General features: G+C 44.8%; 3 protein-coding genes and 1 long non-coding RNA gene across 10 annotated transcripts in view; all 4 read right to left on the bottom strand.

The window, feature by feature from the left end:
* HEG1 (heart development protein with EGF like domains 1) overlaps positions 1–52653 on the bottom strand; it is an 84570-nt gene extending 31917 nt beyond the window's left edge. The window contains exons 1-12 of the mRNA XM_040265549.1: positions 52383–52653; positions 30737–31024; positions 28738–29031; positions 22435–22788; positions 21157–21504; positions 16974–17276; positions 14745–16106; positions 12678–12797; positions 11932–12051; positions 6664–6767; positions 3706–3764; positions 3224–3384 (exon numbers count right to left, since the gene is read on the bottom strand). Coding sequence (XP_040121483.1) covers positions 3224–3384; positions 3706–3764; positions 6664–6767; positions 11932–12051; positions 12678–12797; positions 14745–16106; positions 16974–17276; positions 21157–21504; positions 22435–22788; positions 28738–29031; positions 30737–31024; positions 52383–52653 — 3784 coding nt within the window. The remainder of the gene's footprint in view (positions 1–3223; positions 3385–3705; positions 3765–6663; positions 6768–11931; positions 12052–12677; positions 12798–14744; positions 16107–16973; positions 17277–21156; positions 21505–22434; positions 22789–28737; positions 29032–30736; positions 31025–52382) is intronic.
* A 21084-nt stretch (positions 52654–73737) lies between these two features.
* Positions 73738–200701, bottom strand: SLC12A8 (solute carrier family 12 member 8). The gene is made up of 14 exons (XM_040265537.1): positions 200692–200701; positions 199493–199518; positions 195653–195799; positions 190456–190647; positions 181929–182160; positions 134053–134166; positions 117036–117123; positions 115395–115482; positions 106734–106880; positions 101191–101836; positions 87405–87502; positions 86588–86705; positions 77734–77794; positions 73738–74228 (listed from the first exon to the last, which is right to left on the bottom strand). The coding sequence occupies exons 1-14, from the start codon at positions 200699–200701 to the stop codon at positions 74066–74068; spliced, it is 2130 nt and encodes a 709-aa protein (XP_040121471.1). The 3' UTR covers positions 73738–74065.
* Positions 200702–210516: 9815 nt separating this feature from the next.
* On the bottom strand, positions 210517–216009 carry LOC120870544. The gene is made up of 2 exons (XR_005722800.1): positions 215638–216009; positions 210517–211004 (listed from the first exon to the last, which is right to left on the bottom strand). It is a non-coding gene; the product is annotated as an uncharacterized LOC120870544 (long non-coding RNA).
* Positions 216010–227085: 11076 nt separating this feature from the next.
* Positions 227086–245211, bottom strand: part of ZNF148 (zinc finger protein 148) — a 148297-nt gene continuing 130171 nt past the window's right edge. For 3 of the 7 annotated variants that reach the window (XM_040250227.1, XM_040250233.1, XM_040250217.1), the window contains exons 8-9: positions 233894–234012; positions 231365–233565 (exon numbers count right to left, since the gene is read on the bottom strand). In XM_040250227.1, the coding sequence (XP_040106161.1) occupies positions 231967–233565; positions 233894–234012 (1718 nt within the window). In that variant the 3' untranslated portion in view covers positions 231365–231966. Of the gene's footprint in view, positions 233566–233893; positions 234013–245211 lie in introns of all 7 variants that reach the window. The other 4 variants (XM_040250249.1, XM_040250241.1, XM_040250256.1 and 1 more) reach the window with 2 other exon arrangements.

Raw genomic sequence — 245211 nt, 5'->3', positions numbered from 1 at the left:
GGCTGTAGATAGCAGGCCCTCTGTGAGGTTGCACACAGTGAATCCTCACTTGGGCTGTATATAGCAGGCCCTCTCAGAGGTTGTATACAGCAGGCCCTCTCTGAGGCTGTAAACAGTGAACCCTCTTTTGGGTTGAATGGGTTGTATATAGCAGGCCCTCACGAGGCATGAAACAGCAGGCCCTTTCTGAGGTTGTACACAGCGCACACAACGAGGGTGCTTTTACCATCTAAGATAGGTCTGAACAAAAAAACACACATAATTGGGATTTACAGATACCAGAACAGAAACATAAACGGAGGGATAGTGGAGAGTATCCTTTTTACACCATTTACAGACTGAGGTACATCATTGTTTTTGGTGGGTGTGAATGGGGACAGAGCTGAGGAAGGGCCACAGGTGCACACCGGGCAGTGAGGTTCGGGCTCCCTTCTCCCACCTTAAGGACACCACCACCTGATGCAAAACCCAAACCAGGTGCCTGCTCTTCACGCGGCAAAACTGCGCCCCCCTCCCAACCTCAGGTAGGCTCGTGTGACCGGAGCGGACACCCCCCAGGGGCCCCGGCATCCGTCCCCTTGCCTGAGTCCTGAGAGCTGGGGGCCTATGGGTGGCTTGCTCACAGGGAGGTTAGTTTAGGACACAAGCTTCAGCTCTCAGTGCTGAATTTCCTGTCTTTATCAGTGGAAGCTGGCGTGCTAAATCAGAACCCTATTTGTGTGTGTGATAGAATTTCCTTTGTTTATTGTGAAAGGTTTGTATTTAAGGGAGAAAAATGAAAAATGGAAAATCTCACCAAGCAAACTGTGAAGCTGGCACAGAGGGCGTACTAAAAGGCCACAATCTCTCATCTAAACTTTTTGAAGTCTTCATATAAAGAAATACCTCCAGCACAAAAGGCCGTCCAGGCCAGTACTAGTTTGCGCAGCAGCCAGTCTGAGCTGCCTGGCCTGATTAGATATTTTCTGGAAGGCAATGTCATGTTTTTCCTCTGCCCTGCCCACAAAGCCCGCCTGCGGGCAAATACCACTCGCCTTGCTGAAGCAACTCTGCCATGGATCGAAGCAGATTCCCTCGAAGACAGGGGAAGCTGGCCTTGCCTTTGTGACGGAGGGGTTGCTGTCCTCCAGATTCTTAATATTTTGTCATCAGTCCATCAGATGGAACCACATATAATGCAGTTTTCATTTTAAGCCTGGCGATGTGATTGTTCTGCATCCACAATCCCCATGGTCCTTCCTGGGCATAACATCCGCAGACAGACAATGAGAACTGATGTAAACCTATGGCTGGGGCACTCCCCTGGGGGATTTCCAAGGACTCGAAACCTCTGGAGAGGTGAGAGCTACAGTTCTTTGAAAGGCGAGGAAGTAGATGTTTTGTGAATTGAAAGGGAAAATCCCGCCCGTCCAATGGCAGCATCCAGAGTAGCCCACGGCCTCTCATATGCTGGGAACAACCAGATATCAAAACCTGACCACTTCTGCTCATCCAGCCCAACTCTCTAGCACTCAGAGAGGTGAGTGAGACACCAAACACACGCTGGCAAAACCTGGAGAAGCCTGGAGGGAAAACAGAGAAGGGAGGCCGGGTTCAGCCAGGAGACACGGCTGTCTTTGATCTCAGGGGCTCGCAAAGCAGAGGCAAAGAATGGGCACCAGCCCCCTGTGTGGGCAGGAATATATGGGAAATCTCTATATCTTCCTCTCAATTTCTCTATGAAACTAACACTGCTCTAAGATTTTTTTAAGTCTTTAAAACATAAAAAGCATGGGACTTTGGCAAGGAAGCAAGGGAAGACAGGAGCTTTCCCATAAGGAGGGCCACAGCATGAGCAGGGCAGCCATCGGCAGGGCCTTACAAACCCAAATACATGGCCACTTGATTGGCAAGACATGAAACGTGTTTACTAAGGACAAAGTAGTAACCCGATATAATGTTGACCATGCAGGACACACAGCATACGTGTTTTATGAACTGAAAGGTGCCCTTTCCCCTTTCTGGGAAGGAAAAAGCGGGACCTCTGCATCACTGGCAAGAAAAAGAAAGCCAAATCAAAGAGTTCCTGCCTCAAAAGGCAGAATACAGTATGAAGCGGCAGGGACTTTTTAGCTAATTCCCCAATGAAGCTGAATGATAGCAACTTCAACTCCAGAATGTTGGGCTCTTTTCTTTTTCCTTCAAGTGAATAAGTAGCCCTGAAATGGGCCAAAGCTCTAGCATTTATCCCAGAACAAAAGGTGAGCTCCCGGCTCTACAGAGCACAGTCCAGAAGGAGGGCTTTCAGGACCAGCTCTTACAGAGCTCTGGCCCACCAGGAAGGTCCAGGATCTGCTCGCAGACAGAGGCCAAACCTGCTACCTAGAGTTGAGCATCTGGGCACCAGATGGGGAGGCTGACTCTGACTCTGCATCCCTCACCAGTCCTGTGCGTAGTAAAATGAGCCAACCAGAGCCAGCTCAGACCACTTATGAGACACAGCGGGGGCAGGCCCCCCTGCATGAGGAAGCACTTTTGATTCCAGCAGAATTTTCCCATCCCAGAGGCGAAACCTCCCTTCCAAGACCCAAATATGCCTTCCAAACTTGTTTCTAATCCCTTTATTCATCTGTTTCACACCAGATGCTCTGTAGAAGCTTTTGACAAAAACAGATAAAGAACAAGAAAAGAGAAATCACAGACGGCACCATGAGCTATCTGGCCTCTAATCTTCATCTTGTTTCTGTGCATTTAGAATCTGCAAACAAACACACAGGAGGATGGGAGACACTGCACGTGCTTTATTTACCTAATGGCATGTCATGATGAAGGTTTCGGGCCATTGACAAGTGTTGTACATTCTGTGTGTGAACTCTACCTCCCCAGAGGGAGGGAGCCTTTCAAGGGAAAGAAGAGTGATTTCTGCTTCATTACATCTGCTCCTATATCCCTTCCAATACCAACGCTGTAGAGGAGAAACAGAAAGAGCATGCCAAGGACTGGGAGACTTCAAGGCTGTGTGTACAGGATCGTGTGTGTGTGTGTGTGTGTGTGTGTGCATGTGTGGGTCGGTGCACATACACACAAAGATATACACACACAAACCCCTTGTGGTTAATGCCCATTTCAAAGACAGGCCAGCTCTATGACCAGTTTCTTGGACCTGCGCCAGAAGGCTTTACACTTCTACCCTAGGTCTGTGCGTAACTGGATGGGGGGTCCTCCCAGAGGGGCCCTCTCTTACCTCTAAAGATCCGCCTCTGAGACCCCAAAAGCTGGCAGACCTCAGCAGAGGCCCAGCAGGAGTTGACGCATTTCTGCATCCTGTCGGCCAGGTCGAACAGCGTCACGTTGGAGGCCAGGGAAAAGGTGGCTTGCAGTGACATCACCACAACACTGGACTCCCTACAGGCAAAGTATACATATTTTAATCGTCCTAAATTGATATGTGGGTCCCAGGATTTTTGGAAAATGAGTGTCCTCCCCATTCTCCAGTGAGGTCCTGGGAGAGCATGAAGGTTCTGCGACCTTGGCCTGGGATCACCCCTCGTAGCCTACAATGAACTGACCTAACTCAAAGATAGGTCCTCTTCCAAAAGGTTCTCCATGAGAAATTACATTACAGTCAAAACAGGGGCCAGTGTTGTTGCCATCACACTTGTTAGAATACCCTCCCCTTTCTATAGGACTGGTCCACAAACAAGTACATATAATCCTGCTACTTACCTAGAAACATGAGCTGTGGATCGGGTATAACCAGGTAATGTTGAGAAACACACATTTAACTGAAAGAAAGAAGTTTGTCATTAACTGTGAGTCAGACAAAAAAGCCTTGAACCTAGAACCAATTTCCTATTTTCAAGATCAAACAGGCATTTTCCAGTCATGGAGTTATCAGCAGGCAGCCTCACACAGAGTGGTGTCCTTTTTTTTTGTTCCTTTCTTAAATGCCTTTCTGCTCTTATTCTGTTGTTCCATGAGCACAAAGGGAGAGAGGCAGATAGTAAATCAGTGGGGGAAAATCTTGGCAGGAAATGATGTTCAGAATAGCACCCCTGGATGCAAAATATCTTCAAAGGAACAGATCTCGTCTAAGATCTGCTCCAGGGTTTCAAAAAACCTCAGAGGCAACTGTTTATTTGGACTTTGCACAGTGAACAAGACTTCCTGAAAAGGCTGGGTTCCTTTCAGCTCCCTCAGGTCTGGCAGGCCTTACACAGACCCTTCATAATCTACAATGAGTTGACCTAACTCACAGATAGATTCTCTTCAAAAAGGCTCTCCATGGGAAATTACATTACATGGGTCAAGAGCCCTTTTGCTGAGAGCAAATTAAGAGTGACTCCCTGTGTTTGCCTTGTGCCCTTGGAAAGAGCAGAAAAACCCGTGTGGGGCATGATGTACCATGCCTGCTTACCCACTCCGCCCATAGCATGAACTGGGGCTTGGGGCTTCCTTTCATGCCGCTGAGGGTCTCAATACCTTGACCAATGCAATCTACCTGTCTTCAAAGCCTGTGTGTCAGACATATCTCATCCTTCACAAGGTGGATTCCGACACAGGATGCTATCAAACCCTTTTTGTCTTTGTATTAACATTGCTTTATATTCATAAGGCAATGATTTATTATTATTAAACTTTCTTTTTCCCCAGGAAAAAACAGAAATAGCACATTTCAGAACAGAACAGCATCTCGGGAAAGGCCATTTGAGTCACAGCCTAAATCCTCTCTAGTCATAGCCTACATCTTCGCTATTTCTTGGGGGTGGGGATGTCACATCACTAATAAATTATATGTTGATACTGGGTGTGTGTGCACGTGTGTGCTGCTGCTTCAGTCCTGTCCCACTCTTTGCGACCCTATGGACTGCAGCCCACCAGGTTCCTCTGTCCGTGGGATTTTCCAGGCAAAAATACTGGAGTGGGCTTGCCTGGGTTGCGCAACAATCAAATCTGTGTCTCCTGCATTGACAGGCGGATTCTTCACCTCTGAGCCACCAGGGAAGCCGGTTGATATTGGGTAAAATTGAGCAAAGCAGATGGGTCATTGAGGACCGTGTAATGGAAAGAACTATATCTCTGCAGGAGGTTCTCAGCCCTTGTACTATCTTAGAAGGAAATACTGACCAACAGCCCAGCAAAGAGGCAGCTGCAGTGGGTGCCAAGAACACTCACTATAGGGTTAGTAGACATAAAACCCTGCCATTTAGCAAAGAATTTGACCTTAACCAAAGAGAGGTCCAGCCCTTGACTCCTGGAAGGTAATCTCTAATCCTTTGGAATGCCCTGCCTTTGTAGATCTCGAAGCCATGGTCACTCCAGATAGTCTAACAGTATGATTTATGCTGGGGGTTTTGAGTTACAAGGTACCAGCTGGACCTCCAGAGGGGCTAGAGACTCAGGTCAGGACTACAGGCAACTATCTGTGTTTTGGCTCCAGACACCAAGGCTCGGTGAGTCTGCCTGGCCGGCGATGCTCCATGAATACTGTATACATCGTTGCTGAGAGGAGTTAACCCCGTCTATGACCTCACAGAGAGAGGATGGCTGGAATGAATTTGAAACCCTTCTGGACTCTGCCCCATGCATCTCTTCCCTTGGCTGTTACCTGGCTCTTTCCACTGTAATAAACCCTAATCTTGAATTTAAGAGCTTTCAGTGAGATTTCTGAGTACGTCTAGTGCATTATCAAAACTGCCTCTTGGAGATTCCTGAACTCACAATTGGTATCAGAAGTGACAGTGGTCTAGTGGATTGTTTCCTAACTTTGCACCTGCTCTGTGTAATCTCAGGCAATGTCATTAACTTCCAGAGCCCTCCAGGCTTTCATCTGTAAAGGTGTTGGCAATACCTCTTACAGGAGGTAAAGTGCCTATTACAGAGTAGATGCTCATACAGAAAGGGAAATGGAATCTAATTTTTACACAAATCAAACCCATGGTCTTATAAAATCTTATAGGTTTTGGCTAACATACTCTTACCCATAAAGAACAAGTAAAATTAAAATCAGAAATCAATCTCTAAAACTTATTTTAATGGCAAATTTCAAGTTTCTGAGCATTAACTCTTAGACTCTGGTAGCAGCTAAGAAGCAAAATACTGTCTGAGCTTCATTTCTGACTCTTCTCCCTTCCTCTCCATTTTTACTTTTTTCCTGACAAAAGGGAGGCAAGGAGGGAAAGAAGAAGAATCAAAGGCCCCCAGATAATCCATTCAGTGAATTCTCAACCCTGGATAATGGGATTAACTTCCACCTTTGTCACTCATTCCCTTGAGAAATAAGCATCATTCTCCCCAAGTTCTGAGACACACACAAAAAAGTCACATAGCAGGTCAACAGCAGATGGGACGGCAGGGCTCTCTGGGTCTTTCCTCTTTACCAACAGCTCTTCCTGGTGCATGTCACCTAAGTGTGTGACATGGAAAAGAAAAAACTGCCAAGGCATTGATAAAAGCAGTTCAGGAAGACACATTACAAGAAATGCTCCTACCAGCATCACTAGTTCTCAACACCTCCCTACTATTTCTGAGAGGCCTTTAATTCTACCCTGACATTCGCCTTCCAAGTATGATAGAAATGAACAGTCTGGGAGATACAGGTGATCCTCAGGAGGTTCCCACTCTGAAGAAAATCTGTTCTAGAAAACAAAGGACTAGCAGGGAGATGCCTCTTGGGAAACTTACCATTTTGGTGATCTCATTTTCAACTTCACGGAGGTCGGAACGTTTTTCCACGGTGGTATTAAAAAATGTTTTCTTTAGTTTAAACTCTGTCACGAAGGTTCTAACTGAAAATGAAAACATAACCTGTTAGACCTCAGAAGGTCAACCTGCACAAGTGTGAGCATCTATAAATCTCAGGGCACCCAGCTTTCCTCCACCTTCCAGGATGCTCTCCAAACATTTCTTTATCCTGGAGGGCAGAGACCACCTCTCTCTCCTCAAGGTTCGTCTAGCAACGTGAGCACCTACTCAGTTGAGCTGAAGGCTCAGACTGAGCAGACATTTGGGTGAGAGACTCCAAGGAGCCTTTAGCCTACGTGAGCATGAGCCCTTCCTCACCTCTCCAATGGGCTTTCATATCTTGGATGCTCAGTGAAGCTGTGACATAGAAGAGAGGTGAGCTAAGGACACAGTTCAAGGAGGAGGAGAGGGAGACCTGGGGCTGGAAAGACTTGTCAACCCCTATAAAGCTTTGGATGAAGCAAAGTTCTTGCTTTCTAGGTCTTTTATGAAGTTAGTTAGCAAGCCCTAACTTCAAGGGTGCGCTCTGATTTCCTCTTCTCATTAGTCACCTCTATCCAATCCCTATTCCTCTTGCTCAGAGGAAATGTCTGTTCTATCATTGATAAAAGAGGCTTCCAGAAGCTGGGTTACTTCCCAGGATCACCCAGCTCCCAAGGGCCAAAATTAACATTTAACATCACGTGAGTCCATCTTCCAAGGTCTTCTACCCCCTAAACCCGCAGACCCCTGAGGAATCTGACAGTCTAAGGGCAACTAAGTGGCTGCAGAGAAAGGTGTCAAACATCTGCAGCAGGACCCCACTCCAGGGAGCTGTCAGACTCCATGATGATAAGCTGTATATGAAAACAACCCATATTCAAGATACCGTTGGGTTCAGACACAAAAGGATGTAGCCCCATTTTCCAAGGTCCATTTCACTCCTAAAATAAATTTCTAGGTGACATCAATTTGTGCTGATTGGGCCTGAGGGGAATGGAACTTACAATCCATTGGGTAGGCAATCAAAAATTAGGGTAGCCTGCCTTATATCTGGCTCTTATCTTCCTTTAGATTAAATTCTTATCTCTCCCTCTGGACAATAAAAAAAAAATCTCAACACAGAAACCCATGAAGCTGCTCTTTCACAGAAAGCTTGCCTGCTGAATTAAGAAAAAGGCCCACAAATGAGCCAGGGAAAACATTTAACATCTTATACTTACTGTCTAAAGCCCTTAATCCTTATTTAACATCTTTTTGCTTGTTCTACAGTTCAGTGAAGCCAGCTGCTTAGGACTCTTTCTGAGCAGCAGGGAGCTCTTTGAAAACATTCTTGGCCAAATGAAAGCGTTTCAGCACACTCTAATTTGCATGTTCCTCTGATGTTGATGAACAATGAAGCTAAATGACTTGAAAAGGGAAAGATGATTGTTAACACAGTACGCGGCTCTCCTCCTGATCCATGGTGCCTGTGGGACACTCCACACACAGGCTTCCAGAACAGTCCCCCAACTCTTTCATCCTCAGGTCTAGGTCTGCACCCAGACTCTCTGTGCAGAAACACACATATGGTAACCGGCAAGTACAGATCTCTCCTGAATCCGCGCCGTAAACATGGGCTCTGCATCCGTGTGAATATGAATAAGGCTCCACAGTGTCCCCCAGGCACAGTCACATCTTCACACTGCAGTTACATCATCTGGCTTTAGGGCAATTTTTTCGCTGGTGATTTACATATTATCTAAATGATTCTTAAAAGATCCATAATTATTGCTCTGTATTCAGAGGAGTTTATCATTTTCATTGCTTTCAGTTCTGGTCCAAGAGATTAGAAACCTAATGTCAAAGGATACCTCCCATCTGAAGAATCCTACCACTTTCCCAGCTTGCTCAAATACATTATTTTATTTGATCTTCATAATATCCTACAGTAGGAAGCAGAGCAGGAGGTAATCTGATTTTACAGATGAGGAAGTTGAGGCTCAGGGAGTCAGTGTGCTGTACATGCTGACCCTGGAACTGGAAACCTGGCATTTGAGTCTCTGGGCAAGTATACTTTTCCATACTGTTTCAAAATCATTTCCATCTCCATTCTTAAACAGAAAACTCCTCGCTTATTTTTTACAGGGTGCAGCGAAATGGAATAGGTTACGAGGATATCTTAACTTTGACTGATGTTTATATTCTCAGATTTTTTTCCTTAAAAAATAACACTTTGACTTGATCCCTGTATTTTAAACAATTTTCAAATTCGACCCTTATTTTAGTAGGGTACAAGTTGTTGAAATACATTTCTAGCCCCAAGATGGAGCTATACCTGCCTGGGGTACCACATCAGCAAGTTCAACTTTCAAGTTCCTAAAAATGCTCCCCTTGATTAGTAGCTCAGTGCATCCGTCAGCCCATCCTCAACAGTGAAGCCAACTCTGGGCTCTATACTTCTTTCTACATAAGGTCAGATAATTGGAGAAGGAAATGGCAATCCACTCCAGTACTATTGCCTGGAAAATCCCATGGACAGAGGAGCCTGGTAGGCTACAGCCCATGGGGTCGCAAAGAGTCAGACACGACTGAGCGACTTCACATGCAACCCCAGACAATCATGCCCTGTTTCCCCATTGCTGCTTCTATGTTCTATAAAACTCAGTTCAGTTCAGTTGCTCAGTCATGTCCGACTCTTTGCAACCCCGTGGACTGCAGCATGCCAGGCTTTCCTGTCCATCACCAACTCCCAGAGCTTGCTCAAACTCATGTCTGTTGAGTAGGTAATGCTATCCAGCCATCTCATCCTTTGTCATCTTCTTCTCCTGCCTTCAATCTTTCTCAGCATCAGGGTCTTTTCAAATGAGTCAGCTCTTCCCATCAGGTGGCCAAAGTACTGAAGCTTCAGCTTCAGCATCAGTCCTTCCAATGAATATCCATGACTGATTTCTTTAGGATTGACTGGTTGGATCTCCTTGCAGTCCAAGGGACTCTCAAGAGTCTTCTCCAGCAGCACAGTTCAAAAACATCAATTCTTTGGCACTCAGCTTTCTTTTGGTCCAGCTCTCACATCCATACACGACTACTGGAAAAACCATAGCCTTCACTAGATGGACCTTGGTCAGCAAAGTAATGTCTCTGCTTTTTAATATGCTGTCTAGGTTGGTCATAGTTTTTTTTCCAAGGAGCAAGCCATCTTTTAATTTCATGGCTGCAATCACCATCTGCAGTGATTTTAGAGCCCAGGAAAATAAAGTCTGTCACTGTTTCCATTTTTTTCCCCATCTATGTCCCATGAAGTGATGGGACCAGATGCCATGATCTTCGTTTTCTGAATGTTGAGTTTTAAGCCAACTTTTTCACTCTCCTCTTTCACCTTCATCAAGAGGCTCTTTAGTTCTTCACTTTCTGCCATAAGGGTGGTACCATCAGCATATCTGAAGTTATTGATATTTCTCCCGGCAATCTTGATTCCAGCTTGTGCTTAATCCAGCCCAGCATTTCCCATGATGTACTCTGCATATAAGTTAAATAATCAGAGTGACAATATACAGCCTTGACATACTCCTTTCTCGATTTGAAACTGTTCCATGTCCAGTTCTAACTGTTACTTCTTGACCTGCATACAGATTTCTCAGGAGGCAGGTAAGGTGGTCTGGTATTCCTATCTCTTTCAGAATTTTCCACAGTTTGTTGTGATCCAGACAGTCAAAGGCTTTGGCGCAGTCAATAAAGCAGAAGATGCTTTTCTGGAACTCTCTTGCTTTTTCAATGATCCAGATGTTGGCAATTTGATCTCTGGTTCCTCTGCCTTTTCTAAATCCAGCTTGAACATCTGGAAGTTCACGGTTCATGTCCTGTTGAAGCCTGGCTTGGAGAATTTTGAGCATTACTTTGCTAGCATGTGAGATGAGTACAGTTGTGCAGTAGTTTGAACATTCTTTGGCACTACCTTTCTTTGGGATTAGAATGACAACTGACCTTTTCCAGTTCTGTGGCCACTGCTGAGTTTTCCAAATTTGCTGGCATATTGAGTGCAGCACTTTAACACTCAGTAAAACTCACTCTTGCCGAAAATGGCTCCGAAAGTGTTCCTCCCATGGTTTGCAAGGCCCTGTACTTCCCCAGTCCATGAATTACTCTCCCTTTAATAAAGGACACCAAACTCAAATTGTCTTAGTTTTGTCATTTGACACCACCTTCTTAAAAAGTCTTGATGATCCTCCTCAGCTCATGGGCAGTAGAAATCACGCAAATAACAATTTCAAAGGATACAGACATTTGTTCTCTCAAAAAAACATTTACTAAGAACTTTTTCTGTGTTAAATACCACAGTAAGAGATTTAAGATGATTCCAAGTTGTGTCACTGTACCTGACAGTTCCCTTATCCATCTTAGATAACCCCATTCCTCACTTCTAATTTCTTCTTCACTGAACTTGGCATTCTAACACAGGTTACACACCCTGGGTGCAAGAAAGTTCTTAGGACAAACACAGCCTTGTGTGATGGAAGAACTGTGGGCTGCAAACCTGGCCTCTCATGAAGCAGTTACAGAAGCTGCACCACTAGTTACTTTGTCAGGGCCTTACTTTTCATTTGGGTTGTTTGCTTTTTAACTTGTAAAATGGAGATTATATCTAAAACCAACCAGCTTCATGGACTCTATTAAATTCAAGGTCAAAATGTAACAAACTGTATGATACAATTTTGGCAGTAGCTTTGTAAAAATGTATCTACCTATGGACAAGAACATGAAGATAGTTTTTAAAAATGAAAAGTATGTGCGAACATGGTAGGACATCAGGGTTTTATTCTCTTTTTTCTCTCCCTAATTTTTTTTTTTTTTACTCTTTGGTTGAACTATCCTTTTGATCTTTTTTTTCCCCCTAACTGTAGGGTAGAACGTTAAACAAATAGTGTTTGCATAAATGATGACATATTTATGCAGTCACTACAAAGTTTGTATAATATTTTTAATAACATGAAAAATGTTTAAGATATAAAGTTTGTACAAATACCATATGACTTCCAACTGTATAAAAATATAATGTACACTAAAAAAAGACTGCAAATAGAGTGCTATGTCTCCAAGTGGTGGAATAATAGTATCATCTACTCCTTCTATATTCCTTCAATGTATACCTTGGGCAAATATTGATTTTGATTAGGGAGAAAAACAATAAATGTTATTCTGCAAAATACATTGTAGTGCAGAGAAAATTCCAAGACAGACGAACTCTCTTACCCAAATTGCATATCCCTTTTTCCAGCTGGTACCCCACTGGGCATCTGCAGGTGAAGGATCCCTGAGTATTGTTGCATGTGGCTAGGGGTGGGCAGGGGTTCGAGAGGCATTCGTTCACATCTGTGGAAGAGGGAACACAGGACCACAGTGAATCTGCAGCAGGCAGCACACTCATAATCTGGTATAAGGAGCACTTCTAAGAGCCAAACGGCACCAGGTGTGGAGAAGACCAGGAACGAGTGGACATCGCACTTGTTCTCAAGGGGCTACCAGTCTACTGAGGGTGGGGACAGCCAGGGGTACAAATAAATATAAATGTAAGGCAGGATTTGAAAGTACAGAGGAAGTAAAGAAGGTGATTATTCTGATGGGAGAGAGAATTAAGGACTGTTTCAAATAACATCTGGACAAAGACTGGAAGGACTTGAATAAGCAGATGTGGGTAGGGGGATTCTAGGCTGAAGCACCAGCACAGCGAAGGTCGGAGCAGTAAATTGCGGGAGTTTTCAGGGAGCCGTGGGTGGTCCAGGTATGCAGAGTCCACAGAAGGCAGCCGGCTCATGGGGGCCTGTCAATGGCACTGTCTGACGTTACTCTGCAGACAACGCATAAGCATGTTAACCCTCAAGTAAGCAGGGCATGAATTTAAAAATCTTACTGCCCTATGTTTTGGAGGAAAAGGAGTCTATTGCCTGCCTCAGTGTGGCACTACATTATGGACCGTCGCAGATGACTTTTCTTCTTACCCACACTGCAGTTGTCCCCTTGCCAGGAAGGTGAGCACACACATCGGTACCCAGGATGTGTGGTGGGATCCACAATGCACTTCCCATCGTGAAGACAAGGGTGAGTGGTGCAGCTGTTAACTGAAAACACATTTCCAGAATAGAGCAGTCAATCACACAGCAAAGGTAAAAAGTCAGCTCTAGGTAAATATTTAATTCTCCCAGCTAATATTTGATTCTTGCTTATTTCTGTGTACTTGCCCTGAAAAGGCCATACTACGAAATAGAACGGGTTCCCAGAGGTGCAGAAGAGAAGCATAGGGACTGGATGTCGGCACTGGCTGTGTACACACAGGCGTATTAAACAGCTGGATCCCTGAATACAGGCGCTGGTTCAAATCCAAATGCTGCTTACAGATTCCTGAGCCTGGAAATGATGACACTGCCTTGGGATACTTAACAAATTCTACTTGAAGCAATGCCTATTTAAAACACACGTTAAGGGGGAAATGACACCTGATCAATTACCCTCCCTGCTCCTAGTTTTCTCTTTTCCAAAGATCTCACACTGTAAATGGGTCTCCAAATAACCATGCAGTCGTTCAGATAAAAGCCCGCAAGTGAGCACTCTTCACACGGTGTGACCATGAGCCCATCTGACTCCACCAGGCCCTGGCGAGGCCCAGGCCCCACTGTCCTCTTGGACTGCTGGCTCCCGGGGCAGTGACCACACTCTCTGTTTTGGTCTCTATAACTGGCCTGGTCACACTCCAGTTATACCATAACTGCCCAATAAAGGTTTCTGAGACACATTGAGAAAAATCCAAACTCATAACAGAAGGAGAAAAGTCATTTCCAAGGAGAAAAGTCAGTGGTAGAACGAGAAAAAGAATACAAAAATAGAGAGTTCTAGCTCCAGAATTACCCTGAAGACAAATAGGCTAAACCTGAAGATGGTGTCCTTGCTCCTCATGGCTACTTGGGATATACCTAAACGTGTGCACAGCACCTATATATCCAAACACTGCACCCACGGGCTCTGTCACAAGACATAGCAACAGCCAATATCAATCCTCCTCCTACTGGTCTACAGTTATCACTGCAGGGGCTGTAATCGGCTTTAAGGAACACTTGTGAATTATGTTCTATCTAACATTGGAATATACTTGGCATCTGGAAATGAAGCCTGTGAGTCCTGAAGCAGGACCGCAAACTTGCCAGCTTCTGTCTCCTAGCGGCACGCAGACCACTGGCACGAAGCGGGCACTGATGCATCAGGGCTCTCAGGGCTGCATGGGCTCTATGGCTGGACTACAAGGTGGATGATGGCTGCCTAGTTAGACCTGCCTCCAATGCCCTCCCCTTCTTCCCTCTTTCCTTCAGTCTCCATTTCACTTTTTTATCAATAGAGTTTTCCTTGCCTGAGTCTAGACAAACTAAACATCCAGCAAATTTTGGCCCTGATATCAAAGGAGGTAGCATCCTACTCCCTACTACCTGTCCTTAAGTGACAGAGAATCACGTGGATGGTTTTATTTCTCTTGTCCCAGCAACTTTCACATGGATAGAGAGATACGTAACCTCAACTGCAATGTCACACAGTCACTATGGGAAAGGTCGTTGAACATGTCCCTTCACCCGCATTTATCAGCCAGTGCCATAGTCTTAGGGAAATCTCAGGGAATCAAGAGATGCTTCCCTGGTGACTGGGGCACCAGCTGACTAACCCAGAAGCTTGGGATTCTGATCTGGAAGCAGGCACTTGCTCACTCTGTGTCTCAGACGGGTCACATAAAGCTTCTTGACTCGTTTCCCACCCTTCAATCTCACTTCACTACCCCACTCGGGCCTTGTTAAAGGCATGCTTGAAAAGGTCATGAAATTACAGTGCATCACAAGCTACTCACTACTAGTGTCAACACGGCCAAGGGCATCTTCTCCCGTCTGCCCTCTGTGACTCAGGGGTGAGAAAAGGATGAGAAAATGGCCACTGGCGCATTCTCTCCTGCTTTAAGCGCTTCCAGAGAAAGCACTGAGATCACACCAGAGCCCCACGCAGTCCTTGACGCGTCCACAGCCGCGTCCTACCTGCAGCGGGAGACGACGGTGCTGTGGGTGACCGGGTGCTGCTCTGCGCAGGGGAGGTGGTCGACGGAGGAGTTAACACCTTAGCTGTAGAGACAGGCGTGGTTCCGGGGAACGGAGATGTTTTGAGGAAAGATGAAGCCAGGCTGCCGTCTTCTGTAGGGCCAGGCCCCGTTGTCGATTCTTCGGTCAGGGGGAACAAGCTGGTGGCAGCATCTCTATCCGCAGGGCTCTCTTCTGTGGTGACAGCACCTGCTGTCGTGACTTGGACCACGAGAATTTCAGGACTGGTTGGCGAGAGCTGAGCCACTGTCTGTCCTGTTTCTCCGGCCACCGTCTGTCCTGTTGTGGGGCCACCCGTCAGAGCTGCCGTGCTTGACGGGAGGCCAGGGCTGGCCACAGGAGAATGAGAGGTCTCGAGGGTGGTGGCTGCCGAAGCTGGAGACGTGTGGGCTAAGTCGGTGCTCGTGGCTGGAAGGGCTTGCTCAGTGAATGTAGAAGTGGAGTAGTCGGTGAAGGCCAGGGGTGAAGGGATCCCCAGAGTAGACATCACCGTTACAGCTTCCGTGGCCTCCGTGGGCAGAGTCTGCAGGCGTGGTGGCTTCGATTCTGTAACGATGTTCTCGAGGTATGGGCTACTCTGGTTCTTAGGGTCTGCTGTCTGACTGCTAGGAACAGACGACGCGACTGCTGACGTCCGAACCGAAGTCACGGGAGCATCCCTTGCCCTGGGCAGGACTGGGGTAAAAGGTGCAGGTGGGAGGGCTGTCTGTGAGTCAGACAGCAAGGCGGGGGCAGACGCCGTCGGGGACAGTGACGAGGGTGGAGGCGAGGAGGAGAAAGGAGTGGGTGCGTCTGGGCTGGACTGCAGGGGATGAATGGAGGCCCCAGCAGATGGCAAGGCTGACGAGAACGACTGGTAGGACTGCGACACTGAGGGCAGGGGCAAGGGCGGCTCCGATGAAGATGATAATGCTTCACCAACAGATCTGGCATCGGCGTCCGGAGGAGCCAGAGTGGTTGGCGTATTAAGGGTGGGTGCGTGAGACGGAGAGTTGGCCGTGGGCAGAACCAGCGCCTCAGGGGAAGGCTGAGCATGTTCTCCTTGGTGGGATGAGACGTTACTCCTCTCAGTCTGAGCCTGAGAAGAGGGAGAAGAGTCTGAACTCAAAGAGCTTGAGATCTTAACGGAAGAGGTCGAAGTCTCCCTTCCATCCAGGGATGAACTGTTGTCTGTAATGGACAGTAGTGCCCGTTCCCCTTTGGTGAAAGGAGATGAAGCACAGGTGTAGTTGGTGTGTTCACTGGAGGTCCCGCAATCAGGATCTGTGCTGCTCGCTCCATCGTAGCTAATCCCAGTGACTGCTGAGGGAAAACCACAGTTAGGCCAATCAGACAGGCATCTGTGAACCTGCACTCTGAGACAGACTTTCAGTGTCCGGCCCGTGAACTGCCCCCCGGGGGAGAGACACTTTCTCTGGAGAGACTGTGCAGGGAGGCAGGCAGGGTTTGAATGATCTGCCCTCCTGTGAAGAGCACAGCAGCACCACTGAAAACGGTAATAAAAGAGAAGTGGGGCCCCAAATAATAGGGAACAGGTCCAAATTCCTTCCACAGACCTTTTTTTTTGATAAAAGCAAATTAGTATCTGAAAAGCTCTTAAGACCCCAAATAGAACAATTGTTGTGCCTAAATGGAAAAAGGAAAACCCTCCCAACTTTCCATTCTGTATAATGAGATATTTCTTTCCCAGGAGATCGGCCTCAGCCACAACCCGGCTGGGCTCCTTGATTGCAAGCATCCTGGCTCACAACAGTGCCAATGTCTCGGGTAAGCGTGGGGGAGGATGGGGGGGAAGGTGGGAGAACCCAGACAGTGCTCTCCACAGGGAGCTGGTAAGACACTTGGGTTGACAGCAAACTCATTCTATAAAGTGAAAGTGAAAAATGTCATGTCAGACATGTCACTCAGTCATATCTGACACTTTATGACCCCGTGGACTATAGCCCACTGGTCTCCTCTGTCCATGGAGTTCCCCAGGCAAGAATACTGGAGTGGGCTGCCATTTCCCTCTCCCAGGGATCTTCCCAACCCAGGGATGGAACCCAGGTCTCCTGCATTGCAGGCAGATTCTTTACCATCTGAGCCACCAGGGAAGACAAAACCAGCCTAGCACCACAAGCACATTGACAGATATGCTGAGGAAACATGCAGAGAGACCCTGCCCATCACCTCCACGCCCTCCGAAGGTCCTTGTGGCCGCCAGTGAACCCGAGACCGAGACCGGGCGGGCGTCCCCAGTCACTGTCGTGTTTCCCTGCTGCGTGGCACTCTCTGTTTCTCCAGCTGTCGCCGCCGATCGCCCCGCATCCCCGGGAGTCGTGCTACCGTTGGTGAGAGATCGCAGTGTGCGCTCCCCAACTCCAGCGAACGTAGCCAAAGTGTGCGGGCTGTGAGTGCGGACCCCTGGTGCTCCCCAGGAAGCCCCCTCCTCGGCTCTGGTACCAACACCCAGCTCAGGACTGTCTTCGGTGGCTACAAGAGGACGGGAAAGGGGAGGGCTGGTCAGTGCGGTGTACAGAGGGGCTGCGTGGGCCACAACGCTGTCCTCCGCCTTCTCAGGGTCTTTGTCTGAAACTGACGAGGTGAAAACCCAACATGTGCGTCTTTCCTGCTAACAGAGCAGTGACTGAATCCTCCGGAGGCAGTGAGAGATCAGCGCTGCTGTTCAGGTGACTTGGATTTACGCTGTTTCATTACTCCAGTGAACAGGATCAATATAATATTTCTTCTTGGTGATACATAATAAATAGTGTTTATGTCAGGAAAATTGGTGGTGGGGGGGGAGTGAAAGTGAAAATCGCTCAGCCATGTCTGACCCTTTGTGACCCCACAGACAATACAGTCCGTGGATTTCTCCAGGCCAAAATACTGGAGTGGGTCGCCTTTCCCTTCTCCAGGGGATCTTCCCAACTGAGGGATAGAACCCAAGTCTCCCATATTGCAGGCAGATTCTTTACCAGCCGTGTCACCAGTGAAGACCTAAGTGGGCAAAAAGCTAACAACCCTGCTGGAGCTTTCCACCTGACAAGACCGGGGAGGGAGGCTGGTATTACCCTAAAGGCTTTTACCTCCAGGTGGGACCAGCGATAGCTGATGGACACAGGGCCCGCCATTCTATAGTGTCTGCTAGTCTACAGTGTAGCTCTCCACCCTAGCCCCTTAGTGAGAAATGGCATCATGGTTAGAGGTTACAGGTGAGCTTGTTGGTTTTTTTTTTCTTGGTGGGACTGAATAGGAGTAGGTGACACATGAATAAATATCCTTTTCCTTTTTTCTTGGATATATATTTTATGCTATAAACTTAAAGAATCTTAGATTATTATCAAATAAATCCTTCTTTTCAGAAATGAGGGAAATGAGGACCAATTCTTTTTGGCCTAACTGCTTCATAATCTGGATCTAATGAGAAAAACAGGCTCTTTTTCGATTCTTATTCCAATTCCTAAGTCAGTTTAGTCCTTGAGAGACCTACCTTGGTGGAAAATGGATGTAAAGCTGAGTATGAGGTCAGTTCACTTCATGATGCTAGTGCTAAGTGGCTTCAGTCATAACCAACCCTTTGCAACCCCATGGACTGTGGCCCCCCAGGCTCCTCTGTCCATGGGATTCTCTAGGCGAGAATACTGGCGTGGGCTGCAGTGCCCTCCTCCAGGGGCTCTTTCCAACCCAGGGACTGAATCCACATCTCTTACACCTCCTGCAAAGGTAGGTGGGTTCTTTACCACTAGTGTCACCTGGGAAGCCCTCGCTCCATGACAGGTGTGTGTTAACTGATCAGCAGGGATAAACACGGGCACAGGCACACACAGGGAGCTGGGGCAGCACCAGGAGAGCCAGGACCTGGTCGCAGATGTGATCTGACCCTCGCGGGGGGACTTAAAAGAGACCCACGCAAAGTCCACCAGGAGAAGCTGGAGAGCTGAGCGTACCTGACCACAGTTTCCCTGACAAAGAGGACAGGCCTGTGATGATGTTACACAAACTGTAGGCCAGCCACCCCTCTCAGGCTGGAAGACAACACAGGGGGCAGTCATCCCCTGAAACAGAGGGGCTGCATCTGAACCGAGAGGGAGGGATGAACCAAGAAATCTGAAAGCTGTACGGCAGAAGCTGTGAGCTGTGGGTGATTCCAGGGACAAGAGAGAGAGAGTTATGTAATCCCAGAGCAGGTGGTTTCAGGAACATGGCTCTTCCTTATCTGGTACCTCAGAACTCCACGTGCCACTCACACTGAAGTCACATTGTCCACACACACCAATTGCACCCTGACTGCAGAGTATAGGGTACTGAAGAGATGGAAGAGGGAAATTCTATGGGATGTAAACTCCAGGCCTGCAAAAGCGAAACTTCTGAGACAACAGGGGCAGGGCAGAAAAAGATACCTTGTGTTTAAGTTACAGAAAGAGTGTGTTTTCCATGTCTGGACATAAAACAACACAAATAGTCTCCACCCACAGATGTGGTATTCTTTACAACAAAGCATATGCTTTTCCATATCACATCAGTAGTAAATAATAAATGTTAATTTTACTCATTAATTAGAGAACTCATAGCAGGGAAAAGAGCTTCCACTGTTAGTGGTAGAAAGGTAAGAACTCAAACCTATTATAAGCTTAAATGATAAGTTACTGCATTTTTGGTTTATCAACATACAATTTATTTTGATAAGGCTGATGAGAATTGTTCTCAAAATATTTTCCAAAAACATTCTTAAAAAGGAACATCAAAGGAAAAGTTTTCTTAAAGCAACAGACTAGAATTCATCAAAATTAAAAGATTCGTGCTGTTCATGGGATAACAGCAAGAAGGTTAAAAGACAACCCACAGAATAAGAGAAAATGACTGCCATCTTTCTGATGAAGGACAAGTATCCAGAATATATAAAGAACTCTCACAACTCAATTAAAGAAAGATAAACCACCCAATTTTAAAAGGGTCAAAAGATCTAAACAGACGTTTCCGAAGAATATATACAAATGGTCAATGAACACATGAAAAGATGTTCACCATCATTAGTCAGCTGGGAAAACTGCAATCCAATACCACTTAAGACGCCACTTAACTTCTAGTACAATTGCTGTTATTGTTACTCAACTGCTAAGTCATGTTCCACTCTTTGCAACCCCATGAACTGCAGCATACCAGGCGCCCTCGTGCTTCACTATCTCCTGGAGTTTCCTCAAATTCACATCCATCAAGTCGGTGACGTTATCTAACCACCTCATCGTCTGCTGCCCCCTTCTTCTTCTGCCCTCAATCTTTCCCAGTATCAGGGTCTTTTCCAATGAGTCAGCTCACTAGAATTAAAAGAGCTTGACAACAACAAATGGTGTTCAAGGTGCTAAGAAACTAAAACCTTTCTACTTTGCTGGTGGGAATACAAAATGGTGCAGCCCCTCTGGCAAACAGTTTGGTAGTTCCTCAAAGGTCAGAAACAGAGCTGCCATCTAACCTGGCAATTCCAAGGCAATTCCAAGAAAACACATGTGCACACAAAAACATGTACTTGAATGTTCGCAAAAGTACTAGTCTTAATAACCAAGAGGTGGGAACAACCCACATATCCAGTAACTGATAAAAGTACAAATTAAAACGTGGCACATCCATACAACAGAACAGCATTTGGCAACACTAAGGGATGAAGCCCGGACACACGCCACAGCATGGATGAACCTTGAAAACCCGATGCTAAGAGAAAAACACAAAAGGCCACACATACTATGGTTCCATTTATAAGCAACATCTCCAGTAGGCAAGTCTATAGAGGCAGAAAGTAAACTTATGGCTGCTGTCAGAGGCCCGGAAGAGCAGAGAATGGGGAGAGACCACAGTGAGCACAGTTCCTTTTGGGATGATGAAAGTGTTCTGGAATCAGACAGTAGTGATGATGGCTCAACTCTGTGACTATACCAAAACCACCACTGAATTGTACATTTTAAATGGGTGAACTGTACAGAATGTGAAATATAGTACAATAAGGCTGTTTACAAGAGGGAAAGGAGAATGTCTCTTGATGAAAGCCCAGACCTGGCGTGAAGAACCACTTAAGAGGAGGTGATACTCTCACCTTCCAGAAGCTGTGTGACGGCGGCAGTGTGGGGGTTTGGGGTGAGCTCTAAGGGTTGGAAGGACGCTGCAGAAGTCCCCAAGCTGTGTGCGGCAAGTGATAACAGCAGCATCTTGGAGACATTACAGAAAAATTGGGGGATATACAGGTATATGGGTATCAACCAGCTAGAAGGATGGCCTGGAGATACTGAGAGGCCTGCAGAACTATTTCATTATCGCTGAAGATCAAGCTCAGGCAGCCCCCCACCCTCCTCGGGGTGCGGTTCCGTGGATGGAGACTCACTTGAGCGCTCCCCGCGAGGAGCCGAGGAGCCCAGACTTTCTGAGGAGGATGAAGACAAGGACTCGGTGGCCAGCTCAGAGTAGCTCATTTCATACAGTGCTGAGTGGCTTCCTCGAGACTGTGGGGCGGAGGCTGAGAAGCGGGTCAGAACTGAAGCATTCACAACCTCAGGATGGGAAGCAGAGCTTCCTGCTGCACCTGCAAAGGGCTCGCGGCCGGTGGAAAACCAGACAGCGGTGCTCTCTTCACCTCTGACTGGTGGGAGAGAGCGAGAGGAGGCTTCTGTCTGAGACACAGGGCTGCCGTTCCCTGCACCAGAGCCACTGGCCAGCTGGGGTCCTCCGGAGGCTGAAAGGTATCAGACACAAAAGGCCATTACGTGGATGTAAGATAGATCCCTCCACAACTAAGACATGAGTCCTCCCTAAGAGAAGGTGCCCTTTGCAAGGACCTTGTACAGGGTTTACTATACGCGTGACCTGACGTACGCTTTCATGTTCTAAACAATTATTTCAAAACTTTTCAGTGTCAATAAGAGAGCAATACCAAAAACTGGTGAAGAGCAGAGCTTTTAAACAGTATGTGCAAAGTCTCAGAGTAACTTACAGGCCTGAGTGTTTTATTATTTCCCCTAAAACATGGGGTAGTGTGAGCCAGTGGGTATGCTGCTACATCCATCAAATACAATGTGCCCAAATATTATGCTTAGTCAGTCCTTTCCTAAGGCAGTTCTATTATTAATAAAGATTATTCTAATTCTGAAATACAGCAAAAAAAAAAAAAAATTAACTATGGGGCTCACTAAAACCATGAACTTGAGGAGTATATTTATATACTCTGCACATTTTATTTGTCAAGATGATCTGTACATAAGATAACTGAAGCTGGCTTTAAAGAGCGGCTAGCTCTGAGTCTGAAGTTAAAGCTGCAGAGCCACAAGATGCATCAGCACCGGGAGCTCGGAGGTGGGAGTCTCAACTCTGTGGTGAGTGAGATAAAGATCACGCACTCACTACTTAAACCAGCTGAGCCTCAGTTTCCTCATCTACAAGAAAGCAGGAGGAATGATGCCTGTTTGACTAATTCCACAACACTGTCATGCTGAAAATCAAAATGTGATAATGTGGTCTATCAGATAAAAGAGAGAGTGTTATCCAAGAACACAGTTGTCTTTTTTTTTTTTTTTTAAAGATTACAAACGGTCTTGAAGTGACCCCTTGAGAAAATTCAACAATTTTTAAATGTCCATAATAAATCAAATAGAGATTGAAGACTTACTTGGAGAATCATTTTGCCAAAATTCCCTTGAGACGTTGGAAGATGTAGGACCAAATGCACTTTCTGTGGACAGCTCTGTGAATGCCCCATCCCCTGGGCTCCCAAATACTCCACTGCTTCTTCTCAAGTCTGCCTCCGAGGGGGAAGAACGGACTGATGATGAAGTTATGGCAATATCAGAGTCCTCGGAGAAATGTTCTGTCTCATTCAGAGGTCGCAGACTGATGGCTGAAGACTGGGGCGTCCTTCGGACACTGTTGGAGAACATGGTGGCAACATGGACACTCTTTGTCCCGCTCACCGAGGAGCTGTGAACAGCAGTAGAGCTGTTTAAATCCTCTGTGCTTCCAGAAGCTAGAACGGAAGAAAATATGCTTTAAGACTAGCCAGGGTGTATCTGGATACAAATGATGTTAATTACATCGTGGTAGATGAATATATGTAATGTGGATCTAAAAGATAAACACAGCTAACACACTCATTCTCCCTCTTTTCACAGCGCTAAGTGGAGAAGCATGAGGTCCTTCGCTGAGCACAATGAAAGCTTCAGATCAAGCCAAGAGGAAGACAGCAGAAAGCCTCTAGACCCAACTTGCGTCAGTCTATACAGAAGAAGCTAAAAACTTCTGTTCTTGAGTTCCACCTTATAACTTATATAGGACAGACCACTGTGACACAGTCTGTTTTGTTTTCTTTTAGCCACGTAAGCCTTTTGTTCAAATGCTATTATAGATTAAAGCCTATACCTAAAAATGCATAAAAGTGGGTGCATTACAGGGGACCCAGTCACCAGCGAGGAGGCCTTGGGCTTTGCATCCACAGTCGGAACAATGGTGGCCTAGAACAGTCATTCCCAGCCTTGCCACCATCGACAGTTCTTTATTACTTGCCACCTCAGGGCCATCGTAAAACTGACATTTCGAAAGACCATTAACCAAGCTGCATTTATTAAGTAGCAGAGCTTCTAATCAGCAGGAGACACTCATCATTACCCCACTGATTTAATTCCACCCAAAAGCAACAGGCTCCATCCCTGGAGTTAACCTCATGCAGCTTTGGAGACTGGCTCACACAGTACTCCAGTGGGTCCCAAGGACTCCAGGTTGGGAACAATGTTTCTGATGAAATGGGAGGCAGACACTGGATCAGTTGTCAAGAGCCTCAAGAACTGAATGACACACCATTGGTCACAGTGGACAGTCCGCTCTACAGAAGTACAGTGGCTTGCTGGTGCTTCCCTTCCACAAAGAACTTTCCAAAGGACACCCTGAGAAATGACCTCCAGAAGGGTACACTGAAAGCCTCACGCCAAACAGGAATAAACTGCAGGGAAGCTTGGTGAGTGGGCAAGAAGACCCAGAAGCAAGAAGGAAGAGTGCTTTTTTTCTCTTTTTAAGCCAAATTTTTTAAAAAGTACTCTGTATACCTATAAAATGAAAGGCTTCAAATTGTTAATTATGACCCAGGAAAGGAAAAAATAAAGTCTTCATTATAAACGTTTCTTTGAAGACCAGTCCAATACACAGTCATAACAAAAGCAGAAATAAAAGTTAAATACATACATAGAGAGTGAGCACAGGAAACAAAAAGGCTCCTTTTACTTTTGAACAAAACCACAGAACCAGGTATACCTAGAAAACAGGCTGTGGCTCTGGTTGCTGGGCCTTCAGGGAGACAAGGAAGATGCAGGCAATCCATGAAGCTAGTAATTAAAATCAAAGGAATAGAGAGACCCAGAAACAAAAATAGTTGCAGTCTATAGCCATCCCTTCAGTTCAGTTCAGTCGCTCAGTCGTGTCCGACTCTTTGCGACCCCATGAATCCCAGCACGCCAGGCCTCCCTGTCCATCACCAACTCCCGGAGTTCACTCAGACTCACGAACATCGAGTCAGTGATGCCATCCAGCCATCTCATCCTCGGTCGTCCCCTTCTCCTCCTGCCCCCAATCCCTCCCAGCATCAGAGTCTTTTCCAGTGAGTCAACTCTTCGCATGAGGTGGCCAAAGTACTGGAGTTACTTAAGAACAAAAACAAATGGACCTGGGGTTTTTGAGCACAAGCATCCATTCTCCTTGCTTAACCCTGAAATAAACCTTTCTCTGCTACAAACTAACAAAAAAGGTTCAGTATTTAAAAAAAAAAAAAAAGAAAAGCACAACACAGACATGTCCCAAATCCTCACTCACCTACTTAGCTTCTTGGGCCTAACTTCATTAGAGTCACCATCTATATCCACCAATTACAGCCCCATCGGATTGCTAAGTGCTCTTTCAAAACACTTTTCTTCCCAGTAAATTACATTATTTCATTGACTCAGTGCACAGTGACGGTTTTATTGGACTCAGCCTGAATACCTGTCCAGCAAAGCAAATGGCCTCAGAAATACACCCGTAAACATCACAACAGCTGAAAGTCACAAAAGGAAAATGGCTAGGTTTTCCCTGACCCTGAGGCTCCATGGAACACTGTTTCACCATTTCATTATCATCATTATTACAAGCTGCCTTTTCAACCAATAACAATATGCCACTACTTTACGTACACCTCCACAGATTGTGCTACCTAAGACTTTATTTGTGTAATCTCATTCAATCCTCACAGTAAAGCTACTAAGCAGTATGGATACTTCTGTAGAGTTGGTGCTTCTTAATAAAAGGAGAAAAGCTTGGTCAAACTAACCTACAATCACCACTTATGTTACCAAATGAGCACCTGCTGAATACATCTGGGGGAAATGTACCGTGTTTCTAATCAGCAGACCAGCACTACTGATTATTTAATAATTGCCCTTCCTTGCTCATTTTCTATTCTTGAAGCAGCCATTCAAAAATGAGAAGACCATCCATTTGGGAGCAGAAACAAGCTAAATTCCCTAATATTTGTAATAAGAGGTGAAAAGAACGCCTGCTCTTCTGGGGAAAGAATATGGGTCCCTCTCCCATTACAACACAACGTACTGGAGCCTCAGGCACATATTACGATGCTTGCCCTCAACTTGGCTGTGATCCAGAACTTGCCAAAAATCTTGCTGAAGCAGCTGATATTTGGGAACGGTATTGCTAAATCTACAACCTTCTGAGTTATTTATATTCTCTTCCTCTACAAAGTGAAATCACCACAAAGCAATTTACCTGGACCATATCAGCTCAGCTGCCCACAGAAACACTTTCATGAATTGCGATCCATTACTACACCCTCCGTTCCTATTGAGTATATATAGAAAACATTACCTTTTAAAGAACATTAGCACAATTTCCACAAAACAGCAATTGAAGGCATTTTCTAGTATGATCCTCAATATTCGTTATATAAAATTCCTCTTAGAAGGTACTGCCCCCAAAACACTGAAGCCTATGGATGAAATTATATTACTCACTTTATCTCACAATATATCACACCCCACCCAGTTTCGCTTTGTGCCCTGGTTTCCAGGAAGCTCAGTACTAAATTTAGTGCTCAACTGTAGCCACTCTCACATAATTCAACATACACAATCTCTTTTCACCTTTAAAAGAGAACTTTTTTCCCTATTAGTTGCTTTGCTTACTTTCCCCCCTAATTATCAAATAGTACCTGGTCATTCAAGAAAATATAAAAAGTAGAGAAGGAAAAAAAAAGCAGGAAGCAAAATAATTTCAAATGGCTTCCGATCTCTTTTTTTGAAATCTGAATTAGCTGTCTAGGCCTATACTTGATTTAATGCAATTTATTAGCGTGTAATTTATTTTTGGAAGCAGGCAACTCCTGGCTCCCCAAGCCTCAGAAAGGCTATGTTGTGTGTACATCTGTGTGCAGCAGAATGAAAAGTGAAGAGTCACAGAATACAAAGGCTGATGTGTCTGGAATAACAGACATTGAAACTAGAAGGATCTTCAGGATCAGCTGCTCTAATCCCTTCATGTTTCAAATAAGGACCCCCATCCTCCCCAAGCCATGTTACTGGCTGGCCATCCTAGCACTCAGCTAGTGAGCAGCATCAGTCCTTTGACTGATCCAAATGCCAGGACTTTCACAGGGTCACATTCACTAGTGACAAAGCAGCCAAGTGTCACAAAGTACACACCCCCGCCACACTCCCTCTTGGCTTCGATTCCCCACGGAGAGGCCGGCTGGGTTGGGTGACTCCCAGTTTGGGTCTGCCGAGTCCTGCTGGCTTTCTCAGTACTCTTGTCTGCATGCCTTGAACTCCTAGATCCCACAGTCAGGAAATCTACATCTCAAAATTCAGGTTTCAGGGGAGGTAGAAGATACACTAGGGCTCTGGTGAGCAGGCTAGCAGGGACCAGCCCAGCACTCAAAATAAAGCAGAGCTTTGGGACTTCCCTGGTAGCCCAGTGGTTAGGAGTCTGCCTTGCAACACGGGGGATGCATGTTCAGTCCCTGGTCAGGGTACAGAGATCCCACACACCGAGGGGCAACTAAGCCCATGGGCCACAACTAAAGAAGCTCACACGCTACAACGAGGACCCAGCACAAAAGACAAACAGAATAATAAAGCAGAGCTGCGTCTCCACACGGCCTCAGGCCCTTGTTCACGTCCCCTGTACATCCCTGCAGCAGGATGGGGCTAGCCAGCGAGATCCAGATGGCGGGCAGTCACATCCTGAATGCCTGGGTCTCCCTGCATTGAATAGCACCCAAAGTCCCCTCCAGTATCTAAGAGGGAGGTGGGATTCTACCTGGCACAGAACAACTGGTTCACTAAGAAGGAAGAGCAATGCTCAGCGAAGCATTTAAGGAAGAGGAACGATATGGTAGACCACTTCAAAAATTAAAAGTATGAGGTTCTAAAAGGATGAAGGAATTGGAGGGCTAAACACTTTTCTGAAAGTACAGATGACTACAGTCAAGGCCAGTAGTTGGAAACACAGACTGATTTTCAAATATACCACAATAAATATACCACAGCAGTGGGTTGAATTTAAAGTATAAATATTAAATGACCCTGACCAGAGTCAAGTTTAGCTTCCTAGAAAATGCTTCCTTGCCACCATTTCGTAAAGTGGTTCTTAAACCACCGAACCACAGGACTTTGAAGCCGGAAAGGATCACAGCTTTTATCCAATCTAACCAACGTTTAAGAATAATTTTAAAAGCAATCCCCTAAAAATATGAATCATAAATTATATACATACCCAGTTGGCAGGAAACTATATAGAGTATATGAAAGTGGAATGGGCTGCTTTCAATAGGTATTCCAGAGAGGATCTCCGTTTTCACTTTGATGACATAAACCCGAACCCCTAGTCCTGTAAAGTATTTCTAATATCCTCTGAAATGGCAACGTCTGAAGCCATCTAAGCTCCATTTCCCAAGGATTCTTCCAACCCTCTGGGCCCTGCTCCCTACGGCATGCAGATGAAAACACAAGAAGCACGCACAGGCTCAGAATGAAACCTCGTAGAAGAGAAATGGTGGGCGAAGTTTCCAGCACTGGCCTGTGGCTGGATGAACCCTGTAATATCTGGCACATGCTCATCCCCTTCCTCATCAACTGTGCCTGGGGCAGGGGAACCCAAGAGAAGTCACAGACACAGTCTGTGTCCTCAGAGGATTACAGTGCAGCTGGGTAGAAGGCTAAGATGGATAAGGATAAGCTAGTGTGACCTGGTACATGGCTCAGAGGGTTGAGGAAAGGCTCAGTGGAGGTGGGACACCTACATGGAGACTTAACTGATGGCCAGGGGTTGGAACACAAAGGGCCCAGTGGTCCACTGCTACAACCTTGCAAACACCTGCCTGTATGGGTTTTCTTGAAATGATGCCCAGAGAAAACTGTCTGTTATCTTTGCCATTGAAAGAAACATTTCTGCAATAATGAGGAAATACAAATATAACTCTCTATCGAATGGCACAATGTTCACTGTTTTATTCACCCTAGAACTGGTCTCTAATGCAAGAACACACACCACCATGCTCAGCCGTGTGTGTGTGTGTGTGTCTGTGTGTGTGTGTGTCTGTGTGTGTGTGTGTGTCTCTGTGTGTGTGTGTGTGTGTGTGTGTGTGTGTGTGTATAGAGGAAAGGGGAAAAAGCAGGGCCTGGTGGAGAGAAAGGTCTAGAGCAGCTACCAGACCAATTATTATTTTCTTCCTTATACAAGTAAAGAAAACACATTTTAAACATGAACTTCAGCACTGAGATAAATTGTGCAGGTTGTATTTTTAACCCCCAATACGTTGCACTGGTGCTTAAAGTCTTTCCCCTTAGTCTCTGTGATGAGTATGTAACTGGCTGGACATTCACGGCTATTTATTTCTATTCTGCATGACTTCAGAGGGTGAAGCTGGGACAGAAGCACTCACGTGAGGGATGGTCAGAGGGAGAGGAGTAAGCCAATGTCCTGGAAAGAGGCGGCCAGGAGGGCTCTGGTCCTGAGGAATTTCTCTGCCTGGGGAGTACGGTCTCTTCTCCCCCCTCCACAGCAGGGAGAGAAGACTGGCTCAAAACTGAAGTGGCAGCCATCTGGGTGTGCACAGTCACTTCTTCGGGGAGCCCCTGTCCCCCTGCAGGGGAACCCCAGGATGTTCCACTCTCCATGTAAAGAGGGGCAGTTCTTGCTTCTGAACTGCTGGATGGCGGGTGACGCTTTCCCCAGGCTGAAAGTAGACAGACACAATTAAAATTCCACCAGCAGACTTCCAAACGTCTGAACCATCTTTGAGTGAGCTCACCTCTGACCTCTATAAAACAGACATGAGAAGAAATTAGGAACAACTGTTCATTCTTTGAAAAATTTCCTCCTGAAGCAGAGACCACAGACCCACACAAAGGCTGTTTTCAGATCTCGCAAACAAAGGCTCTGCATTTTATGGTAAAATTATCAACAAAGGAGCCCAAAGAAGCTAAATATCAGACGACATGGAACCAGAGGTCGGTTTTGGATCATGACACATCACTCACATTCCACAAAGCTGGTCCCAGAATTTACTTAAATTTAACATAGAATTTCCACGATCTGAATGACCAACAAACCCAGGCAGCATCACATACAGTTTCTAAGCTCTATATCCATCATTCACAAATGGAATGTAAAACACTGCCCAATGAGTCCCCCAACCAGACCTCCCATCACTGGGGTGGGATGGAGTCATCTTTGATGGTTTCAGCCTCTTCCTTTAGGTCATCACCAAAGTGTATCAGTTTTCCTTTGTGAAGAGTCTTTACTGATTCCTTCCACTCCATCCCCAAAGCCACCAGACCATTCGTTAACACCAGGCCATACATTAGCACCTGGTATCTGGCTTTCTGTGTCTGCTTGGGTGCTCCCTGGGACTCTAGGTTACTTCTGCTCCATCTCCCACCCCAGACATCGTCTACCCATCTGCCAGATGCACCTGCCCAAATTCACTTTAATCATGTGACTGCCTTGTTCAAAAATTTTCAGTGCATTCCCCATCCCACCAAATCAAAACCGCTTGGTTTCCAAAGTGTTGGATAATTGTGCCTAACCCCACCCACATGACTGTTCTATCCACTGCTCCTCTCCTCTGTGTGTGACTTACGTCCTCCCCAAGGGAGGCTGCTGGCCTCACCACCCACAAAGAGGCCACATTCTCTTCCTTCCTCTGTATCTTCCTTCGCTCACATGATCCGGGCATTGCACTCCTCAGCCACTCCTCCCACCTTGCTCAGATACACAGGCTTAGGCTGAAATCTCAGCTCTGAAACCTGTTAACTGTCTGACCTGCACACGTTGGACTGATGGATTTCTCTAGCTTCAGTTTCCAAATTCCTAAAATGAGAGTAATGTGACCTCATCACTTGCTGTGAGAACAGAGAGCCGAAATATGTTAGTACTGAGTGGGTATCTAGTCAGTGCTAGCCTTCTTTGTCTTCGTTTCTTCAATCAAATCTTGCTCATCCAGCCTGAGCCCCTTATTGAAATCCTTTGCTAAAAATGGCAAAACTTTTTGTGCTGTGCCGACTGGCACGAGAACAACCATCTGAGCTACATCAACACAAACAACACAGCCCAGCAGTCTACCAGACCTGGTACCTAGGAGACGGCTGAGTGTGGCAGGACCGCCAATATGGTGTGGATTTGGTATGGCCATGGAATGTAGATTCCACAGGACTGGTCAGGCCACTCAGCAAATCTGCACCCTCCCCTGGTCTACACTTAGAACTCAACTAACCACAATGAGCCACAGGTGGAGCCTAAGCAACAGTGTGGTCCTCTCTGTCCCAGGACCCTTGGCTGAGCATCGTGACTCAGGATGCGGGAAGGCAGAGACCATCAGATATTTGGTTTCCCAGGCCTGGATATTCATGCACGAAATAGTGTCGTTAGCATAAACTCACCTAAGGTGCTGCTCTGAGAAGTCAGAGTCGTTGTTCTTCCAGGCCCATAGCGGGGAACGGTGAAATCTGTTCTCCTTGGAGAGTCATTTATTCCTCTAGCAGCTGCTGTTTCAGTTTGTAAGGTGATGTTTTCTGGAGCATCCAAAGAAGGATCACTCTTCCTGGGGGTCTGCACCATGACGCTCTCTTTGGAGACCACTGTTGAAAAGTCCACTTGATTCTGATCAAAGGTAACATTTTCTATTTGGGGTTCAGTGTTGCTTTTTAGCCAGTGGTTTTTTACAACAGCTGAAACAAGAGGAAAACGAATCAGTGAGAACTTATTGCTTTCTGAAAAGAGCATAAACCTTCGGAAAATGTACATAACCATGTACATAATGGAGAAGTGGGTTCAAGGAGAATAATTTCACCTTTCTTTTTCTCCAACAGTAATTATTCTTGCAATCCAGGGGAAGAAATTAGAAAGCAACAATATTATATAGGATTAAATTTTATAATAAACAGAATGAGTGATGAAAATTGATAGAAAGAGACCAATTTGAAGTTATTGCTGACCACATGGCTCCTTGAAAAAACCATTTTTATGTTCCCATTTAGGAATGATATTTTTCTTTCTGCTTAGGATTGAGGGTGGTGTTGAGAAAGCTTTGCAGGGATGAATGAGGTCACTTCTACCTATATGAGTCAGACAAAAATGGCCAACCATTGGATCAGCAAATGTTGCAGGCAGAACCTACAGTTCAACTCAAAATATCACACACACACACCAAAGGAGCAAGTTATCTTCTAGATCAGCCCTGTCCCCTGTCCAAGAGGTATATAAAGTAAGCCACAAATGCAAGCCACAGAAGTAACTTTAAAATTTATAGTAGCCACATTTTTAAAAGAAATGGGTGAAAATAATTTTAACAAATATTTTATTTACTCCAACATATTCAAAATAATACTTCAATATGTAATTGATATAAAACTATTGAGATATTTTGCATTCTTTTTTTGGAATTAAACCTTTAAAGTCCAGAGAGTAATTTGCCAGCCACACTTCAAGGACACAATAGCCACATGAGGCCATACAGACAGTGCAATTCTAGAGCAGAGGTTTTCGATATTGCCCCGCTCTGATCCACTCCTACCTGAAGCAATGACGCACAGACTGGAGTTGGAGGGGTGCTGATTATAAATTCTTCCATAAAGAGATTCTGATGACCTATCCTAAGGGAATCATTTCCTCCCCAACCCCCTTGAGAATTGCTTTTTCCATGCTTCCTATTCTGTTTCCTGTAACTGATAATTAACAGAAGCTTCCTAAGGAGGAGGGCGTTTCCTAGGCATCTGAGCTCCCCTGGGGCCTAGCCCCAGACAGGCAAGGTCCACACTCAGCTAGAAATGGGATGTGGAGTGGTGTTTCCAGGGCAGCCGCCAAGTACATAAGTTCAACGTGGGACTCTAGGGTTATGGACAGCAGTGAGCGACCCACACAGCATGTAACCTTTGTTCTTCCTCTCTGAGCTGCAAAGGCCAGTTGACCTCCCAAGAGGACGGAAAGGATCTGAAAAATGCCTTCCCTACCCTCTTGGTCAACTTGGCACAATGAGATAAGTTATTCTCAAAAGAAGCCAGAAAAAAAGTGATTGTCAGGAGGCAGAAGGGACTTAAAAACCCCTGCTCCAAAACTGGTAAGCCATGAGCAAAGAGAAGGAAATGAAGTTAGCTCTATTTACAGCCCGCAGATGAGTATGAGGCTTGACCAATGGTCGGCATGGCTGAGCTTCTAGAAGCAGCAACGTCTTCTTCAGGGAGCAAGAGATGGGCGCCCCAAGATCCAATCAGCTCAAGGAATTCCAGTCTTCAAATGGAAAAGAATGGCCACGTGAAGACAGGACATGGCTATCACTGAACCATGCTGTCTCCCTGGAGGGCTGACGAAAAACAGAAGGCAGGAAAAATGCACACTATGAACCAAACTAAAAGGTAGACTATTGTCCTGCAGTATCCTGAATAACCCTGCCACTAACAACTAAAAATGCTGAATAAAATGCTTTTTTAAAAATACTTCTAAACGCATTGCTGAGTTAGCAAGCAAATCTGGTGAGGTAAAAAATGAACTGAGAGCTGGAATTCAGAGAGGTGAGCTAACTCCAAAGCTGGCAGCTGCTCATCATTTGTGACCTTCAACTTCTGTCCTGATGGCCACAGGGATGCAGGAGATAGAAGGGAGCCTCAGAGGAAACTCCTATATGAAGTCGGGACCAGGGCTATACCTTGGATGCAGGGCAAGTAGAAACAAACCTGCCCTGCCGAAGAGGACAGCAAGAAATCTGGCCCCTCAATCTTGGTTTCAGGTGAAAGAAAAATAATAACTCACCCAAGAATTGATAACCATAAAGCTAGCCCTTATGTGGGTGTGCAGCACATACAACACCTGTGTGGTCTAAACCTCAAGCCAAGGGTGTATTTAAAAGTGATCCTACAGAGATTATGATGCCAAGTGAAGTAAGGCAGTCAGAGAAAGACAAATATCATATGTTATCACTCATAGCTAGAATCTAATTTTTAAAAATGATACAAATGAACTTATTCACAAAACAGTCTTACAGATATCAGAAGCAAACTTACAGTTACCAAAGGGGAAACATAGTGGGAAGGGGTAAATCCCTAGTACAAATAAGATAGGCAACCAACAAGAACATATTGCATAGCACAAGGGACTCTACCCAATATTCTGTGATAACCTATAGAAGAAAATAATCCAATAAAGAATGAATATTTGTTAACTGAATCACTTTGCTCTACACCTGAAACTAACATTGTAAATCAACTATACACCAAGAAAATTATTACAGATATGTTTTAAAAAGTGGTCCTGAACCTTGTGGATATACTAGAAACCACTGAATTATATATAGGTATACCTCATTTTATCGTAACTCACAGATACTGCATTTTTTTTACAAATTCAAAGTCTGTGGTAATCCTGTGTCAATCAAGTCTATTGGTATCAAAAGCATGACTTTTAACTAAAATATGTACATTGTGCTTTTTAGACATAATGCTATTGTACACTTAACAGACTACAGTCTATTTTAAATGTAACTTTTAAATGCACTGCAAAACCAAAAATTTCATGCAACTTGCTTTATTGTGATAGCCACTTTATTGCAGTGGTCTGGAATTAAACCCACAATATCTCGGAGGTATGCCTGTACTTTAAAATGCTGAATTTTATGGTATGTAAATTATATCACAAACCACACACACACACACACACTGTTAATGGGGAGGAAAAACTGGTACTGATATACAGTGTCTCTGAGCACTTGGGAGGAACAAATGCGAACAATCTTTAGGTGAACATACCTTCACCTTATTTTTATTTTATTATTTAAAATTGGATAAAATCCTATTTTATAAAATTGGATAAAATCCTAAGGAATAAGAAATCACAGTAAAAAAAAAAAATCACAGAATAAACAAGAAAAAGGCATTTGTGGGCAAAAGTCAGCAAACTAGACAAGCAAAGACTTCAACTACTGGAATTATCAGACAAAGAATGTAAGTATATAAAACTCCATGAAGATAAATAACAAAAAATTGAAAATGAGAGAAAAAGACTATAAATAATGGCTAAAAGTTGAAAGACATCTGCATGGAAACTCTAGAATGAAAAAATAATAATTAAAATTAGGAAACTCAACAGCAGATTAGATACAGCTGAAAAGAGAATTAAGAATTACAAGATAGATGTCAAGAGAATGCTGAGATATGAAGAGACAGAAAATATGAAAAAGAGATGAAGAGACAAGAAGATACAGTGAGAAAGTACAACATATATCTGACTGGAGTTCTAGGAGGGGAAATGGGAGAAGGCAATGGCACCCCACTCCAGTACTCTTGCCTGGCAAACCCCATGGATGGAGGAGCCTGGTAGGCTGCAGTCCATGGGGTCGCTAGGAGTCGGACACGACTGAGCGACTTCACTTTCACTTTTCCCTTTCATGCATTGGAGAAGGAAATGGCAACCCACTCTAGTGTTCTTGCCTGGATAATCCCAGGGACGGGGGAGCCTGGTGGGCTGCCGTCTCTGGGGTCTCACAGAGTTGGACACGATTGAAGCGACTTAGCAGCAGCAGGAGGGGAAATGAGAAAAAAGAAAAATCGTAATATTCAAAAAGGTAATGGCTAAGAATTTTCCAGAACTGATAGAAAGTATATGTCTTCAGACTAAGGAAGTCCAACAAATCCTTAGGAAGCTAAATAAAAAGAAATATAAGCCCATATCACAGAGAAAGGGCAGAAAAATCACAAACACTAGGTCTTAAAAACAACCAGGAGGAAAAAATGACAAAGCAGCTACAGAAGATGATAATTCAAATAATAGTTGACTTCTCAATAGCAACGATGGAAGCCATTGTGGATAGATATTTTTAATGTGCTGAGAGAGAAAAAACTGGAATTGTATACTCAACAGAATTATATTTGAAAACTGTCTTGAAACTATCTTTCAAAACAAAAACATTTTCAGTCAGATTTGGGTTAATCAACTACGTCCACTAAAGGAAATGATGGAGAATTTATTTCAAGTAGCAAAAAAAGCAATTTTAGGTGAAAGCTATAAGGTGCAAGAAAAAATAGTGAGCAAAGCAAATGGTAAATATGTGCGTAAAACCAAAGAAGCACTGAATTTATAAAACAGCAATTTCTCATTTGTTGGATTAAGAAGACAAGACAGAGTAAACATAACACATAAGTCAGGTGGGACGATCAGAATCACGTTGTGTAGGAGAAAGGTAACTTTAAGCTGTGTCAAAATGCATTTTAAAGCTGACCCTAAAGAGTAAAACTAGTAGAGCTCGGAATGATATAAAATTTCCACCAAGAGAAATCAATGATTATAGCCTAAAACCAAAAAAAAAAAAAAATCAATAAACAGGGACATAAGCATGCTACTTAGAGATATGGACATAATTCCTAAAAAAATCAGTTAAAAGGGCTGAAAGTGGGAAGCAGAAAATAATAATGGTAGGAGTGGTCAGTGTTTTTTATAATAGCCGTACTCAATCTTTAAACCATGCAGAAGTTTGGTAAAAATAAAAATAAAATTTTATAAAACAAGCCTTTGATGTCCCTGGCCTGGGATTCCCAAAGAACAGTATCCCACTGCACCCCCACCTCATCCCCCACCCCTGCTTAACTCTGGAGGTATCTCTACTCCTTTTATTGGAGATGAACTATTTCTCAGACAAGGGCCTCACTAACCATGTGGTTGGGGCAGGCAGAGCCCAACCCACTCTCTCTGCTATTCAAGGTCTTGATTGCGATTGTTAAGTGCTTTGCACCATTCCAGGCTCTATCTCAGGAAAAGTAATCAGCCAAGTGCTGAAATATTTACTGACGTCCAAGGACGACTCCTTACAGAAGCCCTGGGTTGTTTAGGGTTCCTGTGGCTAAATTTTGCCTGAGGTGTGCTCCTTTTTTAGCGCAGGTGTAAAAACCTCAGTGGGAGAACGATTCAGAGTACTCTACAGGAAACCACCATATGCAGGGGCAGGTATCCGGAAAGCTGCCCTTCTTGATGGAGAAGAGGAATCAGCTCTCGAGAAACAGAGGAGAAGGTATGCCTCAGGCCGCGGAGCCTGGGCCAGCCAGCCAGTGAGCAGAAGCGGCTTGCCCCACCAGATGCACGGGCGCAGCCTCTGGGTGGAACGGGGCGGCCCGAGGCGCAGGGGGGCTGGCACTCCTCACCTCACCCATCCCTCTCCCTGGGGGGGTCAGAGGCGATTACTCAAACCCCACTCACATCCTGTGGCAACTGAGCCCCACGACCAGCCTCACAGTAGAGTTTAGATGGCCATTTCCCAGGTGTCTGGAACTGGAAATTACCATCCTTCCCTCTGTGCTCAGCTCCTGGTATTGGGCCATCACTTTCCCTTGTACCATGAATGGAGATTACATTAACAAGAGAGCTTTACTGCTTTGCCTGTTTTATTTTTTTCCAAGTTGACAACTTCCACTTCTGTAATGTCTTAATGTTCCAAAACATCTGTTTGTGAACCAGCATCATCAGGGGTGCTAGCACTGCCTGGGAGTAGCATTTCCTAATTAGCAGCTGCTACAGAGTCAACTCCTCGCCCCCCAACCCCCTGATCTGAGGGGTTTTGGCTCGCACTGCTCCTGAGCAGCAGAGTGGGGGTGTGTGGAGAGCCTGCAGTGTCGTCCACAGAGGCAATTTCCTCCAGGCAGCCCGGCCACCCCCGCCCCCGAGGCACTACCTGCCGCTGCCGCCGCTCCAAGTCAAGTGTTGCCAGCTACACCCTCTGCTTCTTGGGCACAGAGCTGAAGCACAAGTGCTTTATGTTCATTTCCCTCCATTTAGATTCAGATCGCACGCCACAGTGCTAAGTGTTTTCACCCGTGTTAGCTCACTCAACACATGTGACAGCTGGTCAAGCGGGTGTCATGGCACATGAGGGAGACTAAGGGGTAGAGATTGATTGTTTAAGGTCACAGCTCAACAGCAGAGAGAAAACAATCAACGCAGGTCTCCTTCCATCACACCTCAGCCTATTCAGTGACACTGGGCCTTCGAGGCACTAACCAACGAGCAGGGCCAGAGGAAGTCTCGCCAGCCTCCAAACTGTAGCCTTAAGCCCAGCTGCACTCCCTGCTTCTAAGAGCAGTGAGACGGTGCCTATCACATGGGCTCTGGAATCGGACAGACTTGGCCTGGCAGCAGCTGCGTGTTATTAGCTGGAAGACTGAACAAGAGGACATCGAAATTAGCTTCTAACTCAGAGATGAATTTCATGAGTAATGAAAAGGATGATAACAAAGAAGGAGTAGTGGTGAGATGGAGGATGAATTTATGGGAGAAGAAAAGCCCTTTTACAAAATATGAAGTCTGGGATGATATTATGACTTCCAGGTGTAAATGTCTGACGGGCAGTTAAGATGTGGGACGGGCGATCAGGAGGAAGGGCAAAGGGGCAGCAGGTGAAGGGGAAAGCAGGGCAAGGACTGAATGGAGCAGAGAACCAGAATTGGGTGGGAGAAGAGCCAGTGAAAGAGACACAGATGACAAGGGAAGGACAGGACGACACTGAAAGCAAGAGTCAGGAAGGCAGTGTGTGCAGAGATACAGCAGAGAGAGGCCACAGACACCAGGGCTGCAAAAAGGCCAGAGTCAACCGAAGTTCCCAGGACTTTGCTGAGTGTTGCTTGGAAGATGGAAGGTGAAGGTCAGAGGGCTAGGGGTTAAAGCTCCCCAGGGAGAGGCTCTGGGAGGTCAATAAGACACTGAGCCCTGACCGCAGTCAGCTGTGGGATTCCCCATTCCTGCCACCTTTTCTGGGATCCTCAACCTGGGGAACGCTCTTCAGAGCACTGCAGAGCTGGGTGCCTGTATCTGCACGGTTGTATGTGCCAACATGGCTTCTTAAAACTATGACAGCAGTTTCTTTGTAATTTTCAAAGACTTTCCTAAAATTCAATTGCTCACACAGGGAGGGAAGAAATGAGACTTTAAAAGAGAGAGACTGTGAGCCCTTTCTCTTTTTAATTCCTTTGGCTGGAAACCACAAGAGGAGGAGGATATTGTTCACAAGAACTTTAAGGGAGAAGGAAACTAGGCTCCTATTTTCAGAGATGTTATCAAGAAATCTCATACATTCACAATCTGAAAAGTACTTTTTATGGGATAACTTTGGGGAAGGGGGCTAAATTATCCTATTAGATCCTGACACTGAGTGCAGTAGGATAGGAATTCTTACCCCATTTTACAGAAGAAAAGGCTGAGGCTCAGTATCAGGGTCACTTGCCCAGAATAACCCAGACAATAAGTGTCAGAGACTAGAGGCCAGCTCTTTCATTCCAGTGTCTTTCCTAATTAACGCACCTACGTGAACACGAGTCAGGACAGAGAGCAGCTCAGCCAGCTCTTCCCAAACTATATAATGTATGGTGTGTGACCTGTTTCACTAGCTAGCACCCAAGGGCTTTTATTTGTTCTGGGCAGTTGGGAATTCGGCTGTGTGGTCTTTGGTGCCCTCATCCCTTTTCAGAGGTGATCTCTGTCCTCAAGGACCCCAGCAACCAACTACTCTGGCCCTCACATGACAGGACTGAGGCCCAAGAGGGGCAGTAACAGTTCTAAGTCCACAATTCAGTCAGTGCCATTTATGAGTTTTTAAAAATATGTTGACTTTCACACTCAATAGGATAGAGATTATCCAAACAAAATGAAAAACAAGAAGTGTTAGCAAGGATACGGAGATATTGGGATCCTTGGTGCTTTGCTGGAGGGAATATAAAAGGGTGTAGCTACTGTGGAAAATGGTTTGGTGATTCCTCAAAAACGGAGACATATAATTATCATACAATCCGGCAATTCCACTGCTAGGCATCTATACAAAAGAACTGAAAGCAGGGAATCAAGATGCCAGATAAGTGTACACCCATGTTCCCAGCAGCGTTATTCACAGTAGCCAGAATGCGGAAGCAGACCAAGGGCCCGTCATCAGGTAGACGGATAAACGAACGTGGTGCATGCATGCGACGGTACATTACTCAGCCTTACAAGGGATGGAAACTCTGACACACGTCACACCATGGTGAAACCTGAAAACATTCTGGTAAGTGAAATGAGCCAAACTCAAAACGACAAATACTACATAATTCTGCTTCTTTGTGGTACCTAGAATAGATGAAGTCATACAGAGAGAAAGTAGAATAGAGGTTAGAAGGGGCTGGAGGGAGGGAGGAATAGGAAGTTAATACTTGATGAGTTTCTGTTTAGAAAATGAAAAAGTTCTGGGAATGAGTGGTGGTGATGGTTGTCCACCACGTGACGAACGCCAACGAATGGCACACTTAAAACGGTAAATTTTATACTACAAATGGTGTGCGTGCCCAGTCACTCAGTCGTGTCCAACTCTGCAACCCCAGGGACTGCAGCCCCCCAGGCTCCTCTGTCCATGGGACTCTCCAGGCAAGAACGCTGGAGTGAGGAGCCATGTCTTCTTCCAGGGGATCTTCCCGGCCTGGGGATTGAACCCACGCCTCCTGCGTCTCCTGAACTGGCAGGTGAATTCTTTACCACTGAGCCACTGGGAAGTCACATGACATATTTTTTCACAATTAAAAAATACATATGTTTACTGAGCATCAACCACACACAAGACACTGGAATCTTGCGTCAAGGAGCTTCAAGAAGGCTGAACTATGGAAATAAATCCCTCTGGTATTGCTGAGATGATGGCCCAGTGAGGCAGAGCGGGTGCTGGGGGAGTTTGGAAGGTGCGGAGCTAAGACCAGAACCCCACCCTCCCTCCCCGGCTGCTGCCCCCTCCTCCAATCCCAGGCCTTCCACAGCAGGGCCCTGGCAGCCTCAGGGCCTGCACCCCAGGAATCCTCCAGATGAGGGGGATTTCAGGCCGGATGGCCAGTGGCGGGATGCTCTGGGACCGGCAGGAACCTTGGGGGCGTGGGGGCGGGGGTAGCTGCAATCTCCCCAGCAAGGCAGCCGCCTGCTCAGCTGGGCCACTCTGGGCAGTGTTTTGAAATGCTGCTGCGGATGTAATGATTCTGGGTGGAGGACGTTTAGGAGCCAAATGAGTTTGTGTGAACAAAAGACTCAGCTCTCAATCTGGACTGTCCAGGGCTCTCGGGGAGTTTTGTTTCCTTCCTTGTTCTTACCCTGAAAGGAGCAGCCCCAAGAAAAACCATACACACTGAGAAGTGTTTGGACTCAAGATCCGATGATGTGATTTTTTTTAAAAAGATTCCCCTGGAAAGGCCTCCTGTCATGAGAAGCATGAACTTTACAAGGCACATTATCCTCCCCTCCCAGTGAAAGAGTCGGCTTTTGTCCAGCTGACCATCCTCCAGGGACAAAGGCAGGCCTGCGGGACTGACTGGGAGTCTGCCTGACCTGGAGCCCACCCGGGACTGGGATCAGCTTCCAGAGAGGGAATCGCCCCTGAGGTGGCCTCGGGGGTGCTAAGGAAAGAGGTTGCCTATCTATGCAGGAATGAAAGATGAAGGACCTTGGTGTGACCTCATGCTTCTTGCTTTAAAAATAATGCTGTAGGTTTAAGGGGGAAACAAGACCTTTAGAAGGACAAAGGTCAGAAGATTGCCATTGATTATATAAGTAAACAAAAGGCTTTCTGCAGGGAGCCTGTATACCTTGTGCCTTGGTGTTCTCTGTCCCGCTTTACCCTCTGAAAAATAAACATGCACAGAGGAGCTGAAATGGAGGCTCCTTTGCAAAGATGCCGTTTTGAGAAAGAGGCAGAAGCAAGCGGCGCCTGGAGGAGAAGGTTCGGGGTGGGAAGCCGGCCTCCTTGCCTCCTGCGTGGTCACTCTGCCATTCGCTCACACCCAGAGAGGAAGCCTGGTGGCAGGGCTCCACCAAAGGAGGCCTGCCAGGTTAGCGAAACAATAAAGAGGCAAGGAAAACATCCTGGTTCCGAGGAGGAAGGGGGAGAGGCATGGGGAGGGGGCAGGAAGCCTGGGCGCTACCGGGGCGGCGGGCGGACTGAACTAGACGCCGGTGCCTTTACACAGCCTGCAGTCCCGTTATTCCACCGGCCTACGAGAGGTGGTCAGGCCTCCGAGGAAACCAGAGAAGCGTCATTTGTCCGGAAAGTTTACAGGGTTAGAAAATGTACACATCAGACCCACGTTGGGGCCTGGACTGCAGAAGAGAAAAGGTGGTCGCTGTGGTCACTGCCTCTCATAGGACCAGGGTGGGGGGCTCGGCATGGGCCCACTGGGAGCCGGCAGGGGCAAAGGAAAACCTATTTGGGGAGATAAATTAAAAGTTTACTAACAGCCTTTTAAAATTAAGATTGAGGAACCTGACACTCGATTCAAATAAAACCAATACTTGAAAAATCACCTGCCATAGCCAGTGAAGAACAAAGTAAAATGGAGAAGAAAGGAATGGGGCTGAAAAGAGAAATAAGACAAAGGGGAGAAACTTACAGAGGGAGGGAGAGGTAAACCCAGGGAGAATTTTTTTAAAAGACGCCCACCGGAGTAGGGTAATTATTGGTTATTATTACGGCAGCCCAGATGAGGGGAGCACTGGCTTCCAGCAGGCGCGTGCCAGCACTTCACAGGGACCATCCAGCTAATCCTCTTGGCAGCCCTGGGAGGTAGGCACCGTTAATATCCCTGTTTTCTGATAAAGACACTGAGGCGCAGTGAGGTAAGTAAACTGGCCAAGGTTACATGGCAAACAGAAGCCCTGGACATCAACCCAGGTCTGTCCAACTCCAAAGAAAGACTGATTAAAACGATGGAAATAAAGAATGAAGGTTAGAAAAGGAAGAAGCGAAACAAAGACACCTGTGAACGGGAAAGCGGGAAAGGGCTGAGGCAGACCTCCTGCTTCCAGGACGTCCTCCAAGGGACCCGGGCTCCACACTGCAGCTTCACTACCCAAATGGGATGACACACCACGACAGCTTGGGTCGCCCACCATCAGAATGGAGTTATGTGAACTTAATTCCATCTGATTAACAAGTGATGGGATTCAGGAGGAGGAAGGAAGAAAGGAAGAAAGGGAGGATGGGAGGAAAGAAGGGAGGGAAGAGTCCACAATGATTACCCATGAGTGAGGAAAGGCAGCAAAACAAAGATGACGGGGGTTTTCAACGTGCATTGAAGAGATTAACAGGACCATTAACAGGCAAAGGGAGGCCAGGTCTAGGGGAGCAAAAGGGCGACATGTCTGCGTTTATGACTGTTATCTAAGGTGTTGGAAGTGAAGCAGGATAAATGTGTATGAATGTGTGAATGTCTGACTGCTGGCTGAAGGCATGGAACTGGGTTTCTGCAGAGAAGACGGGTTGTATGGGAACCACCCCCTCAGTGAAAACAGGTGAAGCCCTGCTGTCTCCTCTCCAAGCCTTCCTTCCTGCCATCCTCCTCCATAGAATACCCCGCTCTCTTGCCCTTGGCTTTCTGGCAAAATCTGACTCATTTCTCATGCCCAGCCCAGAGACTGCCACCTCCAGGAAGCCTTCCCAAAGACAACTCTCTCCCTCAACACTACTGTTTTACTTTTTTATACAATTAGTAACTTACATGATCCCATTTCTGTGTTCCCTGTGAGAGACTGTGGCTAACAAGAGATGCTTGATAAATGTTTACTGCACTGAGTTGGAGGGAAAAGCTCAAGGGCGGGGCTGTGAGGGATACCCCATTTGGTGGGAGAGGCAAAGATGAGGAGAAGCTATTCAGCCAGTTCTATCTTAGAGGATAGACAGAGGCTTGAAAAAGGCCACCGAGATTTTCTAGAATGTTCTTCCTCCCTCTACCTCCTCTCCACCTTTCCCTTATCCTCTCACATCTACCTTCTCCATGGAGCCCCACCTCACTTAAGAGTAGTAACAATGTCCGATGTGTTCCCCTGAAGCATCAATGACTGACTCAAATGCAGCACACACATTTACAAAGCTCATCCATGAGGATGGCTCCACTTCACCCCCTACAACCACACTGTGCGGCAGACACAACTGGTGTTATCACCTCCGTTTTACAGATACAGACACTGGCTCAGAGACGAAAAGTCCTGCCCAAGGTCCCCATCAGTTCATTATATTATGACTCATTACTTGATATGTCTACATTTAAATATGCTTTCACAGTCATAATTACATTTGCTTCTCCTCAAAAGCCTTGTTAGGGAAGCATTAATAGACATTATTATCTTCATTTTTAATCTAAGGACAGTAACACCCAGAGACATTAGGTGTCTGCCAGTGCCCCATACCTAGAAAGACCTAGAAAGTGAAGGGGTTAAGAGCAGAAGTTCTCTGACCCTGTCAGAGCACTTGAGCGACCACTGGTATCTGTCTTTCCAGCCCTCCCAGCAGCTAGAGACAGCGGCACTCTATCACCGCATGGCGTGACGATACTATAAATAATTTCTAGCAAACCACAAGAATTCACCTCCCCTGAGGCAGATCCCCTTCAAGGAGGTCCCATCGAGACCACACTTATTCCAACAGTGCTGCCACTGCTCGCGCTCTTTTCTAAAATTCCCTAATTTTCAACAGAGCCTACAGAATATTCTCTGGAGTTTCCTAGATAACGGCAATTTTCCTCCCTCGATAAAGGGGTTAGATTATTTTGGAAACAGACACAAATTCAAGGCCCATTCTAATATAAGAGATGGAGATAAGTTGAACCCATTTTGGATCTGGGAGAAGGTATAACTGCAAAAATAAAACAAACCAGCAGCCAGTTGCTTGTGCCCCACAAACCAGCTCTGAAGTGGCTCCCAACTCCTTCAAACACTTTGGAGGTGTGTGTCAGTAACGTCCAAAGGTTCTGACCTGAAGAAGAACACTCACTGGCCACAGAGGCCCAACTATGACTGACTTTCAAAGGCTTAATGTTTTGGAGTCATGTACACCTTACACACTGTTTTTGTTGAATCCTAATTGCTTCATGTGTGTTAACCAGGTCTCCTCAGATGACTATAAGCAAGGACTGTCACACTGAGTTTTTCCAACTTCAAATCTTGCTCTTTCCTCTCTGCATCTGAAGCTAAGGATGGAGAGAGAGTTCTAGAAGACCACAGGTGAGAGTGGCAGGGGTCCGGGGTGAGAGAGAATCAGGTAACAGAGGTCCTTGGAAGGTGCCTTGAATCTGGAGGTGAAGGTGGCCTTGCCCCCAGTACAACGGTCAGTGTGAACAGGCCTGGGTTTAGGGAGTGTCATCATGGCCAATACTTATAGAGCTCTCCTGCCCAGGCACCCGCAACTGCTCTCTAGGGTATTATGACACTCTGTTCCCCGATCAGGGGCCTATTAATAGCCCATTTGACAAATGAGAAACTGAAGGCACACAGAGGCTGAGTAACACAGCAAGGCCCCACAGCTGGCCAGTGGCACTGTTAGGGTTTGGACTGAGTCTGTCTGACCTTCAAGCCAGGACCTGCCCAGGTCCATGACTGCAAAGCCAGCAAGGCTCTCATCCACACCCTGGCAAAAGATGATCCCAGAAAAAGTCTCACCCGGAGGGAGTGGTGGCCCCAGAGAACAGAAGTAAAACTCATTCCCACATTGAAGCTGGGGACAGGAAACAGTGGTTGTCAATACTGGCCTGACACTCGGTAATCACCAGTCAGGACCTCACCCAAAGAACAACATCCCACCAGATTACAACCGGGTGTCTCTCCTCCAGATTCTTGCTGCTCCTTCCTCCTGTGTGAGCCTCTGTTCAGACGCCCAGGATGGCGCAGGGCCAGCTGGAGAGCTTGACCTCGGCCTCTGCCCTCCTCTCGTCACCCGTCTTCCTCCCTGGTCTTCATCTCCCAACTTATCAAAGACATTAAGCAGAAAATTGTCAAACTTAACAAATCCACCTCCTTGCCTCCAGCAGCCCAGCTCCTTCCCTGCCCAGAGATTGGGGGTGGCTCTTATTCAGAGTCTCCAGTGAACTCAGAGCCCCCTCTCCAGCCCCCCGCAACAACCCCAGGAGCTGAGAACACAGAGCGTTACCTGCTGCTACACCATCTGACCTTAAGCCTTCCTCAGACAGAATGACAACATGACGCTCAAGTGCCCCAAACCGAAATCCAGCTCAAAGGCGTGTGTCCCTCTTGAGCAGCCTCTGGGGACCTGCCGACTCCTTAAGAGATCTTACAAGAGGAGCCCTAGAGTGTGCGGCAGTGCAGGTGCTGCCACCGTAGCACTGGACCAGAGGGTGGCCTAAGGCCAGGCAGACGCTCCCTATGCCAGGGCCCACGCTGGGCACTAGGGAACAAACGTGAGTAAAATCCACACTTCCTCCCACGGAGCAGCAGCTCACATGGGCTCAGAAGTGCACATTCAGAGCCACTGGCTCCCCACAGTCTATTCTCCACATCATTCCTCTGCTTAACACCCCTCCTGGCACCCAGAAGAGAGTCTGCCCTCCTCACCGCCCTCCCGTGGCCCCACGTGACCTGGGCCACTGTGGCCTCCCATCTCTCCATCCTGAAACAGGAAGCAAGCTCCTTCTGGCCTTGGGGCCTTTGCACAGGCTGCTCCCTCTGCCTGCAAGGCAGGCACCATTATAGCTGGAGACACCTGTGCCTCCTCTCCAGGACAGGAAGGGGCTGGGTGTGTACAGTGATCTGAGGGTTAGGACAGGAGTGGTGTGAGAAGAAGCCAGAGAGCCAGTGGGGTCAGACCTGCGGATCTTGGGTTCTACCAGGAGGTGTAGATTTATTCTCAGCACAACAGAAAGCCCATGGAGGGTTGAGAGTAAGGGGTTCAGCCCAAGAGTGAGGTTACCAGAAGTACATTTTAAGAAAATCACTGGCTCCTGGGAGCGCAGAGTAGAGGGAGAGCCTGAGTAGACACAGGAAGGATAAAAGAACAGCAGAGATGAAGAAGGCGGATTTGGGATATAGTTCTGAAATAAAAGCAACTGGAGTTGCCCCCCATCACTGCACACACACACCAAAATGTAGAGGGTCAGGACAAAGAGGATGGAGGGTGGCTTCTCAGCTTCTCCTTTATGTAACTAGGTGCATGGTATCACCAACTCCTGCCTTGGGAGGATGGGGCAGTCAACGATGATTTGGGGCGGGAATCAAGGGCCCCAGGTCTCTGACCTTCCTCTTTGCCCAGGGAGACCAACATATGCCTTCTTCCCTCAGGCCTCATTCTCCCCATCACCCTTTTCCTTCCAACTGAAACAGTGTACCGACGAGACAAGACAGCAACTAAAGTCAGCTTACGTGTTCCCTCACAGCTTTGTATACCCACAGTGGGCACTGACTCAGATCACCTGCCCTTCCACAGCCAGCCCCAAGCCGCCCAGCCCTCACGCTGCCCTCAGGCCTGCCTGGCCCCTTGCCAGGTGCTGCTTCTTTCTCGCCACCTACGCTGGACGTTCTCCATCAGGTCAGAGCTGGCTTTCTCTTCTTCCAGGGTGTTCACTGCTGCTCAGGCTCACCCGCCAGGCTGAATCAGCCCTAAACTCACCTGAGCTCAGTTCTGCATTCTCAGTCCGCGGAAGACACCCACTGGGGCAGGCCACAGTCTTTACAGCAAAGGCGCTTCAGCGGATGGAAACCAGCTGCTCTCTGCTCCCTGTGCGCCCATCATCCCCGCAGCCAGGTGGTCACCAGGCTCTCCTGCATGGGTTCTTGCACCGCTCCCTTTCAGTTTCCACTCACTCCATTCTAGCCCTGCTCAGCCTTTCCCTCCCAGCCTCTGGATATACTGCCCATCAACATTCCAGCATCTCTGACATGGCTGCTGGGCTGTAGTATGGGCAGATGCGTATGTGATTCACCCAAGGGCCCCAGCACCAAGCATGTGTGAACACTCAACAAGAGATCAAAACTGCTCCTTCCTCACAAGCCCTCAGGGGGCTCCTCACTGTGGATGAGACAAACACAGACGCCAACATGACCCAGTCCTCCTTTCTAGTCCTGTCTTCAATGACTCCAGTTATACTAGAGTCTAACTAGTCTCCCCAGGTCCTCTCTCCCATCTTCTTGGCTGTTAAGAAGCTGCATTAAAAAAAAAAAAAAAAAAACTTCAATGTTTCAATATTTGGGATTTTGCTGATGTCAACAGCCTCCCCTTCTGTCTATCCATATTCAGGCAGCTCCTTCCTTCTCTCTATCGTGTCCCCCTGGACGGCCCGCATCAGCTGTCTCTCCACCTCTGCATGTTGCAGGCTGTCTTCATCCACAGCATACCTAAGGGTCAGTATGATTGTTCCGTGACACTGCGTCAGCCATGAATCACTCCTGCACCATCATTTCACCTTTTAGACATTGGTATTTGCACTCCAACAAGACTGCATGAACCCCAGGTGCACGCACCCTCCCTATGACCTGCCGGAGCTCCTCACACAGACAAACGACTCGGTACATATTTTCTGATCTACAGATCCATCAAATGTGACGCACAGAGTCGCATACCACACTCCAACAAAAGAAGAGGGAGAAGATAGGACAGAAACATCTTTGTTTTGGTCTAAGCAAGATGTATGGTAAGTGGGTAGAAGAGGGCATAGATGTGAAAAAAGAAACAATTCTACAGCCTCTGAATGGGGTAACATTTGATGTCTCCTCCTACTGAATGGGTATTCATAACACGGCCTCAGAGTATCAGCCTTGTTCCTGGACAGCCCGTTAAGAACATCACCAATTCATTTCAGTTTGGTTGCTATCGAATGTAGCTACCTCTAGCACCAATAACCTATGGACTGGCATATAAGCAGGGTGTAATTCACAATCTGTATATAAAATACCATCTTATACGTGTAGAAAGGCTCATGATCCCACCTTCTTTCATTAGAATCTCTACTCTGCAGGTTGTCCCCATTACCCCCGCCATCTCCTCATCCCAATCCTAGTCCCTATTCTCTAAAAAAGGGTGAGAGCAAGGGACCAAGGAAGAAGGATGATACACTGGAGAGGATCTTAGTGATCGAGACAACTCTCACCCCATTTTACTGATGAGAAAACTCAGGCTACATGATAATTGTGGAAAGAGCAAATGGATCTGGTCAAATCGATTTAAATTCTTCCTCCTCCCTTTATATGTCTTATCTAACATCACCAGGCTTCAGTTTCCACAACTGTAAAAGGGCAATAATATCCCTCGTGGGGGTTATTTTGAGAATTAAATGGGATGAGGAATGCAAAAGTTGCCACCACACAGATGCTCAAAGACTGTCAAAGAGGGAGTGAAATTGTCTTTCCTGTTGCTTCCTTCCCCAGGATTCTTGAAAGGAGGGACATTTACTTCAGCTGAAACCTCTGTTCACACAAAAGCGGGTGGGGCAGAGGGCAGCCGCTGAAGGACACACCGAGGACTCAGAAACTGCAACTGCCGTAGGGGCTTTGCTTTCCTTCTGAGCGGCTGAGACAACACACCAGTTCCAAGAAGGCCGTTTTCAGCCAGCTGGGCAGGGCTGCTGGAAGGCAGAGGGGAATCACTGGGAGGGCACAGGCTCCTCCCGGCCCCCGCTCCAGGACCAGGGGTACAGTAACTGCCCAGCTGGGCAGCAAACACCTTTCATTCTCACCCTGCCCACACCATTGGGGCAGGAAACAGCAGTTTAGCATTTGCACGCATGAGGTTAAAAGGATGTGGTTTTTAAACACACACAGGCCAGGGTGAGTCCCTTTCCCCACACCTCTCCTTCTATGTGGGGTACCCCCCATCAAAGCAATAGGGCTGCTCAGGAATCCCCACCACCACCACCAGTCCCAGCCAGGACGGTTCTGAAGGGAAGCCCCTTTCTCTTCCCTGGGGGCTGCCTCCTGCCCAGCTTGGGTCTTCACTGCACTGTGTAAGGGTGCCCCCCAGCTAAAGCTGAATGACCAGCTGGCCCGCAAAGTTACAGCCACTCAGGGGAGAGCTATGTAACAGCCCAGAAGAGGCTGGGCTCACTGTGCTTCCTTTACTCTAGGGAACTACATTTTTCTACGATTATTATTCCTTGGGTTGGCTGCTCAGCTCCTCAGCGTCATTTCCCCTTTGGGTGGGAAAGTTCTTTCCTTCTGCATTGATTTTCATTATGACTTAAGCCTCCTCCCCCAACCCCCACTCTCATTTGCGGATCTCACAATTAAAGCCTGGCATACGGACTGCAAAAGTCAGTGTATGAACTTAAGCACTCCGCTTAAAACTGTGGCTTGGAAACCCCAAGTTGTTAAAAAAAAAAAAAAAAGAAAAGCAAGAGAAAGGAAACCTCGAGGACTTGGCATCCTATCTCTGCTGGCTGAAACACCAGCAACAAATTGAGCTGAACAGGCTGCGGGTGACAGGTGGGCTCAAAAGTTTAACAAAGGCCATACAAACGGGAAGCAGGGCAGAGCTGCTGGGCAGGGACTTGTGGTCTAAGGCAGGCTAACAACCCACAGAATGCAAGCCCAATCACTCAACAGTGAGAACCTTGAACTCTGCCAAGAGGAAAGGGCTAGAAATGGCCCTGGGGAAGAAAAGGGCATCTCTGGTCTCTCTGTTGACACCATATTTGGAAGCCCAGGCCATGAGGACCAGGCACTGACCACCAACATCCCCACAACACAAGGGGCTGCAGGCAGTTTCCCCAACAATCCAATGAAGCACCTTATTTGTAAGACTCAGGGCTCATAACCAGCAGCAGCAAGCATCTGCCCAAATACAAGAGCACTGGTGCAGATACTGGCTGTCCATCTGTCAGGGGTGCAGAGAGGGCAGACGTCCAAATGGGATACTGTGCGGACCACAGGGCCTCCAGAGGCCCTTCCAGCATTGAGACTTGGCTGCCTTGGAAATAACTGATTGTACCTTGTGATATACAGTGGCCGATCAAAAAACGTCCAAAGAAAATCTCAGAGGTTACTAGGAAACTCAAACTCACTGAACATCACTTGATGCAAATCTCTTGTTCATTGTTTCTTTTTTCCCTCTAAGTGACATTGTCTGAACCACCACCAGAGAAGAAGCACAAGTCCTGCCTGAATCCTCCGCTGCATCAGTAACTTCAATTAGTTTTCAACAGGTAATCAATTTCCTCTCTTCTACTCTCACCTTCCTTGCATTCCACCTGAGAGCCAGCCTGAGCTCAACTGAAGCACAGACACGCCTCGGGTGGTCTCTGCAGAGGGGTGGAAGGAACAGGGGAGACCCTCTCAGGTCAGAGAAGTTTGAGATGCCCCAGCTCCTGCCTAGCTGCTCTCTGTGGCTCTCATGCGCGTGCCTCTAGAGCCACCACGCACCTCCTTGGCTCTCACCTCCCCAAAGGGATCTTTGCAACTGGAAAGGCTGCAAAGTCCAGACTAGCAAAGTTACCCGCCACGCCTGTGGGGAAGCATGGATCATGTACGGTGGCAGGGGTCCCTGACCAGCAAGGGAGATCAGCCCCAGCTCTCACCTGCTGAGTCCCCTAAGCCAGCTGCCTCCACTGTCCCTCTCCTGTAACATCGAGCTCTACGTGATATGTGAGGATTCTCAGCCACAAGAGAAGGAGACTTCTGTACCAGTCTCATCCATTCAGGTCCCTCGCAAGTCAGCATCCCTCCCACCCATCCATGAACAAGACCAGACCCTACAGCTAAGAAAGCCTGACTTCCAGCCATAGAAAGCTGCTTTCAATTCCTGTACTCCACTTTCATTTAGAGGACTGATACGTTTCTGCACAGTATTCTTGGTTACTTTCCTTGTGTGAGAAAACCAGGAAATGTTCTCTTTTATGTTCTTGATTCCTTTCCGTGGAACTTAAAACAATGTGCACTGTAAGTCACCTAGAGTTGGAGTCACAGTGAGTATGTCTCTTAGGTCTCTGGAAGCTTCTTTCCCCTCTCTCTTCCCTTTACAGTTTCTCAATCCTGTGCCCGTGATGGAGAAGTTCACAAGGGCAAGGTATTTGCAATGATGAGAGTACTAATGAATGTGAAATTGAGTTTTTACTTGAGGATTTGATTTTTTTAAAGCTTTTTGCTTATTTAATTAGAGGAAGCATCCCTAGGTGCAATGAGGTAAGCTAATTCCTATCCCAGGAAGTTTGTGTGATGTGAGAGACTTAAATGAAGTATCCACTAGGAAGATGAAACCTGTCTTCAGCCTTCACCTAAACTCTAAGACAATATCTAGTGCTCCAAGTGACCGGGCTTCTCTGGGTAACCCAGGAGAACAGATGCCTTGTGTCACTCATGGGAAGGCAGTGGTTTAATACCACTGCATTGCTGGCTTTGTTCAAAGCACTTTCCACTTATTTTTACTTTCATTTTGTCCCATCATCACCAAGAGGCTGGGAAGAGTGAGGGTCATTACTTCCATTTCACAGATGGAGAGACCGAAATCAAAAGAGGTGACATTCCCGGGGTCACAATGGTATTATGGTTGGAATTCCACTTGGTCCTTAGCATGTCTTCCAGACCCAAAGAAGGAACTGGATACAAAGGTCTGGAGGAGAGCAGGCAGATCCCTCTCTGAGTGGACCGGCGGTGGCTGTGTATGGAGCCGCAGCTCATCAGGAAAAGAAAAGGGAGGAAAGGCTGGGGGACAGTCCTGTGTTGGGGTCTGCCGTACAGGGCTTCACCCTGGAACCCCTACCTCCACACAGTCCCTGGATCTCTCTGCTTTACAGAGAGCCAGTGGACAGTTTGGTTTCCAACTACATCCTTTGTCTTTTACAAATATCCTTAGGGCTAGAACCCTTTTTTAAAAACTCAGTTATTTAAATTCGAAAGTCAGGCTCTGTACCGAGAGAGGCCTATTTCTGCATCCATAGGGGAAAAAAAATGGAATTGGGGAATGGGCTGGCCGGATGTTATCACCTCCGAAGTGGGAGAAGTGCTTTTTGTGAGGTTTGGGTTTTTCCTTTTATTTTTAAGGTGGGTGTATACAGGATCCCGGGTCCACCATGGGAGATAAGTTTTCTTCCAAGGGGGTGGGGGGACAACAGGATGGTCACACCCCCCAGGCCAGCCTCCCGCGAAAGCGTCTAGGAAACCACTCTTCCTGGCTCGCTGCCCTCCCTCCGGGTCCACCCGCAGAGTCCCGGCGCGCCCGGCCAAGCGGAGCCCCCACGGGGGTGAGCGTCGCCCGGGCCTAGGGCGAGGGGATGCGGCCCCGGGCGCGCCCACGCCCCCAGCCCGAGGCTCGCGCGGCGCTCGCCCTCCGCTCTCACTCACCCGCGCTCCCGCCTCGGGGGGCCCGGCTCGAGGGTCCCGGCCGCCTCGCGGCACCCGGCGCAGAGGCGGTCTGGCGGTGGCCGGGGGATGCGGGCCCGCGGCGCTCCGGGGGCGGCGTGGGCGACGGCGGCAGCTTGCGACCCGGGCTGGACTCGGTCGGCCACGCCGGCCCCGCGCCTGCCGGGGAGGGCGTCTGGCCCCGCGTCCCGGGGGCGGCCGGCGGCGGCAGCAGCAGCGGCAGCAGCAGCAGCAGGAGCGGCGGCGAGGCCATGGTGGCGGCGCCCGCCCGCGCTCACATGCCCGGCGCGCGGGGCGGGCGCGGGGCGGCCGCGGGTGCGAGGGACGCGGGCGGCGGGTGCCGCGCGGGGCCGGGGAAGTGAGCGAAGTGAGGCTGCGAGCGCGGTCCCCGCCTCAAAAGTTGTGGGGAGCCGGGGGAGGGAGGCCGGGGGCCGGGCGGGCGCGGCGGAGGCGGCCTCGGCGCCGCTCCATGCTGATTAGCCCGGGCGGGTCGCGGGGCGGGCGGCTCCTCCTCGGGTTGACATCACCGACCGAGCGCGGCCGGGCCGGCCGGGGCGGGGAGAGGGCAGGAAGGGGGCGGGGGCCGGGCCGCGAGCGCCGGCCTGGGACCGCGGGGGGAGGTCCTCGGGAAGGGCAACCTTCGGCGCGCGCACACACACGGACACGCACACACAGACACACACATGCACACACGCCTTCCCTTCCCCAATTAGAATTGCCTTGCCAAGTGCAGAAAATTTAGAAAACCCGAGTCTTCCAAATCCGGAACCAGAATTTCCCAACTCCTTAAATGCACAATCAATCGGTGAGAAGCAGGTATGGTTAATGTGATTAGCACTAACTAGATCCTACAAAGTGCTTTGATATGCAGAGCAGTGGAACCTGTGGCCCTGTTCCCACCCTCATTAATCTGAAGTGTCCCCACCACCCACCACCACTTCTCCTCCAGGCCCCCAGGGCTGGGGCTGAGTTGGCGGTGGCCAAGCCTTAACACCTCACCCTTCAGCCAACTGGAGAGTCATCCTACCCAGCTCCCCGCGCCCTCTCAAGCCTGGATTCCATCTCCACCCCACCACTGCCTTTGGCTCACATCAAAGTTCTGCAGAAATGTCATGGCCAGGACACCCAAACAGGCTGCAAGGAAAAGAAAACTGTGAATTCAGACAGGTCTAGGGCAAACTCTATCCAGAAAAGGGCTGTAGATCGCACATTAAACAGAATAAAGCACAGGGATCCCTAAATTTTAAACGGATACCTTCAGGGGAAAGAGTCAAAGATTTCATGTAAACAGACTTTCTTGGTAAATAAAGGATAAAATGTCTGTAAAATTTTAAGACTAAGCCTCTGTATTTCTAGATGAAGAAAGAAAGGCTCAAAATAAGAGAATAATTTGCTCAAGATTCTGAAGCTAGACCCAAAGATGAAGTGATTTATCTGTGAATGACCATGTGGCATCATTAATGCTGGTCCCACAATTTTGAATTTGCAATAATCCAGACAATGTCTCAACTGAAATGAATGCTGGAGCTCCTTGAGAGTCTCGTCAGTTCTACTGGGGACCCTGTCTGACCACCAGATGCTTGGGAAGCTATGAGTGTGGACTTCCCTTTCAGGCCTGTCCCCACCCTGATTCTCTGCTCCTCTGAGTGGCCGTCCCTGAGCCCCATGACCCACCTTGAGGGTAATGAGCAGACCATGGTATCCAGGACAGCTACAGATGGACCCAGACCCACCCTCTGGTGATTCAGTCAAAGCGAGTCACTTGGTAGGAAACATAAAGGATGTTCTGTATATACAAGTTCACCTTAAACTGTGGAGTGAGAAGTTAACGACTTGGTTTTATTTTGTTTTTTTAAGAACCACAAAACAAACCCAGCTTTCCAGGGCTCTCATGTGGAATTACCAGGCCTTTCCAAGAAAGTGTCATACCATCACACTCCTATAGGAAACTTGGTTTGCCCTCCTGGCCCCAGTTCAACTTCTTGGATCCTGCTCTCATAGTAACAGGCTGCCCAGAGTTCTGATATAACCAGTTGCCCAGAGGCAGCCAGACAAACCCCAACAAGCCAAGACACTATGAGGTTCAGAGGTTCTGGTCACTGCCATTCCCTTCCTTCCTTGGAGAACATTCCACATAACCCAGTTGCCCTGCTGGGGAACCAGTGACATGTAAGGACTTAATGACTCAGGCTTCTGGTGTGGATTCAGAGAGGTCTTGACCATCAAAGCTTGGGGCCCAAACATGCACCTGTCACACATGCCTCCTCTTTAGGCACAGATTCACCATCTCTGATCTTCTCTCCACTTTCTAGGAGAAGGACCTATTTCAGGTCAGCTGGGTAAGGCTTAAACTGTGGGTGAGGGGCAGGGTGGGAAACACAGGAGAACCTAGAAAGACTGATCACAGTGAAGATGGATCCCAGCCTAATTTCATCTCCTCCCAGGACAGAACAAGAGAAAAGAGCAAGAGCGAGCTGGAGGCAGAGAACCCTGGAGAGAGCAGTCATATTGGTTTTAGGGGCCTAGCTTTCTGTCCTGACTTCACCACTATTTGTATGATCTGGGCCTGTTTCCTCATCTGTGAAACAAAGATTGTCCTGATGATTGCTAAGACTACTCCAGCTCTGCTATTTTAGTGTTCAGTAAAAAAAAAAAAAAAAAAAAAAAAAAACAAAAAAGCTTCTGACACAGTAGCAAGGAAGTATAAAACAGGTGTCTAAGGAATTTGGAATGTTTCCTTCCTAGGGATATAAAAATCCAGACAAGATTTTTGGTCATCTCAGATGGCTTAGAAGAGGCCTGTCCAGAGTCAAGGAGATAAATCAGATGACATTCCTAGGTCCATTCCAGATCTAGAATTAAACAGGTTGGAAACCTGTTCAGACCAAACTCCTGGACTGAGTAGGTTAAGAGTCAGACATTCCTAACCTCTCTAAGGGTGGGAGTGGGACCACTCCAGAGTGGTTGACTGTGAAATCAGCAGTGAGCCTGGCGTCTCCAGTACTGTACATAGTCAGAGCTTTTGCAGGGGCTTTCCTGCTCTACCTATAGGAGTTGGATTAGCTTTTGGCTAGGCAGCAGCTTTACGTGGTAGGTATTCTATTCTCCCCATTCACTTAACAGACTGAGGCACTGATGTTCAGGTCATGGGGGTGGCTCTCCCCAACTTGTTTTTCGGGTTCCACACTGTGGCATCTCTGCCATTCTCTAATGCATAGCTTCCAAAGTTGCCCTTGGAATTGACATCCCCATCAGCCAGAGGTGAAAAAGAACCTGAAGATGTGAGGGTGGGAGGTTTGGATAGGCCAGGCTTCACTTCCTCTTATATCCCACTAGAGAGAACATAATCGCATGGCTCCCCAAACTGCAAAGGAGTCTGGAAAATGTAGTCTAGCCATACAGGCCAGAAGGGGAGAAGCGATTTGGGTAAACAGCTGGCAGTCTCTACCCCACCACTTGCTATCAGTAGGGCAGGGAAAGGAAAGGGAGGAGAAAGGAGATTCATATCTCTGGCCTCAGTTTCCTCCTTCATAAAACAAGGGTGTTGAATCAGATGATCTGTCAGGGCCCATCTGTTTTCACATTCTGTGGTTCCAAGAGGTGATGAAATGTCCTTCTGCACCAAAGTAAACAAGCCTGAAGGCTCCTGCGGCAGCCTGTGCACGGCCTGTGGACTCCTCCTCTGCCAATCGTCTGGAGGGTGGACCCTGCAGAGAGGGCCTTGGGTTCTCTCCAAGTTCTGTTCCTGAGCTGTTCTCACTCCTTGGGCAAGAAAAGTGATCTCTACTGACCTCAGTCTCCCCAGCTGTACAGTGGGGAGAAAAAAATCATGACCTTTTGCTGCCTCTTGGGGTTGATCTGAGGATATGATGAGATCACTGTCCAGAAGCCATCAGGAGCCCATTGGACTTAAAGTGCTGCACATGGTGCTCTGATTTTAACCAGAGCCTTTAGTAACACTGCCTTCAGAACCGGCCCAGAGTGTGCCTGTTCCTGAGGGTAGTGTCTCAGTAGGGTGACTGCATATCAGTAACGTCAGGGGACTAGAGACCCTGAGGGCTGAGAAGCCAGTCAACAGACTTCTGGATTGAGCGTCATCTGGGGGTGGGATACTGGGCCTGCTCCTCTGCGGTGGGCTCATCACATTTTTACACCCGGGGAGTATTTACTCACCCTCTCATCTGCTTGTCCCTTCCGCCCCTCATCTGTGAACTGCTTTCTGGGAAGTCCTGAACCCAGCACAGTGCCTTCTTTCTCTCATTTAGTCATTCAACAGATATTTACTAAGTGACTCCTCTGTGCCTGGCACTGTGCTGGGTGCTATGTTGTGCTGGCACTGTGTCTGGCACTATCTGTTGGGTGAGTCTCTCAGACCTCACAGAGCTTAAAGGTTTGGAGGAGACAGATAGCAATCAAAAGAATGCAATGTAAACTTGTCATTGTGGAAAGTGCCCTGGAGGAAGAGACATGGTGTGAGGTTTCCCTGTAAACATGATACTGAGCTACTATCTGGAAGCTCTGGAAGCAATTAACATGTAGGCTACTAATCAGGCAAATGAGAGTGGGGAGCAAAAGCCCTGAGGCAGGAAGGATTGAGATAAATGGAAAGGACCAAAGCAAGCCAACCTGGTTAGAACGCAGAGAGTGAGGAAGAGCATGGAGGGAAGTGAGGCTGGAGACTTTCAGAGCAGATCCTGACAGCCCATTTTGAAGATTTTTTGCTTTATCTTAATAATTCAGAGAAGTCATTTTAAGGTTTTAGGTTAGTGAGGTGGAGATGGAAAGTGTCATTCGGCTGTGACAAGGGGAATGATTTAGAAAGAGACAAGCGCTGACGCCTGAACTTTTGGAGCCCATGTGAGAAATGAAAATTCTTGGACAAGGATGATAGAAATGGGTTCAGAGAAGAAAACAGACTTGAGACTGCAGGAGGTAAAATCCATGAGATACACAGATAGATACAGTGGGTAAGAAAAAGAGGTCAAAGATTTCCCGAGTTTCTGGTCTTCATGATTGGATGGATAGTGGTATCACACAAGGAAGGCAAGCAGTGGATGAGAACTAGATCACTGTGGTCAAGATCATTAAGTTTGTCTTGGACTTGGGAAGCTTTTGAGATGCCCACGTGGCCATGCCAAGTGTGCCTCTGCAGACCTGGAACTGAGAGGAGAGGTCCAAGTTTGAGGTCTAGATCTGCGTAACAGGGAATGAGATCATCTAGAGAGGGCTGTAGTAAGTGAAGGAAGCCTAAAAATGAGCCTGAAGGACACATCGTGAAATGGCTGGGGAGAGGTTCTCTGCCAGAAAGGAGACTGGGAAGGAGCCATGGAGATGTGGGAGGACTTCCAGGAAAAGCTGTGTCACTGGAGCAAGGGAAAGAGATCATGGTTAACAGCATGTAACTCAGCTGAAAGGTCAAGTAAGGTAAAGACCTGAAAATCCACTGGTTTTACCAACATGGAAGTAACCAGCAACCATAGTAAGAAAGGTGTCAAGGGGGCTGAAGGGACAGTGGAGCGAGTCGGGAAGGATGGGAAGTGGTGAGACCAAGCTGGTCGATACAACTTCAAGAGTTTGGCTTTGGGCTTCCCTGGTGGTCGAGTAGTTAAGAATTCGCCTGCCAATGCAGGGGACATGGGTTCGATTTCTGGTCCGGGAAGATGCCACATGCCTGGGAATAACTGAGCCTGTGGGCCACAACTGCTGAGCCAGCGCTCTAGAGCCCATATGCCACAACTTCTGAAGCCCACTCTTCAAGAACTCCTACTCCGCAACAAGAGAAGGCACCGCAATAGGAAGCCCACACACCGCAACAGAGTAGCCCCTGCTCGCCGCAGCTAGAAAAAGCCCACATGCAGCGACAAAGACCCAGCACAGCCAAAATAAATAAATAAATAAATCTTTTTTTTTTTTTTAAAGGAGCTTGGCTTTGAAGGGGAAAGTGTATTAGGAGAGTGACTACAGGGGAGTGGAGGGGCCCAGGAGTTTTTGTTGATTTTAGTGGCAGAATGTGGTCATAGAAAGGGTCTGCTTGGGAGAGAGAAAAATCGAAGGTTAAAAAAGAGAAAAGATGAGTGACAGAATAGGGCTTCTGAGAAGCAGGTAAAGAGAATCTATAGCACAGGCGGAAGGACCGGCCTTGGGAGAAGGGAAAGAGGAGAGGGCTGATGGGGTTTGGATTTCTCTCTGAGGACTTGAAAGTTTTTTGGAAAATAGCAAATACAAGGCTATTTGTTAAGAGTTGGGGGACTGAAGGGGTGGGACCTCTGAATATGAAATTTGGGGGAACATCAATACATTCATTTCCTAGGCTTGCTGTAAAACAAAGTACCTACAAACTTGGTGGATTAAAACAACAGTTTATCCTCTCACAGACCCAAAGGTTAGAAGTCCAAAGTCAAGATGCCAGCAGGGCCGTGCTCCCTGTGAGAGTTCCAGGAGAGAATTCTCCCTTGCCACTTCCTAATTCCTGGTGGCTGCCAGCCATCAGTGGTGTTCCTTGGCTTGTAGACATATGGCTCCAGTCTTTGCCTCTGTCACCACATGGCCTTCTTCCTTCTGTATCTTCACCTGGCCTTCTTATAAGGACACTAGTCATTGGATTTACAGCCCAACCTAATTCATTCTGATCTCATTTTAACTTGATTACATCTGCAAAGATCTTTTCAAATAATGTCACATTCACAAGTACCAGTGGTTAGGGTTTGAACATTTCTTTCTGGAGACACAGTTCTACCCACCAGAATGAAGAAGTTTAGAAAGCTGTAGAGTGTGAGACCAATGTACCAGTAGACCCACCCTGTTCAGGGCTCCCAGAGCTTAGTGGACAGTGTCCAGCATTCCCAGCTCTTTCCAGGGTGCTCCTCTCTGCTGATCTGCACCCAGCATCCTTAGCCTGAGCTGGGGCGTGTCAGCTCTCTCCCATTTCAGGGTAGATTCCTTCCCACCAGGAACAAAGACTTCTGCCCTCCCTTGACCCCTCCTCCTTTCCCGTCTCTGTCTCATCTCTGCATTCCACCCCATCCTTTCCTCTGCCAGTGGTGCATCAAGAACCCCTGCAGACAGAAGCTGCTGAGCCAGCCCTGACAGCACTAGGGCTGTAACAGAAGAGAGGATGCAGGCCCCCAGGGAACACTTGCTACACCTGCACTGCTTTGTTCAGAGTTCCAGGAAGTAGAATGCCTTGGGATTTTGACAAGAGGACTGAAGGAATAAACACATCTCCTTATTTTTGACCCCCCAGGAGATGCCTAACTGTCCTTTTCTGGTATGTCAGGAATGGTTTCGTTTTGTCCAGGCCAAGCTGGGCTGCTCTCTGCCTGCTGGTGCAGGGCTCCAGAGGCATTTGCCTTGGATGGCCAAGGTGAGAACATAAACACGGCAAGGCAAACGCACTGCAAACGGGCTGGGACCTCTTCCAGGGAGGAAGGCTTGTTCAGGGCTTGGCCAAGCTCCCAAGCATCATGTACAGCAACCCTGAGTTCCAACTTCAACAGCTTGGGGTGGGTCCTCGAATGACCTTCCATTTCTTGTCTGCCCATCTGAGAGGACTGTTCCTTTCCAAACAACATTCCTCCGATAAAATCGGTTACACACTGGAAACGTCAAGGAGCCAGGAACATTCTCCAGCGCAATGGGACTCTGATAAAGTGGTCTGATTTTGCCAGGCCTTCTAGCATGAAAAATCCTCCCCAGAGCAGGCGGAGAAATTCCTGGGATGCCAGGACACAGGGCAGAGTGGCCTGGGCCCTAAGGAAAGAGCAGAAAACCCAGAATGACATTCCTGCCATGGGTAGAGAGGCCTGCGTTTGCAGGCATCATCTCATTCACCAGTCAACACATAGTTGACAAGGACTCTCCAAGTGTCAGGCCCTGATCCGAAGTCACTGGGAAGGTGGTATCTTCGTGTGACAGCTCAGCATTCCTGTCTTTCAAAGAGCAGCAATAATTTGGTCCCCACACACAGCCCAGGGTAGCAATCAGGAGCAAGTCTGTGGCTTCACCTGCATGGGTCTCCTCCGTGCGCGCTCTTCTTCAAGTATCACTTTGCATCACTGAGTGCCTCCCGGTTCACCAATTTCTCTGTGTCTCCGTCAGACTCTCTTTTCCGCCCTTTCCTTTAATCAAATTCTTCTTTTCTTCTCCTTTTTTCCATTTCTTTCCTCTAACAAACTGTTACACAGAACTAAATACATTTTAAAAAGTATTTGTGGAATAAGCCTTTACATTCTCTGGGTTTTATTCTTAAAATTGGTTGAAGAACATGTGTCCTCTGTGTCACCTGCATTTCTTACAGGACCATGAGTCACTATTCACAACTGCTTATTAAAATGCGACGTACATAGAAGACGTGTAGGGTTCTGCAAGTGCACACGTAGTGGCTGTGAGTGTGCCACCCCGAGCTCACTACCAGAGCGTAAGCAGGGGAGCACTCGCGTGGAGAGATGTCACGTTCTCCTCTGCCCGTCCTCCCACACCGCCACCACCATCCTGAATTCTTCCAGCACCGATTAGTAGTTTTTGATAAAATACAAAATACCTGTTTTTTAAATTTGCTAGCAGTGGAGTGCTGTAGGATGCACCCTTTGTGCCTGGCTTTTATTGCTCAGCATATGACGGCAGATTCACTCCCATGCGGCTATCAACCCTTCATTCTCCTTGCTTCACAGCACCCAAGCTGGGGGCCAACCCACAATTTATTTTCCCTTCTATGGTTAATGGGCATTTGAGTGGCTTCCATGAGCAGCTATTACAAATAATGTTGCTATTAACATTTGCGTATGTGTTTTTTGATGGCACCTATTACTTTTATAATCAGGGGGGGAAAAAGAAAACTATTTGCATTTTAAAAGATGGAGGTAGACCAGTGCGATGTTTTTAGAAAAGGGCTCTGGAGTAGGAAGTAGAACGCATGAGAACACATGAGCCTTTGTTCTGGCCTCTCTATTCTCTATTTCTACAACTTTGAGCCAATCAATTAATCTCAGTTTTCTCATTTGCAAAAGATGGACAGTAATATCTGCCATTGGTAGGCATGCCTACCTCACAAACAAGACGGATGAAGGATATGAGGGGTTAAGTGTCATACAAAAATGAAACACATTAAGGAAAAAATAAATAATGGTTACATCTTGATTTACCTGTTTTTAAAATTTGAGAAAACAAAACTGAACCTGGGGCCTTAGACAAAAGATCTCCCCAATCGTGACCCACTGTAGGCAATATAAGATACATACGTATCTCAAAGATAAGAAATAACAAATAAAAGACAATAAATGTCTCAAAATGTCCTGTCTCCAAAAGTCTGCTTCACATGAGTGACTGAGAACAGGCGGCCTGTGACATCTCTTATCCCTTTCAAGTGGCCTTGTCTCTGAGTAGATGGGGCCCAGGTCTAGACAAGCTCCTCACTGACTGAGCTAGGAACCTGGGGGATGGACCCAGGACTCGCAAGACAAGGGGTGTGCCCACAGAGGACACACAGAAGGCCAGGACTGGATGTATCTTCAGATCCAGACCAGCGCGCTGTCCCATCCCCTGTATTGTTCCCTCATAAGGAGAGACTCAGACAACAGTACAGGACTGGAAACAGGGCTGCGTGGCTGCTGACCAGCAGAGCGTGCATATCTGAGGCTCCAAGCTCTCGGCCAGCATGGGGTCATTTGTCAGCGGAGGGCACTGGGGCTGTCCACATGCTAGTGCGGATGCAGGCTAGGCATGGCCATCCCACCCTGTTCTTCCTCCCCGCCCAACCCAAACAAATCCTGTGCTGAGCCCCCACCCTGCAGGGAGCGCCCACAACACTAGCTGTCCTGTGCTTGCTGTCCAGGGATGCAGACCTTCACGGTCCCTGCCCTTGTCTGGTGGGGGGAAAGGGAACTATGGCCCGCATGAAAGAGAGGGGTCTGGGAAGGAGGCCACTGTGCAAGAGGGGTTCTGAGCGGAACTCCTGAGGAGATGGAGACGTGAATGAGAGCCTTAAAAGCCAGGCATTGCCCTAGAGTTTCTCAGCCCAGGTTGAATATGAGAATTGCTGAGGGAATTTTTACAAAATGCTGGTGCCTGGAACCCACCTATGTAATCAGAACCATTGGCCATAAGGTGGGGCATCAGTATTTTTTTAAAGTTTTCTAGGTGATTTTTGGAACTTCCCTAGTGTTCCAATGGCTAAGACTCCAAGCTCCCAAAGAAGAGGGCCTGGGTTCAACCCCTGGTCGGGGAACTAGATCCCACATGCTGCAACTAAGACCTAGCTCAACCAAATAAATAAAAAATAATAATTTTTTAAAATTTTAGAATCAACTAATGTGGCTCTAATTTATAGCCACAGTTGATAACCATTTCCTTATCCTTAGTGCAATAGGAATACTCAAGAGAAGAGGTGATGGTAAAACATTCCTGGCAGGAGGAGAAGGGGACGACCAAGGATGAGATGGCTGGATGGCATCACCAATTCAATGGACGTGAGTTTGGGTGAACTCCGGGAGTTGGTGATGGACAGGGAGCCCTGGCGTGCTGTGATTCATGGGGTCACAAAGAGTCGGACACAACTGAGCGACTGAACTGAACTGAAAGAAGAGGTGATGCTGTGTCCTCAGTCCATAAGAAAATATGATGAATGATTATGAGTCTCGGAACATTTTGGTTGAACCATCCAAGAGCAGTCTATTCCAAATCCCGTTTCCTCTCCTCCTGGCCAGCTCAGAAGTCTGCACCCTTTTCCTGCTTCTTCATCCTAGAGCACTCCTGCAAACCAAGCTGCAGGCTACTGAGGGGGCAAGTGCTATCATCTGGCTTCAGTTTCTGAATCAAAAAGAGTGGCTTGTACACATTCATTAAATACTTGCTGAGTGAGTGACTGAATGAATCCATGATGAGATGGATGGGTTGACAGGGCACATAATAAATACTTAAAGCCATGATTGGGATGATTTATAACTAAAGAGACCTCTACTACTGAAGGTCTCTCAATCTGGTTGAGCAAAAAAAAGAGCTACACAGATCATGAATAAAAGATGCACAGAACCAAAACTACAGTCGCTCACTACACACATACACACACACACATAATTTTCCTAAATAAACTGTGCTGTTCCTTCAAATCAGCATCTTGAAAGGCCTTATAAAATTATTCCAGTGATGCTGTCAATCTTCAAAGTGTGTTGTAGTGGGATCTCACCTTTAGACTTGAGGGCTGTTTCTTGCAGCAGCAAGCCCATCCTGACCCATACAGACACACAGAGTTACATAGAGTTGCCCACTTGCCAAGCAGTTAAGTCAAAAAAACTGACACTGCCATTGTGTCTGTCCTTGTGACTTTCAGCTTGGGATTCATATTTGAACCTTAGCCTCTTACCACATATGGTGTATGTCACATTGCACAGATCAGCATTCATCGAGCCCTCTTGCTGGCTGCAGGGGGATGATTGCTAATCCTTTGAAACGCCACTCACCCTCAGGGCTGCCCAGAGTGAATCTGATAGAGACCACATGGCCCATATTTCAACCCCATCTTCATATGTGGTGAGTCCAGCTTCTTTTTACAGAGAGGCATCTCTAACTGACACAAACAATCAGGAAAGTGCACAGGCATGCACACACACACATACACACACGTGTGTGTGTTTTCAAAGAAACACAATTTACCTGCTTTTTCCCCCCTTTTTTCTTTCTTGGAATAAAACTTGGAGAAAAAAAGAAACAATTTTTAAAAAAAGAGAAAACCCCAAGCTCTCCATTGTCTTAAGAGACTGCCATTAGAGAAGTGCTCTGCCTCTTTTAGAAGGACGCTGTGGCCACCTCATGTCAATAAACGGTGATGAGCAGTCAACTATTCTTCTGCCGTCCATTCACCCCGGCCCAGCAGCCCAGGGAACAGGTAAGGGTGCCAGCCCTGATGCTGTGAGATGGGCTGCATGCCCAGGAGCAGAGCCAACTGGGGACCCCATGATGCTGGTGGGCCTTTCCTGCCATCTGCTTCACCCTTTACTTGAATGTGACCTTCCTTTCACCACCTAAGAAGAATGCCTTGTCAAGAGTCAAGGACTTACACCTCTACTTGTGTCAAACCGACAAACTGACATCTATCTCTGCTTGTGAGCCCCCTCATAGCAGCCCAGGCACACCTCCCAGATGCAGAGATGCTGAACAGTGTGTGGTAAATACAGACTTCTGCATTTTTGTCTGCAGAGAAGTGCAAACAGTATGGGCTAACCAAGCCCATGCCACCACTGCTTCTGATCTTCTCTTCCTGGGCATCCACGTGGATATGTACAGGATAAGATATAGCAAGAAAAGGATTATTTGCTCTAGAAGGCTTCCCTGGTAGTTCAGACGGTAAAGAATCTGCCTGCAATGCGGGAGAACTGAGTTCGATCCTTGGGTTGGGGAGATCCCTGGAGAAGGGAATGGCTACCCACTCCAGTAGTCTTGCCTGGAGAATTCCATGGACAGAGGAGCCTGGCAGGCTGCAGTCCATGAGGTTGCAAAGAGTTGGACATAAATGAGTGAATTCCACTTTACCTCAACCCTTGATTAACTTGAGAGTGGGATAGATATTTTGATGTGTAAGAAAATTTCCCAAGGAAGGGAAGAAAGGCTGAGAGCAGTGGTATAGGGTCATGGCCAGATGAGTCTGATTAGCTGAGGGGGGTGAGGGGGAGGCAGAACTGAAATCAGCAAGTGGTGACTGCCAGCTCCCCACACCCTGACTGCACCTGCCACAGAGCCCCTGCTGGTGTCTGGAGAAGGGGCCTCACCTTGTCTGCCACTGACAAGATACAGTGGGGCCTCCTGAAGCAAGTGGACTCCACCCTGCTCTGAGATTCTGAGCTAGCAGATGCCAAGAACCACTGCAGCTCCTGTGGACTTGTTTTCTTTCAATAGTGCCCACAGTGAGTGACACAGAATCAGCAGCGCTGGTGGGAGACCACTTCTATGACACCTCCTCCACCGTGATTTCCTCCCCAAATACTCACAAAGTCACTTGGAAGAAGGCAGGAATTATAATTCCCACTTTACAGAGAAGGAAATCAAGGCATAGAGAGGTTAAGAAGCCTACCCAAGGTCACAGAACTAGTAAATGGTGGAGCCAGGATAAATAGAGATCTTCGCCCCAAATCCCATGAATTGACAACTATACCAAACTCCCTTTCAAAGGAATCCACTTAAAGGTCAAAGGATGGAAGAAGGGATGATCTACAGTCTCTTGTTTTCATCCTTCTGTGTTATTTGTCTTTGCTCACCTCATTCCCTTGGTTCATGAGCCTTTCCATATACTCTGACCAACCACTTCCTTCAAGAAGTTGCCTGGGTTTCTTCCTCACTTGGTGTCTCCTCAGCATTCGTGAATTCAACTTGCAGCCGTCATTTGCCCGGATGCCGGACACTTTGAGGTTACACTCCAGCCCTTTCCCTGTGCCCCTCCAGCCCCTTGGCTCTCCAGACTCCCAAAGAGGGTCAGGTCTTAATCCTCAGATCCTATGTAATAGTTACTTATACGGCCAAAGGCAAAAGCTTGAAAGCAAAAGGAGAAAGGCGTGGCAGATGGTTAAATAGCATTAGAAAGAAAAGAAAGTGAAGTTGCTCAGTTGTGTCCAACTCTTTACGACCCCATGGACTGTAGCCGGCCAGGCTCCTCTGTCCCTGGGATTTTCTAGGCAAGAATGGAGTGGGTTACCGTTTCCTTCTCCAGGGGATCTTCCCAACCCAGGGGTCGAACCCGGGTCTTTGCACTGCAGTCAGACTCTTTACCATCTAAACCACCAGGGAAGCCCTAGACAGCATTACTAACTCAATGGGCATGAGTATGAGCAAACTCCAGGAGGTAGTGAAGGACCGGGGAGCCTGACATGCTGCAGTCCATGGGGTCCCAAAGAGTCAGACATGGCTTAACAACTGGATCACAACAACAAATGGCCAAAGGAACTGTATCGGTTCAGTTCAGTTCAGTCACTCACTCGTGTCCGACTCTTTGTGACCCCATGAATCATAGCATGCCAGGCCTCCCTGTCCATCACCAACTCCCGGAGTTCACTCTGATTCACGTCCATCAGGTCAGTGATGCCATCCAGCCATCTCATCCTCTGTCGTCCCCTTCTCCTCCTGCCCCCAATCCCTCCCAGCATCAAAGTCTTTTCCAATGAGTCAACTCTTTGCATGAGGTGGCCAAAGTACTGGAGTTTCAGCTTCAGCATCATTCCTTCCAAAGAAATCCCAGAGCTGATCTCCTTCAGGATGGACTGGTTGGATCTCCTCGCAGTCCAAGGGACTCTCAAGAGTCTTCTTCAACACCACAGTTCAAAAGCATCAATTCTTTGGCACTCAGCCTTCTTCACAGTCCAACTCTCACATCCATACATGACCACAGGAGAAACCATAGCTTTGACTAGACGGACCTTAGTCGGCAAAGTAATGTGTCTGCTTTTGAATATGCTATCTAGGTTGGTCATAGCTTTTCTTCCAAGGAGTAAGCGTCTTTTAATTTCATGGGTGCGGTTACCATCTGCAGTGATTTTGGAGCCCCCAAAAATAAAGTCTGACACTGTTTCTACTGTTTCCCCATCTATTTCCCATGGAGTGATGGGACCAGATGCCATGATCTTAGTTTTCTGAATGTTGAGCTTTAAGCCAACTTTTTCACTCTCCTCTTTCACTTTCATAAAGAGGCTTTTTAGCTCCTCTTCACTTTCTGCCATAAGGGTGGTGTCATCTGCATATCTGAGGCTATTGATATTTCTCCCGGCAATCTTGATTCCAGCTTGTGTTTCTTCCAGCCCAGCATTTCTCATGATGTACTCTGCATATAAGTTAAATAAGCAGGATGACAATATACAGCCTTGATGTACTCCTTTTCCTATTTGGAACCAGTCTGTTGTTCCACGTCCAGTTCTAACTGTTGCTTCCTGACCTGCATATAGGTTTCTCAAGAGGCAGGTCAGATGGTCTGGTATTCCCATCTCTCTCAGAATTTTCCACAGTTTATTGTGATCCACACATTGTCTGGTATTCCCATCTCTCTCAGAATTTTCCACAGTTTATTGTGATCCACACAGTCAAAGGCTTTGGCATAGTCAATAAAGCAGAAATAGATGTTTTTCTGGAACTCTCTTGCTTTTTCGATGATCCAGCAGATGTTGGCCATTTGATCTCTGGTTCCTCTGCCTTTTCTAAAACCAGCTTGAACATCAGGATGTTCACGGTTCACATATTGTTAAAGCCTGGCTTGGAGAATTTTGAGCATTACTTTACTAGCATGTGAGATGAGTGCAATTGTGCGGTAGTTTGAACATTCTTTGGCATTGCCTTTCTTTGGGATTAGAATGAAAACTGACCTTTTCCAGTCCTGTGGCCACTGCTGACTCTTCCAAATTTGCTGGCATATTGAGTGCAGCACTTTCACAGCATCATCTTTCAGGATTTGAAATAGCTCAACTGGGATGCCATCACCTCTACTAGCTTTGTTCGTAGTGATGCTTTCTAAGGCCCACTTGACTTCACATTCCAGGATGTCTGGCTCTAGGTGAGTGATCACACCATTGTGATTATCCAGGTCATGAAGATCTTTTTTGTACAGTTCTTCTGTGTATTTTTGCCACCTGTTCTTAATATCTTCTGCTTCTGTTAGGTCCATACCATTTCTGTCCTTTATCGAGACCATCTTTGCATGAAATGTTCCCTTGGTATCTCTAATTTTCTTGAAGAGATCTCTAGTCTTTCCCATTCTGTTCCTCTATTTCTTTGATATAGACACAATTAAATTAATGATCTCGAGATGGAGAAGTAATGCTAGATTATCTGGGTGGGCCTATCTAATTAAACGGGCCCTTAAAAGCAGAGGAGGCAGGCAGGAGAGTTAGAGAAGATGTGATGGCAGAAGCAGAGGAGGAGGTAAATGGGCTTGCCGATTGCTGGCTTTGAAGCCTCTAGAAGCTGGAAAAAGTGAGGAAAGAAATTCTCCCCTGCATCCTGCAGAAGGAACCCAGCCCTGCTGATGTCTTGATTTTAGGCCCGTGGGACCCATTTCACACTTTTGACCTCTAGAACTGTAGGAGAGTACTTCTGTGCTGCAGTAAGCCACTGTTCATGGCGATTTGTTACAGCGGCAACAGGAAAGTAATACATCAGGACTGAGTGCTCTAATTATTTTGCTCCTATCTCCACTGGGCCCCCTCCACCTCCGCTACCCACACCCACGAGGCACTGGACAACTGGTCCTCGGCATGAAGGGAGGGGTGAGGGGCTCTGTGAACCTCCAGTGACCGGTCCTGCCCCTGCAAAGTTCAGGACTGGTTCCTCAGCCCCTCCTCCCACACGCTCTGATCTCAGAGGGGGCACCCCCCACTGGCCCTCTCTTCCCTCCTCCACAGGAGAGCAGAAACAGAAACCATGTCTGAAGCTGGGTGGCTCCAGAGCCTGGAGCACGCTCCCTGGATTCTCACAAGGATCTTCTGGAAAAGCCCGAGCAATGCTGAGGGCGGATTTTTATCATCACTCTCAGACTTCCCTCCTCATTCCTCAGCAAAGAGTGGTGCAAACCCCTTCCGGCCCTGGCCCTTGGCTGCCTTTTCAGGACTCCCCCTGCTGTGCACTGCCTCACCCCAACATTCTGGAAGCCCTCAATTACTCTTCAGTCCCGTGTGCCTTTGATCACGCTGACCTTTCTATGGAAAATGTCCTGCCCCTCCTCTCTGCCCATGAAGTGCTTGAATGAGGTCAGATATCTCCTCCTCCAGGGAGACCTCCCTGACTACTGTCAGAGTGGTTATGTGCTCCTCGGTCTACTCACAGATCCTGTGTCTGCCTCTATCACTGCTCTCACTGCTACTGGGATCCCTTTAGCTTTCCTCACTTTCCCTCTCCATGAGGAAGATGAAGCTACCCGCCAAGCTCCCACCAGCAGAAGCAACACGCTGCCCCTCGCCTCTCACCAGCCCATCAGTCAGTCTTAGCTCCTCCCCATGGGAGAGGGAACACCAGTCTGATTGGTCCAAGCTGGGGCCACAGTTCATGAGCAGGCAGGCCCTGGAGTTGAAAGGTAATAGATGATCACTTTATGACCTCTGTGCATGTGTTATTGGGAATGGGGCCAGCTGGTCACTCTCTGCCTTGATTCCAGCCCCTCATCCAAGGGTCTGGGAGAAGCAGATTCTTAGATTCAAGAGGAAGAAAGTTAGACATTACAGGTCTTGCTTCAGCCTTCTGGTATCAGCTACACCATATCAGCATGGTGTTTTCCATCCTTAATATACTCCCTTAATCAGAAACCTGGAGGGAAGGCAGGATGATGAAATCCTGAACCTCAGACCTCCACACTGACTTAGAATCGTTTGTCCATGATGCTCTCTATTGATTACGTAGGTCAGAGAAATTATTAGCATGATTCCCAGACACATCTGAGAAAATGACCCCTGTCCTGGTTCCCAGTCCTGAGTTCAAGAATCCTCTAGAACTGAGCAGTATTCACCTTGAAAGTTTGACAGTGGTGACTGAGGAGTTAGTTCGTTTCTGCCTAAATGGCCTGTGATCGTATTTTTACATTATAAAGCTCCGAGATTGGTTACTCAACTCAGGTGAGGTGGTCTCAGGCACGTGTACAATTGCTTCAGTCATGCATGGGTGGGTAGATGGGTAGACCAATGGGTGGGTCAGTGGGTGGGAGGATGGTTGAGTGAATGGAGGGATCCGTGGATGAATGAGTAGATGGTTAAATGGATGGGTGGAAGGATGGGTCATTAGAGGGATAAACTGAAAGAAAGTGTGGCCTGAAGGGAGGCATTTATGGCCCCAGAAGATCTAATACGATCCTCATTCATTCAGATGTTTTCCCCTACAACTTGGCACTCCTCGGTTAAGACCTTGAGTCTAGGAATCTGACCCTTTGCCTTTCTAAGAAAATGTTGCTAGTCTCACTGCCATATATCCTGACTGTGCTGGCATTTTTAGCATTCTTTATACAAGCAAACCCTCTCTAAATGATCCAGCGTCATCTGCCTCACCTCTCTGACACCTTGCACTCACTGCTGACCTCTGTCATACACAGACAGTACATGGTGCCTCTCATACGCCGCCTCAGATTCTCTCTGCCCCACCTGATTCTGGGGCTGCGGCTGGTCCCTCTTAGCCACCACTACAGCAAGAAGTCATGCCGGGCTCCAGTCAAGTTCATGTGCACAAACCCAACAGCACCTCATGCCCATGGGGTAGCCGCTTGCTGCAGAAACTCAGTAGGTACTCACACAAGTTGAAATCACAAGTGCAGGGGGCAGGGTTAATGCCCCTCCCAGCTACCCTTTGACTGTGGGGAACAGGAGCCAGTGGATGAATCCTCATCCTTTCCTCCCTCTGCAAGGTGGTCACGAGACAGGTGTTCCTTCGGCCTCTCAAGAGTCCTCAGAGACTAAGTGCTCCACTGCACATGATGCTAAAGGGCCACTAACCCAACGTCATGCCTTCTCACCTGGTCCACCCTCTTCTTTTCTCTCATTCCTTCCCTAGATGTACCCCCTACCCCCACCCCCGCCAATCAAGCAATAACACATAGACTTCTGCTTTCTGGGGAGTTCAGCCTAAGAATCCATCACTCCATTACTGCTTTACTGATTACTATTTAAATAATATAGTTTTGTTTAAACACAAGATATCTGGATCTAATTAGAGGTTCCAGTGTTGAGTGTCTGCCTCCCACACTAGACTGTGTGAGCGACTCCTTTCAGTATCCCCAACACCAAGCAGAACACTGGAATTCTCTAGCACACCCATCTCCTTTCACCCTTTTCCATAAAATCAATCATCTGGGAAAGTTCTCATCTTGGATACCTGAATCTTCTGCTGTGTATGGTTTCCAAACCCAGGACCATCTCTATCAGAGGGGATATTCTTCTAGCTTATTATGCAGAATTCAAAAAAGCCAAGGGCAGTATCACGAAAGCCTTCTGTGACTGGCTGAAAAACAGTGCCCCCAAAGTGGGCGCCCCCATCCCCACCCCTGTTACTGTGACTGTGTCCTCATTTGCCAAGGCCTTTGCAGGTGTGATGAAGTTAAGGCTCTTGAGATGAGGAGATCAACCCACTAAATGCAATCGCATGTCTCCTTATAAGAGGGAGGCAGAAGCCCGAGTTGTGTGCACACAGGGGAAGGCAAAGTGGTCACATGGAAAGAGATTAGAAGATACTGGTCTTAAACATGGGAATGATGTGACCACGAGTCAAAGAAGGCAAGCATCCTCCAGAAGCTGGGTGGGCCCAGACCAGACTCTCCCTGAGAGCCTCTGGGGGGAGCACAGTCCTGCTGCCACCCTGATTTCAGCTCAGCAAAGCTGATTGGGACATCTGGACTCCAGAACTGGGAGAGAATACATTTCTGTTGATTTAAGCAACTCAGTTTGTGTAATTTGTTACAGCAGCCACAGGAATCTAGTGCAGCTTCATCTTTAAAAGGGCCGTGCTGCTGCTGCTAAGTCGCGTCAGTCGTGTCGACTCTGTGTGACCCCATAGACGGCAGCCCACCAGGCTCCCCCATCCCTGGGTTTCTCCAGGCAAGAACACTGGAGTGGGTTGCCATTTCCTTCTCCAAAAGGGCCCTCAGAGACACCAATTCAGCCCTTTATGAATACATTGTCTTTCATGCTTTCCCATATACCTATAGTTAACTCAGCATTTATTTTCTTTCCATTGTTTCTAATGATGTTTGGAAGTCTGGTATTTAACCCCAAAGGTGCAAAAACAGTAATTATAAACTAGATGTCACTGTGACGTTACCATAAACTAGACCTCCCTTTCTAGGGGAGAATGTTGAGACCTAACGGCCCGTCATCATGACATCCCTGCCCCCACTTGCTTTAAGCCTATTTCATCCAACTGGTCAGTGTTTCAAAAATGGGGTCCAAGGGTCACATGCGGTGAATCACCGGAGGCACTCATTAAAAATATAAAGTCCAGTACTCACCCCAAAGTCACCTCTAGGACTGAGCTGCAGAAATCTGCACTTTTAACCAAACCTCCCTGGTTTCTTAGCGCATTGACTTCGAGAAACTCTACTGCAGAAGAAGGGCTTCCCAGGTGGTGCTGATGATAAAGAACCTGCCAGCCAATGCAGGAGACATAAGAGATAAGGTTCGATCCCTGGGTTGGGGAGATCCTCTGGAGGATTGTATGGCAACCCACTCCAGTAATCTTGCCTGGAGAATCCCATGGACAGAGGAGCCTGGTGGGCTCCAGTCCATGGGGTTGCAAAGAGCTGGACACAACTGAAGTGACTTAGCACATATGCACGCACTACAGAAGGAAGAAGTCAGAATGACCAACAGTGCGTCCCTTCGTCACTCAGTGGCGACACCACCAATTCTGGGCCAGGACTGATTTCATGCAGGAACAGCCCCTGCCAGGGCCCCTCGACTGGATGCCTGTAATGAATGCCACACCAGAAAAAGTGAGTTGTGAAAGCGTTAGTCGCTCAGCCATGTCCGGCTCTTTGCGACCTCATGGACTGTAGCCCACCAAGCTCCTCTGGCCATGAAATTCTCCAGGCAAGAATGCTGGAATGGGTTGCCATTTCCTTCTCCAGGGGATCTTCCCAACCTAAGGATCAAACCCGGGTCTGCTGCATTGCAGGCAGATTCTTTACCATCTGAGCCACCAGGAATGCCACACTAAGGAACCAAAATAGTCCTGTCCCTCGTGTGTTCACGCTGCAAAACAGCTGCAGAGGTGTCTGGAGGGTGGGGCACCCCACATGCTTTTGAGAATGTGAGTCACCGTTAAGTAATTCTTGCCAATTTAACTTTTCAATTAAAAAGATCTTCACTAAACAATAATAGCTTACAAATGCATGTCCCCTTTGATCTTGCAGTTCCACTTCTGGGAGTTTATCCTACAGATATTCATTATGCTTGTACATATGAACACGATTATTCCCTGCAGAACTGACTGTAATAGCAAAAAACTGGAAACAATCCAAATGCCATCACTGTAGAACTGATGAAATAAATTATAGCACGTCCATACAATGAAAAATAATGAGGAAACTGCATGTGTATTGGTATGGAAATGTCTCCAAGATAGATTGTTAAGGGGAAAGGCAAGGTGCAGAGCAGATGTATAATCTGCTAACTTTTGTGGATGAAAAGGGAGCAGTGAAACTCCACACTCCTATTCGCTTCTCTGTTCATAACAAAACGCAGGTAGTGTACCTGAGAACAGTGGTTCTCTCTGATGCAGGAGATGGGAACTGAGCAGAGGAGAAACAAGAATGGGAGGGAGACTTTTCACTGTACATATGATTTCACTTGGGGGTTTGGAACCATGTAAACATATTATTTATTCAAGGAATAAACAATACGGCTTAAAATAATCATTTATTGTGGCCCTTAGAGCAAACAGCCTGGCCTGGTTCTCCACACCTGCAAGTCTTGGTGTCCATGTGGTGCTCTTCAGCCTGGACGCGTGTTGCAGGGCCCACAGCCACTGCAGTGGGTACCTGGTCAGACGTGGTGCTCCAGACCAGAATGCTCATTTCCATTGTCCAAAACGGCAGCGGGAGGATGGGTCTTTGAGTTTCTTACCAAGGAGAACCAGCTCCACAGAGGTTCTGGGATTTGGGTCCCCTGCACCCTGGATAGCTCCAAAAGGGGACGGTTCTGGGCTGCCTAGTACTGAGGACTCGGTACCTAGTACTGAGGCATCAGCTCTTCCCGGCTCACTAGGGAGGAGTGGTGGTAGCGATCCCGAGTGGCGAAGTCTGCGTTCTCCTGGGTGAGCTGAGTCATCTCCATGTCAACCCTAGTCAGGGATGGTGCCAAAATGATCTGCTCTTGGGGGGATCGCAAGCTCCTTTGGTGAGAGAAACACGGAAGGCAGTCAGAAGGAAAGACCACAGTACTAACCACTGGCAGTCAGTCTTCGCTAGGAGAGAGAAATGCCTTGCAAAAACACCATTGTGCCTATTACTTAATATGTATTAAACAACAGAACTGTTGAAAGCTCTATGAACAATGCTTCATGAATCCAAAATATTAGAAATAAGTATCAAATAAAGCATGATATTTACCTTCCTTAACAGAAATGTATAAAACTATAAAAATAATCTTCCAAATGCTGTGGTGTTGGGGCTCTATAGCTCTACTTTGCCTTTTTGTCAAATGAAATAATGGAATGGAGAGGCTGGAGAGTGGAAGCGATAAAAAGAAAAACCTTCTCTTTAGTTCACCGGAAAGAAAGATGCATGAGGAACAGCCCAGGTTTACAGAGTAAGCAGTTATGCAGTAAAGCGTAAAAGCTCTGGCACCAAGCCGGCCTGCAGGCAAAAAGTGAGCTCCAGTGTCACAGAAAGGTCCACGTAGAGTTGGAGTTGGAAGAAACTGGTAGAGAAAAACGTTAGGGATACGTGAGGGAAGTGCTGGCAGCAGAGAGACGAGCCTGGCAGACAGGATATCCAAAGAAGACAGGCACAACTCTGTCACCAGTTAGCCTGGCTGCTGCTGCTAAGTCACTTCAGTCGTGTCCAACTCTGTGCGACGCCATAGATGGCAGCCTACCAAGCTCCCCCGTCCCTGGGATTCTCCAGGCAAGAACACTGGAGTGGGTTGCCATTTCCTTCCCCAATGCATGAGAGGGAAAAGTTGGCCTGGCAGCCTCAGGCAAACCTCTTCACCTCCTTCCGCTTCTGTTTCCTTACCTTCCCAACCCCCTTCTGGTTGCTGCAGTATGTTAGGTCCTGAAATCACCTTAGGCATAGATTTCCTCTTAAATCTTTACTTTGTGGGTAGTTATGTTGGATTGTTTAAATAAGGAATATATTCGATAGTTGTTTTTTAAAAAAATGGTAGAAACCTTGTTATAAATCTGTGGGACTTAAGCAGAAAGCTTCAACTAGAAAAACATGCTGTTATAGGAGTTCAGATCACACGACTAAGGCTTTGCAGCCACTTGATGAGAACATATCTAAATTAGAGGGGTTGGGCTTTCTGAGAAATGAACTAGCTTCTGTAAAGGTTGAATGTGCAAGAAGTAAGGTTAGGAAGTGACAGAAATGCCATACCACTCAACATGTGTTTAAGGTCAAACCATAATATTTTTCTGAGTTCAGGGAAATAATACACTTCACTTTCTAGTCTAGGACAGCCTAAGAGTTCTCACCTGGGCAGTTGGTGAGACTTCAGGAAAGACAGCTTCTCTAAGGTCAGGCTTAATTTTACATAATTCTGGGAATTGTAGGTGTAACAGAGGAAGTAATATACCCAAACTTCTTTGCCCAAAACACCCTACAGTATTATTCTTCTTTGGTTTTGAAGAGCATCTGGGGTGACAGTTGTGAAAAAAAATTCAAAATTACAAAAAAGAAAACACAGCAACCAATTCCTACTTTTAAATCGTTGTGATTTCTAGGTCCTTTCCCCTGAACAGTCACCACAAGATATCGCTCAGTAGCCATGATGAGGCCAGTAAGCTTGATGCTGACTCTTAGCTGAGGCCTCTACCACCCACTCGACAAGTCCACGGAGACATGAATGGTGTGAACTAGGTTCTCTTCCAAACAAAGCACTGTCATTTTCTAAGAATAATCTCCTCCTAACACATTGTTCACGGAGGAGCCTGGTAGGCTGCAGTCCATGGGGTCGCTAAGGGTCGACACGACTGAGCGACTTCACTTTCGCTTTTCACTTTCATGCATTGGAGAAGGCAATGGCACCCCACTCCAGTATTCTTGCCTGGAGAATCCCAGAGACAGAGGAGCCTAGTGGGCTGCTGTCTATGGGGTTGCACAGAGTAGGACACGACTGAAGCGACTTAGCAGCAGCAGCAGCAGCAGCAGCAGCAGCAACAACACATTCTTCTTTCTATATAGCACAGCAGTGACCTCTGAGGTGAAATCCCAGAAATCCAAAGATCAAAAAAGAATGCTGACCTCCCAGAGTCATTTGTCGGCTTTCAAACCTACAATACCTAAAAATATTCATATAAATTGGATAAGGCCAAATACACTCAGCCACACACCAGTTGCAGCTCCAAAATCTGAAGGCAGCTTCCACACAGAATCTATTTCCACTTAACCTCTACTTGCCCTCAGGACTAGGGTCAGTGCAGGTGTACTGTGACCTGGGTCACCAAGCTGGTGCCTCAGCCTGAAAAGAGGCAGAGTGGCCCACCCCTCCTACAGCTTCACACAGGACCTTCAGTTCAGCTTCCAAGCAGATGGCAGGGAATTGCCCCTCTCCACACCACTCTCCCTGCCAGCCCCCTCCCTGGTGGTTTCCATGACCCCTGCTCCTGTCATCATCATTTCTCTAGCATCCAGAGTTTAGCATCCTGGTTTAGCATCCTGGTTTAGCATCCAGGTCATTCTCGGGCTGACTGGAACAGACTGGCAGTGCTTATATTGCCTTAAAACAGATTCTTGGGCACTTCCCTGGTAGTCCAGTGGTTGAGAATCTGCCTGCTGATGCAGGGAACACAGGCTTAATTTCCAATCCAGGGAGGTTCCACACGCTGTGTGCGCCACAACTACTACGCCTGTAGTCTAGAGCCCAGGAACCGTAACCACTGAATGCCCGTGCTGCAACCACTGAAGCCGGCACATCTGGAGGCCATGCTCAGCGACAAGAGAAGCTGCCGCAATGAGAAGCCTGCACGCCGCAGCTAGAGAGCAACCTCCGCTTGCCAGAAGCAGAGAAAGCCACATGCAGCAACAAAGACCCAGTACTGCCGAAAACAATACAAATAAATAAAAATTCCCAGAGTTGTGAGGCCTCCAAAGGTGAGCAAGCATCGGCACTGGAAGCGTAGAGGAGGAGGAAAGAAACTGGGGCACTCATGAAATCCTCCCTTCCCTGAAAGGCTTTCTGCTGTTTCTCAGGAATGTTTGCTCTTCCCTCTCCTTGGGTATTGAACACTGAAGTCCCACAGAAATCCTCGGTTTCTATACTTGGTCTCTGCACTTTCACCAGTACAGTCATGTCAACTACCTCTGATTTGAGATGGAAGAATGGAAGTTCTGGGCCTTGAGTTTGTGTGTGAGTCAGTACTGATGCTAATGTGCCTTAGATTGTGAACTCACTAAAAGTAACTCTCTTGACTTAGATCTCTCACCAACCAGATTCTAAAGAGAGCCTCTGTTCTTGATTTCTGAGGATAAGAAGAGAAGAGGGGGCCAGAGGAAGCTTCTGATGAGCTGAGGCAGAGGGGCTGGGTGGTGGAGGGCAGTGAGGAGCAGTCTGAGTTTCCTTGAGGTTCTCAAGTGTCAGGTATTCACACCACAATTCACCCAAGCCCATGAAGCACCTTTAGCACCTGCCAAGCCATGCATCTGCCCTTATCCTGGCCCCAGGTTGGCACAGACCTGTAGGAGGGGATCAGAAGGGATCTCATCCATCTTAAAACGCTGAAGTTGGAGGCTAAACCTGCAAGGAAGACATAGACATAAAACTTTATGAAGACTCTATGTAAGCATCTACAATCCCAGGTTTTAATGGGGTAAATACATCCCCTGATACACACAAAGATGCGCACAATTTTCCCTTATTTTTCAGTCTAATCAAACTACTTTCATTATAATACTCTCTGACAGTAACCAGCTTAGGACTTCATACTTATAAGTAGTTTCCAAAAATTTATTTCTAAACTCCAAAATCCCAAGAAAGAAAACGAATGTGTTAGAGAGAAAGAAGCAGATGGCTTGCTAATTTCAGTTTTAGGAATTATTAATTTTTTAAAATTTTGATAATTTTATTTTTAGATTCAAACTGATATGTGTTAAATATATGCTATAAAATCCACCACTAGACCATACTCTCCATGAGGACAAGAAGCACATCTTTTTCACCCGTAAGACTCACAGTACAACAGTCACAGCATCTGGCCCTTAGGAGGTTTTCTACAGGTGCTGCTGCTGCTGCTGCTGCTAAGTCACTTCAGTTGTGTCTGACTCTGTGTGACCCCATAGACGGCCTCCTACCAGGCTCCTCTGTCCCTGGGATTCTCCAGGCAAGAACACTGGAGTGGGTTGCCATTTCCTTCTCCAATGCATGAAAGTGAAAAGTGAAAGTGAAGTCACTCATTCGTGTCTGACTCTTAGCAACCTCATGGACTGCAGCCTACCAGGCTCCTCCGTCCATGGAATTTTCCAAGCATGCTAAGTGGCTCAAATAGCTCCACATGTAGAAATGTTAGAGCTGAGGTTTGAGATGAGATTGTTGTTGATACTGACCAAATAGCCTGCCATCAGATACACTGTTTAGAATAGGGTTTATCAAATTTTTTTTAAAGTTTTTTTTTAATCCATTTCTCCTTTTGTGTGATCACACAAAATGAATTATATATAACTTTAGGAAATCAAATGAAATGTAATTTTATAAAATACTTTTCCAAATTACACATTTACAAATATTCACTCCACCAGATATATTATTCAGCCATAAAAAAGAACAAAATAATGCCATTTGCAGCAACATGGATAGACCTAGAGAGTGTCCTACTCAATGAAGTAAGTCAGACAGAGAAGGAGAAATATCATATGACATCCCTTAAGTGTGGGATCTAAAAAGAAATGATACAAATGAACTTACTTACAAAACAGAAACAGACTCACTGACTTCAGGAATGCGCTTATGGTTGCGGTGGGAAGGATGGGAGGAAGGGATAGTTTGAGAGTCTGGGATGGGCATGTACGTACTACTATATTTAAAACAGATACCCAACAAGGACCTACTGTATAGCATAGGGAACTCTGTTCTGCAGCAGCCTGGAAAGGAGGGGTTTTGTTGGGGGGGTGTTGGATACATGTATATATTTGGCTGAGTGCCTCTGCTGTTCACCTGAAACTATCACAACATTGTTAAATGGCTATACCCCAATACAAAACAAAAAGTTTTTTTAAAAAAAGACTCTTAGGCAAAGCTTATAAATGCTTAAAAATGTGCCTATAACAGTAAAAATGAAAATATTACATGAGTAAATGAGAAATGACAGAGGATGGGATGGTTGGATGGCATCACTGACTCAATGGACATGAGTTTGGGTAAACTCTGGGAGTTGGTGATGGACAGGGAGACCTGGTGTGCTGTGGTCCACTGGGTCGCAAAGAGTCGGACACGACTGAGCGACCGAACTGAAATGAGATAATGTAAAATTCTTAGCACAATAACTGGTAGTACATATTTTTAAAATCTCACAAAATGAATTATATATAACTTTAGGAAACCAAATGAAATATAATTTTATAAAATGCTTTTCCAAATTACACATATTCACTCCACCAGATATATATGTATATGGTTGATAATTTATTAGATCATGTTCAATATACGATTAGGAAGTAAGCATTATTTTAAGAGGTTATGTTAGAGTCTTGGCTAACATCAACAGTATGCAGCTGATAAGACATATTTATTGAATCTCCTTTAGGGTTCTTATGGTTAGAGAGAGGACAAATTTTAAATTTGCATTAATAATCTGCAATTGCAAAGAGAAAGTCCCTAATATATTTTGACATTGTCAGAAGGAAGAAAATAAACATTATATTAATTGGTCTTACTTATTTATGACCATTTTTATTCTAAATTATCTATTATCTATTCTAAATTATCTATTTTAGATGTAGATTTGCCTGAAATTTGATTTCAGATTTTCCTGTTAACAAATTTCTGCAAAATATTTAAATTTCTTGGATTTAACTAACTTCTAAGAAATTCAGGAGCAATCACTGATGTAATCACGATGTTAATTAAAATATATCTATCCATTAAATTGGGCTTCCCAAGTGGCGCTAGTGGTAAAGAACCCGCCTGCCACTGCTGGAGATTTAAGGGGCCACGGTTCAATCCCTGAGTTAGGAAGACCCCCTGGAGAAGAAAATGTCAACCCACTCCAGTATTCTTGCCTGGAGGATCCCACGGACAGGGAAGCCTGGTGGGCTACAGTCCATGGGGTTACAAACAACTGGACATGACTGAAGCAGCTTAGCATGTAATGCATGCATCTGTTAAATTAGCTGATATAAAGACATTTAGCATGACTTTTCAAAAACATTATTTTTAATGTACACATGATTCAAGTGTTTGAAGTGCATTTCTTTCAAAAATATATGTCAAACTACTCTAATTTGAAAGAATTTCTTTTTCAGTTGGCCTGGATTGTTACGGTCCATCTGATTTAGTTAGGCCTTAAAACTACATTATTTATTTTAAAAATTGAGACCCTAGAATTTTGATGAAAAAGTCTCTAGAATGTATCTTCCACACAGCTTTATTACTGAGGAATAAATACACAATAAACAAAGTATTGAGAATATTTTTTTCCTTTCTTTATTCTTCTTGCTCTGGCACTTGGGGGTCTTGACTCCTAGAAAGAACAAACAACTCCCCAATGAGCACACTTTTGCTATATGGTGGTAGTTTAGTTGCTAAGTCATATCTGACTCTTGCAACCCCATGGACTGTAGCCCGCCCAGCCTCCTCTGTCCACTCGATTTCCCAGGCAAGAGAACTAGAGTGGGTTGCCATTCCCTTCTCCAGGGGATCTTCCCCACCCAGGGATTGAACCCACATCTCCTGCACTGGCAGGAGGTTTCTTTACCACTGAGCCTCATTACTTTGCCAACAAAGGTCCATCTGGTCAAGGCTATAGTTTTTCCAGTAGTCATGTATGGATATGAGAGTTGGTCTGTAAAGAAAGCTGAGCACCAAAGAATTAATGCTTTTGAACTGTGGTGTTGGAGAAGACTCTTGAGAGTCCCTTGGACTGCAAGGAGATCCAACCAGTCCATCCTAAAGGAGATCAGTCCTGGGTGCTCATTGGAAGGACTGATGTTGAAGCTGAAACTCCAATAGTTTGGCCACCTGATTTGAAGAGCTGACTCATTTGAAAAGACCCTGATGCTGGGAAAGATTGAGGGCAGGAGGAGAAGGGGATGACAGAGGATGAGATGGTTGGATGGCATTACCGACTCAATGGACATGAGTTTGGGTGGACTCCGGGAGTTGGTGGTGGACGGGGAGGTCTGTCCATGGGGTCGCAAAGAGTCAGACTCGACTGAGTGACTGAACTGAACTGAGCCACCAGGGAAGCCCCACCTTTGATACCCAAACCAATTAATCCAAAACCCACGCTCCCAACCACTTCTTTTATCAAGCTCTTATACATCAAGCCAATATCCCCCTGCCTTAACTCGTCCCAGGGCCAAATACTAGACAACTGGAGATGACCCCTACAGCCCAGAGCCCCTGCAATTATTCAAACTATCCAATCCTAAACTTATTCAACTACGTACCTGCCTTGCCCATTCTTTCTAGCTAAAACTCCCCTAAGAGCACACTTTTGATATCTGGTGGTCATAAGAGGCCATGCTCTCCCCTTGACCTCTTTTGCCTCATGGCCAACTCTAGTCCTTCCCCTGTGGCCCTACGTGGCCCTTCTGTTCCTAGGGATCTGCGAGTATAAACTTGTTTCTTCATTTCTGTATCTGTGTCTTATCCTAGGTACATTTTTAGAACAAACTATGTGTATTTAAGAATAAGATTGATTCTTTGTAGCCAGAGATGGAGAAGCTCTATACAGTCAGCAAAAACATGACCAGGAACTGACTGTGGCTGAGATATGAACTCCTTATTGCAAGATTCAGACTTAAATTGAAGGAAGTAAGGAAAACCACTAGGCCATTCAGGTGTGACCTAAATAAAATCCCTTATGATTCTACTGTGGAAGTGACAAATAGATTCAGGGGATTAGATCTTATAGAAAGGGTGCCTGAAAAACTATGGACGGAAGTGCATAACACTGTGCAGGAGACAGTGGCCAAAACCATCCCCAAGGAAAGGAAATCCAAAAAGGCAGAATGGCTGTCTGAGAAGGCCTTACAAATATCTGAGAAAAGAGAGAAGCAAAAGGCAAAGGAGGAAAGGAAAGATACACCCATCTGAATACAGAGGTCTAAAGAAAACCAAGGAGAGATAAAAAAAAAAGTCTTCCTAAGTGAACAATGCAAAGAAATAGAGGAAAACAATAGAACGGAAAGACTAGAGATCTCTTCAAGAAAATTAGAGATACCAAGGGAACATTTCATGCAAAGATGGGCACAATAAGGAACAGAAACAGTATGGACCTAACAGAGGTAAAAGATAATAAGAAGCAGTGATAAGAATACATAGAAGAACTACACAAAAAAAGGTCTTACTGACCCAGATAACCATGATGGTGTAATCACTCACCTAGAACCAGACATCTTGGAGTGTGAAGTCAAGTGGGCCTCAGGAAGCACTATGAACAAAGCTAATGGAGGTGATGGAATTCCAGCTGAGCTATTTCAAATCCTAAAAGATGATGCTGTTAAAGTATTGCACTCAATATGCCAGCAAATTTGGAAAACTCAGCAGTGGCCATAGGACTGGAAAAGATTAGTTTTCATTCCAATCCCAAAGAAGGGCAACGCTAAAGAATGTTCAAACTACCACACAATTGTACTCATTTTACATGCTAGTAAGATTATTCTCAAAGCCCTTCAAGCTAGGCTTCAAAAGTACAAAAGCCAAGAACTTCCAGATGTACAAGCTGGATTTAGAAAAGGCAGAGAAACCAGAGATCAAATCGCCAACATCTGTTGGATCATAGAAAAACCAAGAAAATTCCAGAGAAATATCTACTTCTGCTTCATTGACTACACTAAAGCCTTTGATTGTGTGGATCACAGCAAACTGTGGAAAATTCTGAAAGAAATGTGAATATAGACCACCTTATCTGCCTCCTGAGAAACCGGAATGCAGGTCAAGAAGCAACAGTTAGAACCGGACATGGAAGAATGGACTGGTTCAAAACTGAAAAAGGAGTGCGTCAAGGCTGTATAATGTCACCTTGCTTATTTAACTTATGATGCAGAGTACATCATGCAAAATACCAGGCTGGATAAAGCACAAGCTGGAATCAAGATTGCCAGGAGAAACATCAATAAACTCAGATATGTAGATGATACCACCCTAATAGCAGAAAGCCAAGAGGAGCTAAAGACCCTCTTGATGAAGGTGGAAAAGAGTGAAAAAGTGAGAATGGAAAAGTTGGCTTAAAACTCAACATTCAAACAAGAAAGATCATGGCATCTGGTCCCATCACTTCATGGGAAACAGATGGGGAAACAATGGAAACAGTGACAGACTTTATTTTCTTGGGCTCCAAAATCACTATGGAGTGACTGCAGCCATGAAATTAAAAGATGCTTGCTCCTTGGAAGAAGAGCTATGACAAACCTAGACAGTGTATTAAAAAGCAGAGACATTATTCTGTCAACAAAGGTCCATATGGTCAAAACTATGGTTTTTCCAGTAGTCATGTACAGACGTGAGAGCCAGACTGTAAGTGCCTAAGAATTGATGCCTTAGAATTGTGGTGCTGGAGAAGACTCTTGAGAATCCCTTGGACAGCAAGGAGATCAAATCAGTCAATCCTAAAGGAAATCAACCCTGAGTATTCATTGGAAGGATTGATACTGAAGCAGAAGCTCCAACACTTTGGACACCTAAGGCAAAGAACTGACTCATTGGAAAAGACTCTGATGCTGGGAAAGATTAAAGGCAGGAGGATAAGGGGACAAAAGAGGATGAGATGGTTGGATGGCATCACCAACTCAGTGGATGTGAGTTTGTGCAAACTTCAGGAAATAATGAAGGACAGGGAAGCTGGGCGTGCTGTAGTCGATGCAGACGCAGTCGGACACAACTGAGTGACTGAACAACAACAACAATATGCATTTACAGTGCACCATTTGGTGTTAATACATGTATATATTGTGAAATCACCACTAAAAGCAGGAGCCTGAACATATCTATCACCTCCAAGTCCCCTCAAGCCACCTCATAAGACCTCCCTCCCACATAGCCACACCTCCACCCCGTCCAAAGGCACCTCTGATGATGCTGCCATTATAGATTAGTTTGCATTTTTTTAAAATTATTCTTAAGTGGGAAACAGTGGTTACTGATTTGAGACATTTTTCTTTTCTAATATAAGCATTTGATGCAGTAAACTTCCCTCTGAGCACTGAATTAGCTGCAGCCCACAATTTTGATGTTATATTTTCATTTTCATTCAGTTAAAAATACTTTAAAAATTTACTTATTTCTTCTTTGAGCCATGAGTTAATTAGTTTCTTTAGTATATTTAGTGCTCTTTAGTATTCTTAGTCATTTAGTGTTATTCAGTGTTCTTTAGTTTCTAAATATCTGGGGATTTTCCAGACATCTTTCTGGTATTTATTTCTAATTCACTTCCTCTTTGTTCTTGAATTGACTTAAATACCTTTACATTTACTGAGACTTTAAAAAATGTCCTAAAATACAGTTTATTCTGGTAAATGTTTCATTCTTTTCACTTGAAAAGAATATATATTCTGCTGTTGTTATATAGAGTATTCTACACTATCAATTTGGCCACATTTGTTGATAGTTAGTCAAGTCTTCTAAAGCCCTACTGTTTTTTTTCCTACTTGTTTTATCAATTATTGAGATAGAGGTGCTGAAATCTGAATATAATTGAGAACTTTTCTACTTATTATTGCAGATCTATCAGGATTTGTTTTCTGTATTTCAAAGCTCTGTTTTAAGTGCATCAATAATAAGATCTATTATGTCCTCTTGGTTAATTTTCCCTTTGTCTTTATGAAATGACCCCCTTTATCCCTGGTAATATTCTTTTCTCTGAAATCTACTTTGTCTTATGTTAATATAGTCACTCCAGCTTGTCTGATTTTTCACGATATAGCTTGTCCCATTCTTTTACTTGTAACTTATTTGTTTCTCTCCGTTGAAAGTAGGTTTTTTGTAGACAGTAACAACTGGATCATGCTTTTCATTCAATCTGATCATCTCAATTCAAACTGAGAACTGACAAATTCAGTCTGACAATGGTTTAGACCATTTAATCGGGAGTGTTTAGACCATTTAAAATTAGTGTGGCTATTGATATGGCTGCTGCTGCTGCTAAGTCGCTTCAGTCGTGTCCGACTCTGTGCGACCCCATAGACGGCAGCCCACCAGGCTCTGCCGTCCCTGGGATTCTCCAGGCAAGAATGCTGGAGTGGGTTGCCATTTCCCTCTCCAGTGCATGAAAGTGAAAAGTGAAAGCGAAGTCGCTCAGTCATGTCCAACTCTTCACAACTCCATGGACTGCAGCCTACCAGGCTGCTCCGTCCATGGGATTTTCCAGGCAAGAGTACTCGATATGGCTAGGTTTATATAAACCACCTTGCTATTTGTTTTGGGTCTATTATCTTTTTCTCTTCTTTCTGATTTGAGTGTTTTAAATTCAATTTTATCTTCTTTATTGGCTGACTAGCTGTAACTCTTTGTCGTGTTATAGGCATAACTCATTTTATTGTGCTACATTTTACTGTGCTGCTGAGTCCTGCCTCTTTTGCATGTTGAAGCTTTGTGGCAACCATGCATCGAGCAAGTCTACCAGGGCCATTTCCCCCACAGTACTGGCTCACTTTCTGAGTCACATTATGGGAATTGTTATAATATTTCAAACCTTTTCACTATGATTAATATTATATTTCTTATGGTGATTTGTGATCAGTGATCTTTGATGTTACTACTATGACTTGAAGGCTTAGATGATGGTTAGCATTTTTTAGCAAGAAAGTATTTTAATATTAAGATATGTACAATGTTTTTCAGACATAATGCTATTATACACCTAACAGACTGCTGTATAGTATAAATATGACTTCTATATGCACTAGGGAACAAAAAAAAGTGTGTGACTTGCATTATTGTGATATTCATTTTAGTGCAGTGATCTATAAGTGAACTCACAATATTTTTAAGGTATACTTGTCTTTTAGTAGTTGCTTAGGGTTTATAATACTCCTTTTTAACTTACCACAGTCTATCTTTAAGTGATATTTTAGTACTTCACATATAGTATAAGAAACTTTCAATAGTATATTCCTATTTCTTCCCTCCTGGCCCTTAAGCTATCGTTGTCATCCACTTTACTTCTACATGTCTTATAAACCTCACAATTTATTATTTTTTTCATTTGTTATCATTTATGCACATGCCATATTTTTTTCTCCTAGACTGTCAGCTTGAAAGTGGGATTTATATCTGAGTCAGTGCTGGCATTTAATAGGTGTTCAAAACCTGTGCTTTTCAATAAATGCTGAAAGAGAAGAAAGGAGGTGGTGGCAAAATGGCTGTATTGCTCACCAAGGTGAAGTCCGGGGCTTGTCCGACCAATGTAGAAATATACAATGGCAGCAACACCTATGTTAACCAGGGTATAGACCCACTGGATAACAAACATGATGAGAAGGGACCCAACAGCCTGTGGAAAGAGAAGGAAGAAGTCAGCTCATGGTTGAAACACACACTAAGCAAGCCACAAGACAAGGGCCTTAAGTGGAGGAATTCCCTGGTGGTCCAGTGGTTAGGACTCCACACTTCTACTGCAGGGGACCAGGGTTTGCTTCCTGGTCTGGGAACTAAGATCCCGCAAGCCACGTGGTATGGTCCCCTCAAAAAACAAACAAAAACCCTTGATAAGACTAGGGCCTTTAGAAACAATGGTCCTCTCATCAACCTCTGAATCCTATAGCAGTTTGAATAATTGAAGTTTACTTGTAATGCAAAAAAAAACTCTTTACAGAAGATATTTGAGAAGATGTCCTTATGAAAGTACCTTCTAATCAAAACAATCAATAAATATTCTATTCTAGCTCCTTGTCCTACTCCTAAGAGAAGCAACTTAAATTATGCTAATATGGTATACCTGGAAATTAAGTGATCCAGAATTTATCAGAGATGATTATTTAAAAAGTAAACCACTGATTAAAATAAATGGGTCATTAAATGTAATCTTGCCATGTGTATCCTCATCTAAATTCTAATATAAGAGGCAATTAAAACACATTTCTCCTAATAAAGACTTTCCTCTGTCCTCCCCTCAACCCTCACCCCAAGATCACACATGTATCCACCTGAATTAAGTCTCAAGAACAGTTGAGATCAAAATGAAGTTACTCACCCCCAATAGGGAGACCCAGGGATTGCATATGTGAGTGTAGAAAGAAGTTGGTCTCCTCTGGATATCTTGTTCCTGTAGCCTGGACTTTAGGAAGAAATCTAAAAAATAAATGAGCCAAAATCCTTGGTTACTATTTTGTTATCAAACCTTGTAGTGTTTTTATTAGCAAACACCTATGTGCTCCTCTTCTCCAATTTTGTAATTCAGTCTAAAAGACAATGTCCAATCACCTCAACCATTAGTTTCCTTGGCCACACCTGAGGCTTGTCTTTACCAGAAAGTTCACCTCCTAAATCACGATTTCAATAAATCTGCCCTCAGTCCATCACCTGTGTTTTTTTTCCCTCATTCACACTGCTGTCTCCCACCCCAACTATTCATAGCCTACAGGGGGACCTTCAGCAACTTGCCCTAATATGTTTTTGCTTCCTACCACCTACTTTCTCTTTTCATTACCCTCTCACCTAGCTTAGAGTCCATGCCCAAGACTGTTAGCAAGCACTCCCTTGGATAGATCATCTACTTCCTCACTTCAGCATCACTCACAAGTCTTATACCTTAAGGTAACTCATTCTCCTACGCTCTGATGCAATAAATTTACAACCTGTCCTCTCAAAAGAGAGCTTTCATATCCTCTCATCAGCAAACCTGCCAACCTGCTTTCATCCGTGCCCTCTCTTCTGCCTTTCCATGGAGGAAGCAGATGGGCCTCCTACCTAAGGCCCATCCCTGTATTTGTGCCCTGCTCATCTCACCTTTGTGTCATCAAGTTTTCCATCCTCTACCAAATCATCCTCATCAAATACAGATACACTGTAATTTCTTCCAACTAAAGAAAGTTTCTGGTCACCCCTAGCTACTGTCCCATTTTCGGGGTCTCCTTTATAGCAAAAGTTCTCAAAAGAATTGCCTATATGGTTTCTACCTCCTATTGTTTCCTCAACCTACTTTTAGGATAGTACACACCACTCAACTAAGATTACTCTTCCTCAGGCTGTCAGTGACTTGAATCTTTTCAGATTCGATGGTCAACTCCTCATCTCATTTGACCTTTCTGGTAGCATCTGACCCAAGTGATCACTTTCTCCTGATTGAAATGTATTTGTCTCCTGGTTTCTAAGATGCCTTGGTCCCTTGCTTTTCCTCCTATCTCACTGTTCCCTACTCAGTCTCCTTCACCGGCTCGTCTCTTCCTTCTAACCCCCAGATACTTCATTCAGTCCTCAGCACTCTGCTTTACTGCAGTTAGGTGTGGTCATGTGACTAAGCTCTCACCAACAGAATGTGAACACAAGTGGTGAGTGCCAGTTCTGCACCAACACCTTTGAGAGGGTGGGTATACCTCTTCTCTGGGCCTGAAATCTGAATATGGGAACTCAGTCTTGATTTTGTTCTTGACAAGGTCCTAGGGGATCAGTTCAGTTCAGTCGCTCAGTCATGTCATGTCGAACTCTTTGCGACACCATGAACCGCACGCAGCACGCCAGGCCTCCCTGTCCATCACCAGCTCCCAAAGTTCACTCAAACCCATGTCCATTGAGTCGGTGATGCCATCCAACCATCTCATTCTCCGTCATCCCTTTCTCCTCCTGCCCTCAATCTTTCCCAGCATCAGGGTCTTTTCAAATGAGTCAGTTCTTCGTATCAGGTGGCCAAAGTATTGGAGTTTCCACTTCAGCATCAGCCCTTCCAATGAATATTCAGGACTGATTTCCTTTAGGATGGACTGGTTGGATAGTGGAATCATAAAAATGGAAGGAGGCTGGGTCCCTGAATAATGCATGGAGGAGAGCTTCCCACTGATTTGGAACACCCTTCCTGGACTATTAGTGCAAGTAAGAAATAAATTTCCATTGTGTTTGAGCCACTAAGTTTTTACTTATTTGTTATAGCAGTTTAACCTCCCTTAATTAATATACCTCCAAGCAGGCTTTAGGTCCTTCTGCTACTTCTATACAATCTATTCCTCACACAGCCAGTGCTCTTCTTTAAGGCTGGATCTTATATCACACCCCCAGCTAGAACTTTCAGTGACCTTCTGTTGTGGTCCCCATGGCCTGTGTGACTCTACACAGGACTGACCTCTGCCTTCCTTACTGTGCTCATCTCCTATCCATCTCCCGTGACCCATTCCTCTCCAGTCACCCCTGGGATTCTGCTGTTCTTGCAATTTGCCAATCCAATTCCCATCTGTACCTTTACACATGCCATTTCCTCTACCTGGAACTCTTCCCTCACATCTCTGCCTGGCTCACTACTTTATATACTTCAGTTTTCCAAAAGAATATCCTCTTCTTAAAAAGCTCTTTTCTGACAAACCTATCTGAAACAGAGTCACTATTCCCACCCCAGTTTCTATCCTGTTACCCCACTTTATGATTCATCATATGCCTTATCACTTACTGACATCCCAGTATGTGTGTTTGCTTGTTTATTATGTGTCTTTTCTGATAGAAGGCAACTTCAATGACAGCAGAGACCTTCTACATCTATTCAGCATGTTCTCCATCCCTAGTCTAGAACAGTGCTTGGAAAGTAGTAAATATCGTTCAGTTCAGTCGCTCAGTCGTGTCCGACTCTTTGTGACCCCATTAATCGCAGCACGCCAGGCCTCCCCGTCCATCACCAACTCCTGGAGTTCACTCAGATTCACGTCCATCGAGTCAGTGATGCCATCCAGCCATCTCATCCTCTGTCATCCCCTTTTCCTCCTGCCCCCAATCCCTCCCAGCATCAAAGTCTTTTCCAATGAGTCAACTCTTCTCATGAGGTGGCCAAAGTACTGGAGCTTCAGCTTTAGCATCATTCCTTCAAAGAAATCCCAGGGCTGATCTCCTTTAGAATGGACTGGTTGGATCTCCTTGCAGTCCAAGGGACTCTCAAGAGTCTTCTCCAACACCACAGTTCAGAAGCATCAATTCTTTGGCGCTCAGCCTTCTTCACAGTCCAACTCTCACATCCATACATGACTACTGGAAAAACCATAGCCTTGACTAGACAGACCTTAGTCGGCAAAGTAATGTCTCTGCTTTTGAATATGCTATCTAGGTTGGTCATAACTTTTCTTCCAAAGAGTAAGCGTCTTTTAATTTCATGGGTGCAGTTACCATCTGCAGTGATTTTGGAGCCCCCAAAAATAAAGTCTGACACTGTTTCTACTGTTTCCCCTGTTTCCCCATCTATTTCCCATGAAGTGATGGGACCAGATGCCATGATCTTAGTTTTCTGAATGTTGAGCTTTAAGCCAACTTTTTCACTCTCTTCTTTCACTTTCATCCCGAAGCTTTTTAGTTCCTCTTCACTTTCTGCCATAAGGGTGGAATTGTCTGCATATCTGAGGTAATTGATATTGCTCCCGGCAATCTTGATTCCAGCTTGTGCTTCTTCCAGTCCAGCGTTTCTCATGATGTACTCTGCATAGAAGTTAAATAAGCAGGGTGACAATATACAGCCTCAATATATTCCTTTTCCTATTTGGAACCAGTCTGTTGTTCCATGTCCAGTTCTAACTGTTGCTTCCTGACCTGCATACAGATTTCTCAAGAGGCAGGTCACATAAGGGTAAATGAATGACAAACCAACTCAGGCCCCAGAGAAGTCTGCATCCTCTCAACATGTCTGCCTTTTTCATATACTTCCAACCCATTATACTTATTTTTTACACCTCCCTATCTTGAAGGCAAAGATCGTCTTTTGTAGCTCTAAATGTCAAATCTGGGCAGTTTGTCAAATCTAGGCATAGAAGGTGCTCAACAAATGTCTCCTTTTTAATTGTGGATTAAAAGAAACTCTTCCAGAAGACCTAGATAGACATTCATCCAAAGAAGACATACAGATGGCCAAGAAGCACATGAAAAAATGCTCATCATCACTAATTATTAGGGAAATGGAAATCAAAACAACAGTGATGTATCACCTCATACGAGACAATGGCCATCATTAAAAAGTACAAATAACAAATGCTGGAGAGGGTGTAGAGAAAAGGAAACCCTCCTACACTGTTCTGGGAATGTAAATTGGTGCAGCCACAATGGAGAAAGGTATGGAGGTTCCTTAAGAATCTAAAAATAGAGCTGTATATGATCCAGCAATCCCACTCCTGGGCATGGATCCAGACAAAACTATAACTTGAAAAGATACATGCACTCCAATGTTCATCGCAGCACTATTTACAATAGCCAGGACATGGGAACAACCTAAATGTCCATTGACAGATGAATGGATAAAGAATATGTGGTACATATATACAGTGGAATACTAGTCAGCCATTAAAAAAGAATGAAATAATGCCATTTGCAGCAACGTGTATGGACCTAGCGATTATCACACTAAGTGAAGTAAGTCAGACAGAGAAAGACAAGTGCAAGTACCAAACGACATCACCTACACGCAGACTCTAAATGTGGCACAAATGAACTTCACACGCGTGCACCCATGGCGGATTCACACTGATGTGTGGCAAAACCAGTACAACACTGTAAAGTAATTAGCCTCCAATGAAAATAAACAAATTTAAATTAAAACAGAAATAGACTCACAGACATGGTTGCCAAGGAGGAGGTGATAGGGATGGACTGATAGTTTGGGATTAGCAGATACAAACTGTTACATATAGAATGGATAAACAACAAGGTCCTACTGTCTAGCACAGGGACTATATTCAATATCCTGGGATAAACCATAATGGAAAAGAATATGAAAAAGAATATATGTATATATGTATAAGTGAATCACTTTGCTATACAGAAGTTAATACAACATTATAAATCAACTACAATAAAATAAATTTTGGAAAACTGCCAATGTTTATAACTGATTTGAATTGATGGTTCTATTAATTTTTTTTTAAAGATGAAGCACTGTTAAGATTGTCTTTGATTACATTGTATACTTTCAACATGCCCAAGGCATGATTCATTTTCTCAATCAGAAGCTTAGTGAAATATAGTTGTTCCATTGGTTATTAAGAAGAAACCTAGATTTTTGCCTAACTGAAACAGAATGTTTGCCAAGTGTTAAACTTACTTTTTCACACTTGATCTTACACCAACTCAATTACACTGTACCCAAGGGAGCTATGAGTGTATGTGTGTGTTTTCTTGAGGAACTTCAAGGACAGTGATAGGAAGAGGTGTGTCTTGTACGCAAGCACAGTGCAGTTTTACACATCAGCAATGCAAGGGAGAATTCAGTCAAGGATGCTCAATGACTCTGAATAGGTATGACAATATAACCAGACAATTATTAGAATTCTGAACAGCTATGGTTTCAAAACCCTTCCAAAATGAGTGAAGGATTTCCCCAGCCTCCCTTGCTTTTCAAGGATTATGCTGAAAGAAATAAGTCTTACAGAGTAGTGGCAGAAGGAGACAGTTTTTCATGTTAGAAATACTAGAATAACAGCTGGGAAGGCAATTTTATCAAGCTTTACTCACAAAACAAACAGGTAAGCACTGTGTGCTTAGTCGCTCAGTCGTGTCCGACTGTTTGCAACCCCATGGACTCTAACCCTCCAGGCTCCTCTGTCCATGGGGATTCTCCAGGCGGCAAGAACGCTGGAGTGGGTTGCCATGCCCTCCTCCAGGGGATCTTCCCAACCGAGGGATGGAACCCAGGTCTCCTGCAACTGCAGGGGGATTCTTTACCATCTGAACCACCAGGGAAACCCTAGCACACTAGAGTGGGTGGCCGATCCCTTCTCCAGGGAAACTTCCCAATCCAGGAATTGAACCAGGGTCTCCTGCACTGCAGGCAGATTCTTTACCAGCTGAGCTACCAGGGAAGCATGTATTAGGCATGTTAAAAATATGAAATATAATAAACATAATGTATAACATTAAATTGTCTTTTAAAATGTAGCAGTATGTCTAACAAGTTCTGTATTCACAAAACCCACACAGATATGAAGACTTTAGGCCTGAAGGGGAAAACAATTATGTCAATTTTTTAAACCACAAATTTAAATAATTTTATAGAAATTATTTAAAATCAATATGAAGCCATCTCTGAAAATACACTCCATATTTCATCAGGATAAACAAACACATAGTTCTAACTAGCAGGTACAAAATAAGAATGGGCACTGATACGGTCCACAAGTGATCATGTTTCAAGCATGTTTCAAGATCATGTGGTATCTTATCATGTTGATTCTACAATCTTTTAACCACTTATCAAATACTGCACATTTATTTCTAGGTTGTCATCAGCACCAACAATGCAGTTATGAGAATCCTGTATATACTTATGGTTTGCTGTTCAGTTTACGGTTGTTTTCTTGAGATACAATTCCCTCAACTAGATTTACTAAGTCAGAGCGATTAGACAGTTTTATATTTCTTGTTACAGCCTAAAAGTTCATTCTCCAGAGAGGATGAACCAGAGGGACTTGCAGCTACTGCAATGTGAAGAGGGCAGAAAATCCTCTCTGTAAGAGATAGGTATACAACTAGATGAAATTATCAGAAACAATCCCTTGGGGCTCTAGAAATTTGCCAAATGGAGACAAACTAAGAAGTGTTTATTTTTCTAAAACTGCCGGAGCTGAGGGTAAGAACAGTGAGAGCTTACAGTCTTCGGCCTGGGCTACTCGTATCCCCACTCCAGTTTTTAGTAGCATGGAGCTTGCCCCTGTGTCTATGTGGCCTAACAGGCTTCCCCCTCTGCCAGCAGATGTGTGTGTGGGTTGGGAACCACAGTTGAAGCTGACTGATTATCTCAGTCTCTCTCAGGCTACCCAGATCAGCAGTGTGGGGAGCTACAGTCTTTCTATGGCTCTCTCGTTTCTAGAATCTCCCCATTAAATTTCTGGCTGGTACACTGCTCACCCTCACTGGTTCCACTCCCTTAGGCTAGCAAAGCTAAAAATTTCCCCATTCCATTTCTACTTGACTCATCACATTAAGCTTATAAAGGCAGAGGCCACAAATTTTCTCCCTCTGGCAACAAAACTACTGCTTTCTGAGAAATCATGACCCCAAACCTCCTAAGTTTGATGAAAAAACAAATCAATTGATCCAAAAGGAATGACTCCATTGACCTTGCTTCCAACAATGCTTACATATAATACCTGATTTCCACCGACCTAAATAGTTTTTATTGAAATTTTTGATAGCTTAATAAATATGCAATGATATTTTAATGGTGGTTTAAATTGGATTCATTTAACCCAGGTTCTATCCCTGGATTGGGAAGATTCCCTGGAGAAAGGAATGGCTACCCACTCCAGTGTTCTTGCCTGAAAAGTCCCATGGACAGAGGAGCCTGGCAGGCTACAGTCCTTAGGGTTGCAGAGTCAAACACAACTGAGCAACTAAGATTTTCAGTACCACGGCCTAGTTCATAATAGACGCTGACCCAAGCAGCATATACATACTATCCCAAAGAGAGGCAATGCCAAAGAATGCTCAAACTACCGCACAATTGCACTCATGTCACACGCTAGTAAAGTAATGCTCAAAATTCTCCAAGCCAGGCTTCAGCAACACGTGAACTGTGAACTTCCTGATGTTCAAGCTGGTTTTAGAAAAGGCAGAGGAACCAGAGATCAAATGGCCAAAATCTGCTGGATCATGGAAAAGCAAGAGAGTTCCAGAAAAACATCTATTTCTGCTTTATTGACTATGCCAAAGCCTTTGACTGTGTGGATCACAATAAACTGTGGAAAATTCTGAGAGAGATGGGAATACCAGGCCACCTGACCTGCCTCTTGAGAAACCCATATGCAGGTCAGGAAGCAACAGTTAGAACTGGACATGGAACAACAGACTGGTTCCAAATAGGAAAAGGAGTACATCAAGGCTGGATATTGTCACCCTGCTTATTTAACTTATATGCAGAGTACATCATGAAAAACACTGGGCTGGAAGAAACACAAGCTGGAATCAAGATTGCCAGGAGAAATATCAATCACCTCAGATATGCAGATGACACCACCCTTATGGCAGAAAGTGAAGAGAAACTAAAAAGCCTCTTCATGAAAGTGAAAGAGGAGAGTGAAAAAGTTGGCTTAAAGCTCAACATTCAGAAAATGAAGATCATGGCATCTGGTCCCATCACTTCATGGGAAATAGATGGGGAAACAGTAGAAACAGTGTTAGACTTTATTTTGGGGGGCTCCAAAATCACTGCAGATAGTGACTGCAGCCATGAAATTAAAAGATGCTTACTCCTTGGAAGGAAAGTTATGACCAACCTAGATAGCATATTCAAAAGCAGAGATATTACTTTGCCAACAAAGGTCCATCTAGTCAAGGCTATGGTTTTTCCAGTAGTCATGTATGGATGTGAGAGTTGGACTGTGAAGAAAGTTGAGCACCAAAGAATTGATGCTTTTGAACTGTGGTGTTGGAGAAGACTCTTGAGAGTCCCTTGGACTGTAAGGATATCCAACCAATCTATTCTAAAGGAGATCAGTCCTGAGTGTTCTTTGGAAGGAATGATGCTAAAGCTGAAACTCCAGTGTTTTGGCCACCTCATGAGAAGAGTTGAAAAGACTTTGATGCTGGGAGGGATTGGGGGCAGGAGGAGAAGGGGACGACAGAGGATGAGATGGCTGGATGGCATCACCCGACTCGATGGACGTGAGTCTGACTGAACTCCGGGAGTTGGTGATGGACAGGGAGGCCTGGCCTGTTGCAATTCATGGGGTCACAAAGACTCGGACACGACTGAGTAACTGAACTGAACTGATACTGGTTTAGAACACAGATTCTACAATGAGATAGACCTGGGTTCAAATTCCAGCATATTCTGAGTAAGTGTATAACTTCCCTAAGCCTCACCTTTGCCATCTGGAAAAAGCTAGTAACAATGCCTAGATCTGAGCTGAGATCAGCCGTATTTAAGAGAGATCTCCACACCAGGCACGTGGGACAGACTCAGTAAATGCTGCCTATTTTTAGCTACTAACAACATTCAACACTTAATCATAAAAGTTAGTTTGTTGAATGGACATTGAGTGAGTCTGGGCACTGTTTTTTCAAATGTAAACTGCGTGTTCATTTCTTCTGACCTCTCTTTAGTGGAATCTGGATTTTGACCTTCCTGTTTTTAAAAATAATATGCTTTGGGAGGTATGCTTTTATCAGTTGTGTTTGTCAGAATAATTGTTTCCTTCTGTGACACTGCGTTGTGCAAATGTTTTTTATTTCTGTTTAATCAGATCCTTTTTGTCTTTGATGATATCTTCAATAGTCACAAATCTCTTTCTTGGGCAGCTGTTATAAATAAGGAATTTGTGGCTAAATAAAGTATCAAATACAGCCCCAAGTTAATTTTTTGATCCACTTACTCTCAACAATATATATTCACTAGCGATTTGACTCATTATTTTATGGCATCTGGTTTGTCACACATTAGGTTTTATAGTTTAACTCTTTCTACTCTACCAATCAATGTTTAAAATTTTTAGCCGATATCTGTACAATTGTTAATCAATTTATTAGCCTTTACTTAGTGTTTGTCAGTGTCATATACTGTGTGGGAATATTGTTGATGAAGACAAGGTAGAGAGACATGGTTTGCGACTAAAGGTAGCTCACAGACTAGGGGCAAAGGAATAAAACTAACATTTCCTTAGACAGATAGATGAGAAAGCCTGAAGACAAATGTGTAAGCAAATGTATAAAACAATGTGATAAGTGTTCATGCCATTAGTGTGGCTCAAATGCTATGCTTGCATAGGAGCGATCAGGGAATCCTTCTCAGAGTGGGCCTGAAAAGTCAAATGGATTTTAAACTGCAAGTCAGCATTTTTCAGATGGAAGAGGAGGAGTGATGCAATTGCAGCAGGCAAAATGGCATTGCAAAGGTAGGAAGGAATAAAGAACATGATGTGTTTGGGGCACACATCTGGGTATAGCTGAACATATGTATATGGGTTTGTCATGAGAAAAGTGCCCAGGAAGGTAGGGTAGGGCAAGATTGCCAAGAACCTTGCAAATCACACCAAGATGGAAGGTATTATATTCCAACGAAGGTTTTTAAGTAAAAGAGACAGGATGAGAATTTTACTCTAGAAAGATCATTCAGAGGACAGTGAAAAGGAGAAAGAGGATATAGGAGAATCTGGAGTCTGGAGATGAGCGTGGAGATAAACAAGAGTCTGGGTGCTGGATACGAGGGCCTGCACCACACTACAGGCAGCAAGAATGGAGGAGAGGGAGGGGTCAACAAGAGTTTGGGACATTTCTAAGATCTGGCAATTTCACTGACTAAATGTTGCAAAATGACCACACTTCTTTCCTGATAACCCACTAAGAAAACAGAAGAGGAACTAAATAGCCATAAACCCACAAACACAAGAAGAATCAGAGAAACAAGATAAAAACAAGTCTTGGAAGGTGGACAGGTGACAGGAGTAGTAACAACTGAGCAGAGCCGAGGATGAACTCTAGGGCCCACAGAGAGGGTACTGGCAAGGACCGGCCCAGTGTACCCTGCTGCTGCTACTGCTAAGTCGCTTCAGTCGTATCCGACTCTGTGCGACCCCACAGATGGCAGCCCACCAGGCTCCCCCATCCCTGGGATTCTCCAGGCAAGAACTCTGGAGTGGGCAGCCATGTCCTTCTCCAATGCAGGAAAGTGGAAAGTGAAAGTGAAGTCTCTCAGTCATGTCCGACTAGTAGCGACCCCATGGACTGCAACCTACCAGGCTCCTCCGTCCATGAAATTTTCTAGGCAAGAGTACTGGAGTGGCTTGCCATTGCCTTCTCCGTCCAGTGTACCCTAGTGGACCACAAAAAGTTCAGGACCAGGAAGCGGGACAGTGCAGGCGACTGTTCGCAAGACGGTATGTGAAATAGCTGGGCATCAGGTTCCTTTCCTCTGTTCATGCAGCTGGGGAATAACTCCTCTTTGCCTGACCCCTCCCCAAGGTGTGTGTGTGTGTTGGCGGGGGGCAGGGGGGTTCCTCTGAAGGAATCAAACCAGAGAGGGCCTGAACTTGGGACACCAGGCATAACAAAGAGAGAGGGGATGGAGCTAGAAACTGTAGGATTCAATGACGTCTGTATCCTAAGCAGTGGGATACCTCAACTCCCTTATATCACCTGGCTCTCTGGGGGACTCCCAGGCAAGAGATTAAAGGACTCTTCTCTGGAGGAACTGAAGAGCCACAGAGGAAATCTCTAGCTAATCACACTTGGGGGTCCTCTCATGAAAAAGCCAGCTTCTTGATCACTCTACAATGAGATGCCCTAACCAATAAGCTCTGCCCAGGACACAGGTCTTCTCAACAGCTTTTCAGGACTCACTTCTAAGTAGAAAAGGAAATCAAAAGATCAACAGACATTTTAGTAAAGCCTCCAGTATAAAAGGGAGCATGAGACGAAGCCAAAGAGAAAAGAATCTAAAGATCATAGGGCAGAAAAAGACTTTAAAGGGAGAATAACTAATATTACCTGGAAAATAAGCATTGTACCCATAAAGCAAGATTGAGATGATTTTCAAAAATTTAAAGACAAATCAGATTACAACCAAGAGCTTTTGGAAATCAAGAACAGGGTAATATGACCAGCTAAAAAGATATTTCCCAGTCTCTGAGAATAGCTGGAAAGGCTAGTGAATCAATCTCAGAGGTAAATAACCAAGGACAACACTCAAAATTATATGTCAGAGCAGTCTAGTGGGGATATCACTGCTGCACCAACCAAGGTTCCGACACCGTTAACCCTGAAAAGCCCTGGATGGTGGAGCCAGGAATGTAGTCACCTTGCAGCCACTTTCATGCTTCCAGGGAGTTCCTCAAAGTCCTCATCTCTTCAGGTTTCCGGTTCCAAGTATCTGATTCACTTGGAATCAGCTTATCTGATTAACTGAGGTTTATTCCTGTGCCTGAACTCTGGCTGTAGTAGGGACTGGAAACCTGAGTATCTGACATTTTCGGTTTTAAGTGTGAAATGCTTGCTTTGCCTCCCACCACCACTCATAGCACTGGAAATTCTTCAGATATAGGAGGTCAGTCAATGCCAAGTAGGCAAAAAAAAAAAAGACAAAGAGGAATTCCAAGGCAACAGCTTTGAAGCAGGCCTAAAGAACAGACAAACTAGAGGGGATCAGGACAGGAGCCATAGGACAGACAGGAAAAGACAAATGGATATGAAAAATGTCTTCAGAATTTGAGCATTTGGAACTTAACACTGAGAGCCATTTGCCATATTCACCAGAGTACACAGAGAAAAATGACAGAAAAACCAAGCAAATAGAAAAACCATGGCAATTATTAACCCTAAGAAACAGAAAAAGCTGGACAAAAAAGGCAATGTAATCATAGTATAAAATATGGCTCATAGTTAAGCAATATTTACTTAATCATGATAATATGAATACTAGCTACTAAAATTAATTTTTAAAACTGTGATGTAATTACATGGGGGACATTGGTTGAGAAATCAGAGTGGCATAAATGAGCTAGTCTTCATTTATTATAATAGTAAATTTAAAAAATGATACCTTAAACTGATATATCGAGAAGTAGCAGTACAAATATATTATTTAGTAACATAAAGGTTAACACGATTTGGTTGAAAGTGGGATTTTCTAGGAGTGGAACAACAGGATGGAGAAGAGGGATGGTGTAGAAGAACAGAACTACTATTTCTGGCTATGTGACTTTTAATTCTACTTGGCTTATTAAACTGTACTTATTGTTTTGACAAAAATGATATGATTAAAAAATTTTAATTATGAAGAACCATCCACCTATCTGGAGGTAAAGAAGGAAAAGCAGGTGTACAAAAGAACCCAAAGCAATTATTTTTGGACATCTCTTCTATGTCCCCTGTCTCCTCTTTACCCACACTTGTCTGCACAGACCTCAGGAAACAGGTTAATCTACGTAGAGAAGGTACTGGGCTTCAGATACAGAGAGACCTGGGTGTGAGATCCAGCCACGCAGAATACCAGCTCTGAGGAGTCTTTGTCATCTCACTGGGATGCGGGGTCTTCACTGGTAAAACAGGAAGTGCTGACAACGACCATATGACATGCAACCGTGTATGTCGAGCACCTAGACTACGGGGCTTCCCAGGTGGTGCAGTGGTAAAAGAATCTGCCTGCCAACAAGAGACACAGGTTTGATCCCTGGGTCAGGAAGATCCCCTGGAGAAGGAAATGGCAAGCCACTCCAGTTTTCTTGCCTGGGAAATCCCACGGACCGAGGAGCCTCGCAGGCTACACAGTCCATGGGGTCACAAAGAATCAGACACAACTGAGTGAGCACAAGCAAGCACCTGGAATATGGAAGACTAAACAATTCTGAGTTCTCTCTTTCTCTTAGGAATTTCTCATGCCCCAGAAGTCTCCCTTGAGCATCTCCCTCCGTCTCTGTCTGTAGATACGAGGAAGCAAAGAAAAGCTGTGCTCTTTATCACACCTCCTGCCTCTCCATCCCCCTCCTGCCTGGTTTGGGAGAGTCATCCTCCAAAGACGAAATAGACTGGGCCCTTGCCAGGCAGTTTGTCACAACACACTTTCACTTCCCTTGAAAGGAGAAACTGGTTTCATTTATGTTGGCTCATTTTTGAGTAAAATGAAATTAATATTTAGTTACTAGTCATGGCTCCCAGCCCTAACGTACAAGAGTAGATAGAAATTTCTGCTTAAAATTACTCTATACCAGACTAGAATTATAAATTCAGCTGACAACTGACCATAATATTTTAAAGTAAACATCAAATGAAATTAACAAGGATTTTAAACCAGCTATAAAATGATCTAAGGATTTGAAAGAGGGTTGTGATAACTCCCAAACTAGGAGGCCCTGGTGTGACTGCAAAGCACCCACCTTCTCTGCTTGGCCTGGGCTGGTTACTTGGCTCAGGGATGAGTTTTGCTCCATAGGCTCCCCTAGGCTGATCCCCTTCACTTCTGGGACTCTGAGCATTTCTGTGGGGCCCCTGCCTCTCCCAGGAGGCAGTAGGCCATCCATCAGCATCCCCAGGAGAGAAGGAAGCAGGGGACCTGAGGTCCAAGAGGAAGCTCTGTTGGAGGGTTTGCTTGCTGGCCTTCTTGGTCTTCCCCTTCTGATTCTCTAGGATCCCATGGCTCTCTCCTCCACTGGGCTGGCTACTCTCCAGCTTCCTGGTTAGCTGGAGGAGCTGATCCATGTCCTTGGTGAATTCTAGCAGAGTGCCCTCAGAGGGGCTCTGGGCAATGCCCTCAGAGCCATAACTGGGAGTCTTCTCCAGAAGCAGGGGCTCAGAGCAGTAGAGAGCACCCAGGCCCTCCCCGGGCACCGACTCAGGCCTCTCCGAGAGGCTGCAGCCCGCCATGGCCAGGGAGAAGTAAGAGTAGTCCACCGAGATGTACGTCAGCATGAAGTTGATGGTGACGATGGGGGCCAGGACGTTCACCTGACCCACGAGGACAAAGGCCGTGGTCACCAAGCCGGTCAGGCAGATGGCAGCTACCGGCGTTTTATTTGGCCCCTTCTGCAGAAACAAAAGGAACATGCAGGACCATGAAACTTCATGGAAGAAAACCACATGACGTGATAGAAACACAACTCAAGCTGGCTCAGTCACTTCTCCCACGTGCTTCTTGGTGTGTTAATAACAGTTCATCTGCAAGCTTGGGATAATGACGTCCAACCCAGAGTAACTATTAACATGGGACAATGCTATAGAACACGAACTTCACAAGCATTTCTCTTTTTGTCTTTCACTGGGTTTTAAAGTCAGCTTTGGAAATCAAAGAAATACAAAATTGATTCTTCCCAAGCTTTAATGGAGAAAATAACCTCAAGGGGAGTGGCAGACTCTGGAAGACACAGCAGATTCGTTGGTGACTGAGGTGGGGCGATTCCAATACCAAACATGAACAAACTCTCACACACACATTTATGCACATCTGTTACTAATGGGGGTGAGTATGGGTGACCTGCAGGAAGACAGAGTGGAGAAAATGTGCTAACTCCTTGTACTGTGACCTGTCACTCCACAGAAGCTATTCCTCACAGTCCCTGACACGGTTCTTGGGCCAAAAGCAACAGCGCTTCTAAGTCCTTGGCTTCCTTGACCTGAGCATTACCTCTGACGCGGCTGGCTGCTCCCTGGTCTCCTGGCCTCTCTCGCTGTCCCCTTGTCAGTGGCCGCTCCTGACTCTCTGCCGCGGGCCACCCCACATTCCTGGATTCTGCGTTCAGAGCACTCTCCAGCTCCATCCTCAGACCCCTTCTCTTCTCTACCTATTTTCCTTCTCTAGGACCTCAGTCAGGCTCATGGCCTTGAAAACCAGTTTAATGCTCGTAGCTCCCAAATTTGAAACTCCAGCTTGAAATGTTCCCCTGAAATCTAGACTTGGTCAACTATACTCTTGCCTGGAAAATCCCATGGATGGAGGAGCCTGGTGGGCTACAGTCCATGGGGTCGCTAAGAGTTGGACACGACTGAGCGACTTCACTTTCACTTTTCACTTTCATGCATTGGAGAAGGACATGGCATCCCACTCCAGTGTTCTTGCCTGGAGAATCCCAGGGACGGGGGAGCCTGGTGGGCTGCCGTCTATGGGGTCGCACAGAGTTGGACACGACTGACGCAACTTAGCCACAGCAGCAGCTACTCAACATTTCCAGCTGATGTCTAATAGGATCTCAAACCAAATATTTCCAAAACCAAACTGCTAACCCCTCGATATCCTGCCTCTCGAGTCTCCTCTGCAGCTTCTCCACTTGAGAAAGGATCCATTTCATCCTTCTAGTTACTCAGTAAGCAAAATTCTTGATGACTCCTCTCATTCTCTCACTCTTCTTCAGGAAATACTGTCAGCCTTACTCTCAGCATTGACACAGGACCTAACCACTGCACCCACCTCCTTTATGCCAGCACTGTGATGGGAGGGACAGGCATGTCAGCTACATCCAGACCTGATCTGTGAACCTCCAAGGCATGTTCCTCCAAGTGCATCCCCCTTACTGAGGATTGGAACAGAGTTCAACCTTCACAGGATGGAGGTAGCAAAGTCATCATTGGCCTGAGTCTCTGAGGATCAAAGGCCCTATTGATCTGAAACATCTTCCCTAGAACCCAGAGTAAATTTTTTTTAAGGAGTAAAGATACATTTCATTGTTTTTGAAAATTACATTTTGGGTATACTTACTACAGCTATTTGCATGCTGCTGAACTGCTGCTGCTAAGTCGCTTCAGTCATGCCCAACTTTGTGCGACCCCATAGATGGCAGCCCACCAGAGTCCCCTGTCCCTGGGATTCTCCAGGGAAGAACACTGGAGTGGGTTGCCATTTCCTTCTCCAATGCATGCAAGTGAAAAGTGAAAGTGAAGATGCTCAGTCATGTCCGACTCCTAGCAACTCCATGGACTGCAGCCCACCAAGCTCCTCCCTCCATGGGATTCTCCAGGCAAGAGTACTGGAGTGGGTTAGCTATTTAGCATACTCTAACAATAAAACTATAAAGAATAAAGTAAATTGTCAAAACCTAATGAAGTAAAAGGAGGGTCTGAAATAAGTGGAATGAGGTCTTAGGTAAACTGTAGAATATGCTAGTGACCCAGGAAGGACTTTGATAAGGGTGGGTTGTAATGTGATAAAACAGTCACACATGGACTTCTGTTACCAAAACACAGCACAAAAAAAGTCAAGTCGCAGAATGGGAAAAGATATTTGTTAACACATGTAACTGACAAAGAGCAATTCAGAATGTACAAGAATCCCTACAAAATAATTAGAAGACAGACAACCCACTAAAGATAATGTGCAAAAGGATGTCTATTAAACATATGAAAGATGCCAACCTCGTTAGTAATCAGGGAAATGCAAATTAAGACTGTAGTGCTGCTGCTGCTGCTAAGTCACTTCAGTCGTGTCCGACTCTGTGCGACCCCGTGGACGGCGGCCCACCAGGCTCCCCCGTCCCTGGGATTATCCAGGCAAGAACACTGGAGTGGGCTGCCATTTCCCTCTCCAATGCATGAAAGTGAAAAGTGAAAGTGAAGTCGCTCAGTCGTGTCCGACTCTTCTCAACCCCATGGACTGCAGGCCACCAGGTTCCTCAGTCCGTGGGATTTTCCAGGCAAGAGTACTGGAGTGGGCTGCCATTGCCTTCTCCAAGACTGTAGTGAGATACCATTAAACACCTACCAGATTGGCAAAAATTAAAACATCTGATAATATCAGGTATTGGCAAGAGCACAGAAGAATGGGAACACTTACCGACTGCTGACAGGAGTTTAAATTAACACAACTACTTTGGAGAAAGAGTTCAGTGTTATCTACGAAGCAAAGATATACACAGCTTACAACTGAGCAATTCCACTAACAGGTCTGGAAGAACTCCACACGTGAACCAGTCTACTACAAGAATGTTCACTGTCCCAATCAAGGACATACCATGACAGCAGGATTAGTAAAGAAACTGCAGCAAATGAGGAAATGCTATAGAGAGATGGTAATAAACAAGCCGCTGCTATCAGCAAAAACATGGATGAGTCACATAATGATGCCTGAAAAGCATGCCATATTTATATAAAGTTTAAAAAACAGGCAAAACTGAACTATTTTGTTTAGAGATACATATGGAGGAGGTAATCCAGAGCTGGCAAACCATGGTTCCTGGGCCAGATGTGGTCACCATCTGTTTATGTAAGCCCACAGGCTAAGGGCATGTCCCCTTGACCTCATGAGTCTCCTAGAGACCAGAACAGAGTCCTATAAAGCAAGGTCCTGGGCCCAGGTCTAACAGTCATGCTGGCTGCTGGAAGACAGGAACTTTCATACACTACTGGTAGAAATACAAAATGATACAGCTCCCATGGAAGGTGTTTTGGCAATATCTATTAATATTAAAATGCACTTACCCTTTGACCAGCAAACTCACTTAGGAAAATTGATCCTATAGATATATCTATCTGCATATGTGTAAAATTGAACACATACACACACACACACACACAGTATCCTCTGTAGCACTGTTCACTGGAGGCTGTACTATCTATAGGGAACTGGCTAATAAACTATGGTAGAGCCACATGATGGAAAAAGAATGAGAAACTTCTTCCTATATTCATACGAAAAGACAGATTTCCAAGCTATATTAAATGAAGAAAAGCAAGGCAAAGAACAACCTACACAGAACACTACCTCTGTAAAGAGAGAGAAGGATTCGTGAAAAACTTATAAAACCAGCTATGATAGGACGTGGCTACAGGTGACGAAGAAGTAGAAAGACTCATGATGGAGCAAAAATTCTCAGGGTATCTTTTATTTTTAGTTTTGAGTCCTGTACACACATTATCTTGGAGAAGGAAATGGCAACCCCCTCCAGTATTCTTGCCTGGAGAATTCCATGGACAGAGGAGCCTGGCCGGCTACAGTCCAGGGGCTCACAAAGAGTCAGATACAACTGAGCAACTAAACAACCCAACTACACGTGTTACCTAATAAAAATTAATTAAAATAAAATACAAGGCACATACCACATGGAAGTTACTAGAGAGGATAGTCACTTGTCCTACCTGTCCACACTGACTGGTGGATAAGAAGCAGAGGAAGGTAAAGGGAGGGATTAAAGATGACTTGTACCTACATGGCATCAAACAAGAGTGGGGCTGGGGATGGGACTGGGGTGGGGAGAAACCCTGTTGTGTTTCCACAACATAGAAATCAACTACAGCTTGCAAGATTGGTTTGGGTGGACTCCGGGAGTTGGTGATGGACAGGGAGGCCTGGCGTGCTGTGGTTCATGGGGTGGCAAAGAGTCGGACACAACTGAGTGACTGGACCGAAATGAGTGACAGCTTGCAAAACATATTATTGGGAAGTGGGGTTTCTCAGCTTCCTTCTCTTGTCACCCCTTCAGTTTTAGGAATGTCTCATTTGATTTGACTCGACCAAGTTGTATCAGTTAGAGTTAGGGCTATGAGGATTCACAGGGAGCCCAGAGACCAGAAGTGTGAGAGTTCAGCATAAAGCGACCCCAAGGGGAGGTGAATCTCTACCCCCAGGGTAGAGTTAGAGCTGCAAGGACAAGGTCCTCTCCTCACCAAGAGGTTCTTCCCTCTAGGCTAAACTTGGAGGATCCAGAATTTATTTTTACTAAGGTTTGTGGCACTACTTCTCTCTGCTGTGGCAGGGTCCATGGTGCTGCTGTGGCAGTTAACTAACCCAGTGCCGAAGTGCTCTGGGTGGCCATGACATTGCCAGATGCTTTGTCCAGTGGCCCCAGACTAAAGAAGCCAGAGGATAGGGGTGCAGGCTTGTTTCTCCCTACCAGAACCAGACCAGCGGCTCTTATCAGAAAGATTTAAGCAATTTATTGGCCAACAGTCAGTTGAGCGGCAAAAATGTACATTTCTCCAAGAAAAGGTCACTCACCCCTTGCCCCAAACAGGCCAGCGCGGGGATCACTTTCTCCTGAGCGATGCATTGCAGGACCCGGGGGGCTCCATAGAGGCCTCCCATACAGGAGGCCAGGGATGAGATGTACAAGCCCAGAAGGAATAGGAAGCCCACTAGGGACACCTGTATGAGGAAGCAGTTTCATTACTCAACATCAGAATCTGCTTCTGCTCCCTTCTGCTCCCCTGGTACCCACCCACCCACACCCCATCTGATCATAAATCCTCCAGATTCGACATCTTAGATAAATTCCAAACACCTCAGACCCACCCCACCTCCTTGGCATTGCCACCATTTCAGTTTGACCCACCATCACTTCTTGTATGGACTACACAGAGCTTCTCAAATTGACTGTGTCTGATTCATCCAGTTCAGCTGGTCAGTCGTGTCTGACTCTGCAACCCCATGAATGGCAGATTCATCCAGAGTGGTTGTTAAAACACAGATTTTCTGGGTCTTACCTCACAGTTTCTTGATTCCGTAGGTCTGGCATATGGCCCAAATTTTGGATATCTAACAAGTGTGTGCATGCTCAGCTGCTTCAGTCATGTCTAAGTCTGTGCCACCCTCTGGACTGTAGCCCACCAGGCACCTCTGTCCACGGGATCTTCCAGGCAAGAATCCTGGAGTGGGTAGCCATTCCCTTCTCCATGGTCTAACAAGGACCCAGGTGATACTGATGCTGATGGCCTGGAGACTATCCTTTGCGAACCACTGACAGCAACAATGCTAAGGGCTAAGTTCTGTCCCCAGGCCTCTGCGAGCATGACCTACATGCACACTGGTCATAATGAATGCCCCTGCCATAAAAATATCAATGGCTCCCTAATGCCCTGACATACCTGGCCCTTCCTGGTCTGTGACACTTCCAGTCCCACACTCTGCACACTCAGAATGCATCAGCATGATTTCTCTGCTTGCTGGAACCCTCTGTCCACATCCCTAAGCCACTCACTGTCTGTCTCTTAAACTCCCAGTTGTGCTTCAAGACTCAGCATAAACTTCCCCTCCTCCATGAGCCCACCCTCCAGCCCCTGACATGAGTGGGCGCTCCTCAGGGCTCTGCTGAGCCTCAATGTGAGGCTGGGGAGCACCAGACACACTATTTCCTCCACTGGCTTCACTTCCATGGGGCTCCTGTTTAGCTCATCCTGGCCCACTTGGTGCCAATACAGAGATGTGTTAAGTGAGAGGGTGAGGTCCACATAGCCCACAAGGCACCAGCAGATAGGAGAGAGGGCGGAGTTGCTCTGCTTGGTGCCCCTTGCAAAGATCAGTGCTGCTGGTGTGCAGCTGTGTCCCACACCGTCTGTCATGGGTCCATGAGTCCACAGCCCCCTCCTGAGCTGAACTTCATCTACACCCACAGGAAAGTCTCTCCCTTTTCTTAAGTATTTGAGGTGCCATTTCCTTTCTATTGATATTTTACTTTAGGCAAATGGCCTGAACCGTGTATTTTAAGCACTCATTTGTCCAGCTGTTACAGCTGCATTAGGTTTCATTTTCCATTTTGTCCCTTATACCCTTCTCCATGAGGACGTTCCTCACCCGTTTTTACTCCTTGCTTTAACAATGCATCAAGCTATACTGAACACTGGACATAAACTAGCACCAAAAATCTGTATCAGTCAGGATTCTTGACAGGAAATATTTTTTAAGCATGTGTTTATAGGATACTGGAGGGTCACAGAATCATCAGAAGGCTGAAAGATGAGGCTTGGAAAAAGGCAAGACCCAAAGCTAGCAGCACATTCAGATTCCTGAACAGGAGCAGTCTGATCAAGATGCTACCAGCACCTGCTGCCCCAAAGATGAATTCTCACCACCACCTTACCTTTGCATCATTCATGACATTTGAAGCATCTGGTGGGCCCAGCCTAAGTCACACGCCCTACCAGGGGCAAGAGTCTGGTCATTTGGGGGTCCTATAATAATAAATGGGGATCACTCCCTTCAAGACCTCACATAGGTGAATAACCCTCAAACAGTCAGGGAGGTCAGAAGTTTTGTGGATAAGCCTAAGGTCCACTAAAGAGCCTACCTTTTGCTTAATTCAGTGTGGATTAGTTCTCCTTAAATGCATTCAGTTCAGTTCAGTCGCTCAGTCGTGTCCTACTTTTTGTGACCCCATGAATCGCAGCACGCCAGGCCTCCCTATCCATCACCAACTCCCGGAGTTCACTCAGACTCATGTCCATTGAGTCCGTGATGCCATCCAGCCATCTCATCCTCTGTTGTCCCCTTCTCCTCCTGCCCCCAATCCTTCCCAGCCTCAGAGTCTTTTCCAGTGAGTCAGCTCTTCACATGAGGTGGCCAAAGTACTGGAGCTTCAGCTTTAGCATCATTCCTTCCAAAGAAATCCCAGGGCTGATCTCCTTCAGGATGGACTGGTTGGATCTCCTTGCAGTCCAAGGGACTCTCAAGAGTCTTCTCCAACACCACAGTTCAAAGGCATCAATTCTTCTGCACTCAGCTTTCTTCACAGTCCAACTCTCACATCCATACATGACCACAGGAAAAACCATAGCCTTGACTAGATGGACCTTAGTCGGCAAAGTAATGTCTCTGCTTTTGAATATGCTATCTAGGTTGGTCATAACTTTTCTTCCAAGAAGTAAGCATCTTTTAATTTCATGGCTGCAGTCACCATCTGCAGTGATTTTGGAGCCCCCAAAAGTAAAGTCTGACACTGTTTCCACTGTTTCTCCACTTCATCTTTATCCCCAATGAATCTCCCTTCTTTTCTTCAGTGTCATGAATTTATGCCTACCCCACCCCACTCTATTTACCACTTTATTACTAGAAGAAATTAATGTCATATGAAATTCCCTCACTTTATTTGTCTACTCTAATGGCAGGTCATCTACCCTGTGGTTAATTACATTCATGGCCCCTCTTGCCAGCATACCATAAGCTTCTAAGTCTCCTGCATCTTGGACCTCTGGCACAGAGCATTCAGCAAGTACTGTTGGCTGGAGTAATAAGGCTTCACAACTCCACTGTAATTGGTGTCCTGGATGTCTTACAAAATTGTTAGATACACTAGTCCCAGTATCAAACCCCTGATTCATTCTGAGATGCAATCATTCATCTATAGCCTTTGTTTCTGCCTTCTGTTGACTTTTTTTTAAAAAAGGACTCTGTAATAAAATTTTATCAAAAGCTTTTTGAAAATCTGACCCAGTAGTCCTCCAGTCTGATTATACACACAAGTCACCCCGAGATTCTGCTATAATTGTTACAGAGTGGGACTCAGACATGGTTGATTTTTCCAAAAGCCCTCTAGGTGATTCTAAGGTGCAGTCATGGTGAAAGCCACTGGGCATGGTTCCCTATCTTCAATGCATACTCCCCTCAGAGAATTCTCCATCACTGGCAGGCATGGTATCTCCTTGCAGAAAGTACTGGGAAGAAGGCAGAGCGCCGAAGAATTGATGCTTTCAAACTGTGGTGTTGGAGAAGACTCTTGAAAGTTCCTTGGACTGCAAGGAGATCCAACCAGTCCATTCTAAAGGAGATCAGCCCTGGGATTTCTTTGGAAGGAATGATGCTAAAGATGAAACTCCAGTACTTTGGCCACCTCATGCGAAGAGTTGACTCATTGGAAAAGACTCTGATGCTGGGAGGGATTGGGGGCAGGAGGAGAAGGGGACGACAGAGGATGAGATGGCTGGATGGCATCACTGACTCGATGGACGTGAGTCTGAGTGAACTCTGGGAGTTGGTGATGGACAGGGAGGCCTGGCGTGCTGCAATTCATGGGGTCACAAAGAGTCGGACACGACTGAGCAACTGAACTGAACTGAATCCAAAAGGTTACATACATTTGAGTGTAAAAAGTTCTTTTCCATGTATATATAGCCTATCCATTTACAGTGAACGTGAGTGGGAAGGAAATGGCCCAGGCTGGTGTGCTTCAGTGTTGGAATTAACCTCGGGAACTTAGTGAGTCTCTGGCAATATGTGGCCGGATACAGTGACCTCCATCCCAGCCAGCCTTCCCACTCACACTCCTCAGGACTGCTGCAGAGCCCTGGGGCCAAGCGCCAGAAGGATGACCATCTAGGTGTAGGAAGCTTCGTCTGGTTTGTCAACTGCATTTAAATGGACTGTCCATTTGCCACTCTTTTATGTAAAACTGTTATTCAACCAGTTTTCTGAAAAACAAACGTTGGTCCTTGTGGTTGAATGTAACAACTCCGTTCTCTCTCTCCCCCACCTGAGTCCTGCCCCTTCCTTGTCACCCATCTGCCCTTGTAGGGAGCACTGAGGACAGCTTAGATACCTGGCATAAAGCAGAGCTCTACAGGTACGGCAGTAAGCTCCATGGCTCTGCTCCAAGCCTTGTAGAATTTAATCATTTCCTTTATTTATCTGGGACTGTAAACTTAACTACCTGTGCCAGTGAAGGTAGAAGTGAGATTTTTTTGTGTGCAGATATGTGTCAACAGTTCTTTAGGAAAACCCAAAAGGTACCCTTCTATCATCTACCTGTGTGAGTCATCACAAAATGCTGTCTTTCTAATATATTATTACCTGGGATGTAAACTACCCTAATTTCTTTTTCCATAACTACTGATGGAAAACTACTACAAAACTAACTACTACAAAGCATTAACTTGTCTCTCTGTTTCTGGTACTTGATCCCAGCTCCCATGGGAACTCCAGCCACTGAAAGATCCTGCCAACCCACTAGCCACTCCCTTCTCTTGAAGAATTTGGTTTAATAAGATCATTTCCAAAGTACTCATTCTGCCTCATCCAATTCCTGTGGCCGTTTGACATTACTGAGGAGCACATCCTGACACCATTACCCCTTTACAATCCCAAGCAGTTCCCTCTTTCTGCAGACATGAGTTTTCTAATACTGTCCTCATTCCACAAGGTGACCAACATTTCCACTTTCAACTAAAGGTTTTCTCTCACTTGATAGCCACTTTCCCCAAGGAAACATGTGGGCTTCCCTTGTAGCTCAGCTGGTAAAGAATCCGCCTACAATGCAGGAGACCCGGGTTCAATTTCTGGGTTGGGAAGATCCCCTGGAGAAGGAAATGGCAACCCACTCCAGGATTCTTGCCTGGAGAATCTCATGGACTGTAGCCTGCCAGGCTCCTCTGTCCATGGAATCGCAAAGGTCGGACATGACTTAGCGACTAAACCACCACCACAAGGAAACATGGTTGACTTCACTTCCTGAGAGGCAGAGCTGTGTCCAGGAGAGAGAGCAGAGGACAGGCAGGCGGGGCTGGGTGGCTGTGCTGGGCCAGGCTCGCCCCCAGCTACGAGCCCTGCCTCACTCCATGTGCAGCTCGTGAACGTGGGAAACCGTGACTGCCAAATCCGAGAGTGATGAGAGTTTTCCCTGTGCCATGGCTCATTTTTCACAGGCATACTTTGAAGATACTCCTCCTATTAATCTGTTATTATTCTGCTAGTTAGCAAGCTCCAGGGCGCCTAAAATATTTGGTCTTTTTGGTGTGTAATAAACGCTTCTTCTTGGGCTTCATATAAGTTTATTGTGAAGCAATCAGTCTATTTCATTTTAGCCCTACTAATACCTGCTGTTTATACAATTCCTTTTTCTATTACTGAATAATATTAAGATGGACACTTTGGGGGCTTTTCCTATTCAGTTTAACATGTGGATTAACAGGGGAAAAAGATGTCCCACCTGAAAACGTGCACTGTCTGTAAAGGTATCCCCATAGGAGTATGTCTGTGTCCGGTCACTCAGTTCTGACCAACTCTTTGCGACCCCATGGACTGTAGCCCACTAAGCTCCTCTGTCCATGGAATTTTCCAGGCAAGAATACTGGAGTGGCCTGCCATTTCCTACTCCAGGGGATCTTTCCAACCCAGGGATCAAACCCACTTCTCTTGCTCCTGCATTAGGAAGTGGATTCTTTACCACTAGCGCCACCTGGGAAGCCCATAGGAGTGTGTAGGGGAATCAAAATGTAGTAAGCATCAACCGCGCACTAGGGATTGCGCCTCACACAGATGACCTCAGAGTCACTGTGACATAGTCAAGATTTTTAGAAAGCTTCACACCCGACAGCCAGGGAAAAGTTCCTCTGGGGTAGAGATATAAAGTGAAAAGAAACTTCTGAGAGGAACCATGGGCTGGGAAGCCAAATAATTAGAAATAGATCAGAGGAGCGGCAGGAAACCCAGAAAGAAACAGATGGACTGACCAGCTGCAGGTCAGTGGAAAGGAATCCAGGGCAGCCGACAGCCGCTGAGGACAACTGTTTTGGCAGAAAAGGCCTGAGAGGAAGAGAAGGAAATGCTCAGAGGCGCTTGCTTCGTTAGGAGGAGAGTCAAGGGGCAGAGGCCGCAGGTCTGGGCTCAGGCGAGACCCTCAGGGCACACAGACCAGGAGGAAGAGGCCTTGCTTTCTCGGAGTCCAGGACAGCTCCGAGATGGGCCGGCTCAGGACCAGGCCACAGCTATGACAAGGGGCGGAGGGACAATATTAAACACCACATCAGGGTGGCAGGGTACCACACCAGCCAGCCTCTCGGACACCCTTCCCTCCTCCAGGTGCCGAGAGTACAGCTACCTGTGGCCCAACTTACTCCCTAAGTGTAGTCCCTGCTGCTGCAGCCCAGTCAGTGCCAAGGGGGGCAAGAAAGAGAAGCCAGGATTCGTGGCTTTCAGGAGGAATCTCACTTGGTCCTCTTTTTGTGGGACCCCAGGGCGGGGTGGGGTGGGCAGCACACCAGGGAGCCACTATTGCGGAGTTGCCCTGAGTGGTTCCGCCCCTGTTCCCGCACTTGTGGCGACGGCCTCTGATTGCTACTGACAACCAAGGATACTATCTTTTCTTGCTTGCACAGGCTTTACAACTGCCTGTTCCGGGAAACAGTCTTGTGTCCTCTCCAAACCCCATTTTCCACCTCTCACCTGCTGTGTGCAGAGTGACCTGCCTGCATGCTGCCGCCAGGCAGGGTTTAGCAGGTGCCCCAGCCACGAGCGAAGTGCGGGCCTGCCTGTCTCACTGCCTTTCAAATGAGTCCCCCACCCCCAACCTCCATGTATAAGTCTATTATTAGAGGTGGAATCTCCACCCTGAAGTCTCCGCGGGGCTGCTGGTGAAAGCTGTTCTTACTCTCTTATTTGTGGCCTTCCTGGGACACGTGCTGCCCCCTCACACACACCTATTCTTAGCTTCCCTGCAAAACAGGGGAAGGAGTGGAGAGAGGGGCCCTGCCTAGGGGATCATTTGACTCTTTTCATCCAGATCAGAGTCTCTGATGGTTGAAAGGGCCTCTGTGGGGGAATCCACAAGAAAGAACCGGCTCAAGAAGGGGCAGAGCTTGCTGGCATGGTGTGAACAGCAGCTGGCCGCTCCCTCAGTCCAGGCCCAGCTACTCCCAGAGGCCTTTAGTCGCTCTAACGGAGCCCAGCTTTTCATTCCACAGTTAGAGAAGAGGCCCCTGGGAGATGAGACGTGAGACAGCAGCAGCAAGCACAGACATATAAATGAGGGGCCTTGACTCCTTCCTTGAGAGTAAACCCTGCTCACCTGGGGAGGTCTGAGACCTGGGAGGTGGATGTCAGTGCTCTCACTCCCTGAACTGCTCGCCCTTGCAAACCTTCTTGCAAGGTAAGGCCAAGACACCTTCCCACCCCCAAAAATAAATATCACCTTGATACTGGCGTCTACACACCTGAAAAAGAAACCCGCACTAATGTGAAAAGCAAGCCCAAACACAGCTCTAAAATGTAAGTTCAGCGCTGCCAGACCCAGGCTGCCCCAAGCAGCACCCCTCTATGTACCTGCAAGGCAGCTTTGCAAAGCCTCACACCAGAGAAAAAGGTGCTTTTTCCGCAATAAGAGCAGTGATACTCAGGAGTTAACTGAGTAAGGACACCTCCCTGGCCTGGCGCGTCTTTCTGATACATGACGGGAATCTCAGGGTCCACTTTCCCCCAGGGAACTTAAGGGAAGATAGGAGTTTTGGGGGATTTCCAGCGAAATGTCTGGAAGTCTTAATCTCCTGGGTTCTAGAGATGCCAAGTGAGTGTCCTTGACTGTCACATGACCTCCAGCCTGTTCAGAGGCTGTGGAACATGAGAACTTGGTTAAACATCTTCAGGCCAGTGTAGTGCTCAGGAAAACAAAGATGCAGTATCCAAATCCATCAGGCCATCCCCTGGGGAGCCCGAGAGGACGAGGGGCCTCCGACCCTGCCTCCCACCACCCCTCACCTTGGCACTGGGCTTCCTGCCCTCTTTTCTGTTCATCAGCCTCCTCCTTCTTATCGGTTTCTTGTGAGTAGCTTTCTGCTCACAGTGGAAGGGAGGCTATTGGCAATAATGAAGGATTGTTGGAGCTGGGGATCTCAGGTGACCAAATTCTCTGTTTCTGCTCTGATTTTTGACATTCAGGGTTGCCAGTGTCCCCATTATTTAGCACCTGCATGCATGTGTCTTCTCTGATGTGGTTACCCAGGTCTAGGAATACATATGAAGGACCTGTACCTTTCCCGTGGTTTGGGCCGCTGTACTGTAGTCCTGGGCCTGCGACTACACAGATTCCCCAGCTAGGATACAAAGGGGAGGCAGCCATTGCTGCTCAGAGCTGATCAACGACCTGCAGCCTGAGCCCACCAGGCTGCAGGACTCACCCACCTTTTCCGCTATCAGGAAGTCATAGCGAAGGGCCTCTCGGGTGCAGATGGCGCCAAGCAGGAAGACAAAGACGATGTACAGAAACCACCTGCAAGAAACCCAAGAGCAGAACAGGGCTGCCACCTGACATCACTCAACCCCATCCCACTCCACCCTCCTCAGCCTGAGGGCTCCCCCCTGGAACTGTCCCCAAGGACAGAGAATGGCCATCACGAAGGTTCCCCAGATTGTCTGGGGGCACTGCCAGTACTCTTGTCTCCTCTAGCATATTTCATATAAATATATATAAACATATCATTTCACATAAACATATAGAAATGTATCATTTGCCTCTTATGGAGGAAAACACACAGGTTTTCTGGGGTGGGGAGCAGCCCAGCTGGCCAGGATGCAGGCCATGGCTGACTGGCAGGTCTGCACCCCATCCTCCTGCAGCAGGACAAGCCGATGAGCTGTCAGGCCTCGGAGTCCCGCTGTTCCCTGGCCCCCAGGTGATACAGAGCCAAGCCGAGTGTGAAAGGCCAGCAGTGACCTGGCTCTGCCCTCAGAAGCCCTGTGACCTCGATGAACTCACATGAACCCAGTGGCCTCATTCCCGTCTGGACAGTAGGAGGATGAGCCAAAGGCTCCTCCTGGGACCTCCCAGCTGTGACCAAAAATGAGGCAGGGCTATTTCCTTTCCTTTCCTTCTGGACACCCTCCCTTATCTTTGTCAGCCTCATTTTCCTCCCAGAGAAATCACCTTATTTAGCACAGAATAGACAAGTGCTATATGCCTGGCTAGGAGCCACAGTGCCATTACAACAAGCTAAAGCAAACTCAGCAATGATGAAGAGGTGTACTCATATCTTTTTTAAACATCACGGTTAAAATAATGCAGGTACTTTAATCCTTGTCATGTCTGGGATTTCATTACCTTTCACACCTACCCACTGAAGGCAGTGGAGCTTCTTCCCATAGTGCAGAGAGAAAACAGAAGATTCTAGGTCAGAATCAGACCCAAGGCACCCAGCCTGCTCACATGGGTGGCACAGTGTGAACTAACACAGGGAAGCCTGGCAGCCTTGGGGCAGCACTGGGGAGGCAAGCTGGGAGAAGAGGAGAATCAGCTTCTGAGTTCCTACTGTGCGCCATTACACACAGCATCTCCTCCACAATCTATAGGACACATGTGTTCTCATTAACCCCATTTTACAGAGATGAAAATGGAGGCTCAGAAGGTTAATTGTCTGAAGTCCCCCAGACAATCAGCGGGGGGGAGTAGTATGCAAATCTTATTTTGTCTGCAGAACTCTTCCTTTTTATATTCTCGGTCCTGGAAACTCATTGGTTACAAAATGTCCAAGTTCAAAATGGGGGTGGGGAAGGGGAGGGGCAGGAGGCTGAGGGAAAAGGAAAAAAAGGAGTCCACCTTCTTAACGACCCCCTTCCTTACTGCATTCCCAGGCAGGGGGGATGAAAGGCCGAGCATCTAAACCCACCAGACATGAATTTTCCAGCTGGCTGAGTGTTAAAAGGAGGATTGGAATATAGAATAGATTGGTCACATACAGGGCACTCTTAGAACAAAAGGAGCAATCCCCTCTTTTGCCTGGGGTTTTCTCTCCCTCTCTCCAGCTGATTGCCACAAGGGGAACTTACGAGATGCCAACGGCTACTAGGGAGCCCAGGGGGATGCTGGCAGCAGGCTCCCTGAGGTCGCCCCCCATGTTGAAGCCGGCCATGACTCCTGAAAGACACCCAGGCAGGAGAGAAGGGTGAGCAGCATCCTCCACATATCCCCTTCCCCTCCTCGGGGCCTCCCTGGAAGGGATCCTCGAGCATGCCCTCCCATCTGCGGCTCTGCAAAGTGCACTTCTCGGTCTCCCCTGGCAACTGCGGAGGCATCCTCGAGGCGTGAAAGGGACTTTTGTGGGTTGGCTGATGCTCAGGAGGAGAGCTCGACTAGCGACAAAAGCATCTTATGGCCCAGTGCAAAGTAATGAGGGCCAGGGAGGCGGCGGGCAGGCCACACAAAGGTCCCAAGGCCACATGCTGAGCTCTGAGCTCTGCCTTCCAGCCGGACAACACCCAGGAGAGACTCAGCCTTAGCAAAGAACCCACCCCTGCCTGCTCAGCAGAGTTCTTTCCCTCTGCTATCCCTAGACTACACTGGGGTTCAGGGACCCCAGGGACACGTTTCATCCAATATTCAGAGTCAGCAGCCGTGTTCAAAGCTCCTGAGCTGCCAAAGGGCTCTAAACAGATTCCAACGAACCATCTTGATGCTACCAACACTGAGTGGTGAGCTCCTCTTCACCGTGGACTCTATTCCTCATGAACACTCATGAGAAGCACGTAGTCATGATGGGAAGGTCATCATTGTGGTCCAAACACACACAGGCAGGAAACCAACAAGACAGTGTGTGCTGAACATGTGGATCCAGCCCACACGCGTTCTGCAAGCCCACGGGGGTGGGTGCATCGTGAATGTGGTCTCGAAGGACGCTTTGCATGGGTTTGGGGAGAGGAATGGGTCCAACCCCATCAATATGGATTTACGAGCCCTTTGAACCTGACAGGGCCTGTAGTAAGTGCTTTTCATACTTTTTTTTTTTTTAATCTCATTTAATCCTCACAACAACCACATCAGAAAAGTAGGTTTCCCCCGTTTTATAGACAAGGAAACTAGTGCTAAAAGAGGTAAATTAAAATAGCTTAAGGTCACACATTTAGTAAGTAGCAAAGCTAAGATTCAGCCCTGGCCTGTGTGATTTGGAAAATTGCTCTCTTAACGCCTCTGCTATAATGCTTGAGGGAACTCAAGTGCAGTGGAGTAAAGTGAAAGTTTGGGCCCAGAAAGTTAAAGAGGAACTATTTCAAAGACTACCCTGTGAATGCTGAACCAAGGCAGAGAACTACATACATTTTGACAGAGCAGTTCCACTACTACGGTTGTATCCTAAGTAAAGAGTCAAGGACATAAGTAAAGATTTATCCAAAAATGTTTATTAAAGCTTGTATATATAGAGTGGTGAAAATTATAAACAATCTAATGTCTAAAAGTAGTGTGGGTGTGTTAGTCATTTAGTCGTGTCCGACTCTTTGCAACCCCATGGACTGTGGCCCACAGGGCTCCTCTGTCCATGGAATTCTCCAGGCAAGAACACTGGAGTGGGTTGCCATTTCCTTCCCCAGGGGATCTTCCCGACCCAGAGTTCAAACCCAGGTCTCTAGCATTGCAGGCAAATTCTTTACTATCTGAGCTACGTATAAATGATGATACATCTTTCAGTATATACCGGCCCTCCAATAACATCAAGGATATTGTTGTGACATGAAAAGAGCAATTGTTTCCATTTCAGAGGCATATCTGAAAGCAGAACATACAGTATGATCTTATTGTGAAAAAAAAAAAAAGATAAATAGATGTGTAGAAAAATGAAAAAGGAACTAGAACATGTTCAAAATGATAATGTTATTTCTGGGTGATGGAAAAACAGATCATTTTTTATTTTGTCGTTTATCTCTACTTTCTCAATTTTCTATAGTGATCATTGTGAAATAAGGGAGAAGTAATCCTTAAATGTTTTTTGTTTGTTTAAAATGGCGTGTTGGGCACATTTTCTTTATTCTCAGTCCTCTCCCTCCCAAGACCCTATTAAAAGGATAGTAAAAGGGGAAAATGGATGCATGCCTTAAGAAAAAGAGGATTGGGAGGGGGAGCAATAAGTAGAGGAAAAGTTTCCACAAACGTCTGGAACATAGAAAATGGATAAAATGATACAGAGTACTAAAGGAAAAGAACACCTTGGAATGCTTATCTAGAGGATCTAAATAAACTGCCCAAGGAAAACCAGGACCACTAGTACAGATGTTCACACCCCAGATGAAGCTCTCAAGAGCCAGACATGCCCACAAACGCACTGCTGTCAACTCTTCCATGAAGGAAGAGCCCCATCCGGGAGACAGACCCCACACACTACAGCAGGAGATCCACGCCAGCAACCAAAGGTTGTCAAGTGTATAACAAAAATCAGCAACAAATACATAAACACATGCACGATAAAAACAGAACAACCTGGCCTGGAAGAAACATAAAAATCAGGCCACAGAAGAAAATTTTGAAGAAAATACTAATTAGTAGCTCCATAAACATCCAAGAAGAATATTCTAACTATAAAGCAAGATGCTATGAAAAAACAAAAAATAATCTAAGAACAAGAAAAAGACTTTTGGAAATTAAAAACATGATCACTAAAATTAAAAGCATGATCACTAAAATTAAAAACATGATCACTTAAACTAAAAATGCAATGGAATAGCTAGAAGATAAAGTTAAGTAAATATCCCAGAATTTAGAACAGAAAGATAAAGGGGTAGAAATTTTGAGCAAAGAATAGGAGAAACAGAGAAGAAATCTTGGAGTTATAATATCCAACTAACAGGAGGTCCAGAAGAGAGAAGAGAGAAAATAAAATAAGCAAGTAAACAACAGAAATAAATGTCTTCAACCTGAACAAGACACAACTCTTCAGGTTGAAATATCCCATAAAGTAAACAACAAAAAGGCCCACACCTAAATGCATCATTGTGCAATTTTTGAAGAAATCTTAAATATTTTCAAAGATAAAAACTGAACAGTTACAAAGGAACAAAAATTAGACTGGCATCAGACTTCTGAACAGCAACAGTGAATGCTAGAAAACAACGGAGAACTGATTTTTAAATTCTGTGGAAAAGCTATCTTGAAACAAGAGTTTTAGCCAGATTACCAATTAAGTGAAAGTAAAGTTAACCAAAGAAGGGCTCAGAAAATTTACCTCCCACACATCATTTCTTTTTTTTTTAATTTCTATTTTTACTTTATTTTGCTTTACAATACTGTATTGGTTTTGCCATACATTGACATGAATCAGCCATGGGTGTACATGAGTTCCCAATCCTGAACCCCCCTCCCACCTCCCACTCCATATCATCTCTCTGGATCATCCCCGTGCACCAGCCCCAAGCATCCTGTATCCTGTATCGAACATAGACTGGCGATTTGTTTCTTACCTGATAGTATACATGTTTCAATGCCATTCTCCCAAATCATCCCACCCTCTCCCTCTCCCACAGAGTCTAAAAGTCTGTTCTGTGTCTCTTTTGCTGTCTCGCATAGAGGGTTATCATTACCATCTTTCTAAATTCCACATATATGCCACACATCATTTCTGAGGAAGATACTAAAGCAAGAACTCCAGTAAAATGAGGATATAAACTATGAAAGAGAAAAAGAGAAGATTCCAGAAAGCAGTGGTGATAAGTCAGGAGTTAATAAAGTCCCAGATAACAGTTGTGCAGTTGTGCAGCAGAGAAGCCAGCAGGGACTGAAGCAGAAGAATGGAGACCCCAATAGGGATGCCTCTGGATAGGAACTGGATTCAACACAAAGGACACTATGAATTATTTTAAAGATTTGCTGACTGCATATTTTGGCAACAAGAGAAAACGCTTATTGAAACTCGAGGAGAAGTAAACAAGAAAGCCAACATGTAAATATGAAGGAAACTAAAATAGGACATGACTTTAAACAACTAGTAAAAAAAAAAGTCTTAAAGTTAATCCATTTGGCCATTATATCAGGAACATTCTCCCCTAAATAACACAAGGGCCACGTCAGATGCAGCCAAGGAAGTGGAATTCTAGCTCACCACTTGGCTCTTCAGTGAACCACAACTATACAATCACAGACATAGCCCAGAGGACTTAACTTTAGCTGCAAAGTAGAATACAAATATTATCTACTTGACAAAGTAACATAAAGCTATAGCTAACAGCTAATACGAAATGAAAAGAGAAAAGAAAACTAGAAAGAGGAAAGGCGCTCATATTTTTGTTGTAGCAGTGTGGGAAACAAAAGTCCCAGGATCTTTACTCAGGACTGGCCGAATGTTACAAGCTTCCATTAGTTTAATAAGAAAACCTGAAACGTGAGTTACCCATTAAATCTGTTAGGTCAATAAGGAAATGGCCAGCAAATATTTATATACCAGCTGCAATAAATTTAAAGTTAATGCTAGAATTTGTTCTGTATTTTGTCATCATAAAGGGGAGTTTCTAAATGTTTGCTAAGAGGAGCAAAGAAATTTCCAAAAATATTGAACAGCTTGTCTCTGAAGTTCCAAAACCTGTTGACTTATAAACTAAAGTCAAAAAAAAAAAGAGAAAAAAAAACTTTTTTAATAGAGAGAGAGGTTGTGTGTGTGTGTGTGTGAAACTGTTTGTTCACTGCAAGTTGTAAACTACAGTTTTCATGAGATTTTCCTCTTTACCTGCTAGTCATCAACTTGTCATAGCTTCCCTGATATTGTTCTAAAACATAAATATAAAAGGATTATTCAGAATCCCTTAAAATCGGGGATTCCTTTAAGATAACTAACACATTCCTTGTCAAAATACTTTACACATGAAATAAAGATGACCCTAATACACTAATCTTAAAACATAACACAGAATATTAATTTTCCACACCAACAATAAGCAGTGAAGAGATATAGCCTAGGATGGATAACAGACTTAAGCATATTATTTAAAGTTATAAAGATAATCAAAAAAGAACTAAAAATTAAAATATGACTATTAAAAATTGGGAAGTGGATAAAAGGATCATGTAAGGAAGCTAACCCTCTACATTTCTTACCATGGAGTCAATAAATTACATGTGACTTTGACTATCAAGTTATAGATATAAGCATGTACATGCAGGCTAAGTCACTTCACCTGTGTCCAACTCTTTGTGACCCTCTGGGCCATAACCCAGCAGGCTCCTCTGTCGATGGGATTCTTCAGGCAAGAATATGGGAGCGGGTTGCCATGCCCTCCTCCCGGCGATCTCCCCAGCTCAGGGATCCAACCCCCGTCAGCTGCAGACCCACCGCGGGCGGGTTCTTTACCACCGAGCCACCAGGGAAGCTCAGGTATAGGCACATTGCTTGGTAGTGCAGTTAGCCCTGAAGTACAAAAAATGACTAAAAATAGTTGCCCCTATAGAGGGGTTCTTTGGGTGGTCAGGTTGGTGGAGGAGGGAGGGCAGGCTGAGAGACTACTGCTTTATGTTACAAGCACCTCTGCACTATTCTTTATTTTTTAAATCACATACAGGTTTTATTTAGATCAAGAGAACAAGGCCGAGGACCTGCCTTACTCTGACCACAGCTCGTGGGACCATGTCCTTTGTTGCTAGAACAGTCTGACGGCCAAGGCCAGCCCCGGCCAGATCTCCAGGTCTACCTGACACTCAGGCCCCACTAACTTCGTCCATTAACACCTCCTCTTTCTGAACCTCCCACCCGCTGAGCCTCTGCCAAGGTTCTCACCCGTCGCCAGGTTTACGTCTTACCTGCCTGGCTTCCTACCTTCGGCAATGACTTCATTCTGCCCCCCAAGCCCCTGGCAGTTCTAGGCCTATTCATTCAGCTTTGCAAGGTTACACACTGCTATGTATTCTTTGCCATTTTTGTACCTCCTCTAGTTTGTCATGTCATTCTGTACGCCTTCCTTCAGACCATTTACACAAGTCTAGAAATAAGGAGCCACAAGAACTCCACTGCCATAGGCACTTCTGTCTAGGAAAGTGATTGATTAATCGTAATGGCTTCCTGCTTCCAAAAAGGTTCTGTATTCACAACAAACAAATGCCCCTTTCTTCTCTCTCCACAATCCCGTGACAGTGATGACCCTGCCTTTAATTAGAGGTCCCACTAGCTGGCCTGGTATGGGGCACGTGGGAATCCTGCTCAGTGGGAGCAGAAACAGCTGACTCTGACACAGGCCACCCTCAGGAATGGGACAGACCCAGACAGCCAGGAAGTGGGCTTTTGAGACAAAACAGGCAAGCCAGAAAACAGGCAGTCAGTACCATGAACCCAAAACTCCCGAGACAAGGAAATGGCAGTAACTTGCACTCCAGATAGGAAGCCTCAGGGTAACTCCTGTGGGTGTTCCGGGCACACCTGTTAGGTTGGTTTGCACACTGTCACTCCCAGGATTTTGCCCTTGCATGACTACACAATTCTTGAGCAGATGATCTCTAGTTCTGCTGCTGCTGCTGCTGCTAAGTCGCTTCAGTCGTGTCCGACTCTGTGCGACCCCATAGTCGGCAGCCCACCAGGCTCCCGCGTCCCTGGGATTCTCCAGGCAAGAACACTGGAGTGGGTTGCCATTTCCTTCAGTGCATGAAAGTGAAAAGTGAAAGGGAAGTCGCTCAGTCGTGTCCGACTCTGTGCGACCCCATGGACTGTAGCCCACCAGGCTCCTCCATCCATGGCATTTTCTAGGCAAGAGTACTGGAGTGGGGTTCCACTGCCTTTTCTGGATCTCTAGTTCTGGTGGACCATAAATGTCTTGCTTACCAGTTAGATCTAGAAAAGTTATTTTGATTTCATATTTCTCACCCATGCTTATCAGGTATTATAGAGATTCCCTAGTTACCTTTCTTTCTGCTTCTGCTACAATTTAAAAATATTATCAATGTTAGAGCTAGATTTAGGGGAGGAATAGTAGAATAGGTATTTCTCAGCGATATTTACAAATAATGCCCCCCCCACCAAAAAAAGGTTCCACAGTTAGAAAACATAACAGTGGGGAAAACCTTGATTAAACAAGATTAGAGAGATTCTTACTGCTGGAGTTACCATACAACATTCTAATTTTCATTGTCCATTTCTAAGAAGAGAAATGTAGCACATACTATTTCCTAAAACTTATTTGACATTCAACACTTTAAAAAAAAAAATGAAACACTTTAATCATTGGAAAACACAAAGTGTCCATTTTGTAATTCCTATTTGATCTTTATCCTCTTTTTGGCAGGCTTCCTAAAAATCTTTAAAGTGGCTATTTAGAATCAACAATTCTTCAAGCTGGAAGGTATCTTAGAGATCATCGACTCTGGCCCTTTTATTTCACAGATGAGGAAACTGAGGCCCCAAGAGGGGAAGCAATTTTCTCATGTTTTCAAGCTAGCTGCTTGCAAAGCCAGCAGAACTCATTTTGAAGTTTCCTTAATTCAAGTCACGCTATTTCCTCCACATCATAGAATCTCTCCATTTCTTCCTAACACCCATGCTCTTTTTGGATTTTTCTTTTTAAAACAGAGTAACGGCATGATTAATTTGGGGCTACCGCCCCCACAAGAGTGCTGAACTTAGCTATAATCAGCACTACTTATAATCAGTTATAATCAGCACCACACATTGGTTTTCCTACAGCAATTTCCGTCACCAGTTCTGAATCACTAGTCTGTCCTGGTCCAGGGCATTTCCCCTCCTCGTTGGTCTTGAGCTGCCAGTTCCAGGAAGCAGTTAATTGCTTTACCCTAAACCACGTCCTTGCCCTATATCAGGATGATGATATGGGCTGCATCTTGTGACCACGTGACTTAGGTAACAGGTTTCTGCATACCAGTAAAGGCTCTGACTTGGTTTTCCATCCTAGTCCTAAGGCCTTTTACATCTCTTCACCGACTCAGCTTTCACATGTGAGGGTGATGGTGTTGGCCATCACTTTACCAGCTTGAGTTGAGGAGGTTAAACCTCCAGCATCATCCAGACCTTTCTGGGCACTGCCATTAACCTCATAGTCTGGTCGTGTGGCACCAGGTAAACTGGGGGGTTTGGCTTGGCACCCTGGCTCAAATATCTGTGACAATAGACGTGGATGGTCAGGAGAGGAACTGATCCCTTAAACATCTCTAAAATCAGCTATTGATAAAAATAACCCAGATAAATGTCAACCACTTTCCAGCATCTGCAAGATAGTGGTCCTCTGCCTTTTCTTGCTGCCCCCTTCATCAACCATAGTGCACAGAGATTAAAGTCTTCACCTCTTGCCTACTATTTTAATCCCACTCCCACCCTATTTTCTTTTTTAGATCCTGAAAATGAGCATTCTTAAGGGAAAAAAAAAAAGGCTTCACCAATGGCCCAATGGGTAAATAATTTACCTGCAATGCAGGGACACAGGAGGTGCAGGTTTGATCCTGGGGTCGGTATAGTCAAAGTTATGGTTTTTCTAGTAGTCATGTATGGATATGAAAGTTGGACCATAAAGAACACTGAGCCCGAAGAACTGATGCTTTCAAATTGTAGTGCTGGAGAAGCCTCTTGAGAGTCCCTTGGACAGCAAGAAAATCGAACCAATCAGTCCTAAAGGAAATCAACCCCGAAGGGGCCTGATGTTGAAGCTCCAATACTTTGGCCACCTGATGTGAAGAGCTGACACACTGGAAAAGACCCTGATGCTAGGAAAGATTGAAGGCAGGAGGAGAAGGGAGCAACAGAGAATGAGAAGGTTGGATGGTGTCACTGACTCAATGGACATGAGTTTAAGCAAACTTCGGGAGATGGTAAAGGACAAGGAAGGCTGGCGTGCTGCAGTCCATGGTGTCACAGTCAGACACGACACAGTGACTGAACAACAAGGAAACAATGAAAAAAAAAAAAAGCCTGGGGCTTCTGGATAAAGCATTTGCATGCAATGCGGGAGACCAGGGTTCAATCCCTGGGTTGGGAAGATCCCCTGGAGAAGGCAATGGCACCCCACTCCAGTACTCTTGCCTGGAAAATCCCATGGACAGAGGAGCCTGGTAGGCTACAGTTCCTGGGGTCGCAAAGAGTCAGATGTGACTGAGCAACTTCACTTTTCCCTTGTGGTCCAGTGCTTAAGAATCTGCCTGCCAGTGCATGGGACTTGGGTTCGATACCCAGTCCAGGAAGATCCCACATGCCACAGGGTATCGAAGCCTGTGTACCACAACTACTGAGGCCACATTCTAGCAGAGCCCTCGAGCTGCAGCTGTTGGGCCCACATGTCCTCGAGTCCGTGCTCTACAAGAAGAGAAGCCTGTGCACCACAACGAAGGACAGCCCCCACTTGTCACAACCAGAGAAAGCCCGCACACAGCAACAAAGACCCAGCACGGCCCAAAATAAATAAATAAATTTTTTTTTTTTAAGAAAAATACCTAATCATTTTCTAGACTTTCCTGGTTTCTGTTGGTTGGTCATTAAAGAACTACTTACTCTTACTTTAGAAACCTTCAATTTTCCCTTTCCATTTAGACATTGTTTCTCTGTTGCCTTTTTTGTTTCTTTTTTAAAGTTCATAAATTTATTATTTTTCTTTTTCATTAAAGTAGAATATCCATGCACTAAAGTGACTTAACCTTATCCACCGCCTTTTATTGTTTGGAGGCGGTGTGGCTCTGAGCCTCAGTCTCCCCAATTGCAAATGGGGATAAGATTATGTACCCTGCAGGACTGTTGTAAAGCTAGAAAGAACATCTATAAGGCATCTAGCAGGTGCCTGGCACCTAGTAGGTGCTAAATAAATGTCCACCTGGGGGTGGGGGCCTGGGATAAACCGGGAGATTAGGACTGACATATACACATTATTATCTATAAAATAGATGACTAATAAGAACCTGCTGCATAGCACAGGGAACTCTACTCAATGGGGAAAGAATCTAAAAAAAACAAGAAGAGTGGATATATGTATATATGTATATGTATAACTGATGCACTTTGCTGTATACCTGTAACTCACACAACATTGTAAATCAACTATACCACAATAAAAAAAAAAAAAACTTTTTTTGAATGTCCATTCAGGGAAGATGGGCTTCCTTCCACTCTCAGAACTCCCCTGGGTTCCTAAGCACTCTGGCTGCCCCTCCTCACCTTCCACCTGACTGTCAAAATCCCACTCCTTCCCCATACCTGGCTGATTGGTTTGTTTAGCTGTTAAGGTAGGAATCTTTCATCCCCTCTTTACTCTATTCTTAGAGGCAGAACTAATCAGTGCTCTACCCTCGCAATGCCTTAGAGATGCTGCTGAGACAGACTGTGTTGAATAATGGGTCATTCAAACACTGGGATTCCAGCAGGATTTGTTGACTTCCGGGTAGAGTACAGCTCCAGACAAACGTGTGTCCTCTTTTCCAGCATCCTTGCCAAAGCATGTGGGAAGCAATGGGGTTCACCATTTTTTGTCGGGTGACCTTGGGAAATCACCTCTCTGTGTCATTGTTTCCTCATATGTAAGATGGATTAATAATAGAACCCATGGAAGGATACAGGTTCCATGGGGCCTAAAACTTTAAAAATACAAAGTTATGAATATGAAATGGAACTTTAGAAGGAGGTCATGCAACCAAGGGACCCTGAAACCCAGGCTTCATTAGCTTAATGGTAAATCTGCATCTGATAGAAGCACTGGGGTCATGATGAGGTTTAAATGAAAGACTGTAAAGTGTTCGGCACAGTGCCTGATGTTGTAGGCTATTATAATGATAGTTATTACAGATACTGTGATAATTTGATAAAATCATACATTTTATACATGAAATTATAAAAATAAACATATGTAATAATTATAAAGCTCCCTTCCTTTCTCCTGTTCGTGCTCACAAGTCCATCAGAATGTAGGGGGTGAGTCCCCCTCAGACTGTCCTTGCTCAGGTTCTCTGCTCCGTAAAACAAGACCTCATTCTGGCCCAGCAGGTCCTTCTTCTCTCACCCACAAGAACACATAACTTAGGAGGAGGCCTGGGGACACACTGAGAGAGAAGGAATGTAGAGGTAGGCTGAGGGCAAAGCCAGCATAGATGCCTAGAGCTGAGGGTCCCAGAGACAGCCAGCCAATCTGGAAGAGCTCAGAAGATTCCAGAACTTCTCAGAGTGTGTGTATGTGTGTGGGGTGGGGAGAGATAGGATCAGGTCCAGGGAGGCCAAAGGATGTCACAGAAACAGCAGGGCTCCTGGCCACAAAGGTGAGCGTGGACATTCTGGTAAAGGCTGCTGGTTTCCCACATCCATTTTGATGCTGGGTGTGGTCAACCACAAGAGGCCCTTATCCCTTCCAGCAGGAGTCTGAAATTTGGGGACAAGGGTTACACAACTTCACACAACGGTATTTATCCCAGTGAATTTCCATTTTCTAGTTCCTCCATGTATTGTGGTCCCAGATTCCCAGAGTGGCCATGTGTGTGCATGAATAACTACAGGGAGAGGTGTTTGTTTTTCAGAGAAAGTTTGGTGGTATAGCTCAGAGAAGGAAAGTGCTTTGGGAAACTAAATGCAGAGTCTATTCCAAGGTCCCAGCCCCACCCTGCAGCCACCACCACAGGGTGTGGTGGAGTGCAGCGAGGAAGACTGACAGAAGACTTCGCTTCCTAAAACCAGAGGAGCCACTGAAACCTAGGCTTCAGCTATTCTCCCCAGGAAGTCTCCCGCCCCCGGGGATAAGATCTCTAGAGTAACCTAAATAACATGTCACTGGTCAGAGATGAGGATGCAGGGTCGGGGGACTGGAAATGTCTGTTCTTCCAAACTCCTCTCCCCTCTCACAGCCTGGAGGTTCTCCTGTTCCAGGAGAGGATGGCGTTGGAGGGAGCCCCAGCCATGACTCACTCAGAGTTAATCCTTGGCAAATCTGTCACCATGGAAACTGCCAATCATCCATGCTTCTCCTAGCTTAATGGAACATCTGCCAGGGGAAAGCCAAGGGATACAAATTGCCTGTCCTGCCTACCGTGTTTACACTGGAGCCCCTGGAAAACAGAGATAGCCAGGAGAGGCAACCCTTTACAGAGGGATGGTGGCCCAACTCTGTTGCAGGGGGGGACCCCTTCCAGGGCTCGAAAGTGGGCTCTTGTCTAACACTCAGAAAAGAATTGTCAGAGGTGACACGTACTGACAAAGCAAGGAAAGGTGCCTTCACTGGGAAGGGGTGCCTGGGTGGAGAACAAGAGGTCAGGGAACCCAGGAGACCTGCTCCGCCATGTGGCTCGCAGTCTCGGGTTTTACGGTGATGGGATTAGTTTCTGGGCTGTCTCTGGCCAATCATTCTGATTCAGGGCCCTTCTTGGTAGTGCACACATTGCTCAGCCAAGATGGATTCTAACAAGGAGGATTCTGGGAGGGCAATGGGACATGAGTATCTCCTTTTGACCTTTCCCAAATTCTACTGGTTGTTGGTGGCTTTTTAGTTCCGTATTCCTTACCAGGACCTCCTGTCGTAAAATAACTCACAGGAAAGTTTACTATGGGGCCTGATGAGAGTAGGCAGTTTCAGTCAGTGTGTTTCTCCTAACAACTCTAGTCACTAATTAGCTGGGTGACCTTCCTCAATCCTCTGTGCTCATTTCCCAGATCAGTGATTCTCAGCCTGGTTGGGCCCAGATGGGGGTGTGGAGGGTGGGGATGGGGCTGGGGGTGTCAGGGAGGCAGAAAAGCACATCCCTTAAGAGGGGTGGGGTAAAAGAGGCTTGCGTAGACAGTTTGTTCAATATTATCATTTTATATTTGGAACATTACCAAACAATACCTTCATAATTTAAGCCACAGAAAATAAAGAAGCTTGGCTAATCTTCTTAGGTCGAATCTTTCTCAAAGAAAGGATCAAGATCCTCCTTCTGGTCCAGGGAGGCACGGAATTTCCAGTGTAGTAAGGTCTTCAGTACCATTAACAAAAACAAACATGGAGTAAAAGATACAAAGTTGAGAGTCGCTGGACTGGCTGATCTCAAATGGTAGTCCAGCTCAAATTCTGGGCTCCTGGGTGGCATCTTCCAACCTCAGGCCACTGCTGATTCCTTCCTGAAGGGTGAAGCACCAGAGGGAAGGCTCGTCACCCTGGGCCCTTCACTCAGGCCAGGCATTCCCTCTCTTACAAGAGGCAAGGCCTGCAAATAAAAAGGAGGGAAGCCATGGGAGAAGCTTGGAGGGGACCTGACGGGGTCACGCACCAAAGGCAACATCCTGGTGGTACTGCCCGCCTCAAAGGACCACGGCCCTGCTTCAGCTGGGACTGCTAACCTGGCACCTGGAAGCAAGGCTCTGGCCTGGCATCAGGACTCCCTGCCAGGCCCAAGGAAACAAACACGCAGGTGGGAAGCCTCTTGAATGTGCTGGGGAGGGGCAAGGTGTGGGGGAATGGGGAGCAGAAGGGGCTAGAAAATATTTTCAGATGTTAATGTTAAAAATTTTCAAAAATGTTCTTCTTCGTGTATTTCATCCCCTCTCCCTTTCCTTTTCTGTCCATTCAAGAGGAACGTGACCTTTATTTTATTGTCTTGGTGGAAATACGTGGCAGGGAAGAATCAGACTTTTCACATTGTTTTGGTTTCTGTTTCTCAAAAGGCTGGGCCCTTAGGAGATTTTAGAGGATCTAGGAGTCGGACACGACTGAAGTGACATAGCAGCAGCAGCAGCAGCAGCAGGAGTCGGACACGACTGAGTGACTTCACTTTGACTTTTCACTTTCATGCACTGGGGAAGGAAATGGCAGCCCACTCCAGTGTTCTTGCCTGGAGAATCCCAGGGATGCGGGGGAGCCTGGTGGGCTGCCGCCTATGGGGTCAAACAGTCGGACACGACTGAAGCGACTTAGCAGCAGCAGCAGCAGCAAGAGATAGAAAAGAAGCTGCAGAGTGACTGGGGAGAGTACCGTGGGAACAAAACCTATTTGCTACACTGTTTGTAGGGCCCAGTGCAAAAAAAAAATGTAGGGCTCCTTGTTCAAAAATTATTAAGAATTCCAGCAACAGCAAAGCGTTAAACCAAGTGTGGGGTCCTCCTGAGCTTATGACCAAGTATGAATGTATAAATTCACGCTCACGAAGCTGGCCCTGGACAGCAGTGTCCCCCGTATTAGAACAGAAGATTGCCCCTCACGCTTGGGCAGGAAGAGAAAGGCCCACAGGATTTGAACAACGAGGACCTGAGGCCCACTGCCTGGCAGCACCAGTGGGATCCAGCAAGATCTCAGGAAAGAGGGTCTGAGAGGTACACAGACTCTAGGCACGCGGTTCCCAGGTTCAGCAAACTTTCCATCCCCCAAAGTGGCTCAGAAGCAACAGAGACCATAACCCTAAAGGGATTGCAGACAGGGCTGTGGGAGGGCCTGGCTCAGAGCACAGATGGTGAACAGCCAGAGCCCCGGCATGCCCTGGTACTGAGTGAGACCCTGAGAGCTGACAGGGCAAGGCAGAGGCACGGTGGGTGACTGACAGCAGTTTCCAGCCACCCTGGCAGACTGAAGGCTTAAGGTCAGAGACCGGCTCTTTCCACTTCATTAAGATGAAAGAAACACATTGTTTCTGGCACACCTGGACTGTAGAACAGCATGCTACCTGCCATCACTGAGACCTAGCTCCAGCCTCCTTCCTGTGACCAAGCCTCAAAGAGGGAGTTGGGGGAGGGGTGTCAACTCGTAGTTGCCTTAGTTACTCAGCTGAGAAATGAAGCTTGGGGCAGAGTGGTCAGGTGGAAGAGACAGAGGGAAGCGAGAGTAAAGTTGGGTAAATTTAGGAGGTAAAATTCATAGGACTTGGAGGGGACTGGTAAGGAAGAGGCTTCCTCAATGGCTCAGTGGGTAAAAAAATCTGCCTGCAATGCAGGAGACACAGGAGACATGGGTTCGATCCCTAGGTTGGGAAGATCCCCTGGAGGAGGAAATGGCAACCCACTTTAGTATTCCTGCCTGGCGAATCCCATGGACAGAGGAGTCTGGCAAGAGGAAGGTGTCAGAACTAACTCCCCATTACCAGCTCGAGCAATTGGAGGAATGAGGGTGCCATCCCTGAGATCAGGAGTGGAGGAAAACCAGTAGGGGCTGATGGGATGGATGGGTTCTGAACATGCTGAGACTAGGATACCAAGAGAAGGTGTCATGTAGGCACTTAAATACATGATGTGAAGCTTAGAGAAATCGGGGCTGGAGGCATAAATCTGGGAATGGCCAGCATTGCGGGTGGTCCCTGAACAATGGGCATGAATGAGATCCCAAGGGAAACAGTAGGCACAGCCTGAAGAACCCCAACACTGAATGGGCAGGCAGAAGAGGATGCCCCTATCAAGTGGGTCAGAGGAGGGTGCTACATCATAGAAGGTACGAGAAATGAAGGAGAAAGTGGAACGCGGCTGAGAGGTCAAACACACTGACAAATTTTAAGTACCCACTGAACTAAGTGGAAGCCACTGACGACTTATGCAAGAACCATTTCACTGGAGAGACAGGCCTGGAATTCCAAAAGGAGAGAGTGGACGAGAAGCGCAGGAGGCAGGAAGGTGGTTGGGAGAGCAGACACCGTGGCTGTGGAGGGGAGAGACAGGGGTGGTGGCCAGAGGGATTCAGGGAAGTTGTTAAATATGACCACAGTCAGTAATTTTCCCCCACGTTTTAACAGCTTTACTGAGGTGTAACTAACATACAATAAGCTGCAGGTTTACAGTGTAACAGTCTGTAAAATTTGACAAGAACACACTTGCGAGTCCATCACCACAGTGAGAAACACATTTTTTCATCCCCCCAAACTTCCTTGGCCTCCCTCCTGCTCCCTTCCCCTCCACTCCTAGGTATTAACGACCTGCTTTCTGTCACTGTACTGTGCATTTTCTAGGGTTTTATATAAATGGATTTTTAAATAATTTTATCTTTTTAAAAAGGAACTCTCTTTTTGCCTTTTTTCACACAGCAGCATTATTTTGAGAGTCATCTACATCGTCACAAGTTATCAATAGTTCACTTTTTCTAATGGCTGAGTAGTTTTATATTGTGTGGTGATACCATAATTTGTCTCTCTATTCACCTGTTGATGAGTATTTGAGTTGTTTCCAGTTTGGGACTATAACAGACTAAATTGCTTTGAACTTTCATATGCAAGTCTTTATATGGATACATGCTTTTTTTTTTTTTTTCCTCAATAGTAGATAACCAGGATTGGAATGGCTGGGTATATGTTGGTTTTTAAGAAACTGTCAAACCATTTTCCAAAAAATGGTTGCCCATTTTACGTTCCAATCAGCAATGTATGCAAGTTCCAGTTCCTCCAAATCCTTGTTCACATCTGATAGGGATAGTCTCTTAAATTTTCAACAATCTAGTAGCTTTTCCTCCCTTCTCTCTGGAGAAAGGCAGAGGGAGGAGGGAAAGGAGACAAAATCAGCTCCAGGGCATCAACACTGCCAGGATGGAGAAAGAAAGGTTTTTCTGAGTCTGTGTTCTGGGAACAAGCCCAGTCCCTAGTAAATGGTTATTTCTTGTGGAGCATTTGGTCAACACATTAGCTTACTACCTTCTGAGCCTGGGACTCGAGCATGCAACAGTTCTACCAGGACCTCAGCTGTGCAAGGCTCCTCTGCAGCCACCATAGGACGGGAAAGTGGGGGAAGAGCCAAGGTCCTTGCTCGTGGGATCCTGATTTCACCCACAGTCAAAGTGGTAGGAGGATAAGAGCATTTCTCTGCCCCCTGGGAGAAGACACGTGGGTTGGGGTAGGGGAGGGGGAGATTAGAGACCAGTCTGAACTCACTACAAGGTGGGAAGGGCAGCTGTCCTGCTGAGGAACCCAGCCTGCTTAGCCCTAAGAGAAATAGGTCCCCTCTACTAACTTGGCCAAGAGGTGTCAATATAAGTGTAAGGGGTAAGGGGGATCAAATCATGTTGGGAGCCTTCAGGAATTATGAACAAGGAAAGCCTCTGTCAAAATAATAGATGTGTAGTTAAAGCTAAGGCCATCTATAAAGTCAGATATATACCCTAAAAGCACATGCAGGTCCATTATGATACTGCATTTTGGGAACCAAGTATTTACTTATATCCCTAACATGATAATGAAAAAGAATGCCAGTACCTGTAGCTGTGGGGAAGAACACCCCGAAGACAGTGAAAAAGGACTCTCCAGGGCTGTAATCTGGCAGAGTATTGTTCTGTAGCAGTTCTGGTGAATATCCAATAAAGCCATGTTCTGAAATAATACAGAAGAAAGCAAAATGAGCCGACTGACAAGACATAACACAGGTTCTCTAGATTACAGTCCCAGCTTTAAATAGTAAATAGTCCTAGCTTTAAATAGTAACTTTAAATAGTAAAAGATAGGTATGATGTGGGGGTCAGGGAGAGAACACAGAAGATAATAGAAACATCTTCCTTCCCACATCTAGGGCTTGACTTTTGTATATCTATATCTACGGATGTAGGTAAATAAAATGACATGAGGAAGAGAGTAGCCACCTCTAGGAAGGGGAGCTTTTTTTTTTTTTTGCTTATAGACTTCAGTACAGCTGAAATCTTTCAATGAGCATGCACTGATGTGTTCGCTTTTGATTTAAAAAATTACATTAACTCCCTGCTCAAAAACCTTCCCATAGATTCCTATTAGCTACAGAATAAAGTCCAAACTCCTTAAGAGGAGTGTGGAAGCTCCCCACAGCCTGGCAATGGCCCACCTATCGTTTCCTATTTGTGCTTTGCCTTTTCCTCTTCCCAGCGGTCACACAGACAACTCTGCCCAAGAAGCCTACTAGTACCCATTCCCGTGTCCCCTGCTTCCAGACCCTTCCCCACATCTCTGAATATCAATATGGTGCTCACTCTTCAAGCTCAACCCAAACGCTGCTCTCTTTGGGCTTTACATGAACTCCTTGATCAGAATCCTCCTCCTAAGTGCCCTCCATGACCAGACTCCTTGGGGCTAGAGATCTGCTCTTAAACGCCTCTGTCCCCCAGGCCCAACCACTGTGCCTGCCACACAGCAGGCCGGGTGCAAATATGGGTCACACTGAAAGAACCTTGCTCTTGGATCTTTTGCTTCTGTGCTTTCAGTCTGATGGTTCAGAGACTACTTTATAGCAGAAACATCTCAGATCTGATTTCTTCAAAGCATTTTAAACATTTTTTACATTGCCTTAAATGCAGTTAAAAGGTTTCACTCCTACAGATACTGCTTTTTTGTCAAAGGGGGTCACCTTGAACAGCATCTGTGGATGTGTTAGTGGGCTGTGGAATTTTAAGATACAAGTTCGGTGTCCTTGGGCTCAGGAACACGCAGGAGATCCAGTGTCTGTTTTTAGAGAATGGGTTGGTTTGTTCCTGCTCACTCTAGTCCACAACTCAGTCTTGATCTTTTTCCCTCTATCCCCTCTGACATGCAAGACGAGCACTTAGCCATTAGTCTCTCCATAGCTGACCCCCAGGGCTGCAGTGACAACCCCCTGCCAGCCTGTCCTCCACCACCCTTGGGGCTTAACTTCACCCTGAGCTTCCATCCAGTAAAGAGTGCTGGCTCGCTGATGAGTCCGAGATCACGGGCACTTCTCATGGCTTTCAAGATTCATATCTTCATAGGAAAAATATTTTTCAAAAAAAAAACAGTAAAATGAAAGCTCAGTGAAGCACAAGGACACTGGGGAGTCCAGTCAGGACTTAAAATCATTGTCAATTGCTCTCTTTCGCCTGAACCTTAGATCCCAAGGACTGTGCAGCATTTCCGAATGGTTTGGCGACTTCACAGCTGGTCCTCCCCTCTTTAACAGAAAAGCAATAATAGCTAAGTTAACTTTAGTTTATCCGCTGGCTGACCCTGCTGACTAGCCTTTCTGAGGAGAAAACCAGCCCAGCCTGCCTTGGAAGGGAGCTCGGCCAAGCTGGATGACACACAGGTCTGAGCACATTTGAGCACAGGGCTGTGCTGGGCTGGCCAGCCGTGAGGATCATGAACACTTCATCAGGCTCCACTGATCCTGGCTGTCCCCGAAGCCACCCTGCCATGGGCGGGTATTTGGTCACCAGGCCTGAGGGGCCTGGCCCCGGTCAGCCTGAAGGGCCAGAGGGATCTCAGGCGCCGTAGATGAGTCACTGGGAAGCCTCTTCTCTTTCTCCATCTTCCCACCAATGAGATCCACAGATTGAGGGGATGAGTCACTTGCCTTATTCGAGGCGGCAGAGGTGGGGGCGGGGTCCCTCTTCTGCAGGATGATCACAAGCGCAGCTCTCACACGCTCACAAGCACTCGCTCACACTGACGGCTGCTGCTGACCCCAGCCCTCTCCCCCCAAGTCCAGTCCTGAATTGTTCTCAAGGAAATCTTCACTTTGACAAGAACTTTATGAACAGAGATGCTTGTCAATGAGTTATTTATAATTGTGTAAGTGGGGAGTGTCTACATGTCCAATTGAAAGGTTGAGGTATTTTAAATCCTTATAAAGACTTACTAGTGCCAAAGAAAACTATCCATGTTACATATGATATATATTAAGTAAGAAATTGGATACCATTTATAGGATGAATACAAAAAAAAGTTTTAATGTATATATGTAAGAAAAGCAAATATACCAAAAACTGTTATTGTCTGTATAATGCAATCATAGGCAATTTTTAATGTTTAAAAACTTTCCATGTTGTCTGTCATGAGCATAATCAACTTATCATCAAAAATTTATGCCTTTTGTAAAAGCAAACAAAACATCCCACAACTGAAAGCCTACTTTCTCCAGATAGCTTTTCTATAAACAAATTCATTTCTTTTTTTTCTTTCCATTTATACTCTCCCTGTTTTTCAAAATGATACTTGCCCCATTTTTCAAAATGATTTAAGTAGCTTATGAGAAAAACATAAGTAAGATAGGGCAAGTAAAATAAGGGGCAAAAAAGAAACAGAAGGGGAAAAAATGAAATTGAGCAAAAGATAGGGAGGAAACACCTACAGCCTCAGTTCTCTGAGATAAGATCCTGCAGTGATTTTCCTCAAGCCGGAATTCAAGGCCTAGAGAGATCATTTCTGACACAGCCCAGTCCAGCAGGGGAGGACCTTGTAGCCACCATTCACACATGCCACATTCTAGTGGATAAGAAGGAGCCCTAGGTTCGCATGGTGGACCTGTCTCTCTGTCTCTGCCCTTACCTTCCCGGGGCCCTTATGACGTCCACCCACTTGACAGCCCCCCACATCATGCTCCCCAGTCCTGAGCTAGCCCCACAGAAGACCTGGCCTTCATCCTGACTTCCGGGGCCCCAGTCTCTTGCCCACAACCCTAACCTGTGGTCCAGCTGGACCTTGAGCTTATGTGGAGCAGATGCCCAGGTCAGGCACTGGTCTCAGAAAAATTTGTACTTAAGGCGTGGCCTGAGGTCCGCTGGCCACATCCAGCGTTGCAGGGCTGAGTAGACACCACTTGCCAAGGCCTCTCACAGTGGGTCTTGCTGCCCGATTTGCTAATTCTTCTAGTCACGGCCCCATTTGAGAATCTGATGAAAGCACATTTTGCATTCCATTGGGGGGGGTTCCCTGAAGCCTCCCCAAGGTTCAGGACCTCTATGCTAGGGGCTGCCTCTGTACCTGAGACTTCCGGCAGGCCCCATGGGCACCTATGATGTCTCAAGTCCCACCATGCCGTGCCTTGGCGTGAACAGAGGGCAACATCTCCTGCTGTCATCTCTGCCAGGCAAGGCATCTGCACACATGGGGACAGGGCAGGTCCCTCAGGGGCATCCCAGGACACTGCCTTCTGAACATAGCGGCAAGTCATCAGTTATTAAGCACCTCCTCTGTGCCAGTCACTGGGTACCAAGTCCTTTACATCATCTTTGATCCTTACAGCTACCCTGCAAGATCAGAGGTTAGCAAACCCGGCTCATGAAGGTGAAGAGTCTTGTCCAAGGTCACACAGCAGACCTGCCTGTGTGAGAGCCCTGGCCTCTCCTCTGGGAGGCCGGTCTCCAGGTCCCCAACACTACCTTCCCACACAGAAGGATGCATACAGCCGGTTTCCTTCAGCTCTGAGAGAAACGCCCCCGAGGTAACGGCATCTCCCCTTCTCCACCTCTGTGGGGCCCACAGGGGTCTCCCTGTGGAATGCCACATGCACTGAGGAGTGTGTGCACAGCTGGGAAGAGGCACAGCCCAGCCTCCACCCCAGGTCTGTCTGAAGTCAACATTTGCCATCTACCATAGCAACTCCCTGCAATTTATCCTGAGTTGTTTCCCCAGAGATTTCTGAGGTGAGTGTCTTCACCTCTGTGGGCCCTTCAGACTCTGCTGGTAACAAGAGGGGCTCCGGCACTCTCAGCTGGTGTCTTCCAGCTCTGCGAGGCCCAGAATGTCCAGTGCCTGCAGCTGCTGCGTGTGACTATATCTGGGTTGACCTGAACATCTGCTTCTGTATCCACAGAAAAAAAGTCTTTGGCCCCACGTGAGTTATGAGCTTTTAGGAAGAACAAAGATAGAACAGAGTGAGGAAAGAGAAAACATGATGAAAACCAGGCAAGAGCAGGAGGAGGGAAGACACTTGAAGGCTGGCCTTCCCCCTTGGCACTTGGGTATCACAGCTTCCTGTCACCGTAGGAAGCCCCCTGCAGGGTCAAGGATCTACTCCCAAGGACTATCACGGGACCCTGCCTACCTCATCTGGGCCAAAGGAGCCAGCCCGAGTCACACACTGCTGCAAAGGGCAGCTCCCTCAGGCTGGGCTGCGCCCTCTGGGAAGGTGGCTTCCAGGAAACTCTGTGTGCTGCCCTGCCCTCACCAGCCCTGGGGTCCGCTGAAATCAGAGGAGGCAGCGGGAAGTCATCCCCTGCCCCCACCATGGGTGTTAGATGGCCACCGCTGACTAACTTGGAAAGTGAGATTTCTAAAAATGACGCTGGCACTGGGGCCCCTGCCATCCCTCTGATAAGCCCGGGTGGGGCGAGGGGCTTCCCACCTGGTTTTCTTCTTGGCTCAGGTCCCCCAACCCCTCGACCAGCAAGACAGCCCTTTCCCGGGAACGACAATGGGAGAGGCCGGTCCAACCAGGAATAGAAAGAGCAGAGGAAGGGCCCAGGGAGAGGAAGGCGGGAGGGGCACGCTGCCCGGATCCTAGGACATCACAGGAAGAGCAGCCCTGCAAGGAAAAGGAAAGGAGAGGCCGAGCTTCTGGGAAGGGACACACACACCAAAACAAGGCCTGGGGGCGGGGAGGGCACGAGAAGGCCACCGGGCCCCAGACGATCCCAGAGGAGCCGGAAGTACAGTAGGGTGAGCAGTAAGGGAAAGGTGAACCAGGCGCCTTGACCAAGGGCCCCGCCTCACCCTGGACACTTGCCCCTCCCAAGAGCCTCCTCCTCAGCAGAGCCCACCTGGAACCCGGGATGGCCTGCCCATTGCCGGCATTGCCTTGATGGCTCTGGGACTCTGTCTCATGGGGACATAGACCTGTGTTTTGGGGGGGGAGGGGGACAGAAAGGCTAAAACGGCCTGACAAAGACAGGTCAGTGCCAGAGAGAAATGAGGCATGTCCAGGCCGCATCTATCACTGAGGCTCTCACAGAGCTCCTGCCGTGCATCCCCTCCTCTTACTCAGATATGGCCCAACCCCAGAAGGTCCAAAGTGGACACAGACGGGCAGTCCGGCCCAGCAAGCCCCCAGGGGCCTGGGCTGCTCAGTGGAGTTTTCTGCCTCAGGGCTTTGGTGTCAGGTCTGGGAGCTGCAATGGGGGAGGCAGCCTCAGTCATGAGAGAGCAAAATGTGCCCAAACTGAGCTCAAAGAGGGTAGATCTGGGAGAAGCCCAGGCTATTCTTCTCCTCCCTGGGGTGGAGCATGAGGCTCTGGGGATCTCTGGGAGGAAGGGAAGAACCGTGACAGGACCAAGAAACAGGACCCTGGGCTCACGCTCTGGTTCTGCCACAGACTCACTGTGGGACTGTAAGTGAGCCCTTCTTCAAAATGCAAATGATGACTCTGTCCACCTGGGATAGGCACCTCGATGTCCAGGTGGGGATGTCTACCAGGGATGAGAGTCTGCAGTCTCAATGAGCCCAGATGATGCAGGTCACACTCTCAGTAACAGGTAAACTAAATTCTTTTTCAGAACCCTTCTAATTCTGAAAGCCGCCAGTCAGGAGTTCATTCTCAAGACTCAGGGCACATCATCCAAATGCACCGCCGATCTCCAGTGGCTGATATAAAATCCCAAACTAGCTTCCAGAGCTGTCAGTGCTGCCCTCTACCTCCCTGTTGTTGTTCAGTCACTCAGTTCAGTTCAGTTCAGTTCAGTCGCTCAGTCGTGTCCAACTCTTTGCGACCCCATGAATTGCAGCACGCCAGGCCTCCCTGTCCATCACCATCTCCCAGAGTTCACTCAGACTCACCTCCATCGAATTGGTGATGCCATCCAGCCATCTCATCTTCTGTTGTCCCCTTCTCCTCCTGCCCCCAATCCCTCCCAGCATCAGAGTCTTTTCCAATGAGTCAACTCTTCACATGAGGTGGCCAAAGTACTGGAGTTTCAGCTTTAGCATCATTCCTTCCAAAAAAATCCCAGGGTTGATCTCCTTCAGAATGGACTGGTCGGATCTCCTTGCAGTCCAATGGACTCTCAAGAGTCTTCTCCAACACCACAGTTCAAAAGCATCAATTCTTCGGCGCTCAGCCTTCTTCACAGTCCAACTCTCACATCCATACATGACCACAGGAAAAACCATAGCCTTGACTAGATGGACCTTAGTCGGCAAAGTAATGTCTCTGCTTTTGAATATACTATCTAGGTTGGTCATAACTTTTCTTCCAAGGAGTAAGCATCTTTTAATTTCATGGCTGCAGTCACCATCTGCAGTGCTTTTGGAGCCCCAAAAGATAAAGTCTGACACTGTTTCCACTGTTTCCCCATCTATTTCCCATGAAGTGATGGGACCAGATGCCATGATCTTCGTTTTCTGAATGTTGAGCTTTAAGATAACTTTTTCGCTCTCCTCTTTCACTTTCATCAAGACGCTTTGTAGCTCTTCACTTTCTGCCATAAGGGTGGTGTCATCTGCATATCTGAGGTGATTGATATTTCTCCCGGCAATCTTGATTCCAGCTTGTGTTTCTTCCAGTCCAGCGTTTCTCACGATGGACTCTGCATATAAGTTAAATAAGCAGGGTGACAATATACAGCCTTGATGTACTCCTTTTCCTATCTGGAACCAGTCTGTTGTTCCATATCCAGTTCTAATTGTTGCTTCCTGACCTGCATACAGATTTCTCAAGAGGCAGGTGAGGTGGTCTGGTATTCCCATCTCTTTCAGAATTTTCCGCAGTTGATTGTGATCCACACAGTCAAAGGCTTTGGCATAGTCAATAAAGCAGAAAGAGATGTTTTTCTGGAACTCTCTTGCTTTTTTGATGATCCAGCGGATGTTGGCCATTTGATCTCTGGTTCCTCTGCCTTTTCTAAAACCAGCTTGAACATCAGGGAGTTCATGGTTCACGTACTGCTGAAGCCTGGCTTGGAGAATTTTGAGCATTACTAGCATGTGAGATGAGTGCAATTGTGCGGTAGTTTGAGCATTCTTTGGCATTGCCTTTCTTTGGAATTGGAATGAAAACTGACCTTTTCCAGTCCTGTGGCCACTGCTGAGTTTTCCAAATTTGCTGGCATATTGAGTGCAGCACTTTCACAGCATCATCTTTCAGGATTTGAAACAGCTCAACTGGGATGCCATCACCTCCACTAGCTTTGTTCATAGTGATGCTTTCTAAGGCCCACTTGACTTCACGTTCCAAGATGTCTGGCTCTAGATTAGTGATCACATCATCATGATTATCTGGGTCATGAAGATCTTTTTTGTACAGTTCTTCCGTGTATTCTTGCCACCTCTTCCCAATATCTTCTGCTTCTGTTAGGTCTATACCATTTCTGTCCTTTATCGAGACCATCTTTGCATGAAATGTTCCCTTGGTACCTCTAATTTTCTTAAAGAGATCTTCAGTCACTCAGTCGTGTCCAATTCTTTGTGACCCCATGGACTGCAGCATATGCTAGGCTTCCCTGTCCATCACCATATCCCAGAGCTTGCTCAAACTCACGTCCATTGAGTCATTATGCCATCCAACCATCTCATCCTCTGTTGTCCGCTTCTGCTCCTGCCTTCAATCTTTCCCAGCATCAGGGTCTTTTCTAATGAGTCAGTTCTTCGCATCAGGTGGCCAAAGTATTGGAGCTTCAGAATCAGTTCTTCCAATGAATATTCAGGACTGATCTCCTCTAGGATTGACTGGTTTGATCTCCCTGCAGTCCAAGGGACTCTGAAGAGTCTTCTCCAACATCACAGTTCAAAAACATCAATTCTTCAGCAATCAGCCTTCTTTATAGTACAACTCTCACATCCATACATGACCACTGGAAAAACCATAGCTTTGACTAGATGGACCTTTGTCGGCAAAGTAATGTCTCTGCTTTTTAATTTTCTGTCTAGGTTTGTCATAGCTTTTCTTCCAAGTAGCAAAGGGTAACCTCCCTGTTACCCTTCCCCATCTCTGTGGCTGTGGATACCAAGTGTGCTCCAGACTGTGAGACAAGGTCACTACCACATTTTTGTCCACTAATGAAACAAACCAATTATGAATTACAAGTCCTGCCACTAGGTCTTAGAGTATGACAGTCACGTGTGCCCTCCATTAATGCAGATACTAAAAGCTTCCTGGTCTAATTCACTGGTCTGTTTTTACAAGTAAGGGAATTGGAAAGACATGAGAGTTGAAAGTGGGAAAGGAACCCTGGCTTGGAGTCCCATTTGGAGTCCCCAAAATACTCCCCGTTTGCTGGATTCTCCCACTGATCTGGGTCATAACAATCCTAGTCCACGACAGGTGCACCATCAGAAATACTCTGAAACTGAACCAGATCAGGTTGTACTGACTAGAAAGAGCAATAATGATGGGTTAGGAAGAGATCCCCCCAAAGCCCCCGCCCACAGCATGGATTTCCTTCTCCACAGGACTTCTGTTCCGTGAGCCTAGGAGCCTTCCCCAGACCACAACCGCCTCTCTGGCTTCAGCCCTGGTGAGTTTGGTCCTCCAAAGGGAGGGTGGAGAGAGGATGTGAACAGGGTTTCCAGCTCCCAGGCCCCCACCCAGAGAAAATACACAGAGGGAAGGCTGGGCATTCTAGCAGTGGCCAGAAGGGAAGTCTGAAGTGGAGCTGGGCCTGCCCAGAGGGTGTGGGGAGGAGCAGCCTGGAGCCTCTAGGCCCCTGGGGGAAGGCCTCCACCCTTAGGACAACTGACTGGCGGGAACAGCCGGAAAAGCCCCCAGGGCCAGGCAACCCAGGGCATGAAGGGCCTGGGTTGGGGGGATGTCAGGGCAGCCCCCTTGGGAGGCAGTGGCTTAGTTTCCAGTAAGAAGAGAAGCTCCTGCCAACCCCTACAATCTGGACAGCAGTCCTGGAGTTCCTCCTGAGAAAAGGAGCTCTCACTTGTGAAAGGGGGCATTTCTAATATTCGAGAAATTGTTCTATCCTCTGACATCGACTCTATTTTAAATGCTTAGCAAGACTTTTTTTATAATGGCCTTGGGGTCAAGTTGAGATGAGAAGAGATTTGTCACCTGGAAAAGCTTACAGAGCAGAGGATTGTCAGATGCCCTAGGAAATTTAGGGATCTGCAACTCACTTGGACCCAAGAAACAAGTGGAGTCTTTGGATAACAACCAGGATTGCCACAAATTGCTGAGCAAAGATTTGTGCCAGGCACTGTTCCAAGTGCATTACATATTTTCGCTCAATGAGATAGGTGCATTTTTCAGGTAAGGAAGCTGAAGCACCGAGAGGAGACAAGATTCAACCCTTGGTTGCCGGGATCAGAGCTCACCCAAGGCTGCAGGGAGAACTGAGAGGGGGCCCAGGACCCCAGCTTGTCAGGCTGGGGCCAGATGGAAGGGACTGCAAAGCCCCCAGCCCCCAGCCCCCAGCCTGCAAAGCCCCCCACTGCTCTCAGCTCAAAGGAGCACTGAGAAAGGAAAATCTGGCCTTCTTATCTCCTGGGGGAAAGGAATGCACTCTCCAGCCAGGATAAGTGGCTGTTTTGACAGGAAGTCTCCACCCAGGCTGTGGGTTCCTCCCAGCCACCACTTATTCCTTCTGGCTGTCCCTGCCTCTGGCATCCTAATTCCCATCCTACCTACATCCCACACACTCCCACACACACCCCAAAATAATCTAACCCCGCTTGGGGTCCCCCACATCAACTATCTCTGCATAGCCCCGGCCTCTGCGGTGGGTCCAGAGTTCAGACCTGGGAGTCAGTCCTCAGCCCCGCGGTTACCCGTTGCCCGGACACTGTCTCCAGGCAGGCTCTGAGAAGGGGGTGGGAGGACAAGGGCCCCCCCTGCAGGGCGCAGTCAGCCTCCCCGTGGTTATGCAAGCAGGGTCGCCCTCCTGCCTAGCACCATGCTGGAGATACCGGACTCCACATGCCCCAGCTCTGCAGCCACATGCAGTTCTCGCTTACCGCAAGCCCTACCCAAGAAGGAAACGCAGGGGACATTCTCTAAGAACCCCACGGCAGAAGATTCAGTATCACAGCACTATAGCATGTTAACACCACAGGGGTCCTTGTTGCAAGTCCATTGTACAAACGGGAATGCCAAGGCCCAAAAAAGGAGGCACCATGCCACACAGTCAGAAGCTGGTCAGGCAAGACCAGAAGAACCCAGTGCAGCCAAGCTCCCTCCAACGTGTGCCCTGCTAGGCACGCATCTCTCTGTTGTCGCTGCCTGCTGCCTGCCGGGTTAGGGCAGGAACTATGCTGTTTCATGTCATGATATATCTCATTGCCTAGAACCAGGGGGCAAGCAAAAAAATCATAGTTTATTAATAAACAATAGAGGGACTTCCCCAGTTGTCCAGTAGCTAAGACTCCACTCCCAATGCAGAGGGCCTAGCTTCAATTCCGGGTCTGGGAACTAGATCCCAGCTGCTGCAACTAAAGATCCCACATGCCCCAAGGAAGACGAAAGACCCCATGTGCCACAACTAAGTCAAATAAATAAATATTGTTTAAAATAAAAAATAAACAATGGAAACAACCCAAGTGTCCATCAACAGATGAGTGGAGAAACAGCACATGGTCTATCCATACAGAGTATTATTCAGCCATCGAAAGGAATGAAGTACCGACACTTGATATATGTATGAATCTCAAAAACACATTAAGTGGAAAAAAACACACAAAAAGACAAATACTGTATGATCCATTCATATGAAACATCTGGAATAGGCATATTCACAGAAACAGAAAATAGAACAGAGGTTATCAGGGAGTGGCAGGGGAATGGAGAGTTATTTTTCCGTAGACACAGTTTTTGTTTGGGGGTGATAAAAAATGTTTTAAAAGAAGACAGTTGTGATGGTTGTACACCACGGTTAATGGAGTAAGTGCCACTGAATTGCACACTTTAAAATGGTTAAAATGGCAATCTTTTTGTCATATATATTTTGCCACAATTTTAAAAAAAGCGCCCCCTGCAGGGACCACCTGCAGCATCCTTGTTTCAGCCAGGCCGAGTCTCTGCTTTGCAGATGTGGAATAGAGGATGAAGGGAGCTTCCCAGCCAAGGCAGAGCGGAGAGGGAGGAGCAAAGCCACAGGTGCAGACTAGTCCTAGATACAGACTCCAATTCTCCCACCAAAGCAAGTTGCCTCCTCAGATGGAAGCAGATGAGTGAAAGCCTCAGCTCTCAGCCACTGCAAGGCGAGCACCGCCCCACCCCACCCCCGCCCTGCAGTGAGCCATCTGCCCATGTACAACCCCTCCCTGGAGGAACTGGGCAGAAAGTCCCACGCTCTCAGGAGTTCAGGCAGAAAGCCCAGCTCCTTTTGCTGACATCTAGACCTTACAAGGTTTTATTCAGGCATCACAGGCTGGGTTGTGGGACTTGGAGGAAGAGCTGTCCAGAAGCACAGACTGATTTCTCAATATCCACCATGCCCAGATCCCACGGAAAACTTCCGCAAAGTCAAAGATGCTACTGTCCCAGTCTTGTTTTTGACACACGTTCCTGCTTTCAATATTCTGTTGGTCACTGGCACCCTGGGCCTGGGAGCAGTATGTAACACAGGTCCCACTTAATAAGAGCTGGACTGGAATGAATATGCCTTTAACCTAGGCTGTCCTGGGCAAGTGCGAAGACAAAGGAGGCTAGGGATGCTCCTCTCGGGGACGTGGATGATGGATCCCTACCTGGTCTTGGGCCAGGGGTGTCAGCATCAGCACCACCAGAGAGCTTGTCAGAACTGCAACATCTCCCCCTGCCCCCACCCATGCAACTGGCACCTTCGCCACTACAAGATCCCCCAATCTTGAAGCTTGAGAACCACTGCCTTGGAAAATAACCCAGGGGCCTCCAGAGACACAGTCATCCAGGATAAACAATGTTAATAATAATAATTATTTATTAAGCACTCACTTCATTCACGCTATGACAAGGTATCATATATATTATTTTATGCTCTGGCAACCCAGTAAAGTAGGCATTATTACCTGATTTTCAAAAATGAGAGTGGTCAGAAAGGTTAACTAACTTGACCAAGTCCATGCAATGACTTACAGCTGTCCTGGAATCTGAACACAGAGGTCTGAGTCCAAAGCTACAGCTCTGACAACTACGTTAAGTGTGATGCAATCCTGCAAAGGGGCCAACAGTTACAGCCACTTGTCAGTCCTCTATGGGGCCCAGAAATGCGCTGGCAAATGCAGTCCCCAGGGAGGTGTTCTAGGGGCTGCCGTGGTGCTTGGTGCTGGCTGGGCTCTGGGTGCTTGTGTGCTGGGATTGGCAGAGGGCTCACTATTTCTTCAGGATACATCTCTGAAGATGAATTTGCATGGCCCAGCTCCCAGCAAGCATTAAGTCTGGGACTGGAGAGACAAATTAGATGGTGAGCAGGCTTAGAGCACCTGTGCCACAGGCTCAGAAACCTCTGGCCCTAACCCCATCTGAGCCCTGGAGTTTATGACTTGGGGCTTCATCTTCTGCCAACCCCAAGGAGGCAGCACTCTCCTGCCAAACGCCCCCATAGCAAACTCCACTCTCCCTTCCAGCCAGCGCCCACAGGCTCCTCAGGTCACAGAACATGGCCCAGCCAGCCAGTCCTCTCTGCACCACCCACAGTCAGCCAGAGACTCTCTGTCTATAGATGGCCATCATTCCCCACCCAAACATGAGTGACCTGAGGGCCTATCTCTTGCCTCTGTGTCCCTCTCAGACCCACTAAAACGCATCTCAATCCAGTCAGTGCTAGTTGCTCAGTTGTGTCAGACTTTTTGTGACCCCATGCACTGTCGTCTGCTGGGCTCCCTTATCCATGGGATTCTCCAGGCAAAAACACTGGAGTGAGCAGTCATTCCCTTCTCCAGGGGATCTTCCCAACCCAGGGATCAAAGCTAGGCCTCCCTCATTGCAGGCAGATTCTTTACTGTCTAAGCCACCAGGGAAGCCAAGTAGGTGCCCCCAAAATGCTTGAGTCTGAAAATGCCATCATTTGCCCCTCCACAGCCACGCTGAGGGCATCTGGCTCACCCTCCACAGCCAAAGGACTCCCTCCTGCAGTGAAGGGAGTACCAGGCCCGGCAGGGTGGAACCAGGGGTGCAGGCAGGATGTGCTAACCCACCCCTCAGGGTGTCACCCTCCACCTCCTTGAAACTCCCGGTTGCTCAGGGTTGAGGCAGGCGGCCCAGCAAGGCGAGGGGCCTCCCAAACCAGTGACTTCATGCTTCAGGCATCCATCCCAGGGAGCTCTCTGGGGAGCCTGGCGGGCCAAGCCCCCTCCTGCTCATGGAGCCAGAGCCGACACAAGGACAGAGCTGGGCAGCATTAGCTCGGGTTTCCTTCTGCAGCTATGACTGGGTCCCCATGGCCTCCTCAGCCTAGTGGTTCCTTTCTCTGCTTTCCACAGGCAAAGCCAGAAAATGAAAAATAATGCAATGGAGAGGGTGGGAGAGTTTTGGAGCTGGAGGCCTGGAATTCTGGGCAGTCAGTCACTCTCTTCAGAGGCAGCCTCAGAACAAGAGGAAGGCCTGAAGGTGCCTGCCCCTGCCCTCCTCCTGCCAGGCAGAAGTCAGGATCACAGCCCCAGAAAACCTCCTCCTGAGGGCTGAACCCCAAAAGCCAAGAAGGCAGGGCACCTAGAGTTTTATGTTCTCTCTCTACGAGAGAAATGGTAAATGTTCAACTCAGTTGATTTAAAAACAAGAGTCACCAACATAAAGCTCTATTTTTTAAAAAAGTTATTCCACAGGTAGAACAAATGGAGAAATGTGCTTTGCTTTCTACCTGGACTGCAAGGAGATCAATCCAGTCAATCCTAAAGGAAATCAGTCCTGAATATTCATTGAAAAGACTGATGCTGAAGCTGAAACTCCAATACTTTGGCCACCTGATGCGAAGAACTGACTCACTGGGAAAGACTCTGATGCTGGGAAAGACTGAAGGCAGGAGGAGAAGGGGACGACAGAGGATGAGATGGTTGGATGGCATCACTGACTCAAATGGACATGAGTTTGAGCAAGCTCCAGGAGTTGGTGACGGACAGGGAAGCCTGACGTGCTGCAGTCTGTGGGTCACAAAGAGTTGGACATGACTGAGCGACTGAACTGAACTAGGTCAGTCAGTGAGCAGAAGGGAGATGGAGTGGATGGCAAGGAGGGATGACCAGACGGACACAGAGAAAAAAAAGAGGAAAAAACTGGGGAGGAAAAACACAGAAAAAGAGACAAACGTAAAGGAAGAAAGAATGAGGCAGGAAGAAGAGAGGAGAGAAACCAGGTGTGCTTTTAAGGAATGCTAGAAATCGCAGTTCTGCTGGTTTACAAAAGTTTGGAAATCCTTACCCAGATGTGAGCCTTTCTTTACAATTCTTCACTGTTCTAATCCTTAAAAATCCCTCCATTCAAATCCTTAATCTTTCCCCTTTCAGGGTCAGAGATTTCTTTGAGAATCTGGCAGTAGCCTGAACTCTCTCCTAGAAAAATATACATATTCACATAAAATTTTACCTGCAATTTCAGGGGTTCATGGATCCTGTTAAAAAATTATTTATTCTAGAAGTTCCACTATGATTGAGAGAGACGTAATGACCAAAGCAAAAACACTCCCACTGCCAAATTAAACTAAGATAAGGGAGGATGTGTTGAATCTTATGTGTATTCAAGCCATCATATCAGGCTTTTAATTATACCATTTACTTCACTGGTAGAATTTTGGGGCCTAAACACCCTTCTTTTGTTACTACCCTTTGGCGGTACTAAAAACAAGGTTCCTTATTCAAGGAGCTAGCTGTGTGTATGGATGGTTATCATGTAGTAAAAGGTCTGCCTTTGACCCAGGCCACAGTGTCTGTGCTTACCTTGAAATTAACCCTTTGCAGATTGATAGGATTATTAAGTTACACATATGCAGTAGTTCCCCAATCTGAATGTGTGTAAGCATTAGCAAGGTACCGATTTAAAATGTAGATTACTAGGCCAAAATTTGAGAATCTTATTCAGGCTTTAAGCTTCTTTCTAGGTGATTCTGATGCAGGCAGTCTCCAGACCACACTCTGAGACATGCTGTTCTTGTAGAAGATTGCAAGCTTCTGGCCCAGAAGATGTGCCAAATCCCTGCTCATTGTGGTGGTCCTCCTCGTGCACCAGGGGTGTCACTAGGCATGTATGGAGGGGTGGTCTGTGACTAGGTTTGGACCAGTGCATCAGAAAGGCTATCTTTACGGGGTATAAAAGGCAGGTACACCATGTAGGGCAAAAGGTATAGAGCCAAGCAAAACCCTCCAAGGGCCTTTGTGGCTCAGTGGTTCTCAAATCTGTCAGCACAGAATCACCTGGAGTGCTTTTATGATTCAGTTTCCCAGGCCTCAGGCCAGTAGGGAATATATATGACACTATTGATACTAACGGTTTCCCAGTGGTTCTGACACATGGAGCTTGTTTGTTGATGGTACCCAAAGGCCAGAGGGTATTTCAATCAAGATATCAGACCACTACTGTAAAAATGCTTTGAAAAACTAAGATGCTCTTAAAATTCTCCAGCAAAAACCAATGACCATTAGCAGGGTTTCTGCTGGGTTTTCTCTTCCTTCTCCTCCTCCTTGCTCACTGTAGACACTAACTAGAGAAAGTGGGCTACACTAGAATGGCCTGAATGATTCCAGATGGTGAGCATTTGGACCTCTTGGCCTGACTGATCCTCCCTTTACCCTGGAGTCTTGTACAAATATTATCATTTTCTGGCTGTGCAGTGACATGAAAACAGTTGGGAGCCACTAGGTCAGGTGTAAAAGAAACTTGTGGAAAAGGAGGGACTGTTTGGCCCAGAAGTGGTTGTTTTTCTGAATCTCTATGAGGTGGAATCCACACAAACAGGAAGCAACAACATGCCCAAGCTTGCCCACACAGGGCCTGGCATCTAATTGGTGGGGGCAAGATATTGAGAGAAGTGATGAAAAGGCAGCCCGTCTCAGACTGCTTGGCAGAGAGGCAGTAACAGGGACATCTGGGCACAGACCACAGCTCCACCAATACAGAGAGGATAATAAGATAATGATCCATAATAATAAGACTGCCTTACCCTCAATTTAGTGAGTTTTTTTTCCTTTTATATTTGATTTCTTGAACTTTGGCTGCCTTACATTCAACATGTAGACTTAATACAATGGGTTTTTCCACCTGAAAATTTGCTGTACTGTAAAACTACTGGTATCTTAGAATTGAGGAAATAGGGCTTATCACCTAATTTAATCTCGAAATGACCCATGAGTCAGGCACTGTTTCTGTTCTAGATGAGGCAGCTGGAACACAGACTGGTGACTTGCCCAGGGTCACAGAATGAGGAAGCGACGGAGGCAGGACTGGAGGCGTCTCCCAGGCCTCCCCCAAACCCCACCGCTAGCCTGGCACACCGTGTGCACTGCATGAGTACACCTGCGTGAGCACACCTGGGTCAGCACACCTGACCACACAGTAGGAGCTGGGGTCATGGAATAACTCCTGAGGGGAAAGTGCTCCGAAAAGTGACTTCCACCCGAGTCACTGCAGTGCAAGAAAGTAAAAAGCAATGGTCATTTTACCTCAAACACAAACTTGAGAAAAAATAAAAATACATGTAGAATTTGTTTGGTTGCTATTATTTGTCTATTTTAGGCCATAACTCTACCTCTTCTCTGATTGCAGGAACTTAAGGATGTGCTGTAACTACTATATAATGATTACATTTTGGAGGTTTAGCTTAAAATGGTGTGCATTTGGACAGTAATTACAGATTCACTGTTTGAATTTATCTTATTTGTTTTTGAAGGTTTCTACTGATTTCTTGTAATTGGGATATAGTGTTGAATACCTTAAGAAATCTCACATTTGGTTTCTGCCAGTTTAAGAGGAGCAGGAAGTAGTTTAACAGAAGAAGTTATTGTCAAAATAATAAAACCGAAAATTTATTTGTTACAGTATTCAATAAGTGTTCATCTTCTGGAAAGCAGCTGAGGACAGAAAGAGAACCCCATCTTCCACCCCACACCCACATAAACGCAAAGAAAAGAAGCCACTATTGACATGTATTATTATTTATAATTCTTAGAAACGCCCATCCCATGTTACAGATGAGAAACTCAAAGAGTATCAGTGAGTTGCCTACGGTTACAGAGCTAGTGAGCGGCCTGTGTTCCGGCGGCACTAATACTAAGCACAGACAATCGTCATCAGCCATGATCTTTCCTAGTCATCGCCAGGTTGAATGAGGACAGAGACCATGTCCCTTTTATTCTGCACTATATCCTGGAGCCCAGAATGGGCTTTGGTGACTGTGGTTGGGTTGGTGGATAGAAGGGAGGCAGGAAGAGGTATACGCACCGTGGGCCGGCCCCTCGAGCAGGTGCTCTCCTCCCCCCCAGCTGCACTTCTTCGGTGACTGTGCTCGCACAGCTCTCATTGCACTTCTGACCATGTTTTCTGGGACTGTATCCCTCTGCCTGCTGGCGCCTGTCCACTCTGATTCCCTTCCCAGTCAGTCACTCAGCAAAGTGTAACTGAGAGCCAGCAGAGTGCCAGGTACTTCCTAAGACGCTGAGGGAAAAGCAGTAAGATCCAGTGCCCATCCTGGAAGCTCCCACAGCTTAAGGCAATGATCTCTGTATTTCCTATCAGCTCTGGATACCCTCAGAACCCAGTGAAGACAGGGTTTCCTGAAGCTGCCTATAAACTCTCTTACTTTCTACCAACACTTCTGCTATTTCTGAAGTTTTGTCTGCTTATTTTCAGAGATGTCACAGGACGGCCTACAGTGAGATTCTCCTCTCTACCTTTTAGCATATTCTCACACTTTTCTCATCAGGGCACATTTCACACATTGGGAGCCCTGAGAGACAGGAGTTAGGCTGGTGATGCCACACCAAGTTCTGCCCTGAGCTGTGAGACAGATGTGCCTGGAAGCACCAGCCTCAGGAGCTAGAAGAAGCCTCTTACAGGTGAGGAAACACAGGTAAAAAGCCCTCCTGCCCCCACTCCTGGTGGAGTCGGCTGCTCTCAGCCAGCATCCTTTCAGGTCACCTACTCTGCACACCAACAGATGAAGAGTTAGGTCAGAAGGGAACCATAGCCCACCGACTTCCAACAAATGATGACTCTAAAACCAAGCCTTATTACGAGGCAACTGAGACCCACAGATGGTAGGGCCCTGGCCCAGAGTCCCAGAGACAGCCACTGAGAGGCCCTGGCTTCATCTCTCTCAATGCAAAACACTGTAACTACAGTAGTTCTTTCACTTTCCTATTTAGCACCTTCTCAAAATGCATGTTAAATATCACACCCTAAGTGTACTGCTTGTTCCTTTATTCAGTAATTAGCGTGGCTAGGAGCCGTGTGAGCTTGATGGATACAAAGGTCATAGAACCTGAGGTCAGCTGCCAGGATGCCAATCCTGGCTCCACAGCTTACTAGCTGCTTGACCTTGGACATGATAACCTCTCTGAACCTCAGTTTTCTCATCTTTATGGTAGGGACAATAAGATGGAGAATAATGGAGAAATAACTCCAGAAAAAATGAAGAGGTGGAACCAAAGCAAAAATACCCAGTTGTGGATGTGACTGGTGATGGAAGTAAAGTCTGATGCTGTAGAGAACAATATTGCATAGGAACCTGAAATGTTAGGTCCTAAAATCAAGGTAAACTGGAAGGGGTCAAACAGGAGATGGCCAGAGTGAACATCGACAATTTAGGAATCAGTGAACTAAAATGGAGCAGAATGGGTGGATTTAATTGAGATGACCACTATACCTACTACTGTGAGCAAGAATCCCTTAGAAGAAATGGAGTAGCCATCATAGTCAACAAAAGAGTCTGAAATGCAGTACTTGGATACAATCTCAAAAATGACAGAATGATCTCTGTTAGTTTCCAAGGCAAACCATTCAATATCACAGTAATCCAAGTCTATGCCCCAACCAGTAATGCTGAAGAAGTGAGGTTGAACGGATCTATGATGACCTACAAGACCTTCTAGAACTAACACCCCCAAAAGATGTCCTTTTCATCATAGGGGACTGGAATGCAAAAGTAGGAAGTCAAGAGATACCTAGAGTAACAGTCAAGTTTGGCCGTGGAGTACAGAATGAAGCAGGGAAAAAGCTAAAAAATCTTCACCCAGAGAACTCTCTGGTCATAGCAAACACCATCTTCCAACAACACAAGAGACAACTCTACATGGACATCACCAGATGGTCAATACCCAAATCAGATTGATTATATTCTTTGCAGCCAAAGATGAGAAGTTCTGTACAGTCAGTAAAAACAAGACTGAGAGCTGACTGTGGCTCAGATTATGAACTCGTTATTGCAAAATTCAGATTTAAATTGAAGAAAGTAGGGAAAACCACTAGGCCATTCAGGTATGACCTAAATCAAATCCTTTATGATTATACACTGGAAGTGACAAATAGATTCAAGGGACTGGATCTGATAGACAGAGTGCCTGAAGAACTATTGACGCAGGTTCCTAACATTGTACAGGAGGCAGTGATCAAAACCACCCCCCCAAAAAAAGAAAGGCAAATAGTTGTCTGAGGAGGCCTTACAAATAGCTTAGAAAAGAAATGAAAGGCAAAGGAGAAAAGGAAAGATATACCCATTTGAATGCAGAGTTCCAAAGAATAGCAAGGAGAGATAAGAAAGCCTTCCTCAGTGATCAATGATAAGAAATAGAGAAAAACAACAGAATGGGAAAGACTAGAAATCTCTTCAAGAAAATTAGAGATACCAAGGGAATATTTCATGCAAAGATAGGCATGATAAAGGACAGAAATGGTACGGACCTAACTAAAGAAGAAGATATTAAGAAGAGGTGGCAAGAATACACAGAAGAACTCTACAAAAAAAGTCTTAATGACCCAGATAACCACAATGGTGTGATCACTCACCTAAAGCCAGGTATCCTGGAATGCGAAGTCAAGTGGGCCTTAGGAAGCACCAGTACAAACAAAGCTAGCGGAGGTGATGAAATTCCAGCTGAGCTTTTTCAAATCCTAAAAGATGATGCTGTGAAAGTGCTGCACTCAATATGCCGGCAAATTTGGTACACTTCTCATTCCAATCCCAAAGAAAGGGAATGCTAAACAATGTTCAAACTACCACACAATTGCACTCATCTCACATGCTAGCAAAGTAGTGCTCAAAATTCTCCAAGCGAGGCTTCAACACTACATGAACCAAGAACTTACAGATGTTCAAGCTGGATTCAGAAAAGGCAGAGGAATAGAGATCAAATTGCCAACATTTGTTGGATCATAAAAAAAAGCAAGAGAATTCAGTAAAACATCTACTTCTGCTTCATTGACTATGCTAAAGCCTTTGACTGTGTGGATCACAACAAACTATGGAAAATTCTTCAACAGATGGGAATACCAGACCACCTTACCTGCCTCCTGAGCAATCTGTATGTAGGTCAAGAAGCAACAGTTAGAACCAGACATGGACTGGTTCCAAATTGCGAAAGGAGTACATCAAGGCTGTATATTGTCACCCTGTTTATTTAACTTATATGCAGAGTACATCATGTGAATTACCTTGACTGGATGAAGCACAAAGTTGGAATCAAGATTGCCGAGGAGAAATATCAATAACCTCAGATATGCAGATGACAGCACTCTTATGGTAGAAAGTGATGAGGAACAAAAGAGTCTCTTGATGAAAATGAAAAAGGGGAGTGAAAAAGTTGGCTTAAAACTCAACATTCCAAAAACGAAGATCATGGCATCCAGTCCCATCACTTCATGGCAAATAGATGGGAAAATGATGGAAACAGTGACAGGCTTGATTTTGGGGGGCTCCAAAACACTGCAGATGGCGACTCAAGCCATGACAATAAAGATGCTTGCTCCTTGGAAGAAAAACTATGACAAACCTAGACAGAAAATTAAAAAGTAGAGACATTACTTTGCCGACAAAGGTCCATCTAGTCAGAGCTATGTTTTCTCCAGTAGTCATGTACGGATGTGAGTGTTGGACCATAAAGAACGCTGTGAGTGTTGGACCATAAAGAACGCTGAGCACCAAAGAATTGATGCTTTTGAACTGTGGTGTTGGAGAAGACTCTTGAGAGTCCCTTGGACTGCAAGGAGATCAAACTAGTCAATCCTAAAGGAAATTCGTCCTGAATATTCATTGGAAGGACTGATTCTGAAGCTAAGCTCCAATACTTTGGCCACCTAATATGTTGAACTGACTCATTAGAAAAAAAAGACCCTGATGCTGGGGAAGACTGAAGGCAGGAGAAGAAGGGGATGACAGAATGAGATGGTTGGATGGCATCACTGACTCAAAGGACGTAAGTTTGAGGAAGCTCCAGGAGCTGGTGATGGACAGAGAAGCCTGGCTTGCCACAGTCCATGGGGTTGCAAAGACTCTGACACAACTGAGCGACTGAAATGAACTGAACTGAACTGATGTAAAATGCTCAGTACAGTGCCTGGCACATAGAGGGCGCTCAATAAACATTAGCCATTGTTACCTTCCTGGGCCACTATGCTGTCCTCATCTTCAATTCAAGGAATCTGCAGCAATGTGAACTCACCCACAATTGCTTTCTCTTCTTAATAAACTATTTCATTTAATTTTTTTCTCTACTTACAAGCAGAGATAGACTTAGTGTTTCAAAAAGTATTAACTGTATCTGGGCCCTCTGATAAACAATTTCTGAACAAAGGCATGGCAAAATTCCTAGTGCACTAACTGATATGGACATAAAAATCTGATGAACTATTAGAAATAAGTGTGAAAGCATTAAGACCTGGATAACAGTTTACGAACCCTTTTCTTAATCATTAAGCTTCCTCTTGCAAGAAAAATTCCAACCCTTCATAACCCAATATTTTCCGTTTTTCAGGAAAGGGACACAAATTCTTGGAGAAATGGGAAATTTTCCCCTTCACATCTCTAGACCAACTGTTCAGGGTGAAAGGGACTGTTGTTTGGGCCACAGACTTGTGAGGCAGACGGCTATTTTCACATGCAAATGATGGCCACATAGAGTGATAATCCAGGCCTGGGGCAGGCAGAGACCTCAGCCTGGGCTGTCTAGTCATGCTCTCATGGTGCATGTGGCTGAGCTAATTAGGGAGCCTACTGTCCAATGAGAGGGGGTATGCGCGAGAAAGACTAAAAATACAAAGGGTGCTAGAAACCATGCAAATGAGTTTCGCTTGGAGTAAACAGGCTTTAGTCACAGGATCATGGCTGGGGTTGGCCAAGGCTTACGAGAAGAAGTGAAATGTTTGGGTTGGTATGCCAGGCCCTGTGCTGGGCACTTTGTATAGAGGATTTCAGGTGGGCAGTCCAGCAGTGCATGTGGCCCTGTGTGGGTTTATGTGTACGTCCATTCACACAGCTGGCGGTGGTGGGGGTCAGACAAATATTTACAGCAGGATCTTTGTTTATTATTTCGGATCATAAACTAACAAGAGAAAAATCAATCAAGGCTCTCATTGGCTAAAATAAATTTTGTTTGCTTGCATTTAAGGAGTGTGTGCATGTCCCTCAGGGTGGTGATGGTGTAAGGACAGGGTAGGAGGTGGGGTGGGGAGAGAGGAGACGGAAAAATAAAGAGGTATTTAGGAGCAAGTCAAGGGAATGAGGTCATAAAATAGTTTCCTAAATTGCATCTGGTCCTCATCTCTACCCCACCTCCACTGCCCATTCGGGCTAGGTTTTCTCCTGTCTGGATGACGGCAGGCTCCACTGACTGGCTCCCTCTGCGTTCAGTCCCTTTCTGTCTACACCCACACCAACCCCAGGCAGGATTCCCCAAAAAGCGAATCTAATTTGCAACTCCCCCACTTAAAAGAAAAACCTATTGACCTTGCTCAGCTTTTATATTTTCTGCATCTTTAAAATTTATGTGGAGTTTTAAGTTATCCCTGGTTATTCTGTGTTTCTTTTTGTTTGTTTGCTTTCCTAACTAAAAAGGCTAAGAACATTCTCAAGATGTGTCATGAAGCCTATGTTTATATTATATTCCATCTGGGACTTCTGAATGTTGCTACATTAATTTTAACTTTAAAAATACTATACATTGTGTGAGTTCAATTATGTTTTAAAATGATTTTTTAAAAATCTATAAAGAAATAGCCTTTATACTTCATATTTTAAAATGAAATGTGTTATTCTCAATAAGAGAATTATAATTTAGAGTACACCAGCTATTATGGACTGAATGTTTATATCCTTACCCCACCCCTAACCCCTAGTGTGGCTACATTTGGAGATGGGTTTTCCAAGAAGTAATTAAGGTTACACACACACACAGAAGTCGCTCAGTCGTGTCTGACTCTTTGCGACCCCATGGATTGTAGCCCACCAGGCTCCTCGGTCCATGGGATTTTCCAGGCATGAATACTGGAGTGGGTTGCTGTTTCCTTCTCCAGGGGATCTTCCTGACCCAGGGATTGAATCCGGGTCTCCTGCATTGTAGGCAGACGCTTTACCATCTGAGCTACCAGGTTAAGGGAGGTCTTACAGTGGGATTGGTGTCCTTATCAGAAGAGACACCAGGGAGGTAGTGTGCACATACGGTCACTTTCCCTAGCCAGCCCACACATGTGCAAGCACGTGTACACTGTGTGTGTGCACACACACACACACACACACACCACCTGAGGAAAGGCCACATGAGGACATAAAGAGAAGGTGACCATCTGCAAGCCAGGCAGAGTCCCTCATCAGGAGCTGAATCAGCTGGAATTTTTATCCTGGACTCTCAGCCTTTAGAACTGTCAGAATACTAATTACTGTTGTTTAAGGAACAGTTTTCAAATTGGCAAGCTCCTCCTGCCTCAAGGGATAAACCCAGCCTCTCTGAACTGGACAATCCAGGAAACCCTTGATGCCTCCATGCTTACATCTTTCAAGGATACGGACCATGAGAACTGATTTCTGTCCCAAGATCTCCCTGTGCTCTATGCTTCTAGTTTCCTGGACACAATCTCCAAGCCAGAATTGGGAGCCTAAGCCATAAGTGACCACACAGAGGGGGGATATGAAAGAGTCAGCCAAGAGATTTCCCATAAGACCTGCCCAACTGGGGTTCTCTTGGAGAGGATGGAAGGGGAGGTCCTCAGAAGCAGCGTGGGGGACCGTCAACGTGGCTGTAATCCCAACAGAGACAAGCTAACATTCATTAGCCACCAAGGCCTGCAGCACAAGCTGATCTTGGAAGCACTGAGATGCATATAGACTACATCCCCACTGCTGAGTCTCCTGAGTTTTCCTCTGCCTCCTCACATTCAGCCACCAACACCCCAGGACATCACTCTTCCTTGAACCTGAGTCTTATTTCCTTCTGGCCCTCTCTCCCCAGTGCTACCCCAGTGCCCTAAGCTCCAACACACCTAACCTTCTAAAATTTCCTGAACTTTATAAAATTTTCCAGGCACATTTCATCTCTGTGTCTTCCCTTATGCTGTTCCCTTTCCTTGGGATCACTCTCCCCAGTTTCCGGCCAGGTGAACCCCTGAATAACCTCCAAGGTCTACTCAAATGTCACCTTCTCCTTGAAGACCTGTACAACATCTGGAGGTCTTTCCGCTATTCTCTACCAGTTACATGTATATTTTCTTTTATAACATTTAACCAACATATGGTGATTATTTGGCTAGGGGAGAGACTGTACAGTATTCTTACATGTATCTTAAACTTCTAGCGTTGGGTCTGTACACAGTGACACTCAGGAAAAGTTTTTTGGTTAATTGATTAGAGTGGGAGAGAGAGGGACATAAAAGTGGAGAGAGGACAATGAGAGACAGACAAAGGGGCGATGAAGGACAAAGTGGCAATGAAGGAAACACAGAAAGAAGATTAACAAAACTTTAACATGCATAGTGACAGATGGCCAATAGACACATAAAATGATGCTCATCATTGACAATTATTAGAGAAATGCAAATAAACACTACAATGAGGTACCACCTCATACCAGTCAGAAAGCCCATCATCAAAAAATCTACAGATAACAAGTGCTGCAGGGGGTGTGGAGAAAAGGGAACCCTCTGACACTGTTGGTGGGTATGTAAGTAGGTAGAGTCACTGTGGAGGTTCCTCAAAAACCTAAAAATAGAACTATCATATGATCCAGCAATCCCTCTCCTGGATATACATCCAGACTAAACTTTAATTTGAGAACATACACGTATCCCAATAGCCAAGACATGGAACAACCTAAATGTCCATCAACAGAGTAGATAAAGAAGATGTGGCACATATATAGACGGAATATTACTCAGCCACAAAAATAAATGCATTAATGCCATTTGCAGCGACATGGATGGACCTAGAGATTATCATACTAAGCAAAGTCAGTCAGACAGAGAAAGACAGGGACCATATGATGTTACAAATGTTACAAACGAACTTATCTATTAAACAGAAATAGACTCAGAGACATAGAGAACAGATTCGTGCTTGCCAAGGCAGTGGGTGGGTGGGAGCAGATGCAGACTATTATGATGGATAGACAACAAGGTCCTACTGCATGGCACAGGGAACCATATTCAGTACCCTGTGATAAACCATAATGGAAAATGATATGAAAAAGAATATATATATATATAACTGAATCACTTTTCTGTACAGTAGAAAGTAACACAACATTGTAAATCAACTACACTTCAATGAAATTTTTTTAAAAAAACAAAACGCACAGTGGAAAATCTTTAGGAATAAGTGCATTTTCCCAATTCAACCTCATGTTTCATTTCTAGTAAATTGTTTTTCTGCTTATTTTCTGTCCTAGTGAGCCCTGATGCCCTCTATAGGATCCCCTTTAGACAACTCAAGCTTTTTCTTAGATACTAATCTCACATATTTCAAGCATGGTGTCACTTTCTTCCTTAGAGCAATACCTAAAACTTGTTTCTCGATAGCCTGCAGTCTCTCAAAAGTGGGGGAGGAGAGTTCTGACAGTCACTTGGGAGAGTTTTCACAGCGCTAAGTCACAGTTTCTGACTGCTATGATGAAGTAGCAACCCATAAGGTCACACGTACTGGAGATAACAAGTATTCTCAAATATTTATTATAACACCAGGTCACAAATCATATTGCAGCAATCCACCAAGAGAAAGTACCTTCTTCATATCTCTTCTACAGTATCATCCTTAGCAACTGCAAAAAAAAACTTTTCTGTTTAAAAAGTATTATTCGGGTTTTCACAAGTGATCCCCTGAACTACAGGTATAATCCACACAGTGACTACAGTCCTGAGTACAATATTTTAGTTTGCTGGGGCAAGAGAGACAATGATCTCTCATGAAAAGATATGCTAATATTCCTTTATACATGATAAATTCTAATTTATAGAAGGGAAACAGTAAATAAAATTTTCTAATTAACATTTTTTAACATAGTAAATTTATCATTTAAAAATATTAGCACCAGAAATCTGGGGTAAGATGGTAGACTGAATGCAGGTTCCTAAATTTGTCCTCTCCTCAAATCCCACTTACAGACAGCAAAGAGGGCTTTTTTTTTTTTTTTAATAAATGATGTAAATCAACAAGAATGGAGAAAAGAACAACAAACTTTAGAAGCTAAAAAGTGGATGGACCAGTGGAACTAGGATCAGACCTGAGAAAACAGAATCTCGTCTGCAGAGGGAAAAGCAAGAACCCACCTGACTGACCCCACACAATTCTCAAAGGTCCCAGGATGAGTGAGCAGTACCAGGTGTCTGGACATAGGAATGAGAGGTGGTAGGTTGAAACAAGGAAGACCAAGGTGGGAATTCTGAGAAGTCACTCATGCTATCAGGCACCTGATGCTCCCCAACCCACAGAAATCTGAAGGTTTGTTCTCTGGAGAGGATAAGCCAAGAGCTTTGACAAGGGGTGCTAGGTCCAGCTGAGGGAAATCAAATCAATGTGAATACTGGAAGCAGAGCCCCCCAATCCTTTTCCCTAATTCAGCTCTCACAATAAGGGCAGCCAGCAACATCCTTCAGCCAGATTGGAAGATTCCTCTCTGGAGAAAGTGAAGTAATTCCAGAAGTGCATAAAGGTATGAACCTAGGAAGGTAACCTCAACAACCAGTCTACCCAAACTATCCCATACAGTTCAGAACTGACAGGACTAAACTGTGTGTTCAGTATTTCCAATCAGCTTTTATCCCCAACTTTTAATCATAAACAAAATGCCAAGAATTACCAGATAGATGATAAATTCCTTTATTATAGAAGATAAAACCCAAACAAAGAAGGAAAGGGCCACTTAGGGGATGCAGAAACTAGGCAGAGATTTTCTTTTAAATGTTTTAATAAATCTTTTGAGAGTTAAGAGAAGATACTATATCCATGAAATAACAACAAAAAAGATATTACTAAAGCAATAAAAAGTAACATTCAGAAAACTAAAATTAAAAAAAAAGCTTGATAACTAAGAACATGGTAACAAAGGAGGAAGATGATAGAAAGAATGGAGACTCAAGCAGAGGGAAATTCTCAAGAAATGAGGATTAAAAATAGGTGAGAAAAAAGTAAGAAAACCCAATATCCAAATAGCAGAAGTACCAGAAAGAGAAAACAGAAAGTAGAAGAGGAAAAAAATCATCACTGAAATAATTCAAGAACATTTCTTAGAACTAAAAGATACAAGCTATCAGAAAAGACCCACCAAGTGCCCAGTGTAACATAAATAGAACCTCATGATAACATATCATTTTGAAATTTCAGAAAACTGGGGGCAAGAAGAACTTCCTTCTAACTCACGGTTACATATAAAGGATTATGAATCAGAAATAACTTTAGATTTCTCCCTGGTAATACTAGAAGCAATGAGAAAAACAGTCAGAAATCTAAGATAAAATAATTTCCAACCTAAAATTTGATACCCAGCCAAATGATCAGTCAAGTATAAGCACAGGAAAAAGAATTTTGAGACATAGAAAATCTCAAACAATTGATCTCCCATGTGCTCTTCCACAAATTACTAGAAAATGACCTCTATTAAAATGAGAGAGCAGACTAGGATGGCGTGGTATTCAGAAACAGGAGATCCAACAGAGAAGAAAGATAAAGGAAGGTGAACAGAGATCCTGGGATGACAGCTATGGCAGGAGTAGAGGGTGACCACCCAGACTGAAGCAGTGTGACTAAGGATGTTGAAAGCCATCATCACCAAGATCCCCACAGCTGCCACACCTAGTTTTTAACCTGAGGTCAGAACATTGGCATGAACCTATCTCAGAGCTTTAGCTGTGTTTGGCTCATTTTGACCACAAACTTGGCCACGGAGTTGCTGGTCTTTTTCCTTCATACTGCTGCTTCAGCCCCCAGAAGTGCTGTTTTCACTTACTCCTGAGGTCTGGAGGTAGGCAACGATGGATTTAGACGTAGAAATAAAAAGCAGCTCAGTCCTCCAAAACATCCCTTCAGGTGTTTAGTACATGACCCATATAACAACTGTGAGAAAGGCAGGCACCTAACGTCAGACAGTGATTACTTCTCGTGGGGCAGGAGGGAGATGTACTTGGGGAGGAAGCAACAGGGAGCTTTCTGATTGCTTCCTTCCAGGACTAGCAATCTTCTGATTCTTAACCTAGGACTAGATGACATTTTGCTATTCTTTAACAAGGACATATGTTTTTTATACATTCTTCTATATGCGAGATATGTTTTAGAATAAATTAAGAAATCAACTCTAATGTAAATGTTGGAAGCAGGAATATTTTGCCACCTCTTTAGGGGTAAACTACTCCCTCCATGTTCTTTCTCTGTAAAGTCCTGCACTTTATTCACAGAGAAAAACATAACTGTTTACCTTATGAAGTAATACCTCCATTTGTGAGATCTGAGTATATTTTCTGTAAAGACTTTGAGAATCTCCTTGCATTTTCACAAAAAATCTAATGTGAAGACCAGATTAAATTAAAGACCAGAAGTTCCCCATCTCTGGCTTAAGGTCTAAGTGTAGGGTTCAATCCCTGGTCAGGGAACCATCCTGCATGCCACGCAGCATGGCCAAAATGCAAAAAGAGACATTAAAAAAAAAACAAACACTTTGCGTTCTGGAACTAGACTATCTGGGGTGACTGTCAACTCTACTAATGCTGTAACCTTAAGCAAGATCTCTCTCACAACCTCAGTTTCCCCAGTTGTAAAACAGAAATAATACTACCTACCTCTCATTGGAAGAAGTAAATGAATTAACACATGTACAGTACATGAAACTGCCTGACATATATTTTAAGAGCTCAGTAAAGACTAGGTGCTATTATTTTCATAAAGATAAGCAACTGCTTTACTATGTGTGGCAACCAACCATCTTTCTACAAAAGAAGCTATTTCCATCAAAAGGTCCATGAGTACCGGCCCTTGCTGTGGTCAGTCCCTCTCTCCATGGACTCTTAGCATTCCGCAACTATCACTATCTTCTAATCTGCTCCTACTTACAGATGTAAGTTTGGAGGAAGCAGGTGGTGTTTATAACAACACTCAGGACTGAGACATGGTTCCCTAAAAGTGGCAGACTTAACTTGCAGGTGGGCTGTCAAATAGCACTGCTGCCTCCTTCACCAACCAGCACCATAAGGGGATTCCTCTCAGCAGAGCCAACACTTAGATGTGAGCGATGACTCCCTGTAAACACCCAGGGCCACAACAGGGTCTGAGGCAAAGAGCACTGGACCGAGAGTCGGGAGCACTGAGTTCCAACTGTGACTCCGTGCGACTCACCTAAGGCCAGTCCACTTCTCTCTGCCTGTTTTCTCATACACAGAATCAAACACATCATTCAGCATTCCCAAGTTCTGGAATTCTCAGTGTGGGTTGGTTTATCCTTAAATATGATACAATTAGTGCAGGGTGGGGGGAAGGGAGGTCAGTCATGGGGCAGAGAGTCTTCTGAAAACATACCCCATCCTCTAAGCCTGACTTCAGAGCTGGTGCTGACTTGCTGTGGGCTTCCATCCTCATGTCTAGGCAGGGCCTGTAACAATGTTATCACTTTTTAAAACATATGCCTAAACTAGTTCCTATTGCAGAAAACTGGCAGGTGCTCAGTTAATAGATTATTCCACCAGACAGTTGAATGCATTGGCCATTGGTCAAAAATGAGGTCATTGCAATCCTATGTGCTATAACTGGAAAAGCCTGATGAGAAACAATTGTCTATTTTGTAACAAATAGGAATCCATATTCTGATCCCCCTAAATTTGCCTTGCTTGGTGTGTGGTTCGGCAGCAAAGGAAGATCATGTTCAAGGTCAAGTTGGCTTTGCTCTTTGATTCATCTGATTGTCCATGCATGTTTCACATCAGCAAATCCCCAGCCAGATTCCAGCTGACCTGCTGGAATTTCTGTCCAACATCGCTAGATCCCTGGTCTTTCTCTCAAACCTGCACAGTTGGAAAAAACGAGTCAGAAGACTCTTGCCCCAGCCATCTGGACACACACACTCAGGGGATATGCGTAACATGAAACCTGTGTGCTTTTCCAAAAAAAAAATTTTTTAAGCCTTTAAGGGACACAGAACTCTTATTACCAGAGGCTGAGGTGTCCTTCCAGCAGGGAGGCCAGCAGGCATTCGTAGACACAACTAGCCCTGTGGATTCACAGCAGATAAGACCTGCACTTTGATTTTACTAGTAATTTGTCCACACATTTTCATCAAGTATTTAATGTTGACCTAAGCAAGCATCTCCACTCACTGCAAACAAAAAAATCCAAGAGGAAAACTTTCAAAGCCACAGTTTCTCCTCGGCTGCAACCCTTCCTTCCTTCCTCCTTCCCAAGACGGTCTGACTGAACTTGAACCTGACCCCACCCTGGGCTGGGCTCTCCACGCAGGCATTGTGGTTCCTCCCGCCAGCTGCAGCCTGTGCAGACAGAATACCTTAGACCTCGGCCAAAACAGGAAGGCCGGCGCCTCTCTGAAGGGAGGCCTGGGGAGTATCCATCTCCCAGGCGACTGCAGATAAGAGATGAGGGGGCCGGGCTTGCCACACCTCCGGTTATGTCCCAATCAACTCATCTGACCCAGTCAACCCATCTGATTAATTGTTCATTCATTCATTCAACACATGAATTGAGTACCACTGGTTTAAAGCCCTGAGCTGGGGCTTGGGCACAAAGGTGGTTGAAATGAACCCCTATCTCAGGGGCCCCCGTGCTGTGACAGCCACTAAGGTGCCTGGCAACTTGCATGCCTCTGGGGCCCCCAGGGAAGCCTCTGCAATCCCGGTATAGATCCCTCAGCAGGGTCCCTGAGGCAATGGAGGGCTTGAGCAGGGGAGTGGGCAGATGGTCGCCGGCCCAGTCCTCTCCTGGGTCTCACCTCTCCCTTAGCACAGAGGGGGCTTGCAGATGCAGGTCCACCTTCCAGTCCCAAGAACACATCTTGCCACAGACTAATGGCAGGCTGGCTGTGGTGAATAAACTTTTCAAGACTAAATCACCAACACCGCCCGATTCTGGATCCTCCAAAAGCCTGCTCATTACCAGTTTGCAATGAAGCATGTCTTTAACTAGACAGTAACTGGCTTCTCTCTACAATGGCAGAATCTTGTGTTTTACAGAGGGGGATTAGGGCAGTAAAAAGGACCCCAGACTGGGCCAGGAAACCCCCATATAGTAATTCATTCCAAGATCCAGCCATGAATAGAGGTAGAGGGGAGGAGGAAAGGGGATTAGAGGAGGAAACAAGAAAATGAGGGAGGGAAAAAAGGAGCCAGATAGAGATGTCGGTGTGATGGGCGGCGGTGGGGGGTGGGGAGATAGCAGGAGAAATCTAAAGAGGCTTAAAATGCTACTTGCTGCTTTGCATTTTCTTAATGTCCACCAATTCCAGTAGATGGTTTGACGCTCCCAGCTGGGGTCCTGTGGACCTCATACATTTCTGAAGTAACACAACTTCCCAAGAAATCACCTAAGAAAGTGACAGAAGTCCCCACCCATGCTTGGGTCAGGCTGTCTGAGGCTGACAATGTGGAGGGCAGAGGAATGAACATCCTGGCTCCCAGACTGGCCTCACCCAGTGCTCTCCGGGAAGAGGGGCGGTGCCTGAGAACCAGAAGGGAGTGTCCAGCTATGTAGGGAGCAACCCCCAGCCCTGACCCACACCAGGCCCTGCCTTGAATTCGGTCCTGGTCAGCTAGCTTGTCTACTGTCTCTGTCCCTGGTGGCCTTTGGGAACCACGTTTTAGCCACTGCGGCACCTGGTTCCAGCTTGTGATCTTGCCTCACAGTCCTCCACCTCATCTGCTGCTTCCCTAGCAAACTCTGAGCCCTCATAAAGGCCCCAGTGGGCTCATAGAGGCTGGCAGGGCCTCAGAACCCCTTGATCCACAGGAGAAGGGGAGCAGTAGAGAATTCTTGGTGGAAGAGAACATTTCTACCACTTTCCTCCCAGGCTATGCCCAGAGAAGCACCATGGAGCAGCACTTTGGAGCCCAAGCTCTGAGTTCGAAGCTTAGCTGAGCCACTGACTTCGCAGCCTCAGTAAAGCTGCATAACCTCTCAGGACTTTAACTTCCTCATCTATAAAATGGGGATCACCATCTGACCCAAAGCACTAGGCTGTTTCAAGAATAAAATAAAATATATGTGAAGTGTCTGACCCAGAGCTGGTGCTCATTACATCCATCCACACAAACAAGCAGGTTCTGCCACATGAGTGCTGGTCAAGGGAGACACACAGAGGAAGGAGGGACAAGTCCTTGTTCTGAGGCTAAGAGCTCCTGTCCCTGCCCTGAGCCCATTCCCAGAGCAGTGAGATCTTCAGACCAGTCTCCAGGATTCTGCGACCCTGAGCAAGTGAGGTCTTGGCCCATCACATTTGGTTTTTATTTCACTGAGAACGGAGCCGAGCCTACATGAGCAGGGTCTCAGCCCTGGCTACATGTGGGATCATCCGGAACACTTGAAAATACACATCAACGGGCCCGTCCCAGCTGTGCTGATCCACTTGGTCAGGGATCCACTCGGGGACGGGGATTCTTTTTTTTTTCCCCACGAGGATCTCCCAGTGTTTCCAATGTGCGGGCAGGGTCGAGAACCCCAGGGACAGAGGCTGGGAAACTCATTTAAAGAACTCATCAGCAGGGCCGAGAAGACATTGTTCTCTGTCAGCTGGACCAGGAAAGGGGCTGGGTACTGAGGCCTGAGTTCTTGGAAATTGTTTCACCTCTCTGGGCCACTGTCCCTGCATCTGTGAGATGGAGAAAACAACGCTGCCCAGCCTCCCCTACCGGGTTACCTGTGAGGGTCACGCGATATGGTGTATGTACTGCGCCCCCTCATAAGTGACACACCAGGACCTCACAAACCACTTGACATCAGGTTTCCTCCTGGTCCCTCCGTAAGCAGAGAGTAAAGGCTGAGGGAGCCGCCCTGGGACAGGGCTCCCCAGAGCGGACAGCCAGAATCACGACTCCACACAGAGGCCATCCTGGGTACTGCAAGGCCCTTCCAGGCAGCCCTTCCTCCCCAGGGCTGGGAAACCCTTCCCCTTCCCAGCAAGGGCACGAAGCTCTGCGGAGGGAGAGGAGCCCGCCGGGAAGCCGGGAGGGGAGGACGATACAACAGGGTCATGGGGGCAGCTGGGCAACTGTCTTCATCTCAGAAGGAGAACGGGGCCCAGGGAAAGGGGAGCCCTGGGCTGAAGTTCCAGAGTGAGGGTGTCCCCACACGGGCTGTCATCACTGCAGGGAGGCTAAGAGGCTGCAGTATGGTGTCACTATCTCACACTCAACGCACTTGTTCCTGCACACTTACTCAGTGTCTACTACCTGCCAGGACCTTAAGACCACCCAGGAAGACCCCAAACCTCTCTTCAGTAGCCACAAGTGCAAGCCAACAGTGAGTTCCAGAGAACCGCAGAAGCATGGGTGTGCTCATTACACCCTGAGTGGAACAGGGAACATTCAGTCACCTGAAGAGTTTCTGGGGTGAATTAAGTAAAGAATATACATCTTTAGCCTACTCACTTTGTATGTTTGGAATTTTGTCAGAGAGTTTTTTTTTTTTTTTAATCCCAAACAGCGAAAATTGTCTCTTCTGGTGAAATTAATTTCCATCTTAACAAATACAGCTCTGTTGGCTTCAAAATCGGCACGCCCTCCCCAAACAACTTCCATCCATCCCAGAGATTCACCCACGCGTCCGCATCGCTTATGACTGGATCGCCAGATCTTCACTCACCTCTTACATTCCCCACACCCCTCACCGCTCCCGCCCCTCCACACCCCGGCAGGGCCCTGTTCCCGCCGCGTGTTCCTTCCAGATCCCGTGCACGACACCACTAGTCAGCCAGCCCGGGGGTCAGCCTCGTCTCTCCTGCCTGCACCGCCTCTCACCATCTCAATGATGAGATGCCTCTCACCATCTCGCCTTCACCGGCCCCTCCCCCACCGCAGAGGGCTGCGTCACCATTACTTTTCTGGGTTACCAACAACAGCCTCTCAAATCAGGTTTCTGCCTCCATTCTGCACCCGTCTCAAGCCATTGGTCTTCTAAAATATAACAATGCTATCACATTTCCCAGAGTCTCAAGGAAAGCCCAAGTCCCTTGGTGCAGCAGACAAGGCCTTTGGTGAGCTGGCACTGCCTGTTCCGCACCACCCCCACCCCCAGGCACCCTCACTGTATACTCTCTTGGGTCTTTGTATAAGCTTCCCTCCCTGTAAGATTTCTTTCCTCCTCTTCTTCTACACCGTGTATTCCTGCAACAGTCACCTCAGGGGGAATCTCTTTTCCTGACTCTCAGGCTAGGTTGAGAGCCCACCACAACCCCAGGTTCCCTGTGTAAACCCCTGTCATGGTACTTTCCACAACTTAGTAATGGCTTACTTGTCTGAGTCTCTGGTGACACTGTGAGCAATTAAAATGAATGAAATGGTAAATGTCATAACACAGATAAATCTCAAAAGTACCTTGGGTGAAAAAAGCCAACTGCAAAATAATTCATTCATCCACAATTATTTATCAGGTGAAAGGATCCATGCAGTATGATTAAAGGTACGTACAATCTTCAAACACTAAACAACTGCAGAAATCAATTGTGGCTGTCTACAGACGGTAGAAAAATCAAAACGTACAGGCAGGACATGCCTCAGCCTCAGGCACGTGGTTGCCCGGGGGAGAAGAGGGAGTGCGTAAAAGTGCAGTTTAAACTATGTCTGTAACGCTTCATTTGTTTTTATTTTTAATAGAGATCTGAAGCAAACCTGGCAAAATATTATCCATGAAATTTGGAGTGTGACTAGATGAGCATCTGTTATATTATTTCCTGTATATTTGAAGTATTTCATCAGTACATTTTAAAATTTTTAATGAGGAACCAGAGTCTCAAATGCCTTCATGAATATCCCTCAGGGTCTGAGCATACTGCTGCAGCCTCTTACCTCAACCGAACTCCCTCAGCCTGCCTGCCCCGCTGAGCTGGGCAGGAAGGCGACCTGGATATGTAAACATTACTTTTATCCTCATTTTTACCAATGAGAAAACCAGGCTCAGAACATCTGACCTTGCTCAGACCACACAGGCTCCCAGATTTTGGACCATATCATCTGCTTATACTCTCTCTCCTATTTCACCCAAGAGCAAGAACTTTAACGTTGCATTCATCTGTATTTGTAAACCAGTATATATCAAGGGGAAGAAGAGGGTTCAGAGAGGTGCAAAGCTGGAGGTACAACCAAATGAGTAACTTAGGGCTTACTGAATGAAATAATGAAGCTTATTGACTGAAAACCAAATGGGTTTGGATTTTGTCCTATAGGCAACAGACAGCTACTGAAGATGTTTAACCTGGGGAATGACACAAGCAAAGCACTGTTTTAGGAAAGATAATCTGGCTTCAGCACACAGGAGATGTTGGCTGCCTATAGGCAATGGATGAGAAGATTTTGGAGGGATAAAGTTAGATTTAGAAATCATCTAAGCAGCCCACATAAGAAATGACATCTGCTGATCTAAGGTAAGAGCTGTGAGACTGAAAAAGATAGGAGGATTTAAGCTAGACACAGAAATAAAAGTTAACACTAACTTTCCAGGCTTGGGGAAATTCAGAAGATTAGCTAATTATCTGTTTATTGTTTTGGGGGGAGAGAGTAAGGAGGAGAAGATAAATAAAAAGAGGAGAAAGAAACTGAGTAGCTCAGCCTGCTTCTGTCTAAGTCAAGGTGATGCTCAGACATCCAGGGAGTTGGCACTGTGGAGCTGAGTTCAAGGAAGTTGGAGAAGCAGGTAAGAGCCACCCAAGCTTCAGTGATGTGGGAAGGCTCCCTGAGGAAGAGCACAGAGAGAAGCACTGACTGCACAGAACGGACCCTGGGCCCACTGCCCACAGCAGGGGACAGGAAGACTAAGAGGAGAGTCAAGACAGTGCTGTGTCCTAGAAGAAACAGGAAGAGACCATTTCCAATCAGCACAGTCTGATTGCTACAGACTGAAGATGTGTGTCCCCCGCCCCCAAATCCACATGCTGAAACCTGACCCTCAACGTGATGGTGTTAGGAGGCGAGGCCTTTGGGAAGTGATTAACACTGGAGTTCCAGCTCATGAAGCAGGAATCCTCGGGAATGGGATCTGTGCCCCTATCAAGGAGACCCCAGAGAGCTTGCTTCCTCTCCCTCCATGTGAGGACACAGTGAGAAGACAGCGGTCTGTGAAGCAGGAAGCAGGCAGCAGGCCTGCACCTCAATACCTGGGACTTCCAGCCTCTGGGCCTAGAGAAATAAACACCTGCTGTTTAGAAGTCGCCCAGTCTATGACATTTTGATACAGCAGCCTAAATAGGCTGGGACAGTGGTCAGTGGCCCAACGGGGGTCAAGAATAAGAAATGAGCAATAGTTCCGGATTTAGAGATTGAGAAGTCAGTTGGACCTCAGATAGAAGAATTTCACAGGCAGCAGAGTCAGGCATGTTGGACCCACTCCGTCTATAGCTCCTGAAAAATGGCTGTGGCCTTCCCTGTAGGCACACCGCCCGCCCTCACCAGGCAGTACCAGCCCCCACCTGCCGGCTCAGCTCAAGGCAGCTGCTGGCCGCTGCTGTGCTCCATCCAGCGAGCCACCCTGGTGGTGGGTGGCCAAGGCAGGCCAGCGTCTGCAGTGTGGGCCCACGAGTGGAAGGCACCACACTGCCAGGCCTGACAACAGTCTTCCTAGATTACCAAAAAGTTAGGCCTGGAGATGTATCATTTCAGTTTTAAATGCAGAACAAAGAATTAAAATGTGCCACATGTCACTTTATTTTCTAAAATGTATTTCTATCTGCCCGACTTCTCCAGCAATAAAATCATTTTGGCATGACACTCATCTCACACAAATGAAAATATAATATAAGAAAATGGCATTGTAGAAGCTTTAAGCCAAACAAATGCTTGAGAGTACCTTGTTTAAATTAAGTTGTCATGCTATGTAGCTTTGTATAGTAATGGAACTCAGCGCTGTGCAATGATGCATGTTTCGGAAGAGACAGACTGGGAGGTGGGAAAGGAAGAGGGGTTCGTGCTGCCCACCTGCAGGCTGGGGAGTCAGGAGGTGAGGAAAGGGAGGCGGTGAGGAGATGCACTGTCATGGGAAGTTTAGACATGAAATGAGAGCTACGACGCAGCGGCTTGAGATGGAAGGCTGAGACAGGATATAGTGACCTGGGTGGAGAGGAGGACGAGCCAGGTGAAAGACATCAGACTGAGGGCAAGTCTGCATCCTGACCATGAGGCCTCCAGCACCACTCCTCCTCTCTACCCTGCTCCCAGGACTGTGGCAGTCAGGCATGCCCCTGGCAGGACACTGGAGAACTTTCTAGAGAATACGAACTGCACCAGAGGAGAGACCTACAGCAACTGACATTTGGGAGACCTCTGATGAAACAGCCCAGTCTGCCACAGGGTCACCCAACAGTGATGCCCCCCTGCCAACCACCACTCTGCACATAGAACATCCAATCAGCATTTCAGAAGCCTCATTATTAAACACGAAGAAATGACCAAGGACTATAAGAAAGCACTGAAGGACACTTGCAGCAATTATCACAGAGAACAAAACAGGATACAACAGAATAAAGAAGCCTGGAAAACCAGGTGATGTAGACAGCAAAGAAAAATTTCAAAAGAAAATAAAACCTCTATAGGTTGAAGGAGTCAAAAGGAGATACGATATCCATAAAACAAGAATAAGATATGCTTTGAAAATTAACAGAGAACAACAAAGAGCTCTTGGAAATTAATGGACAAAACAAAAAAATTCAGTTAAAAGGTTGTAAATACAAGTGAGGAACTCTCCCATAAAGTAGGAAGGAAAAAAGGAATAAACTGTAAGGAAGATTAGAAATACAAGAGGAGGTTAAAACCAGGCACCCCACCATCACGTCAACAAAATTTAAAAAGCAAAGCAAACAAAATCAGACCGAGAAAACAAAGGAGAAGAAACTGTCACAGAAATTGCTGAAAATTCCAGATGGAAAGGGCCCCTGCTTGCCTGTCTTGGTGCTGAGTCATATTTGACTCTTTGAGTGCCCAATTAATAAACAATTTCATTATATTAACTGTAAAACTCAGGGTAAAGGGAAGATCCTAAGCACTCTGAGGAGAAGAAACAGGTTATCAAGAGCAGAAATCAGAATAGCACCAACCTCCGAGATGTCACTGAAGGACAGAAGGTAGAGCAACGACTGAAAAATTCGAAGACTGTGATTCACGTTTACTTCCCCATATGAAGCAGTTCTCTGGCAATTCAGCTCTGTGTCCTACAATTCAATTTAATTCTGACACTGTCTACCCAGAGAGAGTATCCTATCCCACAGCTCAGGGCTCCGTCCTACAAGACTGCCTCCTCCTTCAGACGGCCCTCCCAAGTCCAGGCTGTCCCCAGTACTTCTGAGCTACAGGCTACAGAATGGAGGTTCCAAATATCCCCTCCTTGGGTTCAGTTAGTTTGCTAGAGTGACTCACAGGACTCAGAGAAACAGGTTTCTTACTAGATCACCAGTTTATTACAAAGGGATCTAATTGAACAGCAATCAAATGGAAGAGAGGCCCAGGGCAAGGTATGGAGCGTCCACGCTCTCTGGAAGCCACTCTCTCTTCATCTTCATGTGTTCACCCACCCAGGAGCTCTCCACACCTAGCCCTTTAAGGTTTTTATGCCAGTTTCACTACCCAGGCATAGTTGATTAGACCCTTGGTCACTGGGGTTTGAGCTCAATCTCCAACCACTCTTCTCTTCCCTGAGGTGGGGGAGGGAGGGTGACTGAAAGTTCCAACCCTGAAACCACAAGGTTGGCTCCATTAGCAACCAGCCCCCATCCTGAGACGCCTTCCATAAGTCATCTAATTAACACAAAGACACCTTAGAGTTCTCATCATTGCAAATTCTAAGGTTTTTAGGGGCTCCATGCCAGGAATGAATGAAGACCACATCTATCTATCTATATATCTATCTAATTATAGATCACAGTATTACAAAAGGGAAAATGATTTTCAGCCTAGATTTTTACATCTCCTATCAATCACATGTGAAAGTGGAAAAGTAACATATTCCATCATAGATAAAAGAGGATGACTTGGGATACAGACAACAGGAAGCAACACCTGGGAACCGGGAATGCAAGTGCCAGTACAACCGCCATGATCCAGGCCTGAGACTGTCCAGCCAGAAGGACGATGAAGAGGGAGTCTCCACGAGGAAATATAACAAAGGGAGCACAGAAGAAAATGCCTGTTAAGTATTTGAAAGTGCTATGTGGAGAACTTTTTAAAATAGTGATAATCACCTAGAAAATCAAGCAAATGAAAAAAATGGAAGGTATTGGATTGACTGGTGGCCTGCCAAAAGATGTCCACATCCTACTGCTGGAAACCTGTGAATGTGACCTTATTTGGAAGACAAAAGATCTTTTCAGATATAATTAAGGCAATGGCACCCCACTCCAGTACTCTTGCCTAGAAAATCCCATGGACGGAGGAGCCTGGTGGGCTGCAGTCCATGGGATCGCTAAGAGTTGGACACGACTGAGCGACTTCAGTTTCACTTTTCACTTTCATGCACTGGAGAAGGAAATGGCAACCCACTCCAGTGTTCTTGCCTAGAGAATCCCAGGGATCGGGGAGCCTAGTGGGCTGCCGTCTATGGGGTTGCACAGAGTCGGACACGACTGAAGCGACTTAGCAGCAGCAGCAGCAGCAAGGCTCTTGAGATGAGATCATCTTGGATTAGCCAGGTTGGACCTATTTCCAAAGACAAGTTGGCCTTACAAGACGCCTATAGAGCACAGACAAGGGGAGGAGAAGGCCATGTGAAGACAGAGGCAAGATGAGAGTGATATGACCACAAGCCAAGGAACTCCTGCAGCCATCAGAAGTGGGAGGAGGCAGGACACGTTCTCCTCCATCGCCCTTGAAGGGTATGCAGCCCTGCTCAATTTCAGATGCTCAGCCTCCAGAGCTGGAGGTGAGTACACTCCTGCTGTTTTAAGTCACCAAGTTGTAATTTATTAAAGCAGTTCTAGGAAACTAATACATGGAGTAAATTTAATTTTAGGAAAAGTTGAAAAATATACAAAAAGCAATCAGAATACACAATGTGACTCAAAATTAATATATTTTATAAAAATTAATACTAAAAGAAAAAATGACATATTAGGAAAAATTTTTCAACATATAACAGACATTGTCTAGCACTAACATAAAGCTAAACAAATATCTGCTTTATGTTGAATTAATTGTTAAGGTAGAAGAGCTATAATATTGGGTTAGTAAAAAAGTTCCTTTGAGTTTTTCCATAATATCTTACAGAAAAACCCAAATGAACTTTTTGGCCAACCCAATACATTAAAAGGTAAGACAATCTAAAGGAAAAATAAGAGTAGAGACAATGCAAAGATAAAGAAATACAAGTGGCAACTAAAAAAATGAATAAAATTATTCTCAGTAATGACTTAAGAAAATTTTTAAAAAGATCACAATTTTTGCCCAACACATGGCAGAAATTTAAAAGACTGAACATATCCAATACTGTCAAGAGTATGGGGAAGAACTCTTATATACTATTACTAGGTGTTCAGAAAGGAACAACATTATTACAAGGCCATTCGGTAGTACCTAATAAAATAGTGTGCTTCATCTTTGTCCTATGAGTTCTACTGATAAGACTTGATCCTCCAGAAATAATCCTTCAAATTTTGTACAAGGATATTCATGTTGGCAACATGTAATAACAACAAACTGTGAAAACCTAAATATCTATCAATAAATTAATGTTTTATATGGATATGGAATACTCTGCAGGTGTCATAAGAGAACAAGGGAATCCTAAATGTACTGCCATTGCAGCGTGTCTGTGGTATATTATTGGGTGGGAAAAGAAGTGTAGCAAAACAATATAGAATTACATTTTTACAAAGAACTACATTTACATGTTTATGTATGTAAACACGTGCATATACGCTTGTACATGTGTAGAAAATAGACTGGAAAGATAGTCACAATCTCCCTCTGGGAATGGAGTGGGAGAATGGAGTAAGGGGAAAATATTTTCACTTTTTACTTTATATTTCAAAATTTTTTTTAATTTACAACATAAAACATTAACTTTGAAATAAAAGGAAAAGTAAAATTTGACAAGTGTATTTGTTTTCTGATTTTAAAATTAACTACTGTGGTTTTGAAATGTGTCCACAAAATCCTTTGACACTTCTCCATTCAAAAGGTAAGAAACTAAATCCCCTCCCTTTGAATGAGGGCCAGACTAAGTCACTCACTTCTAACAGTTTGTGGTAAAAGTGCTGCTATGGGATTTCTGAGGCTAGGTCATAAAAAGGATGGCTCTCTCTTGCACACGCTCTCTCTTGCTCATTCTCTCTCTTGTCTGTCCTTGGGGAATCCAGTTACCTCATGACTCGAGGACACTCAAACAGCTCTTTGGAAAGGACCACATGGAGAGGAACTGAGGCCTCCTGCCAGCAACCAATACCAGCTTGCCACCCAGATCCTCCAGCTCCAGCTAAGCTTTAATAAGTCTGCAGTCCCTGAACCTCATGAGAAAACCTGAGCCAGAACCATCAACCAAACCATACCCAAATTCCCAGCCCACAAAAAAGGCAAGAAATAATAAATGCTTATTGTTGCTTTGTGCCACTAAATCTGGGCGTAATCTGTTCAGCAACAATAAATAACAAATATCTACCAATCTCCCTCTGGAGAGCAGAGTGGGGAAATGGATTTTTTTTTTTTTTAAGTTTTACCTTTTTTCTTTATACATTTATGATTGTTTGGCTTTTTAAAGTCATTTATGTTGAAAGAAAGAGAAAGAAAGACTTTTAAGCATATTTTAAAAAATTGTTTTTCCTGACCTTAAAAATAATACTAGTGAAAAAGGACAAAGTTGGAGGACTGACATTACCCACCTTCAAGACTCACTGTACAGCTATAAGAATCCAAAAAGAGGGATACTGGAAAACAGATAAGTAAAGCAAGGAAACAGAATAAAGAGCCCAGAAACAGACCCATGCAAATACAGTCAACTGATCTTTTGCAAAGGATCAAACACAGTTCAGTGAAAATAGGATAGTCTTTTTAACAAATGGTGCTAGAACGACTGGACATCCACATGCCAAAAAAATTGAGATACTCAGCTTATACATTCCACAAAAATTAACTCAAAATGGATCACAGACCTAAATGTAAAACACAAAATTATAAACCTTCTAGAAGATAACATAGATAATCTAGGTGACCTTGGGTTTAATAGTGAGTTTTTAAATACACCACCAAGACCATGATCTGAGAAAGAAGGAAAAACTAACGTTAGACTTCATTACAATTAAAAACATCTGCTCAATGGCACCCTACTCCAGTACTCTTGCCTGGAAAATCCCATGGATGGAGGAGCCTAGTGAGCTGCAGTCCATGGGATCACCAAGAGTCGGCCTCGACTGAGCGACTTCAGTTTCACTTTTCATTTTCATGCATTGGAGAAGGAAATGGCAACCCACTCCAGTGTTCTTGCCTGGAGAATCCCAGGGATCAGGAAGCCTAGTGGGCTGCCGTCTATGGGGTCACACAGAATTGGATACGACTGAAGTGACTTAGCAGCAGCAGCAGCTCTATAGAAGGCTCTGTTAAAAGAATGAAAAGACAAGCCACAGCCTGGGAAAAATATTTGCAAAATATATATCTGATAAAGGATCCAAAATATACAAAGATTTCTTAAAACTCAATGATAAGAAAACAACCCAAAAAATAGGCAAAAGACACCTCACTGAAGAACATATACAGATGTCAAATGAGCATATGAAAACAGGCTCAATATCATATTCTTGCTGCTGCTAAGTCGCTTCAGTCATGTCTGACTCTGTGCGACCCCACAGACGGCAGCCCACCAGGCTCCGCCGTCCCTGGGATTCTCCAGGCAAGAACACTGGAGTGGGTTGCCATTTCCTTTTCCAATGTATGAAAGTGAAAAGGGAAAGTGAAGTCACTCAGTCGTGTCTGACTCTTTGTGACCCCATGGACTGCAGCCCACCAGGCTCTTCCGCCCTTGGGATTTTCCAGGCAAGAGTACTGGAGGGGGTTGCCATTGCCTTCTCATATTCTTAGGGAGCTGCAAATTAAAACAACAATAGATATCAATACGCCCCTCCCAGAATAGCTAAAATCCAAGAAACCACCAAATGCTGATGAGGATGTGGGAACAATAACAACTCTCATTTGTTGCTAATGTGAATGCAAAATGCCACAGCCACTTTGGAAGACAGTCTGGCAATGTTTACAAAGGTCTTACCATATGATCTAGCAACCATGCTCCTAGGTATTTATTCAAATGGTTTTAAACATTATATCTTCATAAAAACCTTCACACAAGTGTACATAGAAGTCTAAGACTTCGTAATTGCCAAAATTGGAAGTGACAAAAATGTCCTTCAATAGGTGAATGGACCAAAAAAAAAAAAAGAAACCTCAAAACACACAAACAAGTCTGTAGTATACCTACTCAATGGAATATTATTCAGTAATAGAAAGATATGAGCTATCGAGGCACAAAAATACATGGAGAAACCTTGAATGCTTAGTGTAAAAAGGCAGGCTGAAAAAGCTGCATACTGTATGATTTCAACTATATGGTACTCTGGGAGAGGCAAAATATAGAGGTACTGAAAAGATCGGTGAATTCATTAGGTTGCCAGGAATTCAGGAGTAGAGATAAAAGGAAATGAAATAGATGAAATATTTCAGGCATTAAAACTATTCTGCCTGATACTGTAATGACGCATGCATGCATGCGTGCAAAGTCACTTCAGGCGTGTCCAACTCGTTGTGACCCAGTGGACTGTAGACCTCCAGGCTACTCTGTCCATGAGATTCTCCAGGTAAGAATACTGGAGTGAGTTGCCGTGCCCTCCTCATAATGATGGATACATATCAATATATATTTGTCAAAACCTATAGAACTATAAACACAAAGGATGAACCCTCATCTAAACCATGGGCCTTAGTTAATAAAATGTGTCACTATTGGTTCACCAGTGATAACAAGCATACTGATGCAGGGTGTCATAGGGGAAACCGGTAGGGAAAGGAGACAGAAAGGATATGGAGACTTCTGTTGCATTGCGTAGTATACATGCTCCGTTGTATCCAACCCTCCAACCCCATGGACAGAAGCCCGCTCAGCTTCTCTGTCCACGGAATACTCCAGACAAGAATACTGGAGTGGGTTGCCATTTCTTCCTCCAGGGTATCTTCCCAACCCTGGGATCAAACCCATGTCTACTGTGGCTCTTGCATTAGCAGGTAGATTCTTTACTCCTGAGCCACTTGGTAATCCAGTGACTTCTGTACTATGTGCTGCTGCTGCTAAGTCGCTTCAGTCGTGTCTGACTCTGTGCGACCCCACAGACAGCAGCCCACCCGGCTCCCTGACCCCTAATTTTCTATAAACCTAAAACTGCTCTAAAAACTAAAGTCTGTTGTTGTTTTTTTTTAAGTAGCACTAACCCTGCGTGTTCTTTGGAAGGAATGATGCTAAAGCTGAAACTCCAGTACTTTGGCCACCTCATGTGAAGAGTTGACTCATTGGAAAAGACTCTGATGCTGGGAGGGATTGGGGGCAGGAGGAGAAGGGGACGACCGAGGATGAGATGGCTGGATGGCATCACCGACTCGAGGGACGTGAGTTTGAGTGAACTCTGGGAGATAGTGATGGACAGGGAGGCCTGGTGTGCTGCGATTCATGGGGTCATAAAGAGTCGGACACGACTGAGCGACTGAACTGACTGACTGAACCAATTGAAGGAAAAGTTGAAATAAGATAATACAGCCGCCTATAACCTCAGCAGAAGACCACTGTTAACACCTGGGCTTAGTTCCCTCCAGTTGCTTTTCCAGTTTTGGTTTGTTTGTGTTTTTTTTTTAATGTCTATGCGTACATCATTTTTTCTTTTTTCTTTTTTTAAAAAAGAGTTGCAATCATTCTGTGAAATCCATTCTGAAGGTTTATGGTCTAGTTTCAGTTCAGATTTTTAACTGCAAAGAAAGTAGCCCATATAAAACACTAGTGATACCAAAAACAGATTCTAGAGGGGCCAGTTGCTATGGGAATGATTGAAAATAAATTTCATTTCACACTACACCCTGGTAATGTACTGACCAGAAGGAAAGAGAAATACCGGGAGTAAGTCAGAAGGGTAGCCAAGAAAACTTCTAATCAGGAAGGCAAATACTTCAGCCTACTGAAGTTTCATAGAAGCCAGCAGCATCACTTTGCAATTTAACTACTTATGCTCTTTCAGCAACCATATCAATGTGGGGAAAGGACCCAGGCAAAGCGGCTGGAATACATTCTCTCTCTTCTTTACTGACAGTTTGATGGCCAAACAGCCAGCAGGTCTCTCTCAGGATGTGGGCTGTCTCAGCAGCATGGTGCAAAGCCAGGAAAAAAAAATCACTCCTTCTCTCCAAAGGAGATGCTGCAGATGTTTGGGAAGCTGCAAAGCTCAGGCTAGAGGTGATCAGTCTGGACACTGCATTGGCCCTCAGCACTGGAGTGGGCCCTGGGTGTCCCGCACTGTACAGGGGTCAAAACTTCAGATGCTGGATCATGGGGCAGTCTGGAGCTTCTGGGGGATGGACCAGGAGGCCAGAGGGTAGGGGGCATTCCAGGAACTCAGGCGAGTGACTATTTTCCCACAAATGAATCTTAACGTATGAAAAAGCAAAAGGCTAGATCAGGGTGTTCCAACTGATTTCTCACCTTCCCACAAACAACACTTTTATGAAAGACGAGACTGTTTAGAATACACCCCAGGGGCAGCCTGGAAGGGAAAAAGCAGAGCCAATACCACAGACAGACGGTGGTACTATTCCCATCTCAGGGAAGAGCACAGCTTTACCATCAAACAGATCCATTTCATACTCGGCTCTGCCAAGTGTTACTATAAGCTATATAATCCCCACTTTCCTCATCTGTAAAAGGAGTGTAATGGTTTCTCCTCCATGAGTTTATGATAATGAGATAAGCCCTGGGAGGTGCTAGCCAAAATGCCTGGCACAGAAGTGTTCATACGATATAGTGCCGTCGCCGCCACCACCATTAGAGATGGCTGGTCTCTGCTCCTGATTCCTTTCCTTTTTCTTTGTTAACACAGCTAGGGGCTCCACTGCCCTCTCTCTGTCCATATTCCAACACAGATGTCCAGTCACTATTGCCGTAAAAATACAAAGTCCCCAAAGTGTGAAATATCTTTTTCCTACAGCATCCGAGGAGAGAAACAAAGACTTCTGACGCCAAACCATCCCAAATCACAAAGCTATTGATACAGTTATGGACATTTTGGGTAACAGACTCTAACTCAAACATAGGAACTAGGATTAGAGTTGCCAGGCATCATCAAGGCTGCAGAAAACCCAGGATTAAACAGTGATTGATTGATTACCAATATATGACACCATTTCCAAATGGTGCAAAAGAATATCCAGCTGTTTCTTTCTTTAAGCTTAGTGCATTCATATTTTTTTAAAAAAATCAATATTGAAAACTAGATAATCAAACATACATCTGTCTGCATTTCCCAGAAATGACAATTGTTAACATTTGTTATGTTTGCATCAAGTCCTTTTTTTAAAGAAAATAAGACAGATAAAATCTATTACCTTCCCTACTCCCAAATCCGTTTATCTACAATTCCTATCAAGAATTTATCTTTGTCTAATCCAGTTCTACATTATTCTTTCCCTTATCTAAATTTTCTTTTTTTCTAACAGAAAGCAAATTAAAAAAAACAATGTACAATGGAAGATGTCTATGTGAAGAGAAGCTGCACCAGGACACACTCTCACCTGCTCCAGGCACAGCACATGCTCACTGCAGGCAAAGGCTATCAGGGGTTATTCTGCATACTCAGACCTACCAGCACCTAGGAAGCAGTGCAGACCCCGCTAAGGCCTGCGACTGAACTCCCAAAGGCTTACCTGGGTCCAGGTGTGTGAAAGAGCCCACCACAAAGTCCAGGGTGGACACGGCGAGCAGGAGCAGAAGCAGCAGCTGGAGACGGATTATCCATTTGACACCTGCTAGGTTAATCCCCAGCAAGGCCAGAAGCACGGCGACTGAAATTCCTCGCACAGCCCAGATATTCCTGAGACTCAGCAGATCCGAAACGGATTCAGCGAAGCCGGTGATGTACATGGCACCTGCAACACACTGACAGGCATCTCCAGGTAGGAAGAGTCACCAAGGAAAAAAAAAAAAAAAGCCTCAGGGCTGCCCAGCACTCAGGGCCCCGCTCACCTTTGAAATTCAACACCCAGAAAGCAGCAAGGGGGTTAGAGCCCTTCTCCCCCAGGAGCCCTTCCTGGGGCCCCCTTCCTTCTTGCCTACATCTCTCCCACCATCCACAGGGGAGAACGATTATCAGTGGTAACTAACATGAAAAGACTATGGGAGGAAGAAGATGGGACTTTGGGCCAAAGAGACCTTGAGACTCCCCTGTGAAGAACTAAAAAGAGAACACCAACACAAGGTGTGTGGGGTCCTAGCTCAGAGCCTTAGAGGCCACTGAAGCAAACCACAGAGTTTTCTCTATTTCTTTGAATGTGTTACTATTATTTTTTAAATTATCTAAAACTTAGAAATGAGCAAAAAATAAGCAGCACTTTCTTCCAACGTCATATGGAACATTTCACACAAAAATGGGCTCACCACAGACCTAACAGAAGCAGAAGATATTAAGAAGAGGTGGCAAGAATACACAGAAGATCTGCACAAAAAAGATCTTCACGACCCAGATAATCACGATGGTGTGATCACTCACCTAGAGCCAGACATCCTGGAATGTGAAGTCAAGTGGGCCTTAGGAAGCATCACTACGAACAAAGCTAGTGGAGGTGATGGAATTCCACTTGAGCTATTTCAAATCCTCAAAGATGATGCTGTGAAAGTGTTGCACTCAATATGCCAGCAAATGTGGAAAACTCAGCAGTGGCCACAGGACTGGAAAAGGTCACTTTTCATTCCAATCCCAAAGAAAGGCAATGCCAAAGAATGCTCAAACTACCGCACAATCACACTCATCTCAAACACTAGTAAAGTAATGCTCAAAATTCTCCAAGCCAGGCTTCAGCAATATGTGAACCGTGAACATCCTGATGTTCAAGCTGGTTTTAGAAAAGGGAGAGGAACCAGAGATCAAATTGCCAATATCTGCTGGATCATTGAAAAAGAGAGTTCCAGAAAAACATCTATTTCTGCTTTATTGACTATGCCAAAGCCTTTGACTGTGTGGATCACAATAAACTGTGGAAAATTCTAAGAGAGGTGAGAATACCAGACCACCTGACCTGCCTCTTGAGAAATCTGTATGCAGGTCAGGAAGCAACAGTTAGAACTGGACATGGAACAACAGACTGGTTCCAAATAGGAAAAGGAGTACATCAAGGATGTATATTGTCACCCTGCTTATTTAACTTATATGCAGAGTACATCATGAGAAACGCTGGGCTGGAAGAAACACAAGCTGGAATCAAGATTGCTGGGAGAAATATCAATAACTTCAGATATGCAGATGACACCACCCTATGGCAGAAAGTGAAGAGGAACTAAAAAGCCTCTTGATGAAAGTGAAAGAGGAGAGTGAAAAAGTTGTCTTAAAGCTCAACATTCAGAAAACGAAGATCATGGCATCTGGTCCCATCACTTCATGGGAAATAGATGAGGAAACAGTGGAATCAGTGTCAGACTTTATTTTGGGGGGCTCCAAAATCACTGCAGATGGAGATTGCAGCCATGAAATTAAAAGACGCTTACTCCTTGGAAGAAAAGTTATGACCAACCTAGATAGCATATTCAAAAGCAGAGATATTACTTTGCCAACAAAGATCTGTCTAGTCAAGGCTATGGTTTTTCCAGTGGTCATGTGTGGATGTGAGAGTTGGACTGTGAAGAAAGCTGAGCACCAAAGAATTGATGCTTTTGAAGTGTGGTGTTGGAGAAGACTCTTGAGAGTCCCTTGGACTGCAAGGAGATCCAACCAGTCCATCCTAAAGGACATCAGTCCTGGGTGTTCATTGGAGGGACTGATGCTGAAGATGAAACTCCAATACTTTGGCCACCTCATGTGAAGAGTTGACTCATTGGAAAAGACCCTGATGCTGGGAGGGATTGGGGGCAAGAGGAGAAGGGGACGACAGAGGATGAGATGGCTGGATGGCATCACCGACTCTATGGACATGAGTTTGAGTGAACTCCAGTATTTGGTGATAGACAGGGAGGCCTGGCGTGCTGTGATTCATGGAGTTGTAAAGAGTTGGACACAACTGAGTGACTGAATTGAACTGAACTGAGTGCTAAATAGATGATGGTACTGTTGCTGGAAATTTGCAACCAAGTTATAAATAAAGATTCTTGAAACTGAAGAGATTTACTTTTAGGGGAAAGTTTTGACAGTTCAAAATTAAATCATCTTCTCAAAAACCTAAGGATTTGAGGGTAAGAGGTAAGAGTAACTATGGAATGTAGGTAAAAGTATCAGAGATTTCATATTTGGTATGTGGAGGAGCTGATAAGTAATGTTTTTGTTTGGGAAGTATAGAAAAATGTAATTACCACTTCTAAAAGCAGATAGTAACTATCCAAAGAATGAAAAGCATAGTAGAACTTCCAAATCAACAAGGGGGAAAATAGAACAGAAATAAATTTAAGCCATGTTGGCAAAATAAGGAGAAATTTTTTAAATTTCAAATTATCTAGAAAGCAATAAAACAGATTTATTCTAGAACTTGAGAAGCACATTAATCCTGCATTCAGAAGGGGGGAAACTACCACTCTAATTTTCTTTAATAGTTTAAAAATACATTAACAAAGTATTAAGAATCAATATAAAATCAATATAAATACAAAGATAGTCAGAAGAAATATTTAATAAAAGGATATGTGAAATTAATAAAATGAAAGGAAAAAACGAAGGTATACAAAGAACAAAGCTGATTTTTTCTTTTTTGAGATCAATAAAATACATAAACACTCGACAGTCTGATTAAGAAGAGATAGTACCAAAATATAGACTTTTAGAAGTGAGAAAAGGAATAAAACTACTCTTACATAAGACAGTAAAACAATGACTAGAGAATGAATGTACCATGAATTACACTATATCCGTATCATACAATACTAAGCAACCAGTTTAAAAGCATGACTTCAAGGCACTGACCTAGCAGAATATCAATGACTTCTTGTTCAGTGATAAATACAAGTCATAGAATAGGTTATGGAATTGGTTTCCATCTTTGTAAAATCAAGCAAGTGCTTCAAACATCCATAAATTCACGTCAGTGAACACAAGGGAAGGTGCTGAACAGGACACTTGGTGTTCACGCTGGTTACCATAGGAGGGTAGGGAAACGACCTTTTCATCTCCATTATCTCGGATATGCTAACTGGTTACAATGCACATCATTTTGCAATTTTAAAGAAATTTAAGGAAAATAAAAACAAACATATTTAGAGTATTATTCTGTTTATGCAAAAACTGCATCTGGGCACAGTGCCTCTAGGACACAAGGCTCCCCCACGGCCCGATCACTGCCGGCGAGCGCAGGCCTGGCCTGGGCTCTGGGCTCCCCTAGGGAGAGGTGTACACAACAGCGGCTGCCAGCCCTTGCCCAGAGCAATCCAACCACCTCAGACATGGTCTACCTTCCAACCGTGAAGCTCCTCTTCACTAGAAAATATCCCTTTCGATTTGTTTAATGTGTAAATCTCCCCAAACTTTACTATATTAAAAATTGTGTTTTATCTCCTCTTAAAGTTTAGAATCACAAGCATTCCTTTTTCTCTTTGGTCCTCTACAGAGAACTCCTAACCCTCTGACACAGGAATCAGAGGGTGTCACTCACTATATTTTCAGGGTATAACTCCTCCCTTTGAAAGCATTTGCTTTTTTAAAAAAAATTGCATTTTCACAGTCATAGGCATTTTTCTTTCCAGAAAGAAATCTACCTAGAAGATAGAGCTGTCTCTCCACACCCCTCCTCTTCTCACATGAAACCCCTAGTTTAAGGTTTGAGTTGGTAGGCTATATGTCCTATAGATGTGTTTTCCCTCACATCACAAACCCCAGCCTGTACTGGGTCCAGGAGAGTCTTCCTGTCCTCCATTGTTTACAGAGTCTAGTGAGCAGCAGGTAAGCCATGAATAAATGTTTTTAGACAGGACAGAGCAAGCTGAAGCTGGATATTATGCGTCCAGGGCAAGCAGTCCTGAGGAAGCACTCAGGTGAGTAGGGCAGGGAGCAAGGAGGGACCCCAGTTCATCACTTCCTCCACATACAATAGGCCTGGCACCAGTGTCTCAGAGAGATGAATGGGGAAGGGTCTGGAAGGATGTAAAGCAATGGAAAGTTTCATAGGCTTAAAAAAAAATCATTATTTTAAGTGTCTGTATCTTCTTAATGTTGATGCTCTGGGGCAAGGGCCAGCAAACTTTGGCACTCTGGCCAAATCCTGCTGCTGCCTGTTTGGGGAATAAAGTTTAACTGGCACACAGCCATCCCCACTTCAAAATGTCTATGGCTTCTCTCACACTTATATAGCAGAGCTGAGTCACCGTGAAAGGAACCGATGACGCTCACAAAAAACTAAAATATTTACTATCGGGCCCGTTTTAGAAGTTTGATGAGCCTGCTCCAGGGCACAACAGGCCATCTCCTCAGTTTAGTTCAGTCACTCAGTCACGTCCAACTCTTTGCGATCCCGCTGTAGCACGCCAGGCCTCCCTGTTCATCATCAACTCCCGGAGCTTGCTCAAACTCATGTCCATCAAGTCAGTGATGCCATCCAACCATCTCATCCTCTGTCGTCCCCTTCTCCTCCTGCTCCCAATCTTTCCCAGCATAGGGTCTTTTCCAATGAATCAGTTCTTTGCATCAGGTAGCCAAAGGATTGGAGTTTCAACTTCAACATCAATCTTTCCAATGAATATTCAGGATTGATTTCCTTTAGGATTGATTGGTTTGATCTCCTTGCAGTCCAAGGGACTCTCGAGAGTCTTCTCCAACACCACAGTTCAAAAGCATCAGTTCTTCGGTGCTCAGCTTTCCTTATAATCCAACTTTCACATCCATATATGACTACTGGAAAAACCATAGCTTTGAGTAGATAGACTTTTGTTGGCAAAGGAATGTCTCTGCCTTTTAATATGCTGTCTAGGTTGGTCATAGCTTTTCTTCCAAGGAGCAAGCATCTTTTAATTTCATGGCTGCAGTCACCATCTGCAGTGATTTTGGAGCCCAAGAAAATAAAGTCTCTCACTGTTTCCATTGTTTCCCTATCTATTTGCCATAAAGTGATTGGATTGGATGCCATGATCTTAGTTTGAGTTTTAAGCCAACTTTTTTGCTCTGCTCTTTTACTTTCATCAAGAGGCTCTTTAGTTCTTCTTCGCTTTCTGCCATAAGGGTGGAATCATCTGCGTATCTGAGGTTATTGATATTTCTCCTGGCAATCTTGATTCCAGCTTGTGCTTCATCCAATCTGGCATTTCTCATGATGTACTCTGCATATAAGTTAAATAAGCAGGGTGACAATATACAGCCTTGATGTACTCCTTTCCCTATTTGGAACAAGTCTGTTGTTCCAACTGTTGCTTCTTGACCTGCATACAGATTTCTCAGGAGGCAGGTAAGGTGGTCTGGTATTCCCATCTCTTGAAGAATTTTCCAGTTTGTTGTGATCCACACAGTCAAAGGCTTTGGCTTTTTTATAGTCAATAAAGCAGAAGTAACTGTCATCTCCTCTGACAATTACTAAAAATACGTAAGGGCATGCATGCCCTGGCATGAGAGGATTAGGGGTTAATAAGAATCAAAGCTATGGTTTTTCCAGTAGTCATGTATGGATGTGAGAGTTGGACCATAAAGAAAACTGAGCACCAAAGAATTGATGCTTTTGAACTATGGTGTTGGAGAAGACCCTTGAGAGTCCCTTGGACTGGAAGGACATCAAACCAGTCAATCCTAAAGGAAATCAATCCTGAATATTCATTGGAAGGACTGATGTTGAAGCTACAGCTCTAATACTTTGGGCACCTGATGTGAAGAACTGACTCACTGGAAAAGTCAGTCACCCTGATGCTCGGAAAGATTGAAGACAGGAGGAGAAGGGGCCAACAGAGGATGAGATGGTTGGATGGCATCACCGACTCGATGGACATGAGTTTGAGCAAGCTCCAAGAGTTGATGATGGACGGGGAGGCCTGGTGTGCTGCAATCCATGGGTGTCACAAAGAGTTAGACACGACTTAGCAACTGAAATGAAGAACCAGGAATGAGGACCCTCAGAAACCCTAATCACTCTCTGGAAGAAAAAGATCTGAAATCAATGACCTAACCTTCCACCTTAAGAAACTAGAAAAAGAAGAGTGAACTCAACCCAGAGCAAACAAAAGGAAAGAACTAATAGAAATTGGAGCAGAAATAAATGAAACAGAGGTCAGAAAAAGAATAGAAAAAAAGCAACAAAACCAAAAATTGCTTCTTTGCAGACAAACCTTCAACTAGACTGACCAACAAAAGAAGAAGACTCGAATGATTAAAATCAGGAATGAAAGGGAGACCGCTGCTATCAATCTTACAAAAACAAAAGATCATAAGGGAGTCTATGAATGATTATATGCCAAAACATTAGATAACCTAGATAAACAGGACAAATTCCTAGAAAGATATAAACTACCAAACTCAAGAAGAATCAGAAGGTCAGAATATGCCTATGTTAGTAAAGAGAAATGAATTAGCAATCAAAAAACTTCCTACAAAGGAAAGCCCAGGACTAGATGGTTTCACCACCAAACTCTCCCAAATGTTTAAAGAAGAATTAACATCAATCCTTCATAAACTCTTCCCAGAAACAGAAGAGGTGGGAACATTTCCCAACTCATTCCATGAGGCCGGTATGGTCATGACACCCAAACTAGACAACAGCATCACAAGAAAACTACAGATCAATATTCTTCATAATACAGAGGCAAAAATCCTCAACAAAATGTTAGCACACTGTATCTAGCAGCATATGGAAACAGCCACATCCTGGTCAGAGAGCCCAGCCCAGCTCAGGCAGAGAAGAAGCAGGGGCGTGGTGAGGACACGGACCAGAGGGGACGGATGTTTCTGGCTGGGCCCCAAACCAACAGAAAGCAAGCAAGCAAGGCTGTCAGTGCGATGGCTTTTCAAGAGGGGCTGCCTGCCCTCGGAAAACATCTCTGTGATCACTCTTCCTCCCAAGTCAGTTCACATTCAGGAGACTTCCTCTCTTTGGGGGTGGGGGGCATGAGGACGGAGGGCTTCCCGTCCACTAGCACTGGCCCCCTGTCTGTGGTGTCTGCTTCAAGAGCTGAGCTTTCTGTCTACCCCAGGAAGCAGGGGAAGTGAGGACTGCTGTTTGTCCCTCTTGCAGCCTGCTTGACTGTAAAACAAAGTAAAAAAAAAAAAAAAAATCAGTATATAAATCCCCGGGGTAATAAAATAAACTGATTGCTTATTGTTCACCTCCCAAACTACCCTGCTTAAAGATCTTTCTCCATAAAGGCAAGGGGTTTTCAAGAGTGCACTGACCATGTGTCTGCCTTCCACACATCTGTCCGCCACACACACACATACACACACACACAGAGCTTGGCGCTGTTGGAGAATCAGATGTATTCTTGCTACAATATCCTGCCCCTGCTGCTTAAAAATAAAAGGAATGGACCGATGCTTTCTTTGAGGAGAACCTTGTACTCTTACTTAGACAGATTCTTTTCTTTAAACTATTTTTTCAGCCACCCACCACCCTTTGCACCATCATTAAAGCCTTTTTCAGTCCAAGAAGTCCTCACAAAGACCTGCTTCTTAATGTCTGCACTGTTTCCTCAGCACTAGATCACCATCTCTGTGTTTTAGCTAAACACGCTTCAGTACTTCTCTCTCCTCTGTGGTTTTCTGAGGGCCTCCGTCCACCCTGGTGAGAGGCCCCCTCATTAGTATTCTCCTTCTCAGACAGGGCGTCCACACAGGGGCTTTCAGCCTCCCTCTTGAGGCCGTCAAGCCATCAATGAGTCTAGAGCTCTGTTTCATTTGAGAACTGTCTGCTTCTCGGGAAGTCCCTGGCACAAGCGAAATGTCCCCTTTTCAGTGTAAAAGTGCCCCAGGGACTAGGCCACCCAGCTGCCATGCGGGCTCCGGCCACTGCTGTGCACCCCCTCCTCAGAACAGGCTGTAAGGATGGTCCCAGCCCGCACCTCCCTGCTCCCTGCAGCAGGACTCCAGATGCAGAGGTGGTGGAGGAGGAGGAGGCTTGGAGACTAAGGGTCAGGGCCCTGGACCAGAGCCTGGCTCCACCTTGAGCTCCCTCAACCACCCACCTGCCTCTCAGGTCAGCGGTGGGGGCCAGGGGGCAGGTGGAACGTGGATGAGAAGGCGGCGGCAGACAGCAAGTCAAGAGAAGCCATTCCACAGGTCGGTGGCCTCACCTGTCCAAAGACATACAGCAGCCCGATGGTGCCTCCCGTCTGCCCGCCAAGGACCGCGGCGATCATGGAGTACACGCCGCCGCTGCCCACGCCGCAGCGCTCCCCAACCCCGATGCCGGACAGCACGGTGACCAGGGCCACCAGGGCGACGAAGGACACCAGAAACACGCCCATAAGCACGCCTGTGTTCCCCTGCAGGGAGGGAAGCAAGGAGTCAGGTCAGAGTCAGGGGACAGCGGGGAGCACTGACCACCACCCCCATGCCCTCACAGGTGAGCCCGCTGGGAAAAGGCAGAGGCGGCACCACAGGGGTGAGGCCTGGAGAGACTCCAGATGAGCCGAGTGTTCTCACAGCAAACTCACAGCAAACTCTAAGAGACTGCTAAGCCCTGACAAGTCAAGTCAAAGCCGCTTCCTACCCCCATGAGGCCCCTCCTGGCCTGTCCCTCTCCCCCTCCCCACCCTCCCATCCCTCAGCCGACAACTCCCCACAGACACACTGGGCGCCCCAGTGGTCACCTCACTGCTCCCTCACCTCCACCCTCCCACCCATGAGGCCCCCGCCTGGAATGCCTTCCTGCCCACTCCTTTTCCCTCACAGGTTGACTCCAATGCATCCTTCAAGACAGGGTCCATTTCCTTCTCCAGGAAGCTGTCCCCAAACCCCTTCCTCCGGGCTCCAGCAGTACTCGGGGCTCAGTGCCCATCCCAGCGCTTGGCTTCCTGAGTCTGTTTCCGAGCGCATCTTGCCTCTGGGCTGTGCACCCCAGGAGAGCAGGACTAGGTTTGGAGGGGCGGTCTCTTTGCCTTCTCTATTCCTCTTTCATTTGTGTGCACATCTACTATATCTACTCTCTTCTCACTCTTCTGACATTTAAAAATGCTTATCTTCTGAAAGTTATTTGAGTGTTTAGAAGTTCAGTGCATTGAAAAACTGGTTCAGTTCAGTTCATTTCAGTCGCTCAGTCGTGTCCGACTCTTTGCGATCCCATTTATATGAAATACCTTTTATAAATGAGTAAAGAAGCATTGTTGGAGAAGACTCTTGAGAGTCCCTTGGACAGCAAGGAGATCAAACCAGTCAATCTTAAAGGAAACCAACCCTGAATATTTCTTGGAAGGACTGATGCTGAAGCTCCAATACTTTGGCCACCTGATGCAAAGAGTGAACTCATTAGAAAGACCCTGATGCTGGGAAAGATTGAAGGCGGGCGGTGAAGGGGATGACAGAGGACAAGATGGTTGGATAACATCACCAACTCAGTGGACGAGAGTTTGAGCAAACACTGGGAGATGGTGAATGACAACGAAGCCTGGTGTGCTGCAATCCATGGGGTCGCAAAGGGTTAGATACAACCGAGCAGCTGAACAACAACAAAAGCAGTGTGGGGGGTGGATTTTCAGCTGACAGTAATGCCATACCAAGCCAAACTATGATTCTATTAACAGAGAAGGGGGAAAAATGGATTTAAAGTTTGTCACAGTAAACTACAGGGTACCTAAAGGATTAGGTTTCGTTCTGTTATGTTTTATTCAGGAAGTTAACTTACTTTGTTGATTTTATATTTTTAATGAACTTATACTATTATCTTCCTTGGTTTTTTGTGTTCTTGTCTACATGGGATAATTTTTTAAAAGTCTGTATCAATCTTTAAATTTTCATACCAAAACTGCCACTATAATTTTTCAAATTACACATATGCTGCCAAATTATTCTTTAGAATATTTTCTATTTAAAAATTACTAGGGTATGACGTCTATTTTATGTTATCCCCTAAAAGCGCTACTTTATTTTTGGCATTTCACATTCACCTTTATTTCCATGTTCAAATATGATTTTTGAGGCAAAACTAATGCCAGAATTGAACAGGAGAGATTTTGCTTTAGGGCAAAAGGATGTATTTGTGTGGTAGCAGCCTCGAAGATGGTCCTGGTGGTCTCCACCTCCAGGCATCATGCCCTTGGGTAGTCTGCTTCCCTGAGTGGAGGCTGGATGCTGTGACTCACTTTTAGTGAGCAGAGCCCTGCAGAAGTGATGAGATGTCACTTCTGAGATGAGGGTATGAGAAGACCACGCCTTTCCTCTTGGGCACTTGCTTCCTCACTCTCTCTAGGTTGTTGGCCCTGGGGGAGGCCAGCTGCAGGTATTGAGACAACACTGTGAAGAGGCCAACACGACAAAGCCTGACAACAACCTCATTGTGATCTTAGCAACAGACCCTCTGCCGGTGGAGCCTTCAGGTGAAACTGTAGCCCTGACTGACAGCTCGGCTGCAATCCCATAAGAAAGCCTGAGCCAGAGGCAGCCAGCTAAGTTGCTCATGGATCCCTGAACCACAGTAACAACCAGATAAATAAAAATTTGTGACATCAAGCTGCTAAGTACTGGAGTAATTTTTTATGCAGCAATAGATGATAATTTATACAAGTTTACTTCACTTGGGGGATGGGGCCAACACTTCTAGATAGCCACTTCTCAAAAAATAATCACCCAGTAGAAAAGTTAAGAGGAGGCCCTAAGATTTAAGAATCGAGATAGAGAGAGTCTATCCTTTCCTCCTTCCACTATTCTGTAATCATCCCCTGCACAAGGCAGAGCCCAGGGCCCAGGCTGTCACCGCCAGGCCTTCCTCTGCCACAGCAGGCAGGTGGCTAGGCCTCCCCAGGACACAGGCTGGAGGTGCTGGGGAGAGGGGTGGTACCCAGGAAGGGGAAAAGCCAGAGCTCGATCCCAGGAGCCTGACGATGCCTGCTGGCACACGGCATCTGGGCTGGAGGCTTTGTGTTTTGTAAGGGCTCCCTTGTAAGTTATGGAGGAGTATGAGAGGCAGGGATTCACACCATCCACATCAGAGAGGTTGCTAAATCTGCTCTAAGCTTTCCACACATTAATAAAGAAAACTTTCAGACCCACTTTCAGGCTCTGGTTAAAGGTAGAACCTGAAGCTACGGGCCTGGGTATGGAGAAGAGGAAGAGCTGAGGAAGGGCTGGCCTCACCCAGCGTCCTAAGAGGGCTAAGAATCCAAGATACCCCCCTACAGTGAAGCTCTCATCCCCTAGAATTTACAGATGTGACAGTTAATTTTATGTGCTAGCTTGGCTAGATTATAATGACCAGTTTTTAGTCAAACGCTAGTCTAGAAGTTGCTATAAATGTATTTTTAAGATATGTTTAACACGTACAATCGGTCGACTTTAAGTAAAAGAAATTACATAATATGGGTAGTTCTCACGCAATCAGAAGGCCTTAAGAGCAACGACTGAGGTTTCCCAAAAAAGAAGGAATTTAGTCTCCAGACTGCAACATATAAGTTTCTAAGTTTTCAACTCAAAAACCTGCAACTCAATTCTTACCTGCATCTCACTTAGCCTACAGATTTTGGACTTGCCGGCCCCCATAATCACATGAGCCAAATTCTGACAATAAACACATACACACACCTCTCTCTCTCTCTACCTCTGTGAAATGACAGAAAATATATACAGCCATCCCTCAATATCCCCAAGGGATTAATTCTTGGACTGCTCTCAGATACCAAAATCTGTGAATGTTCAGGTTCCATAGTCAGCCCTCCCTAACCAATTTCACATTCACAGATTCAGCCAACAGTGGACCATGTAGTACTGTAGTATTTATTGAGAAAAACCCAAGTATAAATAGAGAGTGTGGTTCAAACTCATATTGTTCAGGGGTCAACTGCATATTGGTCTCTGCACCTGGTTTCTGGAACAAAGTCCCTGAAACTTTGTAATTTCTCCAGTGACAAGAGCACCAGGAACATTTGTCATTCTAATATTAGTGTTTGACCCCATCCCTGAGTCTGGTGGCTCAGATGGTAAAGAATCTGCCTGCAGTGCAGGAGACCCGGGATCAATCCCTGGATCAGGAAGATCCCCTGGAGAAGGAAATGGCAACCCACTCCAGTATTATTGCCTGGAGAACCCCATGGACAGAGGAGCCTGGCAGCTACAGTCCATGGTGTCACAAAGAGTCAGACACGTCTGAGCGACTAACAGTTTTTCACTTTCTATCCCTGACCCAGGGCTACTAAAACCCTTGTAAACTCTTAAGGGATAAGAGCCCTAGGAGAATCTCTTGTTCTAACAAGGCAGCTGTGAGTGCGTTCCTGGGTGGGTATTAGTCACCAGAAAGACCAGGCCATGATTAGAAGCTTGGAGTTTCCACCACCACCCCCCTCAACATGCACATACATTTCTCTAGAGAGGGGAAAGAGGCTGGAAATGGAATTAATAATGGATCATGTATGCTGAAGTTATAAAATCCCCAAGGTTTGGGGTTCAGAAAGTTTCCAGGTAGGTGAACACATCCACATACTAGGGGGTAACACACTTCAACTCCACAGTGACAGAAGCTCCTGCTCCTAGGACCCTTGCAGACCTTGCCCTATGGATCTCTTCATCTGTCTATCAATCTATATCTTTTATCATATCCTTTAATAAGCTAGTAAACATAAGTGTTTCCCTGAGTTCTGTGAGCTGCTCTAACAAGTGGACTGAATCTGGGGGAGGTGTCAGGGAAACCCCCGAAGCACAGGGGCAACCTAGACTTGTGATTGGCAGCTGAAGTAGGTGGGGGCAGCTTCATGGGAGTAAGCCCTTAACCTGTGCGATATGATGCTCTTTCCAGGTAGACAGTGTTAGAATTGAGTGAAATTGTAGGACACTCGGCTGGTGTTACAGAATTGCTTGGTGAGGGGGAAAAAAAACACACATCTGGTGACCAGTAGTGTCAGAAGTGAAGTGAAAGCAAAGAGAAATGCACAGAGGACTGTAGGTCTTTACAATTCCCTCTGCCTCGCCAGGCAGGGCATCAGACAGGTCACAGATCACCAGGAAAGCTGGAGAGGGTCAAACTGGAGGCAAACTTGCCATCAGTCTGCTCTCTCTGACCCACCTCTAGTCCCACCCGAGACGCACCCTGACTTCTGTGCTCTCATTTTTGGAGTTAAATCCGTGGTGAGGCTTCCACATGAACCTCTGTCTGAGGCCCAGGTTCTCAGGATTCGCACTTAGAAAGCAATGCTAGCTACTCCATGTGCTTGATCTTGTTTCCTGTCTCTGGAGCATCTGTGCTTTAGGAATCTGTCAAGCACTCTGTGGAATACCCAAGGGCGACAGAGCTTTCCACTTCCCAGGCCCAGAAGAGGCTCCAGGGCTAACCAGCTCACCACTCACCACCAGCCAGCCGGTCCTTAAGAAAAGGACAACCCCAAAAATGTTGATCATGCAGGAGGTGAACACACCGTCCCAGGTCCCGAACAGCACCGGCTCCCATACGAACAGCTGGATCTTCCACCAGGGTTGGGGCTGGGCCAGGGCCTCCTGAAAACAGGGCACACAGCAGTCAACTCAACAGCAGTGGGGGTGAGGGGGAGGCTGGGAGAAGTCAGCTTTAAAGCTCTGCATTTCGCGACGCCACACAGGCCTGTGCGCACTGCGATTCCTATGCCCGCATGCAGCACAGACGTGCTGTTCAGCAAACTTTGTTCCCTCTCCTTCTGCCCACTCTGGAGACTGTTTCCTAGCCTCTTTGTGGGGGGTGTGGCCACATGACTGAGTTCCAGCCACTGGAATGTGGGCGAGCCTGGGATGCTGGGCTCCAGTTCAGACAGTGGTCACGAGCTCTGGGTGATGCCACCCTCTCAGTCCTCTGTTCCTGGTGAGGAACAGCAGCTCCCAGAAGTTACTAGTCTTTGGGGAACCTTACTTTACTTAGCTTTTTGTTGCTCCCGCCCTTCTAACACTTCTGTAATGAACTCTGTATGTTAAATTTCCTCTGTTTAAAAAACCTAGGGCAGTGTCTGTGTTCCTCACTGAACATGAGCTGAGACAGTGATTCCTAAGTGCCCTTTCACCCCAGACCACAGAACCCCATGGCATCGTTTGGCAGTTGTCTGGAATGAAGGCTAACAAGTGGTGAAACAGACGCTTTGTTCATTTTTCCAATTCAAAAATAACAAAGGCACTTACAGAACACTCATACAGAAACTCTTTACTAGAAAGACTAAAACTGATGGAAATGATCTTAAGATCAGTAGCCACTCATACTAGGAACTGCTTCTGCATAGGTTTGGTAATTAAATTGAAACATCACTAGAGTCTTCCAATGGCCTCCAGTTGCCACGAGAGTGATGAGTGATTCTCACCTGGGGACTGGGGAGAGAGGCACCCAGTCAAGACCCACTGTGAGCAGTAAGCCTGACTGGTGCATGTATGTGAGCTTCAGAGAGAAGGCAGGAGAGTCAAGTGACAGGGACATCAGAGGTCCAGTCAGGGGCAAGGCCCCTGAACATTTGAGAACAGTGGGTGTGCCTATGGTCTAGGACCAATCCCAGCATCCGGCTATACTCAGTTAAAACAGAAGGAGAGGATACCAGCTTCCTGCCTTATATCGCGCACTGACAAAGGAAGAAAGGGCCTTGAATAATCATCAGGGACATCAATAAAGCCACAAGGGACAGATGGGCCGGGGGACTCCTTGGAGTCTCTTACAGTCCCTGACACCAGCTGGAATGCCTTTCATCTCTGTGTATTTCTGCTCATCTGCCTTTAGCAAACTACTAACAAGCAATCTCCTGAAAGTCAATAAACATGAGAACAGTGATCATGGTTCAGAGCGAAGACCCTGCCACCCTACGCTTGTCTTCAAACAAATGGGACCGAGGGACCTTGGGGTAAGTATAGTAAGACTGCTTTCCAGGAGCTTAATCTCAAAACCCAGGACCTGGCCCAACTTCCTGTCTCTGCTTATGTTCACTTCCTACCATGGCTTGTTGCAGGTCTTTTATTTATTAGAAACAGTCATAACAATAGCAACAAGGTGTAATAACTTAGAGAGTGGTTTCAGCTTCCACATCAGTTCCCTCCACTGGTGCTCACATCACCCCCCGAGGCAGGCAGGGAGAGAGCCCCTGTCTACAGCCCGCTGAAGACAGCCAGCCTCGGAGAAGAGACACAGCTGCCCTAGGTCCACAGCTGGATTGCAGTTCCCCAACCCAGACTGCAAAACCTGTACCACAGCTCACTTGCTCTTTTCTCTCCTAAATTTCACTCTTTATGATGCAATTTCTAACACCTGGACTTTGCTTAAGTACTGGTGGCTCAGTGGTAAAGAATCTGTGTGCCAATGCAGGAAAGCCCTGGGTTCGGAAGATCTCCTGGAGAAGGAAATGGCAACCCACTCCAGTATTCTCACCTGAAAAATCCCATGGACAGAAGAGCCTGGTGGGCTACAGTCCATGGGGTCACAAAAGAGCCAGACACGACTTAGTGGCTCAACACCACCACCTGCTTTATCCTTAAAATTCTTGTTGTGATTCTAGAAACTTTATTCATCATTCATCACAGTCTTCATATTTCCACTCTGAAGGGCTGTTTTGCTTATTTGTTTAGTTACCTAATAGGATATGAAAAGCCTTTCACTCCCTGGACCTCACTGGACTAAACCAGCCTTAAAGGTGCCGCACACATGAATGAGGCAGAAACTTTAGGAGATCTTCACCCTCAGAATAAAGCTGTACATAAAGGCGTGCGTGGTTTGAAATGAGTTTGGCGGCCCCAGTGTTGACCTTGTAGGAGAGTATTAGCCAGAGAGAGACAGCTCAAACCAGCTCCTGTGCACACAACAGTGTGGCCCCAGGGCTGGTACAGTTCTTACACCAGTTCCAATGTGTATGTGTTTGTCCCTCATCAAGCAAATCTCTGATACCAGCTAGGTGTCCTGTAATTCAACTCAACTCAGTTCTGACACCATCTACCCAGAGATGGTGTCATCCCACTATCAAGGGCTCAGTCCAGCAGAGGCCAATCCCAAATTCAGGCTGTAATCTGTGTTTACCTGGGAAGGTAAACAGCTTCCCGGGGCTGTTGATCGGAGGTTCCCACCACCCCCTTCTTGGGTTCAATTCATTTGTTAGGGTAGCTCACAGAACTCAAGAGACCACCAGCTTATTATGAAAGGCTAGAACTCAGAAACCACCGGATGGAGGAGCTGCCCAGGGCCAGGCTGGGGAAAGAGCCTGGGACACCCACACCCTCTCCCAGGGCAGCACCGTCCCTTCACCTCCATGTGCTCACCAAGCCAGAGGCTCTCTAAACCCTCTTTTTGGGTTTTCTCAGGAGGCTTCATCACATAGGCATGATTGATTAAATCACTGGTCACTGGTGACTGATTTAACCTCCAACTCTTTCCCCTCCCCTTAAAGTTCCAACCCTCTAATCACATGGTTGGTTCCCCTAAAAACAGCCCCCATCCTTAGGTGATTCTAAAAGTCACCTCATTAATATAAACCCAGTTGTGCTTGAAATGCATTTGTTATAAATATCAAGACATCTTATCACTTTTATCACTTAGGGAATTCCAAGGGTTTTAGGAGCTCTGGGCAAAATACATATTAGCATGAAGGTGAAAAAGTGAAAGTGTTAGTCGCACAGTCATGTCCAGCTCTTTGTGACCCTATGGCTTGTAGCCCGCCAGGTTCGTCTGTCCTTGGAAATCTCCAGGCAAGAATACTGGAGTGGGTTGCCATTTCCTTCTCCTGGGTGGGATCTTGCCAGGGATAGAACCCAGGTCTCCTGCATTGCAGGCAAACTCTTTACCATCAGAGCAGCCACGGAAGCCCATACTTATCATAAATAACAGTGTCCCAACCCTGCCCTCTGTCTGTCCCGCCAGCTCTCTAAGTCCCCCCAGGTTTTGCTCAGACAGGCTGCAGGCAGAGACACATCCTCAGCACATGCAGACCTCCAACCAGGACAGAGTGTCAGCTTTTCCCCACACTCGGGGGCCTCAAACCCAACTCCCTCCTTTACGGGAGATTAGGGAGCCCCAGCTCATCTACAGGACCCTCTCCCGCAGAGGCTGTGGCCCACAGACACTTCCTTTGTGCCTCTGTCAGTCACCTCTGGTGCCCGGGGGAGGGCAGTGGAATCACTGGGTGACGGGGTGATAGTTGGGCCAGGTCCGGGCTATCTTGTGATTGGCACCAACTGTTGATAACTCTCTCAGAACCTCACTGTCTTCAGATTTGGGTCCCAGTCATCTATTCCAAAATAACAGGAGTATCATTCAGTGCTCTATGGCACAGACATAACAGGCTGTGGGGAAAGGCAGACGGCAGTAAGACAATGTGTGCGCCCGGCAGTGAGGCTTCTGGGAGATGGGGGGAGAAACTAAGGAAGAAGAGAAAGCAAAGCAAGAGGGGCAAAGCACCCCTCAGAAAGGGCCCACAGACATGCTCAAGGGGCGGGTTCCTCTCTTCCTTGAGGCCCCGCAGGTGGACACATGGCAGGTTCTGGGGCACAGCAGGTTGGAGTCTGGCCCCGGGTTATCACACCAGCGTGATGCATCAGGGCTTCCCTTCCTGACCTCCCAGAACAAGGAGCCAGGGCCTGGTCCCTCTGAGCCGAGGGCTGAAACCACACTGGAGACACAACAGTTGCGGGGTGGATGTTTTAGTTCTGAAGTAGAAGTCTTTCTCTTGTGAGTAGAGAATCTTCACTCTTCGGCAGAACGTCTGGGAAGGCAGGGAAATCGCACCCTGAAATGTGTCCGGAGTGGCACACACGTGGCTTCCAGCATGCGACAAGCGGAGCAGAGGAGACAGACAGAAGCTCTGCCACAGGCGGCCATGTGAGCTCCCGCCCCGGAGCCTTCCTCTCAGACAGCCACCTCCCTCCGGCAGGCCACCAAGCAGGCCTGAAATGTGAGATGACACCTCTTCTTTCTGCCAGCAGCTGGAGAAAAAGAATCTGGCTTCTGCCCACTTGGGTCAGGAGCAGGTCAGAGCAGGACATGACCTGGCCCTTCCTGGAGCACACACATACGCCAGCAGCTTGCTCTCGGAACGCTAGTTATTTAATTGTCAATCACACATCAGAGAAGATCCCAAGCTGCTGCTGGCCTGTGACACAGTGGGCAGAATGGGCACCAGCCATATTCCTCTCCTCTGACTCTGAATAAGCACCACAGGCAGAGCTGGGCAGGGTGGGCAGCAGGCTTCACGGCCAGGGCCACCTGTGGCCGATGCAGGTAGCTACATACCTGCCTCGAGGGAGGCTGCACAGTTTAGATGAGATGATAATTGTGAAAGGTTTTTTCGTAAGCATGAAGCACATCAGGCAGTTTTAAACATGGGTGAGGATTTCTTCAGGGCAGTTGAGAGGGAAAGGAAAGATGTCTAATTGACTGTACCTATTCTATTAACCCAGCCTACCTGGCCTCATGTTTCCGGTGAATCCTCACTCTACAGCTCAGCCCTGCTCAGTTCCAGGGTTGAGGCAGCTGGCGCCTTCTCTGTTGCACTAGGAGTTTGATAATGGGCATCCGATCAGCACTTTGCTACCAGATTGATGCTGGTTATGGAAACTGCTCCAGAGGGGAAGTGGCAAGGACCCATCGGGAGTGGTCAAAGTCTGATTTCCTTGGATCTGAATCTGGGCAGCACCCTTGGTCAATATTGATTTAGTCATTCCTAGCAATGTGAGATCTTTGTGGCTGTGTGGAAATCTGCATGGAGCGAGTTCAAAAGCCAGTGTCTCCATAACAGTAGCTCCAGATGCTTGATCTGTGGTTTTTCCATCCTGTGTGTGCTGATCCTGGTCCAAGGCTAGAAATCTCTCAAGGCACAACCTGGTCATAGAGCCATATAGGCACAGGACTGGCAAGACCCTCAGATGCTGTGAAAATGTTGATGCTGCTGGGAATTCCTGATGAGGTTCTGCCTCATAGAGTCACACAGCAGCAGCTCATTCCCCACAGAGCAGCCACTTCTGCACTCAGAATCCACAACCCAAAGACACTATGCCCTGGACACCGAATACCATCTCACAGATCTAAAGTCCCACAGCAGCAATGCCATGGCCAGCAAAACAAGAGCTTCCCCTTCCTTTCCCAGTCTCCTTGACAAGAGGACAGAAGCTTCCTGTAAGACTCAGGCTGTCACTAAACAATCTATCTTGGCTTAATATCAGGAGGACAAACACAGACCCCTAGTGCCCTTCACCAGTAACAGACAACCTTGCTAAATATCAACTGCAAAAGATTTATTCTTCTAGATGACTCAGTGAATCAGACAATACTATACTCATTTAAGAATTCCAATGTACTGAGTACTTTTGGCTTTTGGAATCACATAATGTTTTACATACTCAAAATTAAACAAAATCAAATCAACAGGATGATAGAGAAAAACTCTAAGAATGCAGAGAGAAACAAATTAATCTCACTATTTCTAATGAAAAACATAACCACACTGAAGGTGGAAAAAAAAACAAAGCAGAGTAACTTTTGAACAAATTATTTTAACTATATGCTTTCAGTCTAAAGACAAATAACTACAAACTAATACAAATTCTAGGCTTCCTTGGTGGCTCAGAGGTAAAGCCAGTGCAGGAATCGTGGGTCTGATCCCTGGATTGGGAAGATCCCCTGGAGAAGGACATTGGACCCCACTCCAGTATTCTTGCCTGGGAGATCCCATGGACAGAGGAGCTTGGCAGGCTATAGTCCACAGTGTTACAGAGTCAGACATAACTTAGCAACTGAGCACACGTGCAACACACATTCTAGAAAGAAAGTTTGTTTTTTGCAGGGGTAGGAGTTAATCTACTTTCCATCAATTATAGGATTGAGCAAAGAAGTAAATAGATAGTCAATAGACTGACAGTCAAGTTTCTCACTGTTGGAGAAGGCAGTTAAAACTAAGGAAGGAGAACCCTGGGGTGATAAATTAGAATGAGAGGCATCAGTTTGAATTCATAGTTTTTAATATGCAGAGGAAGATATATATTCCTTCTCTCTACTTAAAGGGTCTACAAGGTAAGACATCCCAGTAGCAATGAACAGATCCAACACCCAGATCTTGGTCTTTAAATACCATTTCTCATCTTCCTGAGCCAGAGCTCTTTGGAGGAATAGCTGATTCAGGGTCGCAGCAGAGAAAATACAAAATGAGCCTAGAACATTTTCTGTCAGAAAGTAAGGAGGTGCTCCTAAAAAATGATGAGGATGTGTTGAAAGGAAACAGGATACAGCCTCCAGGGGCACCACTGGCCAAATCCAGAATGATCTGAGCATCACAATCAATAATTATAGCAATAGAATACTCATGGGAAAAGTAAGAATCTGAGTCCATACAGATATAAGGAAATGGATGAATTAAAACAAGCAGAAAGAGGGAAAATCCTTTTTAGCAGAAGACCAACTAATATATGTAGAAGAAATGATGGTGTTAGAAAATCATCATTCTGCAGCCATCACAGTAATAACTGATTCTGCCAGGAATCAACAACTGATGCTAAAGCTAGTGGGTAGGAGATATATGAGGAACTGGATATTTCCATAGTCTCAAAGTACCCCTAACAAATTATGTGTTAACTACAAAGGGGAAATTAGTAACTTCAGACTGGGTTACCCTAGTGGGCACCACCTGAAATGCTCACCAAAGGTAATATTACCAATGATGGAACAAGCGGAAGCCCTGTACCTCTCTCCTGATATGATGTCTGGAAAAGAATGCAATATCATTCTGTGGGTTCCTGCCCAAAATACAAAGCCCAAATCCAATCATACGAGATCATGTCCCAAACTGAGGAACATTCTACAAAACAACTAGCTTGTGTTTTGCAAAAAAAAAAAAAGTCAAGGTCATGAAAGACAAAGAAAGGCTAAGGAACTGTTCCAGATTAAATGAGACTGAGTGAGGCATGATGACTGAACGTCCTGTGTGATGCTGGACTGACTCCTGGTCTAGGAGAAAAAGCGACAGGATATCAGTGGGATAACTGGCAAAAGTTGACTGTGAAACTGTGGATTAGATAATAGGATTGATCAATGTTAAATGTCTTGATCTTAAAAAAAAAAATTCCATAGTCTGGCCATCCAGGCATGTACTACGGCTATTTCATTTGGCCACACCAAGAGGCTTGTGTGGTCCTAGTTCCCTGGCCAGGGATTTGAATGCAGGCCCTCAGCAGTGAAAGTGTGGAGTGTCAACCACCAGGAAATTCTCTAAATGTCTTGATCTTGATAAATATACTGTGGTTAGGTAAAATAAAAGTCCTATTCTTAGGAAATAGACACTGAAGTATTTATGGATAAGGGAATATGATGTCTACAAATTACTTCCAAGTGGTTCAGGAAAAAATACATACAATAGAATATGTGCTCAGCCGTGTCTGACTCTTTGCAACACCATGGACTGCACCCTGCCAGGCTCCTCTGTCCATGGGATTATCCCAACAAAATATTGGAGTGGGTTGCCATTTCCTCCTCCAGAGGATCTTCCTGACCCAGGGATCAAACCTGCATATCTTACGGCTCTTGCATTGGCAGGTGAATTCTTTGCCACTGAGCCACCTAGGAAGCCTATAATAGAACATAGTATGTATCAAAACATACATATGGAATAGAAATTTAGAGAGAGAGAGCAAGAGAGAGCACACAAATAATAAAGCAAAAGGACAAAATGTTAACTGGTAAACCTGAGTCAAGAGTATATGGCAGTTTCTTGTATTACTGCAACTTCCTACAAGTGTGAAATGGTATCAAAATTTCAAAAGTTTAAAAATAATAAACACAATTTTTATTTTTTAAAAGAAGCCCAAATATATTGAAAAAATAGCTTGTTCACTCTTGTACCCCCAGTGCTCAACATGGAACAGGTGCTTACTAAACGTGTTAGCAGAATGAAAGAATGAATTAAATGTGCTTTAGAAAGTGACATTAGACATCTCTTTCAAGATAGCAGAATATGCACTTTCCTATCTTCCAAATTACCATGACAATAACAGAAAAGATGTGGGCTTTTTTAAATGTATGAAACCATAGTTATAACTAGAAAGGGGAAAAAAAACACATGCTACTAGTAGATCAGATATTTGGAGAGATTTCTGCATATGGGCTTGGATGGGCAGAAGAAAGCACATGAGGGAGCAGCCTGGAGCAGCCAAGAGAAGAGCCGTCTTCCAAGGCCCCTGAGAAGTTCCAGGCTCGGAGCCAGCAAATGCTAGGGGCAGACACAGGCCACAGCAATCACTGGGAATAACATCATCTTGGAGGTTTCATCATGTAACGAATGTAACACATATGGCACTTATAGCATAAAAGGCTGAAGGGCGGAGCTGGGAAACAGGCCTATGTGATTGCCAAGTTCCTACATTTTACATTGAAGCGGTATAATATTAACTCTAAACAAACTATGAACATTTTAAAATGTATGTTTAATCTCTAGAGCAGCCGTTCTCAAACTTTTTGATCTCCAGATCCTTTTACATTCTTCAAAATTACTAAGGATCCCTAAGAGTTTTTGTTTATGTGAGCTATAACTATCAATATTTACCATATTAGAAACTTAAAGGGAGATATTTTTAAAACTTATTAATCACTTAAACATAATAATAATAAACCTATTATCTGTTAAAATAAGTATCATGTTTGCATGAAAAATAACTACTTTCCCAAGCAAAAACACTTAATGAAACATTTTAATCTCTGGCTTGATAGAATACAGCTGGACTCTCATATCTCCTGCATCCAATCTGCTGTGAGATGTTATTTTTGAAGTACATGAAAACAGTTTGACCTCCCATGCTTCTATAGTTAGAAAGAGTAATCTACTACCACCAATCCATATATGAAAAAAATTCCTGTCACCCCAAAGAGAAGAGAAGAGAAGAACATTCAAAAAAAAAGTAACAGGGGATATAAGAAACAGCAGTAGCTGCATATGAACCAGAAGAATTAAAAGATACTTGAAAAAAAATTAAAACTTTATTGCTCAGAAGCAGCAAAGCTTTAACAACTTAGGCCTGTGTTTTCTACTCCATGAATCTGATAACGTCACTTGGTTTTCCAGTTAAACACACAGATTTATATATCTTACTACAATAAATGCTATTTACATATATAAAGTTTTTATAACCAACATACATGGAAATACTTATTACAATTAAAATATATATAAATTTTATAAACCATGACAATGTAAAAGTAATAATCCAACAAAAAATTAGAAATGAAATGAGAGAAATGGAAGGAAGGGTAAATGTGCCAATGTCCTCTTTTTTCATACTGGGAAGCAATAAGTAAACTGATATTAAATTGATAATGTAGTCAAGAAACTGAGGTATAAAGAAAATATTTAAAGTTATAAACCATTAGTGACTCTCTCTGGGGAATGGAGGTAAAAGAAGAGAGGAAGAAGGCTTTTAATTTTGTATCATTCTTTTGCTTAAAAAATGTTTTTACTGCATACATGTAGTACTTCTATGATATAAATAATAACAATTTTTATTTGAAAAAAAATCTACCACATATTATAAATATTTGAAAAATAAAATGCTGACCTCAAGTTAGAAATTTATTTATAACTCAATTTCACTTTATGCAATGGATGGATACACCAAAAGATACCTGTGACCTGAATCACATTTGAAATGTACAGTCTGTTTAAACTTCTTTGATAAAATTAATGTCTGTCCATACATGTGTATATCTTTGTTTAAAATTAAAATTTGCCTGTGCTTTTTTTTTTTTCCTTTTTAAACTGATAATTGCCTAAAATAAAAAGGGAAAGCTACTCAAAATGAGCCAAGGCCTTCTCTTTTCTAAGTTCTGTGAACACTGAGACTCACTTTAGAGCAAATTTATCATCAGGATTAAACATAACTATTTTTGGCTAAATGAGGATCAGTAGGCTACCATGGCTTCAAATTCATCAGTAAGCACCTAAATCCTGCAACTTCTGACAGAGACTGTGGATGTGATTTACAAGCTATCTGCAGATTGGAAAAAGCATATCACTGAATTTTTTTACACAGACCAGTGGTTTTTACTTCATTATCTTTTTCTCATTCTTTATGCCTGTTCATATAAAGAAGAGAACACTTGCACATCAAAACAATAACAAAAGAAATGTAACTTTCTTCTGATAAGTTACAATGACAACAATATCCTACTAGACAGGTATTCACACCAGAGCAGTACTACCTCTGAAGACTGTTCACGCTGAGCTATTCTGAAGCATACCACCATCACAACAACCTCTGCAGTCTTTTGACTAAGTTGTTAAATTCAGAAAGAAAGAAAACAAGTTTTAAGAATCAGATTACATTACTACTTGAGAGTGTATGTCTATGTATGTGTGTGTGCACACGCACTTGCACAAATGCACGCTCAGTTGTGCTCAACTCCTTGTGGCTCCACAAACTGTAGCCAGCCAAGCTCCACTGTCCATGGGATTTCCCAGGCAAGAATACTAGAGTAGTTGCCATTTCCTCCTCCAGGGGACCTTCCCGATCCCAGAGATTGAATCTGCGTCTTTTACATCTCTTACACTAGCAGGTGGATTCTTTACCACTAGCACCACCTGGGAAGCCCTACATTGCTACTTGATAATGATTAAAGAGCAAACAAGTCTTTCCTGCTGGCTCAGACAGTAAAAAATCGATCTGCAATATGGGAGACTTGGGTTCGATCCCTAGGTTGGGAAGATCTCCTGGAGAAGGGAATGGCAACCTACTCCAGTATTCTTGCCTGGAAAAGAGCAAAAAGAGATACTGAATTACACTCCCTAAGGTATGTATATTTCTTTAAATGTTTTTTATTTGATATTATTTTATGAATACAGGTATATCTAGTATTTAAACTTCTATCCTGAAGAGAGATATTTTGTCAGCAAAAGAATAAAACAAATGGAAAAATAAGCTAAAATTCTGTCATCCACCCCTATAGGAAGCCAGGTTGTTCAGTTGGGCCAGACCAGAGTCTAAGCACCACCTAGCAGCTCCTTACACAAATTGTAAGAAAAGTACTTCAGAATTATTAACACGGCCTCTAGGATTCTCCTTCCAAACCCCAAACTATTAAATAAAGGACTGTGTTTTTTCTGTATTTGACCATGGATGAAATATACCCTAAGGCAGCAAGAAATTTTTAAGTCATCTAGTTCATTCATTCATAGCTAGGCAGAATATATTAATCATGTTTTTTCCTTTCTGTCTTATGACATTGCTGCTGCTAAGTCGCTTCAGTCGTGTCCGACTCTGCAACCCCATAGATGGCAGCCCACCAGGCTCTGCCATCCCTGAGATTCTCCAGGCAAGAACACGGGTTGCCATTTCCTTCTCCAATGCATGAAAGTGAAAAGTGAAAGTGAAGTCACTCAGTCATGTCCGACTCTTCACGACCTCATGGACTGCAGCCTACCAGGCTCCTCCATCGATGGGATTTTCCAGGCAACAGTACTGGAGTGGGGTGCTACTGCCTTCTCCGCTTATGACATTATGATACCTTTAAAATCTTGTAGTTCAGGGAACAGATCAACCTTCCCAGGGCTAACCAGCTCTTATAGATAGCACACAGCTGGCCAGGAGCATGCCTTCCATATGCAAACCTACCAATTCTGAGTATATTCCCTAAGCCACTCTGTTTATCTAATTCTCACACACCAAGCCAATATTTCTCCTGCTCTAAATCACCCCCAGGTCAGTTTCTAGGAAACTAGAGACCACCTCTACTCCCAAAGCTTACCAGAACTATTAAAACCATCCAGTCCTAAGCTGTTTGCTCTACCCTGCCCTGCCCTTCCCACCAAAAGCACAATAAAGGCTGTGGCCCAGGTTTTCCCTTCATTCCTGCTTTTGCCTCCTGACCAGAACTTGGTGCTTTCTTTCCCTGTGGTCCTGCATGGCATTCCTCCTTCTCTTGAGAAATGTAAGTGGTAAATTCTTCCTCCAATGGCACTGATCTCTCTGTGTCATCAGTCACCTTTACAAATGAAGATCCTGTGAATATAAATGAGACAATCCCACCACATTCAGTTCAGTGAAGAATCCCTTTCATTCTAGTTTCTTCATCCAGAAAATGTCTCCACTCCAACTTTTTACAAATATGAAGCATTTTCAGAGCATTGTCATTTTCGAGGTTGACCTCCTAGGCTAAGTGACAAGTAGGCCTGTAAAGTGGAAGGGGCTGAAGACAACAGAGAGAGTGTAAGAAAGACAAACCGAGCTCGGGTGAAAGCTGCAGACTCATTTCAACCCTGAGAGTAATCACTGCCCTTTCTTCTCTCTCAGGCTCCAGGGCCCAAGCCTGTTTCTTCTGTTATATCCCATAGGTGGTTCTGTCCAGGTACCCTTGGTCTTTCACAGTGAAGCTAACTGCTTAAGCCTCAAGACCCTTCACTTGCATTGAGTCTCTCCAAAGACTAAAGTAATGCTCAAAATTCTCCAAGCCAGGCTTCAGCAATACATGAACCGTGAACTTCCTGATGTTCAAGCTGGTTTTAGAAAAGGCAGAGGAACCAGAGATCAAATGGCCAACATCCGCTGGATCATCAAAAAAGCAAGAGAGTTCCAGAAAAACATCTCTTTCTGCTTTATTGACTATGCCAAAGCTTTTGACTGTGTGGATCACAATAAACTGTGGAAAATTCTGAAAGAGATGGGAATACCAGACCACCTCATCTGCCTCTTGAGAAATCTGTATGCAGGTCAGGAAGCAACAGTTAGAAATGGACATGGAACAACAGACTGGTTTCAAATAGGAAAAGGAGTACATCAAGGCTGTATATTGTCACCCTGGTTATTTAACTTATATGCAGAGTACATCATGAGAAATGCTGGACTGGAAGAAACACAAGCTGGAATCAAGATTGCCGAGAGAAATATCAATCACCTCAGATATGCAGATGACACCACTCTTATGGTAGAAAGTGAAGAGGAACTAAAAAGCCTCTTGATGAAAGTGAAAGAGGAGAGTGAAAAAGTTGCCTTAAAGCTCAACATTCAGAAAACGGAGATCATGGCATCCGGTCCCATCACTTCATGGGAAATAGATGCGGAAACAGTGGAAACAGTGTCAGACTTTATTTTGGGGGGCTCCAAAATCACTGCAGATGGTGACTGCAGCCATGAAATTAAAAGACGCTTACTCCTTGGAAGAAAAGTTATGACCAACCTAGATAGTATATTCAAAAGCAGAGACATTACTTTGCCAACTAAGGTCCGTCTAGTCAAGGCTATGGTTTTTCCTGTGGTCATGTATGGAAGTTGGACTGTGAAGAAGGCTGAGCACCGAAGAATTGATGCTTCTGAACTGTGGTGTTGGAGAAGACTCTTGAGGGTCCCTTGGACTGCAAGGAGATCCAACCAGTCCATTCTGAAGATCAGCCCTGGGATTTCTTTGGAAGGAATGATGCTAAAGCTGAAACTCCAGTACTTTGGCCACCTCATGCGAAGAGTTGACTCACTGGAAAAGACTCTGATGCTGGGAGGGATTGGAGGCAGGAGGAGAAGGGGGTGACAGAGGATGAGATGGCTGGATGGCATCACTGACTTGATGGACATGAATCTGATTGAACTCCGGGAGATGGTGATGGACAGGGAGGCCTGGTGTGCTGTGATTCATGGGGTCACAAAAAGTTGGACACAACTGAGCGACTTAACTGAACTGAAAGACTACCCCTAATTTTGTCTTTATAATTTGTATCCTTTTGACTGAAGAGAATCCCTGAAAATGGGATAAGCTTCATGCCCTACAGAAACTGGGAGGGTGATAGGGATCATGACTCCCAGAATCCCAGATGTAAGCTCTTCTTTTCCACCCAGCCACTCTGGACCCCAGTTTCCCTATCTGTATAAGAGGGGATAACAAGATGGCCTTGCCCTAGGTTCCCTTTTCTTTTCTGCTCAGGTGCATTCATTTCTCTATATTCTAACAAAGCAATAAGCTATCACCTAGCATGTGGCTGCCAAGGCTCACTTTGCATATTGGCTTTTTAAAGATGCTAAAACAGGCCTGAAAAATGCAAAAATGAAAGTCAATTCTTAACTGTACATGAGCTAATAAGGATGCAGAAAACCACAGCAAAGCTTTTGTGATGAAGCCTGGTACCAATGCTGAAAATTATAACCTAAAGATTGGCTGCATTAAGATCAACCCAGAGCCGTAATATAGAGTGAGGGTGTTCGGGCTCAGTTCTTACCTGGCTCTTGATGTATCTTTGGGCAAGTCATTCCACATCTCTGGGCTTGTTTATTGACAAGCTAAGCAAGGGCTGGCCCAGAGGATCTCTAAGAACTCCTCCATTTTTTTTTGAGTTTGAGAGTAGAAAATTCCTCTTCATTCATTGTAATAACTTGTATCGCCTCAGTCTCTTAACATGTTCACCTCTTTCTGCCCCTCTTGCTGGTCTCACAACTGGATCATATTCTTTCTTACTCTTACCACACTGAGCTAGCCTCAGTGAGCCTCTGAAGCGAGGAGACGAGGAGCAAGGACAGGAGAGGCCAGAGAAGGGAAAGGGAGGCAGGGAGTCTGGCGGCGCCGAGTCCTGGTGCAGCGTCATGAAGAGCTCGCACCCTGGCTCACACATGGGCCAGATGCCATAGCTCTGATGGGCACCTTACTCCCTGAGTCTGCATCGGGCTTTTTTCAAGGGTGGTTAGCTCAGGCCGGCCATCACCCCACAGACTTCCTAGAACAGGGTCTTCATAGACTCACTCCTGCTGGATCCCAAGTCTCCAGCTGGATAAAGAAGGAAGAAAATGAGTTACTCACACTAGCTAATCTGCGGCTTTTGGTCACCCGTTTTCAGACCACAGCATGACACAGCTTCCCTTTAACTTTTTCTGGAGACTGTCCAATCCTGAGAGAAGGAAAACAGCACACCAGACTAGTGGGAGGCATCCCTTATTCCATCGTGATTAAGAGACTTCTGTTTTAGTATCTGCAGCACTCGCTGGAGATCCTGGCAAGAACAGGCACTCGATAAATGCCTGCTAAGCTGAGCCAACTTTTCCCGCTATTTCCCACACTAAGAGCACTGGATCCTGCTGGACTCCAGACCTTGCACAGATGTCCACTTGCCGTCTCTCCCTGTCTCCAGCTACTCCTTTCTCCTGTCAGCTTCATCTTCCTGACCACTGCATCTGTCACAGTCCTCGCTGTCCAGTGACTGATGGAGACATGGCTGGTGTCAAAGGCCATTAGCTTTCCATTCACCTCCCTCTGGCACCAGCTGCTCCTTAGTTTCCAGCCCTGCATCTCACAAGCAGACTACTCGACTGGGTTTCTGTGTGAAATCTGCTTCATCCGATCACCGGACAAGCACTGTATTTAGTGTGCACCATGTGACAGGCACGGGGCCAGACCCTTCTGCAGATGGTGTAAGAACCCTGAAAATCAGATACACTCACCCCGTCCTACAGTTGTGGAAACAGAGGGCAAGCCCTTGAGTAACTTGCCCAAGGGCCTGGCATGCCTCATGGCATAGTCAGAATTGGGAACCCCAGGTTCCCAGGTTCAAGTCCACCCTTAAACCACACTGCACATCAGTGAAGTGCCTGGGGACAGAGGTTGCTGAAATGACTCATACCTCCATAAGGTACACACGCACACACATTCCCAAACCACTCCAGGCCTAGAAATCATCCTCAATGGACTGCCCATCCCACATAATCCAGAGTGTCCCAGACACTATCCCAGTCTCTGGTTTTGGCCAAGGAAATTATTCTGGATTTGGGACTCCTACCTTAGGTCTTCTACCTCAATTTGATGTGCTGAGTTATGTATTCATTTGCCAACTGAACCCTCTGATCAGTCACATCACTATCTCATGGACCAAATACATACTCCCCATCTCGGTTTTATTATTAGACAACGTTTACAAAATGCCTCCTATGAACTGAGTGCTATACTAAACATTTACATGAAGTATCTCTGTAATCTTTATCATTCTCTAAGGTGTGTTCTATTATTGTCGTCATTTTATGGGAGGATACAAAGGCTTAACCAGGTGAAGTAACTTTCCCAAAGTTACAAAGTGTTAGAGTCAGTACTTGAACCAGGCAGCACCATCAACCCTCAGATCTATAGACCCTTCTCAGCCAGTCTGCTGGACCAACACACACCCACCCACCCACACCCACTCACACCTACCCAATCTGGTCCTGAAATGAGTAAAGCAAACCAAGAATCCATTCAGTAACCCCTCCACTTAACTCGCAAGCATCCCCACTCTTCCAAAATGACACAGTGACCAAGAGAAGAGCAGACCTGAACGGAAGGGTTTAGGGTAACATCCCCCAGCCCGTCTTCCCACTGGGCATGGCCTTCTTGGTCCCATGCTCTTCAGGCCTCAAAGCTCTTAGCAGAATTCCCAACTCCCAAACCTGGAGTAAAGGGAGAAAAAGCTTCATGGGACACTTCTGAAAGGCCAACCACTTCAGACATGTTAGCTGTCCAGCCTGCTATCTGTTCCCGTATAGGCTTCGCTCAGGCCATTGAGGCAGGAGGCATAAAGCAGAAAGGATAAAGCCTAGACCTTGGCAACAACCATGCCCGGGTTCAAAGTGCCTCCATTTTTTATCTGTCAACCAAAATAATTATATCTACTTCAGAATATTGTGAAGATTAAAAGAGATGATGCACATTAAGTGTTCAGCACATAATAAGTTGGTAGTTCTTATCATTTTCTTACCCTCTCAGCCTGGGATGTGTGCCCCAACTTTACCACTGACCCATCAAAACCTAATGCAAATCGCAACTCCCCCTATCCTTAGCCAGGTGCGTGAACGGGAACTGGCACTGACTGAGCATCTTCCATATGCTGAGCACTAACGACAAGTACTGAGGACACAAAAATGGATAAGACAACACCCTGAACTTCAGGAATTCACAGCCTTAAGGAAGACAGGAATGGCAACCCTCTCCAGCATTCTTGCTTGGAGAATCCCATGGACAGAGGAGCCTGGCAGGCTGCAGTCCGTGGGATCGCAAGAATCAGACATGACTTCATAACTAAACCACCACCAGCAGCAAGGAAGACAGGAAAGAAACAGCTCACTTCAAGACTGCAGAGCAAGTGCACTGACAGAGCATGCTATGGGCGGGAGCAGGAGAAGCCAGTCAGATCATGGTGAGGGCGGGTGGGAGGGGCTGTGGGGGCCAAGGTAAGGGGTTGGAACCGAGTTCTGAAGGCAGCGAGAAGCCATGGAAAGGCTTTCAGCAGAGGAGTCAAATGCACAGACTTGTGCTTTAAAAAGGGATCGCTTTAGAGGAGAAGTGGAGAAGGAAGTTAGGAAGGTATGAAATAATTCAATTAAGAAATGATACCTTGGACAGGACAGGGCAAGGAAGACAAAGGGAGAGATTTCCAAGACGTCTAGATAATGAACACCAAAGGCCTTGACATTGAACACTGTCTAATCCCTCTATGTTCAGAGACTGAGGGAGATGGAGAGGAAGGTGATACATAGGCATTTACATCCATCATTTTAAAAATCAACACTCGAGACTTCCCTGGTGGTCCAGCAGTTAAGACTCTGTGCTTCCACTTCAGGGGGCAGGGGTTCAATCCCTGGCCAGGGAACTAAGATCCCGCATGCCACGTAGTTGTGGCTTTAATTAATTACAAAAATTTTTTAAAATAAAAATCAACTCTCTCTTAGGGCACACATGGACATTTAGCTTGCACTGTGGTTATCTGTTACTTGTTCATTTAGTTAGTCAATTAACATTTACTGACTACTTAAATGCCAGGCATAGCCTTAGATACTTGGAGAGTTCAGAGACAAATCAGCTGAGTGAGAAATATTAGCAAAGACCAGCAAGGGGAAAGATACAAGTAGAGGACCTAGGGAATGGACCTTTGTCTGGAAGGTGGGGTACAAAGAGTAAGATGCAGGGGAGCCGGTTTGAAACTCAGACTGGGTCAGACTGTGCAGGACCTAGGCTAAGGAGTTTGAATTCTTGAGTGGTGGATAGGAGAGCCACTGAAGGTTTTAAACGAGAGAGAGAGGATCACAGCTGAGCCTTAATGGATCCCTCTCACAGCAATGAACCAAATGCCCTCCTTTTGGAATCCCTGGAAACAAGGGCTTCACGTTTTCCATCTGGGTACATTTTTCAAGGTTAACACAGTACCCATTATTTAGGAAGTAGACCATGAACATATATTAGGTGCATAAACACTCATGTACAGTCTTGCAAACACAAATAAAATGCATGGCAAATATGACGAGAGACTGGTCAAGCTAAATACATTCTTAAATAAAATAAATAAGTCAAGGTTTCTATAAGGGTACTCAACCACATTAAAAATATGGTACTGGCTCTTTCACCTAGGAGCAAAGACCTCTGGGCAAGAGTTCTGAAATCTCTCTGAGGAGCTATTCTGGGTCTCCAGTCACTCATTTTTTCTAAATAGCTTGAATATTTGGGGGGCTGGGTGTAAGGAGGTCGGTAGAGAATGCAGGATACAGTTCTGGGCCTGTCAGGGGAAAGGGGAGCAGTACCTTTTGCTGAGCACTCGCCAGCTGCCAGCCACCACACTGCATTTTTCATATATACCCATGCACAGGAAGAGGGGTAACTAGCCAGCTTGGATTCCCCCACCAATCCTGAATCCCATCTGCCTCTCCAGCCTCTGCCCTTTGGCTCAGGACTCCCCGGCTTTGGACCCTAATCTCTTGTTACTGTGTGAGGCCATGAGTTGATTCTCTCTCCCTTTGAGGGGCTCATTTTCCCTCTTATAATGCCAGAAAACCCCTTTACCCCTCTCTATAAAGACAAGAGATATCCAAGAGACTGAAAACTTCACAGTTGAGTGATCATCATACAGCAAAGACCTTGGTGCAAGTAGCTTCTTGATAAATGCCTAAGCATGGTTGGTTTGTTTTTTAGGGGAGGGTCACTTTAATTCCATACCTACACTGAATACTTACTGTAATTAATGATCAACAGGGAGAGGTAAAGAAAGAAAAAGGAAAACCTGCATATATCAGGGAATTCAGGAATCTATTTGACTTCAGTAATATACAGTATGACTTTTTCAGAAGTAAATTTACCTTCTTACACTGGTTTGATTCAATATTAAAAGGAGTTTGTATTATCTCAGTCCTCACTCTGTTCATGGAAAACCTCCATGGGTGGGGCTGGGTAGGAGGAGGAGTGTCCAGGATTCGGAATCTGCTAGATACCAAAGAATATTTTTTGCACACAGATGGCTAGGAGTTGGCTGTAACATTTTCTCGATTAAGCTGGAATACCAAAATAAATGTCTGAGATCATTACTTTTAAAATAGTCCACGGTACCGTTTCCATTCAGCATCTTGCCTGGTGACCTTTTCTCACAGACCCCCACACCACCCAGGCCTACCTGCTGGGCCGCCTCGTGGAAGAGTTCCTGCACTTGAGACATCTGGACCGTTCTTCTGGAAATGGGGGTCCTGGTGGTCTGGGTGGGGAGACCCCTCTGGAAAGTAAACAGTGGTCCCGGTCAGTCTGGCTCCTCTTTCCCTGGATCCTTATTGCCCATCCTTCCTATACCAGGCCCTGGCTGAGGAAGGAACTTTGTCTTGCCTCATCTGGAAACATCTTCTTCCCTCTTTGGTACCCAAATATTTGATCCCACTCATCCTTCACAGACTCCCTCTGCTCAAATGTTGCTGTTCTTTTAAACACAGCTGCCCCCAGCTCTTTTTTGCCCTGAGCTCCTTCAACACAGGGGTCGGAGCATAGCTGCCCAGCCCCTGAGGACACAGTTTTACACTCCTCTCCTTCCTTGTGGACCCCTCTGTCCAGGGCCAGGACACCATCGATCCACTAGAACTGGCTGCAGGTGGTCAAGGACCGGAGACTTTCCGAGACCGGCTCCGGAGACAGAGCACAGACCCCTAGGGTTTCGGTCAACTCTGAACTCGCGTCCCTCCAGCAACCCCACTTACGCGAACCCCTACAGCGCAGCGTACACCCCCCTTCCACCCTCTGCCCCTCTCGAAGCAAGTTCTCAGGAAGCCCTGGGCCCGGCGGAAGGCTCGGGTCCCAGTTGCAGACAGGAAGGGGGTCTACCTGCGCAGAGGGCAAAGGTGACCCAAGCCGGGCTCCGGCTTACAGAGTTCCCGGGAAAGAGGAGCCGCCCAAGACCACCCTGCGCTCCCCCCACCCACCAGCCGCTCGGCGTCCGCCCTCACCTGTTCCCGGGACGCCGGCTCCTAGAGCTGGGCCCGCCCCGCCCAGGCCCCGCCCCGCCGCCACGTGGCTGACCAGGTGCGCGCGGCACGGGTCCCAGCTGTCCCGCTGACGAGGCGTCCGGCCCGAGCTCGGACACCGCGGCCACGACTCTCGGATCCCTCCCCAAGGGTGGTGCCCGCGCACCGTCGGCCGCCCGGGAGAGCTCCCGGGAGAAAGGAACAGCAATCTTAACAGGGGTGGGAAGGGACTGCGCGGGGGTGCGGGAGTGGACAAGAGAAGGAAGAGTCCGCAAACTCTCAGACTTGACTAGCCACCGCTCTGGGTAGCTCGTTCACCGCACCCCGCCGAGGTGCACGACCCTCGGATTAGGGTGACAGGACGCCTGCCTACTCACTGCACCTGCTCTGACACTGCTGAACGCAGGAATGAGAGGCTGGGAAGCAGAAACACTGGGGCAAGAGACTAAGACTGCGCTCCAGGGACCCCAGTGTGCAGCGGCCACGCGACCCAGGGGACCCTCAGCCTTGCCGGAAGTGAGATTCTTTCGCCAAGAAAGTGCCTTCGGGCATGCTGAGTTGTGGGAAGGAATTACCTTCGCCACCTTCAGCGATTCCCAGACTTAGCTTGAAGGGATTAGGGATGAGGTAAGGTTTCCAGGACCCCAGCTTGCAGGAAAAAAAAAAAAAAAGTTATCAACATGCAGAGAGATTAAATTATCTCTATTTCCAATCCGGCATATTTCCTAAGCCTGAAATAACTTGCTAGGCCTCCTTGTGGGCTTCTGAGAAACAGGAGGGCAGCTGGGAGTACTTCCCACGCCCACAGGAGCCTTTGTGTGAAAATCCCTAAAAATAGAGGTTGTTCTTTTAAAAACAAAAGGGAAGGCAAAGCCATGGGAACACTGACAGAGCCCCAACCTCCTCTGCTCCAGCAAACGGTTTTGGGGGTTTTTTGTGTGTGTGGGTTTTGATGTGGAAATATATATATAATATAAAATGTACCATTTAAACTATTTTAAGGGTATAGTTCAGTGGCATTAATACTAGTCACCACGTGGTGCAGCTTGAACTACTTCCAAAACTTCATCACCCCCAAACTGAGACTCTGTACCCTTCAGCAGTAACTCCCCACAGCCCTCTTGTCCCAGCAAGTGGTAACCTCTAATCTATTTTCTGGCTCTATAAATTTGCTTCTCCAACCTTTGTCATATAAATGAAATTAGATGACATTTGTCCTTTTTATGTCTGACTTTTCACTTAGCATCATGTCCTCAAAGTTGTGGCATGTGTCAGAACTTCTTTCCCAGTAAAGAAGTTTGTAACAATGCATCTCTGTAAGAGGAAAGAACCCCAGGATGAATTACAGATTAGCCACCTGTGAGCAATGGATGGCTGTGTGGGCATATTATTGGAATCTCACGTTTGTACAGACATCTGTACAGAGAGTAGTGCCATCTTTATTATTTACTTTGGGGTCACACATGACACTTTGGTTTTTGCCTCAAGCTGGTTTCCTGTTTGCTGTCACCTTCTGATGAGCCTCTCTCAAAGTGTCAATGTGAACTTTGAAGAATCCACATTCAATTCCATGTTAGCCTGAGCTAAAAACATAAACCACCCCTCTGTTCATAACCACCTACTTCCTGTCATTCATCATTCTCTAAACAAATGAAAAGTTTCCTTTAAAACTTATGAGCATCTTCTATACCCAAGAACAAATGTTTGTCCTTTTTCTTCATGTTAAGGCTAGAGAAACCTGTCCATTTGCAAATTTTAAAAAGTGTATCCTGCTTAATGTAGATTTAAAATGATATAACTGTAAAAAACATAGTAATACTCTTACTGTATTGAAAAATAGTATCCTGCATAATCTCTGAACAGAACAATTCCATTTTTAAGACACTACCCTATATGACCTAGAACAAAGATGTTCACTGCATCATGACTTTGTAATAGTTCTTAAAATTTAACATCCTAACTGATCACTAATAGAAGACTGATTAAATAAGTTATGGTACAGCCATACTATGATAGCCAGCATTAGAAACAACTAGGTGTTTTTATATGTACTAATATAGAACTTTGATCATCACATAATAACGAGTAAAAATAGCAAGTTGTAGAATAACGTATACGTTTTTTTTTTCTTAAAGCAGTGCATATATCTGTATAGTTTGTATGGAAAATACACATCCATTTGTTAACAGTGGTTATCTCTCGAGAGGGGGGTTGAGATAGTGAGTAAAGTGGGAGAGGAAATCTAAGTTTGGTGCACAAATTTTGGATTTTTATTGAATTTTTTTCTTACAATGAGCACGTTAGTTTTGGAATCTGAAAAAATGAGTAAGAAAATTAAAAGACAATGTGGGGCAGATTGCATTTTCCAAAGATAACTGCATTAACATATTCCATCCCATATGCTCTTCTTGAAATATGACATTGACATTCCTTCAAAAAGAGATGGGAATCTATGTCCCCTCCCCTTGAGCCAAATGGACTTTTGTAAGTGCCTCAACCAATAGAAGTGAAAAAAATGACATTGCTTGACTTCCTAGGTTAGGTCATAAAGGCAGTAGGGAGTCCATCTGGCTTCCTTGCTCTCAGAGCACTTACCCTTGGAACTCAGCCACCATGTTGTGAGGAAGCCCAGGCCACACGGGGGGGCCACATGTTCCTACCAATAGCCAGCATCAATTGCCAGACATGTAAGTGAAACAAGCCTTCAGATGATGATTCAAGTTCCCTGCCTTAGATCCTTCCAGCTGAGGTCCCAGACGCTGCAGAGCAAAGATAAGCTGCCCTTGCTGGGCTCTGTCTGAATTCCTGACCACAGAAACCATGATAGATAGTGAATTACTATTGTTTTAAGCTGCTAAATTTGGGGGTAATTTTTTATTCAGCAACAGATAGCAAATACATAATGCATCTAACCAAGATAAAATATTTCATTTCCTTTCACAGTATTTTTATTCATCTCAAATTGTTTGAATTTACCCTTGTTGCAGTACCGTTATATTTAAAAATAATATTATTCTTCTTAAATGTTCTTAAACTCACCTCTTGAACTCACATTTGAGAAATGTTCTTAAACTCACCTTTTTTTTCTATTTGGGAACCACTCCAGCTAGAGTTGAAGCCCACAATAGCGAGGCTGTTGCTCTATGGGTCTTACCTGGTCAGCCGCAGGCAAAAAATCCTTCATCTCATTCCTTTCCAGTGGTCAGTGCTGGGAATTGCCTTCTGTGTAAAAGCTGGAGAAGAGACCATGTCTTGAAAAATGATCTCATTTATCAGAAAGTCTGAACCCTGGGGAGGGATCAGAGCTTTGACAAAGTCAGCCAAAATAGAAATGTGAAAACAGGTTGAAAACATTAAATCAAGATGTAAATATGTATAATAATTACAAAAAGATATCTCACAGCCTGTGCCCTAGAACCAGCATCAGAAGGGCCGCAAATAGTGGATCTGCTAGTCTGGTGGTTCTCTCTCCCCCAGGTCTGCATTTTGTAATCACCTGGGTATAGTTTCAGGCAATACGGCTAGGGTGGGGCCTTGGCCCCAGCATTTTCTTTAAACATCTGAGGTGATTCTAAGTGACAGCCAAGTTGTAAACTATGGATTTCTAGCTCAGTCATTTTGGGGTTTTTGTTTCTCCCTTCTCTAAAATATCAGAGCATACATCCTGTCCACAATAATATCTTACTCCAGTTATAATCTTCAAGGACAAGGGGAAAGCGTGAAATATATCTGAGTGCAGAGAACACAAGTAAAACAAATATATTTGTAAATATACAAATATAAAATATGTATATTTTTTCTTTTTAGTTGGACATGATACACCTCCTGCAACATCATACCTGTCTTAAAAAGTCATAGATATTTGGCACACACTCAGCAAACTTTTGTTTGCTGGCTCTGAGGGGAGAGTCAGAACTTGAACCTAAACTTGGGTTTGGTTCCAATACCAGACCCTCTCCTATACATAGCTTCTCTAATCCAGGTGAAGAGATGAGGCAGAAAGAGAGTTTTCCTTCTTCCTGGATTATTAAAATGCTTTTCCAAGAGCCCTAGATACAAAAAACGTCTGTCAGCAGGGCTGTCATATGTTACTAGGAGTTGGAAGGGGGTGAACTAAGAGCTGCAAGTCTGACAGAAGCGCCAGCACCGCACACAGCCGGAGTGCCCTGCAGTCCCAGAGGAGGGGACGGGGCTCCAGGAGACTCAGCCCGCTCTGCTCCCGGGCTGGGCTGAGTGGAGAGGGAGGGGCCGCCACTGTCCTGCCGTCAGGTGTCCCCAGCTCCTGTTGAGCAGGTTTCTCCTCCAGGATCTAAGCTATTTGTTGACTCTGGGGGTTTGCCCTGTCAGGAGAGAGGCATTCTCCCTCAGCCATCTGGCATCTGCTGTGAGCCAGGACCTGCTGGGGCTGTGAGAAAACATGGGATGCACACAGAAGCCTAACGAACAGGGTCCAGTTGATTTCATGGACGATGTGGCAGTCTTACTGAAATGTGACAACAGTGCAATCAGCACTCACTCAGCCTTGGTTCAAATATCATATAAGACCCACCACAGACCTTCAACAGTCTAGATGACAAAAATTAGGTCTGAATTTGAGTCCCAGATTTTCCTTTCCGCTGTGTAACTTTACCCAAAGTCTTTAATGTGTCCGAGCCTCAGTGTCCTCATTTTTAACAGAGTTAATGATAAGACCTCAAAAGCCTATCTGACAGTTTTTACGAACATTCTAGAAGTTGCTGGAGATTGAAATCCAACTCAGCTATCTGTTGCTTTCAAAATCCGCTCTCTTTCCTCCCATTTTCACATGACCAGTTTTCTGGTCCCACAGCTGCTATCCATACAGCCTCAAACTCTCTGGCAGTGCTTCTACACCACCTGCAAGCTCTCTTAGCATCCTCAGGTGTAACTCATAGTGCCTGAATGCCCTCTTTCAACCATATCCTCTAGACATCTGTTGATCACCACTGTGCCCAATGCAGATACACAATGGGGTGCAAGACGGCTCTCGATAGGCAGAAAATCAAATTCCCACACTAACAAGAAAATCATTACGAACAGCCAACTCCAGTTCTTTCCTATGCTAGAAAAGAACAGTACAGGGTGGTCCAAGACTGGGGGTGACACAGAGGGGAGGGTGGGTGTGACGTCATCAGTGAGATCAGGGTAAGATTTTCTGAGAAAGTGATGCTGTAGTTGAAATTGGGGAGGGGAGATTAATAGAGAAAACCATGCCAGCAGTAGAAAGGGGTCATAACCAAGTATGAGAGACCAGAAGCATCTCAGTAGTGAAAGAGCAGAGGATGAGAGGCTCACGGTGGGGGAGGTGGGGACTATGGGCTGCAGACAACCATAAGGGTCAAGGTAAGAGCTTAGTGTTTATTCAAGTAGCAACTGAGACACTTCTGAAGGTCTTGTCCATGATTCTCATCTGGAGAAAATACTGGAGGCTATCAAGACTCCTTGTGCAGAAACTTGCAGCCTGGGCAAGAATTGAGGTTAGCTTGGGCTGTGGTAATGAGAGGTGGGGTTCAAAAGGATTTGAGAAATATTCACAAGCCCTGCCTCCATGAGTTGCCAATCTGACCAATCAGATCATAAAACATTTACTGGGCTACACCCAGCAGTGAGTAAGGTCATTTTCCATTAACTGGCCACACACGTAGACATGGTTCTTTGTTCCTATACAACTGGGGTAAGGAAAGGGATGGGACCTACTTGTTCACTGATCAAGCCCTGGCTGTGCTGTTCCTCACTCTTCTCACATATTGAGATGTGCCAGGGGGAAGGAAACGCTCTAGGGGCCTGTAGTCCTGGTGACACTGTCTGGCCCATTTCTGCATGAGGGTATGGGAAACAGGTCCAGCACTTAAGATAGCTTGTATCCTACTAGCCATTGGTCCTTGTGTGGATTTCTTTTGGGGCTCTTGTTGTAAGTTTGTGGTTGAATGTGGAATCTGGCATTTCCAGATTCCCTGATCATAGCATCATCTTAATGCCATCTAATGTCCACCACCACTTCTAGTACCTTCACTGCTAATGCCTCTTTTATCCCATAACATTGTTCATTCATTCACTGTTATCTGCTTGTGTGAGGCATGGATCTATATTCTGTGAACAAAATACCTTCAAGGAGCCTACAAACTAACCTAGGCATCCAGTCTTTTCCTGATGAACAATTAGTTTTTAATTCTCTGGAAATAGTAATACTAAAAAACATGTATGATAAATAAACCTAACTTGTATGAAAAGCCAGGCATTGCACACTGTCTAGCTGTTTCTGATTGATATATACCTGTTATGGCCCATACATACGGCCATTTAGGAGGAAGAAAATAAAGGAGATAAACAGAAATGGAGAAAGAAAAATAAAAAGGTGACTGGGCAGGCCTCCCACATCCACACACATCACTCCCTCCCAACTGGTGAGGCTGGCTGTGCTCCTCCAATCTTGTCCATGACTCTGATTTGGCCTCAAGGGCAGCCAGGTCCCTGCTCATGATTAACCAATAGCTTAGGATTCAAAAGTTTAATATATTCTTGCTTTTGCAGGATGATTTCTTTTCCCTGAAAGTCTACTGATTTTGTTTTCACGCACAGCAACACAAATGTCCCATCCTTTCCAGGGTCTCAGATAATGAAATAATAACTTCACAAAACTTTTGTCACTTCCACCTCACTAAGTAGTTATTCTTTGCTGGTCAATTAAATCCAGACAGGTAGATCCTCTCATAACTACTTTAATCTTTCGAAAGATATAGTCAGCAACTCAGGAATTTATTCCATGTGCTGCTTTACACAAAATTAAGCTTGTAACATCTGTCCAACTCCGCTCCATCTTGCCTTTGTGTTCTAAAATCTAAACTAGGGAGTATCGATTTGTGCTTTTATAGTTTACAAATTATCTCAAATGATTTGTCACAGCAACTTTCATGGGGATTATTATGCTCCTCTTACAGATGAAGAAAACAGACTCAGGAAAGGTAAGCAACTTGGACAATGTTACACAGATAGATCCAGCTGGAGCCAGAATTTGGAAGGTCTAATTCCTTGATTATTTCACTGCTCCTTATCTGAAGAGTACCAAACTGTACTCCTGCTGTCTCACAATTATAATCAGCAAAGTCCCACACAGCTTACTTAAAGCTGTCCCATGCATCACCGGTTATGCTGTCCTGGCGTGCCATCACCTGCCCCCAGATCCTGAGGGCCAGCTCCACAAGCTGCTCGGACAACTCTCAGCCAAAGTCTCCTGCGGAGTCCTGAGGTGTTCTGAACATATTTACTCAGTTGTGTCCTCTTCCTAACATTTACTTCTGTGCTCCAGCAATCACTCTTAACTTTCATCACTGCCATGGAAAAAAGTTACATTATAGTGCTGCAGTTCCCACAAAGAAAAAGGAAAAGTACCGTATTGGAGGTTTAAAGATAAACTTTACAGTGGCCCAAACACATTGAAGGAAACAGCTAAGGAAAAGACGATGATCAGGCGCTAGTGGAAGTTATCTGACATGAAGAGCATCATAATACTACTCTGGGAGTAATGGCCAGTTGGGTGTTATTTCCGAGTACTTAAGAAATATTAATACCGTTCTGTGAAGACTGACAGAATGACTAAAAGCACTGGCCTGCCTACTGCCAGTAAAACATCCTCCAACATCCATTTCCCAAACCCCCAGTGAGAGAGAGGTGATTCTCTCCTCCATTTTCATCCTCAGGTTGGTGAATCCCAATAGAGTATTCATCTTCCTTTTTTGAAATAGGTCAGTTCCTTCTGAATAAAGCCTACTGTCTCAATTCCACAGCCCAGGTTTGAATCCTATCCATAATCCTATTCAATCCTACTTGATATTTTAATTACGGGATGACTTTAAACAATGGTTTCTTAGTTCCACTGTATATTATCTGTATATTTCTATCTTCTGGAACCAACTTACTAAAACTCTCTAGAAAACTATCCTAAAATACTACTACTTACTCATTCGTTGAGAAATGACATATAAATTACCCAATACATCCTAACACTGAATATTTGCTTTAATAATCTTAAGTACAACCCTGCATCCTGAAATTGATACCATCCTGCAGTTGACACCTTTCAGATGTTCATATAAAGATACTAGTAGCTTCAACCACCTATTTCCATCTAGCACAATGCCTGTTACTAAGTAGATGATCAATGCTGAATACTATACTCTCATAAGTAAGAATTCGAATCAACAAAATAGTTACTATCACAGATAATATACACTGTTTGGCCCCTTTCATCACCTTGACACAAGCATCACGGTTTCAGAATCTTATTAAGAATGGTATAAGCTAGAAAAAATTAAGAAAGCAACAACTTTAAATGTTCCTATGGATAAATATGCAAAGCCTCAAATGTTCTCTATTTCACAATTTAAGTCCCTTCCTAAACTTGAATTTTTCCAGTAGTTTGGGAAAACCCCTTTGAAAATGTCACTCATTTACAGTAACACATTTCACATTCCAGCTCTTCTTCACATGGCTATACATCTGCATGAGTGTTTGTAAAATGTTTTTACTAGAAATGTCCTTTTAAGGACATTTAAAAATGACAAAAGAACTAAAATAATGAGACTCTAAATTTACCTTTAGTTCACTTAAAACTTCTGCTCCATTGACTCTTTATCCATCAAATGAAAATAATTTATTCCAATACCATGCCAGTTTCATCAAAGTGGGGGAAAAATTGCCAGCACTCTGAAAAGAATTTTTCACTTCTATCCAAACATGCAATCATCAACATCTTCATACTCCTTTGTGTCTGATAAATTTTCAAGTAAGAGTCAATAACAAACAAACATTAAGTCAAGTGACTTCAATTTTTCCTGCGGTCTTCAGAAGGTGGGAGAACTATCATGTCTATTTGATATGTATCTCACTGGCCCTCTCCCTACCATAGCTCATCATCATTCAAGAAAAAGTGTGATCTAAGCAAGGTTTACTAGATTATCAGTGGCATTATGTAAAACTGGTTAAAGCACCATGCTAATAAACTCATCACGGTCTTAGGGTTAATCTTTGCAAAAGCCAGTTAGTTTCTATTTGTCCCAAGGACCCAGACTGCACTCCAAGCTTCAGACAGCTTTCTTACAATGTGTCCCACTGGTCACAAAACAGGGAAGGAGTACTAGCAAGGAGATTAATGGATGAAAATAAATTTCCACAAACAGGGGGGAAAAAAGCCATGTATGATGAGAATTGAATCTTATCTATAAAGAAAAAAATCATACATTCTTACACTCTTATTCTTAGCTCTATATTAAACTTATTTCAAGTCTAAAACGCTGGTGACTAACGTTAACACCTGACTCCTGCATTTTAGAACTGCCTGATAACGTTCTACACAAAGCTACAGTAAAGGCCCTCTTGTTACCCATTTTGTGTAACAAACTGTTTGCTCTATACAGACATTCTTTTCCTCTTTTTAATATTAAACTTACCAATTTTAAAACACTTATCACTAAGTTACTTCAATCAGAATATTGTGAAAAATTCAGCTAGGAAATTATTCATAAAACTGTATTCTGTATTTTATTTTTCAAACAGCCAGTGTCCACATTTTAAATGCAGAATTTGCAAATATAAATTAGTCTAATAATTCAATTAAAAATAAAACAAAAACAATTTCCTTTAGTATCACAATACATAAAATGGTATTATAAACTCCAAATGGCAAGGTTTACTACATGACAATAATGTCAAGAAGCTTTGAAACTCATTAAACCTCTTAATGAATAGGTCAGTTTAAAGAACATTTCTCTGTTCCATGATTATGCATGAAACAACCTTTCACTATATTATGAAGGCTCAGCAATTTATTCATGGCAATATAATATGGGGTCAAGCAAAATTTTATTTTTACAATGACAATAAAAAACACATTTAAACAACAACAAAAATCCTCCCAATTGTTTAAAAACAATTCTTTTTGGAGGGTAAAATGTATTTTAAAATATATTGACTTACCGAATTTCAATTGCCAAGCTGTTGACCACTGATGTAAAAGTTTGTATTTAAAAATATCACAAACATCTCTTAACAGTGAAAATTTCAATGTGGTAAGTTTCATTGCAAAGCAATTTTCACCTGAGTAGACTTTGAAATTTAGTGCTCATATGTTTGGAGGGGAAGTGGGGAAAGACAGACCCCACTGGTGTCAGATACTGAGTTTGTAGTTCTTTCACAATGATTTCCCAGAGGGCTGAAGAAACATCAACTATTACCTTCCAGGACATATATGATGCCCCCCTTTCGTCAATAAATTTGTTTTGGCATTTTATAAATTCTCAATATCCATATTCCTGTTTACCCATTTAAGCACAGCAACTCAAAATTCAATTCAGTTCTATACAACAGTGTCTATATTATGTACATGTTTAATTATCAAGAGGAAATAGAAAATAAAATTTACAGTGATTGAGAAAGGGTCAGAAAATGGGATAAGAAAAGTAATACTGTATAATCAGAATATCCTATTATCCTACCAGTTTCAGTGACAAGGTTTTTCCTTTATTAGTTGAAATACAAAGAAGGCATAGGGGATCCCAGGAAAATAACACTATATATCAGAAAATTCAACGTGCTCCACCATCAGGATTTCCATTACACATTTAATTTCTTCTGTACAATTTTTATAAACTTGTTTTTCTTTTCAAAGTCATCAGATTTCCAGATTAAATTCAGCACTACACAGTATGCCCTTGAAGTAAAATGAGGTTACCTGCTTTATTTGGATACCAAGTTCCCTTCCAGACAGCATTAAAATAAAGACAAGTAAGACTACACAGATAAAATCCAGTATAATTCAAATCCAACAATGAAAAATTTCCCCCATATTGTTGCAAAATTCTTTCTACTGAAATGCTTTGCTACAATAATAAAAAGCATACATTACATATAAAAGATACCAGTGTACTAAAAAGTGACAGAGTGGACTAGCAAATCCTTCAAAGCACATTATATAAATGACTAGCATTTAAAAACATTTTCCTATAAAATGTAGGTCATATACATTTATAAATTGGCGAGTTTATTTCTAAAGCAGTGATGTGTGTGTGTTCAAATAGTTAGCTGTTCTGTACAGTATAATATCTACTCAATTCAAACTACAATAGGTTTGTCTTTCTTTGTATTGAAGTTGAACAAATTCATCTGATCAGCTGAGAAACCAGGGTTGAAAAATAAGTATCTAAAAATCAAAGTAGAAAGTTCAGAATTGTTGAAATGTAGCTATGAAATATGAAGAGAACTATTTCACAATGGAGCTGAAGTCACCTCAAAACTTATGGGCTTGAATCTAAAACAGAAACAAATATTAAAATCCAAAGCAAACCACAAAGTTAGGTAGCAGTACAGAAGCAGGAAAAAAAACCACACCCCCTTCCTTCAGTGTGATGGGCACTAAGTTTTGCAGTCTTCCTCCATCTTGCAGAAGAGTGGTAAGGCCATTCAATGCTTAGTGAAAGTGAGTACAGATGAAGTCAGATTTAGCCTGTCTCCCCTGCAACTTCAATTATGCTGTGTAAACAGTGTTACGTTCCAATAGGAGGAACAATGGAATTTGCTTATAAAAACTGATTAATCATTATTAAATGAAATAAAGATAACTCTGAAATGTTTTTAGAACTTTCCTGATGCTACTTGTAAAGTTAGCACTGCTATGTATTATTGCTTACATACAGTACAACATCATATGCCTTCTAACATAAAGCAGTACTGTGATTTGTTTGTACATATTTACAGATTCTTAAAAACAAGCTGTAAAAACATTACATACTTTCAGACAATACAAATTAGCACATTGGTACTCACTTCAAAACAAATGGAATGCATAACATTAATAAAACATCATAAAGGAAGACTCACATAAAAGTCCTTGATTGTCAAGACACGTTTATATATAAACTCTAACTGTGCAGAATTAAAGATTCAATCATAGGTACATCCTTATTTGATGAACCATATTTACAGCATGGTATTGCATAAAAAAATAAAATAATGTTTACAGGGTTTTACTTTTTTATCCATTGGATTAAAGAAAGCAACAAACACAACAAGAAATGTTTGTCTGCTGTAGTTTGTTTCCTACTAAAGTTTAAGTGAAAGAGGAAACATCCGTTTTTATTTGCAGAATATAGCAAAAACAACTGGAAAATTATTTCCCTGAAATAAAGCAATTTGAAACGGAAAAAGTTTAAATTAAATTGCAGAGTCAAAAAGTTTCTCATCAATTATAATAGTGCTTCAAGTAAATATACTGTGAAAAAACGAGTTCTAGTTTAAAATGTTCTAAGTCTAAGAAATAGTTTTACAGTAATGCCTACTTTTAAGTTTCCCGGCTTTTTTTTTTTAAACAGCCCTTTAAAAACCCAAATTAATAAAATGAAAGAAGTGGCAAAAGATCTAACCTAGCTGGCACTTTGCAAGCTTCTCTGGCCTGTGGAAATGAAAGCCTACCCTGAGCACAAGGCCTCTTTTGCCTCTCAGAACGAGAAAATTACCCGACCACTGGCAGTCCTCACTCAGCCAGAACTAAGAGGATGGATTTCTGTGGTATCAACTAGAAAATCTGCAAGTAGATCCAAAAAATTTAAGAGCCACTTCAAATATTCTGAACTAAACGAAATATGTGTACAGTAAGTTAAAAAACAAACGTGCTTTTAGAAGATGTTCAAGAGATATTACTTCATCTAATGTGATCTGTTTCCAATCTTCAAATGTGAGAAGAGGTTCTAAGAAAGCACACCTTGGCTCACATTTCACCAAGTTTAAGGATGTAAGAGTATGTTTTCATAGAACAATTTGCTCACCAAGAGAAATTAAAAAACAAAACAAAACCCAAATTGCAAAAGGATATCCTCAATATTCTGATTTAAAGCAGCACAAAAGGCTACTTGCTTTCTCTATTAATGCCCAGATAGAAATTAAGTAACTTTCTGAAGCAAAATGGGGAAACCCAACTGTTGAGATGTTTATCATATGATGATATTAATACACGGTAACTCTAGTAGGCATGTAAAATTTCACAGTAAAGAGAGTAATGACTATACTTTAAGTGGTAAGTCAGTAAATTATGCCAAAGTATATTTACCTCAAAATATGCTTCTAATGTGGTAGAAAAGTCTGCCATTATGTAGATATAAAGAAACGAGGCGAACACAGGAATGCAACGCCTGATCTTCTTTCTACTTGCACTGACTGCCACTTTCAAAGGCTTACTGCTCAGCAGTAGAGCCACGTTCTAAAAACTGTGCTGGTGATGTTAACACAAACCAAAAACCCCACTTTATTCTGTACCAAGTTCTCAACAGAACAGAAATTCTGATCAGGCTCAAAACAAAAACAAACAACTCAGGACATCAATGCCTACTATCACCCAGTAAGTAGTATGAGAAAAACACAAATTCCTATTCCTACAGAGAGCACAGTTTCGTTGTTAACATCTCGCCTGAATGATGACTTCTTGAGGTTGTGATGTGCAACGCAAGACACACCATTCTTAAGAGTCAATAACGGCAAAACTTAAATATACACTTCAAAGAAGTCTAAAATTCTTGAAAAATTTGGCAGCAAAGAAAGCTGTCAAATGGGAAAGTTTCAAGCAAAGTTTAATAACCAAAGTATAGAGGAAACCACATTAAACATAATTTATATTTCTTATCATAAAATACCATATATTCAAAATAAATGTAAAAGATGTTAAGGTTAGATATTTCTTTGTTCCCTTTCTTTATGAGAACAGTCTTGGGATAACATTAAATAAAAGAAAAAATAATTTAAAATGTAGAACATTCTATACTGAAACAAAGACTGAAAATCTATAAGGCCAATATAAAAGCTAAAATGGAAATTAACAAGAAAGTTGCATTTTCAAGGGGTATTAACTTTAGATTACTGATGTTCTATCAGTATGTGTGCATTGTGACAAAGATGGTGGAAATTTAAAATAAAAAACAAAAAAGCTGGAACAAATTAAAGAGGATAATAAAATCAATATAACTGTTATTTTCCAAAAATTAAAACTGTCCAATGTGTAACTCAAACCATCATTCTTTAGAAAAGTATATATATATATATAATATGTATATATATAAAAGCACTATTTATTGTACCATGCTGTATTAAGACAAAATATTAAAAAAAAAAACATTCATGGTATAAGGATAAAGTCTGTAGTTTATTTAGATTTTGAAATGCAACAAAAGGTTTCCGATCACTCATCTAGCTGAAAAAGAAACTGTAGTTACTAGAATTAGTAAACACTTTTGGTTTGTAAAACTGTAATGAGCAGTGTTCATTAAAAATAACTCAAGATAAAATAAGCAATTAAAATGCCCATTTCTTTAGTTTCTCTGGATACTGTTTAATTATCCAATCTATCAAGAGTCTAGAAAGAGAAGGATTAAACCAGATTTTACAGTTCCAAAGATACCCAATTTCCTTTTATTGCCAAAAATTAAAATTTTCAATTATGAGATGATTATGACACAACCATATCAAACCTAAAAATCTAAATTTTTTTTTACTTTGAGAAATCAAAAATACCAAATAGATTCTAAGTGCTCTATGTTAACTGAAGTGTATTATGTAAAGTAAAATATAATTAAGCTTTAAAACGTGGAATATACATTTTGTATAAGCATTATGTTCTTGGGAATGTAATCTACAGAGTATCTTCTTACTAAAACTTCAAAACCTTGATACTTGCACATGAAAAAATCATAAAAAATATCTAAGTACAACTGTACAAAGAAACTGACACCAATACGCATACTTCCATAGAGAAGTGAATGCTTCAACAGTTATGTATTTTGGTAAAAGTTTTGAAAGTATGCATATTTTTTAAAGTAATTAGGCTTTTAAATAGTGGAGTCTTAGACTATCAGATTTTTATTACTTTTCTCAAAAAGAAAAAGTCGATATAATGCAAAATGAAAATCAAGGGTATATGGCATATCATTCTTTAAAAGGTGGTTTCTTTTTTCCCCTCATAGGACACACTAATTTATTTAAGCCATAATCTCTTGACATTTAAACTTTTAAGTTCACTCTGTCTGTAAAGTATACTCAGATTCCCTGCTGAAGTGCCATGACTATGCTGAAAAAACTTAGAAACAGAATGAGTAAATTTCACACAATTACTAATCTCCTAAGAATGTACAATGATATCAGTTAGGAAACAATTGTGCGAAAGTCTTTTTTTTTTCTTTTAAACTTGGTGTAGGTGGAATAGCAAGTTTCTGATCTAAAACAAGTAATGCATTGCTTCTGTAAAGGTGACAACATGTAAGGCAGTTCAAAGAATGCTGACTAACCAAACAAAACGCAGTTATTGGATTATCTTGCTATTCATATCAGCTTAACTTGTTATAACGCATTGCTCTTAAATCTGTACAGCACTCCATTTTACACAGAGTAACCCCACTCTTGATTAATCTGTTCTAAAGTGCCAGTATTATTTACACATTTTTTTTTTAGCCAAAAGTCTGGCCAGTTGTAGCATCAGGTGAGGATGTCATCCCAGCTCTATTATCATTTACATTCACCAAGGGAAATTCTGGAAATTCAGCACTTGTCCCTGGTCCCCGAAGGTTCACCTGTCCATTGGCAGTGCTAAACTGAGTAGCTATTCCAGCTCTGGATCCATGATATGGAGCACGGAAGGGTTGTTCAAAAGAGCTCATTTGGTAAGCTTGGTGGACAGGCTGAGCCTCAGCTTTCTTCTGAGAAGTCACTTGATCCAAAAAGTCCTGTGTTGATGTGGCAGAAGCATGGTTTGTCTCATCACCTGAAAAGGGAAATGAGTGCTGTGAATCACCAACTATGAGTCCAAAGTGGGATTTATCCGGAGTTGTTCTTAGTGGAGAATTCATTCCTGATCGAAAGCTATTGATGGGCATGGCTGCATAGACTTGCTTGTCTATGGAAGAGAATGCTGGCTGATTTGGAAGGGTCTGGTTATCAGTCACAAAGTTAAGGCTCGGGCTATTCAAATAGGCATCATTTTGGCTAGTTCTGTCCAAAGCCTGCTGCAGAAACTTTGAGTATTCCTGCAACATGTTGGCTTTATCTGATGAGGATGCTTGGGAGCTTGATCCAACATTCTCTGACTGGGTAACCTCAGGTACTTCTGAAGAATTTATTGATATGCTAGAAGTCACCTCAGTGTCTGCAACACTGAATGATATCTCATGCTGTCCATTAGCTTTATGGGAATAATGATCCAACAGAGTCTGTAGTACCTCATCTGGAATAACATTTTTGTCATGATTACTCTTTATCTCCACATTCAGTGCCTGTGAATCTAATATGGATGCTGTGGTACTCTCATCAATGACACTTGCCACAGCTGCTTGTGTTACAGAAGGCTGAGAAGCTATAGTGCCCACATTCAGCGCATACTCCCTACTATTGTTACTTGCTGCCTGAAGATACCGCTTCTTCTTCAAAAACTGCATGGCATCATCATAGTTAGTGCTACTGTGCACAGGTTTACTGGGCCCCTCTTGCAAATTGTCAACCTGGTCAATATCAGCATTGCCTTCTGAGTCCAGTAAAGCTTGTTTGTCCACAAGTTCAAAAGCATATTTTGAAACTTTGCTCTCTTCATATGTGGATAAAGGTGAAATTGTTTGATTCTGCTCCAATGGCTGTTTCAGACTTCTCTTACTATTAATTTTTTTGAGGACCAACTTAGGTGGATGTATTTCTCCTGATGCATCTTCTAAATGCGCTCCCCCAACTGAGGAATGTGGCATTTCCACAGCATACTCGGCTACCATATACTCATCTTTCACTTTAGTACTTGACGAGTAAAGAGGCAAGTAATCATTTTTGTCTTTCTTTAGGTCAGATTTGTCCAAAGAACTCTCTTTGTCCATCCCGGATGATTTTTTCTCAGTTTTCTGCCTTTTCTTTTTTGGCAGTGAGTTATCTTTTGGTGATGTAGAAAAGCCAGAATCTTCCTCGGATGTCAGAAGGCCACCTTTGATGGCACATCTGTTTAGTTTTTTATCATGATTTTCATGGCACATACGTTTATGTTTCAAAACACGATCTGTTCTGGAAAAATACTGTCGAGTTCAAAGTTCGGAAGGGAGTTTTTTGTTTTAGTTTTGTGTTTTGGTCAACCAAGAAAAGAAAAGAAAAAAAGCAATTAATATAAAGATAGATATAAGTGTAATAATATGAGCAACTCCAAATTAACTTCCTGAGCCAACTGTCTATTATAAATTGAATCAACAACAGTTAGGAAATTCTTCAAATAGCTTCAGTAGTTGCTAACATTTTCTAATTTAATTCTTTAGAATTATTTTATAATTGAATTCCTGACAGAAGACTTTCAATGTCAGTCATGCCTCAATAAAGTGACTTTTTAAAAAAATTCAAACCACATCTTACCTGTAAACAGTATTCACACTGGTAAGGTTTTTCTCCACTGTGAGTTCTCTTATGCCTTTCCATATGGTATTTTTGAATGAATCTCATACCACATTCATCACAGCGAAATGGTTTTTCACCTAGTATATGATACATAAAGTTTAAAACAAAACAAATACTGTGAAATATAAGTTAGTGAATTACTTTACCACAAGAATCTCTAATAAATTACCACAAGAACACTGCCATATTTTGTTCTTTTTAAATGACATAAGTCTTTATTCTAAATATATCTTCCAATTTATTTTGTCAAGAATATCTTGCTTTACAAAAATGAAACAGTGGCACATGCCATTGAAAAGAAAAGACTGAAAGCACACATACTCACCTTCCCAGCCTTTTATTATATGTATACATAATATACTCTTTCTATAGAGACCAGTATTACCAAGAACTTAACAGTAATATGAATGGGTCTCAGTAGAGTGGCTAACATCTCTAATCTTTTTTTCAATCATACAATAAATATTTTAGAAAAATTTTTGAAAAAGAAAAGGTTACCCATACACAGACCAACACAATTCTGAGTATATTTTTTTAAATTCATGTCTTTTCAAAGATTTTTGTGGTTAAAAAAAATCTAAATCCTAAGAAAATATATTTTAAATCTAATTTATTAAAACATAAAACAAGTTTAAATCAGAGGCTAGGTTTTAAAAGTAATGTTTGTTTATATTGATTCTCTTTTCCTCAACTCAAATGAGCATTTTTCAAGTCCTTCTGGGAAAGAATTAAAATGAGCGATGTTAACTGGACACAGAACCCCCAACCTCACCTCCAATTTTTTTTTTTAAATGACAAAAGGACTTCTTAGCTTGAAGGAACCATCTTATGAAGATCTAAAATAGTTTTTACTGATAAAGCCACAGCCTAAGCAAACAAAAGGGTGTGACAAGAAGTCACACCCTTCACCTGTTTGGAAAACCACTGTTTCTACTTTTCATATAGTCAACAAAATTTTACTGAATTCTTCTCCTCTACCCATAACCCCTCTGTAAGAGGTTAAAAGTTAAAGACTTGTTACTTGTCCTCAAAGAGATTATAACATAGTTGGGAAAACATGATACAAATATTACAAAGAACAACTAATAAAACTATATCCAGCTCTGGTTTACCTTTACAGCTTTATAACCCACTAGCTCTCTTCTTGACCTTTTCCTCCAGTTAAATGGAAGAACCTACCTAGCTCATGTTTTCCTACTTCTGCCTGTTTCATGCTGCTCCTTAAGTCCACTTGTGTGTGTTCAGGTACTACGCTCCCCTCCAGGACCAACCCATCTGCTCTAGGATACGCTGCCCTATTCCCCCAGAGGAAAGGTATCTTTATCTTCTTTGTTGTTATTGTTATTGTTCAGTTGCTAAGTCCTGTCTGACTCTCTGCAACCTCAGGGACTGCAGCACACCAGGCTTCCCTGTCCTTCACTATCTCCTCGAATTTGCTCAAACTCATGTCCATTGAGTCAGTGATGCTATCCAACCATCTCATCCTCTATCGTCCCCTTCTCCTCCTGCCTTCAATCCTGACCAGCATCAGGGTCTTTTCCAATGAGCTGCCTCTTCGCATCACATGGCCAAAGTATTGGAGCTGCAGCTTTTGCATAAGTCCTTCCAATGGACATCCAGAGTTGATTTCCGCAAGGACTGACTGGTTTGATCTCCTTGCAGTCCAAGGGACTCTCGAGGGTCTTCTCCAACACCACAGATCAAAATCCTTCGACATTCAACCTTCTTTATGGTCCAGCTCTCACATCTGTATATGACTACTGGAAAAACCATAGCTTTGACTAGATGGACCTTTGTCAGCAAAGAGATGTCTCTGCTTTATAATATGCTGTCTAGGTGTATCACAGCTTTTCTTCCAAGGAACACCTTTTCATTTCATTAAATTATCATCAAATTATCTTCTTTAACTTGACACAGAACTGCAGCTGTACCTTTGCTAAGGCACTCATTACTTTCATCTCAATAATTAGTCTACAACTCTACTCTTTTACTAAATTTCTTTAGGTCAGAATCGGGGCCCAAATTATGCTTATGTAGCTCAAATTACTTTGGGCAATTTTTTAAGTGCCACATGAATGGCATAAAGGATTATTACAGAGGCTTGTTAGCGGAAAAAACCATTATCATGAACTGGTATGATTTGGAAAAGTTTCTTCGCAGTGTCAGAATCTATGCTGAGCAGTTGTTAAAAGAGACTGTGTATATGTGAGTGATTAAAGCCAAGAAAAGAATATTTAGTGGGGAATAACAGAGCAAGTAAAGGTTTAGATATTATAAGATATACTGGAGAATCACAACAAACTGTGAAAAATTCGTAAAGATATGGGAATACCAAACCACCTGACCTGCCTCCTGAGAAATCTGTATGCAGGTCAAGAAGGAACAGTTAAAGATGGGCATGGAACAACAGACTGGTGCCAAATAGGGAAAGGAATACGTCAAGGCTGTATATTGCCACCCTGTTTTTTTAACTTATATGCAGAGTACATCATGCGAAATGCCAGGACGGATGAAGCACAAGCTGGAATCAACAGTGATGGGAAAAATATCAATAACTTCAGATATGCAGATGACACCACCCTTATGGCAGAAAGTGAAGAGGAACTAAAAAGCCTCTTGATGAAAGTGAAAGAGGAGAGTGAAAAAGTTGGCTTAAAACTCAACATTCAAAAAAAGAAGATCATGGCATCTGGTCCCATCACTTCATGGGAAATAGATGGGGAAACAATGGAAACAGGAACAGACTATTTTTTTGGGCTCCAAAATCACTGCAGATGGTGATTGCAGCCATGAAATTAAAAGACGCTTACTCCTTGGAAGAAAAGCTATGACCAACCTAGATAGCATATTGAAAGGCAGAGACATTACTTTGCCAACAAAGGTCTGTCTAGTCAGAGCTATGGTTTTTCCAGTAGTTATGTATGGATGTGAGAGTTGGACTGTGAAGAAAGCTGAGCGCAGAAGAACTGATGCTTTTAAACTGTGGTGTTGGAGAAGACTCTTGAGAGTCCCTTGGACTGCAAGGAGAGCAAACCAGTCAATCCTCAAGGAAATCAGTCCTGAATATTCACTGGGAGAACTGATGCTGAAGCTGAAACTCCAACACTTTGGCCACCTGATGCAAAGAACTGACTCACTGGAAAAGACCCTGATGCTTGGAAAGATTGAAGGCAGGAGGAGAAGGGGACAACAGAGGATGAGATGGTTGGATGGCATCACTGACTCAATGGACATGAGTTTGAGCAAGTTCTGGGAGTTGGTGATGGACAAGGAGGCCTGCCATGCTGCAGTCCATGGGGTTGCAAAGAATTGGACACGACTGATCGACTGAACTGATATTCGAGAAATGGTGCCTAAGAAGAGACTTTAACTTGGCAATAAGTCAACTATTTGAAACTTTCAAGAATGCAACTTCTGTAATTGCTATGGAGTTAACTAAATTTTAGGGCTGAAGGGACTTTGCAATGACTTCAAACTTTGTTCTTGGGAGCTTCAGAGAGGCCCCCAAAGGCTAATATGGCAAATGGCTCTAAGCTTCCACCCAGAATTCAGGAGGAAATAGCTCCACTTCTGTACACAGGGGGTCTGAGTAAGGACTCCAAGGGTTTAGAGACTAGAATGAAGAATCTAACACAACTAACCTCTACCAATTTACTTATCATTACAAAAACAAAGTCCAGAAAAGTTAAGGTATTTGTCCATCAAAAGCTGGGAGAGAAGATCACTTACTTAAAACGTTTCAAAGTGAAAGAAATGAGAAAAAGGAGGTGAGAATAGACAATCCTTTCAAGATTAAGAATTGTTAAGGGTGGGGAACTTAACTAAAACTGAAATGGACTATTACGGTGACTAATCAAAGAACAAGATCTCAGAGGAAAACTAGGATGAAAAGGGAGAGTGTAAGTACTATTTTTTAAAAAGTAAGAATAGATGCATATTTTGAAGTAAAAAGATGCATATGATAGAATGCATTAAGATCAGAAGTTGATTTAGATAATTTTTCAAAAGTGAGAGAGGATAAAGAGAAAATTAGTGAATGAATTGGAATTCAACTAATTCTCCATGATAAGACTTTAATATTGTTAATAATGATATAACATCTCACACTGGTCAAAGCAGAAGCTGACAAACTGATCCTAAAATTCAAATGGAAATGCAAGGGATTCAGAGCAGCTAAAGCAATTTTGAAAAAGAAAACTCAGATTTCCCAACTTTAAAACTTACAGCCAAAGGCACAAGGAGACATACATATGAAATAATAGAACTGAGAGTCTAAAAATAATCTTTACATTTACAGTTAACTGACTTTTCATTATAGTCACCAAGATACTTCAGTGGGGAAAAAGTCTTTTCAACAATAATACTGGGACAATTTGATACCCATATGCAAAAGAATGGGATTGGACCTCAACTTCACATTGCATACAAAAATTAACTCAAAATAGATCGTAGGCATAAATGTGAAAACTACAACTATAAAACTCTTTAATATATGAATAAATCTTGACTTTAGATTATGTAGGCAATGACTTCTTAGATATCACACCAAAAGCATAAGCAACCAACCAAAAAATAAATAAAATATACCTCATCAAAATGAACCTTTGTTCTTCAAAGGACACTATCAAAAAAGTGAACAGACAAAATGCTGTGGTAGCTGCTGCGAGAAATAATCTGCCAAAGTGTTAAACTTGGAATTACCATGTAAGCCAACAGTTCTACTCCTAGATATACACCCCAAAGAACTGAAAACAGGTTTTCATTCAGAGATCTGTATACCAATGCACACAACAGCATTATGCACAGCAAACAAAAGATGGAAATAACCCAAGGGTCCACCATCAGATGAACGGATAAGCAAAACGTGAAACATACAGAAGATGGAATATTTTTCAGCCACAAAAAGAAATGAAATTCTGATACATGATATAACATGAATGAACCTTGAAGAAATCATACTAAGAGAAAGAAGCTAGACATAAAAAGAACAAATACTGAGTGATTCCATTTATATGAAATACCTAGAATAGGCAAATTCACAGGGATAGAAAGTAGAATAAAGGTTACCAGGGATTGGAAGAGAGAGGAAAGGAGGGCTACTGCTTAATGGCTACAGGTTTTTGTTCGTGTATAATTTTGTTACACTATGTCATACATGTACTTCATGCCACTACACTGCATCGTTAAAAATGGTGAACATGGAAAATTTAGTTACAGTGGTTTTTTCTTGTAAGGTGAAAAGACAACCCAGGAATCGAATAAAATATTTTCAAATCACGTTTCTGAAAAGGGATGTGTATCCAGTATATTAAAAAAGCAACCCAAAACCCACTTACAACTCAACAGTAAAAAGACAAATTATCTAATTTAATAAGCAATGGATCTGAACAGACATTTCTCCAAAGAAAATACACAAATAACCAATAAGCACATAAAAAATGCTCAACATCCTTACTTATTGGGAGTGTTAACTCACTCAGTTGTGTCCGACTCTTTGCGACCCCATATTTAACTTATATGCAGAGTACATCATGAGAAACGCTGGACTGGAAGAAACACAAGCTGGAATCAAGATTGCCGGGAGAAATATCAATCACCTCAGATATGCAGATGACACCACCCTTATGGCAGAAAGTGAAGAGGAACTAAAAAGCCTCTTAATGAAAGTGAAAGAGGAGAGTGAAAAAGTTGGTTTAAAGCTCAACATTCAGAAAATGAAGATCATGGCATCTGGTCCCAGCACTTCATGGGAAATAGATGTGGAAACAGTGGAAACAGTGTCAGACTTCATTTTTGGGGGCTCCAAAATCACTGCAGATGGTGACTACAGCCATGAAATTAAAAGACGCTTACTCCTTGGAAGAAAAGTTATGACCAACCTAGATAGCATATTCAAAAGCAGAGACATTACTTTGCCGACTAAGGTCCATCTAGTCAAGGCTATGGTTTTTCCCTTGGTCATGTATGGATGTGAGATTTGGACTGTGAAGAAGGCTGAGCACCGAAGAATTGATGCTTTTGAACTGTGATGTTGGAGAAGACTCTTCAGAGTCCCTTGGACTGCAAGGAGATCCAACCAGTCCATTCTGAAGGAGATCAGTCCTGGGATTTCCTTGGAAGGAACAATGCTAAAGCTGAAACTCCAGTACTTTGGCCACCTCATGAGAAGGGTTGACTCATTGGAAAAGACTCTGATGCTGGGAGGGATTGGGGGCAGGAGGAGAAGGGGATGACAGAGGATGAGATGGCTGGATGTCATCACTGACTCAATGGACGTGAGTCTGAGTGAACCCCGGGAGTTGGTGATGGACAAGGAGGCCTGGTGTGCTGCGATTCATGGGGTCGCAAAGAGTCGGACACAACTGAGCAACTGAACTGAACTGAACTGAACTGGACTGTAGCCTCCAGGCTCCTCCATCCATGGGATTTTACAGGCAAGAGTACTGGAGTGGGTTGCCATTTCCTTCTCCAGGGGATCCTCCCGACCCCGGGACTGAACCCAGGTCTCCAGCATTGTAGGCAGACGCTTTACCGTCTGAGCCACCAGGGAAGTCCCTTCCTTACTTATTAGGGAAATGCAAATCAGTATCACAATGAGATACCACTTCACACCCAACAGGACAATTACAGAAGAAAGGACAATAATAACAAGTGTTAGCATGGATGCAGAGAAGCTGGAATTCTCATGCTTGGGTGCTAGGATTGTAAAGTGGTGCAGCATCTTTGGAAAACAATTTTGCAGATCCTTAACATAGAGTTACCATACCATATAACTCAGCAATTCCACTCCAAAGCATACACCCAAGAGTACTAAAACGTTATTTCCACACAGAAACAAATATTCATAACAGCATTATTCGTAACAGTCAGAAAGTAAAAACAACCCAAATGTCCCTTATTAGAGTAAGTGAATAAAAGATGGTATATTCATACATGGAACATCATTTAGCTATAAAAAGGAATAGAAGTACATGCTGCAACATGAATGAACTTTAAAACAGTATGCTAAGTGAAAGGAGTTAGGCAAACAAACCACCTACTGTGTGGTTCTATTTTATGAAATGTCCGTAACAGGGAAATCCATAGAAATAGAAAGTAGATTAAAGACTGCCTAATGCTGGGAGGAATGGGTACAGGAATGGTGAAGGTTATTCTAACCTAGAATAGGCTGTTTAAAGAATCCTGTGACAGTTGTACAACTCTGTCCATATACTATAAAATACTGAATTGCACACTTTAAAGGGTGGGGTTTTTGACATTGTTAATTATATTTCAATAAAGTTGCAAATTTATATATTGCATGTTAACACAATTGACATCATGCAAAGAGAGCAAGATTATTTCTTCCCACAAGAGCTAACAATTGAATTCAAAATAAATTAACAGGAGAAAAATCATGCTTGAATTATTAACTATGTATTAGTACACGTGGGGTAGGAAATGGCAACCCCAGTGGGCTACAGTCCATGTGGCTGCAAACAGTCAGACACAACTGAGTGACGCTCGCTCACTCACTCACTCACTCACTCACACACACATACAAGAAGCAACATTAACAAACCTAAACAAAAGGTACTAGAAACATTAATACTTAAAAAGAAATTTGTACAAATGTTCCCTTGCTTAAAAAACAACAAAAACCAAAACAAAACTGAAAAAACAAAAAACTTTCACGGCCCCCTAAACAGAACAATTACAATGGCCAAGTCAGCCAGGATTAATGTAGACACAAATTTATCTTCTACAGTCATTTACTTTTTGAGTACTCATTTTGGATATACTTATTTCTAATCCTTTGTCTGTTCTCTCCTTTAATATTTTCCTTTTTCACTGTATCATCTTTCTTCACATCTTTTTCTCCCATTTTTCCCCCTCTTCTTCTCTCACTTTTTAACTAGCCATTCCAGAAATAAGACTTTTTAAAATTAGAAGTTTTGTCATTTAAGGATCCTTCTTTGTTTATGGGCTTCCCTGGTGGCTCAGAGGTTAAAGCGTCTGCCTCCAATGTGGAAGACCCGGGTTCGATCCCTGGGTTGGGAAGATCCCCTGGAGAAAGAAATGGCAACCCACTCCAGTACTCTTGCCTGGAAAATCCCATGGACTGAGAAGCCTGGTAGGCTACAGTCCATGGGGTCGAAAAGAGTCGGACACCACTGAGCGACTTCACTTCACTTCTCTGTTTATGGATTAGATCACATACTTAAATGGTTCAAAAAAACCCACACAAAAACACAAAACAATACAGAGAAGTATATGGGAAAAAGTTTTCCTCCTATCTTTGCCCCTCCATTGGTACCCACATTTACTTGTTGGGGGTCTGTTTCCTTCCATTTCTTGACACAAGCATAAAGAAAAATAAGTACATATTCTTTTTATAATTTTTCTCTCTTTCCTATGTGAATATAACATATTTTATTCTGTTTAGAGATCTCATCAGTAGAAAAAGAATTAGCTCATTTGTTCTGACAACTGATGTATCTTTCTTTCACTGATAGACATACAATTTATTTAACCAGTCCCTTATTATTTCCAAATATTTCCTATTATAAATGTTGTAATAGATATCCTGTCAATATATTAATTCATACATTTACAGGTACATTTGTAGGGTAAATTCTCAGAAACAGAATTCCTGATCAAATAATAAAAATATTTGTGATTTTGAAATACACTGGCAAATTGGTCTCCATGGAGATATTAATGTATATTTCACCACCCATGTATGAGTGACTGTTTCCCTATAACCCTGCCATATACTACTATGTTGTTAAACGTCTTGATGACTTCAAATCTAATACATGAAAAAACAGTATTTCAGTATGAGGTTGACCATCTTATATGCCATTTTTCTATGACCTGTCTATATCTATCTTTCACCTTTTATTTTTTTAAACTAGGTTGCTGATCTTTCTCATGATGACTTATAAGAGCTTTATTAAAGAGACTGGCCTTTTGATTGTATGAGTTCTACAACTATTTTCCATGGGGTTTTTTGGTGCGTGACTCTTCGTGACCCTATGGACTGAGGCCACCAGGCTCCTCTGTCCATGGGACTCTCCAGGAAAGAATATACTGGAGTGGGTTGCCATGCCCTCCTCCAGGGGATCTTCCTCACCTAGGGATTGAACCTGCATCTCTCATGTCCCCTAAAATGGCAGGCAGGTTCTTTACCATTAGTGCCATCTTTACATAGATGAATTATCAAACATTTATTTTTTGGATATTAAATTTTGAGTTACTTTCAGAATTTTCCCGTTCCAATCTGTCCATATTTTTAATGACACATAGGTAGTTTCATCTTTTACATTAAGTCTGGCACACTTGGAGCTCATCCTGAGGTAGAATGTGATGGATAAAAGTCTGTCTTTCTGGATGACTATCCTGGTTTTCCCACATAATTTACTACAAGGTTCAGCTTTACTTGATCACTTTTTTATCATAATCATACACTAGTAAGTTCTATGGCTCCATTTCCAGACTTTATATTCTATTCTATAGGACTATTAATAAGCCAGAACCAACACATTTTAGTTTTTAAGACTTTATGATATACTTTAGCATTTGGTAAGACCAATCACTCTCCATGCTTCAGTCCATGGGGCTGCAGAGTCGGACATGACTTAGTGAGTGAGCAACAATCCCCCTCGCTGTTCTTCTTTTATTTTCCTCTGGCTTGTCTTACTTGTCCACTTTTCAAAACACTTCTGAATTAGCTTGTCTAATATCTGGGGTGAGAGGAAGGGAACAGTTGCCTCAAATATTTATGTTAACTTATGGAACACTGATACACTTTATGAGCTTTATGAAGTTGCCTCTTCTAACTGAAAAAAAGAAAGGGAAAGAGGATAAAGTTTTGTTCTGTGTCCTCAACAGAGTTTTAATAATTTCCCAATATGGAACTTTCCACATTTCTTATTGTGATATTATAAAGTGTTATTTTCTTCCATTGTATCTTCCTGTGTGTATTATTTACATACAAAGTATATGGTTTTCGGCAGTTTTAGTGAATTTGCTGGTGTGCAGTCATTTTCAGTTGACTCTCATGGGTTTTCCAAGTTTACAATAATATTGTTTGCAGACAGTTATTTTTAACCTATAACATTTTTCTCTTGCTACTTCTGCCAGCTACTATTCTCAAATATTATGTTAAAAATAATGGTGATAATGTGCTCTGTATCTTCTTCCCAACTTTGGTACTTTCGTATCTCTCTTAAATAGAAATGAAAATAAAATGACTGGTAAATATTTCCTTAAGAAACATAAAAACACTTAAGTTAAATTTCTTTAGAAGAAAAATCCCTTTATTATTTCTCCCTTAAGAACCAGAGCCTCTTTACTGGAAAAGGAAGACAATCTATACAGCACTTGAGTGACTTTAAGGTGAACAGGAAAGGTTTGTTTACATCAAAAATACCAAGAATTCTGTAAATACTGTTTGCAATTCAGGAAAGCAATAACATAGCGGAGAAGAAACAATCTCAAGCTGTTCTACTAATGATAATTTTCCAATACCCAAGGAGCCTGGAGTTTCATTTTTACCAGTTATCAATGAGACCGCGTTGCAGAGTTTTCTTTTTTCCTACTGCAGTGTTTTTTCCTGGTAAATTGACTGAGTTGTTTAAGGGCAAGAATTCGTACTTAAAATGTGTGTAAATATTAGGGAAAATTATATACAAGAAACTGATAAGGACATAAGTTTTATGAACAAAATAGCTCACAATGACTTAATATATTAATCTGACTTTTGGTAGTTTCAACTAATCTGCTTCTTCCTCTTCAATCATTCTAATCTGGCTTCTGTACTTACTTTATCAAAATGGTTGTCGTAGATCACCTTCAGGTTACTAAATACAACCAAATCTTTTCAGTTATCACAGCAGACCTCTCAGCAGGATTCAGTTCAGGGGATCCCTTTCTTTTTCCTTGACTTCTATGACATTCATGCTCTTTCAACCTCTTTAACGGCTCCTTCTCAATCAATGCTCTTTCCAGTTCACTCTCCTCCCTCCAACTATGAAATATTTTACTGCTTTATGGCTTCCTTCTAAACTACCTGCTTTTCTCCTTCTATATCCTTTTTTTTGGCAAGAAGTGAAACTCGTTTATTTCCACTGCTTTAATTACTCTCAACTCTGAGCTCCAGATCACGCATCCAAATTGCCTACACTTCTATGACACTCGGGGATCTCAAACGTATCATATTCCATACTAGTGATCTTCAACCAAGAGCTTAGTTCTTATCCAGACTCCCTCTTTGTATGAATTCTTACTCAAAA

Source organism: Oryx dammah, unplaced genomic scaffold (assembly GCF_014754425.2).
Source record: "Oryx dammah isolate SB20612 unplaced genomic scaffold, SCBI_Odam_1.1 HiC_scaffold_2, whole genome shotgun sequence".
Taxonomy (NCBI): domain Eukaryota; kingdom Metazoa; phylum Chordata; class Mammalia; order Artiodactyla; family Bovidae; genus Oryx; species Oryx dammah.
The sequence above is the reverse complement of the archived record's forward strand: the minus strand, read 5'-3'. Positions and strand labels throughout refer to the sequence as shown.

What these genes read in the sequence shown, in the direction of transcription:
- SLC12A8 (XM_040265537.1), bottom strand. An exon ending in TGGCCTGTTTGGGGCAAGGG is followed by an intron (nt 101,837 to 106,733) that starts GTGAGTGACCTT and finishes TTGTTTCTGCAG; the next exon opens with AAGGGGCCAAATAAAACGCC. An exon ending in AAGCCCCGGACTTCACCTTG is followed by an intron (nt 77,795 to 86,587) that starts GTGAGCAATACA and finishes TCTTCCTTGCAG; the next exon opens with GTTTAGCCTCCAACTTCAGC.